The sequence below is a fragment of the Manihot esculenta genome, chromosome 1, assembly GCF_001659605.2.
Source record: "Manihot esculenta cultivar AM560-2 chromosome 1, M.esculenta_v8, whole genome shotgun sequence".
Lineage (NCBI taxonomy): Eukaryota > Viridiplantae > Streptophyta > Magnoliopsida > Malpighiales > Euphorbiaceae > Manihot > Manihot esculenta.
Window position 1 is genome coordinate 42,384,841 of NC_035161.2, and position 280,697 is coordinate 42,665,537.

A 280,697-nucleotide genomic window follows, 5' to 3' on the forward strand; every position below is an offset into this window, starting at 1 on the left:
ACTTGCCGACTGTCCGACGACGCGTGGAGAGCCGATAGAGTACAACGACCGACGCCGATGATGAATCAGTTTAGTTGAGAGGAGAGTGGAGGCACAGGTGCGAGAATCTCGCGGCGAGATGAGAGCCATGCAGAGCATAGAGATGAGAGATTGTCGACTGCCCGACGACGCGTGGAGAGCCGATAGAGAGCAACGGCCGACGCCGATGGTGAATCAGTCCAATCGAGAGGAGAGTGGAGGCACAGGCGCGAGAATCTCGCGGCGAGATGAGAGATGGAGCAGAGCACAGAGAGAGAGATGGAGCAGATGGAGCAGAGCACAGAGAGAGAGATGGAGCAGATGGAGATGAGAGATGAAGCAGAGAGCACAGAGATGAGAGGAGCACTGGCGGCACGCACGAAGAGATAGAAATCTGTTTTAGATTTAGGGCAGGGAAGGGAAGGGAAGGGAAGGGAAATAGGGAATAGGGAACTATTAAAACGACGTAATATAGGTGATTTCGGTTCTGTAACAGCCCGCTTACCGGACCATCACCGGCACTAGGATCCAGATCGGCTTAAGGCCGCCGGGACCCGTAGTAAGCCTACTGTCAACTCTGTGTACCTGATAAATCCCATACATGATCAAACTTAAGCTTCAAACTGTTACTTACTCTTTTCGATGTTATTATTATTTTTTTTTTCTTTGCTTGACTTTCTGTAACACTGAAACTTTTCTCATCAACTAAGCCTGGACTATGCATGCTCTGTCTGTATGCACTCGAAGAGTGATACCTGCTATGGTACCATACAGTAACTACAGAGATAGAGATACTACCATGCACCAAGCCTAGCTCTCATAACAACATTATCTCAAACATATATAACATAAAAGGATCATGTATAAAGGAATAACAAGCACTAGGGCCAAGCACAATTCTATAACTCAGTACATAACTTACTATTACATCATTTCTCTACATTACATAAACTCTGTACTGTACATCATTATCATGTCCACTACTCTATACTATTACATATGCCTTTTACCCTTGCTATCTCTTTCTCTTTCTCTTCTCTGAGGCCCTGTAAAATGGGGTTAGGGAGAGGGATGAGCTGCTAAAGCCCAGTGAGCGGAATCGATAAAAACATCACATTTAAAACATGTTATCTTATGATGCATCACTGCACAAACATTTCACATCTCGGATTGGACATGATCCCAAAACTCCCTCTGTCAGTGCCCGGCCCCCAAAGGAGCTCACACAGGTCTTTCACTAACTACTCATGGTGCCCGACCCTATAAGGGCTCACACAGGACTCATCCAAGGTAAATGCCCGGCCCCAAAGGGAGCTCACACAGGTCATACAAGAATGACAGACTTATGGGCTATTGAGATCGCCTCGGTTCAATCCACATATACAAGTAATAATGCAATGCATCAACTTGGTGTATACTAATGCAAAACATCCTACATAAACATGGCATTAATGATGCATGAATCATGCTAAAACAGTTCTTAACTTTTAAAATAAAGTTCTGTTCCACTCACCTCTGTCAACTGCTGAGCAGTCTCTGTAACGCTAACTCTGTGGGCCTCCTTGGTCTCTCGGGTCCGTACCTACACAGGTGGACTCAAATGAGGACCAAACTTACTTAAACATAACTCTTACTATCTCCCCAAAACCCCTCTAAAACATCATAGGCATGCATGGAAAAATGGGTAAAAGAAGGCTGGACTGGGCACCTTCGGCGGCTGGTTCGGCGGCCGAAACCTCCCTCCAGAGACGAAACTCATGCATGTTCGGCGGCACCTTCGGCGGCCGAAAGTCTCATCCAGAGACGAAACTCATGCACTTTCGGCGGCCGAACTCCCTCTTTCGGCGGCCGAAAGTCTCTTTCTCACCCAAAAGCCTAGCTTTCGGGGGCAAGGTTTGGCAGCCGAAACTGCCTCCACAAGGGGTTCGGCGGCCGAACCTTGCTTCGGCGGCCGAACCTGGATTCTCCAGAAAGGCAGAATCCGAGCACAACTCATGCTCTCAGCCTCCAAACTCCTAGCAAACACCCATAACATGCATACCAACACTTCTCAACTAACATATAACATAACTCATGCATATAGAGGCCTAAAAACTAGTTCAAGCCCCAAAAACAACAACAAAACGCATATGAGCAACATATGCTCAAACTCATGCTTATACCCCAAAACATGCCATAAACCTCTCCAAAACCTGCTAAAACTTGCTTTAAACATAAGGGGAGGTGAGGATCCATGCTTACCTCTTGAAGAACTAGAGGATTGATGATCCAAGCTTGGAGATGGGGAAAAACTCAATCAAACTCTCCAAGTGCTCAACTTTGCTTCCTTTTGCTCAAATCTCTAAAACAAAGCTCAAATCAAGTTAAAACATGCAAGATTTGAGGAAAACATGAGAAATCACACCAAGGAGAGCTTGAACCTACCTTTGACCCAAAAACAGAGTGTTTAACACTCAAGTCTCGGGCAAAAGGGGCTTTTGTAGTGGCCAACCGACTCTTCCTTCGGCGGCCTAACGTGCATGCGAAACCATGCAACTTTCGGCGGCCGAACTTCACCTTCGGCGGCCGAACCTGGCTTTTGTCCCCTTGGCCTTTTCATTTCAAAACTCGATTTTCTTAACTCAAAACATGCAAACATGATAAAAAAACACTTAAAATACATCTTAAAAACCTTTCTTATACCCTTAGGGCAAGCTCCGACATCCACGAATCCCGACTTCCAACGGAAAATCCGCCGGAACGTAGGAATTCCGATACCGGGGACTAGCCGGGTATTACATTCTCCCCCCCTTAAGAACATTCGTCCCCGAATGTTCCTCTCTAACTCAAACATACTCCAAACATAACATAAGGCACATAAAGAACAAAAGAAACTAGAACTAACCTCAAAAGAGATGGGGGTACTGTCGGAGCATAGACTCCCTTATCTCCCAGGTGCACTCTTCGATATTATGGTGGTTCCAGAGGACTTTTACCATCGGGATCTCCTTGTTCCTTAGCTTTCTGATCTGGGTGTCAATGATCCGTACTGGCTGCTCTACATACGTGAGATCACCTAGGATCTCCACATCTGGTTCGCTGAGAACCTTACTCGGATCTGACACAAACTTCCTTAGCATCGAAACATGGAAGACTGGATGGATTCTTTCCATAGACATAGGCAAATCAAGCTTATATGACACATTTCCGACCTTCTGCAAAATCTCAAAAGGTCCAATGTACCGCGGAGCCAGTTTACCTTTCCTCCCAAAACGAACCACCCCTTTCATTGGAGACACCTTCAACAAGACCAGATCCCCCTCCTCAAACTCTATGTGCTTTCTGCGAACGTCTGCATAGCTCTTCTGCCGACTAACAGCAGTCTTGAGCCTCTCTCTGATGATGGGCACCACCCTGTTTGTGATCTCCACTAACTCAGGCCCTGCTAGGGACCTTTCTCCAACCTCTTCCCAACAAACTGGTGACCTGCACTTCCTCCCATACAGAGCTTCATATGGGGCCATCCCTATGCTAGCATGATGACTATTGTTGTAGGCAAACTCTACTAAGGGTAGATGCTGCCTCCAAGAGCCGCCAAAATCTAGCACACACATTCGAAGCATATCTTCTATGGTCTGGATGGTCCTCTCTGACTGTCCGTCAGTCTGTGGATGGAAAGCAGTGCTGAAGTCTAATCTTGTGCCCATAGCCTCTTGCAGACTTCGCCAAAACCTGGAGGTAAACTGGGGTCCTCTGTCAGACACTATAGAAACAGGAGCCCCATGTAACCGCACAACTTCCTCAACATATACCTGCGCTAGCTTGTCCACAGAGTAGCCACTCCTGACAGGAATGAAGTGAGCAGATTTAGTCAGTCTATCCACAATCACCCATATGGAGTCTAGTCTGTTGGACGTCGCCGGTAACCCCACTACAAAATCCATCGCTATGTTCTCCCATTTCCATTCTGGGATCGGCAGTGGGTTAAGCATTCCAGCCGGCTTCTGGTGCTCTAGCTTCACCCTTTGACATATCTCGCAGGCTGACACAAACTGTGCCACTTCTCTCTTCATTGCTGGCCACCAATAAACTTTCTTCAGATCTTGATACATCTTGGTGGCTCCAGGGTGAATGCTATATCTCGCATTATGAGCTTCTCTCATAATGTCTCCTTTCAAACTGATGTCATCTGGTACACATAGTCGATGCCCGTATCGGAGAATCCCTTGGTCGTCGAATCTGAACTCTTCGTTCTTGCCTGACTGAACAGTCCTGGCAATCTTGATCAACGCTGGATCCTCATGTTGTTTCTGAGCCACTTGCTCCAGAAACACGGGTGTAACTTTCATCTGTGCAATCAAAGCACCTGTACCAGTTAACTCTAACTGTAGCCCTTCCTCAACTAACCTGTAGAAGTCCTTCACCACCGGCCTCCTTTCTGCTGTAATGTGAGATAAACTGCCTAGTGATTTCCGGCTTAAGGCATCGGCTACAACATTTGCCTTTCCCGGATGATACTGGATCCTGCAATCATAATCACTAAGCAATTCTACCCACCGTCTCTGCCTCAAGTTTAACTCTCTCTGACTCAGGATGTGCTGTAGGCTCTTATGATCTGTAAAGATCTCACATTTCACCCCATAGAGGTAATGCCTCCACATCTTGAGTGCAAAGATAACAGCTGCCATCTCAAGATCGTGTGTCGGATAGTTCAGCTCGTGCTTCTTCAGCTGTCTAGAAGCATACGCTATTACTCTGTCATTCTGCATTAACACACAACCTAATCCCACTCGGGACGCATCACAGAACACTGTGAAGTCTTCATCACTAGTAGGCAGAGCTAACACCGGTGCTGAAGTTAATCTTCTCTTTAACTCTTCAAAGCTCTCTTCACATTGGTCAGACCATGTGATTCTCTGGTTCTTTCTGGTTAATCTGGTCATAGGAGCCGCTATCTTAGAGAAGTCCTGAACGAACCTCCTGTAGTAGCCTGCCAAACCCAAGAAACTCTTGACCTCTGTCACTGTGGTGGGTCTAGGCCAATTGGCTACAGCTTCTATCTTCTTGGGGTCCACTGCTATACCTTGATCTGACACTACATGCCCCAAGAATGAAATGCTCCTTAGCCAGAACTCACACTTGGAGAACTTGGCATATAAACCATGCTCTCTCAAGGTCTGTAGGACTATCCTCAGATGATGGGCATGCTCCTCTGCATTCCTGGAATACACCAAGATATCATCTATGAAGACAATAACAAAGTGATCCAGGTACTCTCTGAAAACTCGGTTCATGAGATCCATGAATGCTGCAGGGGCGTTAGTCAACCCGAACGGCATCACTAAGAACTCATAATGCCCATATCTGGTCCTGAAAGCTGTCTTAGGTACATCCTCTTCCCTGATTCTCAGCTGATGATAGTCCGATCTCAGATCTATCTTAGAAAAACAACCTGCTCCTGCTAGCTGGTCGAATAGATCATCGATCCTGGGTAGAGGATACTTATTCTTGGTAGAGGATACTTATTCTTGGTAGTGACTTTGTTCAACTGCCTGTAGTCGATACAAAGTCTAAGGGATCCATCCTTTTTCTTGACAAACAACACTGGAGCACCCCAGGGTGAGGTACTTGGACGGATGAAACCCTTATCTACCAACTCCTGTAGCTGCTCTTTCAACTCCTTAAGCTCTGCTGGTGCCATCCTGTAGGGAGGAATAGAGATCGGTCTGGTACCAGGCACTAACTCGATCTCGAACTCTATTTCCCTATCAGGTGGTAGTCCTGGAAGCTCATCTGGAAACACATCTGGGAACTCTTTGACTACGGGCACTGAACTGGGGTCCCTAACCTGACTGTCTAGCTCTCTCACATGAGCTAGATACCCCTGACATCCCCTCCTGAGCAACCTACGAGCCTGTAGGGCTGATATCAGACCTCTAGGCGTGCCCCTCCTGTCTCCTCTGAAGACAAACTCAGATCCATCCTCATCTCTGAACTTAACTACCTTGTCTCTGCAGTCCAAGGTAGCACCATATGCAGATAGCCAATCCATCCCTAGAATGACGTCAAAATCTGTCAACTCTAGAACCACAAGGTCAGCTGGAAGGCATCTACCATCTATAAATACTGGACTATGTCGACAGACTGTCTCTGCCAACGATGGATCACATTTAGGGCCACTGACCCATAGGGGACACTCTAACCCAGACGTCATCAAACCCACTCTCTCTATGGCTCTGGGAGCAACAAAGGAATGCGAAGCACCAGGGTCTAACAAAACATACACCTCAGAACACCCAATGAGGAGATTACCTGACACCACGGTGTTAGAAGTGTTTGCCTCCTGCTGTGTCATCGTGAAAATCCGCGCCGGAGCTGACGGACCTCCACCTCGGGGACCCGCAGATGAAGAGGCTGACCCTCTCCCTCTGCCTCTGCCCTGCGTCATACCTGAAACTGGTGGCTGTGGCATGCTAGCTGGAGCTGTCTGCTGGGGTGGTGCCGTGAAAGATGCCTGAGGGCACTCACGAGCCATGTGTCCCTCCTGGCCACACCTGTAACATCCTGTAATCCCAAAGCGACAAACTCCTCTGTGCGCTTTCCCGCACCTATTACACACTGGAACCTCTGAACCTGAACTCATGCCACTGCCTAATCCCAGACCTGCTTTAATCTTATTCCAAAACTTATTCTTCTTCGACTTCTGCGTGGAACCACTCCACTTCTTACCACTGGAAGTTGCTGCACCCTGTGAAGAGGGATCTGACTTACCCCTACCTGGGGTCTTAGAACCAGAAGACTGTGCCGGCTGCTGTTTCACTGTACCCTGTATAATGGCACTAGCCTCCATTCTTCGTGCTAAATCCACCACGGTGTGGAAACTCTCCCTCTCGGCTGCATGGATCAAAGAGGAATACCTGGAATGCAGTTTCATAGCATACCTCCTGGCCTTTTTCTGTTCCGTATCATAGGCCTGTCCTGCATACCGCAGCAACTCCAGAAACCTGTCAGTAAACTCATCAATACTCATATCCTCTGTCTGCTTGAGCTGCTCAAACTTTATCATCTTTAGCTCTTTCGAACTATCTGGAAATGCCCATCCGGCAAACTCATTAGCAAACTCCTCCCAAGACATGTCATCCAACCTAGGGTCCACATAGACGCCAAACCATTCCTTCGCCTTCTTACATTTTAAAGTGAACCCTGCCATCTGAATGGCTCTGGTATCATCTGCCCCTAGCTCATCTGCTATCATCTTGACTGCTTTAATGTACTCAAACGGATCATCTCCTGATTGATACTTAGGAGCATCTAACTTTAGGTAATCAGTCATCTTTACCTTGCTCCTCACAGATGGGCCAGGTTGAGGTGTTTGGATAACTGGGGCTTCTGGTTGTACCACTGGTGGTGGTGGGGGAGGTGCAGAACTTTCTGGTGTAGAGTATGCTGGACTGGGGTAAAAAGGCGAGGGTGGATACATGGGATATGATGGATATGGGGGGTAATACGGTGGATAAGGCATATATGTGGGATATGGGTGAAAACTCGGATAATCCGATGTACCTCCCATCGAATATCCTGGGCCCTGTGGGTAGGGCTGATAATGGGGTGGATAATCATACCCCGAGGCCTGACCGCCTCCCTGTGATGATCCCACATCCTCCTCCATAGTGCCAACACCTAACCCTCCATCCCTTCTTGGATCCACATCCATCTCTTCCCTTGTATCACTAGATCTTCTTCTCTGTTCTGTCTCCCTCCTGCTTTCATCAAAAGACCTTCTAGGGTCCCTTGATGATCTTTCTCTGCCTGCCCTTTGGGACATAGCTCTTGGCAAAGCAGGGGGACGCCCTTCCATACCCTCATTCTCGGGCGGAGCTCCAGTCAATCTAGCGGATCGACGGGTGCCTCTCATCTTAGCTTCTGAAAACATAACATAAACTTTAGCATCATAGGATCCATGTAACAACATGAACCCGCAACTCATAACATAACATATCATAGCATATCATTAAATGCACATGCATAAAATCATGGCATAACACATCAAGACAGGACTCAACATCCTATCCTAGTGGACATGATCTTCCTATTGTGCTTGCCCTCTAAAACAACCTCTTTCCGATGTGAGATATCTCTAATCCCTGAGCATCTTAGCTCAGCACACCGTACTCTAGAGGCCCTATGCTCTGATACCAATCTGTAACAGCCCGCTTACCGGACCATCACCGGCACTAGGATCCAGATCGGCTTAAGGCCGCCGGGACCCGTAGTAAGCCTACTGTCAACTCTGTGTACCTGATAAATCCCATACATGATCAAACTTAAGCTTCAAACTGTTACTTACTCTTTTCGATGTTATTATTATTTTTTTTTCTTTGCTTGACTTTCTGTAACACTGAAACTTTTCTCATCAACTAAGCCTGGACTATGCATGCTCTGTCTGTATGCACTCGAAGAGTGATACCTGCTATGGTACCATACAGTAACTACAGAGATAGAGATACTACCATGCACCAAGCCTAGCTCTCATAACAACATTATCTCAAACATATATAACATAAAAGGATCATGTATAAAGGAATAACAAGCACTAGGGCCAAGCACAATTCTATAACTCAGTACATAACTTACTATTACATCATTTCTCTACATTACATAAACTCTGTACTGTACATCATTATCATGTCCACTACTCTATACTATTACATATGCCTTTTACCCTTGCTATCTCTTTCTCTTTCTCTTCTCTGAGGCCCTGTAAAATGGGGTTAGGGAGAGGGATGAGCTGCTAAAGCCCAGTGAGCGGAATCGATAAAAACATCACATTTAAAACATGTTATCTTATGATGCATCACTGCACAAACATTTCACATCTCGGATTGGACATGATCCCAAAACTCCCTCTGTCAGTGCCCGGCCCCCAAAGGAGCTCACACAGGTCTTTCACTAACTACTCATGGTGCCCGACCCTATAAGGGCTCACACAGGACTCATCCAAGGTAAATGCCCGGCCCCAAAGGGAGCTCACACAGGTCATACAAGAATGACAGACTTATGGGCTATTGAGATCGCCTCGGTTCAATCCACATATACAAGTAATAATGCAATGCATCAACTTGGTGTATACTAATGCAAAACATCCTACATAAACATGGCATTAATGATGCATGAATCATGCTAAAACAGTTCTTAACTTTTAAAATAAAGTTCTGTTCCACTCACCTCTGTCAACTGCTGAGCAGTCTCTGTAACGCTAACTCTGTGGGCCTCCTTGGTCTCTCGGGTCCGTACCTACACAGGTGGACTCAAATGAGGACCAAACTTACTTAAACATAACTCTTACTATCTCCCCAAAACCCCTCTAAAACATCATAGGCATGCATGGAAAAATGGGTAAAAGAAGGCTGGACTGGGCACCTTCGGCGGCTGGTTCGGCGGCCGAAACCTCCCTCCAGAGACGAAACTCATGCATGTTCGGCGGCACCTTCGGCGGCCGAAAGTCTCATCCAGAGACGAAACTCATGCACTTTCGGCGGCCGAACTCCCTCTTTCGGCGGCCGAAAGTCTCTTTCTCACCCAAAAGCCTAGCTTTCGGGGGCAAGGTTTGGCAGCCGAAACTGCCTCCACAAGGGGTTCGGCGGCCGAACCTTGCTTCGGCGGCCGAACCTGGATTCTCCAGAAAGGCAGAATCCGAGCACAACTCATGCTCTCAGCCTCCAAACTCCTAGCAAACACCCATAACATGCATACCAACACTTCTCAACTAACATATAACATAACTCATGCATATAGAGGCCTAAAAACTAGTTCAAGCCCCAAAAACAACAACAAAACGCATATGAGCAACATATGCTCAAACTCATGCTTATACCCCAAAACATGCCATAAACCTCTCCAAAACCTGCTAAAACTTGCTTTAAACATAAGGGGAGGTGAGGATCCATGCTTACCTCTTGAAGAACTAGAGGATTGATGATCCAAGCTTGGAGATGGGGAAAAACTCAATCAAACTCTCCAAGTGCTCAACTTTGCTTCCTTTTGCTCAAATCTCTAAAACAAAGCTCAAATCAAGTTAAAACATGCAAGATTTGAGGAAAACATGAGAAATCACACCAAGGAGAGCTTGAACCTACCTTTGACCCAAAAACAGAGTGTTTAACACTCAAGTCTCGGGCAAAAGGGGCTTTTGTAGTGGCCAACCGACTCTTCCTTCGGCGGCCTAACGTGCATGCGAAACCATGCAACTTTCGGCGGCCGAACTTCACCTTCGGCGGCCGAACCTGGCTTTTGTCCCCTTGGCCTTTTCATTTCAAAACTCGATTTTCTTAACTCAAAACATGCAAACATGATAAAAAAACACTTAAAATACATCTTAAAAACCTTTCTTATACCCTTAGGGCAAGCTCCGACATCCACGAATCCCGACTTCCAACGGAAAATCCGCCGGAACGTAGGAATTCCGATACCGGGGACTAGCCGGGTATTACAGGTTCGGTTCGGTCTAATCGAAATTTTTACGTCTAAAACCGAACCGAACCGAAATCACCAATTTTTTAAAAATTTTAAACCGAACCGAACCGAAAAAAAAACCGAACCAAAATTTTAAAATTAATCGGTTCGATCGGTTATTTCGATTTAAACCGAATACTGCTCAGCCCTAGATGGCATTAGTTTGATTAGTTACGATGGACCAGAGCTTTCTATTGGGCTTTGTATTTATTCCTCTATTTACACTTTTGTCTAATTAGGCCATTTTTTTGAGCGGAATGAGAATTCAAATCTATATATCACATGCAATAATATATGGCTTTTAGCTATTGGACCATCCAAGCTTAAGCCAGTTGGGCCATGCTAATAAAACTTTTTATGCGGATTTTTTTTTCTTGCTTTAAAATCGGATGATGGTGTATCATCTAGCTACCAGGTATAAGGCCGGGGCTAAAGTCGGGAAATATTTGTTTTGATAAAAAATTACTCCAATCGCTAAATGGCGACCGTCGCAGACTCATCGTCACAGGAGGGGAAGCCAAGCTTAACGCCACCTAACGAGTTCCATTCCACTATCGGATCCGAAACCCTAGAAAAAGTTTCTCCATGGATCGACTACGCAGTTCAACAAGCTCTTATCTACAAAAAGACCATCGAAGAAGCAGCTGATGATACCAATAATGTCCTTAGATCCCGCTTGGCGGAAATTCGTTCAACTTCTTCCGCTCATTTACATCAAACAATAGTAAGTTCCTAAAAATCTAGCTCACTTGCGTTTGTTAATGGTCGCTAGGAATTTTTGATTGATTGGTATATGTAGGATTATCTACAAGATTTCAAGTCTGAGCTTCTTGGTTATGAGGATATGTTTTTTCAAAGGATTAAAGGTATTCCTTCTATGAGTTTCAGTTGATAAATGTGTTTGTTTCGGTTCCTTTTTTAAAATTGTTTACTGATCTTCATATTTTGGCATGATTACTGCAGAGGGCGTCAAAATTGCGGCCTCGCATTCACTCGTTACGGGAGGGGTTGCTGCTGGCTTGGGGTTGGTTCTCCTGAAAAGTATGATCATTTTGTATATGTTAAATGTATCCATCTTTTGTGTCTCGGCAATTGCAAGCTAGATTGCTCTTTCTGATTTGCAGAAACTTGTCAATGCTGGATCAAGTTTAAGTACATGTAATAGGTATCTTCTTCTCTACTTTCTGTCTCTTATACATTTGATTTATAATTTTTCAGGGCCAAGACGCTTTTTGTACTACAATACCTTGCGCTTTTTTGTGAGTGAAGAGGTGAGCAAAACTATTCTGTCCTGCTGTTTTATGATAATTGGTTGACAACTAACTCCAGAATCCCTTAGCTTAGCTGCCATTGCTGCTAGCATTATTTATTTGCTTGCGAGTCAATCAAATTAGATCCAACGGTTTAATCTAATTTTGAAATTAAAATTATAAGTGAATCAGATTTGATTGACATGGTGTCTTTGGCTGCCTTATGTTTTTGAGAATCTGACACAGTGTAAAGCTCACAAAGATAACACACATCACACCCACAGGAGAGTGAAAATTAAGAGAAATTCTCTTTTGAGGTATTTTTATTAATCAAATATGCTTACAAGTTATTCTAGGCTATTTGTGGAGTTCTAGTTCTCCTAAACAGAATAGGAATAGTTCTCTATAATAGAAAGACTAAACAAATAAGATACCCAAGTAATATAGGAAGAAGCTAGTCCTAACTAAAGTAGGATTACAAAATAACTCCCAAATAAAGCAAAAGACATTAAAAAACTAAATTAGGAGTCATAACTAAGCTAAACAGAAATTGTAGAAGAAATAGAAATATATAGGAGATATAACTGGACAATTTCAGCATAAACTCCATATCCTTTGTGCTGAACACGTCCTGGGGCCTGTGGACTGCCTAGGCCTAGGGTGTGCTGGCCCAGGACTAGGGTTTCTGCCCTCTTCTACTTGGACATGCCCTGGGGGCTGGGGTGTGTTGGAACTCCTGCCATGCCATGGGGCATGCTGAAGTCCTTTCCAGATGCTGTTTGTCCTTTTGAACCTTTTCCCTCCCTGTGGAGTCATTGCTCAATATGATCCACCTCAAACTCATAGTATGGGACACAAAATGGGCTGTGGATGCATGCATAGATATTAGTCCTTTCATGATTGCCTAGATATGTGAATGCATTATTGCATAATTCTCATGCTAAGAGTTAATTTATGTTTGTTAAATGTTGAATTGAATGTAAATGCTCTTTTCTGGTTGCAGTCCTTACTTTCCCGAGCTGATGCTAAGGTAAAGGAATTGCGGCAGTCGATTAGCCTTCTGAAAGCTGAAAGCGAGAAGTTAGAGGTATCTTTCAGTGTTATCTTATTTCAGTTGATGATTTAGGGTCGGCAAGATAATGTCTCAACTCTCAAGTGCTTTTTTGTTGCTTTTATAATTGGTTAGGCAAACAATTTCCTTTTGATATTTGCTGTAGTTTATGAATATCTGTCTGCCAAATTGTTGATTGTTTCAAGTGCAAAGAATAAGTTGTGACATCAGTTGTGGACTTTTGCACTTTTGATATGTTCATATATTGCATATATATTTAAGAATATTATATAGAAGAGAGTTACTTTGGTGAACTATGCTTAAAGTCTGGAAGGTCGACTGTCAGGGATAAGGAGGACTAATGGGAAGGTGAAAGCTGGGTTGTTTAGCATTGTGACACAACTGCTTTTTTTTCTTTTTCTCAATAATTTCAGGTTGATAACGAGCAATTATACTGAAATATAACTGTTGTAACCTTTCCAAACACCTGCCTCCCAAAAGAAAAGGGAAATCACATGTGATGCAGTCAAGCAAGATTCAATTTGGGAACTGTGTTGATTTAATTTCCCATCATAAAATTAAGAAGCTTAGATTTCTTTTATTTGAAAATTCTATTGTTATTTAGGAATAAAAAGTTCTATTAGGTTTAGCATTTTCCTAATTAGTATTTGTGTAATATTTTCTTATTCTGAGATTCCTAATCCTAGCAGGATGCATAGTTCTACTATAAGTACCTGTGTCCTCTTTAGGTATTTAGGTAGACCTTTATTATTGATAATTTGACAATTGATAATGGAAAAAATTGATGGAAAATCTGAGATCTGTTTTTCCATCCAGTCGATTGTTCTCTTTTTGTTAATCAAAATGTTTCACCTTGACAGAAAGCCTACAGCCCTACTCAAGAAAGTAACTCTTGTAGTTCGAAAATTAAGCCTGTGGAGATGTTATTAAGCTCATTGTAAATCACCCATTCACTTTTTCTTTGTTCACTCTTGCATCAAATTATCATTTCCATCCAAGCATTCCTTGGGTTACAAACCATTACAAATGATTATTGTTTTTCAGAAGAGGGCATCATTAGCTGAACAGGAGTTGATTCGGGGAAGAACAAAACTCAGGTTTGTGAGTTAGAGGAAGGTTTGTGCAATATTCTTTTACGCAGTTCTTTGACTTTCCTGTCCAAGCTTACTGGTCTTGTTACAGACAAGCCGGAAAGCAAATTCAAGGTGTGATTCGCTCTGCTTGTAAGATCGAAAGACAAGTAGCAGGTGATGCAACTACTACATCTGGCTTGTTGTCTACATTGAACACACTGGACTTGTATGGACCTGCTCATTTTTTCTAATCAAATGTTTGTCTGTTGCATCAGGCTTAAAGGATATCCTTGGGGAATTGCCTAGCAGAGAAGCATCTAGATTCTGGTCACAAGTAAGTCTTTTTAGATTAACATTGTCTTGCGTTGCAAAAATAAATGGACTTGAACTAGTAAAATTTTGGGGTTAACATTTTGACAGTAATCACCTCCCCACCTATACTATAGTCCTTTTGTTGCCTGGGGGAAGGAACTGCTGGTAGATTTATTTTGCTAATTTAATTAATGGCTTATGCTCTTGGTCATTAGCACTTAGCAGAGCCCTGATGCTACTATTATTTATAGTTGATGCAATTGCTGGTATTCGCACTTCAATGCTATTTCTCAAATAATTTACATACGCTTATGATGGTGCATGCTAAATTACGAACATGGTTGGTCATATTGTACTTGCGCATTTGTATCAACGAATTTGCTCATACAGGACACTTTGACTTGCAGGTGTCCAGCCTTGCTTCTGAGGCAAAGCGAGAAAAGAATGCTTTGACTAAGGAAGTGACCAAAATCAGTAACTATGGAATCTCAGTCTGAAAATGCTTGCATTGCTTTTCTTTTCCATGTGCGCTCTCCTGTTTTTAAAATAACAGTTGCTTATCTAACATACAAGAGATGGATTCTCTTCTGAGAGTTGCAAGTTTCAGATTTTGAATTGTGTTAAAAGAAAAAACAAAATAATGCAAAATGATATTCATTGGCAACTATTCGTGTCGAGAAAGAAAGAGTAGGTTGTTGTGGATGGATTAACAGCAGGAGGTTGGCTAAGGCTTCTTGTTATTTTACATATATATATATATACACACATATTTCATTTTTGGAATTTTTGCTGCTTGAAAGGGGAAAAGTAAAGCCAAAAACATGGTCATTTCCCACTGTGGCTGGGGGAGCGGGAAGGGCACTATTGGGTTTTGGGTCCTGCATTTTAGAAACAAATAACCCCAGTGAAATTGAAAATTTAGTTATTTGGAAATAGAATGGACCCAAAAAAAATATTTAAATTTCAAATTAAAATAATATCTGAGATTTGTTTAATTTTATATATTTTAATTAATAATTTGTATTTTTTTAATAAATTATATTTTGAAATTTAAACGGTTTTGTATTTTAAACTATGGATTCATATAAATACAAATAATACTAAAATGGAATGCTTTGGATGCGGCTCGACCTACTAATCACCCTTGTCTTGGGCAATGTTCATGTACATCAAAATTTAAAACTTGAAATTGACTGAATTTAAAGCTAGCAAGGAGGATGGCACGTGTATCCTTGCAATAGGATTGCAATGCGCACGAACCCCTATGACAGATTACATGAAATTACAATCATATTTTCAAAGAAAATCGGAGAAAAAATGTGTAAAGGGAAGATAAGGAAAAAATTAAAAAAAAAGTCTTAAGGAATTGAATTCCAGGATAAAGTACTAATATAAAAATAATTTGATAATTTATTTAAATAAGTCGTAAAAATAAAATTTTTTTTAAGCGTTTATATTATGAAAAATTTTAATTTAAACATAAAATATTTTAAGAGGTATTTAAAAGAGAATTTAAAATTAATAAATTATATTATAAATTAAAAATTTAATACTTGACACTTAGATTCTCTCTTACACTTCAGTTACAAGTACTACCGGCAAAATATTTTTTTTTTCTTTTTTCTGTTTTTCGATCGAAGCAAATTGTATTTCAAGAGAGATAATTCTCGTATTCTAAGACACAGGAGCCTGTTTCGACTTTGAACTGACTATGGATTTGGCAGTACAATGTTACAGAATCGCACGTTATAATTATCTTCTTTAGGAAAAATTACTTTTTAGTTCATGAGGTTTAACGTAGCGATCCGAATATTTAAGTACCTCACTTTCTCTTCCGTCCAAATTTATAGTCCTTTCGTCCATTTAAACCGTTTGGTCAAAGAGTCAAAAGTAAGAGGTGATAATTTTTTTCAAAAATAGGCATTTGGATTTGGATTTTGTGATTTTGAAATAGCGGAATTTTTAATAAGGGTTAATTTTGTTAATTCACGTATCCCAAACGGCTATTTAATATTCACTTTCAGGGCTTCTGAATTATTCTTTCAAGATAATGCAATTCTATGAATTAGCAGTGCACCACTTTTTGTCACATGGCAGCGTTGCTCGTTCGACTTATGTATTCGCAGGTCGGCCAGTTCCGTTTTAGGTTGCAAAAGACGATCAATAGGCAAGCTTAAAAGAATTGCTATAAAGATGGCTCTAGAAGAAAGCTCATCATTGCATTTAAATAATCAAACTCAAAAATACTCTTCAATGCAACAACATAGGCAAGAATACGCCCTCCACAAACCCCAACTCGCACTACCAGAGACTAATGACAGAAATAACAGAATGGAAGATCCCAGCGCATCTTCAAATATACTGACCCTATTCCTCATCATTTTGGCTTTCATCTTTGACAAGCCTGATCATGTCATCAATTCGATAGTAAAGGATCACTAATGTGAATGCATTTATGGTATCATTGTTATAAAAAAGAAAAAAACAGAAAGAGGCTGCAGGTGCACCAAACGGAGGCCACAATGATCGCATCATGGACGATTGATTGGGAAGGAGCTCATCTGAGGAAGCTCTTAACACTTCAATTCATCAACGAGAGAGTCTTCAATTTTAATGTGTTTGTAATTTATCTGCTTGCTTTATTGAATAAAAGCAAAGTAGTTCTTAACACCACACTCATTAATGAGAGTGATAGAGATCATCAGTAACCAGCTACAGATGGTCAAGACACACTAACCTGATCGGGTACTTCACTTCCCCTCGTGCACTGTTCATCTTTACTGCTTGTACAGCATCTACAACCTATGAAAAAATTCAGAGCATATATTAATGGTCAAACAAACATATGTTAGTTCCTCAGAAGATCCGTCAAGAAGCTACAATCTAGTTAAACTAAAAATGCCTTAACAAGGCATATAATCATTCATGGAAAAGAATGCAGAAAATGAAATATATGACAAGGACAAAAGTTTTTGCGTTTTTGTATAATTCCATCAATAAACCAACGATGAATTCAAAAGGAAAAAAGAAACTAAGAAATATCAGGAAATAAAAATGATGGTGACAATAGTAATATCCAATAGAGCTAACAGATGCAACAAACCATAGTGGCAAATATAATACCAGCAGCAGAATATAGAGGGAAACGTAGATCTGAACAGAGTTCACCTCAGCCACAGAAAGAAGTTAATTAATTTGCAGAAAAGTGAAACAGAGATTGGATCTGCGAGTGCTAGTCAAGAAGGGGCGTCAGTTTCCTGGAAGTTCAGAGGAAATAGTGAAACAGAGATGTTTGTCGAATGTTCAGAGAGAAGAAGCCTCAGCTTGGGAGAAAGGGTCGAGAGTGCGCTTAGAGAAGGGTTTCGTGCGAGATGATGTCGTTTTGCTGTGTTTTTTATTTTTTCTTTTTTGAACCTTATCTTAGCACTAGTGCTACAAGAAACTGGAAGATATAATGGCGCTAAAATTGAAATGCTGAAAGTCTCTTTAGAGCTTAGATTTGGACCAATGTTTAAATCTCTAATACAAATTTAAAAAAATAATAATATTTGGGAATCGGGATCCTGATATACAGGTAATTGGGCAAAATTTTGTTCCGACGGAATTGACAATTAAGTGCTCCGGCCCAATATATCGGTTCATGGGCTAATGACAATGGCCCAAGTCGTTGTCAAACAGAGCAGGAAATGATCGGCAAAAACGAGCTGCCGTTTTGATTAAAAGAAAACGGTAGTTTCGAACCTTCAAATTTCAATCGACTAGCAATTTCCGCTTCCGCCATTTTTTAGCTGATTTAAAAAAAAATAATAATTATTATTAAATTCAAAAATAATTAAAATAAATAAAATATCCGAGAGCTCTCAACCGCTATTCATCCCTTGCTCCCATTAGCGATAAACCAATGGCTGCATGCTTTTCTCAGCCAATTCCCTTGAAACCGAAGACTTCCCCCAAATCCACCTCCTTCTACACTCTTAAAGTCACCTGTTCTTCTGCCACAAACCAATCCCAATCAGCTAAACAACATCTCCTCAGCCTCATCTCAGACCAAGATCGGGGCCTCAAAACCCAGAATGACCCTGAAAAGCGGGCAACAATTATCCAAGCTATCTATGCCATGGCTGAACAGGGGAAAGGTACGGTCACCACCGGTAATTCACTGTCCGCCACGTGGCGTTTGCTCTGGACGACTGAGAAAGAACAGCTCTTCATCATAGAGAAGGCGCCGTTATTTGGTACCAAAGCTGGCGACGTTTTGCAGGTGATAGATGTTGAGAAAAAGACTCTCAACAACGTGATTACTTTCCCACCCGATCGGGTCTTCTTTGTCAGGTCAAATATCGAGATTGCTTCATCTCAAAGAGTGAATTTTAGGTACTTCGTGTGTGCTAATCTCTGTTCACCTCAATCATAATCTAACTGAATTGGTAATACCATATATGGCTGGAATTCCAAATTAGTTTGTTATAATCTTTCTTTATTTGGAGATTTTATTTGGTTTTGTAACTATTTTTGTGTGGTTTTAAATGTCATGGTTCAGCAGATTTACGAGTGCTGTCCTAAGAGGGAAAAGTTGGGAAATTCCTTTGCCTCCATTTGGACAGGGCTGGTAGGGGACTCTCTTTTCTAATTTTCGTTTAAATCTGGAAGAACCAAATAAGTAATGATGATACATTAGTAAGTTAGGCAACAGACTCTGTCTTACTATTATATGATACTCTAAACATGACGAATATGAAACTCGTGATTTTGAATGGTGTTGAGTTTCTCTGACTGTTATATTAGAGATTTTATTCTCGTCTATCTCGAGCATCTTGGGCTAGAATTTTTTTATCTGAAAACATATGTTCTCGTTGGTTCTCCTAAGTGTCCCAAGTTGGTATTCAGTATGCATTAAAATTCCATTTGAAGGGCTTCTAAAGGGACAAAGAGGTTAAATTTGAAGGCATTAGCGAAGGATGGTTTATTTACTTCTGTTATGTTTTCCTACTATTGTGTGGTTAATGGTGTTATTTTATTCTGCACCGTGTAGGTTTGAGTCTGTGTACATTGATGATGATATACGGGTTGTGAAGGATATCAGGGGAGATTATTTAGTGGTTGACCGTGCGCCATATGCTTGGAAAGAATGAAGGGCAAACATTGTAGTTTGCTGCATTGTCATTCATGATTGGAATGCACTGTGAGTTCACTTACGAATAGTCGAATATGATGCACTCAACTAATAAATTGGACTACCTGGACACTCAACTAATAAATTGGACTACCAGGACATACACACTCTCTCTCTCCTGGTTGACTTGTCTGTGTTACTTTTGCTTAGGGAATACTAAATCCAGTCTAAAAGGTAGCTATACTCACCCTTCCATCCTGCATGAATGAACAATGGGGCATGAGTTTCTGTAGAAACTAGATAGTGATTTTTTCGTACACTCTCTACCTATCTACTAGGACATTTACCCAGGGGATTCCTAATAGGCTTCAAAAAGGAAGTCTTTGCCTAGATTTTGGGTCAACTTGCTTCTATTACTCTCTTTTGGTCCCCTTTATTATTTTCAATTCGTAGATGACAGTGGTATTAGGACCTACTTTCCAATTTCCAATTTGCAGTTTCTTTGTTATGCATGTTCGTTTCTCCATCATTATCCTACTGAATGTTTGCTTGTTGATTAACTTTAGTTAAAGTGATGGTATCTCAAGGACACTTTAACTAAAATTCATCAGTAATGATTCATATTCAAAGTGGTAAACTACACTGTTTGTCTTTTGCCTTTTTACGTGTGATCTTGTTTGGTCCATTCAAGTTGAAGCATGTAGAATTGGATGTTAAGGAATTCACGGAGACCTAAATTTTAGTAGCGATTCGTGGTTTAGTAATATTTTTTCTCTTTTAGGAAATTTGAGTTGGTTTAGTATTCCTAATTAGTATTCACTTGGTATTTTCTTGTTTTAGATTCCTAATCTGCATATTAATAGAACAAATAGTGCATATGTCATCTAACTATCAATAGAGCTTATTTATGATTATTATTGATAGTTTATAGGATTAATAAGAATTTTATTTCTGTTGTATAAAAGAGAATAGATGGGGGTTTTGAGAATTTCACCCTTTCCCTCGAGTTCTAGTAGTAGGGGCGGAGGAAGGAGGAGGATAAGTGGGAGTAATGCCCCCTAGCACTTCTATTATATTCTCGTATATATACAGCATTAAAAATTATTTTATTTTAGTTGTTGACCTTAAAATAATTTATATTGTTTTATTATGATATGTGTAATTTGAAATATCAGAACCCTTAGTTTCTCATCACGTATGCACTCCCCAGAGGTAGGGAGTAAGGAACTCACACTTTGGGCTGGGGGAGAAAGGGTGTTCCTCTCTAGAAGGGGAGGCGGAGACTGCAAGCGCCAACAAAAGAGATGACATAGCCTCAAAGAAAAAAGACCTAAATTGAGAGGATTTTCTTTCTTTAACGAGCTAGAGAGAGAAATATATTTTCTTTTTATTGCATAACAAACTCTTTATCTTCTGTATATGCCGTGAATACTCCATTTATATATGTGTATATGTTCCCCCATCACTCATTTTATAGCCTTCTCTGATTTTGCTTGTAGATCACTGAACTCAACACCTTTGGAGCTCCTTTGCATCCTTTAATGGCAGTAGTATCATGTATATGATTTTTACCTTTTGGCCATTATATTCCATAGTACTTTGTGGGTGCTCTCTCCTGTTAAATATGTTATATGTTGGCTTTCATGTACATGTACTGAGATTTGCTTAAGCTGTCTAAATGAGGAACTGGGGAACTTTCTGCATTTTCCCCCTATTATTGTTTGCTGTCGGTAATTTTAAATAGGGTAATTTATAACAAAGTCCCTGAGTTTTAGTAAAACTTACAATTTAGTCCCTATCATTTTAGTACTAAACAATTTAATCTCTAAAATTTCATTATGTTAACAAAATAATCCTTCTATTAAAATTCATTTTTAAATCAAACAATTTAGTTTTTTAGATTTCACTTTTTATAACAGTTTAATCCTTTTAACTTTAATAATTTATAACAATTTAGTCTTTATAATTTTAATATTTGTAACAATTTAGTCTTTTTAATTTGAGTTGATTTTTTCATTTAACAATTGATTAATGGTAAAATTAATAGGATTATTTTGTTAATACAATAAAAATTCAGAGATTAAATTATTTACTATTAAATAAGTAGGAATTAAATTGTGGGTTTTATTAAATTTCAAAAACTATAATATAAATTACCTTTTTAAATATTATTGAAAAAAGCTGAAACAATATTGTTTAGTTTATTTTGGAGCTCTCATTACTAAAATATATTAAATTTAATTTTAAAAATAATTTGATACCATCTGACTGACATATTTAACAAGGTAGTTTCATTAAATAGAAATGTAATGTTTATGACTCTAGTTGTAGTGATTTTGTAGACAGAAGTCTGTATGATTCTCTTAGAAATGCCATGAACTTGGCTAAAAGAGGAGTATGCAAACAGTAACGGCTCTTAATAATAAAATCTATGTAGTTCTGTCACGTTTTGAGCAACTGAGGCTGACGTTTTTCTCAAGCCCAACTAGAAAGCAAAACCAACTATGAACATGGGTGTTCTGGGCTGCCTTAGATTGAGCCGGCGGGGTAAAGAATCTCTATGATAGCCAAGTTGACGAAGCTCGTGCACTGCAAATTGCACGGAGGATCCATGTCAGACCCAGGGTTGCAGTAACCCAAATCCAGTGAGCCCCCACAAGCGATATAGAATCCACATGAAATGCAGGAGGTCGGCCCATCGTTCAGAAGAAAACCATTTCTGAATTCTGATAAAGTTGTGTGTGGAGGACCCTTGTAGCAATCCCTTGGATACAGGGTGTACCATAGAGGTTGGAGTACGGAATATTTCCTCGAAGCTGGTGAAGGGACAAAGGGTCTGGCTACTGGGCTTCTCTGGGCTCATGATGGAAGAGCAAAGGCTTTTATTTATTAATTTATTTATTAAGAGGCCAAGGAAATGGTGGGTGGAAGTGGGCCTGATGTTTGTGTGTTTTAGGATTGAATGTGGGGCTGTATCGTTTCTTAGCCTCATGTTTGTTGGGGCCATGAACTAAATAGATGGCATGTTGTCATATTTATGACAGTGACACCTTAATTATTTTGGTTTTTGCTGTCAAGTCAAGTTATGTCGGCGACTTCCCATTCAGACAGCCTCCTCCTCCTTTTTCCTCTTCTTTCTTTCGTTTATTTATTTATTATTTTTTTTGCCATATCTTTCCTTCGAATTGCCTGCACGCACTGGTGGCCCGGCTTCGATTCGATTTTAAATCTTAATTTTTAATTTAAATATAATTTTTAACTTTTATTTGATTTAAATTGAGAAAATTTGAATTTAGTGGCTGGGTTGGTGTCTGCGTCCATTTTTCAAAAGAAATGAAAATATTTAGGGTAATTTACGATTTAGTCCCTGAATATTACCATTATTAACAAGTCAGTCCCTGTATTTTTAGAAACCTATTAAAACGTCCTTATGTTTTATTTCCGTCAACGAAATAGTCCTTCCATCCTATTTTCCGTTAAAATTAGATAAAGGAGGAGAGAGAAAAATTTTTAAAATCCAATTTTACCCTCAAATAAAACCATTTATTTAGTCCTTGTATATTACAATTATTAACAAGTTAGTCCTTACATTTTCAAAAATCTATTAAAATATTTTTATCTTTTTTCATATCTATTAAAACGTCCTTATCGTTTTTTTATGTCAACCAAATAGTCCCTATCTTTTCTCAGATCTATTAAAACGTCCTTATCGTTTCTTTTTGTCAACGAAATAGTCCATGTCTTTTCTTTCCTCCTCCTCCTCCTCCTCCTCCTCCTCCTCCTCCTCCTCCTCCTCAGAAGAAGAAGAAGAAGAAGAAGAAGAAGGAGAAGAAGAAGAAGAAGAAGAAGAAGAAGAGAAAGAAGAAAAAGAAGAAGAAGGAGAAGAAGAAGAAGAAGGAGAAGAAGAAGAAGAAGAAGAGAAAGAAGAAAAAGAAGAAGAAGAAGAATGAGAAGAAGAAGAAGAAGAAGAAGAGAAAGAAGAAAAAGAAGTAAAAGAAGAAGAAGGAGAAGAAGCAGAAGGAGAAGAAGCAGAAGAAGAAGGAGAAGAAGAAGAAGCAGAAGAAGCAGAAGAAGAATTGATGAAGAAGAAAAGGAAGGAGGAGGAGAAGGAGAAAAATAATGGGGGGTAATATAGTCTTTTACTATATTTTTAACGGCAAAAATAGACAGAAGGACTATTTCGTTGACGGAGATAAAACATAAGGACGTTTTAATAGGTTTCTAAAAATATAGGGACTGACTTGTTAATAATGGTAATATCCAGGGACTAAATCATAAATTACCCAAATATTTAACAATCGAAAATTTATTTTTTTAATTTTATTTTTTGAATGGAATCAAATTAAATTGCAGACTTTTATATAAGTAATTTTCTTTAACATGTTTATATTTTTTGTGTAGGTTAATTATTTATTTCTTTAAATATGTTTTTATTATTTTTTATATAATATTATAATATATTATCTTAATAGCTAATATCATCCGAACATCAAATTATTTAATTATAATTTATATCTAATAGAGTTTATTTTACTAATTATTATAAAATTTAATGTCTTGAGATTTAATAGAAAATAAGTTAAAGATATATTTTTTGTAAAATTTATTATGATTGTCTCATCACTTTCTTTCTTTTCGTCTTTTTCTTTTTGTTCTCGAGTAGCGTGTAACCGCTGTCCTACTACAGAATATTATGTGATTGTCACGCTGGACTCTACGTATAGGCATACTGCATTCTTTTTTATCGTCAAACGGTCATTTAATTTCTTTCGGCACCATGTAGACACGATCCCGGATGTCTAGGGGTCTGTTGCCCCACTGACCCATCAAGTCGATTGGGTTGGCCCTTCCGTAAGCGGGTCCGAGCCTTACTCTGACCAGCATGCCTGCACAATGCCTAGGCTACGCGCTGGTAGATAGACTTGTATATTGGGTTTCGGTGAGGTTACGACCTGCGAAGCCTTATGAGCTTAGATGTGGCATGAGTATCCGAGACTCAATAATTATCAAGTGCTTCTTTACTCGCTCATTAGTTATTTCATGAGTAATGAGAGATAAATCACAAAACTCCAATTGTTACTGTGCAACTCTATAAATATTTTCGTCAAAACGTCTTCTCTTTGTCTTTACTCATTTTAAATTTGTACTTTTGATTTCATTCACGGTTCTACCTTTTGCATTGCTTTTGCTACCTTACTTTCCTTCTTCTTTGTAATTCCTGTAACAATCATTTGTATCGTGACCATTAGTCCAGTGGTACTGACAGTATTTATCTGGGTCCTTCCTATTTGCTTTTACCTTCATCGGCTTGGGCCACTGTATGAAGTCATTGTCTTAGACTACCATGAGCACCTCGACTCTGGACACATTCAGGGGAGTGATCACCTTGAGAATACGGGGTTGATAGGGTCTCTACTCCTTCCTCTCCCACTGGTGTCTGTTCAACGCTTCAGGCCTCGATCCTACCTCCTTTCCTGTCTGTCTAGTCGCTTATCCTCCCCAGCCTTTCCCCTGTCTCCTGCTTCCTTGGCAAATCTACTAGTGGTTAAGGCGTCATCCTGCCTTATATACATTTCCGCTCTTTTCATTAGCTCTGCTAAGGTGGTAGGCGGCTTCCTGCATAGTGATGCAAAGAACTCTAGGGAGGTGGTGTCCTTCTGCATGGCTTCCACGGCTCTTGCCTCATCGAGCTCTGGTATCTGCAGAGCCTCCAAGTTGAACTTGGCCACATACTCCATTAGGGACTCATTCCTCCTCTGCCAGACCGTCTCTAAATAGTTTGTTTTCTTTTCAGCTGGGACTCTAGCAATGAACCTACTGATGAACATGCCGGCCGGGTCCATGAAGCTCTTAATACTTCCTAATTCCAAGCTATTGATCCACGCCCGGGCCGGTCCAGTAAGGGTGGTAGGAAAAACCTTGCAAATCAGGGTATTTGAGTGGATTTGCATCTCCATAAACGTTTTATAGTTCAATACGTGTTCCCAGGGGTTCTCCGTGCCATCATACGCGGCAATTGTCGGCTTCATGAATTTTTTGGGGATGGTTTCCTATTGTACCCATCTCACAAATGGGGATGAAGTTGGTAGCAGGGGGCTGCTGCTGTCTCGTGCCCCCAGTTCTGCTAGCAATTACTCTTTCAACCTTTCCAGCTTTTAATCTACATCTATCTATTCTCTCATTGGCCTTTTCTCCAAGCGGTAGTTTCTTTCTAACTCTTCACTCTGTGACATTTTCATTGGCTCAAAAGAGTAGTTTTCAGCTTCGTCATTCTCGATAAGCTCCCTTACTACTCGACCTGTTGCTCTAACCATGGACTTGTTCCTTTTGCTGGCTTCTCCATCTCCATCACCCGTTTTTCTGCTGCTTTGCTGAGGGGTTTAGTTATTTAATGTGGGTTGAGACTCATTAATGTTGAACCCTTCAATTACTGGTGGTATGCTCATTGGGGTGTTGAGTTCCACTGCTTCAACATCTGGCCTAGTCAGTGAGAAGTGTTTTGGAGCTATAGGACCATGTTTTGTAGTTCTTGGTCAGACAGGGTGGTTTAGGGCATAGTCCCTACCGAGCTTGACGAAGGGTTAAACATGAGTGGTTGATTTAGTGAGGCGGTAAGACTGAAAAATGAAAATTGTGGTCTTCCTGAGCAGAGTTCAGATCGTTTGGGATTTTTCAAATATGATTTTTATCATGATTGGCCCTGTAAGTTTCAGTGGGTGTCCAGATCGTTTGAGATATTTTTAGTATGATTTTCATCGTAATTGATCCTATGAATTTTAGTGAGTGCGATGAAAATGAGAACTCTAATAATAAAAAGGTCTCTTGTGTATTTTCATTGACGACGTGAATATAAATTTTTTTATTTTACTTATCAATATTTATTATTTAATAAAATTATTAATATATATATTTTTTTAAAAAATATATTATATTGCAATTATAGTATATACAGGAGGTTAAAAAGTAATTTACTATTTAACTTTAACTTAATACAATAAAATTTTAAAATTAATAAATTTTTTATTTTTTGATAACAATAATTTCATATATTAAAGTTTTTCATTTTCATAATAAATTATCTTTAGTTATTTATAATTTAAATATATAATTAATTATTCAACATGTAATTTTTTATTAATAAAATTATTATCTAAAAATTAGAAATGAAGAATGACGAGCAATAGATAGTGTAATCAATACGCAGAGAGGTAATATCCAAACTCGGATGGATGCAATAATTAAGTGCGGCCACCAAGAGGTCCTTGAATTAAGAAGTCAAATGAGGTGGGCCAATGGCTGTGACGTTGGATTTTCATTATCTATAATTCTTGAAATTAGTTATGTAGACGGGATTGGTATTGGTTTATAATATAAATATATAATATATTCCACATAAAATTTCATTTATTTATATTATTTAATTTTAATTTAAGTAATAATTACTTTATATTTTATAACTTTTTCCTTCTCCCCACTTGTGACATTTATATTAAATTTATTAATTTTGATTTAATTTTAATCAATTTTACAATTCAAAGGTTGATTTCATTTGTTAATCACGATTGATCACGTCTAATTGTGCCTATTTCAACTGCTTATTCTGATTTCTTTTATTATTCTATACCAGGAGCCCGATTCATATTATTAATGTACCAAGTCAAATTTATAAAAAATTTGAGATTTGACTGGAGTCTTTCTTTTGGCATTGTCACAAAACCTAATGTAGAAAACCTGGTTTTATTATTGAAGTTCAATGTCTTCAGAGTCGAGCTGGTGAAAATTGGGACCACCAAAGATCTTCACCAGAATTCCACAAATAACCTACTCAATCACAAATCGTCTATTTCTCGTGGAATGAATTACTTATTTTCACCATGAATTTGCTCTTTTTCTCTTAATTTCTTTTTGTCTAGTCCTAGGTTTTCCACGCTGTCTCCACCAGTCCTCCTTGTTTCTCTAGGTAAAGGGATCGGAGGGTTGTTTCCTCTTTCTATTAGCTATGGGTGACTCACCACTACTATCAAGTATAAATATTTTTTATATGGTTCTTTTAAGTTGATCCGGCAAAGACTAAGAGGGTCTCGATAGCCTTATAGAGATTGTTTTGAATCGTTAAACCCACCACCCCTATTTGGTCGGTCCTTTTGCCATTTCTAAATCTCTCCTTATCTAATAAGACGGTTAAAATTTATCTAAAAAACTCTTCTACTTAATTTTCTAAATAACTCAATATTATCGATTCAAACTATTTAATAATTTTTATATTTAAACGATGCGGGATCTCCACATGTTGATTGCTTACCCCTATTTTAGTATTTGGATTATCTGCGCTCGCCTTCGAAATGGAGCCCCATGACGTCCTCGTTGCGCAGCAATGGCGGAATTTTTAACACATCTCTCTTTGATAATTTCAATGACAAGTTTTATATACCAATAATTTTCTGAACCCTAACATATATATATATATTATCTGCGTGACCAAAATAATTAAGAATAAATGAATAAAGTTCGTAGTAGACATCTAAGGTCACATTGATTGAAGCATTCCTCCTGGGAAATCAAACAAATTTTTGATATGGACGTTGCATTGACGTCCCTGGATTTTCCATTCCTCTCTCTCTTTCTCTATATATACTTTGTTTTTTTCTTTTTTCCCATTTTAACATCTCTTCTCGCCTAATTCGTAGCTTTATCAATTTTTTTACTAAAATTTAAATTAACTTTTACTAGTAAACTCTGAATTTTATTTGTAAATTCAAATAAGTTATAATCTATTAATATTTTTTAATAATAGAATGTTATTTTTATTAATTTAACTATCAAAATTATTTATTATTTTAATTAAAATTTTGAAAATATAAAATACTAAATTATTTTGATATTTAAATTAAAAAATATATTTATACTTAAGTGAACTTAAATATAAAATTTAATATTTAATGAAAAATCTAATTAAATTTAATTTATAAAAAATTGGGATATTGATTTGACTTTTATACCATGTAAGCGTTGTGTTTAGGAATACTAAGAAATTTATTTAATTTGATTTGATTGATGGTGGCAAATTACTGCAGGTGGCCGCCTGCTTTGCAAGACTTCAGTGTGGCACTTACAACTAAGCATCCGTTGGAGATTGTGATTGCGAAGGTAGAAAAATATCTTTTAGGACACATCATGTGTATCATTCAAAATTTAAAACACTTTAATTTAATTTATTAATATATTTAAAAAATTGCATTTTTAATTTACTAATGGTAAAATAAAATTGAACAATCATGACAATTTTAGATATTAAATATAATTTTTTTAATTTGAATTTAATTATTTTAAAAAATTCATTTTGATTTGATTTTAAAAAATAAAAATTTTTCTTGAGATTTTTATTCATTACTTTGTGATTCGATGTATGACTTTAAACATAACCGTTAATTAATGATGATAAAATTTATTAATTAGAAAACCTCTTACTTAGATATTATATAGAGGGAGAGAAGACAAAATAGAGAGAATGTGCAATGGCATATATCTTGCACGCTATGAGTGCCTAACCAGAAGTATAATGGATTAAAATTTTATATGAAAAAATATTTTTCAATTTAATAGATAAATGCATATATTTTTATTTTTCCCAAAAGGCAAAGGACGCAAGTACGCTTAAACAGCAATGAAATAAGAAATTGGAGCCCAACTAATGACAGATGTCAGATCCTACTATGTGAATTGTTAAAAGCAGATGGAAAGACTGCTGGCCCCACGTGATGCTTATCAGCTTTATATATCTCGTAAATCTTACACATGTATCACTCTGCACCATTCCTCATTGTCCTAATTTATCTTCACTTTTTTTTTTTTTCTACATTTCGGAACTGGGTTTTTTTTTAACGCAATTAATCTTAGTTTATCTCAATTACTTTTTAACCATTTATAAATATTTTAATTAAATAAATATTTATTTAAAATTTTTAAAATACTAACTCAGATTATATTATAAATAAGTTTCTTTTAATCGAAGATAAATAAGTTAATTTGAAGAAGCAATTAGGTCAAACACTCTGTACTTTCGATGGGTGAGATTCTGAATTTCCCTGCCCACATTAATGACAACAATATCCCCCACTTGCCATAGCCCACCTCGGTTACCCTCTACGTGTTCCAAGGACAACATACTCAGTCTCTCTGTTTGAGCGTGTAATCACTCCTCGATTTTCCTTTTCTTAGTATTCCAATTTAATGAAACCCCAATATATTTATCAGAAAAAAGAAAACCCAAATAGAATGATTAATTATTGGATGGATTAATTAATGTTGTTTGTTGAAATGCCATATTTAAAAATTTCAAAACTTAGATAAATAAAAAATCTTTTTTGTATTAGAGTTAAAAGGAGAAATATGATAGAAAGAGTTGAATTCAAAACTTTACTAGTTTTACTTGTTTAATTTTAATTTTAATGTAGTTACCATTAAAATAAATTTATAAATGTAAAAATTATTATCTAATATGGTAAATTAAAGGCATATTTTCAAAGAAATATTATTAAAGGCATAGTGTATTATATTTAAGACTATATTGAAAAAATATATTAAATTATTAAAATTAATGTAAAATAAACTTAAAATATATAGAAATTTAATGTACTTATTTTTTACTTTTACAAATATTTTTTATTTTTTAGTAATATTCGAAATAATTTTTTGTTGAAACGTTTTTCTGAACTGAAATAATAATAATAATAATAATAATTATTATTAAAATAATTAGAGTGTATTGTAATATAAGTAGAAGTCACGCACGTTCGAGGGTGGGCGTGAGGGAACAAACTATAACTGCCAAATAAATTCATGGCAGAGGCAAGAACCAGAACAAGAAAAACTAAAAGGCCAAAAAATAATAGGTAAGAAATGAAATAAAGCAAGCTCAGTCAGGGACACAACTGTCATTTTAACCATCTAAAAATCTTAAGGTTCACATCTCTCCCTCCCAACGGAAAACAACTGCAAGCAACCTGTGTATATATTTTCCCTGCGAGTATTTATTATTTTCCTTAGGATTTTATACACCGACTCAAAAACCATTGCCATTTTCTTATGCTATGTGAAAATAGAGAGAAAGCTGTCGATCTTTTGGTTCTTCCTCTTATTGTTCTTGGGTTAGCTAGGTTTACCTTACTAAATCTTCTTCCCTCCCATCAATGGTGGATCTTCAAACTGTATGTTGCATGTGCGGCGACGTCGGTTTCCCTGACAAGCTCTTCCGTTGCAGCAAATGCCGCCATCGCTTTCAGCACTCGTACGCTTTTCTCCTCCATCATCTCTTGCATCGATCATCGTCATATTATCATCTTCCATATATACATAGACATATATGCATATTAATATATTTGTATATCATTCTTGGTTATGTCATCTTCCTCATCTTTGATATATAGTCACCCATGACTGAATTCATCCCTTTCTCATCAAAGGTATATATTTTCTCCACACCTACCAAGCTCCGTGTCAACCACCACCGTCACCCCCATAATCCTACAACCAACCGAGATTGGCTTTCTATGTACAAAACACCGGCTAATCATCTCATGAGTAGTTTTTTATTTATCTGGCAGTCAACTTTTTGTTTATGTACTTCTATTATTATTTTATTTTAATCATGGATACATATTTAGGTATTGCAGCAACTACTATAGTGAATTATCGGAGCCGACTGAGCTGTGTGATTGGTGCCTGAGCGAAGAGAAGAATGCCAGAAAGGGAAACTCTTCGAAGAAATCAGCAGTCGGCCATGATAGTGGAGGAGTTACCAACCGATCGGAGTACTCAGGTGACAAAATCAAGCAACATGATCGAGAAGAGAGCACTGCCGAGAAGGGAAAGAGCTCGAGTGGGGTGCCTTCTCCAAGAACAGCTACCCGCAGGTACAAGCTTCTCAAGGATGTGATGTGTTAGAACGTTAACGAAGGAATTGGGTGTCAAAAACTTTTCTTGGATGTTCATAGTGGCCAATACTAGCTATTATATAAGCTGTTGCTTTTGCGGTTTTGCTCGTGCTGTGCTTTGATCAGTAAGCTGTTAATAAAATAATGCTACTTTTTTCAATCCGATCGGTGGCATAAGTTCTCGAGCCCTTCCCTTTATCCAGAATTCCGGAGTACTATCCTCTGTATAGCAACTTCTGGCATATTTTGGCTTATCACAATAAGGATTTTGCTAGATATATATGTTTCGTGCAAGAAAAATGTTTAAGCTAACTATAAGATAAGTGGCTTAGTACTCAGCAAAAGAATCCAATTCGGTCGGAAAGATAGGCAATTCGTGCTCAACAAAAAGTTGGATAAGGATTGCAATATATATATATATATATATATAGTTGGTTTCTGAAAAATATTAACGGCTAGCAGTGGTGATTTGCTGTATGAGTACTGTGGCTAGCTTAAGGTGGTTTGATATACATAGCAAAGCTTATAGGGTTTGTCTGGGTCAAAGCAGGGTTCTTGGGAGGAGTTGCACCCCGTCATTTTGCTTTATTGAGTCTCCTAAGGAAGAAATTGAATGCACTTGGATACCTTTTGGCCAAAGAATGGAATTCTTATTTCTTAGTACCTAAACCTGCAAACTTTTACAGATTCATTGAAGACCTTTAATTGCTAGGTCCCCCACTGTCATTGTTGGCGAAAGGAAACCGGCAAGGATAACGATAAGCGGAAAAAAAAAAGGAAGAAAGAAAGAAAGAAAGAAAATAATGCATATTACTATAAATATGTTGGTGAGTGCGTGGATCATGAAACAAGCAAGACTTGGAGAAGGGGCAAAGTCGTTGTGGCTTCTAGGCCGTTCATTCAAAGTCATGAGCTCTTGATATTTCTTACATGCTTTTGTACTGTGTTGACCCCTTGGCTGCGTGAAATGAAATATCTCGGAAGTGCAGAAGCTAGTAATTAATTAAGGTCATTGTTCACTGTATTTGTTTTGACCATTCATAATAATTTCTTACGAATTAAAGCTTCTTGTCATCGGGAGTTCTGAAATAACAATAAACCCATGACCTTTCTCTTGGAAAATCATTTTCTTCTGTTCTCCTTCCTTGGCCCAAAAAAAAAAAAAAAGATCTTGCGGATCGGATGACTCTGCATTTTTATTTCCCCATCGAATTCTTTCCCTCTCTTTCTGTATTTGTGTCATGCTAGCGCGCGTAAGGCTTGGCTGATACTCATGTGAACCTAATTTGAAGATGAAGGTAACTCAGCTATGTCTGTCTAAGCTTTCCTTTATTTCCAAACTATCATCAACAGGCACATGGTTGCTTGGTTATATGCTCTCCTTTTTTTCATTAGCAAACAACTGGAAGATGGAGACCTTATACTATATTTATACACAAATCTCATTACATTTTCTCTTTTACTTAATCACTACCATGGTATTTGCAAGAAAGTTGTCTAGAATGAGATGAAATCATGATCTTTGGATAAGGGTTGGTTTTCTTAGCAGTCTTGGTTTCCATTTTAGCCTTAATTTATACGTCCAAGTTCCCAAAGAAAAAGAACTGCTGCATGTTCTTAGTTTCTAAGACCATATTATATGGTTTTTGATACATCATTCATTTTTGCTGTTACAATAGTTAGAAACTTAGAATGAGAACTTTGATAACCTTACCCTCCAGCAGATTCAGGGATGATATCTCTTGCATCTGGTATAATGTAAGCTGTTGTTTCTGGTGTTATCTATTATTTCATTTGGGCATGTCATAAGAGTGGCCATCTATTTCTTATCCAATAAAGAAAATTGAAATACTGAATTGTGGAACATTAAGTCACCGTTTGGAATGATTAATTTTGAAAAAATTTAAAAAAAATATTTTTCTAATTTTTTGTGTTTGAAAAAAAAAAATATTTATGCAAGAATTTAATTCTCTTGAATCATGAGAATTGATTTTGAATTAAAAGTAAATTTTATCAAAATTATTAGAATTTTATAAAAAAAAAATCACTTAAAGCTTTAAGGGTTAATGAAATTAAGGATTTAAAACCGCGATAACATGAAAACTATATACAAACTAGTGGTTGAAATATTATGGTAAGTAAAAGCATAAGAAACGATCTGTTGTAACCAATAAACGAAATTTCTTCCCAAGTTCTCATAACGAAGTCGTGAAACATAGTTACGCTTCATTTAGCTTCAAAATGGCAACCGTAATATAATCGAGGTGGGCACGCAGTTACTTCGCTGGGTTTACCTATTTAACAGCCAAGGCAAGCTTTTGAGATCTTTAATATACAAAAAGAAAGTTTACAAATGATCTCACAATTAGGGATGGTAAACACAAGGATTATTAAATTAAAACGATGTCAAGCTTGCTTTCCAAATACTAAATTATTACTACTAATTAGATTATAGTGGAGGCCTTGAGCATTTTATTATTATTATTATTATTATTATTTTAAAGAAAAAGGCAAGTGCTTACCAAAAAAACACAAAAAGAAAAGGAAAAAAGGCAAGAATGTGGCGGTCGTTTTATGATGGCGTGCGTGTGTTTTGCGCAAGAGAGGGAGAAGAAATTAGTGGTATTGAGTTTTGCAACTGTAGATAGGCATTCACCATGTTGCCGTTCTAGAAAGAGCTTGGAAGTTGGGAACAATGCCCAAAAAAGAAGAGGCTTGCGATCCACCCTTTAAACATGTGTCCCTTTCATTTCTCTTGGTGGAAGTTGGCAACCCTATATGCAACTATCATTTTGTATAATTTCTTAAGAATCCTTTTATTTTGTTGCTTTCTAGCTTTTCTAGAGAGATAAACTCTCTAGCTTCCTTCTCCTATAAGAGAGTGTCTCCTCACTACCAACAGTATCTCCTGTACTTCTTAGGTATAAGTTAATTTTAATGAGTTGCTATTCTCTGCTTCACATGATAACTATTTATGTGAGCGGTTTGATAACTATTAATCACATGATAGTATAATAGTTATATTAATTATAGTGATTTCATGTAAAATTTATCATAATTAATGACTAATATATAATCATTCAATAATTTTTCTGGCTTTGGTTTGTAATTTTTTCTAAATTTAATTTATTTATATTTATTAATATAATGTAGATATATTTTTAGGCCGGGCCTTGCCTTAATTAGGATCTAACTCATATATTGGGCCACAAGAAAATTTTCTTTGCAGTGTAACTCATTCACCTTTTTCAATGAAAAAAAAAGTCAATTTCTTAATAATTATATTTTAATATTCAAGCAGTAACTTATCATAGAACAAGTTCCGTATCTACACTTTTCGTATAATTATATATATATATAAATTAAAATAGCACATATATCATTTAACATTTGACTAAGTATCAGTTGAATCCCTTCCAAAACACAATCAGTTGATCAAATCAATGGCCAAATGTTTGACCGAATAATCGAATTATAAGAAGGCATGTTCGGATTACCTTCGACTGTGAATGGGTAACCAAGTAAAACTCCACCAATTTATTTCGTCAAACATTTTTAATTTTTCCATAGGATTTGGATAAAAATAATGAGAGCTGTATATTTGTAATTGAGTTTGTGATGCATGGGTGGATAAAAATTGTCCATTATAACAAATGGTGGACACGTGAGATATGATTAAACAACTGTTGCATATAGGGAAATTGAGTTAGGTGCTGTTTGTTTGGTGAGCCAATGATCATCCCAACCACCGGATCAGGATGAGGATGAGACTTTTGCTTCCACAATATTAAATTAACCATCAAATTTTAGCCAATTATATCAAAACTGCCATCGAAATAATTCTCCTTCTCCTGATATAGCAGTATCCACTTTAAAGGAATATTCGTTTTGTAATCACACCAAGTATTGTTTCAAGTAGGTGTGTTCAGATTCTCGTCATGTCAAGTTGTTCTATTCAACTCTAGCTTAATAATAGTGGCAGTTCAGTCCTTTTGATGCGTGTGTTTTACCAAATACATAATTTTTGAATTGGCCACTTGTATTTATGTTAATTTAATTGCAACATCAATTTTAACTTTTAACTCATTAATGTTAAAATTATTTTTAAAATTAAGTTGTCTTGAATTTAAATTATAACTAGAGCTAAATAAAAAAATAAAATTGCAACATCAATGGTGAAGGATTGATGCTTAAATTCTTTAAAAGAGTTCGAAACTTCTAGACAAAAATAGAGAGAGATCAGACGACTTGTAGATGGTCTGGCAGGCAATCAGACCTGTAATGAAGTGTGACGACCTGTTGACGGGGCGTTTTGCTGAAGGACAGACTTGCATGATAGAAGTAGGGTTAAACAAGGTAGGCCTAATGAAAGAAGAGTTGGAGTGTCCGAAATGCTCGTAGGGCCCGGATGCTCATCAGGGCAAATGAGTTGTTCAGGAGAGCCCGAATGCTCGGAAGCTCACAAAGCAAGAAGGAAAATCCAGAGGCTCGAAGACTCACTAAGGCTTGAGAGCTTCGAAGCCCAGAAGGCTAGAGAGCGAGAGTAGCTCGGAAGCTTGAAAACTAGCCAGGATAAGAGTAGTCTGGATGCAGAAGTTCAAAGTGCCTGGAAGCTTAGAATGCACAGATTTCTCAAAGTGCTCGTAAGGTCTAACACGCAGATTATTTAAAGTGTTCAAAACATCTGAAAGAATTAAAAAGAATGATGACATTTTATTTTTCCGCCTTCATTTAAAAAAGTTGAGGGCTTTTTTTCAGTCTTTTCATAGGCGGTTAAGGTCGTTGAGTTTGTTATTTAAGAAGCAGACGTTCTCTATTTTTTAGTGTGAAAGTTGAGAAAGTGCACCGAGTGAAAAGCGCTGTGATTGTTATTTTTCTCTGCCATTGTTGATTTGTAATCGAGGTTGTACTTGGGTGTGGTTGTTCTCTCTCGGTAACTCATTGTGAATAAAAAGATTCCCTCTTCCGAGACGTAGGATGATCCAAACTCGTAAAACTCTATGTGTTTTCTTTTTCTCTATTTTCTCTTTCTTTTTTTTATTTTTTTATTTTCTATTACGTAGCTCACCGGAGATCGAAGTTACGGTGTTAGAGTAACTACAAGTGGTAATAGAGTACGATTTGTGAGCAAGGAGATTCATCGTCGGTCAGTTTTCTTGAAGTCTGGTTGAGAAAAGAATGATGTCGATAATGCAGAAACTTGGTGTTGAGAAGTTTGATGGGAGAGGAGATTTCATGCTTTGGAAAGAAAAGATCGAGATAAATCTCCAGATCATGGGGCTATAAGATGCTCTTAATGATGATCCAGAAACATGGAATTTTGAGAAAGAGAATGAATCAAAGAAACCAAGAACTCCACTCCATAAAAGAATTCTTTCTTTAACTCCTGAAACCTCGAAATCTTCTAGGGCTGCTTCAATCATCACCTCGGATCAAGAAGCAAGATCCAAAGAGAAAGAGATTGAGGAGCTTGTCAAAAGGTCAAGAAGAGAAAGAAGTAAGTAGGTTAGGAACTTGATAGTTCTGTGTCTCTTGGATTAGATTCTTAAAAACGTAATCCATGAAAAGACTACTTTTGGAATCTAGAGACTTCTGGAGAAACTCTACCTGAAACAATTTTGATTCCTGTGTCTATTTTAGAAAGCTTGAAGATCATACTCTAATATATCTAATGATATATGTAGATGACATATTGATAGCAGTAAAGAATCAATTAGAGGTCAAGAGATTGAAGGAAATGCTAGGAGCAAAATTTGATATGAAGGATTTGGGGTTTGCAAAAAAAATCCTGGGAATGAACATTCAGAGAGATAGAATTGGAAACCGATTAACTCTATCTCAAAAGAATTACGTGCAGAAGGTTTTAAGAACATTTGGAATAAACTAAGCAAAAGTTGTGAATACTCCATTGGGGGCTCATTTCAAGCTAAATTCGAGCAAGGATTCAAAGGAGTTTGATGAGTCATTCAAAGAAATGGTCCCCTATTAACGTTGTAATACCCGGCTAGAGTCCGGCATCAGAATTCCACTTTCCGGTGGAGTTCAAGATGTCGGAAGTCTCTAGAAGGGTGAGATTTATGTTTTTCTTAAATGTTTTGCTATGTTCATGAAGTTTTAAGCATAATGACATGAGTGTTTGAGTGAAATGAACCAAGGCAGAAAAGCCAGGTTCGGCCGCCGAAGTTGAGGTTCAGCCGCCGAACATGCATGGCTTTCGGTTTCACGTGTGGCCGCCGAAGGTGGTCTGGCCAGCCACCTATAAATGGCCCTCAGTCGGTTGAAGCGGTAGAGCACCGTTTCTTTCACTTGCTGAGGTGAAACTCTGCCCTTTGTGAGTATTTCTTCATGTTTTCATTAAATCATGCAAAGATTTGATTAGTTTTTATGATCTGTTCTACTCACTGGGCTATAGAGCTCATCCCACTCCCTTAACCCCAGTTTTGCAGATTCTGTGTACAGTGTACAGGGACAGTCCAGCAGAGTACAGAAAGAGTAAAGAGATTTGTAATAGCTTAGAGTGGACATGTAATATTAAAGAGATGTAATAGTTGTGTCTAAAGTTAGACATGTGCTTGACTTAGTGAGGTATGTTTTGTATATGATCAGTCTATGTATATATGTTTTGCTGTATGTGAAAAACCAGGCTTACCAGGTATGAATTAACCCATCTAGGGCAAGCTCTAGTCAGGGATACAGAGTACAGAGTACAGACATAGTGCATGCACAGGTTAAGCCTTAGTTCAGAAAAGAGTTTTTATTTTCACAGAAAATGTATGATCATGTATGATTTTGACAGGTACACAGAGAGTATAACAGGCTTGCTACGGATTCTGGCGGCCTTAAGCCGACCTGAATCCTAGCGCCGGTGACGGTCCCTCATTTGAGTCTATCTGTATAGGTACAGACCAGAGGAACCAGAGAGAGCAGCAGTGAGTTCTGCTCCAGAGTTTTCAGAGCCTGCAGAGTCAGTCCAGTTAGCCAGAGGTGAGTGGAATTAAACTTAACTCTTTTACTTGCACAATGGAATGTTTTAGCATATCTCATGCATCATAACTATGCCATAGGTTGAGTGCATTAGTCTCCACGAATATGTTGCATTGCATCGTTATTGGGTATTACTGAAAGTATCTCCAATGAAGGGAGTGGTTCGTTTTGGAAAGAAGGGTAAATTAGCTCCACGGTACATTGGACCCTTTGAGGTGTTGCAGAGGATCGGAAATGTGTCGTATAAGCTGGATTTACCTGCTTCTATGGAGAGAATTCACCCGGTATTTCATGTTTCTATGCTACGGCAGTTTTTGGAGTCGTTACAGACGTGTTGTTTGCTATAATTGGAACAAGGCCAGATTTGACTTATCTAGTCGGAGTTATCAACAGGTTGATTAGCAAACTAGAAAGAGATCATTAAAATGTCGTGAAGTGGGTACTTAGGTATATAAGAGGTACTCAAAAGCTGAAACTCAATTATGTTAGGGAATCAGATCTGAAGGTCAGAGGTTTTTGTGATTTTGATTATGCAGTTGATTTGGATAAAAGGAGGTCAGTGTTAGGGTATATATTCACTATTGGTGGAAATGTTGTAAGACAGAAGTCCGGGTTGTAGCATGTTGTAGCTGTTTCGACCATAGAAACCAAGTACATGGCATTAACAAAAGCCATTAAAGAGAGAATCTAGTTAAAAGGTCTGACGGAGGAGCTCAAATTCAAATAAGAGACAGTGGAGGTGTTTTGTGATTCTCATAGTACAATCAGTTTGTCAAAGAATAACGTGATTCATGAAAGAACCAAATACATAGATATCACATTGCACTTCTTTAGAGATTTGATATCTAAAAGCATTATCAAGGTTTTGAAGATCCACACAGAAGAAAACCCTCCCGATGCACTCACTAAGATTTTATTGGTTAACAAGTTCAAAATGACAGCGAGTTTGTTGAAGCTCACTGAAGAATGAAGAGGGTCAGGTTAAAGAAGAAATGAGGATTCGCATGAGCTGAAGAAGTTTAAGCAAGGTGGAGAATTAAAGGACCGATGCTCAAATTCTTCAAAAGAGCTCAGAACCTCTGCATAAAAATAGAGAGAGAGATTAGACGACCTGTAGATGGCCTAGCAGATGAACAGACTTGTAATGATGTGTGACGACCTGTTGACTAGGTGTTTTGTTGAAGGGCAGGCTTGCCTGAAGGAAGGGCTGACCTGCTTAATAGAAGCAGGGCTAAACATGGAGGCCTTGTGAGGTAAGGGCTGGAGTGCCTGGAATGCTCGTAGGGACAATGGAGCCCGAATACTGTTAAGGAAGGTTAGTTGTCCGGGAGAGCTCGGATGCTCGAAAGCTTCTAAGGTATGAAGGAAAGCCTAGAGGCTCGAAGACTCGCTGAGGCTTAAAAGCTTAAAAGCCCGAAAGGCTGGAGGGCGAGAGTAGCTCAGAAGCTTGAAGACTCACAAGCGCAAGAGTAGCTCGAATGTGAAAGTTCAAACTGCCCAAAAGCTTAGAATGCACAGATTCCTCAAAGTGCTCGGCAGGTCTGACACACGGATTCCTTAAAGTGCTCGAAAAGTCTTAAAGGATTAAAAGAAATGATGACACTTTATTTTTCCGCCTTCATTTAAAAGAGTTGAGGGTTTTTTTTAGTCTTTTCATGGGGTTAAGGGCGTTGAGTTTGCTATTTAAGGAGCAGACATCCCTTTGTTTTTTAGTGTGAAAAGTTGAGAAAATGCGTAAAGTGAAAAGCTGTAACGACCCGAAAATCGGACCGCTACCGGCGCTAGGATCCAGGTCGATTTAAGGTCGCCGGGACCCGTAGCAAGCTTGCTATACTCTCTATGTACCTGTAAAATCCCATACATGATCATACATTTTCTGTAAAAATATAAAACTTTACTCTGAACCAAGGTTCAACATGTGCATGCACTATCTCTGTACTACAGAACCCCTTACTAGAGTTTGCTCTAGACGGGTTAAACTCATACATGTTAAGCCTGGTTTTCACATACTCATAAAAATATTTACATAAAACAAACCATGTATACAAAAGGGATTTACAATACATATGGGTCAAGCACACTACTAAACTCTATACAAAGCTAATACATCTCTTTACAAGATTACATCTAGAGGATTCCGACATCTTGGATTCCACCGGAGAGTAGAATTCTGATGCCGGACTCTAGTCGGGTATTACAAAAGCGTTGTGATTGTTATTTTTCTCTACCATTGTTGATTTGTAATCGAGCTTGTACTTATGTGTGGTAGTTCCCTCTCTGTAACTCATCGTAAATAAAAGGATTCCCTCTTCCGAGACATAGAACGATCCTCCAAAAAATTAATCCAAACTTTTAAAACTCTCTGTGTTTTCTTCTTCTCTATTTTTTTTCTTTAATTTTTTATTTTTTGTTACGTATCTCATCGGAGATGAAAGTTATGGTATCATAGTAACTAGAAATTAAATAATTAGCGGTATGAAATTAAAGCAAGTGACGAATTAATTAAGGATGAAATTACCCATTAAATAATATGCAAACATCCCAATAATATTTTTTTAAAATAATCAACAAGATTTCTATATAGACCTGACCCACTAAGTTTTTTTTTTTGACATGCAAGATAATGCATTACAAGACTGTTAAATGCAACAAATGAACGTTATTACAAAAACTCTAATGGTTCAGACAATTGATAACTCAACCATTTCGAGGGAAGATAATTTTTCAGAAAGAGTAGCAAAGTGATTAGCTATATGAGGAATATGTCTGAATGTAATATGCGGCATTTGGAAACTAAAAGATAATATAGCTGCTACAGTTGCACTAATTTCTTAGATTCAAGAGGGCATTAACACATACAATGCATCATATAACAATAAAGAGTTTGTCGCACACTCAATAGAGTAAATGTCTGCATTAAAAGCCCATTTAATACCTATAAGGACAACTCGAGCTTCACCTGCAATAGCAGAGGAACAATGAATCTTGTTGATAATGCCATGAACAACTGATCCTTCACTATCAATAAAACAGTAAAAGCATTAGCTGCCAGGGAAAACCAATCCCTCCATGCAACATCACACATAAGCCTAAGAACCCTAGATGGAGGTGGACTACAACTAAAGTTATGTAAAATATCAGCTGAAGCCAACATACATATAGAGGGATCAACAAAAACCATACTTTACTGCAACTGCCATAAGTCAGTAGATGTGCGTCGTGATGTAGTTGTAAGATTAGGGTCAAGCTTGTTAAATATGCATCTATTCCATTCTTTCCAAATATGTCATAATGTAAATGCAACTAATGTTAGTAGTAACAAGCCATCAGAATCCAAGCATGACTTTTCCAGCAAAACTTTCCACCATTTTAAAAAACTAAGAAAGCCCTCCAAACAGGACATGTACCCACAAAGACTTACAAACCAAACCACTCTAACATAAAGACACCAAAAAAACTTATGTTCTAAACTTTTGGGTTGAGATAAACAAATAGAATATCGAGACCAAACAGAATACCTCGAGTCGCTAAATTATCCAAAATAGGCAAAGCATTATGGAGGCAGTGCCAAAAGAAATTTTCAAATTAGGCATAACTAGAAGTGACCAAACAGACCCCCACACTCCTGGAAGAATTAAAACTGAATAAGAGGCTTGGCATGCTGTAAGGAGATAAAGTATCCCCTCGTCGAATATCTCAAGATGGACGAAAAGGAGTAGAAGGAGACCCATTTATTAAAATGGAAAAGCTGACTGTTGAGACACATTGCATCACCGGCTGGACCTAAGATGAAGCAAAACTCATCCGCAAAAGCACCAGACGAAGAAACTCCCAATTCACATGATTATAAGTCTTATACATGTCCAGTTTTTAAGCCATAGAGTGCAACTTATTGTTCGACATTTTGAGATAATGAAAAACCTCATGGACAATCATGATGTTGTCCTCAATAGCTTGATGTGGAACAAAGGCATTTTGATTTTCAGGAATAAGGGAAGACATCCATGGCTTTAATATGTTCACAATAGTTTTGGAAATAATCTTATAAATAAAGTTAGATAGATTAATAGAACGAAACTGATGAATACCAACAGGAAGACACTTAGGAGTAAGAACAATCTTAGTCATGTTCATCTCTCGAAGCATGTAGCCTGATTCATAAAAACGACGAATAACACTACATAATGAGTGGCCAATAATATCCTAATTCTGTTGATAGAGTAATCCAAAAAAACCATCAGGACCTAGAGTCTTATCACCACACAATTGAAAAACAGCTACTTTGATCTTAGCGTCAGAAATGGGCAATAATAAAGTGTCATTGATCATTTGAGTGACCAAAGAGGGAATAAGAGAAAGAACCTGATCACTACCCTATAAAGATATTGCAGTATAAAGCTGTTGAAAATAACTATTGATATACAAATGAATAGTAACATCCTGATCAATCCAAGAACCCATGTCAGTCTAAAGACGAGTAATACGATTGTACTATTGTCGTTGAATAGCAGATAAGTGAAAAAAATGTGTGTTTCTATCCCCTTTCCATAACCACTGTACACAAGAATATTGTTTCCAATGTAATTCCTCTCGAAGCCAGAGAGTATGAAGCTCGTCAAGTAAACGAGTCTCAGTATCCATATTAGCAGCATTAAAAGGCTTACAATAAATCGCTTCCAACTGTTGCTGAAACTGAGTCATCTAGTGTTGATCACACCAAAAAGAGTGTTGGTGCCAAGCACTGAGATGAGATTTACAAGATTTCAATTTAAGCACAAACAAAAACATTATAGAACCATGACTAGGTGCCTCTTATGCGTGTTGGATTATCGTAGAACACTGCCGATGTGTTAGCTTAGACTTACCAAAGTAAGCATCAAGCAGTAAAAGCAAAGGATGATGGTCCAATACCAACAATGACTCATGAATAATTTGAGCTTGTGGAAAGCATTCTTGCCAATCAATAGACACTAAAGCCCGACGTTGTTGAATTGTTTGATCTCCAAAACGTTTATTAAACCATGTATAAGGAGAGCCTTTCCATTCTAATTTCAATAAAGCACAAGTTTGGATAAAATCCTCAAATTCAGCCATCTGAAAATACCGCATCTAGCAACCACCTAATTTATCGTCTCGGCCCTGATGACATTAAAATCACCTATACAATACCAAGGTAAAAGTTATGAAAGATACAGTTATTTCAAACCACTCCACAACAGATCCTTAGACCCCCTAGTAGGATAGCCATAAACAAAAGTAACATGCGATTTTATGTTCATACCAACCATTTATACAAGACAATCAATAAAATGTTAAGAAACAGTATAGGGTTCGACCAAAACAGTATCATGTCAACACAAAGATTAAACCCTAACTTTACCCAATTGATTGATAAAATAGAGTAAAGATATCTATATTGACATTGCAATCGCTGCATATATGAACATTATTGTTTGATTTCCATTAAGAAAACTAGGGATGGTGTATATTTACATAAAAGATCCTTTAGAGCTTTAACTGCTATGGGCTGCCCATACTCTAACAGTTTCAAACTAAAATCGTCACGATGGGTTCGAAAAATATAACTATTATGTTTAGAAAAAGTATTGGAAGCACATTCGAATAAAACACTTTAATTTCTGATAAGAGTGGAGAAAGGATTTGCAAACTGGAGCATAAATTCTCTCATTCAGTTAAATCATCAAACACCTGTGCTGTAGACATTAACTACGGTTATGAAAGACCAACCTACAAACGATGCAAACTTGCTGTGATCCATAAAACCACGTGATTCGCGGCACTAAACCCACCATGCGTCAACAACTGACAAGCCTTGCACCGCTTTTCGACTGCTTCTTGCTCCCTCGTACTACACATAAACTTGTGCCGTCCTAAAAACTAATACCTCATGAACGCTGATACTCAAAAACAATTCCTTTCAGATCAAAAGTCCACTCACGCAATCCTATTCCAGGTTCTTCAATTTCCCATTCAAGTCTCGTTCGGCGTTCTCTTCTGATTCTTCTTCACATCAAATCATGCAAGGTTCTTCTTCTCCTCTCTTAAAATGCACTTTTCCTTTCAAGGAGAAGAGTTTCTTCTTGCTTTTTTCGCCACTAAGTTACCTGCACAGAAAAATCAACAATGTTGAAGCCGTAATCAATGTGGGGCACATGGAAGAGAGTCTTGGATGAAGGGTATGATTTACAGAAATATCACTCTAACAAACGCCCAGGTGTTCTTCAACCAAAAACAAAAAAAAAGACCCAAGTGTGAAATTAGGGTTAGATTCGTATAGAGCATGGACTCCTTGTATATCGTCTACGCTCAAATCTACCCTTTTCGACCTAGGTTTCAAGTCGGGATACATCACCGCTTTATTAACTCAAAAGTGGGCCACCTTTGATTTCTCCAAATCAAAAACAACGCCCCACATTTCTGCAGCATCCAAATGAAACTTGCCGTTCTCTGACGAAAATGAGCGGGCTGACAGCCCTAAGACCCCATTAAACGGTTCTCCATATCCATGATCTCCACTGTAAAATCCTATTTTAATATCAATGAAACCACAATCATCTGTCTCTATGAAGATCACTGGAATCACCGATTCCCATCGAGACAAAGCACGCTTAAACACAAGTAACTTATCAAATTCTCCGGGGAGAATCCGTACGTGAGAGTCATAGGTATGTGGCAAGTCTATCGAGGCTTCCTCATAAATACACATAATATCTTGAAGCATGCAGTCTACGAACAGTGTCGGGTACCCCGTATCTCCATGCCAATATTATTTGCAAGAGGGTGTGAGAATCGAGCTTACCAGCAATCGGGAGACCTTCTTGTTCTTGATACTGAAAAATCGCCAATTCGAACCGATGGTCGAAGTTATCTGTTATGTTGTCCAAATCTAGTAACTCGAAATAACCGAATAGATGGAATTATCTTTTGAGCTCGGATATGCCGCTGACATGGCTGCAGCCCTGCTGGCATTGGAGAAACTTTTGAAATTGTACCACGTGTAGTTAAAGTTAACTGAAGGCGACGTCGTTAATGCAGATCCCGGCGTTCCACTGGAGTCGATACATGGCGGGTTGTGGAGGAGAAATATGACAAGGAAAGTGCAGATAAGAGATGGAAGCATAGTAAGGTAATCAGGTAAGGGTCGTAGGCGTTGGATACTTTACATTGCAGGCCTAAACGGAAGCTTCATTGGAAAGAAAAGTTTAAATGGGTAACTTATAATACCTGTCTAATTAAAAAGTTGAAATGCATATTGTTTATTCACACACTCTTCGCGGTCTGCCCGAGCTGTTTTAGACTTGCGAAACCCTCCATGTGCGGAGTCTGAGAAATGCATGCATGAACAGCGACTGCATATAAATATGTTGAGTCTTCTTTCTTCCACCAGCGTAATTTTCTCTGTTATGTGAAGGACCTCTTTTAATCTGTAGCTCATCACTTAGATTGAACTAGGGCTCTACTTGTATGGGTTCACATCAAAATTGTAATAAATGGGAGAATGTTGTGGGCTCGTTAGTTAACAAAATTGGCTGAGAATGGGCTTTGTATGTATATGTATGGCTATAAAAGAGCCCATGAGGAGTTAGAGGACCAAAAGATGAAAGGTATTAATCCCATGGTTGGATTTCATGAGTTTACTTATTAGAAGGTGTCCGTTATCCATGGTTTTACAAATGAAAGCATTTCCCTTCCCAGCTAGGGGGATATGAGGGAAGACTGGTTACGACTTTGGAGGGGGCTCAGAACCAATTGTGTCGCTGGTGAGGTGGACCAAACAAGCACGGGTCTCTTTTTGTATAACTTCCTGGGATCACTGGATCAGTGCAATAATAAAAGATCCCCATCTACGTCTGTTAGCTACGTCTGTCTTCTGTATGTGGCCTCTGGGAATGAAGATATTTCCTTTTTCGGTGGAGCAAATTTTATTCCCTAATAGAAAAAGCCCCATCTTGGGTTTTGACTCAGTTTTCCATGAGGATATTTAATTGGTACAAAAAGGACTCCTTTAATGGTTTCTTAGGGATTGCTGCTTTTGATTAACCGCATGTATTATTTTAATATAAAATTAAACAATAAATTCTGAATTAAATTTATGATTCTTCCGAAACCCTATGTCTTTAAGGATAAAAAAAATCCCAAAACTAGCATCAATTAATTGTATTTAAGTGTAAAGCCAAATTCTTATACGCCATTTCCAAAAACAATAGGATTGATTTCTTCATAGTTTTCTTTTCATCTCACATGAAAAAAGGGAGCGGGTTCGCATTAACCAAATAGCTTTTGTACTAAATCAAAATGTCATCTATTCTTAATTAATGATTAAGCTTGTGTTAAGGTATCATCTGATGAACGCGAGTGCAGACTTAAATTATTTTTAATTGAAAAACTACGCGCATTAGATGTAGATGGTTTTATTGATGCATTTTGCTCCTGGATTATTTGATTCACGTTCCACCTCGAACATTTATTAAAAATTTAAATTATATATAATAACAGTAAAAAATCATTAAATTAATTAAATTAATTATTTTGAACTGAGCTGTTAGTTTTATTTTAAACAGATACTCGCTTTGATCATAAATTAAAAGAACAGTGCAATTTTAGGTTTTTTTTCTTTTTTGAAAAAAATTATTATCAAGAAAAGTTTCTGCTTATTATAAGTTCAGTGTTTGATTTCTGAAGCAGTTATTGTTGGGAAATTTGCATAAATAATACTCTAAACCTGAGTCGTTAGTAAATGATAATAATTAATGATATATTGGAAATAAAAATTTGATGATGTCACTCAGTTTCTCATTTAACTTGTAAGCCAGCAGGGCCAGGCAAAGGTCTGGAAGTGGAAGGACAAAGAGGAAGAAAACAGTTGATCACGTGCAGTGAACGTGAAGCTGACAAAGCCACTTCTCCAAATATCACGAGCCGAGCAACCCGCATTATATCAGGCAAATACAAAGCCCTGAAGAGAGCCTCCACGTGCAGGGTTTTGAAAAGCAATTCTCCATGACCATGAACAGTTAGCAGTTGCATTTAAAAGAGGATGGGCTCCACAATAAAGACCCATCAAATTGACGACTGGGGAGCTAAGAACAACGCTGCACTTGTTCCACCAGACAATTTGCAACTTTCACTTTCATTCCCCTCTTCTTTCTCTCTCTCTCTCTCTCTCTCTCTACCCTTCCCTCCTCCTTGCCTGCGTGTCTAATACTGTTAAACATTCTAATGATTCCTGTTAGCAAGTAAACAAATGATTCGCACTATAAAGCAACTGTGGTTAATTACTTTAGTATAAAAAATTAAAATGGTAATTAAGGTTAAGGAAATGTATTTGGTATTAGGTACCCAAAATTAAGATAAATAAATGACTTGGTCTTCAAAGTCTCCTAAGAGATTTTGGATGCAAATTTCCTATTCACAGTCAAAAATCAATTTTCCTTGAAAAGCAATATATTCGACTCGATTATAAATTTAGATTAAATTGATATTGGAATCATCAGATGAGCTCAGGGGGCTAGATTTAATAGCGCTTGGTGAATGGACTAGTTAGGAAATTTCCTTGTGTTTTCATCTCCACATTTTGCTCTATCGTAAAACACAAACATCATCAAGTGGAAGTTTCTTGGGGACGTTCCTCCACCCACCAAGAATTGGAATCCACCCGGTTTGTGTGGCTTCGATGTGAGCTGTTCCTGTGCATGCTTGAAAATTTTGCACTTATTGAATAAAAAGGACAAGCCACGAATTTCCTCATTTTCTGGAATGTAATACAAGAAGTTTGGCATCCATAATCATGTAGAAAAGCATAAAAGATATGCGGAAAAAGACTGATGATTATTGTTAATTTATTTTCACCCACGCAAATCCTGAGACCATCATAAAGTAAGCACGTAAAATCGGAACAAAACTTATAAAGAGATGAAGGACCCACAATTAAATCCCCAGGAAGTTGCATGGACGTGTCCAAATCATTACAACCGACAAAAACATACCAAAACCCACTAATATTTTTTTCTTTTTGACAAATCGATCAAAAAGCTAAATATTTGCAGATATTTATATATTTATTTTTTATTAAATTTTTTAATTTTAATTTAATTGATTCAATTCTCCCCTTCTTCACGTAATTTTAGCCATTCTATAAATTTTTAAATTTAATAATTTATGTGATAATTTAATAATTTAGTTGAAATATTATGTATATTATTATTTTTTTATATAAATTAATAATTAAATGATTGAAAAAATTCAATGTTTATTTTATTTTATATTTTAATTTAAATATTTAAATTTTAATTTAATTGACACAATGTTTGTATTTAAAATTAATTTTAATCAATTTTTAAAAATTAAAATATAAAAATTCAAATAAAATATTAAATATAATATTTTATTATTTTTTAAATATAAATTAATTCTATATATGAAATAATATTAAATCTTATAGGTAAATGATATATTTAATTTAAAAAAAATACTGTTAGATATTCAGTCAACTATCTCAATAGTAAATTGATTTTGTTTTGTATTAATGATTATGAAAATTTTATAATAAATATATTATTTTAATTATTTTATATATGCTATTATTTTTATTAAATAATATCTTTAATATAAAATATTTATAATTATTACTATAAAATAACATTTATTATTATTGAAAATGTGAATTACATATTTAACTATTAAATTATTTATTATTAATTTTAATTTTAAAAATTGATCAAAATTATACTGAATATAAGCCTAAATTCAATTTATTTAAAATTTAAATATTTAAATTAAAATATAAAATAATACAATTAACTAATAAAAAAATAATTATAATAATATAAGTGACATATGAACTAGATAATTAAATTATTATATAAATTATTAAATTTAAAAATTTAATAAGACAACATAAGACGTATATATCCCTAAAGACATACAACATAAGACGTATATATCCTACAGCCTGCATGCAGGAGAGAACTGGACAGCTTTAGTACACTGTAACTTTGTTCTCAGAAAATTTATACTATTAGGTTGTAGTAATTAAGTTTGTTAAGCGTTTACTGCGGTAATCTTATTTGGTGGGGAAGTTCATGGAGCAGACAAGAGGGTAATAATGCAATGCCTTAAATGATAATAATCCTGCACTCTCGTGCCCACCCAGTCCATTTCTGAACCATACCAGTGCCTTGTATTGGAAAAGCTCCAATTTTCACGCCGTGGATGGATATGAGATACTACATAAATGAATATGTACTTTTGAGAGAGAGAGAGAGAGAGAGAGTAGATTTAAACATATATATTAATTGATACTGATAACACCAATTCAAGGATGAATATTTGAATATAAGGAGGGAAAAGGGGAAAAAAGGATTATGCATGTGTTACTTCTAAATGAATATTTCAGTGCTACTAGTAGTACTATCCACTTGAGAAAAACAGTGAGCTTGATGATGCAGAGGAAGAAGATGCAGTAGCTTGATATGGTATATGCCTGAAACAATCCAAAAACTTTCGAGGCGGCGATACTGCCACTGTCACCGAGGACGACGAATTATGAACTCCAGACTCGGGTGGTGACCCTATTTCATGATAAAATGAATATACAAACGTGAAGTTTCACTTAAGAATTTTAAAAATCAAGTCATGCATAGCTAATAAAAGAACGTTAACCAGCTTACTCGTGAGATTTTCTGAAGAATAATTACGGGCACTTTCTGCCGGTTGTAACTTGTGAGTTTCTTGATTTATCTGGTGCGATTTTCGGCGGCGGCGATTGTGATCGGCCAATCTCCTTCTGCAACTGCGCTTTCCATTATCGAATTCTGAAAGGAGATGAAATCTGGGAAACAATCTACTCGCTGTTAATTTAACATTTTTAGATATCTTCTAACCACATAATGGCGATTCTAAAAAAAAAAAAAAAAACTGCACAATACTGCTATGGTATTATCATGGCAAAACGGACACAAATGCCCTCGGGATTTCCACATGTACGGCATACCCAATCATTGGATACAAAAGCACAATTCCAGGGGCATTATCGTCTTGTGTGGAGTATCCGACCAAGTTCGGGCTTTAATCTTGTTTTGTTTATTGCCAGTCGCCAGGGATGATCATGCAGCAGCGTGAAAATATGAATGAATGTGGTGGGCGTTTTGGTCAATTCACAAAGCTAACGTAAAGTAGGATAATTATCATAATAATAACCACTCCTCCAAATACTGCCACGGTAATCGGAAGCATTAAGCAGAGGTGATTAACCAAACAAAAAACCAGGTACGTAAACGGAAACCCGAGGAGAAGTTTACGGACACAAATGCCCTCGGGATTAACAACATCCGCTAAAACCAATGATTGAAAGAACAGGGGCATTTGTGCCAATTCAAACACTTGTCTACCATCTTCTTGTCGAAGGCTATGAAATGTTAAGAGTATTCATCAAATGAGAATGAAGAAGACGTAAGTATGGGAATGCATGGAGAAGGCATTTACGAATTTTCTACAAACCTGCTGCACTGCTGGCAGAATCGCTGTGCCAACCCGGCCGCTATGACCGTTGACGCTTTTGAGTGAAATTCACAGACCTTGTGACGCCGATGATAGTGCTTGGCGTGGGAAAGATCGGCATTGCACCCCTCAGCTTGGCACCTGGGAGCATTTGACGAACCGGCCTCTACCTGTCTACAGCGCCGATAAAGGCGGTTCACGAAATCATCCTCTGCTGAAGAGAAGTAGGTCCGACCGCCCAAATTCAGACCTATCCTCGCCGTATAATCAGAGGGTCTAGAGACCTCCTCAGACTTTGGGACGAGGAAATATGAGGGAGCGGCTCCGGCAGGGTTGGTAATGGGGTCTAGGGAGAGGAGGGAAGGATGGGGAGGCGTGTAGGAGGAGGCAATGGCGTAGGCGCGTGGGTCATAAAGGGAGTTGACTTGATGTATTGGTGGGTGGTGGAATAAGTTTGTAGTTGGTTGGGGAACAAGGTTATCGTTGAATGACTGAGCAGCGTAATGATCGAAAATCTGGCGGTTTTGGGCTGGTCCTTCTGTAGGTTCGTCTCCAGAGAGCAGCATCATCGTTGATGGGCTTCCCCATTCGTATTCCAGCATTTTTGCAGCGAATCACAAAGGTTATTTTCCGGTGATGGTGGAAGGAAGCACTTCAATCTGTACGCAAAAGAGAATGAAGGGGGTTAAAATTTTAGTTAAATTAAAAACGGAGAAAAATAAAATCAGAGATAAAAACTGCAAAGGTAAATATGTCAGCTTTCAGAATAGATAACTGAGGAAATAAAAGCCGCTGGAAAAGCTTTGATTTTGCTGTTTGTTGCTCTGAAATGAGGTATTACTATTATTATTATTGTTGTTGTTTTCCTTTTTGAGAGGTGTAGGAATTGCTTTTGGGGACATATTGGCGTTGAAGACAGTGGAAACTCACCTATGGCAGTATGGAACTCAGTGAAGCAATGGAAAGGATGCGAATTTCAAAAACCCTAAATTTGCCATTTTGCGGAGTTGGACTGACTGTTGCTTTCTCCTCTTTATTGGCGTGCACATTAAGTTCTTCTCTCCATCTATAAGCTCTCTCTTTCTTTATTTAGCTGCCTACCCACTACTCTGTATATTTCAGCTAAGCTTCACCCCCTCCACTTTCTCTCAAAAGCCCAGCCTTTCCCAGCTCAGCTCTGTGTCTCTCTCTAGCGAGTCTGAGACTGGGAGCAGAGTTATGAGGCGGCTGGAGAAGAGGTGAAAAAGAAAAATACGATTTTACCCATGTGATAATTACCTAGTTGTGGAAAGGCCACAGTCGTGTTGGTGTGGATTTCTGTGTAATAAAGGGAGGAATGAGAAAATAAAGAGGGGAAGGGGAGTGGGTAGGGGATTTTCACTCTCTCGTCTCTCCCCAGCTCGCTAGGATTAAGACCCTTTTCTTTCCTTGCAGTTGCAGTAGTAAATGCTATAACCGCGTTGTTATTTTTGAGGTATAGCATAGGGTAAAGGGTAAAACCTTTTTGCCACGCGCTGTTCCTAAACACTCTGGGAACCACCGGCTATTTTGCCCTGTCCTGTCTAATTTCAGATTTTTTTTAATTCGATTAAATTCTTACATACATCACGTGTAATTTTCGTTTAATATAATTGTAACATATAATTTAAAATTAAATGAAATTTAATTGAAAAAATAGTGAAACATATATACTAATATGAAATTTTAATTTTTTATTAATTAATTATATAAATCAATTTATAACTGAATGGTGCAAGAATTTTTCTAATCATGATGGTCACGTGAGCTTCTGTTTCACAATTTCTACTGTGCCTTGCCAGTTGCCACTGCCAAAACAGAACTAAAGGTTGATCTATGTTTAGTATTGAATAAAAAAATTGAATTACAGTTGAATATTCGTTTTGGTGATATGATAAGATTAAAATTTTATAATCTTTAAAATTTTATTTGTAAAATTTTTTTAGTCTTATAAATTAATATTTAAATTTAATATTAAATATAAGGATTATGATTTTATTATATTATCTTAAACTCTTTATGGGAGGAAGTGCAGGTCACCTGTTTGCTGGGAAGAAGTGAGAGAAAGTGCCTTAGCAGGGCCTGAGCTAGTAGAGATCACCAGTAGGGTAGTGCCCATTATCAGAGAAAAGATCAGAACTGCTGTGAGTCGGCAGAAAAGCTATGTAGAATCGTCCTTTTTCTCATGATGAAGTATATGATGCTTTGCGCCTTATGTCTCCTTACAAGGCTCCAGTATCCACAAGCAGTTTTCCTTCAGAAATCTTGGTCTGCGGTTGGTTCACAGGGTTCTGCATTTATTATTGAGGTCTCGGGCAGGAGGGAGTTTCCAGAGGAAGTTAATGAAATGACGCTGACCCTTATTCCTAAAATTGCTTGTCCAGAATTTATTTCTCAGTTCAGACCAATTAGCTTATGTAAACAGTTCAGACCAATTAGTTTATGTAACGTGCTCTATAAGCTTGTTACAAAAGTGTTGGTTAACAGATTGAAAGATGTTTTGAGCTCTCTCATTGGATTGGAACAAAGTAGCTTCATTCCTGGCCGACAAATTATTGATAACATTGTGGTGTTTCAAGAAGTTTTGCACACTATGAGAACGTCTAAGCGATCAGGGGGTTTTATGGCGATTAAAATTGATCTTGAAAAAGCTTATGATAGACTAGATTAGGATTTTATTCAGTGGGTGTTGGGTTCTTACCACTTTTCCGATGCTTGGATTTCTAATATTATTAGAACATCTTCTATGTCAGTGTTATGGAATGGTGAGAAGTTAGAATCTTTTAAACCGACTCGTGGTGTGCAACAAGGCGATCCAATGTCTTCATATCTTTTTGTTATGTGTATTGAACAACTTTCGAGAATGTTTAAACAGCTTGTTCGTCAAGGCAGATGGAAGCCGATTCCTATCTCGAGTAATGGTTCGATGATTTCTCATCTTATGTTCGCGGATGATATGGTTTTGTTCGCAGAAGCTTCTGTGGAACAGTTGGATTTGATTTTATTATGTCTGACTGACTTTGCTAAGGCTTCCGAGCAGAAAGTGAATTTAGCTAAGTCTTCTCTTTATTTGTAGCCTTTTGTTGATAGTGATTTGGCATCACTTTTGTCTTCAAGGTCAGGTATTCCTTTGACTGCTGATTTGGGAAAATACTTGGGTGTGCCATCTATTCATGGGAGGATTTCAGTCTCGACATATGGCAGTATTTTGGATAAAATGAGAGGCAGACTTGATGGCTGGAAGGTGAGAGCTCTATTAAAAGCTGGACGACTAACGTTAGTTCAATTAGTTCTTAATGCTATTCCTGTTTTTGTGATGCGCCCTTTTACCAGTATCGCTTTGCAATGAAATGGAGAAAATATGCAGGAACTTTATTTGGCATGGGAAGGATATGAAGCCAGCTGTACATCTGATTAATTGGGATACAATGTCCTTGCCGAAGCGGTTAGGTGGTCTTGGCATCAGAAATATGCAACAAATGAACCAGGCTCTATTAGGGAAGTTGTGTTGGTGAGCTTATAAGAATCCGCAAGCTTTGTGGGTTAGGTGTCTTTTCAATAAATATGAGTCAGGTTTTGTTCATTGGGAGGTCACTAAGCCAGCTAATAGTTCAGTCAGTTGGAAATCTTTTTGTTATGGTTTAGAGCTACTTCGAAAAGGGGTAGTTGTAGATGTGAATAATGGGATGCACACTAGATTTTGGCTGGATGATTGGTTTTCGGTTGAGCCTCTTTGGAATTTTGCACTCAAACCGTTGATTGAGTTGAATATGCAGGTTTGTGTTCGATATTTCTGGATTCCTAATGTAGGCTGGAATTGGGACATTTTAAATTCTCTTCTTCCTACTGATGTCCTTTTATATTTCCAACCAATTACTTTAGTTGATGATATGTCGTGTTTGGATGGTTTTGCGTGGAAGCATTCTTCTTCTGGCTTATATACAGTTAAGTCAGGGTTTGATACGTTTTATTCAGAAGTGTCAGGATCTAATGTGGATTGGCAAGGGCTATGGAAGGTTAGGGTGCCACAGCGAGTTCTAGTGTTTTTGTGGGAAGTGGCATATGAGAAAATCATGGTTAATGTTTAACGTCGAAAGCGAGAATTTATTGATTATGATTTATGTCCTCTTTGTGGAGTTGCAAGTGAATCTGTTTTGCATGCTCTACGAGATTGCCAATATGTGAAATAAATTTGGAATTCCTTTTTACCTACCAATTTAGTTTCTCCATTTTTTGATATTTTGAATGTGCCTTTATGGCTATATACTAATACAGAAAAAGTAGGGTTATTGGCTAATGAAATACCATGGGATGTGCTTTTTAGTTCGGCTGTTTGGTGGTTATGGAAACGAAGAAACTTGTTGATTTTTAATGAGAATAATGACCAGAATACTATTGATGTGTCCTTTATTCAGCTTCAAGTAAAAGAATATGTTCATGAATGGAGGTTTTCGGTGCAGGCTGGGTCTGGATCGACAGGCCGGTCTTTGAAGTATGTTGGGTGGAAGCCGCCAGAAACAGGCTGGGTGGTAGTGAATTCCGATGGTAGTGCATTGTTGTCAGCAAGAAGGACAAGTTGTGCAGGTTGTTTTCGAAACAATGAAGGTAGATGGCTTTTGGGCTTTCAACGGTTTTTGGGCAATTGTGGAGCAATGGAATACGAGCTATGGGGAATATATTATGCTTTAGTATTAGCATGCGATTCAGGGTGGAAGAAGATTGAAGTTCAAATGGATTCTCAACTCGTGTTAGATTTACTTGCAGGTAGAGGTGCAGAAGTTTTTAGAGTTGCTAATTTGGTGAGGAATTGCCGTGATCTTATCAATAGAAGCTGGGAAGTCAAGATGGTAAAAATTTACAGGGAAGCAAATGCGGTAGCGGATCGTTTGACTAGTTCAACCATTGGTGATGATTTTAATTTGAAAATTCATCAATGGCCTCTTGTTACTATTAAATTTTTATTGAATGCTGATAGGTTGAGATTTTCAAGGCCTAAATTAATAAAATAAGGGCTCTATCCCTCTTTTTGAAAAAAAAAAAAAGAATTTCTGTTTTTTATTCTTTATATTTTTATTGGTTTACAAATTAAAAATAAATTTTTATTATTTTGATTTTAAAAATTAAATTTTATAAAAATCTATTTAATTTTAATTGATCGTAAAATAAGAACAGTATTTAACACAATTTAAATTTTATTATTCTATTTTATTTTTTTCACAGTTTTGGTGTATGAAAATTACAATTTTATATCTGAAAATAGAAAGGGTGAGTGGGTTTTGGTGAATAGGATGGAAAAGGCAGTGAAAGTGAAGATGCACATCCCTGTAGGTTTCCTTAAAATGAAGCAAAGGGGTTTGGTTCATCTCGTTTTCGTATAATTGTAAGGACTAAGGAACAACACCACTGGGTGGGCTGCCATGAGTGTCAAATCAGCGTTCTCTGAATCACTCCACTGTTCAATTTTAACTTCTGTCCAGATCTCTCATCTGTCAGAAGTTCATGAGAGAAAAAAAAAAAAAATCAAATATTTGAATGCAAAAATTAGGCTATTAACAAATCATATCAAAATATTTGAGACTGTATTAGAAATAATGGATTTTCAACTTACATTATTCAAATGAGGATTTAGAAAAAAGGAGTACGCTTAAAGAGGGCGGTGTCGAAGCATGGCCCTCGGCCTTGATTGCTTGCTTCATGCTGTTTTCATTTGTGAGACAGCAATGTATAATTCGATTTATTTAATGCCTCCGAATAACCTTCTTATATTATGAATATATGTAAGGTCTGCTGAACACATGATAAATAACATAAAATAGTCAATAGATGGTATAATTGGGCGCTAATTCAATAAGGTATCTTTTTTCAAAGTAGATCAGATTTTGGTTGTATTTTTTAAAAGAAGAAATTCCAAATCATTACTAGCATATTTTGGACATACCCAAAGCTCACCTAATTGAGCTCTGAATGACTTAAGTTTTCATTTTGATTAATCATCATGTGGTGGTACAATTCTGAATAAAATTGAAGCTGGGCCCTAATTAGTCGTGGACCATTTAGCACCTAAGCATGTACTGGCTTCCGTTGTAAATAAGACGTAAAGAGAAGGGCATAGCAGTAAAATAACATAAGAACAGAGGTGGAGACGAGACGAACGTATCGTCAATGTATGATGTATTATTCGGTCTTGTAAGTAGTTTGTTTATATCGAGCCTGTTGTTTGCCTACTCGCACGTCTCCGCCAAACATATACTCGCTAGCGGAGAAAGAGGTTAGCTGGAGTGGATAACTACAACAGTACCCTTACGTGACAGGATTGAGAACAATGTAGCGAGTGTTGAAGAGGTTTTAGAAAGGGACGAGTGTGAAGAGAGACGGGAGACGGGAGTCGACACTCGACAGTCCATAGTCCAAAGAGGCTGGTGGCATTTGGTGAAAGTCTGACACGCACATTGACTCCTCTGTACGGAATGTCTAGTCACAGACTTATTTTATTTATTAATAAGAAATACTATAAATTTATTTTACTTTTAATAAAAATAATACTTCTTACCAAATTTAGGCTTTTAAATTAGTTTTACTTTGATTCAATTCATTTATATTAATTAAAACAATTACTTTGATAATAATATCTACATGTTTATGGCATTTATATATGTCATACTTAAGTTTAAAATAGATTTAAATACTTAGAAAAGAAATTTTAATTATCTAAAATAAACAAAGTGAAACTTAGCATTAACGGCGTCTGCTTGAAAGAAGAAAATAGAATTCGATATTTTATTTTGATGCTGCGTTCAAATGGTTTTCTTCTTTTCACATATATAACTACGTAGACTTGCCCGTCAAACGGACACATCAAACGTCCGTCCTTTCCGCATCCCTTCATTTTATTTTCTTCTTTCTATAAACCAAATGACATCGACAAGAAGACGGTGTGAATTCCCCATAACTGAAGTGTAGAAGTTGTTTTGTTCCATAATTTCCATTCCCCCCCACTCTTTCAAAAATCTCATTTAACCCCAATCTAAACCCACAAGTGAGGAGTCATACTCTATTAAAACTATAAGCTAAAGCTCATGGATATTTTTCAATAAAAAGCATGCTCATAAAAGGCAAAATCACCTAAAGGTATCAAATACAGAATCTGTAAAAATGGAAATTGACATATCCATAAATGAAGAGAACAATAACTGTTTTTCAATTTGGGAAGGCAAACAATGAATCCCTTAATGCCAAGAATCATCCAAAATTTTCAAGAGGCACCAAGAAATAAGAGCACATTTGCACCTAAAAGAATCGCAACACAGTGAAAATGAAAATGAATTGCCATAGCATCTATGCTACCCATCCGTCTGCTCTTAGTCCCTGCACATGCAAATAGATAAACCTATAACAAAAGTATAAATGTAGCCAGTAATCTACACGCCTATAGGATCCAGGCCTTGTCAACGTCTAACACCGTCCAACGAAACAAATGAGCAATGCAGCACTAAAATTAAAAGTGCTATGCAGGTCTTAGCATCTCCAACAAAAATACACAATCAGTTTGTGAATCTTCGCGAAACATTTTTGCCCCAGCTATAGATGTACAATGATTGCTTATGAATATAGTTGGTATTAAGCAGGGTAAAGAGTGTCCCCTATTTACTCTTTACAAGTCATGGTAGCGGTGTAAAATTCAATGTATTTTCTGTTAATTTCAGATGCACCCCTATATTGAGTCTTCAGCAGATACCATCATCTACAAATAGTAAAATTAGCGAGTTGCATGATAAATATATTAAAGTATACTTTGGCAGCTAATAATAAACTTTTGTGTAGGAAAACAAACGAGGCATCTAAACCAAGCTCCTAGAGATTTATCATGCAAATGCAGACAGAATCAATCACGAATTGCAATATTATTTACTTATTACTAGTGCAAGCTGCAAAGTCATATCAATGTTCTTGAGAAAAAAAAAAGGGACACAAATGCAAGAACGAAGGAGGGCAACGTGAAACAGAAAAGGGGGGAACATGTTTCATATGTCCACCTTGACCATGTGGAAACTTTTGGTAAAATGGACCACTTTAAAACAAGATGACAAGGGTCTTGCGTTCAATATCTTCTTCAACTTCCCAGGTCATTTATTCTGTCAGGCAAGACTTACTTAGGTTTATCTGTTAAGGTTATCAGAGATCTAAGCACTCCAGGACTAATCTTGTCAGCTAGAGCACCTTTTTCTGAAATAATAAAAGACTTCTCCTTTACATAGCTTTGTAATTTTTTAGCCTCATAGTCAAGTCGTTCTTGATCTGCATAGCAACAAAGATAAGATTAGAGGAATTTGACATTCAAAAACCATAAACTTCATGGAGAGAACTTCAATACAGTAATGCTTTGTCTCGATAACAAAAATTGCAAGGAAAAGGAAGAGAAATTAAATGAGAAAAAGAGAAAAGAAAATAAATGATATTACTTTTCTACATGCATTCTTTAGTTACATGCAAGAAAACAGAGAAAATAATCTTCATTTCTTCATTTCCCTTGGTTCTCTCCAAATTGGGTAAAATGTTAGGTGGCTTTCCTAGGAAATTGGAAAATAAAATTTCCTTTCCTTTCTCCTATATTCCCTTCCCCTTACTATCCAAAATGACTGAAACTCTCTTTTCAATTCCATCAAAATACAGCACAAATGATTCTATTTTCTTTTGAGAGGAACTAATACGATTTAGGTTTAAAAAATTGTTGTTTGTGAATGTGGTGTATTTTTTGGGGGGAGCCTATGCTCAGATGGTATATTAGAGAGAGATACTGATGAATGCTAGGGTCTTCTCTTCCCAGTGCACAAAGCTCTTCTACTCGCGAGGGTTTGAGTTTAGGGTCATCTTTTAGCAGACTGTTTACACAGGTCCGCTAATGAATGTCAGTCTATACTACTGAACATTAATTCAATTGAAGTTTCAACAATATACAGTGCTTTCTTTTGCTACCTAAGATCTGTAGCATTCTACAAACAACACTTTCCATATATATTTCTTCTATTTCTGCCTACAAAAGATGTTCATTTTCTCTGCTTTTGCCACAGTGAGTCATCTATTTAAGGTCAGTTACAGAATAGAGGATTGTTCAATTCAGTCACCTGAGCCATTATGAATCCTTAAGCGGGTAACACATCAAAATCTGGCGATGATTCAACTCGTGCTTTAATATCCAAAGGCTTTGCTCAAATTTCACCTTCTTAATTATTGATATTTTAGGTAAGTTCTTTATCTCTTCCAAGTTCCTTGAATTCACCATCAATAGCCTTGCTTTATTAAACTTGGAGATATTTGGTTACATAATTGATGGCGAAAACACACACACATTCAGTTCCCTTCCCTCAGACAAGTGTTGTACTCAATATCTAGATGTTGACACTACTTAAAGAAAACATTCAAGCCATTCTTCTTGGCTTCATGCAGGCAAAGGAAGAATTTGGTCAATTAATTTTCAGAAGGGGATAGACCCCATGAAACCAAATAAAATAGGGAATGTCTACGAACCAATCTACAAATTTTAGATGAAATATTAATATGATCCTGAATTGGACAATTTGATGCAATATGAAGGGCCACTATCTCATTGTAGGAGTTGCTAACAGAAGCATACCTCCATAAGCTTTCTCATGATGTTGGTGATAGTCTGGATTATTTGTTAAGACTATTAAGGTTCTATATTTCTTTTCCTGGCTTTCCTACTGAGAGAAGGGGGGAAACTATAATTTCTTTTCATTGCCAGCAATCTTGTTTCTGCTTAAGGGCATTACTATGTGCAATGCTAACGTCTCAATTTATGATTGCATAGATCTATGCAAGTTTGTGAGCGACCACCTCATGCAAAACTGTGAATATGTAGAGGACAATACCCAGAACTCTAATTTTTACCCCCAGTTCAATTGGCGCATAGCAGATTAATGGCTTTATTTAACAAATTCCTGAAAGGGCAGTATAAAATATACAAACTGCCCAACTCAATCTGAAAATGGGGGAAGTTGAAATCTCCATGTCAAACACGTGTTGTATAGTAGTTCCAGAAATATCTCAACTACTCTGCAAAGGCACCTAGACCAAGCACTATTTCCAACTGAACGCACATTCCATATGTGACAATACATCAGTTAAAGTGGTAAATTGATCTATGCACAGTTGTAATCTATCAAAATTAGAAGTTCTAGAGAAAACCTCTCTCCAATATGCTATGAGCGGCATGAAATGGCATACTAGCAAAGACATCAGTTCCTTGGAACATCATCCATGTGCGCTCATCTGAGTCATGGTTGCCGCATGTTGCACATACCTCCTTCACCAAAGGTTTTGATGCAGACCTCCCAATATCCTTCATGATTGATTCATAGGGTGAAGGAACACTAGTTTTTGTTGTCCGAGCTCTCTTCCGCAGCGCTGTAAGTGCTTCCCTGTTCCCATTTCTAGTTTTATCATTTTCAATCACCTGCACATTTACTGCTAAAGTTACCTATAACATAGCATCTGATTAACATCTATTAGCCATATGCTATCTTAATTCTAATTAAATTTGACCATGCAAAGCAGCTTAACAGGCTAAATTAAATACAAACTTAAATTTGACAAATATGTTGCCATTCAACTTCTTACAAACTTCCGTATCTTCCTGTAGCTTCAATTTTCTGCCCTTATTTTTTCTTTTGTCAAACGGGCAAAGGTTATCAAAGTGAATCATATAACTCCAATGGAGAATTTTCTTTTCCCACACATTTTGCCAGCGAGCAACAAACTTCTGAGATGATTAAGTTAAAGGGTATGGAACCTGATGCCGGGCTAAAAGGAGGAGCTCAGCCTCGGTTTCAAGCTCAACCAAGCTTTGCTGAAATTGCTTCATACTCTCATCCATCTTTTGGATGCTTATAAGAAACCACACCTGAATCTATCATTTAAACAGGTAAGAAATCTAGTAAACCCGAAGTCATGCAGCATAACTATTTGAAACAAAATACATATCGAATAACATCATTGACATACCAAATAACATCATTGACATACCTCAGGAAACCCTAATTAACAACTATTTGAAACAAAATACAGCACAATTTATGGTTTCAGGGCATTAAAATCGCTTACAAAAAGCCCATACAATCAAAGGGAAGCAAGGGAATCTGAAACTCTGGGATCACATATCCAGAACAGGTGCGCAAGAATTATTTAAAACTAGCTTACCTTAAAGAGTTAATAAGATAACACTATTTACCTACAACAATTCAGTTTCACAAAAACTCAAATTTTTATTACAAAAACTCAGATTGATAAAAAGATTGAAAACATAGAGACCAATCATGCTACTAGACCAAACACTCATAGTTTTGCCCTAAAATCCCACTATTTTTATTAGGTGAATTCATATGACTTTTAAGTATTTAATCATTTTCATTGAACCCCCAAGCCCAACTGAAAATGAATGTGCTAATTATTGCCGGAAGTGTTTGACTTGTTAGTAGAGCCCTCTACATATCAAGTAAAGGTTCCATCATCGGCTAAATTAACAATTAGCCCAAACTCATATTAATTCAATTTTTATTATTTAAAGAAAAGAAATGTAAAAAGGTCTACATGTGTTTCATAATTCAGTTCATTATTTATTAACAGGTTAAAAATAAACTAAGCCATGATAATTAGCGGGATTAAATTATTATGGGATACAATTCTCATTCATTTCATTTAGGCCCCTAATTGAAAGATATATATTAATCATCACATAGACTATTTAGTTTGCCAGTAGGGCCCCTACCCAGGAACCAAATCAATAGACTATTACAACCCATATTAATTTAATTATTGTAAGATTAAATAAACCCATTTGATTATGCACATATTCATTATTTACTAAAAAGCTGCAATATAAAAAAAATAAATAAAGCAAACAACATAATTATCAGGGGTAATTAAATTACTATGAGTTCCAATTTAATACCTCCCGATTACACCCTAATTGAAAGATACATGTTAACTGTAGCCTAGAGAGTCCAACTCATCAGTAGAGCCTCACTCAATCAACCAAAGTCTCATCATCAGCTCAATTTAAAAACCAACCATAACTCATTAATTTAATTTAATTATTAAAAAAAAAAGACTACTATTACTCATGAATTTGCTGAAAATTTGGCAGAACCTTCCTTGTATTTCAGTCCCATTTTTAACAAAACTCAACCCGCAAAAGTGCCATCCTAGCCTGCACAATTCATAAACATCTCCTTCCTCATCTCCACACCGTGTTAATCCCACACCCTTCATTTTATTCATTTTCACATAATAATTATTACATATTTAAAAATTCACTCAAATAGAAAATAAAAGGACATGCTGATATTAAGTCAGAGAAATAAATGCTTTAACAAAGTAATTAATTTTTATAAAAGGTAATGACACTACCTAGATCAAAGCATAAACACAATTTTTTTTTTTTTGCTATAATCTTAAATACCCTAATAGCAAAATAACACTGTTCTACATTTTGTACAATCAGGGAACACAAATGAGGTAGATAAATAAATGAAAATAAGGAAATAAATACACAGATTGAAAACTACTGTCAAACAGTGAAATTAACGCGTTTCCATATACCCAGAACCACAAGCATTCTTTCAACCTCCCAACAGCATGCAGTCTCATTTCTGCTCTGAACAGAGGAAGCAAGACCATTGCTGTTCAGGACATATCTAACACGTTTAAAACAACACAGTACCACAAAATATTTTAGCCGAGATTAAACATGTATCCATAGCACCACTGCACAGTAAACTCATCCACAGAAAACATCAAAGGACATGAAACTGATATGTTGCAAGGATACACTAATAATCGTTTAAGAGGACTACAAACACGAAAACTAAAAAACAACAAACTGATAGACTCAGATTTTGAAGAAATTGATTTACGAATGCAAAGGATTGGCTTATACCCACACCGAATCAGAGTTTCAAGGCTGAGAAGAAGAAAGAGCTGGGTCCACGAGGCAAGGATGCACAAGTGTGAAGAGCGATGCTGAAGCTTGGAGTGGTGTGGTGCGATGAAGGAGCTGGCGTGAACTCGGGTTCAGCTGGTACTGCTCGCTGTCTGCTCCGATCGCTGGTGGCCACCGGCTGTTGAGACACGAAATCGAGGGAACAGATGGTGCGGTTTGGGATTTGGGTTCGGTGGGAGGCCTGGTGGAAAGCAAGAGGCAATGAGCGAACTGGATTGGAAGGAAGGCGACAGATAGGAGTTTGATTCTGCTGGGTCCTGTCCAAGTGTGTCTCGATGGTTGGAGGGGAAATTTTTGGCTCGTTTGAGTGAGTATCGAAGGTGAGGTCTGGTTCTGTGGTGATGTGTGTGCGTGTCTCGGTGGTCAAGGGAGATGGAGAGGCGTTTAGGGAGAGGAGATGAGACGGAGTGGCGGTGAAGCAGGTGTCGTTTTTGGGGGACAGAAAAAATCTCTAAATTCTATTCGGCAAATCTCAAATTGCTCTCCAAAATTATCCCTACGTTGTTTTTTTTTTAACAAAAATTACAAGGGGATAGAGGATTACCAGGGAATAGGAGATTAGTGATCGAGAAAATTGAATTTGAAAATTTTCAAATTCATCCATGTATTTAGCATCAAACTATATCAGTTTTTTAAAATTATCCCATTGAACCGTAAGATATTTATATAGGGGTTTAAAATCCTAAATCCAATAGTGAAAAATTAAAAAGAGATTAGAAGGTTAGGATTAATTTAGAACAATTTTATTTTATCTCTTTTTATCCGATAGTTTAGATGTGTTTTTACCAAAATTGAGATGTGCACATTATTGTAACAAATTTATCTAATGGTTAAAAATAAAAAAGTATTACAAAATCTAAAGGGGTATGAAAAATAAAATGAAATTAATTTTTTATCTTTTTATTTAAAAAAAATAAAAGTTAACATTAAAATATTAATTTAATAAAAATTAAGGTAAAAATATATCATGGGAGTGTTAGAATTAAAGGGTGAATGATTAGAATCTAAACACTAAGATGACGATCTCAATTTTTAATTTTTTAATTGTCCGGATAAAATATAGTATCTAGGCCACATATCACAGGAAACCTGTGGGATGAATTCTAACAGCAGCGTACTTAATTTATAAATAAAGGAGATTTGAAGCAAAATAGGGATTTGGATCAAGAGAAAAATGGAACATAACTTCAAACATTATTGTAATTGAGCTCAGACAACACTCTCCTCTCGACTTGCAAGATACAATTCCCTTCTGATTTCCTCACTTTTCTTAGTTGCCAAACAATAGATTAATGGTTCTAAAAAAGCAAGAGTTTACCATCGAATTACAGTCGTCGGTAATTCACACCCATTAAGCATCATAGGTAATTTTTTCTATTTTCTTAAAAATTACATACGACTAAGGTGTTTTGCAAATTTTAAGCTTAATATATAAATTTAAAATGTTTATTTTCTTAATTTAATCTTCTTTAAGATTTTTATGTTTTAAACACATTTAGTCGTCATTTAAAAAAAAAAAAAAACACATTTAGTCGTAAATAAAGTTTTTCTATTTTCTGAAAAAATTTTATATCTTAAATTACTTAAAGACCGACGAGATCTTCAGCATTTTGCAATCACCATGTATCATCGGTCATTTGCACCCCATGAAACAAAAGTAAAATTAGATGACCTCAAGAGTGAGAAAAGAGAATGTTTAGAAGCTTATTTTTCATCACGCATTATCTAATTACAAAATTACAAATGGTTTTCACTTAATTTCTATTATTCATGGATGTGGAGAACCTCTTTCATTATTCTCCTAAAATAAAAAGGAAAGCATTTTCAATTCAGACATGAATAAGCCAAGGATTTCTCTTCCATTAGCTCTTTTGCTGTTGCATCCATCTTTTCCCTTGAAAACTCATCAACCTTGAGCCCTGTCATTGCAACCATCAGAGAACTCAGTGCTCTGAAACTTTGTCTTAAAAACCGATTACTAGGAAATTAGCAATGAAATAAGTGAGCAATTATTCAACACCATGGATATTAATTGATCATGGTGGGACATACATGATATTTCCCACAATCAATAGCTATCATAAAGCCCATTATATACATTGCATGATTGCGTTATAAAATTTCTCGAAACAAGGAGAACTCACCTTGGACTATAGACCACTTTCCTCCTTCGCACGTAACAGGAAAAGAGTAAATAAGACCGGATTGGATCCCATAAGAACCATCAGAATATACTCCCATAGAAACCCACGTTCCCTGAAAAGCAAGATTCATAGCAAACAAAGGAGAGAAGAAAAAAAAAAAAAGAAAAGGTTCAAAACACTGTTTGCGTTTGCAAGATCAAATGATGTTCAAGGTAACAAGAATTCACCTTCGGTGTGCCTAGAACCCAATCACGTATGTGATCACAAGCAGAACTTGCAGCAGATAATGCACTTGATAGCTTTCGAGCTTTGATGATCGCTGCACCCCGTTGTTGAACTGTGGTGATGAAATCTCCGTTTAACCTGGGGGAAAGATTGTTAGCCATTTTAGATTTGGACTAAAATTGATATGATCAGTGCCAGTTACCACCCTACCATTTATCATCAGCAACAAGTTCTCTGACAGGCTTCTCTCCGCTGCTGGTATTGACAGTAGCATGATTGACATCTGGATACTGAGTTGAAGAATGATTTCCCCATATGATGACATTTTTCACATCACTAACTTGAACATTTACCCTTTCTGAGATTTGGCCTAATGCTCTATTATGATCGAGTCGAGTAAGACATGTGATGTTTTTCTCCGGGATTGAAGGTGCAAATTCTTTCAAGATAAGGGCATTGGTATTTGCTGGATTAGCCACCACTAGCACCTGCATAACAAAAGAAATGAAACTGCATCAACATAACGTAAGGAGAGTAATTAGGTGTCAAAAAGCTTAATTTCCCACCCACCTTGCAATCTGCAGCAGCATGCTTCTCCAAGGCTGAAGCCTGAGCCTTATAAATAGATACATTTTTGGACATCACATCCTTCCTCTCCATTCCTTCTTTTCGGGGAAATCCACCAACCATAACCGCTATATTGACACCCGTACATGCTTCAACAACATCAGTAGTAGCGAGTACTCCTGTCCATATAAGATACATGACAAGATTCAAGAATCATATATGTATATATATATATATATATATATATATAAAAGCTGAGAATTATGAAATCTAGCTTAAAACTATAAGGGGTACCTTTAAGCAGAGGAAAGGCAGCATCTATCAGCTCCATTTTCACCCCTTTCAAGGCCTCAGCTGCAGGTTCAATATCAAGCATGTGTAGAATTACTGGCTGATCAGGGCCTAGCATGACACCCCTTGCAACCATCGGAACAATCGCATAGCCTATTTGTCCTGTACAAGAAAACTAAACTAAATATAAGAATCATATGCTCACAGCCAAAAAGGTTCAAACCCTAGAGAACACTTCAGAAATTTGTCCAAATCATTGTAAAACATAGAATCAATTAATTATATATAAGATCGCCGGCCCCATTGTGAAGAAATGACGCTCATTTTGATCATGCAACAAAATACAGTATTTAAAAAATTGTTAAAGGGAACAACATTATTGAACGAATAGAAGAGTACCGGCAGCACCAGTGACCAAAACTCTAACTGGGTCTCTCGCCATTGCTGCGAATATTGGCTGTCCAGATAGGAAATGTGGTCTAGAGATGATGGTGATAAAAAGGGGGAAGAAGGTTATATATATGAGAAGTGATTGAGATTAGTAGAGGAGGTCAAGAGGAGAGAGAGAAACGTGTCGCCATGAAAACTACGAATCTCCATTTTTAATGCATATGCTGATTGCTCGGAAAACGCCCTATTTCTTTGGATCCATACAACAAATCTACTTGGATATCCTCGTAAATTAAGTTTTGGAAAAATTACCTAATCTCTTAAATTTAAAAAATATATTAAAAATACTAACTTCTGTTTTTTATTTAAATATTTTAGTAATTGATTACTGTAATTTTAAAAAATTTAATGTTTTTTTAAATTATTTAAAAATTTATTAATTAGTTCATATATTTTAAAATTTTTTATAATATTTAACCTTAAAATTAATATAAATTTAATTAATAAATTTATTAAAATATTTTAAATATTTTAATAAATTTTCATTAAATTTTTATTTAATTTATAGAGCCATATTTTAAAAAATAATAAAATAATGATAATATTTCAAATTTTCACAATAAAATATTAATTTATTATTATAAAAATAAGAAAAATAAATTAGTCAATAATTATTACCAATAGTTTTATAATATCGAATATAAAATTAATATTTTATTATTCAATATTTATTTTAATTTTGAGCTAATTTGATTTAAATATGAAATTTGAGCAAATTAAATAAAAAACACATTTTTGGACAAAAAATTGTTTTCAAATTCAAACAGTTATTCTCCAGAGTTTTTTCTTCCCCCTTTCTGAAAGTAGCCGTGACACTCGCATCACAATGCCGAACATACACCAACTCAAAACTCACTAGTTTTTCTATCTCAAATAATTGGAAGGATTTTTTATTGATTCGATCTGATTAAAATTTAAACTTCTCCAAAACCCGTACCAAAAAGAGATTGCAGATGATGAGCAGGCAAGCAAGAAGAGCCTATATCAGTCTCTTAATGGTTTTTAATAGTTTACTCCTCTTGTGTTTTAATTTTCAATTATATTTTCTATAGGAGTATATGTTACATTTTTAATAATATTTTATGTTGGTGAGATTATTAGGATAACATTATGTCTAATTTGTCATACGACAACCTCATCCCTTATACTAAGAGAAGAACTTGAGCTGTGCAGTGTGCGTTTCCACCGATTGATATTCAGAGAAGTTAGCCAAAAATGATAATCGAACCAAGAGAAAGGGGGGAGGGACAAGAAAAGAACAAGAATAAGAAGCAAAATAATCTTAATCACTATAAACTAACTGAATTCTCCTGTTGCATGCTAACAACTTCCATAGTTCCTGAATAATATGCTCTAAGTTCAAGGACTCAGAATGGATATACACTGCGACTATAAAAAAAAAATCAGAAAATGTTGATAAGAAGAAGGAGATTATGATGATGAAAGAAAACACAAATAAATGAACTAAAATTAACTCAAAACTCTTTAGACATCTTTGTGTGGTGAATCATCAATGCTTCACTGGCTCTATTTCTAAATGGATGTGTGAACCATTTCTAGTAGATTGATAATCTGATGCAGATTCTTGGTTCCCACCAGAGTTCATCTGCTGCGATGGTGGAGGGTTAACAACAGTCATCTGTGTAGCCCAATTTTCGGATAGATGGTTCTTCATCTCCCTGTGCTCTTGACACAAGGCACACCAATGCATGCAACAGTGCACCATGCATGGGTCACATGGTGAATTCTGCATAAGAGTTAGCAAGTAAAATCAGCCATCAGATTGGTCCATAAATCAGAAAATTGGATCAGAAGACCCTTAAAATCCTAGACGATAATGTTGATAACCCTTCAGATCCAAGTTTAATTGCAGAAATGCGCTGTGGAGTAGTTTCCAAATTCTGTGTGCAACATTTTCAGAAAGATCTTCAACAGAAACCATTGGGATACAAAAATTAAGCATATGTACAGTGCACGAATATCACTGTAGTCATATCTTCGGAGGTGTTACGTACACAATGTCAGAAGTACAGAGATAATCTTGCACGAGTTTATCTTGAATTTAACAAGCATTAAATCTCCACAAACATGGAATGCAAAAATTACCTTGAGATGATATTTCTTCTGCAATGATTGACGAAACAGACCAGTGTATATTCCACACGTCCACCACGTAAACAAAAGACCCTCGAAAATGAGAAAAGTAGTCTGAGGATCAATACCATTGACAAATAGAGTAGCTGCTGCAAGCGCCATTCCCCCTTCAACACACATGGCATGACAAACACATGCATTGCTCCAAGGAATATCATCTCTCAATTCTTCTATATTATGTCCAAACAACACGCACGGGCAAAAGAGTCCAGTGCAGCCTGCAACATATGTAATGATATTACGGTAACAAAGAATCAATGTAAGAAAATAAAATTTAAGTACCTTAATAGACCTGTTATTTTAAGCAATCTGCTAGAGGTACAGGTCTTTGCATAAACTTCTCTGCTTTCCTACTCCAGCATCCCAAAGGATTCCCCAAATTAGAAAATTATTGGATGCTCATGGAGTAACACTACGGTACAAGCTAATGGTGTTATAACAAATCATTAAATAATTGATAGCTACCCATTAAACCCATACACCACTAAAATGTCGGTATAAAATCAAACTAAATTTATAAAGTTTTTGTAATACTATTAGCTTGGTGTAGCAACCACCATGATCAAGTGATACTCCGCGACATCCAATAATTTGGCCCCCAAATTTACTCTGTCAAATGCAAAATCTAAGATCCTCCAAGATAAGGCATCATAGAAAGCTTATTATGCCTACGCAATTGATTACATTTTACTGGATATCCTTCCCTATTATACACAGCTTACTATGATAAGATTAATATTTTCGCAAGCGAAGATAAAATGGCCTTCCTAATTCCATTATATGAAATAAGAGATTAGCGTCCTAACTTTTTCGATGTTTCAGTCGAAATGATGACAAAGTCAGATAAATAAATAGCAAAAAAATAGATGTGGTGTCTTACAACTCTCAGTATCATCAGCACAGCCAAAAATTCCGGTCGTCCAATCTTCATCGGCAGGAGGCTCATAGCTTTCAGGCAGAGGTTGGCCGCACTCAATACATCTGTGGATAATTAACTGTAAAAAGGGGAATAAGAGATACTGAGATCGAAACAGTAATAAGAAAGCTGATAACAGTACAGAAATCCTTAAGAAATCCCTAATTGGCAGCACATTTTCACAATCATCCTAAAACCATGTGCATTGCGTAGATAGAAAAAAAAATAAAGAGAAAGGGACCTGAGGAACTAGAACAGGCTGATTGAGCTCGCCGGGAGTGATATCTTCGACTGGCGTTTGATGATCCTTCGTCAACTTCACGTACCTTGATTGTCCATTGCCGTCCGCCATCTGATCCAAAACATCATCTAATTAATTACCAACTGTGTATACACACAAATATTGCTTATGCACAGAAAGAGAGAACCTTAGAAAATGAGAGAGAGAGAGAGAGAGAGAGAACTTCAAATGAAATGATCTACTACTACAAATGGAGAGAGCAGAATTACAGAGATCTCATATGAATTCTATTCCTATATCTGGACTTCGGAGGAGCTGTTTTCTCAACGCCACGGCGTTTACAAGTGAACCTATGCTTTTTTGTTATTATTTTTATTTCGCGACTCAAACCGCCAAATTGGTTTTGTACTATTGACGATTCACGATCAATGATTTGACGGTAACCGTTAAGTTGAATTCACGTCGTCGTTTTCATTTACTTTGTTTTTTGGAATTCTTTATGTAATTTGTTTATTCTTATTGAAACTCCTGTAGTATGTTAGCGATGAAGTTTTTAGAGATAAGATAAAGGTTAGTAATGTAGTACTCTTATTTGGAAGGAAGATTTTTTTTTTTTTTAAAGTAAAATCAAGCTTTTTGAAGTTTTTAACCCTCCATAAAATCTTTAAAACGTAATTTTTTAATTCATAAATTAGTGAATTGCAACATTTTTTAATAATTATGTTCCCTTATTTTATTTTAATTTACTTTGTAAAACCTAGTATAATTTTTCTTTTTACGGAGTAGACATTAGATAGACAATACAAATTATTAGTATATTAGGTACATAAACTCAATTGGCATAAGCTATATACAAATCCAAGATAAAAAGACATCCACAATTTTGACCCATCAACTCACAATCTGCTGCAGAATCTGGAGTGCAATCTTCATCATCATGAAGCAAAAGCACGTTCATCCCTGTAAATATGTTCAGCTTCCTCTTCCATACTCTGCAAAACCTTATCAACCTAAAAAGATTAACAAAAATTAAGATTGGATTACTTTTTAGATTCTAACAATTAACACATAAGTCTCTATTAGTAAAATTCAATAATTTAATCTTGTACTTTTTTTTACTTTGTTTAACCGAAGATCCCTCCATTTGATTTTTTATCAATTTTCCATTAACGATCTCAAATGTTATTAAATTATCCTGTATATTATGTTAATACTTCCCATGATTTTTGAAAAATAAATTATTTAGTTTTGATATTTTAATTTTTTCAAATTGAAAAAAATTACAACGTATTTGAATATAGATGAAAGAATTTTCAATTTGAAAAAATTAAAATACTTAAATTAAACTGATAAATTTTAAAAATAAAAGAGATATGTGTTAATTTTAATATAACTGATAAAATTAATTAAATAGACTCATTCAAAAAGTATCATATTGAGTTTTGCGATTGCCATTCTATATTTAGATGTATATATGGGATTAAAAGGAAATCAGAATCATATACAACATCCATTTGCAATCCCCCAATGTTCACTCTTCTCAAGTCTTTTCTTTGTGCACCAAATGATCAAGTATGGATTAAAGGATTTCAATAATTTGAGAATTTGTGTTATTTTGATTATTAACTGTAATACCGTATAAATACATATAGTGACATACAACAATAGAACTCTACTATAATATATATATCATTTAAACTATAAACAGAATTTATCTCTTCCCTATCGACTCGGGATCAGCCTTATCATCTATATGGATCTCTTCAGAAGGTTTACATCAAGGAAAGGTAGTAAATGCCATCATTCAGAAGAGTCAGACATATGTCACAACAATTCCCTATCCCTGGCCAGTAATCAAGCCATCTGATTCAGGGAAAGAGGAACTTTTAAAGGATAATAGCACAACAAGATGGATGTTCATTGTCATTATTGGCAACTAAATGAAAGCATCACAACGTTATGAATATCCACATTAAATTTTTTATCTATTACCAAAAAAAATTATATAAAAATGGTAATTACATATTGGGGAAAAAGCTAGGAGTTTAATAAGCTAACCCACAACCAATCATGTCCCATCTCAACCAGAACTGAAAAATATACATCTTTAGGGCTGGAGATGAGAGAAAGGGGTGATTTTCTTATTGTTTTGCAAACATGCTCAGTCTTTTGCCGCTTCAATCTGAAGAATAATTTATGAATAAGATTTCAAAATGGAAAGATGATTACATAATAAAAACAACTCTAGTTTGCACTATTCTCTCAGGGCCAATAATGACCTGATCATCTGCCATATATGGTAGCTCCAGAGTAGGAGTAATATCACCTCATCTTGACATCTTCTTCTTGAGTGGTGATACATGGAAAGTATACTGAATATACAGAAACCTTTCAGACAACTCATCCAAAAGAAATTCTTCACATGTCACAGAGATGTCTTTTTCTGTATGAATTCCCTTTGTTTCATTAACTTCATCCAGCAGTCCACAATGGGAAAATAATTTCTATCTATTTCTTTTTGATATCTCCATATATTGCATGAGAAATATACAACCACTGCAGCTGAACTTACAATCCTGTCCTCGCAATACCACCACTTACATTATCTCCGACTCCTGCAGATCTCTTATTCTTTTGCCATGAAAAGAATCCCATTTATGATTGTCATGTACAAACTCAATTGGTTTAAATGACACCTCAAGTGATTTTTCTGAAACTTCAACAGATTCAAGGGCAAGCATCATGTTCACACCATAGTTTTGACTTGGGGGTGTAAAATTTGATATTGGAGTCTTCCATTTTTCCAGCAATTGCCAAGCACTCATCAACCTTCAAATATGGTCCAAGACTTTCTTCCTGGTTGCAGGCAACAATTATAGAATTATTTTCTTTAAAGCCAAGATCAATCTTTTCTTCTTGAATTTGGCATTTGGGATTTCTGCTCAAGTCCTGAAATTGATCTTTTGTCCAAGAACCCTTAGATATATGGACACTGGTTTTTAAAGCTTGAAAGGACTCCAATATTTTGCTCTTTTTCTCTTGAACTAACCTGTCAATTCTTTCCACTTTCTGAATCACTTTTTTCAATCTTTGTCCCAGCCACACTTCCCCTATTTTAATCTTTTATCGAGAAATTCCTTGCACTCCATCAAGAAGCTTTTGTGCCAAATATTGTACTTAATTCAATAATTTCAAAAACAGGGATTACAGTAGAAGAGAAGAAGAGAGTAGTCTCTCATCAAACCTGAACAAAGAAACAGAAGTTGAAAACCCGGAGACCTGAAACAGAGGCCTTGACCAATTTGTTATGTATGAGACCTGCACAAACCTTTGAAACAGAAAAAAGAACTAGAAAGAGGCTTGGTTGAGAAAAGAAACCGAAGTGGAAGAATGTTCAGAGAGAATTTGAGAAGAAGGAAGAAATAGAGCTTTGATACAGAGAAGAATGAGTTTATTGATATTTCTTGGAATTTCAAGAAAGAAAGCTGGAGAAAGTTGAAAAAGAAGAAGAAGAAAAGAATTAAGAAGCCTTGAATCTTGCTTTGATAACAAATGTTAGGGTTATGGAAACCTAACAAAGAAATAAAGAGGAATTAAGAAGGAAAACAGAGAGAACTGAAGAAATGAGAGGACGAAGAGATGGATCTTTTCAGGCGATGAAGCGCACTTTCAAGGCGAGCGGAGTCCTAACAGCTTGAAGATAGCTCCCGACGGAAAAATCCAAGTCTTATAGTATCTTTTTGGGCTAATCCAGTGAATTCCTAGGCCTTTTAACTATCTACATTAAGCCCTTTAATTTGTCACCCAGCATTAGCAACGAGAAGGTATCCTTCATCCTTTGCTCCTGGTTTATAGGCCCACTAATAAATCTCCCAGCACCAACAGTCTGTCTTAACAGACGCAATTTTTATCCAGAGATGAAGAATCTTTTTGCACCTCCAAAGATGAAGAATTTTTTATAGTGGGTTATCTATGACCTTCTTCCTACTCGGCTACGATTGCAGCAAAAAGGTGTGGCAGTCTCGACTGTGGAGTCAGTACTTTTTCATGTACTGGATGATTGTTCATTTGCACAGAATTGTTGGAGGAGGGTTGGGTTATCTCTTTTGAATGGAAGATAAATTCTATGCATGATTTTTGTTTTAAAATGATTATCAATCTCATGATGTGGCTTTTCAAAGATGTGCACTTCTCTGGAATTTATGGAATGCTCGTAATAAGGTGATGCGGGATCATGCAATTTTATCGGTTGATGAGGTTATTCGAGGAGTTAGTGTGGCTGTGCATGATGGCAGCCCACTTGTGGTATTCTTAAATACAATGTGGATGCATCGATTAATTATGTTGATTGTGTTTCATTTTATGGAGCTGTTTTACGTAACACAAATGGACATGTTTTTAAGGTTTATCGGGTTTCATTCTGGGTATTTTATCTCCTTTTGTAGTAGAAGTAAAGGCGTAGAAGTAAAGGCATTACGGGAGACGCTTGTTTGGTTGGTTTCTTTATCTCTAACACAGGTTATTGTAGAAATTGATTCACAATTAGTAATGAAAGCTGTGCTTTCAACTGTAGTTGATTATTCTAAGGCTAATACTTTAATAGCTGAGTGTGAGCCCCAATTACAACAGGGTTTCAATTTGTCCATTCAATAGATAGGCAGACAAGGCAATATGATGGCTTATATTTTTGTTAGGGTCATCTATTCTTCTGCTAGTCTTACTATTTGGCACATTCTATCACAAATTTGCAATGACTTTTTATCTGCTAATCAATAGTAGACATTGCCATGGGTTAGTTTTAGTTTGGAATACGCAATTCAATTTATTTTTTTAATGGAATTAAACATTTAAAATGATTCCAAATAATTTTAATTTTTAATGATTTTGGTCTGATTTTAAAATGGTTAAATTTTTAATTTTGTATGATTTGAATTTTGATTTCAATTAAATTTAAATTATAAACGGTTAATTCCATTCTAATTCTAATTTGAAAAAGATAAAAAAATTTAAATAAAAAATAAAAAAATAAATATAAATCTTAAATATTATTGAATATATATTTTATTAAATAAGTAAATTATAAAATATATCTATTTACATGATATAAAAATAAAATAATACATATATAATATAAAAAAATAATATTAAGTAATATTTTTATAAATTAAAATATATTTAAATTTAATTATTTGATAATTTAATTTTTTTATGATTTAATTTTTTAAAATAATTTATTTAAAAAATAAAAAATTAAACCAAAATTAAATTAAACTATCAGTTCAAACTGACCAATTATACTGACCAATTATAGATTGATTTCAATTTTAGTTCACAAAAGAAGAAATCGTAATCATGAAAATCAATAGATTAATTCAATTTTAAATTTAACCGATTTAATTGAAGTTGGATTCAACGGGACTTTATTTATGTTTCGATTTTATTTGTTAAAAAAAAAACAACTATATTATTGCTTTAGTTAAATTAAGCTTTCAAGTGGTTACATAATAGTAATTTATATTTAGATTGAAATTAACTTACGGCTAATACTATTTAACACTTTTTTTTACTTTATTAGTTTTACAATAAATAACTTTTGTGTGGAAAATATTTTTAAAAATTTTTTGATTGTGATGTTAAAATATAGAAAACAACTCAAATTGACTAATTTTCTTTTTATAATAAAATATTATTATTAATTAAAAATTTTAAATTTCTGAGACACTAAAAGATGTAAAAAACAAAGTTTTATTATTATTTTTCCATGTAAATGATATGCACACACCATACAGTATCAACTTCGTAAAATATATGGCTATATGCCTACACCCAATAGGTCGCCACCATTATTAATTTACGGCATCTGTCTAAATTGTATTCTTTATGGTGGATGTTATAGGTTTTTTTTTTCATTTGAATTTGAAGAATTTAGTATTATATATATATATATATATAACTCATATGGTTCAATTTAATTATTATTACAACAAATAAATTTTATTTTTAATATATATTAAGAAGCTCATAAATAAATTACAATTTTAAAATGGAAAATAACTTATAATTTTGGATGTAAAAACAAGAAAAAGCATATCTTTGTGGCGCGATGAAGTTTCATCCGGTAGATTTTCATATTATAAGTTCTTTAGGCAAGCAGCTAACTCAATCCCTAGGAGGATCACAATCTTCCAACACATGCTCATCTTCCTTAAATTTTACGCACAAAAAGGGAACGAAAATGAGGTAGGTAAGTTGAAATTGGGTCAAGCATATATGTTAGAAAAATGGTTAATAAGGGAATAAACAGAAGAAAAGGAAAAGCATGAAAAGATTGCCACACCCATTAAAACACTGCTTTCAGGTACGAGAGCCCAACAAATTACCAAACCCAAATGGAGTGTCCATTATTTTATTTTTCATGCTAGTCTTCCCTCAACACCAACTTCTCTCCAAGATCAAGATGAGTTCTCATTTATAATCTTCTTACTTTTGATAATCCCACCATTAACTCGTCTTCTTACCAAACTATCTTCTAGCTACAACACTCCAAGATGTCAAAATCTGACAACCATAGGCGCATTCCTACCACTGGGAAAGCAACGATTCTTGCCATAGGCAAGGCCTTTCCTAAGCAGCTCATTCCTCAAGAGTGCCTAGTGGAGGGCTATATCCGTGACACCAAATGCGAAGATGTATCCATCAAGGAGAAATTGGAGCGACTTTGTAAGTGTGAAACTTATTTCTATATATTAAAATTTTCTGTAAGTTAATTTCAGTCACCAGGGCTTATATTTCTTTCTATTTTGCTAGGCAAAACTACTACTGTGAAGAGAAGATACACGGTCATGTCAAAGGAGATTCTGGACAAATACCCTGAACTTGCAACTGAGGGCACGCCAACAATCAAACAAAGGCTTGAAATAGCAAATCCAGCAGTTGTTGAGATGGCAAAAGAAGCAAGTATTGCTTGCATCAAGGAGTGGGGAAGGCCAGCCGAAGATATAACCCATATTGTCTATGTCTCTTCCAGTGAGATACGCCTACCAGGTGGCGACCTTTATCTTGCCAGCCAACTTGGCTTAAAGAGCGATGTTAGTCGAGTAATGCTATACTTTCTAGGCTGTTATGGTGGTGTGGCTGGCCTCAGAGTTGCCAAGGACATAGCTGAAAATAATCCAGGAAGCCGTGTTTTATTAACCACTTCTGAAACTACCATTATTGGTTTTCGTCCCCCAAACAAAGCACGCCCTTATGATCTTGTAGGGGCTGCGCTTTTTGGCGATGGAGCTGCAGCTGTAATTATTGGAGCCAACCCTATAATAAACAAGGAGTCTCCTTTCATGGAGCTTAACTGTGCAGTTCAACAATTCTTGCCAGGTACTCAAAATGTCATCGATGGACGCCTTACTGAAGAGGGTATAAATTTCAAGCTTGGAAGGGACCTTCCTCAGAAGATAGAAGATAACATAGAGGAATTCTGCAAGAAGCTGATGTTAAAGGCTGGATTAACTGAGGAGTTCAATGATTTATTCTGGGCTGTTCATCCTGGTGGACCTGCAATACTTAACAGGCTAGAAACCAATCTGAAGCTAAACAGTGGTAAGTTAGAGTGCAGCAGGAGAGCTCTAATGGACTATGGAAATGTTAGCAGCAATACTATATTCTATGTTATGGAATACATGAGAGAAGAATTGAAAAGAGAGGGAGGGGAAGAATGGGGACTTGCGTTAGCGTTTGGGCCTGGCATTACTTTTGAAGGCATCCTTCTTCGTAGCTTGTGATTGCATCCTTCAACAACTATACTTCAACTACTTCTATACTTTTGTTTTCTTTGTTTCTATCAAGTGTTTTCAGCAAGAATTATCATGCTGCATTTGAAATGAAACTAGTAATTTAAAACAAAATGGGATTAATAATTTCCATCAGATAATTAAACGTTTAAATATTGTTTTAACTGTCAGTTTTTTAGTTGCAAGCTCCATTCTCTATCAGACAACTACTATAATTTACCCATTAATCGTAATTTTTTATAACAATTTTTAGCTAAATTTAGAAAACAGTATCTATATATGTATGTATGTCATATTGAAAAAATTATAGAATTTTCAATAAATTGTAATTTTAAAAATCACTAGATATATTATTATTATTGTTTTAAGAAAAAATGAACAGTTTTTAAAAATAAAAATTTACAAGAAACAAGACATAAGAAATATGACATAAAGCTCAATTATTTTAGAAAAAACCTTGAAAGGGAATTTCTTACCTATACGATACCCATCCATAAAAACTATTCGATAATTCAATTTCTGAATATAGAAAAATAATTATAGTGGTAGCTATATTATAAGTCTGAGATTCGGTAACTTAAAGAGACGATGATATGCAGATGTGAATTTAATTCATGAAAAAGTTAAAGGATCTGACTGGGTGGTTAAGAGTAGATAGGGGATCTGGTTTTTCGGGATTTAAAAATGTTGAGATTTTTTTTTTCGAGGATCCAAAGCTTTTAGAATCTGAGCTTTTTCTAAAATAATTTGTTCCTTTGTGTAATTGATTTAGGGTTATTAATTCCCTGATCACTTTGGTGCATTCTAATGAATTGTCCTATCGGACACGACGGTTGAGCGTTGTGGCAGAATGTCAAGCGGCCTATTTATAGTGGGTACTCGGCTAATAAATATTGAGTCATTTTCGCTATGCCCTGTCCATCACTCGCGTCTTGTCTGTTCATTCCACCTGCACGTGCAATGATGACCTTTTTGAAAATCTGCGAGCTTTAATGAAGTCGACATGCGTGTTCCGTGCATGGGTGAGATCAGAGATGTATGGGGTCGGACTTGCATTCTATGACGAGTGGTCCTCCTGCAAGATGGTCGGACCAGATGGGCTAGTATGGACCCTTCCTCTTTCTTGTACATGTGTTGTGATCTCAAGGGGTCTATCATTATTATGTTATCAGATGCCCTTTCGCTTCCACAAGAGTTATTTATGACGGTTAGGGCAGCGATTTAAATTCGGCGCTTTCATTGTCAAATGTGTACCCATTAACTCCTTTTGATTCACGAGGTATTGTCATAAGTATGCATGACACGCGTGCACATATCTCTAGAGGTGTCTTAATGACCTCCGCTGTTTGGATTTCCAAAATGCGGCTTCTTAAAAGCTCATAAATGCTTGGCTTAGAGTATAAAGTCAAGCCTTCATCTTCATTTTCTTACTTTCGACATTCTTGTTGCCTCTGTTTTGCTATTTCTTAGAGTTTCTATCTTTTTCCTTCTTTTTTTCAAGTTTTTTCGAATCTCAGGTATGTGCTTCTTTTTCAATGACTCCTCTGCCATTCCCTCGGATCGTAAAAATTGTTTCTAGAGTAACTTATACTTCTCTCTGATAAATTTTTCATCGATCATTCCTTTCTACGGAAACCCATTACATTCGAGCTCCGCATCTAAATGAACCAATTGCCCTGTTTTTCTGGCCTCCTCCTCCTGACCTAGTGGATGCTTAATCGGAGAGGAAGCTTATTTTTTTATTTAAAACAAATTGACTACGGTTTTTCTTTCCCTTTTTTCGAGTTTGTCCATTTTATTTTTAGGTTTTACTGGGTCACTCCTCAGATGCTGACCTCGAATTCAATTTTATCCATGAGTGCCTTTGAGGCGATGTGTCAGGGCCAGGGTTTTGCCCCCTTTTTAAATTTATTTAGGGATTTTTTCAAAATTTTAAAGGTTAATAATGGATTCTTGAGCTTTTGTGTCCTGAGTAGTCTGGCCATTTTACTGCTACATGGATTCTATTAAGCATTAGGTAGACAATTTTGTCATAGTCGGAGCCAAAAGGGGGTTTGACTAGAGCCTAGAGCTAGAATGGGGTCTGTGGACACCTTATGCAATGTTTTCCCCTTTCTTTTTGAGTGGGAGTAGTTATATTTTACCCGGATCTCTTCCTTTCCCTTTAAATACAATGTTTTCAAGTGTCTAGATATTCGCTTGGGGGAGGGGTATATGACTATTCCTTTGTTTCTACTCTTCTGTCGATTTCATTGCTTTATGTCTTTACTTGTTCTGGTATTTTTGTAGCTTCCATCATTTCGATGGAGGACATTTTGACTCCCTAGAAATTTTCCCTCAATTGTGACAATGTCCGGTAGGCTGTGGAGTCTTTCAAGACCCAGAAGACCATGGATGTGGTCATGGAGATGTTAGGGGTAGAGCCTGTGCCAACTCAGGTTGTGCCTCCTCTACCTCCTACTGAGACCAGCATGGATTTGGCTCTAGTCGGTTCTGGTCAGGCTGATATTGTTCCCACAACCGTTGAGAACGCCATTATTCCTGGAGAGAATTTAGAGGTTGCTATAGTGAGGACAATGGCCAACCCGGACAGGTCTTCTTCTATTGAGGAGGTAGAGGGAGGCTTGAAGCGAAAGAATTCTTATCTCACTCAGAAGTCGACCACCACTGTCTCAGGGGCGACAGGAAAAAAAGAGGCGGTTGGTGAATGAACCCGAACTGGTCTCTTCTCGGGAGAAGACTTCATCCTCCTCCAATCCGAAAAAGCCCTCTTCGGATAAAACGGGCAAGGGAAAGGGTAAGGATGGCCGGACTCAAGAGATTAGTGAGGGGCTACCTACTGCCTTAATTTCCAATGAAGCTGGGCTACCCTTCCAACTAGGTCTCGATTCTACTCCTATCTCAATTGCTGAGCTGCTGAGCAACCATGTTTTTGAGTCGTCTCCTAATTTGATTGACCCTCGGATGGTGAGTACGATTTGTAGGCTAATTGAATCCATCGAGCAGTCAAATTCCTTTACTTCTCGGGCGAAGGAGGATATTTTCGGGGATTCTAAGAGACAAGTTCTTCTTGTAAGTTTTCTTATATTTATTTTGCTCTTAGATGTTTCGGTCATTTTTTGACTTGTTGGCTTATTTTTGTAGCTTTTGGGGGTTTTGCTAGAGCTTGAGAATAAAAGAGTCGATGCTCGAACCATATGATATTGAAAAGGACAGAGGGGGAGGTTGCCCGGGTAACTGCCGTATTAAGGACTCAGTACGAGGGGGAGATAAGCTGGTTAGAAGGGCTCCTTCATGACAATCAAGCCTGGGGTGAGAAAAGTACTCTTTTAGAGGCACAAATTGCTGAGGAGAGGTTTGTTGCAAAGCCTAAGCTTGCTCAAGAGAAGACTTCTACAGACCAGAGGGAAAAAGGCTTTTTAGCTCGATTTGCCCAGCTTGAGAGGGAGATGGTGAAGTTGTCCAAGGAGTTGGGGGAGGTCAAATTGGAGCTGAGCAAGGTTCGATGGGACCTAAGTGCTTCTGAAGAAAATAAAATAATAAATAAAAAAAGAATAAGAATAAAAAAAAGAAGAAAAAAATGAAAAAAGAGAGAGAAAAAAATAAATTAAATTTTAATTTAAGGACAAGTGACAATTTGCTAGCCACTTAACCAAATAAATTTTGTAAAAAAAAAAAAAAGAAGAAAGAAAAGAAAAAGCTAGAAGAAGAACATCTTCTTCAATTTTTCCTCTCTTTGCCTTGAATCCAAGAGAAGAACCATCTTCTTCATTTTTTTTCTATACCAAAATTTCTTTAAATTTCCACCTCTAATCAATTACCCATTTTCTCCCAACACATTTTCAAAATAGAATTTGAAGAAAAGAAGAGAAATCAAAGAGAAAATTCAAGGTTGAAAGAGAGTGGATAGTAACAAGGGTTTGGAAATTTAAAGGTATGTTAGGGGTTTTAATGTAAGAATGTTTTTTTTATCATTTTTTGTGAATATTTATGAAGAATATTATATTAATATGATTTATTTGTTTATTTTTTTTATGAAGAAGAAGTGGAAGGGAAGAGTGGAAACTCTAGAGGGAAAGGAAAGGAAGATTAGAAAACTTTAAGCTTGTGGAAGATTTTGGAAGATTTAAGGTTTGTGCTCAACTCTATTTGAATAAATTCAATAATTTGTTAATTAGGTTTTATTTGAAAATTTTACTATCTTAGTAGAACTAGATCAAGTGAATAATATTTTAGTTGTATAGTATGATTAAAGTTTGAAGAAATGATAAATTTGATAAATAGAAAATTTTGAAATTAATATGTAATTTGAGCAAAATTCAAGTTATGGACCAAGTGGAATGTCTCTACTTTCTTTGATAGGGATGTAATTTGACTAAGATATAGTAATAATAATAAAAAATTAATTATTAGGCTAAATAAGAAATACTACGTTAAATGTTGTAAATTAGTTAAATTATGGTTGAAAGAAAGTTGTTGGATAGAAATAAAATTAAAAGAAAAAGAAAAATGAGATATGGTATATCGTGATAAATAGAAAAAAATATTAGATTAGAAAAAAAATAAAAAAAATAAAAGTTAATTAATTAATGATTAAATTATGAATTTGCAATTTATGTAGTTGAATTAAATTAATAGATTTACATGATATGACAATATTTAAAAGCAGAATTGTAATATGATAAAGTATTACAGTTTGAATAATTGAAAATTATACTGTATTGAAAGTTTTTATCCCCATATTTAAATGTATAAGTTTGGTGGGAATTGTGAATTAATTTAAGGGTGTGGCATGCCATATCCAGATCTTGCAGTACTGCACTACACTGATTGGTACCTACAGGTACGGCTGATATACTTTACCGCTATAGTTATAAACTCTTTTTGAGTCATACAGTTATTTGGCACTTTGTGCCCTACAATTATAGTTTTCTTATTTGACTTAACAGTCCCATTTAAATTTATAGGGGTCAAAAAGAAAATAAAAATAATAAATAAATAAATGTATTAAGAGAAAATAAAATTTTCTATATGAAAAAAAAACTATGAAATTCAACTATATATATATATATATATATGGAATAATAATATGATGTAGAATTATTTTAAATTATTTGCAATATAGTTTATTGTCATTTGTTTGATTTATTGTTGATAAATGAATTTTGATTAAAATGTTTTATTAAAAAAAAAAAAGAAGTTGAACATCACTAAGTAATTTGCTTAGCGCGTAGAAATTTATTTTTCCTCGCACAGGTTGTAGATCCAAGGAGCAGTAGATCAAAATCTGCATTAACCCAGTCAGAGTTACATCATTAATTATATTGGAATATATTTTGTAAATTTTATATAAAGTTAATTTTGGAAATATGGCATGGTTTTAGAAATAAAGTTGTATATGGTTTGAATTAGATATATTTGAAGATTTTAATTTTGGTGTAAATATAGGTTATTAGTATAAGTTTTTGTGTTGAGACTAATAAGATGATTTATGAAGTGTTTGATCTAGATTGAAATTGTGTTGATGTTAAAAGAATTTTAGAGGTTAATGTTGAAATTTATAGAAGTGTGATATTACTATTCACATGTGAAATTAAGTCTATATTTTAGGGGAAACTCTGCCGGATTTTTGGTAAAGTAAAAAAAATGGTTATGAATTACATGATATAAATTAAAAAAAATAGGAGAACTGTTATAAAATGTAATGTTTCCGACTCGGTTAATTAAATAACCGGGTAGGGGTGTTACAGACAACTTGAAAGCGACCTCCACAATCTTTCTGCACAATGTAAGGACTATGAAAAGAAGATTGTTGACGCTAGGGAGAGTGCAAAGACAATTGTTTGGAGCCAAATCAACAAGTACCTTAAGTCGGACGAGTTTAAGGGCAAGGTCTTTGAATAGTCTACTCGCTTTTATACGACGAGCTTTAACGATGGCCTCCTGAAAGTTCGTGAATCTTCGGTTGTCCCCCATAGTACTCTCTGGGTTGTAGAGTATGATTCTGAAGGTGAAAAAGTGTGAAATAGCCCCAACGATCGCACTCTTCCTAAAGTGCATCCCTCCTCCTCAGGGGTTGTTAGCCCGCTTGGCAGCTGAGTTTGACTAAGGTACTAGTCAAGTCGGTGATGGTCCATCTGCGCTTGAGGCTGTTAATGTCCTTATAGACCTTTCTTCGGCAAGTGATGTTATAGCGGTTCCGACTGTAGCAGCTGCTGATCTCTAGGGATTGTTTTCAAAGTTGAGCCCGACTTGGCTGGATACCTTACCTCCTCTGGAGAGGCTTGAAGATTTTTTATTATTATTATTATTGTAAACACATAGTTAATTTGTTTCTTGTATTTCAACTTCTTTGTAATGCATGTATATTTTTCATTGAAATGGAAAATTTTTGCTTTTGTCTATAGTTTCATTTTGTTTTTTGGCTTATGTTTTTGCCCTGTCTTTTGTTGACGGGAAATCTTAATATTTTATTAGGTGAGCAGAGTATTTACGACTTATCTTAACCCTGATGGCCTGCTCAAATGATTATTCTTTGGATTTCAGATGAACAAAAGAGATAATAAGTGTACATTACTTAAAAATGATTTTGTTGAAACATTTTGAGAGTAAGAAATCTCTAGGGGTTATGACATACTTTGTTTTCTTGTTTTAGACTATCTCTCTTAGCGCATTTTTGAGTACTTTTGCTCTTTTATTTTTCTAGGCACTTAGCTCTGATTGTGCTTCTGGACTCATAGCCTTGGTTTTGTTTTCGGGCTCTTTTGCTCTTAGCGTGTTTCCAAGCACTTTTGCTCTTTTATTTTTTCTGGACACTTAGTCGTGGTTGTGTTTTCGAGCTCCTAGCCCTTGGTTTTGCTTTCGAACTCTTTTGCCCTTGGTGCGTTTCCAAACACTTTTGCTATTTTATTTTTCTAAATACTTAATCCTGGTAATTGCTTAGGTTACTCAAATACAAGTAACAATTAGTGTAATAACTAAAAAGTTGTATAATCTAACTCAAACTCATCGTGTGACTAGTCAGTTGTAATTAGATTTCTTTAATACTTAAAGCAGTTAATAAATTAAAATTCCAAAAACGTTTTTTGAGCGATTTGTTGGCTATGAATTAATTAGCGAACGTTTTCTAATTAATTTAAAACCTAAGGAGAGATCGGTTATGTGGAGTATCTTCCATAACTATAACTAATTTATTGAAACAAATAAAAATATTTTTGTATCGATGATCAATTTTCAAACTGAAATGGATTCTGCGCTTCAACTAAAACAGATCCTGTACTTCAACTAAAACTTTGTTCATATTGATTTATTTATCTTTTAATTATCATTTTTTTAATTGATTTAATTTTTATTTTTTTACTCATTATCAAAACTTTTTTATTTTTATTGTTTGTAAATTTTTAGTATCAATTTCCTGTGAATTATATTCTATTATCAATATCCGCAATTCATATTTATTATTTTTTAATAGATTATTTTTGGTGATTTTGACATTTATGTGTGATCTCTTACAAGATAGTCGAATCGGACGGACTGACATGGACCCTTTCTCTTTCTTGTACACGCACCGCAATCTCAAGAAATCCTTCATTATTATTATTACTACGACGTTATCACGGTATATCATGATTTGAACTATAATGTGATTTATTGATAACCTAAGTTACACTATTTGTGAGTGGTTGTAAAAATTACCCATAAATATAGGAGTAATACCATATTGCAGTTACTATAATTATTTGTTATAATTCTTAATGAACCCGGATGAGGTGTCTGTTAACTCATGAAACTTGAGAAAATTCATGGTATCACCAGTAAATTAGTTCAATACTGTAACAGTACTACATTGTTTAATTAATAAAACCCATGCATGTGGACTGCTTTTCATTTGTGGATTATATATAGTTGTTTTAATTATTATGTTTCTTACTTCCTACAGAAAATTGAAGGTAATATGTTAATATAAGTTCATATTTTAGATAGAATAATGCTGAGGAATGTATAACTTTATCCTCATCATAATTTTTATACAATATGACCTGAAATATAAAATATTAACTTAACAAAAATTATTTAAATTTAATTTATTATAGACCGAAAATACAAGTGTATATATCTATGTAATGAGTTCATATATTTATATTTTATAATCATAATAAATTGATATCCTTATAGAAATATTTTATTGAAGTAATTACCGATCAATATGTACCCTTAACAATTAATAGTTATGTTAGGATATGAATAAGCTGGGTGGTTAGCTAAAGGGAGTGAGCTGTCTACTTATGTAATTAATCAGTTAATTGATTAGAGAAGTTACTATTAATGAATTTATGCACTCTGAGACTTAGCCTGGTGGAAAATGCATCCTTGTAGTCTTGAGAGGTCTAAGGTTCAACTCCCCCAACCCCCTATGTTTTAAAAAAAAAAAAAAAACTATTAATGAATTTATGAATATAAATGGATATTTGTACTGTATTAAAAAATCAGAAATCAGATAATACTCTCTCCTCTTTCTATTCTATTCGTCCTTTCTTTTCTTTTTATTTTTATTACTTCTTTTATTTTATCTATTTTTTTTATAGTTATGATCCTGTCATCACATGTTATCACTAGCTAAATATTTATCATGAGCAAAGGTGAGTCAGAATCTAAGAATTATCAAAGAAAAATTAACAAATCCGTTAAGGTTTTGAATTTAAAATCTATTCGGAGCTCATTTCGGTTTTAATGGGCTTAATTTGATTAGCAAGATTTTTTTTATTTTTTTAATCGCATTAGGCCTGCAAATTATCGTCGGGATGTGAGGAGTGACTTGTATCAAATTTGTAAATGGAAAGAGAAAATGAATAGATTGGAGTTTGGAATTATTGAGGACATTGCGATTTCCAAAATTAAATTACTGTTCTAATTAAATTATCGACTTGTCCTAATCCCTGCGGGGGAAATATGTCATGTCATCTAACTAACAGCTTTGGCTCACACATCTGAATATCCTCGTTTCAGTTACTGCATATTAGCAAAATTTAAACAACTAAGCGTGGCACTTGCGTGCTAAAACAGCCAATAGAAAAGTTGCAAGTCGAAGAAATTCCCTGTTCTTGTTTGCTTTACTTCTCTCCCCTGTGGGTGACTTTATCACAACCTCAGATTCCTCAGAGAAGTGCATGCGCAGAAAACATGTTCGCATTTAATACCAAAATTACCCTTCTAACATTCACGACAGTTTAAGCTCCCTGTGCTGATTACATTTTCTTTCTCCTCTTGCAAGCTGTAACGGGAGAGATGACGTAACTGCCAACTCTTTGAGAGAGAGAAAGAAGAGGTGCGATCGAGCTTTCAAGCCCAGACGGATAGAGATACAAACTTATGTATATAAGACGAGAGAGATTTGAATTAGTTTTCAAAGATTAGGGTTCTGGAGCAAAAAGAAGGAAGAAGAAATAGTTTCTTGGGTATTGAATTAGGGTTCCAAGAAATTGATTATGTAGAGTTTGCTATATTGAAATTTGAATAGCCTTAATGTTTGCTATCCTATATCTGGATTGCGTCGAAATTTAGTGTGCCCTAATGTGACTGAAGCTGTTGCGGGGTGCGGAGTTAGCGGTTCAATGGGCAGCACCGGCGAACCTGACCGAAAACGGCGTCACTTCAGCTCCATATCTCCTACGGCTGCCATGGCTAAGAAGCAGCCTTTCTTCCACTCATCTGAGGACAAGAAGGTGTTAGCTTTTGGTTCATCTGGTTTCTAATTTATCCAAAATATTTTTGCTTTTTTTTTTTCGTGGTCAACAAATTATATAGGTTTCCTCTGGTTAATTTTGTGAATTTGTATTGTCTGACCTGATTTTGCTTAATATGTAAAGTTTCATGCATCCGTTTGTTAGTTAAGCGTGCTTAGTTTTAAATATATATTTCTGTGTGCCTCGATCTTGCTTTCTTGTATTTCTCAATAAAATGGGTGCTTATGGGCATAACAACTCTGCTTCTTTTGTATATTTGGAGTTTTGTCTGTCGTGGAAGAGAACATGAATTTTCTGTATTTTTTAAATTTAGATATTTATGATTGTTACTGAATTGAGGTTGCATGAATCAGAATGGAGGTTATCTAATTCATAACATTTTATGTGGGTTGGACAGTCATATGAGTAATAGTCGAGGAAAACTCTTATGCAATTTTATAACACTTTTGAGTGTTAGAATTACATAATCTCAAAATTTAATTTCATATAACTAGTTGTGACCTAGTGATATTGATTAGATGATTCCTTGATTTAGGCAGAGATGCCCATTTTTATTTGGATTCATTAAACATTTAATTTAATTATCTACGTCGCTTGGTTCTTCTTTAGCTTAATTATGATGGTTGTGATCGCATTGACTACTTTTGGAACTAGTTACAACTTTGTAATTGAAATGGTATCATAAACATGCTTCTGGGTTTGGAAATATATCGCTTAGATGTACAGTAATTAAGTCATAACTTGTTTGCTTTGAGCTCATGCCTTTTCTTTTGATGGTGTAGCTTGATGCTGCTGTTCTTCAATTTCAAAACCAAAAGCTTGGACAGAAGTTAGAAGCTCAAAAGATCGAGTATTCTGTATTAGAAAATAAGTTCTCACACTTAAAGGAGAAACAACTGCCTTATGATTCCACGTTGAAATCTGTCCATAAGTCTTGGGAACTGGTAATTTCGCTGTTGTTTATCTTTTATTAGTTTTTTTATTTTGCATCTTTTAAGTGCAAAAATAAAAAGCATGTCTATCTTTTTTATTTTTTCGTACAGTATTGGATATTATTTTCTAAGAAATTGGCTTCATGTTTTGATAACAGCTGGTTAATGACTTGGAAGCACATTCCACCTGCACAAGAGAGTCTAGCATTGGCCAAGATATTGGATGCTTATCAATTAAAGATGGTGAGTAGATTCCCCCACAACCCCACCTGCGACCACACACTCATTGTGAACTACGTTATTTTTGTGGACTTGGAAAAATATTAAATTAAGAATATCATACATTTCTAAGCCAGTAATTTGCTGTATGTGGGGGTGGGATTGGTTTGGGTTTGGGAAACCTCAGAACCGAATCGAACCTCTGTTCTTCTTTTTTTTTTTAAACCCTTGGAACCTGAACTGGAATTCAGATACTTAGAACTGAATGTTGGTTCTCAGTTTGTTTTGGTGATTGGTTCTCAGTTTCTTAATTTAACTTGAAAAAATTAAAGAGATAAGAAGTGGTTTAAGGTCTAAATGGAATTTTTTTTAAAAAGAAATTATATACAAATTTAATTGTAACTGGGAGGGTTGTGTGTGTGGATGAGTTGCATATTTGATATTTAATTGCATATATACATGCATGGCTTCACATATATATATATATGTTTGTTTGTGTGTGTGTGTGTGTGTGTGTGTGTAGGTTCTGGCTTCAGTTCTTTGATTTGGTACATGTTCAGCACGGTTCTTGGTTTGGTTATTGGTAAAGAATCAGAACTGTACCAAAACAGTAATGTAAGTCCGGTCTAGTTCCTTCTATACCCTTAGTTGTAAGAAGGGCATGGGATTGGCTAAGCAAGATTAGCCTAGGAGTGCTAATAACACCTGTAGTTGGCACAACGTCCAAAATAATTCTTCAAATTGTTGTCTTGCACTGTCTTTGCTTAGTGTTTCTTGGGCTGGAACATATCGTCCGTGTTACATTGTTTTTCCTGCTTTTGCTTTGGAAGTACAAGTACCTTGTCACTCTTATTTTGGCAATGTTTCATATATTCATATATAAACACGCATGAAGTGACAGTGATACATTGTTTGTGAGCCTTCAGCACTCCGTTATTAAAGCATATTGCATTTTCTGATAGGGGTGTTTCAAATTGCTTGTCAGATGGGGTTTCACCTTCTTTTGAGAAAGCTTTTCTTAGCCGACTTGTAGAAACTGGTGCAACTGAAACTTCCTCTTCAAATGGTTGCCTCAACTCAATGGAAGAAGATAAAGAAAATGCTTCTGAAAAAATTAAGAACGTTTTAGGTCATATAGTGGCTGCAATCGATGACCTTTGGCGACTAAAGGATGGGTTGCATGCAACTCTTTTGAATGAAATTTCAAAGGACGGTGGGAGTTCGGTTTCTAGTGCATTGTCAATAGTTATTGTGTCTGCCTCCTTTTGATTTTCTCTCATTGTCCCATGTGCTGTTTCTTTTGCTAGGTGCAGGCAGTCAAAGGGAATCTTGTGAGTTGGTGGAAGAGGTTAAAAACTTGAGATTAGCACTAAATGATGTCCATCTCAAGCACAAATCACTTGCAAGGGAATTGCAGAGCTATCGAGACATTGACGGAAAAAGTAAAGCTGAGCTTAAGCAATTAAAAGGTAAATTTCTCTGTGGTATTTACTGAGTCTAAATTTAAAGACACTGCTCAAAGCTGTCACCCCTAACTTAAGTCAATGTACCCATCCCATGTAAGATACATGGAACTCATGCTATACCGTTTGTTTTAATTGATTTGTCTGTTTATGTGTCTCGACAAATATGGAGATGCATATTTATATCCAGATGCATGACTTAAGGTTTTGTACATGCATGATCATATGTAGCTTTTCGAAAGTTGTTCGCTTTTTTCTTTAGTTTTTAAATTTTAGACTTTCTTATATTATATGGATAGAATTTTGTTTTTTTTTTTTTAATTCTCTTACAGCATCTTTTTTACTTTTTCTCCTAATGCTTGAGATCTGTTGTGAATTTTAAGAAGTAATTTTGTTTTGCTAGAATGGGTGTATGATTGACATTGTTATATGGAGAGTTTTTCTTTTTTTCCTTTTCCCCTGTGCATCTGTAAGCTGGACTCTTATTATTTTTTCTTCTTTTTCCCCAAAGGGGAACTGGAGAGTGCTATTTCAGACCTAGAAGAGAGCAATTTGAAACTGGCAACTCTTAAAGCAGAAAGAGATGCAACAAAAGGGACATTTTTCCCTGTTTTAAATCTTGGAAATAAGCCTGTTCCTGGTGATAGGGCTAGAGATAAACAAAAGATTCTGCAAGAAATGCAGTCAGCTCTCAAAGAGCTTCTAGTAAGTTTCTCCTTTTCCCCTTGTTCTTTTCTGCATGTGTCGCTTAACCTGGAAAAGTACACATATTAACCCATTTGAGCTGCACAGGATCAAGCTTCTTCCCAACTTCTGGAACTGAAAGGTCTTCATGGTGAAAGGATAAAAATTTTGCAACAGTTATCCAATTTGCAGGTTTTTTTTTTGTTGGATGACTATCAGGATTAGTTCTTAGTGTGAATTATAGTCATTAGTTTTTCTTCTAAATATTTGTCTGAAGAATTGAATACTGATAATTCAATAATATAAATAGAATGGGAATTTTTACTGTACAGAACTCATTGAAGAATGTGAAGTATATTTCTTCCTCGCAAGTCTACCTTTTGTTGAAAGATCAATTAGAAAAGTCCAAATCAGAATTTTTCCAGTATCAGGCTTTATATGAGAAATTACAGGTTGTAACTGGTCGGTAGTTTCATTTATGCCTTAGCCTGTCATTTTGTTTGTATGGATGTGGTTCTAATTCTGAACATATTTATCTTCCTTTGAATTTCAGGTTGAGAGGGATAACCTTGTCTGGAGGGAGAAGGAATTGAACATGAAAAATGATTTAGTTGATGTTTTTCGAAGATCTTCTGCTGTTGTGGATTCTAGAATTGCTGACTTAGGTATAGGGATACAGAGACAGATCAATGAGAGAAATATGATCAAGGCTAAGCTTGAAGAGGCATCAGGAGAACCTGGTACCTATTGGATGCTTTCAAATGATCATCTTGCAATACTGTTGTCTTTTTGCCTTCAGTTTTGTGTTTGAAGTCTGATGGATTTACTCTATTTCAGGAAGAAAACAAATTATTGCTGAATTAAAAGCCTTGGTTTCCTCATTTCCTGAGGAAATGGGAAGTATGCAACGCCAATTGAGTACTTACAAGGAGGCTGCTTCTGATATTCATTATTTGCGGGCCGAGGTGCAGTCTCTTTCTGCGGTTCTCGACAGGAAGGTGGGTGCATTATGGTGTGTATGTGCATTTAGATTTCTGTCTTCAGTTGAAGGATTGAAAGCTTTGTTTTCTGGAGCAGGTAAAAGAGTGTGAAACTTTGTCTGCCAGATCCAAAAACCAAGATGCTGAGATACAAAAGTTGCAATCTGTGGTACGTCATGTTTTCACTCTCGCAGGTTATTTTGTCTCACAATTTTAGGGGATTCTTTTTTGTGTGTGCAAATTTTTATTCTGATTTCACACAAGAATTGTCAAGGCCGTGTTAGCATGGGATGTTAATTTTAAACCAAACTGAATTGCTGTTTAGAAAATGGGCATATAAGTACTGGCGCGCTTATTCTCTCCTTGGTCAATGATTTCCTAGTGTGCTCATTACAAAATTTTGTATTCCTTTTGTTTCCTGAAAAAGATGACCAAATTTCATGGTTCTCTTATGTTGGCTACTGGATTAGTGGTATATTCTGGTTCTCTCCTTTTATTTGGCAGGTACTGCGGCTTTCTTTCTGAGGATATAATTTACAGCATTTTGGTTTAAAAATTCACCTGTCTCTGACTGCAGGTCCATGATCTGAAGGAAAGTGATCGGGAATTGAGGCTGATTATGGAAATGTATAGACGTGAATCCATTGATTCTCGGTTAGTGCTGCTTCTCTCATTCAAGCACCTTTCACAGCAATGACTAACAGCAAAAAGTTTCAAAATTGGACAGAAAGTTAGGGATTAACTAATAATTTAATTAGCACAATCTAGGAACAACTAGGAATAATGGCAAAACCAAGGGCACCCAATGTAAATAAACTTTTTTTTGCTGGAAATGAATAAAATGAACTCTGGCGCTTCAAGTACAGTGGCCTTGTAGCGAATCTTCTTGTCATGATTGGTTTGATGAAGTGAAACCCTATATTGTTTAGAGGTTTATTCTGCATTGCAGGGATGTCATGGAAGCCAGGGATCTTGAATACAAGGCATGGGCTCAAGTTCAAAGTTTGAAATCCTCTCTTGATGAGCAAAATTTAGAATTACGAGTTAAGACAGCAAATGAAGCTGAGGCCATATCCCAGCAGAGGCTTGCCACAACAGAAGCCAAAATTGCTGACCTGAGGCAGAAATTGGACACTTCCAAAAGGTTAAATTTAACTTTTTTGGAAAGTGAATTCTATTTGATTTTGTCGTCTGATTGGATGCTTATGTGACATTTAAATGTGATTAATATGAATATTTTTTCTAATATCCTGTTAAATGTGTTCAAAATATTTCTGATAAACTATTAAGGATATCCCCCTTATTGAATAAAGAAATTGCGCAAAATATTTATCTGACACTTCTAGACAAGGAAGCAAATTTTTTCTCCCCCCCCCCCCTCTCTCTCTCTCTCTCTCTCTCTATAGATGATTGAACCAGTTGGATTCCTCCATACCAATGTTTGTTAACAAATTTCTCAGGGGCTGAAGTAATACTGTTGAATGAGCACCTTACCATTTAGAATCGTGTTGTTTCGTTCATAAATTTTTTTATGGTCTTATGGATGGAACAATCATATGATCTTTATCTTGTGACATTTATATGAGAGATCTGAAATGTTGTTCCATTGCTATTTCAGGGATATGTCTAGACTTTCCAATGTTTTAAAATCCAAAAATGAAGAAAATGAAGCCTACTTGTCTGAAATAGAGGTTATTTTCATAGTTAATGCTTACGGTCCTTTCTTTTCTGAAAGCATAGCATTAGATAAAAATCATTAATCTGGTTTTCTTTAGATGATTGGACAAGCATATGATGACATGCAAACTCAAAACCAACATCTGTTGCAGCAAGTCACAGAGAGGGATGACTATAACATCAAGGTGATTGGCTTTGTTAAGAACCCATCTTCTAAAATTTGTTAAGCAACTTTCGTTTTTGGATAACTGTGAATGCTTTAGCTCTGTTTTTTATTTGTGGGTTGCATGTTTGCTTTCTTCTCTGACATGGAATTGGTTTTGTGTTATCATTTTCTTTACACACACACACACACACACACATGAGCATACATTTGTCATGGGCTTGAAATTTGAATTTTCAGTATGTGGACAAGCTCTCAGACATTCATTTATATGTTAAAGTAACATTGCATGTGTTTAGCAGTTGTGAATTATCAAGTGGTTGGTCTCGTACATTGTTTATTGGAGGAAATTAGTATCTTCATATGGACGGGCTTGTTTCCTTTCAAAGGTTAGTGTCCTTGTGTGTTCTCTCATGGTTTCCTTGGAGAGGCAAGTAGGTTGTTCACTGGCAAATATTCAGCCGATGCTAGAATGTTAAGTATTATAATATAACTCTTAAGAAATAGATCATAATTAATATCAACATCTAAAATAAATGGACTTAGATGAATATCAGAAATAGCTCTGGTATGTTTAGCTATGTGTTAAATCTTTTTTTTTTTTTTAAAGTATGGTTTGGGTAAAATAATGAAAACAGCTATTTTCTCTTTCTCTTTGCTGTGAATACATTGTTCAGTGTCCTTTGTGATCTATTGTGGTGATAAGAAAAAAGAGAAACATGTATTTTATGTTGACTTAGTCTTCCTTCTTGTCCTGTTTCAGCTTGTTTTGGAGAGTGTGAAGGCAAGACAGCAGCAGGACTCTCTACTCATGGAGAAGCGAATCTTGGAAAGGGAGATTCTGCAAGCTAATATTTCCCTTGATCTTTATAATGTTAAAGCTGCAAGAATTGAAGATCAGGTTTTTTATTTTAATTATATTCTTGCGATGGAACTACCTTAGATGGAGAATCCATATTTATGGAGTATTGACTAATGAATGCCTCTGTCTTGCAGTTAAAGAATTGTTTTGACCATGTTCATAAGCTTACAGAAGAGAAGTTTCAAAACTCAGGTGCATTGGAAAATACTCAAAAGCGATTGCTAGATGCAAGTAAATCGTCTGATCAAGCAAGGAATTCATTGGAGGACTCACAATCCAAGGTTGAAAGAAGTCGAGCAGCTCTTTTGGAACTGCAGATAGAACTAGAGAGTGAGAGGTAAGAAATAATATTTCTGTCCTTATTTTTCTCCAATTTGTCACGGATGCAGGCATGGATATGTCATTTTTTGTTTATCAGGTTTGACAAGAGAAGAGTAGAAGAGGAATTGGAAGTAGCAAGGAGAAAGGTTTCATGTCTTCAAGCACAGATTGAGGGGTCATCAATTGTTGAAAAGCTTCAGCAGGAACTTAAAGAATACAGGGAAATTGTGAAGTGCAGTATCTGCCTTGAAAGACCTAAAGAGGTAAACGTTCCCTGCTTATTTTATGGGTCTGGTGTCATGGGTTTATTTTGCGAATTAGTTATGATATTGTTATATCTTTTGAATAGAGATATTGTATTAATTGTAATTTTCCTTGGAACACTGAAATATTATTTTATCCTTTCCAATTTGAAAGAGACTTTAGAAAACTATCAAGTTTGTTTCATTCTAGAAAACTGGAAAACTTGTTTGCTTTTTTAAATTTAGGAAAACATTTCCCTATGCATTGATTTTATAAAATCTCAATTTAATTGATTTTATTTTTTATCAATCTTCTTGTTTGGAATGAAAGAATTCAATATTTCTTCACTTAAAAATTTCATTTTTAAAAAAATTGATATCATGCATGATTTATAAAATTTTCTTGCAAAATAAATTGTTCCAAATGGAGCCGGAAGAAAATTGGAAAGTATTTTCAGTGAGAAAAGGCACACCTTCAACATTTTCCACAACATAATTTAAGTACCTCAGTGGATCAACAAACCTTTAACTTGATGCTCATTCTTTCTGTTACGATGCTTAAGAATAATTTTTTGCTTCTATCAGGTTGTCATTACTAAATGTTACCACTTATTCTGCAATCCATGTGTACAAAGCATTATGGGAAGTCGCCACCGGAAGTGTCCAGCGTGTGCCACAACTTTTGGATCTAATGATGTGAAGCCTGTTTATATTTGAAATAGAGTGTGGCAGATGGGGATAAGTTATCTGGGCTTCTTTCTTATGGGACTCGGTTCTCGAATTCGAGCTTTTGCATGCCTGTGTGCCTTGATTAAAGGCTTGAGCTGTGGATCCAGCAGGTTCATGTCTGTTGTTATGTTTAATGAATTGTCGAGAGAACGCAAGGATACAGTGCCGGTGCTGTCTAAATTATCAACCCGTGCAAATCGTCTTTAGATTGAGTCTAGGTTGTGATTTTGCTTAGTTTCTCGGCTTCATAGTGTTTATCATTCTTGTTTCCTCGTATAACTGCTTAGAGCCACTGGAATCTTTCAATTTATTATTTGCAGATGTTGAAATCAATGAAAAGCTATTGCCCAAAGCATTGGAGGTTGTGCAACCGATAAAGAGTGGCAAGTGACGTAGAATCCTCATGGCGCACACGCTGCTATTTGATGTCAGTTTTCTCCATTCCACTGAAAATATGTGGGGTGTTTAACCAAATTTTTGGCTGTACAGGTTTTAGTAAATACATGAGATTTTTCAGAAACACCAGTTTATATTTTCTTTGTTTTACATACTGGTGATATATATAATAATAGTTTGTGCAAGATGTCCTCAGATATGTATAAGCTTCTGATAGCCAATTTAAGTGTTCTTTTTATATATATATATTTTTTATTTTGATAATATATATATATTTGTCGTTCAGCTTTTGGAGGCAGGCAGGCAAGAACAAATGTTAGAATAATGTGGAACAAGATTTGTGTTTCTCATTGCTTTTCCTAATCTTGTATTTCTCATTGCTTTTCCTTTATGGGGAGGGCCTGATTTAGGACCCACTAGGATTGATGTCCGATGGAAGTTACCTGGAGGCCAGTGCTGCCAAAAGCATATTGCATCAAGCTGGCATTATAGCATTTCCAATGTCCCCTCTATTCTCATTTGATATGATCAAAATCTGGAACTCTTCAAGAGTTGTGGGCGTTGCTAGTGGATGAATTCCATTTCAAACACTGAAGCGCTTAGTTGCTCTCAGGAGGCCAAGAAATAAATATCCATGCCCCAAGTACTATATCTATAATTGGGGTCCTCCTCCGTCTCAATCTGAAGTACGTAAGACCCATGCTCCATTTTATTTTTCATTATCAGAAAGTACAATTTAATCTCCCCCCCCCCCCCCCCCCAACAACAACATGATTAGTGATAAAATGAAAAAATAGTGATAGCTAAAGAGTTCGATAACTTCGTCAGCCATGATAGGATCTTTGTCAAATTTACAATATATCGAATAAAAACGGAATCAAATGTCATATACAGATGATATGAACGTGCCACACATGGGAGACAATGAAAGGAGGAACAAGCCATGATTCATAAGCAAATCAATCATAAAGCTATTCCTTGAATCCAAATTGTCCTATAAAAAAGTAAATATGCCTCTTGTCTCTGTGGGTCCTCAAAACAGCACAGGCCAAAAAATGAAGTGTGATTTAGCTACATGTGTAATGTAGATGCGGTCTTATTATAGTAGAATAATAGTACAATAATAATTTCAGTTTCTAGACACAGAGACAGCACAAAGAAAAAAACTAACATTGGATGCCTCAGTTTCTCTTCTCTATGAATTCATATTCTCGCAGATATTTGAATAATTCAGGACATCAAGGCAGTTCACTGTCTTAACGTGTTTTGTTTTTTACCAAAGAAACAATTATTGATTTTGAAAATTTACCAACTGTATATGTTTGTTTTCTTCTCCGTCTTACTTTGGCTATCCCCACCTTCGCAAATACAGCATTTGTACCTGGGGTATCAATGTACAATTCATACTTATAGCCCTAAAATATTCACTAACGCCATCATTTATTGTTAGGGGACCAAATTACACACTTAACAATTTTAAAGTAAATATAATTATACTAAATTAAATTTTAATTTAACTATAATTAGATAAGTAAAAATATAGTTTTAATTTATTAGATTAAAACTCATTAAATTTCATTAAGCTGAATTAATATCAATCTTTCATTTAAAAAAAAAAAAATTGAGGCTAAAAACAACTATTTATTAAAAATAAACTCATATTCAATTTATTTTTATTTAAAAATTAAAATTTTAGAAGAAACGCAGTCCCAACCAGTCTCCTTACATCCTTCATTGCACCTTCATCAATTTAGAAAAAAAAAAAGAAATAATAAATATATTCTCACTTTGGTAAATATGTAAGTGTTATTTTATTATGAGTATAGTATAGGTTGACTTGTTTAGAGAGTATTCTAAGAAAAGTATTAGTAATTTATATTTTTTTAAATTAAATCTATTGATTGTATTAATAAAATTTTATCACATAAAGAAGGATATCATCCGAAATATAGAGATATTATGCCTGATAGATTTTGTAGCCAAAATATGAGCAGTTAGAGTAGTATTACAACGAACCCGTCTAATAGAAATATCAATTTTAGATTTAACAAAAATTTACAATCATTCAAAATTAAACCCTTACATAAGATAATTTGGCAATAATACTCCTCAAATGTCTGTCTAAACCTCTGTATTAAGATAATTTGACAAAAATACTCTTTTTTGTTTTTTCTATCTTTTAAGCATAAATTATTAAAGTCTCCCGAACAAAAACACGAAATAGAACTTCTACGAAATAAAGATCGAATAAGGTTTCAAAACTGACGTCGTCGTTCCGATTCCGGAAACTCATAATAACTAGTGAACCTCCATTGAACATTAACTTCCGAAACAACCGAATCAATAAAATTTAAAAAAAAGTCAACCATAGAAATAGACTTATAACTCTTCCATATTAACTATTAACTTATATATTAAAATGTTTTATATATGTAGGAAGGTAATTAAAATGGATGAATTTGTGCGATAACTTGTCAACTTTTAACTTTTCTTTCAATATTCATCGTAGCTATTTCGTTATTGAAGCAAATCACGAGATCTCGTAAGATTTGTTTAGACATCATTGGATCCTAAATCTTAATAATAATATTATGTTATGTCTAATGCAACTTGGTAGCTCTTAATAATAATTTGGATCCTAAAATCTTAGCTCAGACCTAATTATTATGAATATCAAACAATGGCAGAACCGCAAATCGGAATAATACTTGAGCTTTATAGCTTGCATGTGAAATTGATTTCATAATTACAATAATTACTTAAATCCCACAGACTCTCATGCTAATCACCTTTCTTCTTTAATTAAGAAAAATTAGAAAATCTCTCTCTCTCTTAAATCCCATAAAAATAAATAATTAAATAATAAAACACATGCATCAAAGTAGCTCGTGATTCATCTCTTTCCAACTTAAAAGAAAAAACAAGTTTAGGGCTTTTTTCCCCAATTTCTTTCCCGTAAAATTCATCGATAAACTATTTTTTAATATTACCTATTTATTATATATATTCAAAACATCATTGTCCTTCATGTTCCATTGATGTTTATTTCTATTTATGATCCGACAACTTGTCATCTGAGACGGCGACGTATCGTGGAAAGCGAAGCCCTCCAAAGATTTGATTGTCTATATTCAATTAATTATGGTGCAATCTCATACTTTACTTTTTTTAAAAAAAAAAAAAAAAAAATCTCATACCTTAGTTATGATTTCTTTAATAAAAAAAAATGGTTAGCACTAGCATTCAGGGTATCATTAGCCTATGATTATATGATTAAATTCGTCCAACAAGAATCACTTGCTATTTATTTATGTAATTATTTTTTTCTATCATTCTTGTTACCTTCCATCTTAAAAATAGACAAGTTAATATAATAAAAGCAAAAAAAAATTATATTATTTTTCCTAAATTATTCCTAACATTAATAAATTTTCCTTTTTCTATAAATATTAAATAAATGAGGCACAAGAAAAACTTTATCACATAGAATATGTATGTGTATTCTTTTCATTTACTTGTTTTGAGAAGCTAGAGAAGTATTTTTAATTTTACTTTTATATTTAATAAATACAATAATTATTCTATAAAGAAAAAATAGATAAAATAAAAGAGAATTTTAGTAAAACATATATATGGGTAATTAATGCATTTCCAGGACCAGGAGTGCTTGAAATTTGAAAATTAGGGTTCCTACGTACATCTTTTTTCTTTTCCGTTGAGTTTGTGTCTTCCTTCATCATATTCTTCAGAGGAAAGCAAATCCTGTTCCTAATTACTTTAGTTTTCAAATCAAATAATTAGGCCAATGATGAGCTCGTAACTCTTTTAAATTATTACATTAAATGCAGAAATTCTTTTTTTTTTTTTTGAAATGGAATGCAGAAATTCTTAAATTTACGTACGATGAGATTTATATATATATGTTTTTGGAATTAATTAGTGGGATCAATAATTGAGAATGGGTATAAAAGAAGGAAACTTAAGAAAAAATGATGGGGAATATTGCTGCCAATAACGCATAGTGGAATATTGAATAAGTCTAATGGGATAAAGGGCCCTCTGCTTTTCTAATTAATTTCATCACACTTTCTCTAAGGAGAGGCCATTTGAAAATTACTTATATGGTTGTCACCTTATCTGGGTGCCTACAAGCTTGGGAATCTAAAGTAGTTACTTTGGCTAATCATGCAACAAAAAGTGATGTTGCCAAATATATTCCACCAAGATCTTCCTCTATATATAAACACATTAATTTCTCTTTCATCATACCTCTCTAATTTTTTTTTTTTTAAGAAAAAAACAAAAAAAGAAAAGAAAGAAAAAGAAAGTAAAGAAAAGAAAAGCTTCTAAAGATATAATTGCCATATGATGCAATGGGTCTCTTCCATTTTCTTGAAATTTTGAGTGTATATCTAGCAAGAATTAATGTTTTTCCGTCAAGTCAATTCCACTAAACCCCAGATCAGAAATCCTCCCAACTCCCAACTCCAACAAGCTCACTTAAAAAAAAAAGAAGCTAAAATATGCAATAAAGGCCAACTTGCATATGTACTTGAAAAAACACACCATTACAGGTAAAAGAAAACTGTCAATTTATCATCTTTATTGTTCTCTTGTATTACACTTCAACATCCTTGGTGTTGTTTCCATGGGAGAAGCGTGGAAAGTGTAATCTTTCTGCAGTTACAGAGCCAACCCAATTACGACAGACACGAAATTCTGGATTGCATTGAGACTTTTCACAAACTGGGTTTCTTTTTCTTTCATAGAATTCATGCCGCAACTTTGGTGGCTAAACGTATCCAGTTTTTCTAAGCTATTTACTTGGTGTCAAAAAGAATATCTCTAATTGTACTCCCATAAATATGGCTCCTCCAACCGGAAGCCAGTATCCGCTGCACACAGCTGCCATGATGAAGAATATTCGCAAAATCCATTCCTTTGATCAACGCCGTCGATGAATAGATCCGGCAGGTCAAACAATGTATCATCCGAGTCAGCAGAAGGAGAGCTTGTTGATTCTTGTGTATTGTCCAGGGCCAAAGTGTCTGATATGTGCTCGGCTTCAGCTTGGCAGTGCGTCCTTTCGGGGAAAGCCGCCGTTGCTGCCTTGGCAGCGGCAGCTTGAATATCTTTGGGAGACTTAGTGACTGGACGGGGCAGTTCATGAGCCAGTAGGGGGAAATTGAGGAAAGCAGAGCTCCCTTTGATGGCTAGAGCAGCTACATCGTGGGCTCGAGCAGCCATTTCTGCTGTACGGTAAGTTCCAAGCCATATTCTTGATTTCTTCCTTGGCTCTCGAATTTCAGACACCCATTTTCCCCAACTTCGCATTCTCACTCCTCTATACGTTGGATGCTTATTATTCCCATTCTCGTCATCAGGCTTTTGCCTTTTCCTACTCTCGTTATTACCATTCTCCAACTCTTTAGCTGTTTTTGATGAGCCTTTGGGAGCTGTGCATGAGCTGTCTTCAGTTTTTGAGCATGAGAAGGTTATCGAAGAGGAGGAGGAAGGAGAAGAAGAGGCACAAGAAGCAGTGGAAGATGAGGCAAGGAAGGCTTCTTGAGCATCAATGTCAAGGTTGATATGTTTTTCCATGAGAGAAGCCTAGTTGTGGAAGCCAAAGAGAAATGTTGAGTGATTGGCATAAAATAGAGAGGGGCGAGCTGCTATAGCTTTTAATATTCCTTCATAAATTTGTCTACATTAAAGAAAAAGTATTAAAGTTAAAAAAAAAAAAAAAAGAATATAAAAAGGAATTCTGGGGGCCATATATAAAGTTCATATAGAGGTTCAGCCAATTTGCTACCATGTGGCAATTGAGAATGTACTGTTATGGATCTTAAGTGTATGAAGTCTGAATGTGAATCTGAGTTAAAAAGAAATTCATGTACAATTGCAGAGTTTTTGTAAATTCCTAGGCCTATATATGAGTAATCCTTTTCCATATGCATTGTTTTCTTCTTCACTTGAGGAATGGTAGGCCATCCATGCAATGATTAGGCACCCTTTCCTGGGTGTCCTCCATTACTTTTTCATTTTTTTCCTTTACTAGATTTGCATTAAATAATTTGACAATAAATTCAATTTAATTTCGACTCTCTTCCTTTATTTCAAGATACTTCTTTTTCAAGTAAATACATCTAGAAGGATACTGTACCTCCCAACTTGAAGTTGAAAGCCAGCAGTAAGCACATCAATTGGAATCCTTTTAAGTTGCAGCGATAAACTTATATTAGGATTATTTTGGTGGTTCCTTTTTTTTTTTATAAAAGAGACCTTAAAAAAATTGGGTAAGTGCCTCTAAATTTAAGAACCATCTATGAAATTTATCCGAAAAATATTAGGGCATAGGGGTGAAGCTTTCTTGGCTTTTTAAACAAGTAATGTATCAAATTATTATAAATAATAAATCTGGAAAATCATATCAAACTACTTTAGGTTTTGTTGATATGTCCACTTCAACTTGACACAATAATGTCTCAACCTATGTCACAGATTTCAATGCATATGCATGATTTCTTGTGGTGATTGAACAATTGATTTATAGTAAAATAATAATAATAATAAAAATAATAAAATAGAAAAGTTTGAAAGATATATAGGCCATAGAATGGAGAAAAAGCTTCTAGGACTATACAATCTAAAAAATGCAACATATGTCATAGCAAAAAGACCCAATTAACACTCTAAATAAACATGCCCTGGAAGGATTGGTATTAAAAACCCTAATTTATCTGAGTTGACCGGTTCCATCTCAAGGAAAGAAAGTAGATCATCTCTAGGCAACTCATTGACAAAAATTGTGATCATAAAAGAGGAAGCTCAAATATGACGTCCAAAGTTAGATTGAGAAAGTTGTTCAACAAAGGTAGCTACGAAAAACATTGGGTATACAATTGGTGAAGGTAGAGCTCATCACGAGGGAGAGGAGCAATCCAAGAACAGTAGTCATACAAGTCACCAATAAATACCAAGTACCAAACATGGGAAGCAAGGAAATTTACTATAACAATATAGTATAGGTTTGTTGAAGGCATGGAGGAAATACGCTCATCCCCAAAACGAAGAGCTTCCAGACCTAGGCCTAGGCCTAGGAGTAAGACCAACATCAAATCAATTCAAACATAAAGAGAAGCAAATCAATCTAAACTCTCGTAATTTAGCTCCAAAGAAAATCAATCTAAACTCTCATAAATAAAACAAAAAGTAAATATACCAATAGATAGAGCATCAAACTGATTAATTAAGCAGAGTTTGGGGGGTGTAACAAGTGGGCTTGGGAAGAAGACAATTAATGCAAACGCATAATACACATGAAGATATATCCCATTTTTCAAATAAGTATCTCTCACTAATAATCACCTCTTTAATTAATTTGTTGAAAAATTTGCATAGGAATACGACCGATCAATGAGAGGTATATACAATTATAAAGGCACTCTTACACATGCCTCACATGGCAACGGGTCCAATGCCAGATTTCCTAGCTACCTAATTGGCTCAAATTTTGCTTTCTCTTATTCGTTTTTAACTTTTTAAAGCCTTTGTATTACTGGGGTCATCCCTCTATTAGATTCTCATTATTATCTTTTTAATTACTATTCTACCAGTGATTTAGCAGTGAATATTTAATTAATCTTATAATGGTAGTCAGCTTTCTCCAGGAAAAAATGCATGCAGCTGATTGTGATTGTATCCTCTAGCCACAATCTTGAAGAAATCAAGCAACAACATCGCACACTTTAGCCACAATCTCAAAGCCATGGCAATTTATTTTAGCAGTGAATATTTATTAAATTGATTTTTCAATATTATCAAAACAATAGTTGGTGGAATAATATAATGGTGCTACAATTTAAGCATACGCTCAGTAATTTATCGTGTCTGCGTTACGCATGGTCCACGTGGAAGATGGGACATGGTCCATTGTTGGTGAGTTAAAATTGGTAGTGACCACTACTGTATGCTTATTATCCAATGGAGTGATATAATGCTTGTCTCATTCTTATCAAAACAATATACTCCTAAGCTGTGCTCCAAACTTGTAGAGATCCTTCCCTGCCCTGGGACTGGGAGCTCCCACTCACAATAATGCCTTGCCAAAATTTTCTTATAATATCTAAACCTAACTTTGGGCCACACCACTTCTAACCCACTACCTCCTGTTTTCTGTAAAACAAAACCCTCTCTCTTGATAAGTGTTTTGTAATGATTAGATCACACTCCAATCAATGAATTAAAGCTTATTAGTTTTGAATAATTATTTTATTATAATTCAGTTACTTAATTAAGAACCTAATTTATAGGCTTTCTCCTAATGATCTTTTCTTTTATATATGTATATTTTTTTAAAAAAGACCACTTGTTTATTAATTATATACCTCTTGGCTCTTGCGACATTGAACATTAGTACTGTCTTGCCAAGTTTTTGACATATAATACTAGGGTTGTACTTAACAGCAATAACATAAGAATGGTATAATGTGGCTTCCTTTAATGGAAGTAATGATTGCAACCCATTCTTATCTTATTTGAATTACTTGCTTATACTTAATATAAAAAAAAAAAGATTAATTCAAAGTATCCTAGCTAGCTACATCTGAAAGAGAAAGGGCACCCACCACATTGCATTAGCTATTGGCCAATTGCTTTTATATATTTTTGTTTCAATGGTTAATGACAGCAGTTAATATTCGCATGCAGCATACTGCCAAGCAAGCTCTAAGAAATTAGTAGTTATAATACTCTTCTTATAAAAACCATTTTTCTTTATGTGTTAACTGAATAAGATTTTGATTCATAATAATAACAACTAAATCTCAATTAAGATCGACTATTTAGTAGTTGTCAAATTTTAAACTGATATTCAAATATTTATTATGTGTCTTGTTGAGGGAAGTTGAATCATTCATTAAATATTACTATGCCAACTGATTCTATCTTCAACTTCTCATACTCTCTCTTCCATGGCCGTTCAGCTATCTCTATATTCCCTTTCATCGTGGAGCTGATGTGTGTTTGTCCGGAAAAATCTGATTTGACAAGGAAGCTTTACCTTTACGGATGACAACAAAAACGCATAGAGAATAAAAAATCATAATTAAATTGGTGTTTAAAATATAATTACAAGAAATATACAGTAGACCCATATATACATGTTGCAATATGATGGATGGTCTAGATGAGAATAATTAAATTGTAGAAAGGAGAAGCTGGAATCATCCAATCCGTGTACAATTTATTTGTGCCAATCAAATTATATATGTGGAGTTCATTGCCAAGTCATAATCCATGCCCTGTAGCCTATGAAGAGAGGTGGAGAATATATAATTATTTTTGGGTTCGTGGAAAGAAACTTCACCAAGCGTACACACATTTTATAAAAGGTCAGACGGTTTACTAGCTAACTTATTGAAACAGATGGTTTAGGGTCCCAAATTTCAAGATTTACCATAATAATTCTCCTCCTTCATTTACCATTTTGCTCAACAATCGTGGAAGAGAGGCTGCAAAACTTTCGGTGCTGTTGTGTAATTATCACCGCATACTTAGCACGTTGGGATGTTAATGTTAGTTTAGATTCATAGAATATAACAGGTGGGCGTTCCAAGGAATATAGTTATTTCGATTTCTCATCGTCAAAACTTCTGTTTCAATGACATTGACCTCTATATAAGCTTTTCTGCTGGTGAATCTTCTCTGATGTGACCATATAGATTTCTTAGCAGTGGGCAGCAACTAGATTTTTACCCCTGATATTAGACCAAGAAAATCTTGTTTATAACATGAATTTCCGCTAATCACATTCCTGAACCAAGACAATACAGGTTCAAAAAAGTCTTCAAACCTGGCCAGGTCTGGTTTTGATAACAATGAGTTTAAAGCATCTCATTAGGCTGCGACAAATTCAAGCCCATTGCCAATACACAGAAAAGAAAACACTTCATTAGGACTGCACCTATATTAATGGCAAATGAAGATGACAGAGAAAATCACTTGAGACACTCTAAAATACAAGAAATTATTCCATACAACTACGGCTACATACTTACCATTGACAATGATAGACTCACATGGGACAACCATGAACTAAGGATATAATAACATAACCAGTAGACTATACGTCAATCCAAAAGGACGATGTAAAAGGAAGGTAATTAGCAGATGCAGCTAGCAATTTAGAAGCCATTTTTTCGCTTACTGCTTAACACATTATACACCTGATGATGGCTCATCATCTTCATCATATGCCTCGTATCACTGCTGCTGCTGTTTTCACCTCTTCTCCTCCTCTGCCATATTGACATCATTGCAAAATTGTCTCTTCACACTCAACAAGATCCATGTCAGACAAGTGCTTTCTTGAACTCGAGGAAAATGGCCTCTATAGAGTATGGCACTGTTCATCTGGGGAAAGCTTGTCTTTCATTCCCTCACCATTGATTGCTTGTATCGACCTGCATTCAAACAAACTGAAGCGAACAACATTATGAAGAATGAAATTCAACACAAGATAAACCTATTGAAGCTCCCGAGTGCTTGACTCGGCATGGATTTGGTTTGATCAGAAGTTGCTTGCCATCAAGTTGAGTCAGGATAAACTGAAATCCATAGAGAGCCTCCTTTAAAAGGATGCACTCCGCAATTGCATCATCAAGATTCCACTGAAACTTGAGGTGATCTCCAGTAACTTAATCAGGCTGCAAATGACATAAACTAGTAAACTATAGGTTTTACTAAACCTCAAGATTTAAATTGTAATTTACTAGCAATAATTAATGATGTCACATGTGAAAATCACCAACAAGGCGTGAAACTACATGAGCATTTTTATTACAAATTAAATCTCGTGACTTGAAAAATGTGCTAAAGCACATGGTAGTTCTTTCTAATTTTTCTTAATAACTATATATAAAAAAAAATAAAAACAAAATAAAAATGAAAAACATTTGGAAGAAGAAAATCAGATAGGTGAAAAGAACAATGATACTTGGTAACATGAAACCTTAACCATCAACTTCAACAAAAATTACAATGGGGAATTCAACTGATAAATCAGATGTAAAATGTACAAGTAATAACTGCAATTACCTCAATGCAAATAAAATACATAGATCCGTACACAGCAATAACAGAACTATTTCTCTTTTTTTTTTTTTTTTAGGAAAAAAAAAAGGCAAAAATGTATGAAGTGACAATAACATACCCTTTACATTTGGTACACAACGTACAACTCCTCCAAGGAAATCTTCAGTGTGCACAACATTATCGCCTGGCTTTTGCCTTCTTTTTCTTGAGCGGCCCCTCCCCTAACAATTACCCATCTAGCTCCGAATTCTTCTATGCTTTACATCATGAATAAAAAATTTAATATTACCTTAATCCAAAACGGCACAACTGCACAGCAACTCGGATGGACATTCAGCAGCAAGACAGACAAAACTCTACGTTTCTATGTTTAGCTGCTCAGGTACAGAAAAACAAAACGCGCTACATGTTTCGACTTGCAAGCATCAAAGCACTGTGATGCAAAATGGAAAATTACATGCTATCAATAGGTCAAGTCCTCAGCTAATTGGCTTTTGCTTATTAGAAAACGAAAGAGCCTCTTCGTAACCCAGTAACAAATGACATGCAATTGAAGCTGAAAATTGGAGATAGCCACACAAGCAAAATTCAAAAAGCACGAAAATTCAAGAAAGTATATCCTATCACCATCCCAAGCCTTCCAGTAATCTCATGTTAAACATATTTCGTTAAAAAAACTCAGAAATTAACAAAGGAGAAATGACATAGATCAACATAAACCCTAACTCACAAGGCGTCCGACATTGACACAACCCCTAAGGTCGTACAATGTAAGGCAAAAGAAGGAAAAGAATGTGAAACTTTAGTGTTAATAAAAATTAAAAAGGATAAAAAAAGAAGAAGAAGAAATATTTGAAGTCAATCTCGAAATTCTGTCTCGTTAAATTTGAGCACAAGACAAAGATCTATCTAAGCTATACAGGAACAAATAATTAGTCATTAAATCTTTAGGGGGAAAATAGCACAGGAGAGCGAGGCACATGAGTTTTAGAGATAGAAAGATAACTTACGAGTTTCGAGGTATGATTGTGGAGTTCAGTACAGAGCGCGAGAGAGAGACGAAGGAGTTGTGTGCGAATCCTCGCAAAGCATAAAACTGGTTTTCCCTCGCGTTGAGGATCTTGTTGTGTAGTGCGTAGTGGAGGGAAAAAGGGTGGTAGTTGTCTTGTTGTATTGCTTCCACACATCTTTTTATTGATTCCACTCCATTATATAATGGATTTCCACGCCTGGCAAATAAGAAAGTGACCAAGCCCGCACTTGAAATAGCATTTCACATACGGGCCGGTAGCACCCGGGTGAGATGATGAGTGATCTCAGCCGCTCACGGCTCAGGATCTTGTTGTATAGTGCGTTGAGAATCTTTGAACGCTGCCATTGATGAGCTAGCTAGTGGTAACGAGATGACCATCATAGTTTGGAAGAGGAGCTTGCCACGGTGAAGGGAGAAAGTTGAGTCTTGCGAGAGGAGCTGGACCAGTGCTTGCAAGGGTGAGCAAAGCCATGGACCGAGTGACCTTGTTGGGGAAGACAGGGGCACAAGGAAATTGTGGACGATGCTTCAAGGGTTGACCGTGCTTCCATGATCTTGGCTGATGTTGTCATGGTTTGGTGGAGGAGAAGTTATGCCGATGTTGAGAAGGGATTCTGCACCATTGCCGCGTGTGATGATTTTAAGAGGGAGTTGAAGGAGCAATCTTATCCTGAGAATTCTGCTCATGGGGCAAGGGTGAGGTTGAGGCGACTCACTCGGACAGGTAGCATTCGTGAGTGTGTGGAGGAATTTTCTGATGTACTTCTCGAAATCCCTAGCTATCTTGATGGAGAAGCTTTATTTGCTTTATGAATGGTTTGTAGTCTTGGGTGCATATGGAGATTGAGAGGTGTGGAGTTCACAACAATCTCTTTAGCCAAGAGAGATTGAAGGTTGATAAAGGCAAGGATGACTTCATGAGTGAGAAGAAGAGGAAAGAGAAGGGAGATATTTTTTCTATCCATCAAATGCTTCTTGTGTGAAGGTCCACATAGAGCCAGGAATTGCTCGAAGAGAAACAAGCACTCTGCTCTTGTGGAGGATGAAGGTGTGAGTTGCATTGGTGGAGTCCATGAATCAGTTTTAGATCTTCATTTAGCGACTACTAAGGAGGAGTAGGCCGACCCATCAAAGAAGCGAGAAAGAGTCAATTGTTCATAGACTTAAAGCATGAAAGGTGTATATTCGTGCTTTGATGGACACAGGTGCTTCACATAACTTCCTCTGGTTGGAAGAGGCTCATCGGTTGGGCATTGAGTCGAGAAGACTGAGAGCTAGTTAAAGGCCGAGAACTCCAAGCCTGCTATGGTGTATGGCGAGAGAGGAGGTGAAAGCAGCAATGCTTTCTGGCCTTTGTGTTAAGGAGTTGCCCATGGAGCCTTGTGTGTAGGCGAAGCATGATGATGAAGTGGTGGTCCGGTGTGTGAGAGAAGATTTGTTTATGCCAAGGCCTAAGAGGAGTAGGCAGCGTCGCTCGAAGAGGAACAGGAAGATGTGTGGAGTCAAGGGAGGTCGACACACCTGGCCACATCGAGGTGGAGCGTGTAGTGGACATGCTTGAGGGACCATGGTGCCGTGAGAAGGCGAGTCATTGCGCTTGTGTGAGTAGCGGGTGACAAGTGTTTTGGTGGATGAGGAGTAGGTATCGATCGTGTGTTTGGTGAAGAAGGACCTGGAGGAATATGTGGACGTGAGTTCCCGAGGTAGTATCCACCCATGGAAGAGGTGGACCGTGGACATGGATTCCATCGAGGCAACTGGAAGTCCGAGAGATGTGGTTGGCTAAGCCAAGAGGATGGCAGAGGCAATGGTGCTCGAGATGGAGCAGAATGGGTGCGAGGCTGAGCGGATGGCGAAAGCACCTAGCCACAAGAATGAGGTGTATGCTGCGAGGTACTATGGAGGACCGAAGGTAACGAGCATGTGTGTGGTGGACATACGAGGACATGCAACAAGGTCCTGTGTGATGATGAAGTTGTTTTAATTGGCGGAAAAAAATAGTAAATAACCGTGAGAAATAGCCATTTTCAATTTCAAATTGAGTTCACAATATTTGATAATATTTATTCTCTGATCGAAAGAAAATAAAAATAAATTAAAAGTTAAATTTAAAAAAAATAATATTAAATGGTCAAAGAATGAAATATTAAAAAAAATCACATACATTGTATTAATGCATATTAAACTGTTGAAATCAATAATTAATTTTTCTGGTTTAACAAATTATTATCTTATGATATATTCAATAAACAAAAGCATTTAGCACTTTTACTTGCTTTTCAAAATAAATATGGGTTGAACAACTTAATTATCTTTTTTATATTAATAATAATATAGGAGTGTATATTTATCGAATATGGATAAAATAATTTTTTTTAAATAAATGAAATAAAGAAATAAAGATAAATGGATAAATTTTAAATAAATAATAAAATTATTAAATTTTTAGTATTTGCAATTTGTATACTTAAAACTATTTTCTTATTCATCAAAATTCAAACAAAATTATAATTTTATTATGCAATATCATTTACACTGGCATATGCACTATTACAATTAAAAAAATTTTGAATTTCAATGTTATAACGAGTCTCAATCACTAAAACAAAATAAAAATATCACATAAATCATCATTTCTCTTTCTCAAATTTCACATTGCACTATATTTGATAATCACTTCAATAGTAGGAACTTACTTATACTTTTTGTATTCAAATAATATTTACTCAGTTTGTGGGCTATTATTTTAAATATTTTTACTTCAAATCACGGTGAAGTGAAAGTTTGCAAAAATTAATTAATTAATTTCTTCTTTAATTTATAATTTAAAAAGAATTTAAAGAGTTTCGATCACTATTATAAAGTAAATAAAAAAAATAAATTCAAACATAATTGCACTCAAATTTTATATAACCATATGAATGACCGCTTTTACGGGTAAATTATGGCCACTCTTCCTATAACACTTTTTAAATTAAAAAATAATTAGAGTTATAGAAGTAAAAGATAAATAAAATCATAGTTAGAAATAAAATATAAAAAAAATATTTAAAAAGTAAATAACCGAACTTAATAAGAATTTAAAAAAGTGATATTCATTTTCACATTCAATAACTATGATGGTTTCAATCTTTCAATATTTGATATTTGGATCATTGTCTCATATTTTCAGTTTGCAATGATTTTCTTTCCTTCAATTTCTTATTCTTAGTTACAGTATTTCTTCCTTATCATTGAAAAATTAAATCCTTAATATTGTTGAAAGTTTAAAATAAAATAATAAAATCTAAATCATGTTGGACATTTTTGTGCATTAAATTCTAACCTCGACTTTTGTAATTATTAATTTCCAGTGTGTCACACTCTCTTTGATAAATTTAACTATTTGATTGAGCTATTTTGGATGGTGCAAGGTTGAGCAAGTGACACACATTAACCTTCAAATTGGACAATTTAACAGGCTCCCTTACAAAGTTCGTGACATTCTAGTACGACTGTGAGATAAATCTTAAGCTTTAGGTGAAAAGAAGCCAACGCCGAATCAAATACAATAGTATTCATAGCCAACCAGATTAGAATTTATATATATTTTTTTAAGATCTCTTTAAATGTTATAAATTAAAATTTACAGTTAAATTATATAAAAAAAATATAAATTTTATAAATTTTTATTATGATATTGTAAATATAAATTTTTATTAGAACGTATAGTATAAATTTTTATTACTAGTATAAAATATAAATAAAAATTTAAAATATAAAAAATTATATTATAAAATATATAATATTTCATTTTATTTAATATTATTGATATGAAATGCAGTTTTTTATCTGATCAGTTAATAAATTAATATATATCACAAATATAATTGTTATATAGATAAGTAAAATAAAAATATTGGATATTTCTAATAACTTATAAGAGATGTAGTTAAAATTTACGAAAGAGATTATTTTAAATAATAAAATATGTATATTTAATATTATTAATTTAAAATATAATTTTTTATATACTAAAAATATGTACATAATTTGTAATAGTGAATATAAATTTTTAATGAAATATTTTAATATATAATATTTGTATGTGATATTTTTTTAGTAAAAATTTATTTGTAATAAATGTTTATTTAATATTATATAGAATAAATATAAAGTAAATTTATTTTTAATATAAAATTTTAGAAATTATATTATAATTTACTATTAATTTTTTAAAATTTAATTTAGTTATTTTAATTATAATTGTGATAAATTGATGATGATTTAGTTTTATTATAGGAAACTTAAAATTTTATATATAAATATGAATTAATGTAAATATTTAAATTTTTTATCTAATAAATTTTTTGAGGAATAATTATACATGGGTGGCACGATACGTGAATTATAAATTTTTTTAATCGAAATTAATTATGATAAATAGCTAAAATTGAAACAAATATAAAAAAAATTAATTTTATTACTTAAAATTTTAAGGTTGGGATATGGATGTAAAAAGGATAAACGTTTAGATTTTTTTATTCAAGTCAAAAGTTTATATATTAAATTTATTTACGGTTATTTTTATAAGAAAAATTATTAACAATATGTAAATGGGTAATTAAATTCAAATTTAATTTATATTAATAATATTTAAATTTAATCTAAATTTAATTAAAAATTAATTTAAACTATCAAATTAATTTCAAATCCTATTATTATTATTTGAATAAAATCTAAATTCGTTTCAGTTTCATATATTTTAATTAATAATTTATATAAATGTGTTTACTAATAAATATTTATAAATAAAATTTAAATGCGATTTAAATATGAAACAAGTATTATTTTTTAAACTCGAATCCATACTAAATCTAATTATAACTAATTAAATTGATTCTATTAGAATTTTATCGAATTAGATATTTAAAGGTACCCGAGTCGTCACCATTTCTATATTGTATATGACTATCTAATTTAGTTATTCAATAATTTAAATTATATTTAATTTAATTGTGAGGGATCATCAATTAATGATTTATATATAGAGAGACAAATGGTTTAAAAAAATGAATGTAATAAATTTGTGCAAGAAAAGAGAAAAATTAAAATTGTGAAAAAGGGTTCAATGCATAAGGAGAATTGAATTAAACTTTTTAATTTTCACGTAATTAGTTACAAATTGATGTACGTGCAAATCGGTTAATAACCAAAATAAGTTTTTAATCAATTTCTTTTATAGCATCATAAATAAAGGAAGAGGCAGTATACATCTTTCATAAAACAGTTTCACTGAACCCCCTACAAATTAATGAAGCTTTTTCCTTGTATATTCTTTCATGAACCATCACAATCCTTCACTCTCCTTTAATATATAAGGACGTCAACTTTTCTCATTTTTCATTCCATCCACAGTTTTTTAATTATCCACAGATATAACACACAGTCATTCTCTATCTTCTTCACTTCCATGGCTACATCTGAGACTCTTCCTACTATCCATAAGCATGCAAGATCTGTGTGTTGCCGCTTGATGAGTATTGGAAAGGTTATTGAAGAATGCATGAAAGTCATAGCCTTCTGGATGTGGCTCGACTCTCAAGGATTTCAAAATATCATTACAAATCTCTCTTCTCACGATGATCAATTCTTGTCTTTTGTGTATGATGAGGCTGTGTCCGTTTTATCTTCCTTGCAGGCCAATTCAACTCCATCACCAAATGCTATGCTTAATACTCTAACCTTAGCACAACGTTTCTTATCTCCCAGTGTTATTCTCTCTGACAAAGAAGAGGTCTTGAAGAGCATCACAGATATCTATACAAAAATTTGTTGTGTTCTATTTGAGGATTTTCTGAAAGAGAAAGGCACTCAACTTGGTATGAGAGGTGAAGAAGAGACTACACAGAAAATAACTGAGTGGCATGGCACTGGTCATAACTGGAAAACTTCTTACGCAGTATCATCTTCAACTGCACATGCACATGCACATTCAAATCTGAATCCTTCTGCTAAGGAGTGGAATCCTATAAATGAGCGTCTTCCTGAGGAGGATCGATGCTTGTTTTTAACTTTCTCAAACGGATATCCTCTTACTGAAAATCAAATCATCAACTTTTTTTCCAGGTGAGTATTATCGATTCATTGTTCTATGATTGATTCATTTTTTATTTATTGAAAATTAGTGTATTATGCAGTAAACACGGGCCCTGCGTGGAAAGAGTGTACGTGCACAGGCCATATGATCCGAGGAACGAGAGTAATGAGCCTCCACTGTTTGGGAAGATTGTGTTCAAGACGTATTCTGTGGCCGCTATGATCTTAAATGGAAGAAATGAAGCCAAGTTCTGGGTAGATGGAAAGCCTCTTTGGTGCAAGAGGTTTAATCCAGAGAAGAAGATGGCGGGAAATTAGTCATTTTTTTCCGATTTTGAAATGTTGTTGGGCTTCCAAAAAATAAAATTTTTGATTTTGGAAGGCACTTTGGCCCATTATGTGACTATTTCTAACCCTTGTTCCAAATCCAAACGGCAGCATATTGGGGATTTTTGTGGTTGCTTGCTCTAAAATTAAATAAATAATATTTTAAAAGTTATATTAAATTATTAATTAAAAATAATATTTTAATATATTATTTAGAAAAAAAATATTATTATTTTAAAATGTTAATATTTTAGATCATGATATGTCATTAATTTTTATTAGTCTAATAATTTTTCATAAAATATATAATATAAAGATTTCAATTTTTAATTTTTAAAAATATTATATTTATATATATTCTTTAAAATCATTTTTTTCTGTGAAAACTAAATATTTTTTATAATATGAAAGTAAAATATAAAATTTTCATAAAATATAATTATAATTATCTGTAAATTTCATTATATAGAGTTCACAAAAGATAAATAATAATAATAATAATAACAGTTAAATATTAAGAACTTTCCAGTTGTACATTTAACTTTATTTTTTTTTTTTGAAATGAGAGCAGATGATTTAATTTGAAATTTCTCGAATTTATTTGGATGTATTTATGACCAGACTAAGTCTATAAATACATTTAACTTTATATTTTTATAAGCACAACTTTCTCAATTTAATAATAAATAATTAATTTAACACGAAAAACATAATATACACCAAGATCATTAAAAATGATGCTCTTCATATACAAATACATTTTACATATTTTCTTTTATTAAAAAGGGTTTTAGCATAAAATTGCAAGATTGAAATTCCTTTTTCCTCCCATGAGTTTTTGAAAATTATTATTATTATTATTATTTTAAAAAGTTAGGCAAATATAGAAGGAATTTCATATTTCCGTGTTAAATGAGGGCTTGGAGTTGCCAGGAAATAATGAATAATGACAAATGTGGATGCACGAAAGGGAATGGAATAAACAACGAAAGTCCGATCACGCTACCTTCTTCCGGTCTTCTCTATTTCCTTACCACGACAAGGAAGCTCTTTCCTTTTTTGATATAAACTTGCTTCTTTCCCCTTTCCTTTCTCCATCCTAATCCAGGCAATGGACCCCTCTGCCACCCCCAACGTCGACGGCCAACGGCGCGAATTCTTTCAAAATGTCGTCGTAATGAGGCACGGCGACCGTATTGACAATTTTGAACCCCTCTGGACGACTACGGCTGCGAGGCCATGGGACCCACCTCTAGTTGAAAAGGGTCGTGTCAGGGCATTCCGCACCGGCAGGGACCTCAAATCCCGTCTCGGCTTTCCGATCCACCGCGTCTTCGTTTCCCCCTTCCTTCGTTGCGTCCAGACCGCATCTGAGGTAGTTTCAGCTCTTTGCGCCGTCGACGAATATCCCGACGTCACTTGCGGCGACCGTATAGCGATTGATTCCTCCAAAGTGAAGGTGAGATCACTTGAGCTCCATGTGTGTAATTGCAGTTTTGCATTTTCTTTGTTGTATCTGAATCCTCTTTGTCTTGTTAAATTGAAGATAATTGTGACGATACCATTTTGTATCGATTATGGCTACGTCATACTCTGCTGATGGCAATTTCAGGATCGAATTTTTTTTTTTGAAATTGAGTGGAAAACAAGTCTAAATTACAAGATAATTTAATTTGTTTTGGCTTCGGCTGCTATTAACTAACAAGCAACTGAATCTTTGCTCATTTCTTTTCTTTTCTTTTCTTGTTTGTTCTTATCTCGTTGCAAGTGGATCGTTATAAATTTCTCTCTTTCTCTCTCTCTCTTTTTCACTTTATATTCATCATTTTATTTTAACTTCTTGTGTACATGCGATTTTCAGGTTTCTATCGAGTATGGATTATGTGAGATGTTGAGTTCGCAAGCCATTAGACATGATGTTGCACCCAAAGATGGCCATTTTGGTTTCATCATCTCCGAGCTTGAAGCCTTGCTACCAGCTGGGATAGTGGATCACACAGCACAACGAGTGTATGAAGAGGTATGTGGCATCAGTTATCAAAACCATTTAAAAAAAAAAATGTTTAAATCTCTGTATATATGCAGAATAACCTTCCTTTTTCTGTTGCATTGCTATCTTTTGTTCTTTTCCCCGAACTCTAGATGCCACAGTGGGAAGAAACAGTGACAGGTACAAGAGTAAGATATGAACATGTTTTCAAGGCACTTGCGGATAAATACCCATCAGAAAACTTGCTGCTTGTCACTCATGGTAAGCTTCATTTCTCATTGCAAATTCATTTATCTTGTATTGATTGTTACAGCCTTAAGGCTCACTTCTTAAACTTTTATTTTGTGGTTAACATTCATCTTATTTGTCAATTTTCTTTTAAATTCAGGAGAAGGAGTTGGTGTTTCAGTTTCTGCATTCCTGAAAGATGCAACAGTATACGAAGTAGAGTATTGTGCATATTCGGAACTTAGAAGGCGGGTTTTCCAAGAAAACCAGTCATTTACAAGTGACGCCTTTGAGGTGCGTACTAAGAATGGTCAGACTGGCGTCAGTTACTGCTCGTCAATCGCTACACCCAATGGTGGCATAGATGATTCTGCATAACAGTTTTCCAAGCTAGCACTGACTTTACAGTCACATTACTCTGCCCATTCTTTGGGTGCTTTTGGTTCCCTCATCCCTCTTGTCCTTTTTATTTTGTTTGTGCTTGTTTACACAATAATTCTTGTAGCGATTCTTGATTCACTACTAATTGATTGTACGAGTCAAATAGATCCAGGTATTGCTTCATTGGGATCGTTGAAAATTATTCTGAAAAATATGAATAAAACTATGATTGAACTTCAAACGGGCGAATGAAAATGGTTAAAAATTTCTGAGAAAAGGACATGGTGAACCTAGAATGGACTTGTTTTGCCTGGCGTTTACAATTGACTTAAACTATGAGGGTGATTGGAGGGATTTGATTTTCCCGATTCCGAAGGATAACTTTGTAGTAGTCGTTGAAGCTTTTTCTGGTACATTTCTTTCAATCATGGAAGGCAAAAGATGGGGCTCAATACGTTTCATAATCACCAAAAAGGAATATTAAGCGCTAATGCTCCTACCCCGAGAAATGGTGATAGCGAACTACGCTTGCGAAACATTGAAATAATTTTGTCGAAGATTTTAAAAATAGCTGTCAAGTATTTTTCGTTATTTTTTATGCTTTATGGTTTTTACACAAATTAAGGAAATAATTAGATAATTTATATGTATAAAAGAATTAATACTTGATAGAATCTTTACATCTAAATATGTAACGAGCCTTTTTTTTTTTTTGAGAGAAAATGAGAGGGCCGCTCAAGCACCAATCCCCTCTGTCCTGCTAATTACCATAGAACGTGCTAATCAACTCGCGTCCAATTAGAAATGCATTTCTGATTCTTCTAGCTACCCTAACTCTATTTTCCTACACCACCTATGGCCTCGTCGTCTTGGCTCTTAAAGCTGAAATCATCACTGACCAAGTCCCAACTCAATTTCTTGCTTCTTGGTTCAATTCTGATATAACTCCATGCCATTGGCATAATTACATCGTTAATTAGCGAGTCAACTCTCTCGTTCTCCCAAACAGAAGCCTTACTGATCTCCGTGTAACTTTGTTGACTTGAATGGTGTAAAGGCGGCTTTTACCCTTTCTTCTTTTTTCTTTTTTTTTTTTTTCCCTTTTTTTATCATAGAATTTCTTTAATTTATAATTCGGTATAGTGTTAAAAAAAACACACATAAAATTACGTAAAAAGTTATGGATTGGCGGTTAGTACAAAAGAATAACATTCATAGGCACAACAATTTTATAAAGAATTGCATCTAAAGAAATTAGTTAACGAGTTGATCATCCGCTACCGAGATGAAAACATCTACATCTAAGGGCTTGGAAGTGGGACAATATTGTCAAACACGTCCGAAGGGAAGTCATCGAAAAAGGTACTCCGACTTGCAGGATTCCTTCCTTCTCTCGCACCATTCATGCAACTTGGAATCGGATCAAATAACGGTAGACCCAGGGAAAGTTGTGGTTCAAGCTCAGGCGCATCTACTGCTCCAAACACATTGAATAGCTCAGGATCTTCAAGTCTGGCCAACAGTTCCTGGCTTTCTGGAGAGAATGTAAGGTCTGGTTGGTATTCTGAGATTTGAGGGAAAGGATCTTGATCTTCCTTTTGACACTCCACTAGAACAAGATTTGCATCATAGCTAGACAACTCGTTATTGACAATATCTATATGGAATTGCACCGGAACCATAGAGATTGGCTCTGGGGTTTCAATGTAGGATGTCGACCACGATTGTGCCTTTGCAGATGACTCTTCCTCCATTGAGAAGTTGAACAATGGAGCCTTGACAGGAATTTTTTTTTTTTTTTTTTAAAGAAAAGTCAAAATTACATTTCATGCACAAGAATGATTCATTTGGCTCTAATTCAAGTTGCATTAGATACTAAAGATGATTGATATGAGACCTTCACGTTAGAAGCAGGACAAAGGTTATAAAAGATGACTAGAATTTTTTTCTATCGTTGTACTATCAATCTAGTTGAATTAGGATTATGCAAATTTCTATGACCTTTCATTCAGTTAATAGATCAAATGCTTCCTATAGTCCACTAAAAAAACAGAAAACAGAACAAACTTTATTTTTTCCCCTTCAAATTAATGCTTCTTGATTCTCCTGTGACCTTCCATTAAAACCCGCACTGATTAATCTAGTGTAGAAAATTAACCTGAAAGTAGTCATTACCCAGAGGTTGAATTAAGGCCAAGTAATCCAATTTGTTTACCTGCAGAGTGGGAACATCAAGAAGAGGAACTTGCTTTTTAGGCTTCCGGGGCTTGGAGTTGGAGGAGGAGGAAGAGGAAGGAGTCGCTGAAGTCTGTAGAATCCTTGCTAGCCTTTTCTGTCTGCTGCTCCAGAAATTCTTCACATCATTATCAGTTCTCCCTGGCAAATAAGTCGCTATTTTGGCCCATTTGTTCCCAAACTGTGTCTGCAAATCTATCACTACTCTCTCTTCCTCCACTGAAAACTTGCACCCACTACACAATCGACACATCCATTAGCATCAAAATAAATTTGGAGGAAACGGCATGGCCAAAATCTTGAATGATTGCATGTGGATATAAAGAGACTATGGAAATATTAATTAATTACTTCTTCAAGTTGGGCCTAAGCTTGTTGACCCAACGGAGGCGACAGGATTTGCCGGTTCGCTGCAAGAGGCCTTTGGATCGAATGGAGCTCCAGTCACGAGCGCCATATTTCTCGACATGATTCCTGAGCACCTCATCTTCCTCGGCTTTCCACGGCCCTTTCCTTATCTCGTCTCTCTTTCCTTCCATTGTTTATTCTTACTCTTCTTTTGAAGATGAAACGGAGTCAGAGATTTACTTGTATATCCTTTCTCTTCTCTTCGCTTCTCTTCTTTGTGTTTTTTATTATAATTTTTCAAAAAAAAAAAATTTCCTGTTGGCATTGGCGGTTTAGGCGGTTACTTCCACTACCCCCCACATTCGCAAGTTTCTCTAGTTCAAAAATTTATGAGAAATTACTTTTATGTCCTCTTTAACCATTGGCTTGAAGTCCTTACTTGCTGCTATTGAGGCATTTATAGTTCTCCAGAATCGAAGCCCTCAGAAATAGTACCATCAATAATATCTAACTGGCTGGTATCAATTTTTCCATTTGCAGAACCTTTCTGATTCGTTCAACTACTCAAAACCAAAGTATTGCTTAAATCCTTGTTGGGACCAGTTGCTTGAACTGTAGCCTCTATAGGAGGTTGTTTGTCATTGTGACTTGACGTTGACAAGGAATTTAACTGGGATTCTGACTCTAGCATGCTGTCAACTGCATTGGGATCATGATCACTATCAGGATTAGGTATCTCCTTATTAGGCATGCATGAGAAACCATTATGAATAGAGTAATCTTGCTTCCATTGTCTCTTTCTGGTCTTGTCGCTTCAGGCAAGCAGTTGCTTCCTTGGCAATTTGGTTCCAATTATAGCCAAATATCCTTTTCAGTCTCCTCTTTTGAAAGTAAAAACAGAAACTGGGCATCATCTTCTTATTCTTATCCCTCTTTTCTGATCAATTTCCATTTATTGTTCTGCAAATCAAGTTTCGATAATCCCCAGAATCAGACTTGGTATTGTTAGTAATTTTGCGAGGACGAGTTCTCATTGTGGATCGGAAAACTCAAAGCTGTTGGATTATTCGCCGAGATAGTGTTGCATAAATTGTTGGAGAGTTTAGTACAAATGATGGATGCAAAAGATGTGCGTTAGGGCGGTTGGTTATCCACTGAACCAACAAGGAGAAATTCTGCAGAGACTGCTCTTCCGAAGAGTCCTTTGATATCGTTCCCCAGTGAATTGATTTCTGAATTAATTAATTTAGAGTCTAGAGGTTGAACTCTAAAGATTTCTGATAAATAAATGATTTATCTCAATTAGATTATACTATATCATATGATGAATTTAAGAAGACTCATGTTCCTCTCCCAATTTCTTTTGTTCATGTAAATAAAATAAATCTAATAAATAAAAATATCGAATTGACACATACGTAGTGTTTTGGTGCCACACTGAAAAGATTAGAGAATCAAATTCTAGGTGCCTTGTTTTTTTTTTTAACAAAATGGGAGTGATAAGCTTTGGAAAATTGCTCATTTCTTTGTTATAATCAAGGCTAAGTATATTAACTGGAGAATCAAATACTTTTCAGTTATTTCTATTAAGCTTCTCGACTGGAATGATATGCCATTACTAAATAAACAATTTAATTCAATTCAATTAAGTTGTACTTTAAGGACACCAATATAAATAAAATCAATAAATACGCTCCATATCGGCAATTGAATATAGTAGGCAATATGATGAGGGTAGATGGGCAAACTCAGGCACTAGCCTTCTCAATAGTTGTCCAGTTTTGACTCAGCTTTTATGAACTAATCTCATTAATCATTTTTATTTTATTATACTTCATCCCTTTTTTTTTCCTTCTTACATTTTTACACTCTTTTATTAACTTTTTAATTATATTCATTTTAAATACATTAAATTATTAAAAAATTAAAATAAAATAAAATTATAATAACTAATTTATATATTATTATAATTTAAAAAAATGAATAGTAATCTTAAAATAATCAAAAAAGAAAAAAAGGAATAAAAATTATAAATCAATGAGAGTAATTTTTTCAGTGCGTCTACACAAACATCATTAACTATAATTTTTCCTTCTTATTTTAGCTTATAAATGTTTATACTTATATTTAAGTTTATCGAGGGACAAAGACGGGGAGAGGATAATTTTCCTGGGATATTTTCTAAAAGGAACTTCCACCTAGGTTTTTGTGAAGAATGCAAGGGAAATTTCACTGTACAACAGTAAAATAGAATTTCAAACAGAAGCAAGGTCTTTCGGTGTACCAAGAAAGCTCGCTCGAAACAACAACAGCATTTTCAGTCCCCTTTCTGTAAACAACATCGATTCCCAAATACTGCATGCACCCTGAACTTCAGATAACTACTTTGAAGCTCCCGGCCACTGAAAATGGCAAAGCAATTTGCTATTAAATGCAATGCCAAACAACTAATAATACTAATAATAGACTCATCTGTGATAATGATAACCAACTTATGCAGAAAGTTTGAGCACCACAATTCCCCTCAGCTTGTCAAAGCAGCTCAAGCCGTGTCAATTCTTAAATTTGCACCTAGATTTTCGAAGATAAAAGGTGAACTGTTCAGCAAATAAAAGCGTGGGCATTTACTGTTATGCTCCGCTACTGAGGTGAATAGCTCCAGCCTTCTATGATCACAGCTGCCTTACTGTAATTAACATAATTACAATCAAGTATTAAACCCTCTCTCTGCAATTAACGTAATTACAATCAAGTATTAAACCCTCTCTCTGCAAAATAACAGGATCTATGGAAAATGAATAATTTTAAACACCACTAGATTTAACCCCCCAAATTTTGTCTCAAAGACACATCAAAGCACCTGGAATTCCAAATTTACGAAAAATTAACAAGACAACAATAATCATTGATTATCCTGTTTATGCCTGACATAAAAGCAAGTATAATATGAAAGCAACTAGTTCTCACTGGAACAAATACAAATGCATGCCAAGCCAATTTTATCACAGCTTAACAAGAACCTTGGCTCCTCATGGTAGTTAAAATGTCTATCTGGACCATGAGGTGCAAACAGCCATAAGGCCCTATAATGCAAATTCATTGTTCAGAATATGTGAAATAACCCCACCCCTTTTGAGCACCTATCTATATGTCTCAAGCTTAGAGATAAAAACTCCAACACCTTCATGAGTGACCTTGAGGATTGAACTAGAAACATAGGATTTGAGAAATGGAAATATTTGCTGATTATACAACCATATATAACACAGAATGTTCTATCCTACAAAGCAAGCTGAGAATTTGAGAAAACTTGTCAGAAAAATTCACTTAAAAAAGCTTTCGCATGCTCCAAAGTCAGAAGAGAGCATACAAAAACGAGTCCTTGCCTCCATGCTTACTTCCACTATCTCATTTTTCTCATCATTCAATTATCTAGTTTAAGGGTAATTGTTAAAGTTACCAATAATCTGCACATATCAAGTAGAATCCTACTTAAATGACTCTTGTTGATCCTGGACCACTCCTATGATCAATTGATGATAGCATAAGACTTTCAAACCCTGTGATTGATTGAACTGGTTACATCACTTGATTGTACAACTCATGAATACCATGCTGCACATAAGACTCGCACAACTTTCAAATAAGAAAAGATAGAATGACAGTGAATTGCCATGATAACCATGTCCAAAGTAAATAAGGATCCAACATGGTTCATAGGTAAAATGTTATGACATTTCAGCCTGATCAAGTAACCACGCTCTTAAGTTTTCATTAACAGCAAGCTAATCTCTTGATACACCATAGAAAAGGAAAGGTAGGGTAGGGGGTGTTTAAACTTTTACTAGAACTATGTATCATGCAAATCCTTAGTTTGCTGTGCCAAAAACTACACAGCTTACTATTCCAAAACATAACCAACTCAACTTTCAAAAGCATGTCTGGCTATTAAGAGCAATATTACACAACATCGCAGATACCTCAAATAACAACAATGCAGATATAAACGTGGACATCTATCAGAAGAACACAGACCAACTATTTGGGATACAGAGAGATTTCAACACATCAGGTAATGGGAAAAAACATATCTTATGAACTATCATGCAAAATAAATGGTCTACAAAAGCATTTGATTTCATATTAACAGCAAAATTAAATGCTGATATTAAAATCTCTAACCATTAGATTGATAGTTCTTATGTACAAAGGCAGCCACTCAAAAACATAGACTATAAAATTAACCCTTCAAACTTGCAGTGAGATCCTTGCTGCATAGAGAAAAGGCACAAAAAAAAGATATATTTGTTACCCTTTCATCTTTACAGGCTCATGATGTATCTATCATACTTTATGCTGGTGCCAAACTGTCAATAATTGGGAAGTCATCCACCTTCAAGTTCCCAGTTTACATAAATGGATCATCTAACCCTGTATGAACAGCAGAATTCAATCGTCAACTCTAGAAAAGCCATTAAAGAATTAACTTGTAAAAAAAAGACGGTGCAAATAAGAATTCCATGATCATGTGCTTGTTATTGCTTAAAAATCCATCCAATCAAGTAAGCCACCATCTTTCTTTGATGATATATATATATATATTTTATCATTGTTCTCCCGTTAGTAAGCTTCATAGAGATTAAGTCCCACAGAGTTCTCCACAAAAGCAACATTTACCAAATTTTCTTCCCCGTTCAGTGGCTTACTCATCTACCGAACAAAAAAAAGTAGGGGGGAAAAAAAAAGGTCAACAGTTCAGGAGCATCAATATTGGACCTTTGGAGGAGTATCAGAAACTTTGTATACATCAGGCGTGATGGAAGACAACCACAATCCAGGAAACAAGCACTGCAAAATCATATAGAAACAATGATCCATTAGCCATTCGAGTCTACAGTAATCTTAAGGACAGATATCACATAAAGAAGCTGAATTTTCACGAACAAAACGAGTATGTAGAAACAAGAATGACTCACATCAAGTTGTTTCTGCACAAGCTTAGGTCTCTTCTTGGGCCTCCTCGCAGGCTTTGACCCAGTCAAGGCATAGACATCCTCTTCAATTTCCTCTTTGGTAAGCGGGATCGAGAGCTTTTGCTTCTTCTCCTTCTCATTCTCTTTCTTCTCAGCCACCTTCGCATCGTTAGCATTCCGTGATCGAGCCAACTCAGGGCGACTCGGTTCCTGAGCTTTGGTTTCAGGAGCGACGGCTCCACCGATCTTCAGTGCACCTCCATTCCCATTTGAAGCCTTAGTCACGGCTCTTCTCGGCCTCAGATTCCATGTCTTCGTTATCGTTTCCTCCGCATCGTCCATAACTGAGGTCTGATCCCCAGCATCCGCAGAATCTTCAGCGCACTTGCTGTGCTTAGTCCTGATGCGAATAAAGATCTTGGATTTCTTGTCGGAATTGTCAACCGCAGTATCCACAGCCCCATATTTCTTCTCAGATTTCTCATTCATGCGATCGGGAAAAGCCACGGAGTTCCCAGTTTTCGCACCATCAGACTCGGCGGCGTCACGGTGGGGGGATTTGTGAGAGGAATCAGCAGCAAGCTTGCGGAAGCGGTGGTTGTTGGTGTGGTTCATGGACCATTTGAGATCCTGTAAGGGGAAGTTATGGAGAGGCTGATGAGATTTAAGAGTTGAAGAAGCCATGTCTGTGAATTTGATAGCGTCTCTATGAGGTGAAGTTTGGTGAGGTTTGGAGGCTGAAGGAAACACCATTGACCGAAATAAAGAGAGAAAAGCCTCTCTGTTCTCCGATCGCGTTTGAAGGTTGGTTGAAAGTAAGAAACTAAGGACCAAACAGAGACCAAGTGGGAGCAGAAACTGGTTTTGAATGAGGAAATAGCTTCAACGGAGGAAGCTCTTATCGGATTTGAACCGATGACTTACGCCTTACCATGGCGTTACTCTACTGAATTCTAAAAAGTCGAGAGAATTGAAGAGAAAGAAACAGGGAGGAATCTAAACCCTAAGGCCAAAGCAATGGAAGAGAGTTGAGGAGAGGTGAGAGCGAGCATCTGCTGTGTGTGCAATGGAGGGGAGAAGAGTTTTGTAGTGCACTAATACCTCCAGAACTGGAACCAAAAGAAAAAGAAAAGATAAAAAAAAAAACCTATTTTATTTTATTTCAAATCACGATATTACCCCTGAGGGTTTTTACTTTCCGCTTCGACATTAATGGGTTAGTATTTGGTGGGTTCACTTCGAATCCAACCAAACAAAAGTTAAAAATTCAATTTCAGATTTTTATTTTTTAAAAAAATATATTATTTTTATATAATAAAATTTATTTTTTAATTTTAAAAATTATTTATTACATCTATGTATTTTTTAAAGTTTTTATTATAATTAAAATACTAAATTTTGTATATTTTAAATTATGAAAACACTATTTTATTATTAAAAATAATATTATATTATATTAAAATTTAATTAGCCTTTAATAAAAACACACAAATTTAGTTAATCTAAAATTTAAAATTGAGTTTATTTAATAGGATTTAATTGAATTTATTTTTAAATTTAAATACTTATTCCTAATTTAATGAAACTGATATGAATTCGATTAAGTGAGTTGAATTTTTTAGTCGATTTTTTATTATTTTTTTTATATTTTATTTTTTAATATTTTAAAATTTAATTTTAGTTAGAATATAGTTTTTTTATATTATCAAAAAGATAATATTATTAATTAAATTTAATTCAATTTTATCAAAATTTTTTTAATTAGAATGGAATTAAAATAATTAAATTTTTTAAAAATTAAAATTAAAATTAAATTAAAATAAAATAAATATAAAATTAAATTAATTCAATTTGATCTTGAATCAAATACTAATCACGACTTGCCGGTGGATGATTTTTAATTTTAAACAGATTCATTTTTTTATTTCATTTATTTAATAGCTCGTTACTAATATCTTCCTATTTTAATACACATGGTTGTTTAACGAATGCATCACTACACCGGTTAATGATACTAATTAAATATAATTATTTACTAATTTTATATCAATAACATGAAAATTTATACAATATTACATAAAAAAAAATGCAATAGCACATATTAAATGTAATTTTTCATATTAATTATGAAAAATAATAAATAAACTGCATTTAATAATTAATAGTGCATTCATAATTAATATAAAAAAGTATGAATGAAAATATAATTAAAAATGGTGAAAATTTTTAAGCATATTCGATCTATATTCATTATAAATTTAAAAAATAGATTTAACTGATTTTTTTTTATATAAAAATCCACCAATTTATATTTTTAAAAATATATTGATTCAGGGTGAACTGTTCACAAGTGTTTTTCATAAAAATCCATTTCGTGGTATAAGTCCAAAAATACGTTATTATTGTTTCCTGCTGAATAGCTGTTGGATTATTTGAGTGACTCTTTACTTATTTAGGAACAATCTAACAGGAGAGAATCCTCGATGGAAACCAAAGCTGAATCTCATGCATGGATAGTAAACTTTTGGGTCCTACTTGCAGATGGTTCTGTTTATTATTTGTATTAGCAAATGAGAGCATTACCACTTGTAAAATTTGCTCCAAGTCTTCATCTTTCCTGCCACATGAATTAGGCCTAAATGGCTGCTGTTTGCCATTTCCAGGTATCAGGTGTCAGTATTAGAATTTAGAATATCCATTTCTAAACCTCTCCGCTTTTAAACCCGAGACTTCATATACCTGATAACATCTCTTATTCTATCGGATTAAGCTGATTTGTTTATCAATATGCAATAATTGCTCTCACCTCTCTGCTGCAAAACGATGCAGAATTGAGCTATCAAACAACAATATAACAGCCATGACAAGCACCAAATAAGGCCAGCAAGAAGATGAATACACCGAACATCAAGAGTCCCATATAAGAAATGACGTCAGAGTATGCTAGCTGCCGTTTAGCTCTAAAGAGGTGAATCTCTTCGTTGAAGGTTTTATCACTGCCACTGTGACATACTGCTTGCAATATCAGAAGCGTGGCTCCCTGCTGTAAAAAATTGGTGGGAATTTGCAAAGGTTCACCTCCGTATCTGGGAACTGCTATGTTCAGGGCCACAAAGGCCAGGAACAGGACAACGGAGAACATTTGATGCACTAATCACCCGACTATTTAGAAATAAAACTAAAAATAAAACGTTAATCCAGGAAGGTTAAAATGATGAATTTCTATATACAGATTCCAAAATTGTCACAAACAAAATCCCCATCTACACCGAAGTGCCAACAAGCTGCAGAGACTAAATCACTGCCTTTTCCATTCATCAGCTGGTGTTTAGCATGAGAAACACTCAAACCAATGTTTCAGAGCAGCCGGGTGGATTCCATAAATGCGAGCTATGAAGTTCTTTTCACTGGTCGCAACAATACTTGCAATGGAGTACTTTTGAGCACCCCTATCTGTAAGCCACATATGGAATCTATATCTGGGTTTAATTCGGTTCTCCAAATTAAAACACAGGTATGCTGGAAAAATATTCAGTTCCCCCAATGAGGATCCTATATCCTGGCAGAGGAAGTTCACTTTCTGTTCTAGTATTTCTGGCTTTTGGTTTAAGATCTTTGGCATCATTCTTATCATCATACAGAGATCTGAAAAAGGAATTCCCAAACGTAAAAGGCAATCAAATCGCTCCTGCAGTTCACTACTAGTACCATGCAAATGGTCTAAGACCTTGGCGGTTAAAGCATTTTCTCCAAAACCAATTCCAAGCACAAAATTCACTTTGTACATCGTATGAGTAGGAGTTCTCGAATGTCGGATCCTCTCCAAGCAATCATCAAATTCTTTATCCAAATCTTCATCAGGTTCCCTCATAGCATAGCTAGCTATTAAGTGATGATCTCCATCCTTGATTTTATTGAAAAACCACACTTGCAAATCCATAGCTCTCATCACGTGAGGTAAATTTGAAATTTTATTTCTGCCTAATACATGCGAGTACTTGTGGGCAATAGCTATCAACTCTGCGTCACTAAACCCAAAATGTTTAAGGAATCCTTTAACTGAAATCAAGGGCTTCTCCATATCATAATTCCAAATTTCCGGTCTTTGAAGTAGCAACAAACCAACATCTTCATTTCTAACACCAAATCTACAAAAGAACTTAGCCTTTTGGACAAAGACATTCACTGGATAATCGACAAAAATGCTTTTACTCTTACCTACCATATCCCCTAGCTTTCCCTTCTCAAAACCCAAATCATAGAATACTCGAATTTTCATACAAATCTCATACCAAGCATCCACATTTCCTTCAATACAACTCCCCAAGCCAAAGTCTATAAAGAACTTTTTCATATCATCAAATAAAGCATCAATTTCCTCCAACCATTCGCCACTCAACACGTAAGGAAAAGCCATACAAATACCAATCACTGAAATATTACTAAATCCATGTTTCTTAAACCCATGAAGCCTAGAGGATAGCTCCTCCGAACCCCTACTAAAAATAGAACTCTCCTCCTTGTACAAAATGCCTAACTTGTTCCATGGAAACCCAAATCCAGCGAGCGCACAAGCTGCACTTAACACACTACCATCTTCAGAAAAGAAAAACTTTTTGGTGGGCAAGAGCCCGCGAACCTCATTGTAATCGATGCCGATGCTCTCATAAAAGAACTCGAATTCGTTGATGGGATGATACCTGAGGAATTTTCTCACGGATCTGGAGAAATCAGAGACCGAGAAGTCAATGTTGGCAATGAGATTGGAAAGAGAGACGAGGGAGTACTTGCTAATGTGTTCCGCGTAGGCGAACGGCAGTGACCTCGTGGAGTGTAGGTAGTCTGTGAGAGCTTGCTGAGCTTCACGGATTGCTTGAGGCCTGGACTTTGAGGGAATTTTTGAGAAGCTTGGTTGCCTTGGAAGAGAGCTGAAGTAGCGGCACAGCACTGCGTTGAGAGATTTCGAGAATGGCATGGCCAATTTAGGGTTTTAGAAGAGAAGAACTTTGGTATATGGGAACTACCATGGAAGCCAAGCCCTTTTTTTGGGCAGCTATCCTCGAAATTCAGCACCACCAGAGCTTGTGGGTCCCAATCAACAGAAGGGCTATATTTGTAAATTCGTAGGTGGTGCTACCTTAAAACCCTTGACTGGAGATACCTTAACGAGAACAGGCATTTTTCGCTCAGGCCTCAAATGTATTTTCCTTACCCTTACACGCAATACTATCCCCAGTCCACATCGACAATTATGGCCCAACCGGGCGAAATTCCTATGAACCCTGTCCCGCCGGTCCCTCTTCCCCTCCCGGAAGTCTCATCTACCGCCAAGCGCCGCCGCGATGAGTTTGACGTTGCAGCGGCCCCCGCAGCAGGTGAAATGGAAGGATCAGCACCAAAACGGGCCAAAGCCCAAGATGTTATATTTAGGATAGTGGTGCCGTCGAGGCAGATCGGGAAGGTTATTGGCAAGGAGGGATGTCGTATTCAGAAGATTCGAGAAGACACCAAAGCCACAATTAAAATTGCAGATGCTATCGCTGTACTCACCGATTCGTTTAGTTAGGGTTTCAAACTGGGATTTATTTATTGACTGAAGGATGTGTTGATTTTTTTTTTTTTTATCTTATTTGTGCAGCGACACGAAGAGCGCGTAATAATCATCAGCTCCAAAGAGAGCGATATTGCCTTTTCCGATGCCGAGATTGCCCTCAAGCAAATTGCCACTTTAATCCTAAAGGTGATATTGCAAGGATTACCCTCAATAGCTACGAGTTTGATTAGAAATTTCCCTTCTGCTCTTTTTTAATATGGCGCTCTTTTTCGTCGTCTAATGTGTATATACAGGAAGATGATAGTCCAGTGGAAGCATCAAAAGTTGTTGCTCCAGGACATGTGGCTGCGAACACTATAAGGATGTTAATCGCAGGTTCGCAGGCAGGTTCTTTGATAGGGATATCAGGCCAAAACATTGAGAAATTAAGGAATTCATCTGGTGCCACCATTACAGTATTGGCTCCGAATCAGTTGCCTCTATGTGCTTCTGCTCACGAATCTGACCGAGTTGTGCAGGTGTGCTTGTTGTCTTCAATTTTAATTGTCTTTTTGTAGATTGAATGGGAATCAATTGCCTAGTTGATTTAAAGCAGCTTTAAAGACTCTTACTAGAAAGAATGTGATTAGAATTCTGTTAAATTCAGATATCAGGAGATGTACCTGTTGTGCTGAAGGCTATAGAGGAAATTGGTTGTCAACTCAGGTTGGTTTGCATTTTTCTTATTGGTATTTTGTTGTATAATCTTTGGACAAATATATGCATGGATTGTTAATGCTTCATTGGCATGTTGTTTAGGGAAAACCCACCAAAACAAGTGATTTCTATCAGTCCAACATACAACTATGGTGCAGTTCGACCAACCCAACCATATGTTGACCCAACTTCAGGTTATTCAATGTTTCATATTTTAGGAAAATCCTGTCTTCCAGCTGCTACGTTATGTGGCTGTATCAAGTTTTAATATTTTGTGTTATAACCACATCATCTTTAGGACAACCAATCTTGCAGCTGATTATGTAACCTTGGAGATGATGGTCTCGGAGACGTTGGTTGGTGGCTTGATCGGTAGATGTGGGTCCAACATATCAAGGATCAGAAATGAGTCTGGAGCAATGATCAAGGTAGGTGGATCATCAGTTCTTAAGCTGTAACCTACAAATTGATGTGTTGCTATACAGCACTCAAAAGAGTAATGAAGTCTTATCAAAACAGCCTTGACTAATTGAGAATTCAGATATTTATGGACCTTTATCTGCTCAAAATTATCAAATGCATTGATTACTGGTTTTGCTGACATTTAGTGGTTTTTTCAGAAGATAGCATAGTTTTCATTATTGTAGTTGAGCTTTAATTGCTATAAATCATAAGTAATACATGATAAAGCTTACATTTAGCTTTAACCCTATTTGTACCCATACTGCTTCTCTTTGATTCCATGTTAACAGGTTTATGGTGGAAAAGGTGAACAAAAACATAGACACATACAATTTGGTGGTACTGCTCAGCAGGTATGCTATATTTTTTTTCTTTAAGAGTTCATTTGTAATGGAATGTGTACTTTGACATTTTGAGTGTAATTATCTTTTTTGTTTAATTATGACATTCATTAAAAAGTCTGTCGAAAATAAAATTGCAGAATAGGGAATGCTAAAGTTTGCCTCAAATAGTATTTACTTCACATTATTTTATGTTGGATCTCTAAGAGCCAATGTTGTTGGTTAAAATGGGCGGTTGGGTTTTAAGATGATACATTCAAGTTTGTTATTTGTTATTTTGTGAAATTTTTGTTAAAGTTGTTGACTCTGTAATAGGTTGCTTTGGCAAAGCAGAGGGTAGACGAATACATTTATTCTCAATTGGTGCAAGCAGCTGGTGCTCAAGCTCAACAGTCATTGTGAGCATTCCTCACTTTATTTACTCTTTATGGTTTCAGGTGGAGTTGCCTAGTGTCTAATACTTGAATTTCCATAAACCTTCCAGCATTCTCATGGAAAAAAGCATTTTGAAAATATAGATCCAATGCGGCAGTTATAACTTAATAGGTTCAATTACTGACAGTTTCTTTTACTTAATTATCTTATGGGATCAACTTCTTTAATTTATGAAGACTATTTTTAATAGAACAACTATTTCGCTGTTGTTGATGCATGAAATCCAGAGAGATTGATGATGCTTGTCAAAACAATTAGCTAGCTGCACTGTATTTTAGATAAACTTACTAGAATGTGAGCCAGTTGGGCCATATTGTAATAACCTTGTTGTTCTCAGTTTGCAGAGATGATGAAGCTGGAAATTAAGAGCTTTTATGGAAATTCACTGCCTTTGGCAACTTGCTCCCAAAACTATTTCATGAATGTTGATATTAATGATGAGCCATGTTGGTAGATGAACTATGCGTTTAGTTTTCTAGTTGCAATGATGTACAAGATCTTTTAATATTTGGTGCTTAATGAAGAAGAGTATCCTAGTATTTGTAATGATTGATTTTGGATCCTTGAAATTTAAATCCTTTGCATATGCAAACATGAATAACTCATGGAAACTGCATGGTTTGCTAGAACAAGTTTCTCTCTCTCTCTTTACTAAGATTCGATGACTTGGATTGATTTGTTTTTGAATGAACTAAACTTAAGTTTAGTTTTTAAGATCCATCATTTAACGAATGAAACTTTAACTTTTTGATATATTAAGTTTATTAAAGACTTGTGAATATATGTTCATCCAATTAAAATTATTGTCTTATCATTTTAATTCCAAGTTTTATTAGATTTTAAGTCAAATTTCTTGTAAACTTTTTAAGATTCGGTTTCGCCCATCCAAAGTACACTCTCTCGATGATGTGAACCCAAAGCTTATAAGAACGGTGTTGCTCGCAAACTAATTTCTCAACAAGATGTGTGATGAAAATTTTAGTACTTCATCCATCTTTTAATTTTTATTATTTTGAAATTATTATTATTTTTTTTAGATTAAAGAAATATTATTATAATTTTATTTAATTTTATTTTTAAAAAATCTTTTAAAATATTTTTTTAATATTTAATAAAATATAATATATTTAAAATAAATATAATTAAAAAATTAATAAAAAAATATATATTTTTTAATATTTATAAAAAAATAAAATGGACAAAGAGTACAATGAACAAAAATTACATGAATTTTAAACCTCAATCCATCTCCACAAAATTGAACCCACATGATATATCTAGCTGTGAAACTAAACAGCTGATGCAGGTTGATGGGACTTCACTCCAAACAAATTCGCAAATAACTTAGGAGCTATAGGAGGAACGTTCATGGGCTGTGGAGCCATGAAATTGACAATCTTCTCATGGACATTGTACCTAAAAGAACATTGTTGTGAATAAATATATATATATATGCAAAATATATGAAATAGAACCCAAAAATAAACAGGATAATCCTTCAAAGCTATTTTCAGAACATTAGTTTCCATTTATACCTGATCTTCCGACTCTTTGAGGCACGCCGGTCAACAATCTTTCTCTTCTTTGTTTGCAATTTTTTCAGAGCATAGAAGGCTGTTTCTGAGGGCAAGAAGAAACAAAGACGATTCAAAACAAATGATAAACTAAATGGTTAATGCAAAAAAAAAAAAAATACAAATAATTCAGCTGATATTATTCATTAAGGAAATTGCGTTGGATTCCTCACCAATATCCTAGGAATAGTTGATTGTGAAACCAAAAAATGCCCATAAAATATCATTGAGAATTTGAGATTAATGGATGACAACCAACATAATATTGGGTAGTAAAAATATGGCACTTGCACATAAAAAGCCGAAAATGGTACAAACTACTAACCAGAGGATGTGGGGTCAATTGACTCAAAAAATTCCTTCAGTAAATGCTGATAAAATTCCGAGTCATCAATAAGTTCTGGGTCGCCATCGGAACTTGCTACCTAATGAAAAGTTAAAGGATTTAAACAAAATTTCTGTTACACTGAGAGAAATGAACCTTCAATATTATGCAAGTTGGCAATGATGATCAGCACTAAGATCACTAAATTTTGCGCTTATTTGCATTTGCATACAGCCAAACCTTGATTCAAGCTCACATCTTGACCCTTTACACGGTGGGATGGTTTGACTTGGTAACTTTTTACCAAATTAAAATAAACACCAGTTTTTTTTTTTTTTTCAAAAATGCTACGGACAGGGATGCTGAATTACCTCTCCCTTGGCATTTCCAAGCTGCTCAGAAACCTGACCATTAGCAGTGCAGGTATCAGTATATTTATATATATATATATATATTTAGGGAAGGGAGTAGAGGTAAGGAAAAAGGGAGGAAAAGAATGAATAAAGAATTATCCAACTCATCATGAGTGACTTTTGCATCATTTCTGAAAATAAAAAAAAAAAAGTAGATTGACTTAACAGTTCCAAATACACCGATTGTTGATCTGCTTAGCTGCATTTGCTTCATTATTCTACTTGGATCCCTCATATAAGAAGCAACTTGCTCGCTAATATTCTGAGATTGGAAAAGAAAAACCCAGTGAATTTCATTACCCTCCCAATGGCAAATGCATTAAGTTAAATATAAAGCACCGAACCTGATTAAAAGCCTGCAATTTGCCTTTAATAGCAGCAGCACCAGTTGTCACCTGTGTCTTTCTCTGCCATTTGTCAATTGATTTGTCTCTAAAAGGTGCTATTCTGCAACATGGAAGTAATTGAAGGCTCACTTATCAGATTTTCCATATCAAACTACTTATTGCATATCCATGTAACTAAAGCAAGGAACTCCACTTTTTCAATTTGTACACTTAATCCTTAGTTCCCAAATTATTATTTTTTATTTAGAGAACTATATATATGACCACTTCATTGGATAATGCTAAGAAGAACAAAAGCCTCGGTCTATTTTGGGCACTGTACTTCAGCTTACCTCCCGTGCATTTGAGAAATTCTTAACCATTCTTCATCACTATCCTCATCTGATCTCTTAGAATCTTGTGAATGCGAATGCTTTTTTGCAGATCTTCCGGAATTACCTTTAGAAGAGAACAAAAAGAAGAAAATCATATTGACTCAACTAAAAAGTGTATAATGTAATTTGGACAACTATTAATGGACTTAGATTATGAAACTAATTTTTTCAACATAAAATACAGCACAAGAGAAGGGGGGCAAAAAACAACCAAAAAAAATGAAAATTTATCCAACTCAGTATACAAACTTTATTGCAGCAAAATCAGAACTTCTATTTAAACAGAGGACCAGTGATGCAAGCCTTCTTCTACTAAAGTTTTTAGATCTACATATTTCAGAAAGAAATTTAAGAAATTTAATTGACTAATTATGTAGTAGTATTTTACTCGATTAGAAGTTTCTGCTGATTTAAAAACCTAATTATAAATCAACCAGGTTTGTAACAACATTGCAATTCAATATCATCACAAGCATTGTGAAATGTGGCCAAGTGTTTGCGACATACTATTGAAGGATTGATAAATTGATGGATTCTTCTCGAGCAAAGCCTGAAGAGCAACAAAAACAAAATTGCAATGAAGGGAATCAGATTCTGACATAACAGGGCAACTCAATATTTTATTCATGGTAGCTGTTATACCTCTTGTAGTTCCAGTAGAGATTCCAAAGTCTTCTCAGATGAGGCAATCAGATCAGTATAAGCTGCACTAACTCCTCCATCTGAATCACAAAAAGAAGATCTAACTGGTTCCTGCAAGCAGTCACCATAATTAAATCATAATGCTTCAATCGTGCTATTCAACAAAAATATAGATAAATAATAACTCAAGGCCACAGCATACCAGTGGCAATCTATTTGAACTTGAAAATGCTTTCTGAAGTAAGAATCTTAACTCAAGAGTTTTGTCCCAGAACGCCTTCAATAAAGATTGAAGAGAATTTTAGACATGTTTGCAACAGCAGACAAACAATCAGAATAGAAAGAGGAGTAACAAATTCACAATGATGTAAGACTATAATGAATTAAGTGTTCAAGAAATGTAGAAAATACATCTGCAGCGCATAAAAATGATGAATAAAACCAAATGCAAAGTTGCACCTTTTGGTTCTTCACTGCTTGACCTTTAAGGAGATCTTCATCCTTGTGGCGTTTGAGATTCTTCAGTATATCTCTGAATGGAGAAATATGTTAACATATATCAATTAGTACCATGACCACCTTGTACAAATTCACTAAAAGAGGAAAAGGTTTTAAAAAGTAACAAAGCCATTATTCCCTGACTCAAGCCAAGACAGTAGTTCCATACCCGCAATTGTTTTAAGAACCCATATTTACTGTACATACTTTAGCTAGCAGTATTATAAAGACGCATGAAAATTACAAATATTTAACCTTCCAAAATGTTGGCATTATTATAGAAAGAATATAAGAAACACAGAAAGGGAAGTCTTACTGCTCTTGGTTTCGAAGATGCATGTACTCTTTCTCAAGTTCTTCCATCTCAGCATCTTTATGGCTAACGTTCTGCATATCTCCCTCCCCTTCACTCTCTTCCTCCTGATAGAGCATTTCTTCATTCTCTTCCTCTTCCTTTTCCTGTTCATCTACTTCCTCCTCCTCCTCCTCCTCCACCTCCTCATCATCGTAATTTTCCTCTTCGCTTATCTGCATCATTGTTCCTTTCTTGTAAACAAAAAATCATGATATCATCATGCATATAAAAATCAAAATAACTAACCATTAGATCCCCATTTTCCATATCATCAAAGCCTTCCAAATCACTATCTCTAGTTTTTCTTGACTGCTTCTGTGACCCCATTATGATCCCTGAAATTAAAATTTAAGGAAACCAAAATTTTAATAGCCTATAAAATTCTATCAGGACAGGAACTTCGTAATTTTTCAACTCTCTCTAATAAAAAATCTTTAGATGAAATTAGATCTTGTGATTGCTGATATGGCAGTCAACATCAAATCAGCATTTCATGATCATCATTAAACAAAAAGGCTATGTGCATAATTTCTTCTTCTTCTTCTTCCCCATGTGGATTTGTGCAGAATAAGATCTTTTGCAGCAAAATCATTAAAACTATTGTAATGACATAGGGAATTTTTTTTTACTAATATCATTTAGCAATGACATAATATATATATATATATAGTGAGAGAGAGAGAGAGAGAGTAAAAAAAGTTGCAGAACCATGTTACTTTGCATATAACCACTAATATTAATAATGGTTCATCTAATATTAAAAAAATAAAATTTAAAAAAAAAAAAACAAAGCAACCATAGAAAGCACCAAGGAAATGATAAATTCAGCACGATACATTATACAACCACAAGTTGGTTTATTACTTATAATATGTAGAAGAACTCAACAGCTGCAAGTTTTGCAACTTAGGATGCAATTGGTAATTTATGCCATTGGTTGCAAAATTTAATTGCTTGCTTCTGCGCCAACCATCAAAAAGTAAAATTTAAGGTCATCAAATGTCTATAAGGGTTTGCACAGTTAGGTTATCACCAAACTGAACCAAATTTCTTTTTGTTTTTCTTTTCTAGCCAAATGCATCTTTGCACCTCTAACCTTTACCAATAAATCCTTGTGGCACTATGAACTTTAAAAGTGTCATAAAGTATCCTATAAAAAACCTGAATTATTTTTAAGTGAAATAAAATGACCCTTCAATGCCAGTCCGTATGAAACGCAAATCTTCTGAATCATTCTTGGATCAAACCCATGATTTTAGACTGAAATACAACATGCAATTTCAACCAACCAAACATAAAGCCATGAAAATATCAACAACCAAATGGCTAGAGGACAGTCGCATATTGGAAGACAGCAAACAAACAGCATTACAACATGTGATTTTCAACCAAACACACACAAACCCATGAAATTTCAACAACCAAATCAATAGATTTAGGAATACTAACCGCAACGAAGCAGAATGAAGCGAAATCGAACAACGGTGACACGCAGCTGAAAACGAAGCAGCAGATGAAATTGAAGATCAGAGCTGTCCTTGTCAAGCTGAATCGAACAATGGTAACAAAATGTGAAGTGAGCAGCGGTACGGTGGTGCGACGCAGCTACAGCAACGGTTGAACCAGAGCTGAACCGAACAGAGCTGCTCCTCGTTGTCCAGTTGAACCACTGGCTGAAGGCGGTGCGGCGGAGAATGTGCGTCAGGGGCTCAAGGCATGCGGCGGGTGGCTAGGGCTGGAGAGCTAACAGGTAAATAAAAGAAAAAATGCACTCCCCGATAACCTCCTAAAGCGTCTTTACAAAGCAAGAAGAATTTCTGCAAAACCCTAATTCATGGAAGAACAAGAGACGTAGGGAAATCTGTTTTCACTACGCCTCCAAAACGATTTGTCGTTGTTCTTATTGGGCCAAAATCAACCCTTGGTATGGACCGTTCAGGCCCACATTTTGAATCAACAAAATATTGTAAAAAACGACTCCTCATTAAAAAATTATATCGAATTTAATGTTTTTAATATTTTTTCTAGGAAAGCAAATATATCAATTAAAACTAATGGATTTGATTTCAGGGCAGCACAGTGTAATTAATTGCCTTTGCAAATGAAACAGAGGTTGTTCCTGTCCCCGGACAAACAATTCTAGGTTGGTTCGTTTGTTGTTTCTCATTAACTATGTGTTTGGAACTCAAACCCATATCTCTCGTTTCACTAGATCCCCTTTTTTTGTTGCAATTAAATGATACGACAGTTCAGTTTGAGAATCAAAGCTAACATCAAACTCCATTATTAGTTTATACGTAACGTCAAATGCACAAAAAATTAACCACAATTATAAACCCACAATTAAATATTTATTTGTGAAACTTATGTAGAGTTAATGTACTTATTTTTTGTTATTAATTAATATTCTATTCTAAAATATGAAATTTATTTTTATATAAAAATCAAGTGATTTCAAAGCGAATAAAATATTATATATTTTTTTTCATTTTATTTTTTATACATATTAATATAATTTTATTGAGAAAAACTTAAATAGCAGTTGAAGTTGAGTAAAATAGACAAATTTAATCATCAAAAGAGAGAATTGAACGGGGCATTCAAAATTTACCTTAATAAATGCTTGCATGCTGCCTCCACTCGCGCAAAATTTAATTCCTCCTAATCGGAACCAAACGTAACCTGTAACCTATTCAGCTTAATGCCAACAAGCTCCACGTGTCTTCACACGCTCTCGTTACAAAATGATGATGCGTTATTTGATGCCGTCATGCTGTCCAAAGACCACATCCCCAGATTCAGCATCATGGTGGGATGATTTTATGCGCGTGCTCACACCTAGCGCGTCTTAGCAGCCACTTTTATAGTTTTTATTATCCCCAGTCAATGGTCAACGACCGATAAAACCGCTTTTTTAAAAGACCTGGACATGACATCAGACTTAACTCTGGTTAAAATATCTTCCGCCGGGCATTTCTCAATTCTCCCCCGGCTATTAATAAAGGAAACTCGGTTACAAGTTAACTCGATAAAAGCTCTCAACATATAACCAGGGTGAAAGGTAAAAAGTCCTTGGCTATGGTGAAGCCTAGCGCAAATATATACATACCGACACAAGTCATGATTGAATCTATACCCACTTTCTCACTCTCTACTTTCTGTCCATGTAGCTCTATATATGAACTACTCCCATGCCTTCACTCTACTGCTAAATAAAAGCAAAAGACTTTCACGCCTCTGCCCGCAAAAACTCAGCCCTCTTACTAATCACAGTTTCAAAATTCCACGGCAAATACCCTGGGCAAAAGAAAGACTATAGCTTCTTCATTGTTTTGTTTTCATACAGAAAAGTTTTGTTTTATTTTGTTGTTGGTCCAGAGGAAGAGATGGCAGAGAAAGATGATGGGTTGGGTTTAGGTTTGGGTCTCAGCTTGGGCTCCCCAGCAGCTCCACAGATTCTACCCTCTTTGAAGCTAAATCTCATGTCATTTCCTTCAGAGTTGATGCAAAATAATCACAGCAGGACCGACTTGAATGACCTCTTTCAAGCATGCGGTACTCGTTTTTACTTTCCTTGTTTTTGCTCCTCTTGAAATCATTTCCTTTCTTTTTTTAATTCTTGCAAAATAGGAAATTCCGTAAAAGATCCTAGTTTTCAGAAAAACTTTTTGCCTTCATATACTTGCAAGATTGTCATTTCCTAATCTTCGATGAAACGCATGGCAGATAGGAACGCTGATGCGTGGTCGTTTCCACGAGGGATTGACGTGAATCTTATACCATCTTTAGCCGATTGCGACGACGAAGTCGGCGTTTCTTCTCCGAACAGCACAATTTCAAGCATAAGTGGAAAGAGAAACGAGAGGGAACAGATTGGAGAGGAAACCGAGGCGGAGAGAGCATCGTGTTCTCGCGGCGACGGCGGAAGCGATGACGAAGACGTAGGTGCTGGAGGAGACGCTTCCAGGAAAAAGCTAAGGCTGTCAAAGGAACAGTCCTTGCTGCTTGAAGATGCCTTCAAAGAGCACAATACCCTGAATCCTGTGAGTGGCATTTTGGTTAATCTGTGAATAGGCGAGGCTATTTTCATGTTTTTGGAATTGTGGATTAAACATGCGATGGCTTGTGGTTACAGAAGCAAAAACTTGAATTGGCGAAGCAGTTGAATCTCAGGCCTAGACAGGTGGAGGTGTGGTTTCAGAACAGGAGGGCAAGGTGAGATTATTTCCTCTCATGTTTCGTGGCCATGGATAGGGTTGTTTTTGTCTTTTTAGCATTAGCGAATCAGGGTACAATAATCTTTCTATTTGGGAACGGGGAAAGTGGAGGGCGAGAGCTTGTGAAAATGAACACTAATTTATAACTAATAACTGTTTAAAATTTTAAGCTTCTAGTTAAAACACTTGCAAGCAAAATTGCTCAAACTGTGAGGAAAAGAACTTGAAAAAAAAAAATAAAGGTACAATTTAAATCTACTTGTACATAACCTCTACAGTTTGGATATTAGCGTCTGCAAACCTGAAGTTTGATGATTCTTTTTTCCTTTTCTTTCTTGAAATGGCAATGCAATTTAGTTAATGGTTAAGAACTTAATTAACACAACCCAAATGCAAGCAGAAGTGGTTAATTATGTTGACGTCAATGGGGTGACAATTATTATTGTCCCTTAGTATAAATCCTTTCTCTGCTTAAGATGGAAAGTGAGAAATTTGCGGTAAAATTGGTGCAGGACTAAGCTGAAGCAAACTGAAGTTGATTGCGAGTACCTAAAGAGGTGCTGTGAAAATCTAACACAAGAAAACAGGAGGTTGCAGAAGGAGGTTCAGGAGCTTAGAGCATTGAAGCTGTCTCCCCAGCAATACATGCACATGAACCCTCCCACCACCCTCACCATGTGCCCTTCATGTGAGCGTGTTGCAGTCTCATCGTCATTCTCATCTGTAGCTGCCACCGCTGCTTCAACGGCCCCATGCCGCCCCATGGGGAACCCCTATACCCAACGAGCCATGCCCAGTAAGCCTTGGGCGGCATTGCCTATCCAACAGCGACCATTTGGTACGCCTGCTTCGAGGTCATAATTGCTATGTTCAACCAGGGATATTATGGTAAATGGATTACATTTTAGGATAAGGATGTAAATATATAAATCAAGAAGGGAGGCGGTTTGAATGCGATTTGTTGAAAGTCTTCGGTTGTATGGATGCTAAGATACAGAAAGTAGTGTTTATAATTACAAATTTTAACCAAAACAAAAATGGAATTGATAATTAGGATAACTTGGAAGGATATGTTATATGACAAACGAATCTAAATATCTTCTGGCGAACATATTATTGATGGAATTTGATGTTGGTTGGAATTTACAATTTAGCATGTAGCGAAGGCAGCTTTTGCAATTATTATAATGAAGGAACTAACGATGTTGGCCTCTCCTCTCGTATGTAAATTGTCGTCTATTTTAGACTATAAGATTCCAACCATTTGCTGTGATTCTATGCATCTTTTCGCTATACTGGATTCAAGTGGTTAGGATGCTAAAGGATTAATTTTTTTTTCTTTTTTTAAAAATTCATAGGTGAACACGATCTTTACGTACGGTGCTGCTGCATATAAAATCTTATATTTAGGGGGACTGATAAAGGACGCATTCTTTAATTCTGTGGAATCCTTAGAGGCTGTATGGGATGTTGCTGAAAATTTAATATTCTGAAAATCAATTTTGGATATGCCCGACTGAACTTTAAAACGCTAGTCAGATGCCATTGCCATTTAACTGATCAGTGAGATTCTTGGAAATATTTACTTGTAACTAAAAGTTGGCCAGGCCTTGCAGCTGCTCAATGCATTAATAGTTCCCGTCTGGTCCAACTCCAGGGTCAGAAAGCAGACCAGATAGGAGCCCTGCCTGCAGTGCACAGCCCCATCTGATAATAGCTTCCAGCATGGGGATCATGAAGAAACCAATTCAAGTTTACTCACATCGATGATGATCGTATCCTCCCCCCTGGTAGTGGATCCCGTACACCTGTGTTCATTGACCTCTCTCTGATGGTACAGACTCTAGATTCCAGAGAAGAACAACATCAAATCTCAGAGACAATGAGCGTGCAATGACACAAACTGCGGAACACGTTACCCTCACGGGCATCAAATATCCGATTCTCCAACAACTTTCGAGTTATGTAGTTGAAGATAGTATACCCCCCACTTAATAGGTTGATATAACACGTTTAGAATCCTTTAATGGGGAGAGTTCATTTCACTCTCTCAAAATATTTGCCAACAAAAGAAAAAAAAGATGTAATTAAGATAGGAAGTATAAATTTTGTTTGCTATCATTATCTCATCACTAATGGTCATTCAAATTATTAGATTTTATATTGTTGCTTATAAAACACTAATCACGACAACATGGTCTAAGCCTGGAGTATAATTCCAGCTAGACCTCAAGTAATTTAGCAAGCAGTAATTATTTTGTCAAACACCTTATCTACGGCTTGAAAAAGAGGAGAATGAGGGGCGGACTGCTTCAACAAGTGTGAAACAAGAAAATTCAGAGCTTTTGGAAAATTAAAAACATTGAAATTTTAAGCACCACTGAGAATTTTGAACTTCAACAAACACATTCGACTGAGAAATTAATGACAAATTTGGAACAATTAGTTGCATTGTGAATACCACATTTTCCGTTGTTTAATAAGAGCCAACAATTTTTCTTATTTAACAAGGCAAATAATTTGTTTGCAAAAATCTTTAGATGCAGTTGTTAAGTCAAACAGTATTTGCAGTGTCTGCAAGAGCACGCAATATGCAACCCAAGCCAGCTTTCTCTGTCAATTTTTCATGTATTCGTAGGCACTGATCGCATGTGGGTCGATCTCCAGTAGATAAACCCCTATACAAGTACCTATATATCAAAATAGACAATAAATATAGTTAACTAAATTTGCAACAAATTACTCATAGAGAAAAACAATAGAGGATAATACAAATTACTAGACTGATATTATATGTTCTTAATCACTCCCTTTCTGGAAGTTCTGTTCAGCAGTAGAAACTAATGGAGATAACAACCAGAAAGGTCTCTAATAACTAGAAAGCGTGTGCTTTGTTCAGAAGTTGCAACCAGCATAGAAATTTTTAAATTTTTAAGTGCCCAAAGATTGACCATAGAAAGCAAATGCACAACCAAACAGGCATATTTTTGCAAAGCAAAAATGTCAAATATCAAAAAGCCTCAGCTTGATTTTTTACTTTTGAAATCCACACTAATAGCTACAAGTGCCAAGAACACCGCAATGAAAAGCAGGATAATGAATGATGGGCATAATATGTATCATTATACCTTTTTTTCCCCTCAATCTCATTACCGAATAGCTACAACTGCCAAGAACACCACAATGAAAAGGTCTTACAGAAAGTATCTGCTGTTGCAAGGGGGATGATGACTCAATCCCAAATCCTTGAGTTTAAGGCAGAATACAAATGTGCATTACCCAGAGGCAACTAGGTGAGAATCCCTTACCCCAAGAAGATACCTAGAAGCAATCAGCATAAGATGTGCTCGATATTTATCTTGCACAATTATGCCCTCCAATCATAAGAATATATTAAGATGCATATCCCTTAGGAGAATGTTCTGCTCAAGAAAGAATGATTTGGTGAAGGCCAAGGGAGTATACTATTCAAGGCACGTGGCTACTCCAGCCAGAAACATTCTGACTGATTTTCAGCCTGTTTAGTAGGAGCACAAATAAGTGTAGTTGCAAAGTAGCGAAGGCAATCATACAAAAAATAAGTTCAAGTAATTGAATAATCTGGACAAGGCAGGTAATTAACAATCTCCAGGAAAGAGCCAGTCAAAATGAAGCATTTCAGTTTAAGTTCCTTCTGGGGTGAAAAGTTGTAGAGTTCCAAAATCAATCGGAAGCATCACTAGAGTTGTCAGAATTAGATGTTCTTAAGAGGGTCCCTTGGCTTTTAGAATGCTGTAAATTCCATGAGACTGATTAGGTATATATCAGTAGGCAGCAGCTAAAATCGGATCAGGTCAATCAAGCATTAGGATCCACCAATTATTTTCACCAACATAAAAACAAGAAAAGCAATACCAAAAGAATTGATTCTTGCTCAAAAAATCTTATAATGTATAAACTTACCCTTCGTTTGGATCCTTAATTGTACAAGGGAAATTAAGGAAGAGAAATAGAGAGAAATGAAAAGAATAGAAACTTATTTTTCTTCTCATTGTTTGGATGGAATTTTAGAAGGGCAAGGAAATATAATTTCTCTTCTAAAGAAAAGATGAAAAATGACTATGATACCCTTATAATTTTAAAAAGAGAAAATTTAGTTTAAAGGGCAATAAAGACTTTTCACACAAATAATCTTGCCTTCTCTCCATCTCCCACTCCCACCAAATTGGGGGGAAATGTTTTAGGTTCATTTTGAGGGTAAGGAAAATACAATTTCTCTTCATTTCTCCTCTTCTCTCTTTTAATGATTGTCCAAACAAGGAAATTTAAAAAAATTTCTTTTCTTTTCTTCCCAATTCCATCCATCCAAACAAAGTTTTACAGAAAATATTATAGCTTAAAAACCAAGCTCAAAATTAAATGTGCTATCTTGATATAAGGTTGGTATAAAGAAGAGAAAAAAAAATTCCCACAGAAATGTAAGGATCAAATCTGAATTGCACACGAGATTAGAAACAACCTGGCAAAAAGTTTCACCTGGCGTCTTGCAGGCCACATAAATCCATACAAACAGGTGGAAATTATAATCAAAGTTGAGGAAAACCATAATTAAGTAACTAGGATAATCATAATTAAAAGTACTTACTTCATAAGAATATCGTAATACTCAGGGTCCAAGGAAGAGAACATCCCATCCACATCCTTTATAGCCATGATAGCTCTATGCACCACTAGCCAATTCGCAGACTGCAAGAACCCTAAGTCAAATTTCCAACATTTTCGTTTAAGGGAAAACAATTAAATTAATGAATGACTGAAACTGGAGAAGCGCGTGGAGACAAAAAAATGAAATTTGAAGTCAAGGACATGAAATACCTTGCATCGCTCGTCTCGTGTATTGGGAGGTGAACCTTCGAGGGCGGTTTTCAGAGCTTCCACAGGTTTGAACCTGTGACAGAAAAAGTGTTAGGGATTTAGAAAGAGAGACGGAGAGAGAAGGGAAGAAGAAGAAGGAGCTGATGATACTGTTTAAGTAAGCTTTCGATCTTGCGAGATTTGTGTTCGATTCTGGTGATTATGGCCTCTGCATTATCTGCCTCCACAAATTCCTTCGTATCTGCCATTGGAGCTTTCTCAAACCTCTTTCTCTATTCACAGGCTAACGATGCCGTATTTCTCTTTCTTTTCATCTGCCCGGCGATCTGTTTTGGTGCATAATCAAGTACACCATGTAATACGAAAACAATTGATCGTCATCGACGACACGTCGTTTATACAACTAGTCGGCACTTCTTACCAATTTTGACTTTTTTAGCAAAACCGATCAATTATAAAAAGAACTTAAACATTTCATCTAAATTTGATGTGCACGGTATTATTTATTAAAAAAAAAAGTATAGATAGTTTTTTTTTACTTTAAATATTAAATATACAAATTTTTTTTTTATAAATTTTTTAAGTATCATTACTATTAATTATATTTTAATTGTTTATTTAGATTATTATGCTTTAAAATAACTAATAGTATAAAAATTTAAGACCTTCCTATTAAATTTGTTACTTAAAAATTTACTATATTGTTTTCTACAAAAAATAAAAATTATATATAAAGAGAGAGCCAATTAATTTAATTTTTTAATACTATTAATATATTCACATCTTCATCTATATATCTGAAATAAATATGTTTTTCCAACGTCTTACTAAAAAACTTTTCAAGCAGGAATTTATTAAAAATAATAATTTATTTGTGTTTAATATATATGTGTAGTTTTTTAATAAAAAATAATAACTATAAGTAGTTATGTTATTATTATTAGACAATGTCTTTAGGGTAAATTATTAAAAGGTATTTATTTTATTAAAATTAATTATTTAATCTCTATTTTCTACTCATTCAAGTTTATATTTTTTATAAACGATATTACAAATTTAAAAAGAATTTTTAAATTAGCAATTTTGTAATATTATGAAAAATTAAAAACGTAATTTTTATACAGTTTTATATTTTATTAAAATCAATTATTTAATTATTATCCAAATAATTAAAATAATTTATATTTTATAAATTAAATTATTTAATTTTTTGCAAAAATAAGTTAACCAAATTTTTTAATAAATATTTGAGAATTAATTTAATTGAACTTTAAAGTAAAAAAAATAATATCTTTTTAAATTAAATATTACTTTAAAAATTTTGCGTGCAATTAAGAATATAAATTAATATATACACCCAATCAATTAAATATTAAATTATGTCTTAATTATTATATTTTAATAAAAAAAATTTATAATTTATTAGCAGTGTTTAGTTTATTATTATTAAAATTCTCTTTAGGGAAATCGAATTTCAAATTTTATTAAAATTAGTTATATAAAAAACTAGTTATAATTTTAATAATACGTAAATTTTAAATTTAATAGGTGTGTATATTTACAGAAAATTTTCCTATTAATTTTAAGAAAGTACCAACGGTCATAATCAGTTAATCGCAACACCTATTTTTTCCACCGCCCTCAGCCGCATCTTTCTTTGTCTCCACTCGAATTCTCCTTGCATCAAACCTCAAGGTCTTCCTTTCTTTCTCCACTTTTCTCAGATCGCCCCCCCACCCTTCCATATTTCACGAAGAAACTAACCGCACCGGAGACTCTATCTCATCATTAATGGCAGATTCAAGGTCTTACACCAAGCTTCATTTATCACCTGAGGAGTTTCAAGCAAACCCCTCTTCCTACACCAGACATAAATCCTACTCTCAAATCCTCTGTAAGTCTCTCTTCTTTCTCCTTTTTCTTATTGCTATTCCTCTGTTCCCTTCGCAAGCTCCTAAATTTATCAACCAGTCCATACTCACCAAGTTCTGGGAGTTTGTTCACTTTCTGTTCATCGGCGTTGCTGTTTCCTATGGCTTGCTTAGCCGCAGAAACGTTGAAGTGGACTTTGATACCCACTCAAATAACTTTGACGATCCAGAATCATCTTACGTGTCTAGGATTTTTCACGTTTTTCCTAGTTTTGAGGATGGGTATGAAAATTCTTGTGGTGCCGATGAGAAAACGGTGCACCTGTCTTGGAATTCTCAATGTTATAGGGTGGGTGATTCTACGGTTAGTGTTACTAACGGTAGCTCCGTTATCGATGAACAGAGCAAAACTGGATCGATCAATTCTGAAAATGGAACTGAGATTTCACTTGAGCAAGATGAGAATAGTGTTGGTCAAGCTTGGAATTCTCAGTATCTCCAGGGTGAATCAGTGGTTCTAGTGTCCCAAGCAAATTATGAAATTGGTGAATTGGAGAAACCTGAGCAAGTAGCTGGTTATGAGCCGTTAAGAGTGCCAGTTATGAGTTCAAAATCAAAGAGTAGAAGCCTAGATAGTGCTCAATTTAGTAACGGAAGCGAGTCTATTTCAAGTTTGATTGGTTCTTCCAGTAGTTCTGGAAGGATCGTGGACGAGAAACATTTTTTTGGTGATACGGGCAACTCAAACACGGACGAGAAATTTAATGGAAGTTTTCCCTTACCCTCTGAAATTCCACGCCGTTCTATATCTGGAAGGGCAGAAATGAAGGAGATAATAGGTCCAGTTGATGGTGATCCTTCACATATTCAGCCTCTCTCAGTTGATGAAACTCAATTTCAATCTCCCAAACCGCAATCTTTCAGATCTACAACAGCGTCTTTCTCGTCCCAAGCTAGGTCAATATTGAATTCCCCAACCGAGCTCTTTCCTTCACACTCTGTTTCCACTGATCGGCAGAATTCCGGAACAGAAGATTCTGCTTCACAATCACCACAAACAACAGTGTATCGCGAGGCTCGACTGAATGCATTTCATTTGAGGAAATACACTAGTGGCTCTTTATTCAAAAAGAATTTGCATGTAACCTCAAAAGATAAATTGAAGGATCTGAGTGGCGCAAGAGAGGATTCCTTGGGTGTTAAAGAGAATGAGCAGGTTTCTTTGGGATCGGATAAGAAACCTGGAACGATTGGTAAAGCTACATCTAGAGGAAAATCTCTTAGGATCAATAGAAGTGGTTTATATACTGCAGAGGCAATAAAGGCTGAAGAGATGAGTACAACTCACTTTGATGACCAGGCTGGAAAAGGATCTAATGAAGCGAAAGCAGTAAATATAAGGAAAAATGAAATGAAAGGTAACATGTCAATTGGCATCAGCGAGAAGAATATTGATACTCACTGCAATGTGCCAATGGCAACATATGCAAAATATCTGAAGAGAGAAAAGGTAAAATGCTTGGAAAATGTTGCTGTGGAATCCGAAAAAGACTCGGAGAATAATAAGACCAACAGTGTTCCGGTGAGGTTAGATGAAGGTAGTAGGACTGGGACTGAATTTGTGAGTGATGCAGGGCTTGACCCTAATGAGGTTGATAAGAAGGCTGGTGAGTTCATAGCCAAGTTCAGGGAGCAGATTAGACTTCAGAAAGAGGCATCTGTTGAAAGATCAAGAAGGATGCGCATAAGCAGTAAGCATCTAAGATGAAGCATATGCTTGTAGTGCTCTAACAATACGAAGATTGTGAATTATCTTTGACAAAGCTAATTATCTTGTACATTTGGAAGACCTTTCTTGTAGAATGAGACAGTAATTAGCAGCTCAGCTAGCAGCCATGTGTGATCAGACGTAAATCTTTCTGCATCTTTGCATGAATGAATGAAGAACATGGTACCATCTTTGAATGTTAACTAGCTACTAGCTAGTAATATCTTATAGATATAAATAATGCCAAGGGGTTATCTTAAAGAACCTTAATGTTTAATGATAATTGTTGTAAAAGCTAAATCTATTACTTGATTCCTGAATATCTACCATGAATAATGGAAATTACAGGCATATTGTTTAAGGCTTTCCTCTATGATTCTTGATATTGTTAATTTTCCTTATCTTCAATTATTTGAAGTTTTGAGCTTCTTGATAAGAAACCATAAAACAACCGACTCCATGGCCGAAGTAATTGCTCCTTGATTTTGACAATGTCCGGCCTGTCATAATGTCCGCATGTTAACAGTTTCTCGTACTGAAACTGAAAAAAGAAATACTTATAAATACATTTGAAAGTAAATGAAATTAAAGTGTTCTTTCAGCAAACAACACAAAGTCTGCAACTCAGTCCTATCATTCAAGGGTTCTCCAGCATTATAGGTTATCTTCTCAAGGTGAAGCATAGTAAACTGGAAGCATCATGGCAAGGAAAAGTTTAGATTTTCTGACTCAGGAGGAGACCAAAAAGGACACAGCAGCCTCTGATGATACCACATTTGTGGTGATAACGGAATAAGATGTTGATGGATAGAGTGGTGGTTGTGAAACATGTAGAGTGGATAAGAAGATGAACTTGGCCTGGCTTGCAGCGTTCAATTTGCCAGTCAGGCAGCTATTTCCGGAGTTTCATGCCTGTGGCTTGGGTGCCATGCAAACCAGAAACGCTGTGGGAAAACACTTGGAGGAGCTCTCAAGGATGATCAATTGGGAAGTCTAACTGTTGACATCCAAGTTTAATGAGACTACGAATTAAATAAATAATAAAAGAAGTTAATTACTTTTTCTTTTAAATTTAAGCTTGCTTTTTTTTTGAAAGAAATAAATTTAAGCTTTTTATTTTGTAGAATTTAAGCTTTTTTAAAGTTTTATTTTTTGTTGCGAGTGTTTATTTATATGTTGTTTATATATATATATATATGAACTTTAAAAATTTTATACTCTTTCACCCATTCCACGATTTTGAAAGAAGAAAAAAATATTTATATATTTTTAAATTAAATAAATTATATGTATATATATATTAAAAATATAATAGTTTGGCTTACATACAAGGGAAATTGCTATGAATTTAATGGAAGGAGTGTGCATAAAAAGATTAATTGAATGAAAGGGTTTTGAATAACGGATGAGATAAAAAAAAATATAATGTCATTATTAATATGAAATTTATTTTACATAGAAATGAATTATAAAAAGAATTTATATAATAAATTATATATAAGAAAAATATAAAGTAAATGGCTATAGTCACTAGTGAATAAAGATTTATGTAACCAAATTAGTTCATTCACCCACCATTATAAAAAAAATTAAATAAAGTCTCATAAAATTATGTATTCTTTATAAAAATAAAAACTTTATAAGTTAAAAGGAAAATTAATTTTTTAAAATTTTTTATTCCAAAGTTAAAAGAATTAATGTAAACGTGTATATTGCGTAATATCGGAAATTGTGGGAAAAATAGATATTAATATTTTCTCCTTGAAACCTAAGCAAATTGAAGATCAAGATAACACGAGAGGAGTTGACCACTCGAAAGACTGTCCTCTGTTTCACAGAAGCGATGCTAATGAGTGTGCTTTCGTCCTCTCCTCCTTGTAAGCATCTTCCGCTCTCTGTTTCTCTAGCTCTCTCCATCTTAGGATTCTTTGCATTTTCTGGGCTCGCTGGTATTTGACAAAATTTTGTTCCAATTGTCAGACGACCTTATCTTTTGGTTTCTTTCATTGAATATCTTGTTAATTCGAATACTAATTCCCAAGTCGCTAATTACTTGTGTTTATTGTTTTCTGGGTGTGGGCATCACCGAATAGTTTTTGGATATTTCCCCTTCAGCAGCTATTCAAAATTTTCCCTATTCTTATATTGAGATTCTTACTTGCACTTTCCAGCAGATAGAAGCCTTGCAGCTTGTCTCACTTCAGGAAGTCCCTTTGCATCAAAGAAGCACATAATACGTTGCTGTCACAATATCAATGATAAGAGGTGAGACACTAGAACTCTTCTCCATTTGTTCATATTCTTAATTATTGGTTGGTTTCTCAAATGAACATCATATGAAATCCCAGCTTGGAGAATGGACATGAATTAAATTTTGAAGATAAATGCAGACGTAGGATCATTCTGTTCTTTTCTGCCTCATCAGGCTTGTTTCAAACTTTGCCTTCTTTGGGAAAGACTAAGAGTAAGAACCCATATGATGAAAGACGGTTGTTAGAGCAGAACAAACGGATACAAAAAGAAAACAATGCACCTCAAGACTTTCCAAATTTTGTTAGAGAAGGTATGTTTCATGCTGTAATAGCAATCTGTTATCACAATTCTTGAATTGAGATGATCTTCCATCTTTCTTCGAGAGCTTCTGGCATTGCTATTCACTAAATCATGTTTAAACAACATGTGGGATCGAGGTTAACATCTGGAAATATGATCTTCAGGTTTTGAGGTGAAAGTAGTGACATCAGAGAATTATATAAAGCGTGAATCAGGGCTTATTTACCGAGATTTCGAAGTTGGTAAAGGTGATTGCCCAAAGGCTGGTCAACAGGTTTTTCTTTCATTTTCTTTCAAAGTCACAGCTTCTTTCCCTATTATGTATTTGGATTTGGTTATTGAGAGCACCATTCAGAAAATGAGTGCTACAGCTAGAGTAGTTGCTATTTTTTCTGAAGCAATTTGAAAATAAGGTTAGGTATCTTTCGCAGCCATTTGACTTTTGAAAGAATGAGATGCCATTTACTTCTTCATTGCACCCTGTGAAATTACAAGCATAATTTCACTCTATATATTAAAGTGCAGTTTAAATTGTGAACCATTCCTGGAAGAGTTCTAATAACATGCAGCCTCTATTTGGCATGATTCATTTTGCAAGAAAATAATTTAAATGAATTATTGTAAAATCATTCAAGATTTCTACTTTTTTAAAGTGAAAATTTTTTAAGTTAAAAAGAATTGAATTGTTTTATGCTAAATAAGAGAATTGTTAAAAAAGAAATCAATTCAATTGAATTTCTGCGAAATTCTTGATTCCAAACGGAGGATTAAAATTTATTGTTTCAAATGATAGCAACACTAGAATCTTTGGATGTGCATTCTTTCTATTTGGTGAGGAAGAATGTGCTTTGGTTAGGCTTATAGTCATGTGAATGCATCAAATATCTATTATAGAAATTTGTTGTTGAGACGCTCATAATATCTGATTTATACCTTATCTGCAATCCACACTATCCTTCCCAAACCAGGAGTACATTTTTCAAGTGAGTCTGTAAAATTTCTGTGTTTTATTCTTGAGCTGCAGTTGACTTAATCACCTTTGCAGGTGACTTTCCACTATGTTGGATATAATGAGTCAGGCCGTCGCATTGACAGCACCTACTTACAAGGCTCTCCTGCCAAAATCCGCATGGGAACTAATGCATTAGTTCCAGGTGAAAAGAAAAATTTCTAGAAATTGTTGTGGTCTTGCCATCTTGTCTACTTTCTTTCTTGACTGCTTGATAAGGAGTTTCATTACACTCCTCCTCTAAATCTGTTTTTCTTTTTGCGTATCAAAGAAATGTGTACAATAAAAGCAGTAGATGAAAGGAAAATTTTATGCAGGATTTGAAGAAGGAATTCGAGAAATGAGACCTGGGGGGAAGAGGAGGATAATAATTCCTCCAGAACTTGGACCGCCGGTCAGTTTATCTTCAATATGCCCCCCCTTTATTCTCGTCTCTTTTTTCACTTTTATATATTTATGTTTTCGTGAAAATATTGCTTGCATTGACTGCACAAATTACTTGAGGAACTTTTTAGAATCCATACACAAAACAAAGCAATACTTGGGTCCTTCTGTTGTCATCCCTGCCCAGCAAAGGGCGACTTTCCCATAAGAAAGGCCATAACTCTATTTGCTTCTCCTGGCTGCTTCACTTTAGTAGTCAATGCAGTATGAATAGCAGTGTAGTCAATGCAGTATGAATAGCAGTTGTTTCGACAATTCTGTAACTTGATGTTTTCCCTTTTTCCTGATCTAAAAGTGACAAAGTCATAATACTTGTTTCGATAATGATACCGCCACTAGGCCACCTTTAAATTTTCACAATAACCAATTATAAGTTGTTTAAACTTGCAGATCTTATCAGATGTTGAAGAAACATAGATTTGGCGTTAAGGGATTGTTTTATTTTTCTGCAGGTAGGACCTTCCACATTTTTCAGTTCAAAGCAATTCGAAGTGTTTGATGTGGAACTTCTCAGCGTCCAGGATTGCCAAAGGAGGACTATAGCATTTTATTCCGATGTTGTATGCAATTGACAGGCTTTCCTTTTATTTTCTCCGTTAAATTTTTTATTTATTTTTTATTTTTTTATTTTTATATCTTGAGCTAACTGTTGTCTCACAGAGATTTTGCTTGGAAATTTGAATCTCGAGTATATTTATTGAACGCAAATTATTTCATCTTCGGGATGCTTTCCTCTTGCTTCCCGTTGTTATCTGATAATCTGATGGCCGAAATGTTATAAGGAATGGCACAAGTAATGCGAGAAGAGCTGGCTGTAATTAGAGGCAAAATGATCAAACCTTAATATCATTTTAATCATCATCATAATTATCATTATTCAACAATTGAGTTGGACCTCCATTAATTTAATAAATAATATAATCTTTCACTAAAATAAATTATTCTTTTTACTCAAGGGGGCAAAATAAAAATAAAAATAAAATTATAAAGAGATAAGTAACAGTAAATGATAAGATATTGTTATTAATATATAATATTATATTTAAAAATAGAATAAATCGGCTTAAATAACTAGCATGTGCAAGTCACGTGCTCTCACTACTAAAGAATATACTGATACTTTTGATTATTGCAAACGATCACATGCTATAGCTAATTAGCTATACATATACACAGGGTTGGAAAAACATAATAAACAAGATCCAATTTTTTCATGGAAGAAGAAAAAATTAATTAGAAGACTTGCGTTAAGCAATGGAGGTGATTGCCATTTGAGACACTGCCTTATGAGCTGGTAGTTTAGTTTCACACCATTTCCTACACAACCTCAATGCAGTAATTTAATCTTTTTATTTATTTATTGGTCTTTTTTTCCCATCTCACCAGAGACAGACTCTCCTCTCTTTCTTTTACATTTGCTGCCCAACAGGAAAAAATGAGGAGAGAGTAAAAGCATGTATGTTTTTAAGGGTTTCTTCCTTTCTTCTCCTCTTCTTTGCCCACCTGAATTCTTCTAATATCATTCCTTGTGGTTCTGTTGTTGTATACTTTCGTTGGGTTTTCTCTTCATAATCTATTGAAGCTCCATTGACGCTTCTTCTGTGCAGTTCCTTAGAAGCAACTAATTTAATTCACAAGCTTCAAGATTTAAGGGTTAACACGCAAGCTCATAAAAGCTCCAGCTTCCAGGTTTGAGAAAGCCGTGATTGCTTTCTCTGCAATGTATTTTTACTCAAAGGACTTTATTGGGTTATATCTATATCGGTGGCCTTTCAGGGTGACTTGTGTATTACAAATCTTTATTGCGTGTGATTTATATAGGCAATTCTATTACTTTGTCCAAAACATTAGGGTTTTGGAGTTGAAAGAGCATTTTTTTCCTGTTTTCTTTTTGCTTTCTGGGTTTTAAAGTTTAAAGGGTGTGTTCTAATGGGTCCTTGTTTGTTTCTTAACTGGTTATAGGATTTAGGTGTCTGGGGTCCAAAGGTATTAGTACCTGGTACTTTTTTATTTGATCGAGATATGAGTCGTAGGGTGCGGCGCAAAGTGGCAAAGAAAGGAAACGAGAAGGTGGTTTTGCCTAGTTTTCCTGAAATTGAAGATGAGGTTTCATGTTCTAATAGCAATGAGGCTGTTGATTGGACTAGCTTGCCTGATGACTCAGTTATCCAACTATTTTCCTATCTGAATTATCGAGACCGGGCAAGCTTGTCATCAACATGTAGCACATGGAGGGCGCTAGGCAGTTCTTCATGCTTGTGGACTTCTTTAGATCTCCATGCTCACAAATGTGATGCTGCCATGGCGACGTCACTTGCTTCTAGATGTGTAAATCTTCAGAAGCTTAGGTTTCGTGGAGCAGAGTCAGCTGATGCAATAATACATCTCCAGGCTAGGAATTTGCGTGAAATAAGTGGTGATTACTGTAGGAAAATAACAGATGCAACTCTTTCTGTGATTGTGGCTCGGCATGAATTGCTTGAAAGCCTCCAACTTGGGCCTGACTTCTGTGAGAGGATCAGCAGTGATGCTATAAGAGCAATTGCTTTTTGCTGTCCTAAACTGAGGAAACTTCGGCTGTCTGGAATTAGGGATGTTTCTGCTGATGCCATCAATGCCTTGGCCAAGCACTGTCCAAATTTGATTGATATTGGGTTCTTAGACTGTCTTAATGTTGATGAGGTTGCATTGGGAAACATAGTATCTGTTTGTTACCTCTCAGTTGCTGGGACATCAAATATGAAATGGGGTGTGATCTCAACTCTTTCGCATAAGCTGCCTAAACTGATTGGATTAGATGTTTCAAGAACTAATATTGAACCAACAGCTGTTTCTAGTTTGTTATCATCATCTCATAGCTTGAAGGTTTTGTGTGCATTAAATTGTTCAGCTCTCGAAGCAGACGCCACCTTCAGACCAAACAAGTACAAAGGCAAATTATTAATTGCCCTGTTCACTGACCTTTTTAAAGGACTAGCTTCTTTATTTGCCGATACTACAAATTCAAAGAAAGGGGAAAATGTGTTTTTGGATTGGAGGAATTCAAAGACCAAGGACAAAAACTTTGATGATATTATGACTTGGCTAGAATGGATCCTATCTCATACCCTTCTGCGAACTGCTGAGAGCAACCCTCAAGGTCTGGATGATTTCTGGCTAAAGCAAGGTGCAGCGATATTGCTCAGTTTAATGCAGAGCTCACAGGAAGATGTACAAGAAAGGGCAGCCACAGGACTTGCAACTTTTGTTGTCATTGATGATGAAAATGCTAGCATAGACTGTGGAAGGGCTGAAGCAGTTATGCGAGATGGTGGTATACGCCTCCTTCTAGACCTTGCCAAATCCTGGAGGGAAGGTCTTCAGTCAGAGGCTGCTAAGGTGATTTCATTTCTGAATACATAGTGGCTATAATCATATGCAATTATTCTGTGGTCCAGTCATTTTAAATGATTTTTTTTTTCTAATTTTCAATATATTAAGCAGCTTAATCAGATTTTAGATTATTATTTTGTATAAGATCCACCGGATTATCCGTCTGAATCACCTAATCCTGAGTTTGATTTGCAGAGAAAAAAGATGGAATTCATTTGAATACATTAATTTGTTAAATTGTGTAGGCTATCGCAAACTTGTCTGTGAATGCAAATGTTGCAAAAGCGGTTGCAGAAGAAGGAGGAATCAACATTCTTACTGGGTTGGCAAGGTCCATGAACAGGCTGGTGGCTGAAGAGGCTGCCGGAGGACTTTGGAATCTCTCAGTTGGAGAAGAGCACAAGGTTGAATACTTGTGTTTTATCATGTCTATCATCACATGGCGAATGTTCTATGCTTCTAACTGTGTGTTTGTTTGAACAATTATTATCAGGGTGTCATTGCTGACGCTGGTGGTGTAAAAGCTTTAGTTGATCTTATATTCAAATGGTCCTCTGGTGGTGATGGAGTTCTGGTCCAGTCTTTAATAACCTGTGCAACAATTTAGTCATATGAAATATTTTGTCCATTCCCCCCCCCCCCCCTTTCTGCATGCAATTCATGTAGCTATTGCATGAGGGCTAATTCTTGTGCTGATTTTTTTTGTATGTTTTTCAGGAACGTGCAGCTGGTGCTTTGGCTAATTTAGCAGCTGATGACAAGTGTAGCATGGAGGTTGCGCTGGCAGGTGGTGTACATGCCTTAGTGATGCTTGCTTGTAACTGCAAGTTTGAGGGAGTGCAAGAGCAGGTGCGTCATTTCCACTTTTTAGTTGCAGGTGAAGAAGAAAAGTACATAATGAGAAATGTCACAATAAAACAGTTTGGCTTGTCTATTTGTATTAGCTGTGGTCACACTTAATAAAACAGTAGCCCAAAATGCGATAATGGAAAAGCCTAATTTGAGAGTAAATCAGAATCAAATTGTTTGTGATAACAGAGATTGTCCAAAACTTTGGAAAACAGATGTTGGAAAGTGGTCAAGGTTTTGTATGTGGTAATACCTTCCATAAGGTTCAGGTTGTGGGTTCTGATAAGAACCGTTTCAGATATAAAAGTCGCATGTAATTCCAGTTCAAGTAACTTTACTTTTCAGTGACATCTGATAAATGATAGGGCTTAGTTGACTTTAATAAGGGGATCCCAAAATTCTAAATTTTAAATTTCAGAGCTTCTACACCTTTCTTGGAATTCTCCCTTTGTTATGGTATGTCTTACAATGTTTAATGTGTTATCTTTTGTACCTCTGTCCCTGCCACTTTATATTACATTACATGATCTAAAATAACTGTTCTGTAATCATGCTTTAAATTCTATCTGCCTGCCATCATGCTTCATGCTTAAACAATTCTTTGTTGATTTGTGATGATTTTGTGCTCTGTATTTGTGTGTGTTTGAGGTTTTATTTATTTATTTTTCTTTTTTTAGTGTGGGATCTGGGAGATGGGATTGATGTGGGGTTGATTTGTTGCATTTTAATTGGTAACTTGGGTTGCCAGGCTGCTCGTGCATTAGCTAACTTAGCTGCTCATGGAGATAGCAATACTAACAATGCTGCTGTTGGACAAGAGGCTGGTGCTCTTGAAGCACTTGTTCAACTTACGCGTTCACCACATGAAGGTGTCAGGTAATTTATTTATTCAGTCTTGACATATATTGCTTACATTTTTATTCATGGTCCTAGCTTATATCACTTACTTGAGCAGCCTTAAGAGTTCCAGTACTCACCAGTAAAAAAGTTATATGTTGTAGGAAAATTATAGTTTAAAGATATATGGACCAAAATTTGTAATGCATGAAAGCAAGATTTTATTATTTATTAGCATGTTTATCTGATATCTGATATTTGAACTGATCATTGAACAGGCAGGAAGCTGCTGGTGCTTTATGGAACTTATCATTTGATGACAGGAATCGAGAAGCAATTGCAGCAGCTGGTGGTGTTGAGGCTTTGGTATGATATTTTGACTTTGCTTGATCTTGAATCTTTTTACCCTTTGCAATAAGCCTTAGCATGATTTCATGCAATACAAGTGCTTTATGGGAAGTGCCTTGTGGGATGTACTTCTAGAAGACAACAAAGTGCTGTTCAGTTGACTTACATGGCTAGAAGAAGGTTTATTGAAGCTGTTAATATCAAAAGATTTCTTAATGACTAACTAAATTTGTTCCTTATCAAATAAAAATACCAAATTTGTGTGAGTACAACACTAATGATTAAACACTTGCAAGACCTTTGGAACTTTTTTTTTTCTAAGTTGATGTGTTATAATATGAACTTGCTGGTTATTGATTCATCAAGGATAAAGGTCTTTTTTTGGAATGAATACATTGTTTTCCCTTGTATAGGTAAAGAATAGTGAAGCTGAAGATGATAATTCATGTTCGGAACGGAATGAATTTGAATTCCATGTTTTGTATTTGGAACTATAGAAATCAGTTTCTATAAATTCAATTTGCAGAATTTAACATAATCAAACAACTTCTATCCAAATAAAGGGAGTTTCCCAATGAAGTCCATAAAACTCAACTAACAATTTTTTTGGATAAAAAAATGCCCACATCTCTTCCCTCTTTCTTTCCATATATCTCCTCTGCATTAGCTTCCCCTCTCTTTCATTTGTCTCTCTCCTCTTCATCTGCATATATCTTATCTCTCTTCCATGCCTTTCTCATCCTTCCTCTCTCTATCTCATGTTCTCTCCTCATTGTACTTCTGTCCTTTTGCTTTTTTCCCCCTTTTTTCTTTTTTAAAATACTTATTTCTTTCTATATATTATTCTCTTCTCCATTTTCTTTCTTTTTTTGAGAAATAATTTGCATTTTGAATGTTCTTCTTTCTGTTCTTTTTTTTGCTTTATTAATATTTCTTTCCTCTAATTTTTCTCTTTCATTTTATAAATACCTTTTTCATCTCATTTTTTCCTTCTTTAAGGAATATGTTTGTTTCTAAATAAACCAGTTTTATGAAGGATATTTTAGGAAATAATTGCGGTTGAATCCAATTTTAGAATTTTTACAAACATATATTATGTGGACTTGAATTGAATTCTAAGTTGTGCCATTCAAGAAAAGGGAATATAAATGCATTGATCTTGGGAGATAGTCACATATTGGTTGAGAATGGGGTAATCAATATTATCTTTAGTTCTTACTATTCAACATCTTATATTTAGTTCTTTCTCCAAGACTCCATAGGAATAATTCTCTTTTTACCTTTTTCCATGGGTAGGAAAATCACCTTGGGACTTCACTTGTCTTGAATAGGCCATTCTTCTAGCTATCCTTAGCTGATATGCTTCCTGAGGATTGGTAAATGTGAATGGTATTTCTTCAGCTTATTTAATTGGAGTTGTCATGTTTAAGTCTTTGATAATTATTGAGTGACATGTTTAAATCTTGTTAAGTTCACGGCATCATATATGTTAAACCTTGCTTAACCCAAGTCTTTGAGAAATGTTTATTTTGTGTCCCTTTTTTTTGTGATTATTGCTGAAACTATTTGAGATATTTCTATGGGCGTGCAAAACTGCCAATGTATAAGTTCCAAGATTTATGCTATGGTTTCTTGGATCTACAATTTTTCTTGTCGAATTTATATGATTGCAGTTGCCAAATTGTAGCATGTTCAATGTAGTTGAAAATACCACTGCATGTTGAAGGTTTTTGATCTTACGTGGCTATTCAGGTTGCTCTTGCTCAATCCTGTTCAAATGCCTCCCCTGGTCTACAAGAGAGGGCTGCTGGAGCTCTCTGGGGATTGTCGGTGTCAGAAGCCAATAGGTATGTGCATTAGGGTTTTGCCCTCCTTCATTAGAGGTGACTATAAAGCTTCTGATTGCCTAGTTAATATTCCACATAATGGCTCTGTGTATTCACTCAACCAAAAAAATTCCAGTTCCCTCCACCTCATTGTGTGTAGAATGTAGACTCTTCCTTGTGAAAGGCAGAAATAAAGATTGGCTGGGTGCCTGAGTGATATGTGCAGGACTTCAAATGATGGAATCAGGATCAGATTGAATTGTTCCATTTCATACCCAATCGTCCGCTCTTACCATGAATTTTGGTAATAAGAAAAATGGCTAAAGTCATTGAATCAAAGATTGAACTAAGTATCACCTCGACATTGTTTATCCAACAATTTATGATGAAAAAAGAAAAAGGTCAAATACATAATCTTTTTTTAAGAAGTTACTCAAAATAAAAAAAGTTAAACAATAAATTTTCAAACAAGCTTTATATTTATGTATAGGGCTGAGAGTAACCATATAAAATAAATTCTAGTACGTACTAAGTTTAAAAATAAAAAATAAAACCCCAGCTATATCATATATATTAGGTCTTAAAAAGGAAACTTTAAAGGGGGGGGGGGGGGAGGCGGGGAAGCACTTTGACAACGAAAAACAGAAACTCTGGAATTCACTTCCTTCAACTGTCTGTCCAGCACTTCGATAAAAAAAAAAAAGAAAAAAACTGTCTGTCCAGCAGCCTGGGTACACCTGTTGCCCCCCAAATTCTTTCTTCCTTGCATCCTCCTTGTTCTTCTTTCTTCTTCTCTTCTTTCATCAACACACCCAAAGACTCAATTCTCTGAAAAAAAAAAAATCTTTTCTAAATGCATTAGTCTTGCCTAAAGACAAACGACAATAAACAACAGGATAACAAGGCAAGATTTTCTGATTTTCCAACTATATTTCGCAGTCAGATCCATTATGTATTGTCCAAGTCCAATATGGCATGTAATAGATGATAGTTAGAACCATGAGTATGATGCATAGGTTTTAGAAATGAATTTACAACTTGCATAGCAATGTAGGACTGATGTTTGAATTCTTCAAAAAAGCTCGGAACTTCTGGACAAAACAAAGAGAGAGATCAGACAACCTGTAGATGGTCTGACAGATGATCAAACCTGTAACGAGGTGCGATGACCTATTAACAGGGTGTTTTGCTAAAGGGCAGACCTACCTGAAGAAAGGGCTGATCTGCCTGATGAGAGCAGGGCTAAGCAAGGTAGGCTTGATGAGAGAGGGGCTGGAGTGCCGGGATCCCAGGATGCTCGTAGGGTTGGTGGTGCCCGGATGCTCATCAAGGTAGGCCAGTTGTCCAGGAGAGGTCGGATGTTCGGAAACTTGTAAGGCAAGAAGGAAAGCCTGGAGGATAACTCAGAAGACTGAAAGGCTGGAGGGCGAGAGTAGCCCGGAAGCCTGAAGACTCGCTTGGGCAAGAGTAGCCCGGATGCGGAAGTTCAGAATGCCCGGAAGCTCAGAATGCATGGATTCCTCAAAGTGCTTGTTGAATCCCACATCGGTTGTAGAAAGGGGTAATGTGCCCCTTATACGAGGCATAGGCACTCCTCCCCCTTGAGTTATCTTTTGGAGTGAGTTAAGCCTGACCCAAATTTAACATGATAGCAGAGCCACCCATCCGATGTTGGGCCTCCCATACATATGTTATGTACCAGTAAAATTCTGGGCGTGAGGGCAGTGTGTTGAATCTCACATAGATTGTGGAATGGGGTAATGTGCCCTTTATATGGGCCATAGACACTCCTCCCATTTGAGTTAGCTTTTTGGGTGAGTTAGGCCTAGCCCAAATTTAACAGTGCTCAGAAGGTCTGACACACGGATTCTTTAAAGAAATCGAAACGTCTGAGAGAATTAAAAGGAATGATGACGTTTTGTTTTTCCACTTTCATTTAAAAGAACTGAGGGGTTTTCAGTATTTTTCATTAGGAGGCTAAGGTCGCTGCGTCTGCTGGACGTCCCTCTATTTTGTGTGTGAGAAAGTGTGAAAGGTGCGCAAAGTGAAAAGCGCTTTGATTGTTATTTTTCTTTACTATTGTTGATTTGGAATCGAGCTTGTGCACGTGTGTGGTTGTTCTCTCTCTGTAACTCTTCCTTTAACTCTTCGTGAATAAAGGATTCCCTCTTCCGAGACGTAGGACAATCCACAAAGATCGATCCGAACTTGTAAAACTCTTTTTTTTTTTCTTTATTTTCTTATTTTCTACTACGTCGCTCACCGAATATCGAAGTTACGGTATTAGAGTAACTACAAGTGGTATCAGAGGACGGTTTGTGAGCGGGGAGGTTCGTTGCCGATCAGTTTTCTTGAAGTCTGGTTAAGAAAGGAATGACATCGACGATGCAGAAACTTGATGTTGAGAAGTTTGATGGGAGAGGAGATTTCATGCATTGGAAGAAAAAGATCGAGGTGAGTCTCGAGATCATGGGGCTGTAAGATGCTCTTAATGATGATCCAGAAACATGGAATCCTGAGGAAGAGAATGAATCAAAGAAACAAAGAACTTCAGTCCAAAAAAGGATCCTTTCTTTAACTCCAGAAATCTCGGAATCTTTTAGGGCTGCTTCAATTATCACCTCGGATCAAGAAGCAAGATTCAAAGAGAAAGATATTGAGGAGCCGGTCAAGAAGAGAAAGAAGTAAGAAGGTCAAGAACTCTATAGTTTTGTGTCTCTCGGATCAGATCCTCAGAAAATTGATCCATAAAAAGACTGCTTTTGGAATATAGAGACTTCTGGAGAAACTCTACTTGGAACAATCTTTACCTAACAAAATGTACTTGATGCAGAGTGTTTCGGGTTTCAAGAAGGACAAGGGCAAGACCATTGAGGAGAACTTGGACGTTTTTCAGAAGATGCTGTCTAATTCTGTAGGTTAAGGTGGAGGAAGAATTCCAAGCAGTGTACTTGTTGAATTCTTTGCCTCCCCTTTATGAACAGTTGAGGGAGGTTTTGAAGTCAGTATCACGGTTGAAGAGGTGAATAATGTAGCAAGGTCCAAAGAAGCAGAACTCAATGCTCGAAAGGGTACAAGAAATCAGGGTGAAGGTCTGGTAGTAAGGGGAAGATTTGAGCATAGAGACAACAAAAACAAGGGCAAGAACAAATCGAGGGCAAGATCAAAGTCCAAGAGTAGAGCCGAATGCTGGTATTATGGCAAGAAATGCCATTTCAAGAAGGACAACAATTCAAAGAAAAACAATTAGAAGGCTTCTCAGAACGAGAAGGGTGAAGCGACAATTATAAACAACAATATGCAAGATTTTGAAGTTTTGACTGCAGAAACTTCAGAGGTATTGTCCACCACTGAGTCATACATTAAAGAACAGTGGATATTGGATTCAGGCTGCACATTCCACATAACTCCGAGAAATGAATGGTTTGCCACATTTGAAGGAAAAGATGGAGGCAGAGTCAAGACGGGAAACAACACAACCTGCGATGTTAAAGGAGTCAACACAGTATGGATCATGATGCATGATGGCACGATTGTGATGTTAACTCAAGTGAGGTATATTCTTGAACTCAAAAGAAATCTTATTTCTCCTGATGCACTTGAATTGCAGGACTGTTGGTACAAGACTCAAAAAGGCATAATGAAGATTGTCAGAGGCTGTAGAGTCGTCATGAAAGGAGAGCTGATAGAAGGTCTATACGTTTTGCAAGGCAAAATGGTTTATGGTGAAGCAAATCCATTTGAGGCTGTTTAAGATCAAACCTGCCTTTGACACAGCAGGCTTGGACATATGAGTCAGAAGGGAATGGATACTCTAGTCAAAAAGGGTTTGCTTCAAGGTACTAATCTATCCTCTCTAAGTTTCTGTGAAAATTGTGTCTTTGGTAAATCTCAGAGGTTGTCCTTTGAGACCAAAAAGCATACAACAAAGAAAATTCTTGACTACATTCACTCAGTCCTATGGGGATCACCAAACATTCCTTTCTCTTTGTCAAAGTGTCAGTATTTCATCTCCTTTATTGATGATTACTTAAGAAAGATCTAGATTCACTTCCTAAAATCAAAGGATAAAGCCTTTGAGAAGTTTGTGGAATGGAGATGCCTAGTGGAGAATCAAATAGGAAAGAAGATCAAGACGTTGAGGACAAACAACGGTCTTGAATTCTGTAATCAAAAGGTTGATTCATTTTGCAGGAAGTAGGGAATCTGGAGGCACAGGACATGTGCTTATACACCACATCAGAATGGCGTTGCAGAAAGGATGAATAAGAAAATAATGGAAAAGGTCAGAAGCTTGCAAGCTTGCTCAATGAGTCAGGTTTATTTCAAAATTTCTGAGCTGAAACTGCATCTACTTGTGTGTACCTGATCAATAAATCTCCATCTACTGCTATAGAGTTAAATGTTCTAGAACAGATGTGGTCAGGGTAAACTGTTGCCAAGAGCAAGAAAGGGGATATTCATTTAATATTCTCAAGGAATCAATGGTTACAGGATCTGGATATTCTCCAGGAATCAATGGTTACATGATCTGGTTGCTGGAGGAGAAGAAGTGTGTCATTAACAGAGATGTCAGGTTCAATGAAGAACAAGTGTTCAAGGACTTGTAGAAAGAGAGAGGAAGAGGTTACAGGGCAAATCTCAGGCAAGGAAACTGTTACATTTTAGGTGTCTACATTGTAGATCAAGAATAGTGAGGGGACTGAAGATCAAGGTGGAGTTTCTCAGAGAATAATTGGGACTTCATCAGGGTTTAAAGAGAAGAACATCTCTTCAGACGATGAATCCAAATATGCAAAATCGGGACAAAGGCCAGAGGAAGAGGTGAATTCCGAGCAAGAAGATCTTAGTGATGATATGCTTGCAAGGAATAGAGGTAGAAGAGAAATCAAACCCCTTTCAAGATATAATGAGGCTAAGACTGTGGCTTTTGCCTTCAGATGTGCAGAAGAGATTGAAATTAAAGAACCAAACTCATATCAAGAAGTCAAGCGATCTAAGGACTGGAGAAAGTGAAAAGAAGCAATAGAGGAAGAAATAAAGTCACTGAAGCAGAATAACACTTGGATTCTCACTAAGAAACTTGAAAAGAAAAAGGTTATAGGGTGTAGATGGCTTTCGAAGAGAAAGTCAGGCATTCCAGGTGTAGAACAACTTAGATTCAAAGCAAGATTGGTTGCTAAGGGTTTCTCGGAGGTAGAAAGAATAGATTATAATGAAATCTTTTCTCCTATGGTGAAGCATGTTTCAATCCGGGTTCTGTTATCATTTGTAGTATATTAAAATCTAGAATTGGAACAAATGGATGTGAAGACTGCGTTCTTACATGAAACCTTAGAAGAGCAGATTTTCATGAAGACTAGAGGGTTTTGAGGAAAAAGGAAAAGAAGTTTGGGTTTGTCAGCTTCAAATCTCTCTTTCTAAAACAGTCGCCTAGACAATGGAACCAGGGATGTGATTCTTTCATGCAAGACAATGCATTTCAGAGAAGCAATTTTAATTTCTGTGTCTATTTTAAAAAGCTTGAAGATTAGTCTCTAATATATCTAATGATATATGTAGATGACATGTTGATAGCAGCAAAAGATCAAACAGAGGTCAAGAGATTGAAGGAAATGTTGGGAGCAGAATTTGATATGAAAGATTTGGGGCCTGCAAAGAAAATCCTGGGAATAAACATTCCGAGAAATAGAATTGGAAACCGATCAACTCTATCTCTAGAGAATTACACGCAAAAGGTTTTAACAGCATTTGAAATGGACCAAGCAAAGGCTGTGAATACTCCATTAGGGGCTCATTTCAAGCTAAGTTCGAATAAGGATTCAGAGGAGTTTGGTGAGTCATTCAAAGAAATGGTCCCATATTCAAGTGTTGGTAGCAACAAGTATGCTATGATTGAAATAAGGTCGGATTTAGCTTATACAGTCAAAGTTATCAGCAGGTTCATGAGCAAACCAGAAAGAGATCATTGGAATGCTGTGAAGTGGGTAATCAGGTATATTAGAGGAACACATAAGCTGAAACTCAATTATGTCCGAAAATCAGGTTTGAAAGTCGGAGGTTTTTGTGATTCTGATTATGTAGCTGATTTGGACAAAAGGAGGTCGTACTAGGGTATGTATTAACTGTTGGTGGAAATGTTGTAAGCTGGAAGTCCGAGTTGCAGCATGTCGTAGCTCTTTCGACTACAGAGGCCGAGTATACGGCATTAAAGTCATTAAAGAAGGAATATGGTTAAAAGGTCTGATGGAGAAGTTCGGATTCAAACAAGAGACAGTGGAGATGTTTTGTGATTCTCAGAGTGCTATCAGTTTGTCAAAGAACAACGTGCATTATGAAAGAACCAAACACGTAGATATCAAATTGCACTTCATTAGAGATTTGATATCTAAAGGCATTGTCAAGGTTTTGAAGATCCACACAGAAGAAAACCCTGCAGATATACTCACCAAGACTTTATCGGTTAACAAGCTCAAAAGGACGTTGAGCTTGTTAAGGTTGACCGAAGAATGAAGAAGGTCAAGTTGAAGAAGTGACGAGGATTCATATGAGTTGTAGAAGTTCAAAGTGGAGAATTGTAGGATTGATGCTCGAATTCTTCAAAAAAGTTCGAAACTTCTGGACAAAATAGAGAGAGATTAGACAATCTGTAGATGGCCTGACAGATTATCAAATCTATAACGAGGTGTGACGATCTATTGACGGGGTGTTTTGCTAAAGGGCAAACCTGCCTGAAGGAAGGGCCGACCTGCATGATGGAAGTAGCGCTAAGCAAGGCAGGTCTGATGAAAAAAGGGCTGGAGTGCCTGGGATACTCGTAGGGCTGGTGGAGCTCGAATGCTCGTCAAGGTAGACCAGTTGTTTAGGAGATCTTGGATGCTCGGAAGCTTGTAAGGCCAGAAGGAAAGTCCGGAGACTCGAAGATTTGCTAAGACTTGAGAACTCGAAAGGCTGGAGGGCGAGAGTAGTCTGGAAGTCTGAAGACTTGTCAGGGCAAGAGTAGTTCGGATGAAGAAGTTCAGAATGTTTGGAAGATCATGTTGACTTATTTGCTGATCATAACTGATTCTAAAGATATGATTTGATTTGATTAGGATCCTTAATTATCTCTGTAATATTATTTGATTATTTGCTTCCTGTTTAGATATAATTCTTTGTGTATAAATAGTCATGTAAATCAATTGTAAAAATTAAGAGTGAAATACAAGAATTCTCTAAATTTTCTAAAAATTCTTCATGGTATCAGAGCTTTTTCCTGATTTTAGGATTCAAATTCAATTTTTTTCTCTTTAGGGTTTCAAAACTCTAAATCTACCTTTTTTGGTACTAACCCATTTAGGAGTCTTTCCTCCTCTCACCGCCGGTACTAGGACTGTCGCCAGCCGATCGCCCAGCTCCGACGCTGGAAAAGCCCGCGTCGCGTCCCAGCGCGTGACCAATCCTGATGCTGCTTCCCCGCTCCGATCACTCCGGCGATGATTCTGACCATCTTTCCGACCTTCCCGTGCCGCAACCCGGTCTTTTGGTGAATCGATTGGGCTCTCTTGTGTGTACAACCTTGGGTACCTCCTATTCTTTCACGGTTCATAAGTCTTTACCATGGCAGAAGGTAAAAGGGTCTCGATTCTTGAGTAAAGTCAGGTAATGCTTCCTCTCTTAATAATGTTCCATGGATTATCGATTCTGGTGCGAATAGATACATGACAGGCTTTTCTAAAGGTTTTCTCAATTATTTTCCTTCTCTAACCAAAGATAGTGTCAAAATTGCTGATGACTCTTTTACTTCCCATATCCGGAACAGGTTCAGTTATTTGCACATCCAACATTAAATTATCATTTGTCCTTCATGTTCCCTACTTTTCTGTCATCCTTTTATCTGTCAGTGCTATCACCAATGCCTTTAATTATAAAATTGAATTCTTTCCTGATCATTGTGTTATTCAGGATCTTCGCACAGGAAAGAGAATTGGCAATGGTAGGCTGCATGATGGCTTATATATGTTGGAGGTGATCCAGGTTCTTCGATATCTCAAGCCTGTTTTGGAGAAAATAAGGATGTCAATTAGGAAATAATACAATGGCATAGACGGTTAGGGCATCCATCATTTTTTGCCTTAGAAAAACTCTATCCTAATTTGTTTGCTAGAACTCAGTTTGATTCTCTATTTTGTGATGCTTGTGAGTATGCTATAAACATACTAGAACATCCTATCCTTTGAGTCATAATAAAAGTCAAATTCCTTTTGCGACTATTCATTCTGATGTTTGGAGGCCTACTCAAACTGTCTCCTTGTCTGGTAATCGATGGTTTGTCACCTTTATTGATTGTTGCACTCGAATGACTTGGGTTTATTTGATTAAAGCTAAAAGTGATGTCTTTTCTTGTTTTCAATCTTTTTATAAGATGGTTTGTACTCAATTTGATACTAAAGTGAAAATTTTGAGAATTGACAATGGAAGAGAATACATGGATAGTAGCTTTTCTGCTTATTTGGAGAGTAATGGAATAATACACTAGACTAGTTGTCCTTATACTAGTGCTTAAAATGGAGTTGCTGAGAGAAAAAATAGGCGTTTATTGGAGGTAGTTCGATCTCTTATGTTCACCATGAATCTATCCAAAGCATATTGGGGAGATGCAATCCTTGCATCTGCTTATCTTATCAATAGAATGCCTCTCAAGACCCTTGACTTTATGAGTCCTTTGGTGGTTATACAAGGGAAGAATTCGTACGTTGTTCCACCAAAAGTATTTGGGTATGTTTGCTTTATCTATACTAGGACGGCAGAGAAATTGGAACCCAAAGCCCTTAAATATGTGTTCGTTGGGTATTTTCCAACTCAGAAGGGATACAAGTGTTATCATCCTCCCTCTAGGAAATACTTAGTCAATATGGATGTTACCTTCCGAGAAACTGAACCCTACTTTAGTACCACCCACTCACCTCTTCAGGGGGAGAATAATGAGTAAGAAGAGGTGATCCCGAATTTTGTGATTCTGAATGATATGTGGTAACTAGAAAGTTTGAGTTCTAGTAGACAGGGAGAAATGTCCAATCAAGGAGAGAGAATTGGTCCTTTGGACAAGTCAAATTTGAGAAGGTATTCGAGGAGAGACAAGACAGAAGAAGCTATTATGCAGTTTACTCATAGTCAAAAATCTTCTTCTGGTGAGTTACCCAATCAAGAATCTTCTTCTGGTGAATTACCCACAACTCTTGAATGCTCCAATGACTTAGATAAACCTATTGCATAAAGAAAAGGGGTCAGATTTTATACTAAACACCCTATTTCTAACTTTGTTTCTTATGAATCCTTGTCTCCTTCTTATAGAGTCTTTGCCTTGTCTATTTCTTCTGTGTCTATTCCACATGATTGGAAGAAAGCTCTTGCAGATCCTAAATGGAATGAAGTAATGATTGAAGAGATGTGTTATAAATTATAGGAAGTAAATATGTTAATATAGAAAGTAAATATTGATAGATGGATCAGTTACTTAATTTTAGGATTGTATAATCATAGACTTGATTTTCCTTCCTGTTTAGATACCGTCTCTCATGTATAAATAGATTGTAATTTCTATAACAAAATATTATATTTCTACATGGTATCAGAGCCATTCTCGTAGAGATTTAATTTTTTTCTCTCGTCAAGTTTTAAAATTTTTGAAGACTTAGGGCTCATGTTCTTTTGTGTTGCCCATCTAGGGTATTATTTGTCTCATCGTCCACCTAGAGAGGACGCCGAAGTTGTCTTGCAACCCGCTTATCAGATTTGTGGTTCGTTTGCCGTTTGGATGTTGGGTGGAGGCGTTTAGTTGCCTTGCAACCCGCTTGTCAGATCTATGATTCGTTTGCCGTTTGGGCGTTGGTTATCTTCCTTTAATTCGTTTGGTAAAGGGGTATAGAATTTTGGTTGAAATGGTTTTTGACAGTAAAACCCATATTATTAAAATTATCTCAACGTCTTCAATAGCGGCTGAAACAGGTAAAACGTGATTTTGGATTATCCATAGAGGGTAACATTTGGAGACTTAGGGCTCTGTTCATTTGGGTTACCCATAAAGGGTAATATTTGGAGACTTAGAACTCTGTTCATTTGGGTTATCCAGGGTAACATTTGGAGATTTAGGGCTCTGTTCATTTGGGTTACCCATAAAGGATAACATTTGGAGACTTAGGGCTCTGTTCATCGGGATTACCCATAAAGGATAACATTTAGAGATTTAGGGCTCTATTCATCGGGGTTACTCATAAAAGATAACATTTGAAAACTTAGGACTCTGTTCATTTGGGTTACCCATAAAAGGGTAACATTTGGAGTTTTAGGGCTCTGTTCATTGGGGTTACCCATAAAGGGTAACATTTGGAAACTTAGAACTCTGTTCATTTGGATTATCCATAAAAAGTAACATTTGGAGACTTAGGGCTCTGTTCATCGGGATTGCTCATAAAGGGTAACATTTAGAGATTTAGGGTTCTGTGCATTTGGATTACCCATAAAGGGTAACATTTGGAGACATCGGGCACTATTCATCGGGTATTATTCACGGGAACTGTTCACGGCTATGTTCATCGGTTACTGTTCAGGATTTACTGTTCACGGATTCTGTTTTTCTGATCCTTTGTTTATTTTGATTATTTTGAGTTGGTTGTTCTTATGGCTGAAATTGATTATATATGTAACAAGTTGGGCATAATTAATATTTATGCTCCAACTTGAGGGGGAATGTTATAAATTACAGGAAGTAAATATGTTAATATAGAAAGTAAATATTGATAGATGGATCAGTTACTTAATCTTAGGATTGTATAATCATAGACTTGATTTTCCTTTCTGTTTAGATACAGTCTCTTATGTATAAATAGATTGTAATTTCTATTGTGAAATACAATAACAAATATTATATTTCTTCAAGATGAAAGCATTGGCTAAAAATGAGACCTGGGAGCTTGTCACTCTCCCACCTGAGAAGAAACTCGTTGGCTGTAAATAGGTGTTCACAGCGAAACACAAAGCTAATGGCACAATTGAACGGTTTAAAGCCAGATTGGTTGCTAAAGGATTCACCCAAACCTATGGAGTGGATTATCAAGAGACATTTGCTCCAGTTGCAAAAATGAACTCAATCAGAGTTCTGTTACCCTGCGCAGCTAACTCGGATTGGAATTTGCAACAATTTGATGTGAAGAATGCTTTCCTCCATGGAGATTTAGAGGAAGAAGTGTTCATGGAAATTCCTCCTGGGTTCGCCGATGAGAAGACACAAGGAAAGGTGTGCAGGTTAAAAAAGGTTTTGTATGGGCTAAAACAATCTCCCAAAGCTTGGTTTGACAAGTTTAGGAAAGCCATGATGTCCTTTGGTTACCAACAAAGCAATGCTGATCACACTTTATTTATCAAACATTACAAGGGTAAGATCACCCTTCTTATTGTTTATATTGATGATATAGTGGTGACAGGTAATGACAAAGAGGAAATGGCTCAACTAAAGAGGTTGTTGGCTCAGGAATTTGAAATTAAAGATCTAGAAAAACTGCAATATTTTCTAGGTATCGAGGTGGCTAGATCAGAAAAAGGAATTTTCATCTCCTAAAGAAAGTACATTCTGGATCTTTTGGAAGAAACTGGTATGATGGGGTGTAAACCAGTAGAATCTCCCATTAAAAGTAATCACAAGTTGGAAACAGAAACTGATGAGTCCGTGGATATTGGAAGATACCAAAGATTGGTAGGAAGGTCGATTTATCTCTCACACACTTGACTGGATATAGCCTATGCTGTTAACTTAGTCAACCAATTCATGCATGACCCTCGCGAGACTCATATGCATGTTGTGCTTCGCATCTTGAGATACCTAAAGTCTGCGTCAGGGAAAGGGCTTCTTTATTCCAAACATGGTTACCTCCGAGTTGAAACTTTTACAGATGCAGATTGGGCAGGATCTCTCGATGACAGAAGATCCACATTTGGCTACTGCACAGTTGTGAGGGGGAACCTTGTCACCTGGAGGAGCAAAAAATAAAGTGTTGTTGCTCGGTCAAGTGCTGAAGCAGAATACAGAGCAATGGCCCAAGGTGTGTGTGAACTCTTGTGGTTGCAGAAGTTATTAAGGGAGTTGAGATTGCCCGAGAGAGACAAGATAACTTTGTATTGTGACAATAAAACTGCTATAAGTATAGCACAAAATCTAGTCCAACATGACCGAACAAAACACATTGAAATTGATCGACACTTCATTAAAGAAAAATTAACAGACGGTGTCTTGAGCCTAATTCATGTAACTTTTACTGGACAACTTGCGGATGTGTTTACTAAAGGGCTCAACAACAAGATCTACCATAATCTGATTTGCAAGTTGGGCATGTGCGACATCTTTGCACCAACTTGAGAAGAGTGTTGACTTATTTGCTGATCCTAACTGATTCTAGAGATATGATTTGATTTGATTAGGATCCTTAATTATCTCTGTAATTATTATTTGATTATTTGCTTCCTATTTAGATATAATTATTTGTGTATAAATAGTTCTGTAAACCAATTATAAAAATTAAGAGTGAAATACAAGAATTCTCTAAATTTTCTCAAAATTTTTCAGATCAGAATGCACGAATTTTTCAAATTGCTCGAAAGGTCTGACACGTGGATTTTTTAAAGAAGTCAGAACATCTGAGAGGATTAAAAAGAACAACGGCGTTTTATTTTTCCGCCTTCATTTAAAAGAACTGAAGGGTTTTTTAGTCTTTTATATTGAGGGACCAAGGTCGTTGAGTCTGCTATTTAAGGAGCTGACTATCTCTCTGTTTTGTGTGTGAAAAAGTGTGAAAAGCGCGTGTGATTTTTGTTTTTCTCTGCCATTGTTGATTTGTAATGGAGTTTGTCCTCGTGTGTGGTTGTTTTTTATCTGTAATTCTTCGTGAATAAAGGATTTCCTCTTTCGAGACATAGAACGATCTACGAAGATCAATCCGAACTCGTAAAACTCTCTGTTTTTCTTTCTTTTCTTGTTTTCTGTTGCATTGCTCACCAAAAATCAAAGTTACAGTATCAGAGTAACTACAATTAACATGATTGTTTTGAGGATGGAACGTTAATCCCCACAAAAATGTATCCATTGAATTAGTTTCCCTAATTTACTAATAGCATCTGATCATTATAGGGTAGATAAGGATGGCATCCTAGCATCATACTAATAGCATCTGATCATTATAGAGTAGAATAAGGATGGCATCCTAGCATCATCAAACTGACACACTTGACAACTTTACTGTATGACTGGATCAAATTGTTTTGCCTTTTGGACCTGCTAACTGCTTAGATATTCATGGTTTATCTTCAAACCTTGCAATTTTATATTATTGTTGTTCTTGGCACTTTACTTGACTAACTTGTATATGCAAATACTGTAGGAAAAGATTGTGTTCTATTTATCATGTTTGGGGGTATGTGCATATGTGCTAATATTATATATATGTTTGTTGGTCTTTCTTAGCATTGCCATCGGACGAGAAGGAGGTGTTGCACCTCTGATTGCTCTGGCACGATCTGAGGCAGAGGTTAGTGTTTTGATTTCTTAGTAGCCAATTTCTCTAGATTTTCAAAGTTGTCTCGAGCATGCCTTAGAGAGATATACTAGTGAGTACATTGTTGTGCATTTTATTTATTTATTTTTCATGCCATAACAAATAAATACTTAAATTTATTTTTCTATGTTTTTAATTTTATTTTCATTTTTTTAATTGTAAGATCAATATTTCTAGAAACTTATCAACTTTCCTCATGCTTTTCCTGTTGCTAGTAGAATTTGACTGAAAACTCTATGTATATTTTCACTATTAGGATGTCCATGAAACTGCAGCAGGGGCACTTTGGAATCTTGCTTTCAACCCAGGAAATGCTTTGAGGATAGTGGAAGAAGGTGGAGTTCCTGCGCTTGTGCATCTGTGTTCTTCATCAGTATCAAAGATGGCACGCTTCATGGCTGCATTGGCATTGGCATACATGTTTGATGGAAGGTACCAACTCCTTTGGAATCCCTATGAGGTTCCGGTCTGTAGGTTATCTCCTTTCTGCATGGAATTACCATCTTTTGTCGTCGTCCTCATTATTATTTCTTTGGTTTGGGGGCCAGGTGGGGAGTCCCTGTTCCAATTCTCCCCCTCCCCCTCTAAACCGGACTGGACTCGGCTGTTTAGCCAGTTTAATCCATTGTGGCAAATGATTTTGTCTAAACATATAATCGTTAGCACTTTCTTTGTCCTGTTATAATAGTATATCCTGTAATATCCTTAAACAAAAGTCAAATGGGCAAACTGCTCCTTTTCTCATGATATTCTTTATGCTAAATAAAATACTAATGTTAAAATATTAGTGTTAAATCCCACGTCGGTTTGGAAAAGGTGTGATGTGCCCCTTATATGGGCCATTGCCACAATGTTCCCTTTGAGTTAGTTTTTTGGTGAGTTAAGTATGGACCAGATTTAACATAGTATTAGAGTCTTTTCACTTATGTTGGGCCTCCCATGTGTTACGTTTCAGTGTGGTTTCAGTATGGTTTTGGGTGCGAGGAGTTGTGTTGAATCCCTCATCGATTTGGGAGAAGGGTATTGATGTGCCCTTGTATGGGCCATAGACAATCCACCCATTAGTTAGCTTAGTTAGCTTTTGGAGAGAGTTAGACCTAATTCAGATTTAACAATTAGTAAATTAGAAAATGAACTGGAAACATATGTCCAATAATGCTGTTGCATGAAATAACAAGTCTATAGGAGTGCATTTATGTGGTGTACGAATTATTATATGTTAAGCAAAACGACTGTTATGAATATTAATAAAATTGGAAAATTAACTTGAAAGTTATGTCTGTGAATGCTATTGCATTTCTAGAATAACATCTATAGGACTGCTTTTATGGGATCTAGGAAGTACCTGATTACATGGAATTATAATTATTAGGAAATAAAGCTTTTTCCCTCTGTTCCCCCAGCATCCCCCTATTATCCACCATGAAAAAATATAAAAGGTCAAACATTACTCTGGCATTCTCTCTCTCTCTTTGATGTAAAAATTTTGGAAAGGGCATGCTAGTCACTCTGGATTAATCCAACTGTTATGCCTTTACACTACACATACAATCAGTTTCCAACTTTCTTATATATATATTAAATTTGGGTCAGACCTAACTTACCCCAAAAGCTAGCTCAATGGGAGGAGTGTCTATGACCCATATAAGGGGCACATTACCTCTTTCCACAACCGATATGGGATTCAACACACCCTCCCACGCCCAGAATTTTACTGGTACGCGACATATTTATAGGAGGCCCAACATCAAATGGGGAGATTCTGATATTATATTAAATTTGGCCAAGCCTAACTTACCTCGAAAGTTAACTCAAGGGGGAGGAGTGCCTATAGCTTATATAAGGGGCACATTATTTCTTTCCACAACCGATGTGGGATTCTCCACAACCGATGTGGGATTCAACACACCCCCACGTCCAGAATTTTACTTGTGCGTGACATATTTATAGGAGGCCCAACATCGGATGGGGAGACTCTGATACCATGTTAAATTTGGGGCAAATCTAACTCACTCTAAAAGCTAGCTTAAGGGGAGGAGTGCCTATGACCCATATAAGGGGGCACATTACCCCTTTCCACAACCGATGTGGGATTCAACAATATATATACTATCATGGATCCAATTAAAAATTTCCAAGAGAAGGCAGAAATTGAACTAATTGCTTGATATCATTCTTTGTCACCTCTTATTGGAACTTGTGGTATTTATCTGTTTTCCAACATTTTAGAGACCTCATTATTTCTTACTTAAATCCTCCGAGAATCGAGCAAATTTTGGTTAAAATAATACTTCATATTTCTCCACATGCAGAATGGATGAATTTGCATTGATAGGAACTTTGACCGAAAGCACTTCAAAGAGTGTGAGCTTAGATGGCGCTAGAAGGATGGCTTTGAAGCACATTGAAACTTTTGTCCTGACATTTTCTGATCAACAAACATTTGCTGTTGCTGCTGCATCATCAGCTCCAGCAGCCTTGGCACAAGTAACAGAGAGAGTTCGTATTCAAGAAGCAGGACATCTCAGATGCAGGTTATAAATCTCTCTCTCTCCCAACATAGTTTATTGTGTGGAAAAGCTGAAATTAAGAGTCATGCACATGCAATTGCATCAACACAAATGTTTTTATGCTTTGGGAGTTGGGACTTGTTGATATAAATCAATAATGATTAATGTGGTGGATATGAGATGCTGATTTTCTGAGCTGCAGTCTTTTCTATTCAATCTTTTGGCATCCAAATATTCTTCAGTTGACTCTGGATTATATTCCTTATAGTTGTTCCATGGTCCATGTTCTCCTGAATGGAATTCATATTTACAGGTTCACTGTTTTGTTTATTTATTTATGTGATTTTGTTTGATATTACTGACTGGAGTTCCCTTTGTCCCCTGCATTTCCCCTATTTTTTGGGTCATAGTGGGGCTGAAATTGGAAGATTTATTGCCATGCTACGAAATCCCTCCTCTATACTCAAGGCTTGTGCTGCATTTGCCCTTCTCCAGGTATTAATTGCATGCTGAGAGGCTGAAACCCCCCTCTCCCCGATCTCTCTGAAAATTTCCACTTCCTCTTCCAAGTTCTCTTAGCCTATTTCTCTTCCTGTAAGACTACTGAATGAATGTTAAAGAACACTGATCATGTGAAATGTGATTCATCATGCAGTTTACCATTCCTGGAGGCCGACATGCTATGCACCACGCAAGTCTCATGCAAAATGCAGGAGCCACACGAGTTGTGCGTGCGGCAGCTGCTGCAGCAACTGCACCGCTTGAAGCGAAAATTTTTGCAAGAATAGTACTGCGTAACCTTGAGCACCACCAGATAGAACCGTCAATATGAAGAGAGCTGTTAAAACTAGCCTAGTTTCATTGTTGGAGCCCTGTTCACAAACAAAACACAACTTGCTTATGGATGGAATTGGAACTTATTTTGTGCTATGATCTACATATGGAGAGGCAACTAAGGTGCTCAAGCAACATTGCTCAATGTAACTTCTTTCCTTTTCTCTCCCCTCATTTGTTAGGTGTTTTGAGTTTTTGAGTTTGAGTTTTTTTTTTTTTTTTTTTTTTTTTTCTGGTCCCTTAAATGTAACATTTCTTGTTATATATTAGAAAGTACTTTGGGTTGGGGATTGATTTTCTTGTATTTTTATCTGTATTTGTTGTGACATACCTTCCATATAAATGATATCGTAGCTGTTTGAGACTTACCAAGGCTCAGTGCCGAACATCTTCGAGGCTCTTTTGGAATCTTGCTTGCAATGCAATTTGCATCTTTGCTCATGTAGTTTCACCATTCTCTCCTTTAAATGTTATTTTAAAAACTAAATCAAATAATTCAATTCAATAGCATTAATTTCATATGATTTTATATTATATTAATTTAAAAGTATTATTTATATATATGTACATATATATGTTACTTATTATTATTATTCTGTTAATTTTTAATATATTTTCTGTAAAATAATTATTTAAAAAATCATTTTATGTAAATTTATAAGGTAAAATACAAAAATGTTGTAAAAAAAATTTATATTAAATTTCAAAAACAAAATATTTTTATATTTTAAACAAAGTAACTAGATAACAGATAACACCTTGTACCCCTTAGTCCTTCATATGTATCAACAGCCGCCCCAGCAGCGATTGTATTGAATTCCATTGTGGGTGTTGTGTACCTCCAGCTATGAACTCAGAAACTCTACCATCAACCTCTATAGAACTACTACCTGTCTCTTTCTTTGCCCCATTTCTTCTCATCAATTGCTTAATTACCTCAACGTCTCTCCATCTTTGCTGCATGGCATACAGGTTCCTCAACATAACATAATTTCCATCATTCCATCGCTCCATAATAAGAGCCTCATTTAATACTTTCTGAGCCCTGTTAACATCCTTAGAATTTGCACAAGCAAATAGGAAAGAACTCAGAATTATTTCATTAGCCTCGTAAGGCATACTCTTGATCAGCTTGTCAGCTTCCTCCAAGAGTCCTGCCCTACCTAATAAATCAACCATACATCCATAATGATCAATTTTTGGTGTCAGCCCAAGCTCATTCATTGCTCTAAACCATCTCTTCCCATCCTCTATCAGACCACTATGGTTACATGCAGACAAAACACCTATCATAGTTATATCATTTGGTTTAACTCCTTCACTTTGCATCTCCAAAAATGCTTTTAATGCTTCGTCACCACACCCGTTAATTGCAAATCCATTTATTAAAGCATTCCAAGACGCTTGTCCCTTGTTAGACATATTGTCAAAAACTCTTCTTGCTTTCAAAATTTCACCACATTTTGCATACATATGGACCAGCGCAGTAGAGACATTAGGTGCTCTATCAATTTTCTTCATGCGAGCAAATTGATGAACCCAACCTCCCACTTCAAGAGCACCCAAATCAGCTATAGCTGGTAGGATGCTTACGATTGTAACTTTATCTGGTTCAAATGACGTGCTTGTCTGCATTTCATGAAACAATCTCAATGCTTCATGGGGTTCTTTATTTTGGGAATATCCACTGATCATTGCATTCCAAGACAAAAGGTTCTTCTCTGGCATGGCATCAAATAGCGATCTAGCAGATAAAACATCAGCAATATTGCAATATCCGTATATCATACTGGTCCAAGAGATCACATTCCTATCAGGCATATTCTCAAACAAACTTCGAGCTGAGTCCATATCTCCAACTTTAGCGTAACCGTCGAGCATTACATTATATGCTGCGGAATCTTTTACAGGCATCTTATCAAAAAGTACCCTTGCACTACCCATACATCCAGACCTGACGTAACCACCAATGAGAGCTGTCCATGATACCAGATTTCTTTCCTTCATTTCATCAAACAGTTTTCTTGCCATACCCAACTCCCCCAACTTTGCATACATGTCAATCAATGCTGTTGAAACATACAAATCTAAACAAAACCCATTCTTTACAACATGACCATGTATCTCTAGACCTTCCCAAATGGCCATATTAGCGCAGGACTTGGCCAACACAGTAAATGTGAAATTATCGGGAAGGAAACCTGTGCCCCTCCTAAGATCCTTATACAGAATGAAAGACTCGGCAAATTGACGCATACCCACATGAGCTCTGATCATGGAATTGCAAAGTAAAGTATCGTCTTTGTGGGCCCAACTATCAAACATCAGGCGGGCATTACGTACAATAGCGAGTGGTTCAGGTATGCAAGCTACAAGAGCAAGAGAGGCAGAGGTGGTAATGAATTTTGTGAGAAGGCTGACATTGGTTTCGATGGCGTTCCGAAGCATAAGAGCGTGGATTTGCAGGAGGGTTTTCCTCGTCTTTGTCCTCTGAAGAATATAGAAGCATTTTCTTTCTATTGGACTCCGAAGAAGTTGCTGTTGCTGCCGCCGCCTCTCCTCTAGCATGGGTTATTATCCAAACTCCCTCCCGCTCTCTGGACCGAAGAGATAGTGTCCTCTGTTCTGCTACATTGCTTCTGAAAGGCGATGCGATTTTTCACTCCTTCGTTAGAGCGGATCGGAAAATAAATCTAGAAATTGTGCATTTTTTTAAAAAATTTTATTAAAATTTTTAATTGAAAATTTTGGTGTTATTTCCTTTTTCAAGGAAATATTAAAAATATTTCATGTAAAATTTCAGTGAGTTTTTTTTTTATGAAGTTATTATTATTTTATTAGTAAAGTTATTATTAATTAATTAAATATATTTAATTAATATGATTTTGAAACTAATCTTTATACTAATGCGAGTTACCCGTAAATATTTAATTATCAACAACCTTCTCAGTTGGAATTTATTTTATCAATAGTATATTATTATTTAAAAAATATGAAGTTTTAAATTAAATTATATTTTGTTTTAATAAGAAATGAAATAATTTATATTTTTATATTTTCATAACATTTTGAAAAGTCAATTTGTATAAGGGAATTTGCTGGGCTTCCCTAAGAAAAGATCCCTTAATTAATGGGCTCGTTTTGCCCCTTTTCTTTTCTTTTGGGTAATTTCCCCAACATGTAAATGAAAATTAAATTATAGGGCCAATGATTTATAGATCAAATCGTGACCCTACTGGGCCCAGTGGAAGCGCCAGCAACTCTCTTGATCTAGAATCAACCACCAGTAGAATGTGATGCTCCTTCCTACCGATTCGTTGCACTCGGTAAACATCTGCTTCTCTACGCCACTTTTGTTGCCTGCTTAACCAATCGCGCCTGGTTTCTGCTACAAGTCCCAAACTATACCAATCTTCATTCTTTAATCGTCTACTGAAATCTTCATTTGTAGTCTGCAACTCTCGACAAGTGAGGTGTTTGCTAAAATTCCCAGCTGAGTCTCTTCGATTGTGTTTGATCTACTGTAAACAAAGCCAAGCGCAAAATACTTATGCGGTAATTTTTCTGTATCTTTTATTATGGGTGCTTTTAAATATCTCGAAGATTAGTAGTTGGTGGTATCTATTTAGGTGAATAAAGGCACGGATATTGTGATGATGGAGTGCTGGAGAGGTGTTCTGAAGGTTCCGGTGGATCCAACCAGCAGAAGTTACTGCAGCGTTGGTGTGTCTCTCTGCCTTTCACCAAGTTCCAAATCACTAGCTGTAAGTCCTTTTTGCTTCAATTGTAAATTGTAATAAGGCAATGCCTGTATCCTCTGCAATTACTGCTGGAAATGCCTATCACCATGCATTTCTCTCATGGGACACACAGCTTCGTCTTTCTTCTAAAGCAAGAAATTGCGTTACTTTTTTTCCCAAATTGCGTGTCTATCTTCCTTCTATACTTGAATCTATACGTCCTTAATCAACCCGAACAATTTGGTTTTGGTTTGTATTCTAATTCCAGAAAAACTTTCTTTCATCTCTTCAACATCATGACATACATGTGTGAAAGGTAGGTACCTTCTGCAAATGCTATCTTCTTTTCTGGAGATAGAGTTGAAGGGACCAAGAATCCGATGATTGAGAGGCTATCTAATCTGCAGAAAATTGCTGAAATTCTGGTATCTAAATTTGGTGGTCCCGTTAATGCTTGGGTTATTGAGGCTTCCATTTTCAATGGGCCTTTTGCCGTTTATAGAGATTTCATTCCTTCAGTAAATCGCTGGGGGGAACCAAAATCTTACAGCCCAGCTGGATTCCCTGCTTCTTGCTCAACCATCTCTCTCTTATCAAATTGCCTAAAAGAGGTAATGTAATACCATCTATTTAAGCTCTATCTATCGTATTCATCATGTTTGCTTGACAGTAATTCATGAAAGACAAGTATTTTGTCTTTCATTGCATGTAATTATTCTCATAAATGAGTAACTTACAAAAGAATTCTCATTCAGAAAAAGAATATTGGACGCTCCTAATATTCTATAATCTAAATTTGCCTACATATGGCAGGCAAAGAAGACCATCTCAACACAAGAAAAAATGCCACTGACGACCAGTGGATCATCTTCATCTTTTTATGAGCCCAAAACATACATCCTTGGATTTAGTAAGGGCGGCACTGTGCTTAACCAGCTAGTAGCTGAACTGAGCGTTTCAGAAGTAAAACCAGATTTTAACGGACAACACAGGAGCAGGGAATCTTCAGAAGAAGACTTCCAAATCATACCACGTAGTAAAGAAAGCCTTCTAAACAGCATCACAGAGATCCACTATGTGGATGTCGGTTTAAACTCTGCTGGGGCATATATCACCGACTACAATGTGATTGAAAGAATGTCCAAACGTTTCATGCAAGGGGCTCCAGGAATTCGTTTTGTGCTTCATGGAACACCAAGGCAATGGTGTGATAGCAGGCGAGTATGGATACGCGATGAAAAAGACAAATTGGTTAATCTACTTGAATCTGAAGTTCAAAGGAGCGGGGGGAAATTAAAAGTTTGTGAGAAATTATATTTTGCTGATAGAACTCCAGATCTGCCGATGCACTTTGAAATTATTGAAAGAATGGAGGTTGGTTGAGTGTTGATTTGCAAATAGTTGGCACTCTTAATGTTGTAATTAGACATGCCACTTGATGAAAAGATTATGAGATCCAATTTGTTCTGTGCAATGCTTGAAACTGAAGTGATTTCTATTTACTTTTTCATGTGCTTTAACTATTGAAATACTGCAGAATTAATTTATCAATTCAACTGAAGAATCCTGCACTTGAGGGTCAGATAAAAGACTCGAGAAATACCGTTATGATTTAGATAGAAACTAGAAAGTATAATTGCTCTAGGTTCAAATTGTAATATTTGTCCTTCCGTACCTATTATTTTCACATCCATACACAGATAAATGCACAAGCAGGCAGAGACAAGGGAGGGGTGGGGTGAGTAATTTATAGCGAAACAAGTTTCCCTTTATTGTTACAACAATCACAGTGTAACAGAAGTTGTAGCGACAGATTCAACATAAAACGACCCTTTATTGGAGATAGTTAATACATATGGAAAAGCCATTAATGCTCTTCTCTTTATCTCTCAGCTCCCGCGGGGATTCGTCTTTCATCTTAGTTGATGCTGAACCAAAAAATTGAGAATGCACATTGCGTTAGACAATAACTCATCATTAAAATAAGAAATGAAGCAATTAACAAAAAATAAAAATAAAAATTTACCTCTGACAATCAGTGGTTTTGGAGATGGGAATGTTCAATTGAATCCCACACTTTTGAGGGAGGGAGGAGGCAGCGTCATCCTTTATATTTGGGCAGCGAGCAGCGGCTGTCTTAATGCGCTCGCATGTTGCTCTCCTATCTGCGGAAGTTGGAGCAAGTGCCTGCAAATTCTTGACCGCTGCGCAACATGCTTCCAAAGGAGCAGCATCCCCTCCTGTAAAGAAGGAAATGCAAAGAGGCTAAGGAATAGTTCACTTGCCCACAATCAACTGCCTCTCCTTGCATCGCCATAAATTGAACCAGAGGAATCACAAACCATTCCCTTCATTTTTGGTCGAGAGTGAACTGCTTAACTGAGTTTTCGAGCTTGTATTTCTTCAAGTGTGATGCGAGAGATAGAAATGTGATGTATTTATAGCCTCTCTGTGTATACACACAAAATTTAGAAATTAGAGAAATAAAGAATCATCATCCTCTTCATCCCTTAAAAAAATTAAAAAGTAAAACAAATATTAGCATCCCGTACTTGAGTGCATACATTGAATGGATAAAAGAAACATGCAATATATGTTAGAATATTTATAAAAATATATTAGTGGTGTGTGGAAAGAAAGGGAGATTTGATTTGAACATGTTCAATATCTAAGCATCATAACTTGTGAGTTCTATTCATTTTTATTTATTAAAACTACCTCTATGCTTATTGATTATTTCCTTTGGTTTTGTTTGTTAATCTCTCAAACCTATATTATTTCACTAGCTAATTAAGGACCACTGACATATAATTTATTTTAATTTAATATTATAAATTATTTTTAATAATTAGGGGTAGAAAATTAATTTTGATTTTTGCATGTGTCCCGACAAGAGTGTAACTATGCATTTACAAAGTTAATTAATTTTCGTTGAAATTTTTTCTTAAAATTATATTCCTTGGCTTCCATTGAGTTCTACACCAATAATTGGGTGGTTTAGACAAAGGTACTTACTAAAACATTGTTATTAGGTATATCCTTAAAGATTTTGCCGTGCATATTTACACATTTGTAATTTTATCCATAAAAAATTTTAAATTTAATCGTAATTTAATAAATATTTAAATTTTAAAAATTTTACTTTTAAATATAATTTTATTATAAAATTATGTTTGAAAATAATTTTTTAAATTCATGATTAAATTTATAATTTTAAAATTATGTTTAAAAGTAATTTTTTAAATTTATGATTTTAAAGTTTTATTTAAAAATATATTTTTTTTTAAAGTTTAGATTTTAAAGTTTAAATATTTAAAAGTAATATTTTTAAAATTTAGATGTTTAATATCTTATAAAGAAAAATTTTAAAATATAAGTGTGTAAATATAAATGAGAATGGAAAATTTTGATTTGAAATTCGAAGCATTATATTATTTTATTTTATTTATTTTGAGTAAATTCAATATAAATTTATGGGTATAAAATTTCAAGTTGTTAAGTTTGAATTACTTTTATTTATTTTGAGATTGCCATTAATTTAAAAAGTAGTCTAATTGATTTTGTCTCGCCTTTAAATATAGAAAGTTTATAAATTTGAATTTATGAATTAAAAATATAATACAAATCATTAATTTATGAGCGGAACAGGATGAACAACCAAGATTTACACGAAGAAGCTTAATTTTATTTGAAAGTAATAAAAGAAAAAAGAAGCTGCAGCTGATGGTAGCCAGCAAGCACTGCATGTAAAGTGTGATGAGATCCAATGTTTTTAATTAATCAATTTTATCATATGTCCCCAATGCTCCTAATCTTTATTTTCATATTTTCATATTTTCATAAATTAATCTCACACTTTTCTCTTATTTCTCATAAATAAATTAAATAATCTTCTACTTTCCATATCAGCATAGGAATTGGGGCCCTTCCATTCAAATATGAAACCATTTTTATCAAATTTAAAATTAATTTATCACGTCTATAGCCAGGGGTGGAGGGAGGGTACGGCAAGGGGCACGTGCCGTACCGGCGACCGGAAAATGCTTTGAAGGGGGATGAAGGTGCCGCAACGACGCAGCCGGTGGTGCCACAGCAGTGCGCAGCGGTGCCCTACCAAAGGGAAGCTTCTGGCTCCGCCACTGTCTATAGCATAATTTCATTTTGATTTGTGATTAATATTTTTAATTTTGAACTACTTCCGCATCTTCATTCTCTCGCTTGAGTTATTATGGGTGTAATTTTGTTTGAAATATTTGGGTCTAATTGCTCTTCAAATACCATATCTATTCAATTCAGACACTACAAATACACAATGTTATAAAACTCCATATTAAATTATTAAATTATATTTGTAATTATTAACATATCATTAATTTTTTAAAATTTTTAAAAAAATTTTATAATTGATTTGACTCGATCATTTAAAGTGAATAATGTATTGTTAATATACGATTACCACCTACAACCCCGGTCACTCAGACTTAATCATTTAAATAAAAAATTCGATTGATCGAATGAATAACGTTCAATTTAATAAAAAATCTCATTTCGCAGAATTATTAAAACCTCTTGGGTCACCTTATTACTATTTAAATACATTACATAGTATATTTTCATTGCACCTGCAATCTTGAGATCTCTTATCCACTAATTGGTATTAATCAAATTTTCAAAAAAATTATTCACTAATACTATCTTATTACAGTACAAAAGAAAAGTTTACATAGAGTTCAAAATATGCATTCTAAGTCTCAAATATTTAAACTCAAATTTGTTTACATTAGCCCTTCTTGAATGTCGGAATAACTATTATTAGACACCAACCATCTTACCTTTTTTTTTTTTCTAGATTGTCAAGTTGCATTCAAATTATTTTTTATAACATTATTTAGTTATATTAGCGGGACTCCATTGATTCTCTTACTCATTTGGGGTAAATCTGACTTAACAATGTCATTTGCTTTTTTATCTCGCCTCCAAATTCATCCTTAAATGGCTAAAAATTTACGAGCAGTCGCCAAGTCTACTATCAATAGGGGAGTCATTGTCTCCTCCACACTTGGCGGTAGATAAAATACTCCTCCAATAGTAAATATAATTGATCTCAATAATTTGAATATCGAGTAAATGATGCAGTCCATCAAATGAATTTGACGTTAATAACGTGATCCAGATCGTTGAACCACAATAGGATGCGAAAATAATTGTTCCATTGGAAGCGGCGCATGAAATAAACATGTCATCAGTAGTAGAACGAAAGGAGTTGCATTATACAGAATGAGAAACATTGAATCATACATCATTTTAAAATAGGGTAATGTGCCCCTTAAAATAGCACTTTTCCTCTAAATCTAATTTTTGGAATGAATTATGTCATACTCAAATTTGACAAGGTATCAAAATCTCCCATCAATATTTGGTTTCCTGTAAATATTTCATATTCTGGTATAGTTCTGTGCACGAAGGGGTGTATTGAATTTTATATTGATTTGAGATAGGATGGTATTTTTTTATATTGATTTTAGATATTTCTCCACCTTAAATTAATTTTTAGGATAAATTAGATCCCCTATAAATTTAACAATAACGAGAAAATTAGAAAATTTTGCAGCGGAGATTAGAGAACCAAAAGCTTATGAGGAAACTAGTTTTAGGATTGGCGGCTATAAAAGTAAAGGTTAAATTTTCTTACTTGATGGGCTCCGACGAGCGCAAATTGTCCAAGAGTAGCTCTTTGGAACAAGCTTCTTCGATTCCCATATGAAATAGCGATCTTACACATCTCAAGAAATTAATGGAAGCTACTATATAATACTAAATTCTTTTGTTGATTATTTTTGAGGTGTTTGATTTAGCGGTTAGATTTGAATTGATAATTAATGGGTATTTAAGCAGTTAAATTAAAATATTTAATAAATGTGTAAAAATTTAACTGATAGTTTTATATATAATAAAATTATCATATATTTTTCAATAATCTAATCATATTTTTAAATTATTTTAAATTATGAATTGATTAGCGTAAATAAATTATATTAATTAAACATCGGCAGCAAAATTAAAGTTGTGTATAGCAGGGAAAAATTCATCAAATATGAATGATCCACTGCTTGAAGATCTTGTATATGGAAAAGATCATCTCCTTTATAGCAGAATCCTAAAAATCTAATCGCCTTTTTGACAAAAAGAATTACATTTCAAAACTTTTTTTATTTTAAAAAAAGAATTTATTAAATAAAATTTTAGATTTTAAATTTCAAATCAAAGAGATTAGGAGCAAATGAGATGAGAGAATGATTTAATTAAAGAATTGAATCAAATAAAATTTTTTTATTCCGATACCAACAGAAAGTGCAAAATCCACAGGAGGAGATTCAACATATAGGCCACAAAGTGATAAAACAGGTTCATTCTGGTTCAGCATCTATTGTGGAATGAAATGAATTTTTCGAGGGTAAATTACTATCAAAATATTAAATTTCATTTAATTTTATATTAAAAAATAAAATTAATATAAAATTTTAATAACCATACTCTATATTCTTTTTCTTTTTCAATGTGGATATGATTAATGAACTATACAATATAAAATTATTAACATAAATTTGAGACCTCTCTTATATTTTATATCAAATAACATATTATTTATTAATTTAATAATAATTATTTAGTCAATATGCTTCCTCTGTCCAGGAATAAAAGTTGTTTCTCAACTTAACTTAACTGGATCCACTCAGCACTCCCAAATTTCTCATTTCTGGTTCATTAGGCGAATCTATTTGATAATCAACACACCTATGCTTTGGCTTTAGTCCAATACCCCATCCATCACCCACGCTATTTCATAGAAATATCCTTAAAATATTTGTGGAAGAAAGGAAAGCAAAGCACCATATATATACTAATTCATCATCATCCTCAAGACCCACTATTCCTCCCCTCAATTTCTCTCATGATTTTAGCTTAGATTCTCTCTTTTTCCATGATTTATCCTTCACTGGTCTTCACACTTTGCAGGACATTACCACTTATAATCTCAACTACACCAAATAGGCCTTGGTGTTTTCATCTTGCATTCGATATGGATAATTCAAATAATAAATCTAACATTTGATCATAATAAGAGATAAAAATAAAATAAAAAGAATTAACATTTTCCACATCTTTAATTAAAAAGGGAGAAACAACCAAACTAAAGGTGCAATACCATATAATAACATCGAAATACTTCATAACACAATCAAATCTTAATTTATAAAAAGAAAAAGGAGAGAAGAGAGAGAGTTTTGGTCCTTTCTAATTGAATTAGGTTTTTGTTTCCCTTTCATGAAAGATGTTTAATTTGTCTCAAGTCAAAACCGTTCTTTTCAGCTTTTCTAAACAAATTCAAAAACATTTCCAAAGCTCCAAGTATTAGGCAGCTCGTGCTTCTTCATCACTCATCACTGGTTACTTCTCCAATGCATTGATAATTCATAATAATAATCTCCTTCAACTTTAAACACAGTTTTTATTTCCTCCTTCCATCTCTAAACTTTTAATTGAGATAATCATACATAATTTATATTTCTTTAAAAAAAAAAATAAAAGAATTGAATTTCCTTTTCCATTTAATTAAAAAATTTTGATTGAATTAAATTTTTATAAATTTCTTGAAAGATTCGAGTGAGAGAGAGTACAACACCATACATGCTCTTAGCTTCTAAGACACGCAAATAATTTCAGTTGAATTAAGAAATTATGCATTAGCTGCAAATACATATTAATAAATCTGATATTTAATTTGTTGAGTAACACATCACTCCTCACCATTAAGAGAGTGCTTGAGTTGAGCCATGAATTAATAACAGAATTAAAACCATTGACTCGAGCCCTGAAGATGCTCTCTTGACAGGCCCATTCCCTTTTACATGACCAACCACAAGCTTGTTTAAGATGGTTTCGAGCCTATACTCAAAGGAGACGCTCCAAGTATTCAATTCAAATTTATGAGTTCCAATTTCCGACTCATTCATTAACAAAGGAAAAGTGTACACATTGCATTACTCGTGATTCTAAAAGTAATGCGGTAAATAGATATACTACTAATTTCAGAGATCTGCAGATTGCAGGTAATTGTGTTGTCGTAAAAGACTCCATTCATCAGGCAGACAGTAAAAATTCTCGGGAAAACATTTTCATTTTTTGAAGCAGCTATAATTCATCACATGCAAATTGAAGCGCAAGCATCAAAAAGAAGGATAATAGGAAACATAAAAATTCAGCTTGTGACCCGTAAAATTTTCAGCCGCACCACCAAATCTGGTTCCGTTCTTTCTACCTCGACACGAATAACATTAAGTTCAAGAACAAGGTAACAGTTTTCAAATATCAATCCATTTTGACAACGAAAACTTCGTGGTCAGAAGAAGCATCATTGTCCCAAAAAGCAGAAATCATCTGTTGCTGGAATGCTATAAGTGAAAATCTGGCATGTATCCAATGAGTTTTTCTATCTATCTATACCTTCAAGATATTGGATGCCGCCTCCTGCAAAATTTTCCAAAATCACCAATCACCGTTCCAACGATAAAGTGGTAACAGTTTATTTACTTTTTCAGATAAGTAAAGGAACATCAGTCCCCTGTATAACATTTAACTATTATCTACCAGAAATTCAAACAAACAAATAGAAGTATATGCACAATCTGACATCACTTTGACAGTGCATTCCTTAATACCTTTTGGGTCGGCTTCGGTCCTCCTCATAGTCCATCACTCCACCAGGTTCAGAGTAGATCTCCTCGTGCCCTCTGAAGTCAATGTCGGCCTGCTTACAGTGTGTAACTTCTGCCACAACGTAAGTAAGACACATCGACCGACATATCCCAGATACTGAATATAAACTCTATCATATACTAACATTATGGACATCATAGGATCTACACCACCACAACTCAAAAAAATCATCCATCTAATGCAAGCCAAACCCCTACTAGTTAAATGTAGTTTCACATTCATCCACCAGAAATTTTACAGAGAAAATTTTGAAATAAGCAAGTAGTGATCATCTAATAAATAATAAATACAGATAATTCTAAATGATACGCTGTTTAATTTAGACAGCCAAACTTGCCAGAATGCAGATCTACCAGACCTCTGTGTGTGTTTGTGGAGAGAGGGAGGGAAGGGGGGGGTGCTTTGTCATGTACAGGGGAAAAGATTTAGTCAGCTTTCGGAGGAAAATATATTAGTAGTTAGAAGAGTTGTTTGAGCAGTTATAGAAAGTCGATGACAGTTAAGAGACTAGAAGTATAAAAGGTGTAATCTGTAAAGGGAGAATAATTCATTCAAAAATTCCAATAACAATCAGCTGTCTCGCTTCTCTATCTCTTTCTCATTCTTCTGTTATTATCCTATGTTTCTTAGTAGAAACCCCAATTTAAGGGCTCCAATGACAAATTGGTATTAGAAAATCCAGGTGTGCTTGGCTACCAAATCAAAAGGAAAAAGGAAGAGAGTTAAGAAATCAAATGGTAGTGCAATCTTGAAGGAAAAAGAACTAGAAGCATGAAAGGTGTGATCAGTGAAGGGAAATTTTCATTCAAGAATTCCCATAAGAACTGACAATCAGTTGTTTCTCTATCTCAATATTCTTCTTCTACTTCCTATCTCTTTCTTATCTGTCTTTCTCCAATTCTTCCCTCCTCTTTTGTTATTCTCCACTGTTTCTCAGTAGAAACCCTAACCTAAGGGCTTCTAGCCAGCTACTGACACATTCTCTCTGTCTGCCTGTCACAAGCCCTGCCCCCACCCCACCACCCGTCTTCCCATCCCAAAGAAATATTATATGCATGGAATATCCCATTAATTAATTAAACCTCAAGTATAAAACTGGAATCAACTGACCTTGAGGGAGAGGGACTTCTTTACTTCTTCAACCCTATCTTCCACGTCTTTCCGGTGCTTCTTGTCCGATTCACTCATAGTATCAGCCCATTTTATCTTCTCTTGAATTGATACAAGTAGATTCTCTGACGTAGCCAACCTGTACACAAATAAAGTCCAGGTAAGCAAAACAGCCAGGGGAACTTGAAGACTGCCACTTCAAAGTTGAAAGTTGAAACAGATATCTCACCAGTTTGATAGTGTTTGCAACATATTCCCAAGTTGTCCAGGTCTCAAATCCCTCCCAGCTGCAAATTGAACCTGTATATCATAAAGCACCAGAAGAGTTTCAACATGCTCAAATGGGAGATAACGAGAGAAAAACAGAAGCAGCAAGGCAATCCCAGTATTCCATACCTCAAAGCACCTTCTCAACTGATCCAACTTCCCTCTCACTATTCCCTAAAATGACAGGTGCAGGATAACAAATGCAACAATCAGAATCTCCATCAAGTTTTTTCTCAATTAATCAGTAAAATTAAACAAATTGTAATATCATCACCAGAATCCTTCCCAAAATGATGGAAACAAGGGAAAACTAAATTCCAAAACGACTATCCGAATAAAAAAGCAGCTAATAAATTCAACTCTAATCTAGTTCATGCACAATTAATATATTTTTTAAGAAGATAAAAATAAATAAATAAATAATAATTAAAACAGCATGACATCATGAAAGGGGCAAGAAAGAAAACATACCGCATACATGCACTCATTGATCAGAAAATCCTCAAGTTCACGAACATTGGTAACATCTAGCTCTTGCATTAGTTGATCATAGGGTAGAACCTGGAAAAGGAAAAAGATCAGAACACGCTTAAGGGACAGATCACATAATATCCAACATTCAAATTGGAGTGCAGAATGCAGATAATAGGTGAAAATATCTATGATCTTCATCAAGACACTACAGTCACAGAATATATTCCATTGATTAATCATGACATGTCACTATTTAATCACAAACATGTTCATGATTTTCAGTGACATGATGACAGTCAAGATCATGCTTTATCAATTAATTTTCAAACTTGGGCCATAATTTAACTGGTTTTTCCTTTCCTCAATTTAATAAATGAGAATTGTAACTTTTCCATCGAGTTTTAGGGGAAAGGTTCTATCATCATCAGACTGCAGACAAATGAAATTTTGGATATACATAACTAGCATAGTGGAAAGGGCTCCAAAGAAAGATACCTTATTTGTTTCAGCGAGTGTAAGCACAGTAAGTTGTTTAAGCTTGAGGACTTGATCAGAAATCAGCTCAGGAAGACGCTCAACATTATCTGTCAAGAGATAGGTTTATTTCCCAATTTCATTATAATGTCTCAAAGGCAAGTGAAAAACAAGACTCCAGTGATAAATTTATTATTCAGTGATCCAACTGAATAAACAAATAGTCCCCTGGCAACAAGAAAAATCGGATATCTACATATAAATGCCACTAGTTCTTCACCACATATCTTTCTTTTATGGATTTCCTTCTTCATAAGCATATTTCCTGATTATTTCTTGTTTCCTTTTCCTTCCACTGAAGCAATCACCCCTTCTCTTATATGTGCTTCAATTGCCTTTTGACTTAAATTTGGTCTTTTGTCAGCGCAAACAATGAATAGAAACCCCACCAAGAATATAGGCTATGTATCTAAGAGTTATGTTCTCTCAGACATACAATCATTCTAGAGATAGTGATGTGAAATCTGAAGTATCTCATTCTGAACATAAGATTCAAGCAAGCTACACAGCAAAGAAGTATTTAGTCGACTGTGCCCAAAAAGAAAACTAAAATCCACTGGAGAAGCGGCACATATAAATTTTTACCATTTTGAACATAGAACCAGCTTGCAGATATACATAATCGACAAACATGCCTAAAAAAACATAAAGGCCACTTCATACACTCAGAATTCTAAATCGAGCTTCCTAAGAGAAATTGGCTTTGTCCTACTCATCACTGTCGGTCATAAAAAAAATAAAAAGAAAAAAAAAGGAGGGGGGGGGGGTAACTAGGTGCAATCACTAGTATCACTTTCAGCGTAATAATTCGGAAACTGTTTAATAGCTCAACAATATTATCACATGAACAAAGAAAAAATGCCCCTCTAGCAGGAGAACATTAAAGCGCAGTAAGAGCTTCAGATGTCAATATCTCGAGTTTCTTCACGGGATGCGAAACTTTTACCCCCCGTGAAAAATAACCTAATGCATATCCCCAGCTATAGAGCAACGTAAAACCCATAAAGCAACAGGCGCCTGTAAGCTTACTCTTATAGTCAGTCCATGTCCCGTGTGCAAACAGCCGAAGCACATCAAGGTACCGCGAATTTTCAGTTCCTTCTAGCTGCAAGAATCCATTTGTCAGTACCAGAAAAAAAAAAAAAAAAAAAAAAAAAAAGTCTGAATCTAACACAACCCAAAAGAAAAAAAACGAAATGTAATTTTATGTTACATTCAAACTAACAAACAAATAGTTTCTCCGATAATAAAGAAATCAAATTAAATTAAAAAATAACCGGAAAAGGTTACAATTCTGACCTCAGCGACGCTGGGTACGGCGAGAATCTCAGAGAAGGCGAAGAGGGAGGGGTGAGAAGTGGCCTCAATAATAACTGGGCCAAGGACCGTGCCTTTGAGAGACGATGCTTTCTTGACGAAGTGATCAATTAGTTCTGCCTGTTTTTGTTCGATGTCCATCTTCAGAAAAGACACACCCAACACAAGCCCTAGACAAATTGAAATGGTTTTGTGGGAATTAAGGACTCAGGACATTGAGAAACTTTGAAGTAGTAAGATGGGAAGGGATGGTGCCAATTCTGAGATGGTAAAGTTTTAGGGCTTAAGTATTTCTCTGAATGTGTGGTTTTGCAATTTGACGGCAGAAGAAGCAGGAGGTTGTCCGATCGACGCCCGGTTCGCTCTCTTTGTAGCCATTTTATGACGTCTATATGTGTGTATATATATATATAACTAATTAAGATATTTGAACTGCAAATTTATTTCATGGAAAAATTAATTAATTATTCTTAATTTTAAAAATAAATGAAAACATCACTTAAATTTAAAAAAAAATTATTAATTAATTTTTCAATAATTATACTTAATATGTTAGTGCATATTATTCTTTTTATTCTACGAGTGCGATGTGATTAAATTAGTGTTATTAGCAATTTGATATTTATAATATGGAGATTTAATATCATAAATTTATATTCTAATTAAATTTTATTATTATTAAGAATTATAATTATTTGTTATTATTTTAATATTATGATAATTATTTTTTATATTTTTAAATAATATTTAAATTATATATATATATATTTTAATTTTTTAAATTATCATATGTATAAAAACCTATAAATTTAATGGTAGATATATTAAAATTTTAATATTATTACATCTTATATATTTATTTAAAATTTTTCTTAACTAACTAAAGTATAATATTATCATCTATTTTAAAAAATAATATAAGAAGATGTTCTATTAAATTTATAATTCTATTCATATCATAACTCTAACTAAATTTAATGGTAAAATATTTATGATAAGAATATGTTATTATAAGAAATCTAAACTACAAATATAATTATTTGTTTAGTTAATTAATTATTAATAAAAAAAAATCTAAGGGCATTTATTGACCGTTTTAATATTTTCATCGCTACTTTTATATATATATAGTATAGAATAAATATATAAATAATTATTTATTTAACTAATATAATTTTCTTTTACAATAAAATAAAATGTATACTTAAACTATATGATATTATTAAATAGTAAATTAATAATTTTTTTGAAATTATTTTTCAATAAAATTTAATTAATTACGTATATAATGATTAGTTTAACTTAAATTAATTTAAAAAATAAATATTACTTAATAATAAAAATTAAATTTAAAAAGGACATTAATCTCTGAATGATTAACCAATCAAAATAGAAATAAATATATTATGATTATATTCAACTAATAGTTTAAAAAATCTTTTATTCCTCTCTTTCAATTATAATGTATATTTTATCATTTTATTCCATAATAATATATTAAAATTATAATGTTATATATGAAAAAAATTAATATAAAATTATTTTAATTAATTTTTAATTTATTATTTATACTTAATAAATTAATCTATGACAATAAAATTTATAAAAATATAAAAAAAATAACTAATGATACATAATATTTTTCTTTTACTCCTTTTATATAAAATCTCCTACTTGTAATTCACTTAAAAATACAATTAATAGATTGATTAATCACATGTTATATGGTATTTATATACAAGGATGGTAAAAAGATAAAGACTGAATATTCAAAGATAATGATAAATTTGATCTGATATGACTAATCTAATCTCATTTATAGATTTTAAATATTATCCTTTTATATTTTACTATTAGATTTAAATAAAAATTAATTAAATTAAAATGTTCAATAATGATCATTTTATTTTTAAATTTTTTATTTATTAAAATTTTTAATTCTCATTAATTAAATTTAACTTCATCTTTTAATTTCTACTTAAAAAATATGAATTTATTATTTTAATAATTATCTGATATTTAAACATGTTATTTTAATAATTTTAATTTTAAAATTAATTTAATTATATTTTTATTAATTTAATAATTCTTTCAAGTTTTTTTAATAAACTCCAAAATTAAATAATAAAAATTATCATCTAATTTATATCCTTATTTAAAAAATTTAATATCAATATATTTTGTATATATCTTTTAAGAATTTTTTAACTATAAAATTAATTTAAATAATAAAATTATTATTTATTTTAAATAATAAAGTTATCAACTATAAAATAATTAAAAACTATCATAAATAAATAATTAAAAAACTAAGGGTATGATTGGAAATCTCAATATTTTTCCTTTCCACTTTTATATATAATATAGATAGCTATTATTTTTAATATTGCTGCCACTAAAAAATAAAATCTTGCCTATGTATTTAAAATTTTCATTATAACTTTTTTTTTTTAAATTTCATTATAACTATATACAAAGTATATTAGTGCCTCTATTTGAAAATAAATTTTTTATTTTATTAATTTATTAAAGTCTCATTTAATATACTCTAAATAAATATTAATGTTTATTTTTTATTGGGTTTGATAAACTAATAGTCTCTTTAACTATTGTTTATTGAAAAATTTATTATTCACTTCATAGATATTATCATTATTTACAAGTCAATTCTTATATTTTTAAAAGTTTATTAAAATATTTTTACACAATTAAATTATTAATAATCAGTCATTTCATCATCTTTTTTATTAAAAATAGATGAAAAATAAAAGAAAAAATTTTTAAATTTTAATTTTGCCCTCATCCTCTTCTCAATTTTTTATAACATTTATAGGGACCAACCTATAATTTAGCTAAAGATAATCTTCTTCTGTGAGAAGTACCCTAACTGCCGCCGCCCAAATTCATGCATAGTCGATCCGCTCTCGTGGCTAGTTTGGATCATCAATGACAATGCAATATTTGCATTTCGACTTTTCTTTCCATCGCTGGCACGCATAAAGTTGACGATATCACATGAAACTCTGTGATTTCTCGCAATTATCTTCTTGCATCTTCAAGATAATTAGTCTCTCTATATTGTCACAATGCATAGCTTCGGGCTTCATTGGCGGCACTAATGACGGGATGTGACATTAGATTGTCACCTTACAGCATTGTTCCAACACCATTCGTCGGGTATAAAGTCACTGTCATCCCACGTCCTAGAGGCAAACGAGCTCTCCATGCTGTTGAAGCACATGGCTTTGGGCTTTATGGACGACACCAACAACAGAACACAACATTGAATTATTGCCTTGTAGCGCCGGCTGTTCCAACGCCATTTGTTGGGCATGAACTTGTTGTCATCTCGCATCCTCAAAACAGCTGAGCTCTCCATACTATCACAACACATGGCTTCGGGTTTTGCCGACGACACTAATGATGAGATGCGAGATGACAGCGCTAATGACTCTTTAGAGTGCAGATGACTTCTTTTCAGAGAAGATAAATTTAATTAAATAAGGAAGATAATTTGATTTTTTGATATATCTTTAACGGTATAAATAGACGAAATTGAATGAAAAGACTATTTCGTTGATGAAAGTAAAAAATAATTATATTTTAATAGATTTTTAAAAATATAAATGTAACACTCCCTACCCGGTTATTTAATTAACCAATGCGGAGACATCACATTTTATAACAGTTCTCTTATTTTTGCTTTAATTTATATCATGTAAATCATGGCTCTCCTTTTTTAACCTAAAATTTGGCAGAGTTTCTCTGAAATATGATATTAATTTCATATGTGAATAGTAAAATCAATGCAATTTCAACTCATATCAAATAATTCATAACCGTTTCATTAATCTAAACACAAAAATTTATATTAATAATCCATATTTACATCAAAATTAAAATCTTCAAATATATATAATTCAAACCATATACAACTTTATCTCTAAATCTTTATGTACATGCCATATTTCCAAAATTAACTTTATATAAAATTTATAAAATATAGCCAAGATAGTTAATGATGTAACTCTAGTCGGGTTGATGCAGATCTTGATCTACTATTCTTTTTATCTACAACCTGCGTGAATTCCTAGCTGCTAAACAAATTGCTCAGTGCTTAACCTTTTTTTTTTTAAATAAAACATTTAAATCAAAATTCATTTATCAACCATAAGTCAAATAAATAACAATAAACTGTGTAGCTAATAATTTGAAATAATTTTAAATCATATTATCATTTCACATATATATATATATTTTAATTTCATATTTTTTTTCTTTTTCTTTATAATATAAAAAATTTTATTTTCTCTTAAAACTTTTATTTATTATTTTTATTTTATTTTTGACCCCTATAAATTTAAATGAAACTGTTAAGTCATAAACCGTAACTATAGGGTACAAAGTGCCAAATAACTGTGACTCAAAAGAGTGTAGCGATAGAGTATATCAGCCATACATGTAGAGTACCAATCAGTGTAATGCAGTACTGCAAAGATCTGTATAGCATGCCACACCTTAAACTAACTCGCAATTCTCACCAAACTTACTATGAACTTTAAATAATTTATACATTTAAATATGGGAACAAAAACTTTCAATACAGTGTAATTTTCAATTATTCAAACCGTAATATTTTATTATATTATAATTATGCTTTTAAATATTGTCGTGTCATGTAAATCTATTAATTTAATTCAACTACATAAATTACAAATTTATAATTTAATTATTAATTAATTAACTATTATTATTATTATTTTTCTAATCTAATATTTTTTTTCTATTTATCACGATACATCATATCTCATTTTTCTTTTTCTTTTAATTTTTATTTTTATCCAACAACTTTCTTTCAATCCTAATTTAATTAATTTACAACGTTTAACATAATATTCCTTATTTAGACTAATAATTAATTTTTTAATTTTTTTTATTACTACATTTTAACCAAATTACATCTCTATCAAAGAAAGTAGAGGCATTCCACTTAGTCCATAACTTAAATTTTGCTCAAATTACATATTAATTTCAAAATTTTCTATTTATCAAATTTATCATTTCTTCAAAATTTAATCATGCTATATAACTAAAATATTATTCACTTGATCTAGTTCTATAAAATTTTCAAATAAAACCTAATTAACAAATTATTGAATTTATTCAAATAAAATTGAGTACAAATCTTAAACTTTTCAAAATCTTCTACAAGTTTAAAATTTTATAATCTTCATTTCCTTTTCCTTTAGAATTTCCACTATTCCCTTCCACTTCTTTTTCATAAAGAATAAACAAATAAATCATATTAATATAATATTCCTCATAAATATTCACATAAAAATGATAAGAAACATTCCTACATCAAAACTCCTAATATATCTTTAAATTTTCTAACTCTTTGTTACTATTTACTCTCCATCAATCTTGAATTTTCTCTTTAATTTTTTTTTTTAATTTTACTTTGGAAAGATATAGGGAAAAAATGAGTAATTAATTGAAATTGAAAATTTGAAAAAATTTGGTGTAGAAAAAAAATAAAGAAATGGGTTCCTTTTCGTACATGAAAAGAGAGGAAAATCGAAAAAAATGAGTTATTCTTTTTCTCTTTTAATCTTTATTTTTTTTATATTTTTTTAAATTTATTTAATTAAGTGGCTAGTAAAGTGTCAATTATTTCTAAATTAAAATTTAATTTATTTTTTTCTTTTATTTTTATTTATTATTATTTAATTTATTTATTTTATTTATTTTTTTAATATTATAATAAAAATAAATTTATAAATAATAATAATATTAAAAAACTAAATAGTAAATACCTCTAACTTATTTTACATGTATAATAAATAAATTTTAAAAATTTGCCAGTGTAATTAAATCATGGATCTGTCCCTATCAAGCATGATATGCAATAATAGAAGCTAAAAATTAAAAGATATTACTATAAAAATTTAAGTAAATTACATAAAATTAAATATATTAATGTGATTCTTAATTATGTTGATAAATGAAAATTAGTCATTTTAAAAACATAAAAGGTATAAAAGGAGTGAGGATTTTTTTTTCCCGACAGGTCACAAAATGCATTAAGATATTACGAAATATGTAAAATATAAGAGTTTCGCTTTTTTTTTTTTTTTTTTTCTTGTATTTCTTAAAGATGAATAGTCTCATGAGACATCAGATAAAATAAATTACAGTCAGACCGAAGGCTGCAGTCCACATAGATGAAAAAAAAAAAAAACAAAATAATGTTCTAAAGGGCCCTAAATATAAACCATGCACTAAATCATTTTATAAAATTATTATATTTTTTTTATTTAACTTTTTTTATACATTACGTTAGTTAATACAACATTGTTAAAACAAAAAAAAAAATAAAAAACATGAAAAATAAATTTTATTTTAAATAAACAAGAGAATACAAACTTAAAAAAAAAAAAACAAGAGAATACATTTTGAAAATATTGTAATCAACTAACTAGCATTTAATAGTAAATTATCATTTTACTTAAACATCTTCCCACCCATTCATATTTTTAGAGACTTATATACATACATTTATATAAAATTTATTACATTTAAATTCATAATTTTAATATTATATATTAACATTATAGCATACTATTTTTCATAAAAAATATAATCTAAACATAAAATTAATATTTTTCATTATTTTAGGAGTTTAATGCATTAATACCGGAGTATTTATAGGGTTGCGAATTTTTGAATTTGAGCACCCCTCAAAATATTATTTAATATTTACATATCATTACAAGTAATTTTTTTTTTAAAATTTATTTGCAATCCATATATTTTTCAGAATTAGGGTACATGAATAAAGATATATCTATCCTCACTTTGTTCAAAATAAAATATATTTATTTAAAAAAATAAATCAAACTTTGTATAACTTGTATGTTTCACTCCGCTTTTGAAGTGGTATTTATTTTTCAAAGAGAGAAATATATTATAATAACAAAAAATAATAATATTTTTTACCAAAAAACATTTTAAAAGAATATAAGTGTAATTTTAAAATTTAAACTCCATAAATTTTATATATATTATTGTATAAATTCATGAAAAATGATACAATATGTTTGTAAAGCTATTTTGTCCTTAATTTATTAGTTTTTAAAATATTTTTACTTTACAAAAAATATCATTTGCCATTAATTTTATAAAACAAAATATATATAAATTTAAATTGTTTTGTAAATAAAATATTATTTAGTTTTAAATTAAATAATCATAAAATATCTGCTGACGAAAAATGAAAACAAATTTACAATTTCAAATATTATGTATTAATTTAATTTTAATGGCATTTGTTTTTTTTTTTTTGTCGTTGTTAAAAAAGTGACCAGTCACAGGCATTCACTATTCACAGCACTTTAAACATGGTGATGTGGAGAAATGTTCTGGCGGCGCGTGCAGTAAAAACGCGAGACGTGGTGGAAAAATACGGAGTCGGTGATTGCACAGTGAAATTAGAAAGGTGAGTGAGAGAAATAAAAGATTAAATGAATGGAAAAGAAGGGAAGAGAGAGTAAAAGAAAAGAAGCGAAGAGCTCTCTCAGAACGAGCGACCCATTCGATATCGATCTCCTAAAAAACCTACATTTTGACCACCTTGGCTGGTCAGTCTGTTACCCTTCTTCTCTCTCCCAATTTACTCTCTTACCCAAAAACCCATCTGTTGTTTCTCTCTCCCTCTATTTTATTTTATTTTTTTAAATTTTCTCTTTCCTTTTTCTAAGTTTTATTCTTTCTATCTCTGTGTCGCTGGTTATGGTCATGACTGTCCATTAAAACCCTAATTTCATCTCTACACTCCTCACTACACAGGTATCTCAACTGCGTTTCTCTATTTTGTAGTGTGCGTGTGTGTTTCTTTTCTTCTGGTATTATTCTTTTAGCGGATCTGTTATGCCTCCACAGAAACAAAAGGCAAAAGGGGACTAAAAAGTGGGGATATATGTCCTTCAAGCAATCAAGGTCCGATAAGAGCGACTCGCAGTATCTGAAATCAGGACGATCCGCAGGCTCTAATCAGCAGCGGACCTCCTCAGGTGCTTACGCTAAGGGCGGCGGCGGGCCCGCCCCTTCATCTTCTTCTGTTGTTTCTTCTTCCATTTCTTCCGATCGGAGGTATTGATTTAGGGTTCTAACTTTCTTGCTTTTTATTTCTAATTTAGGGTTTCCCTTTGTTCTTGTCTCATATGTCTTGATCATTAATTCATTTTTCCCCTTAATTTCTGAATTTTGATGTTAGTTTTAAGAAGTCTAACTATGTTCAAGGACGGCAGTCAAGGGTACACATTCCAGCCGCCAATTCTTCTGATTCTGTTAATTCTTCTGCGGCCCGAAACGTACAGAATGGTGCTCATGTGCAGCCTCCATTACCCGGTATGGTTTGATCATGCAGCATAAAAGGAAATGGATATTTTCATTATAGTCACTCGTGTTGTAAAGTTATCATAATTTATTTTTGTTTTCTAAGCTAAGTAATGAAGATAATTTTGGTATTGGCCCCGGTAGGTTTATTTTGACTGTTCTGTTAATATTGTGATAGGAGCATCTGATGCGCATGTTTCAGTTGGTATTGGCAAGCCAAATGAAACACCAAACACTCAGAGGAGTACCCGCGCTGTTCCTAAGGCTCCAACTTCTCAACCTGCCGCCATGAATTCTGAGACTGCATCACCTATGACACCTGCTAAAGGTAAAGTTATCTTTGTGCTTGGTTACATGTGAATGTGGTTGTCATCATGTGGTATATGATATATCTGTTATTGTTGGTGTTGGCACTGCAGATGGATCTAAGGCATTCCCATTTCAGTTTGGGTCCATAAGTCCTGGTTTCATGAATGGGATGCAGGTATTTTTCTCCTCTTTTATGCTCAGAATGCAACTTATTAAAGTTTTTATATCCTTGGTGACATAATGATTATCTTCTAGATTCCTGCTCGAACAAGCTCAGCTCCTCCAAATTTGGACGAGCAGAAACGTGACCAGGTGTGTTAGCTTTTTCTCTTAATTGCATATCATGCTTTATTGAGCATTAGAAGTTAGAAGGTTTGATGAGTTCAGAGTGTCATCCTGTAGTATCTTCCCCTTCACTTCTGGTTATCAATGATATAGTCTATAACCTAATGTAAAACATGGTATGCCCATTCGGTGTTTCACTGTTTGGAGACGGAATTTGCCTAAATTATTATTTTTGGACCCTTGGTATAGTAATTAATAAAGCTGACGGCTATTCACATTATTTTTCTGTCTGCTGTTGTGCTTGTTTCTTGAAAATAAAAATTAAGAGAGAAAATATAAACTAGCTATATGATTTTTAATTTGCAGGCACGCCATGATACATTTAGAGCTGTGCCTCCATTGCCAACTCCTGCTCCTAAGCAACAATTATCCAGGAAGGATGTAAGTGTTATTGACCATTCTAGTGCTGGGGAGGCTAATCCATTGCCCAAAGCCAAGAAGGATGTCCAAGTCTCAACTGCACAGGCTGTGAGCCAGACACAAAAGTCATCGGTTCTTTCTCTTCCTATGCCTTCCATTCAAATGCCATTTCATCAGCCACCAGTGTCTGTGCAGTTTGGCGGGCCAAACCCACAGATTCAGCCACAAGGTGTCACGCCAACTTCTCTTCAATTGCCAATGTTGCCAATGGGAAATGCCCCCCAAGTGCAACAGCCAATGTTTGTTCAAGGTCTTCAACAACATCCATTGCAGCCTCAGGGGATCATGCATCAGGGCCAGGGCTTGAGTTATACACCTCAAATGGGACCTCAGCTGCCTCCTCAGTTAGGCAACTTAGGAATTGGGATCACCTCACAATATCCTCCACAACAAGGAGGAAAATTTGGTGGTCCTCGTAAAACAACTGTTAAGATTACTGATCCAAAAACACATGAAGAGTTGAAGCTTGATAAGCAGACAGATACATATCTAGATGGTGGATCATCAGCCCTTAGGCCTCATCCTAATATGCCTCCTCAATCCCAGCCAATTCCATCATTTGCGCCTACTCATACAATCAGTTACTATCCAAATTCTTATAATCCAAATAATCTATTTTTTCAATCTTCGAGTTCCCTACCACTGACCAGCAGCCAGATAGCACCCAATTCTCAGCCACCTAGGTTTAACTATTCTGTTAGCCAAGGTCCACAAAATTTATCATATTTAAATTCACCTTCCATTAATTCTCTGTCGGTTAACAAGTCTGGGACTTCAATGCATTGTGTTGCAGAGTCATCAAATGTGGAACATGCTCGTGATGCACATCATGTGATCTCATCTGCTCCATCTGGAACAGTGCAGGTGAAAGTGAAACCAACAGCTAGTTTTATTAGGGAGAAGGTTGTGGACTCACTGTCATCTAATAGGTCATCTGCTATTGAAAAGGGTGGATCTGTTAAACCTTCAAGCTCCCCTGTGGAAGGTAGCTCATCTAATGTACAAAAAGACGCTGAAAAAATTCCTGAAAGTTCTTTACTGCTTTCAAAACCTGTTAGTGAATCTTCAAAGTCCGAGTCATTGCCAGAGGAATCTAGACAATCTGTGGTAGTCGCTGTTGATAGTATGGCATCTAGTTCTTCATTACCTGCTGCAATTGTTCTTTCTGAGGAATTAGTGCAAGTTGGAAGCAACAATGAAGGTAAAAGAAAGGGAACTCTGAGCAGGTCAAACTCCATTAGGGATCATCAGAAGAAGCCAGGCAAACAAGAATATATCCAGTCCCAGCTTCAGGTACTTTGCTGTAATTTCAGAAGGACTTCTTTTTTTTTAAATTCTTAATTTTTTTAATCATCATTCAGGTTCAGGTTAGACTATTCTATTGACATGGAATTGTCTTTTACAGATCGATGAGCACACGATATCAAGGGATCCTTGTCATAATATAGAACAAGGAATATCTGACAGCAGAGTTTCTGATTATGTAGAAACTGCAACAACTCTTTCTTCATCTGTGACCAGCGAAGGTTTGACAGAATTAAGCCAGGAATCAGCTCCAATGATCAGCACTTCAACTTCTCAAACTTCTCAAGTTTCTGAAGCCAAGTTTGATGATTCTGGAGATGGTTTTGTTGGTGTTCCTTCTGAAGTTTCTGGTGTTCAAGGTATTGTTTGTGTTGCAGATGCTGCTCAACAAGCGAAAGTAGATGATTCTTCCCTGCAGGAACGGCTTAATTATGGAACTCAAGAAACTGAAGAGCAAGGAGAAAAGGGATTGCCTGAAGGTCCCAAACGTGACGGTAAGCATTTATAGATTTCTTCACAATCTTTTACTTTGAGATCTGCAGATTTAACCATTCAAATTATGAAAATCAGCTTTGACAGGAACAGATTTTGGCAACGAGGTTCAGAACTTAGAGACTATGGGGGGAGGGCTAGGTGAACCTGTGACTTGCCATATAGAAAATGACAGGATGTCAGATGGCATGGGTGTTTCTGCATCTGGAAATTTGGTAGCTGCAGATGTTGGGAATTTCCATGCTGATGACAACCCGACATTTGATGTGTCATCAAGCAAAAGTGAAAATGTGTGTAGGAAAGAAGTATCTGTTGTGAAAGCTGGTGCAGCAGATAAGCAGTTTGTCCCAGTTCCAACTCTGGATCCATCCAAGGCAAATTCAGGGCATGAAGGCGAAGTTGTTGAAATTAATGGTGCTGGCTTGGTCTCCCTCGCAGTTTCCAGTTCTAAGGACAAAGCAGTTGACCTTACTAGAACCAGGAGTACCACTGCCAAACAGAAAAAGAAGAGAAAAGACTTTCTTCAGAAAGCTGATGCTGCAGGGACTACTGCTGATCTTTATATGGCATATAAAGGTCCTGAAGAAAAGAAAGAAACTATTGCTTCTTCAAAAGTAATGGAAAACACTTCTACTAGCTCTAATGTGAAGCAGGCACCTGTGGATGCACTTGAAGTGGATTGTATGACAAGTGAGAGAGGCGTCCAGAATAAAGCTGAGCCAGATGATTGGGAAGATGCGGCTGACATCTCAACACCAAAACTAGAAACTTTAGATAATGGGGAGCAGGCATTTGGTGGATTGGCACAACATGAAAGAACTGAGAATGCTACTACAGCAAAAAAGTATTCCAGGGATTTTCTTTTGAAATTTTCTGCGCACTGTACTGATCTTCCTGAAAATTTTGAAATTACATCTGATGTTGCAGAGGCTTTTAGTGTTTCTAATTTTGTGGAGCGGGATTCATATCCTAGTCCTGGAAGAGTCATCGACAGGTCAACTAGTGGGTCTCGGATGGACCATCGTGGAAGTGGTGTGGTTGATGATGATCGATGGAGTAAACTACCTGGCCCCTTTGGCATGGGGAGGGATTTACGTGTGGATATTGGTTATGGAGGTAATACAGGATTTCGACCTGGCCAAGGAGGAAATTATGGTGTTCTAAGGAATCCGCGGGCACAGAGTCCTCAATATGTGGGAGGTATCCTAACTGGCCCTGCACAGTCAATGGGTCCTCAGGGAGGTATGAGAAATAACCCAGATGCCGATAGGTGGCTGCGTGCTACAAATTTCCAGCAAAAGGGATTGATTCCTTCTCCTCAGACTCCATTGCAGATGATGCACAAGGCTGAGAAAAAGTATGAAGTGGGTAAAGTGGCGGATGAAGAAGAGGCCAAACAAAGGCAGTTGAAAGCTATCTTGAACAAGCTAACTCCGCAAAATTTTGAGAAACTTTTTGAGCAAGTGAAAGCAGTTAACATAGACAATGCTGCCACACTTACTGGCGTTATCTCACAGATCTTTGACAAAGCTTTGATGGAGCCTACTTTCTGTGAAATGTATGCCAACTTCTGCTATCATCTGGCTGGAGGGTTACCTGATTTTACAGAAAAAAATGAGAAGATAACTTTCAAGAGGTTACTTCTTAACAAGTGCCAGGAAGAGTTTGAGAGGGGGGAGAGAGAGCAAGAAGAAGCTAATAAAGCTGATGTGGACGGTGAGAGTAAACAGTCAGAAGAAGAAAGAGAAGAAAAACGAATTAATGCACGAAGACGAATGCTTGGCAACATAAGATTAATCGGGGAGTTGTATAAGAAGAAAATGTTGACTGAGAGAATAATGCATGAATGCATCAAAAAACTCCTGGGTCAGTATGAGAATCCTGATGAGGAAGATATTGAGGCTTTATGCAAACTAATGACTACAATTGGAGATATGATTGACCATACCAAAGCCAAGGAACATATGGATGCCTATTTTGAAAGGATGGCAATATTATCAAAAAACATGAAATTATCTTCGAGGGTTAGGTTCATGTTGAAGGATGCTATTGATCTGAGAAAGAACAAATGGCAGCAGAGGAGGAAGGTTGAAGGGCCAAAAAAGATTGAGGAAGTGCATAGAGATGCTGCTCAAGAACGACAGCATCAAGCCAGTAGGCTGGCTCGCAATTCTAGCATAAATCTATCTGCAAGGAAGGTACCTACGGATTTTGGGCCAAGAGGTTCAGCCACTTTGTCTTCCCCAAATACTCATATTGGTGGTTTCCATGGTTTGCCTGCTCAGGTTCGGGGGTATGGGAACCAGGATGTTCGTTTTGAGGAGAGACAGTCATATGAGGCTAGGACTTCATCAGTTCCATTGCGTCGGCCTCTAGGTGATGATTCAATTACTTTGGGTCCACAAGGTGGGCTTGCCAGAGGAATGTCTATTAGAGGACCACCTGCAATGGCAAGCACTCCTATAGTTGATATTTCTCTCAGCCCAGGCGATTCGAGAAGACATGCAGCTGGCTTGAATGGTTTTAGTACTGTGTCTGAGAGGCCAGCTTACAGTCCAAGGGAGGATTTCATTCCAGGCTATGGTCCAGATAGATTTGCAGTGCCAGCTGCTTTTGATCAAATGAGTGGTCAGGAACATAATATTAGTTATGCTAACAGGGATCCTAGGAATCAAGATCGCAGTTTTGATAGATCTCATGCAACATCACCACCTGTGAGAACTCAGGTAACAGCTGTCAGCCAAAACATTCTGTCAGAGAAGGTTTGGCCTGAAGAACACCTGCAAGACAAGTCGATGGCAGCTATTAAAGAATTTTACAGGTATCTCATACAAGAATTTGATGACCAAGTCTTTGCTTGTGTTGGTTCTGATTCCATTGTAGCAGAATCAGGATTCGTTAGTATTAAATTAATAATTTCACAAATGTTTAATATATAGATATGCATTAAGTTGGTGTCATTTAGCATGCTCAGAATTCTAGTGTCAAACGGTCACCATTGCTAGTAGAATCTTACGATTCGATTCGACTTCTCATCCCAGCGATCCAAATCTCTGAATGAATCACAAATGTAGCTGTATAGTGTTTGAATTGAAAAAATCAATAGTAAACATGGTGGAACAAATATTATAACTTCATTTTTTATTGTGGATATTGCATATTAAAACCTTTTTTTCTTCACCAGTCATTCTTCTCTTAGGCTCTCATCTTCTTCTTTTCTTTTCTTTTTTTACTTTCCTAATTGTAGTTGTCAAATTATGACATTTTATGTTAATATATCATGACCTTTTAATTTAACCCACTCTCGATTAGGCAATGATTCTATATGTTGTTGAGCTATGTAAGAGGAATCTGGCCATGTGCTTTGATGGCTTTCTCTATTAAATTTAGCTTTTGTTTCACTCTTCCAGCAAAATTTAAAGCCAATGTGTAAGTGGGTGTTACCGTGTTTTGTAAGTTGAGCTGTTTGACTTATTTCAAATTTACTCGAACAGGAGGATAAACTTGTTTATGCTGGAAGTCTAATATCAACTACTACTATGCTTTGTGTTTTCTCGTAACTATATTTATGATTTGGTTGTTCATGTCTGTTTAATTGGAATATCTTCCTCCCTGTAGAAAGGTTATTCATTTTCTTTTCTGAAAGATTTTAGAAAATCGGACCATTAAATTTATGATATTCTTAAATAGGCCTTTGGCTGTATGAATACATAGTCTCCCATTCAGGGCGGAAGAATCTTTGATCCTATCATATTGAGAAAAGGTTTAACATGGTCTGTGGCACACCAATTGAAGCAATTTGACAAAATGAAGTGTGGTAATGGGCTGAGTTGTAATTTGTTTAGATGTTTCCCATGTCAAAGATGTACAATATTGTTCTTAAGAAATGGAGAAGAGGATGCAGAGGGTCTGGTGATTCGTGTGATTTCAATCCTGTAGGTTCCTTCATTTTTGTGGTACAATGAACAAAATAAATGTTGCAACTTCGATGCCTAAGAACCTGCACAAGCTGGGATTGAGCAGCAGTGCAATTTTAGAATAGATTAATGCTGTTTAGACATTTAAAAAAGTGTTCTCATTTTGGCTCAATTTTTACGTAAATGTCTACTGCAATCCCTAATTGATGCTTTTTTTGAGGTTCTTACATTTGGAAATTTAGATTGCAGTTATGATTTTATTTGTTAACAGCCAACTAAATGACTTTTCAGTGTCAGAGACGAGAAAGAAGTTGCTTTATGCATCAAGGAGTTGAATTCCTCAAGTTTCCATGCTTCAATGGTCTCTCTCTGGGTGACGGATTCATTTGAGAGGAAGGACATAGAGAGAGATCTTTTGGCCAAACTTCTTGTCAATCTTTCAAGGTCCGAAGATGGCATATTAACTCAACCCCAACTCATTAAAGGGTAGGAAATTTTATTTTCTGCATTTGTTGCTTGCTAGGTTAACTTTTGTATCAGTTCATAAATATAATATGTGTCTATTTGACCCACTTTTGGTCAGGTTTGAGTCAGTTCTCACCTCTTTGGAGGATGCTGTCAATGATGCTCCAAAAGCAGCAGAGTTTCTTGGTCGCATGTTTGCAAAAGTTGTATTAGAAAATTTAGTTCTTTTGAGAGAAATTGGGCAACTATTATACGATGGTGGAGAGGAGCCAGGCCGTCTTCTTGAGGTTGGACTTGCAGGCGACGTTCTTGGGTACACATTGGAGACTATAAAAGCAGAGAAAGGGGAGAGTGTCTTAAATGAGATTCTAATTAGCTCCAATTTGCATCTGGAGGATTTCCGGCCTCCAGATCCTAACAGATCAAGGATACTAGAAAATTTTATTTAGATGATAGTGATGCCGTTGTAATGTTTATTAGTGGAAAAAAAAAAAATCTCAATGCATCTAGGTTACAATTTGCAAAAGTATTTTTCGACATGGATGGGTGGTGGGGGACGTATATGGGGTTATGATCTCCATGTCCTAATATTATTCTTTAAATTATTCACTGCAATTATGAAAGGTTCAATTGAGCTTTGGAATTTTAGGACTTGAAATCAGCGGGGGGGTGGGGAGTGACGTTGGAAAATAGTTGTTAATATTATTACGTCGTCCATGTTTGTGTCCTATGGAACGTAGAAGATTATCGAGACAATGATTCATTTTCTTAGATAAGCATAATAGTAGAAAATTATTATGAAAAAAATTTTAGAAATTTTAATTGTATTATAAAAGAATTTAAATTAATTAATAAATTTGTAAAAATATGAGTGATTAATTAACAAAATTTTTAAAATTATATAAATTAAATAATAAAATATTTATCGATAAAATTAATTTTAATTAATTGATAAATTTTTTAAAAAATATTTTAATATATTTTTTAAAATTAAAAAATTAATTGATGAATTTTATAATATAAAATTAAAAAATTAATTAAGGAATTATTTATATTATAAAAATTAAATAGTATTTTTTTTAAAAAATATTAATCAAAATTTTATTTTAAAAATAATTTCTCAAATTATGGTGAATAATAATATCACTTGTGGTTGTGTTGGTGTATAAGTATGCTAATCAATTCGAGCAATCTCCATTTGGTTAATGTCTTATTTATTATTTTAATTATAAATTTTGATATTTAAATATTTAATTACTAAAAATGGCTGCTTTGTTTTTGAAATAAAAGGCTACATTATTGGATATAGATTTAGAGTTTTGAATTCATATTTCCAGTTTTATAATTTTAAAATAATAATTATTTAATTTTTATATTCTTAAAATTATGATTACTCAGTTCTACAATTTTAAAAATATAGCTGTTCAACTCTTGCAATAAAATCAAAAGTTTATTTTATTAAATTATAGAATTGAACAATAATGTTCTTTTATTAAATAAATATGATTTGAACGTTTAAACCAATTTTAGTTTAAATTTAATTTTGGCTTATTCCCTTATGAAAATTTTTAAACTACAATGGTATAAATATCTTACACATTAATAGTATAAATATCCTACGCATTGCACCGATGCGAAAAATATCACATTGTAAAGTTCATTAGTATCAAGTCATATTCAAAACTGAAAAATTTTAAATTTAAATCTCTGGCGGAGCTAATTATATAATTATATAAAAAAAAATTCCTATCTATTAGAATACACAAATTTATAAAATTTATAAGATATCAATTAGTTTTTATAGTTTAAAAAAGCAACCTATATAATTTTTTAAAAAAAATAAGTTTTTTTTTTTTTTTTTTTTTTTTTTTTCTGAATTCAGTAGATTCCCCTTTCCACATGCGGACGATGAGCTTCTCCAGTTCGCAATTGCATACATGTTAACCTATGGAGTGGAAACTCCGGATAACTGTTGCAATTTTTCTCTTGAGCTCTCTCATCCTACAACTCGTTTGAAAGTGTCGTGTCTATTTCTCCTCTCCCCTCGGAATGTTTTGGAGATTGGATTAGACATCATTTATTAAGAAGTTGCGCATCACATTATTAGAGAGGAAGAATGTGCCAAACAAAGTAAAAGATGACATGCATTTTCTTACCTTACATCAAATTCAACAGACCCAATCAGTAGCAAACAAACTTAAAGAGGGAAACCCCTTCCTTTATATTCAATGTCTACTTTTCTTTCAACTTCAGAGGGAAAAAGGTCTTGTATATACATCAAATGGCTGGCAGGCAGTCAATTGTGGCTCCTGTCAACAAAGAATGTGTAAATATAAAGATCAAAGACTCTCCATATGGATGAATCTCAATTAACATAGAACTTGGACATATTTCATGCTTATGAGTTGCTTGCAGATGGCATTTTGCTCTATATATTATATATTCATAGGGATTAACCCCAAAATCTTTTACTATCAACTGATGCTCAACATACAAGTAATGAAAATGCATACCTGTCTCAGTCCACCACCGATACTGCCTCCTGTCAAAAGCATGCTGAGTAGAGATGTCACAGCCCCACCACCGAGGTCATTACCAGTATTTCGGATGGCAGAACGCATTGAATTGAGAATGCTGCCGTATGTGGTCCCTTGTCCACGCTCAATGGCTTGGATGAAGCAAAAAGTCATTGCACCTGTAGATGTTATCTTTGATAGAGCCTGTTCCATAAAAAAGATAAAAAGTTTAATTCAATTTGAGAGTCAGAAATCCACGGGAATTAAATTTTCATTTATCAAACCTAGAGAGAGAGAAAAGAAATCCTCTTGAAACTTACAGATGTATCAGCTGAAGTTTGATCATCGTCACAACCACTAAAGGAAATGACTTCTCCACCACTTGTTCCTTTCCACATGCCAGATCGTGGACGATGGTCCTCCCATATATACTGTCCACTCCTGTTGCAAACAAAGTAAGACATAATCAGAACAAGCAACTTTTAGTACTCTAAAATTATTTCAAACAAGAAATACAAAGACAATATGGTAAAAGAAGAAATGAATAGCAGGCTATATATTTATCAAGACAATATATCTATGCTGAAAAAAAAAATCAACCAATACATGGTCAGTCATACAAAACTTCTAATGAAAGATATTTATGGAGTTAATTGGGAACCAAATAATATAGGGTGAGTGTTATGGACTCTTTTCTAGTATTTGATTTATTTTAGAATTAGATTGCTTTATCATTTATTTTAGGATTAGAATGTTTTATCTTATCTCTTAGTTGTCTTATTGAACTCCTATCTTAGTAGAATTGTGTTAAACAATGACACTATTCCCTTTATATATTACTGGAAAATCAGACATAAAATAAGCAGATTTATTTCATCTAAATTGAGATCTGAATTCTCTCTCAACGAGTTTAAAAGATCAGATCTCCCTTTATTGAGCTCACAACAACAACAGATCTCCCTTTATTGAGCTCACAACAACAACAGATCTCCCTTTATTGAGCTCACAACAACAACAATTAGACAAGGAAAGAATCAAGGAAAACCAACGGTTTCAGCCTTGGACACTGATTTTACTGGAAGCAGATTTGTGACGCGATCTATAATCCGGAACAGTAACAAATTGGTATCAGAGCCTAGCGCCATGGGAGATCAAAATTATCTACGGCAAAAATTAGAATCCCATATCAAACTCTCTGAAGAAAGTTACTAACAGCAACGTCAGGAACAAAGAGAGATTCGAGGATTACTTGAGACTATAACTAAGCAATTAACTTTGGCTCGAGAGGCTAAACAAAGGAGAACCAAGATCCTGAAATGGGAACAAGCAGCAACAACAACCAATCAAATTTTACAACTAATCAAATTTTACAAAGAGAACTGAAGATTGGGTTGATGTTAGTCCTGGAACTACAGTAGTGCCGCGCTATACTAAGTTGGACTTTCCTACTTATGATAGCACAGAGGACCCACTGGGGTGGCTGAATCGTTGTGATCAATTTTTCCACAATCAAAGAACTGCAGAAGCTGGCAAAGTGGGACTTGCAACATTTCACATGATTGGAGAAGCTCAATTATGGATTTTTAAACCAGACTAGAAAGAATCAAAAATAACTTGGGACAACCTTAAAAACTATTGCCACTTGCGCTTTGGACCTCCACTAAGAAGCAATCCAATTGAACACAAGTTCAACCTATTTTTCATACTATTTTTAGCATTAAATTGAGTATTTTTCTGACTAATTTTGTATTTTTTATTATATTTCGCAGAAAAGTAAAAAGAAAAGAAGATTTGATAAAAAGTGATTTAAAAGCGCTGAAATTGACTTGATCAGCGATTTTGGGCAAATCTATTGGATGATCATATTGCAAGAAGCCAGGAATGGCTCAAGCCCGCTACCTGACTTAACCATTCTCAGATGATAGATTTGACCAGTGATTTGGGCAAAACTATCGGATGATCATACTACACAGAAGTCAGAAATGGCTCAGGCCCGCAAACTAACTTAACCATTCACAGATGATGGATTCAACCAATGATTTGCCCAAACCATAGGGCAAATCAATAGGCGGCACGGAATTTGATAGTGAGCAAATCCAGATTTGAAAATAAAAGGACCAAAACACCTCAGTAAAAGCTGCGAGACCCACGCGATTTCTCCTCCTTCAGTACGGCACCAAATCATCCTTAAATCAAAGAGTTCTATCATTGGAAGAAACATATTGAAGGAAGGAGTCCTAATGCAAAACAAAGTAGAATTCTATTCCCAAAAGGATTTTGGTAGGGTTAAACACCTATATAAGCCAATCATTGAGGACAACCGCATTTCTCTTCTGGAGCATCAAGCCTTCATCTTGAATTCTCTCCTCTTTTATATTGTCTTTGAAAGCCATAAGTGGCTAAACTCTTTATTTCTAGTTGAAGTTAGATACATGAATTGTGAGATCTAGATACAATTGTTCATCTTTTATTTTTCTAATATTTATGCAAATTTAATTCTTCATATTATTATTACTTTGTTATTTGATTAATAGGGCCCATTATTCTTAATTTTAAAGTAATATATTATTAGTTTGAATGCTTGAAATCCGTAATTGCTTAGGTTATTCAACAGCAATTAACAATTAGTGTAACCCACTAAAAAATTGCATGATCTAACTTAAACTTACCATGTGGTTTGGTTGGTTAGTTAGAATTAGGTCTCTCTAATTCTTAAGGTGGTTGACAAATAAAATCTTAAAGACGTTCTTTGGGCGATTTGTTGGCTAGGATTAATTAGCAAACCTTTCCTAATTAATTTAAAACCTTAGGAGTCTTCCATAACTAGAATTAATTTATTGGAATGAATAAAAATATTTTTGTTTCAATGATCAATTCTCAAACTGAAATGGATCCTACACTTCAACTAAAACTCGTTTACATTGATTTATTCCTCTTTTAATTATCGCTTTCTTTAATTATTTTGATTTTTATTTTAACTCATCATCAAAATCCCCCTTTTACTTTTACTGTTTATTTTTCTAGTCATTATTTGGAAATTCTTAGTGTTAATTCCCTATGGATTAGATTCTATTAACTCTATATACAATTCATATTTGTTGATATTTAATATTTTATTTTTGGTGGTTTCGATACCCATCACAATCCTTTGGGTGAGTTAGCCAACTTGAAACAAACCAACAGTGTGGAAGAGTACCAACACAAATTTCAGGCTTTGTTAGTAAGGGTACACTCAATCACAGGTCCACAACAGGTGGAGATATTCATAGCTAGATTAATTGAATTGATTAGAATGGATATAGAACTTCAAAACCCACCCAATCTTGCAACGGCCATGAGCTTAGCAAGGACCTTCAAAAAAAGACAAACTTTGATGCAAAATGGAGCAGTAGGAAATTTTTGACCAACTTGAATGGGGAATAAACAGTATGCACCCTTATCATCCACATTACTCCAAAATCAAAGCACCAACAATAATACTCTGACAGTGCTCATAGTTAGTTATAACAATAGCACTCAAGGCCCTATGGTAAAGAGATTGACAAAAAGCAAAATGGCGGATAGACGTGCAAAGGGGCTGTGTTACAACTTTGATGAACATTATACTGCGGGTCATCAATCCAAGATGCTATTTTGGTTATAGGTCGATGATTGGGGTGATCCAAGTGAAGGCACACACTGAAGAAGTCCAGAGGTTTTAATTCAATGGACCTTTGAGCTTGAGGACAAGCTCTTTGTCCAGGGGAAGTTATGTCATAGACTCTTTTCTAGTATTTGATTTATTTTAGAATTAGATTGCTAGGTACAAAAGCATGCTCGCAACAATAGGTTGACTATAAATGGTACCATTACAGTAGAGGTTCACAACTGCTGAAATTTTCCTTAGTCTTTCCATGTAAAGTTCAACCCAAGCTACAAAGTGAGCGAGGAATTTAAATCAGAATTCAGTAGTGCTCGTAACAACTAACCTGCTCATTCTGCAAAGGAAGGGTAAATCCAATACTGTGCCACTATGGCAAGCATCAATTATTGCATGGAGCTTAACACCGTGAGGAAGAGGTCTAACAATTGTTGCATTGATCTCATCATCAACAATCATACCTTGAGTTTCAAAGTCTAAGGGGCATAGAGTTTCATCATATCCATCAACTTCATCACCACTATAGTTTCTTTGCCGTGAACCATGGCCAGAATAGTGAAACAGCAGGGAATCTCCAGGTTGACAACCTTGTACAAGCCAATATAACGCCATCCTCATGTTATGTTTAGTGGGAATTCTGTATGGATCAGTTTCCTCTTCTGCAATTCAAATTTTAGATGAGGATCAATGCTCAAAAAGTGTTCAAGGAAACTTAAACAAGAAGTATGAATAAAAAGTAATGACTTACGGAAGATAAATTAATGATTTTAAGGAAGATTAATGAGATATGAGAAACTTAATCTATAGCTCAGAAGTAAAAAAGCAATCATAGCTGAACTATCCAAAAGACAAATGATAATAGAGGGTACCATTAATATCCATCAGTATATATGAATACATTTCCATCACTTTCTTTCAGAAAGTTAGCAAATAATACAAGTTAGTTGTCTTATTTTCAAGAGTCATGTAATTGGTGGTTTAGCCATGTTCTTAGTGGTTAAGTCATATTCTTAGTGGTTAATCCATGATTTAAATAATGCAGGTTAGTTTTTGCTTTCTCTTAGTGGTAGGAGGAAGATCTAAGGAGGGTGATTTTCCATGTTGCCTAATGGTTTTTTGTTTTTAGGAGATGGTTATGTCTCCATCTTGTATTTAAGTGCAACAATTCAATAAAAGAATTATGAGAAAAATTGCCAAAGTTTTTTTGAGTACTCCAACACAAGAGAAACTCCCCTAAGGAGCATGTTCTATTGCAACCATAAGTCGCAAAAAGTCCTCAGAAAATTCCAGCAACAGACCCATCACTCGACCCATGACCCTAACATAGTACCTCTAGACAACAATTAGATGGGAGACATATAATGTAATCTCATTAAACCTTAGAACATGGAAGAATAAGCATTGGTAAAATAGTTTTTACCAATGAGATGCAGCAATAAGAGATAGTAGCAGCTTCAAGCCCCCTATTTTCTAGAGGGCAATGAGATGTAGCAGTAAGAGAAACTACTACTGCCAACCGAGGTACTTTTTAACTGTGATAAAGTATATTTTCCCAAGCTCACCCACCAGGGGCTTCATCATAATTATCACTCAACCCGCTAAACTGCAATATTAAATATTAAATAGTAATAAATGTGTCAACTAATGGCCAAAAAAAAGCCCTTTATATGGTACAAAGCAGAAGATAGTAATATAAGATTGCACTTCCTAGAGCCCCCACAGCCGTTCTCCGTCCTTGTATGATTTTTGAGTTTAGGAGCATGGATATTTAGGTATTCTAATCCAACAATGAGTTATTAATCAGTAAGTTATAGGTAACCAAATATGTTGATTTGATGCGGAAGCTAGCCTAGGCACAAATTTAATTTAATATGTTATTAAGAATCCATTCTATCCAGTCTCAATCGAAAATTATGAAGGAAAAATCGTCGAGAAATAATTAGCATTAACACATTCTATACGTGCAAGTAAAAAAGATGGTTTCCTTCTTTGTTTAAACAAGGGTGTTTTTTTTCCCATTCAACTTGCACGTTGGTTTGTTTAGATATGCCCACTACAATTGATGGAAATACAAAAACGAACAATATGCTGAAAAAGATAGCTGTCCAAACTTATCAAAAGAGAATAGATACCAGTAAGCATTATAATGGAATCTTCGGGGAACTGAAACTTGTTGATTAAAAGGTAGCGCATACACTTGGCGTCGTTTATGCATCCCTTGAGCTCATGTCTCGAGTACCTATATGATATTCCGCATATCACGGCCTTCTTCCTACCGTGCGCATTCGGGGGTGGCCCCGGCGGAGCGTGATTGTAGGGAGACGGCGGAGGTGGAGCGTGGGTAGATGGAGGGGTAGGGGAGGCGGAGGAAGGAGGAGCAGAGCGGGGATCGGCGATGTGGGTGACGGCCTGGCAGATAGCACAGCGTAGAGATCGGGCGCCGGGAGGAAGTTGGAGCGGAGTCCGGCAATTGGAGCAGTTGACGAGCATGAACATGGTTTGGTAAATTTAAGAAAAAGGTCAGGGTATTACGTGGAATCGAATGAGATTAGCATAACGAAACTTGGAGATTCAGGATCAAGACTGGGATTGGAAGATCAATTTCCTCTATTACATCATGTAATAACACATTTCAGATTCAATTCAAAATCAAATCTAACTGCAGCAAATTTGGAGTATATATACGATTTTACGACGGAAAAACATTTTAATAAAATAAACCCACATTTTTACATTGAAGTTTAAATTGACAATATATTAAAATATAATTTTCTTTAATTGAATTATACACTATTTTTTAAAATTAAAATAAGAGTGAAATTTTAGAATGAATTTACTTGTGATTTAAATCAATGGTACAGGATGGGGTGATTGGGATGCTATTCATGCCTTGTTCTAGGCCATCTCTAGTTTGACGAAGTGCTTCTTTGGGGTGTTGGATTTAGATGGTAGGGACCTCTTTGTAAGTTCTCATACTCCTATTTGTTGGGCTCTTGGTGCTTCAATTTGTTTTCCTTACCATTTTTGGCTTTAGTAGAAGTTTTTCTTGATACTAGAGATGATTAAAGGCCAAGTTGGAGAGAGTTCTGGAGCATTAAGGTTCTGACCATTCTTTTTTTTCTTTTTTTTTTTTTTGTGTGTGTGGGGGTCAAATTAGGTAGTTTCATGGGGACTTGTGGATTTACGATTCATTTGCCTTCTTTTACGTTTTATATGATCTTAGAGACTTTGTGTGTTGGGCAATTCTTATAAGGTTTAGGCATTTCTATTTATCAATGAATTATATCTTCTGATTAAAAAAAAAATATCAAGAGTAAAAATTTCATTTTCAAATTTCATATCCAAATAAAAAATAATAATTGAAACCCGAAAATTCAGATCCAAAAGTTTTAATCAAATTGAAAAATAAATTCATAAGTTGAAGAATAAATTCAGAAAATTTTCCATGTGCGAAAATAAGTTATATACATTATATCTAAGCAGCAAAGTTAAAATCAAAATATCACCTACTTGTAAATAAAATCTAGATGAAGACCAAATATGTACACATTTAAATGTAGAGCAAAAAGCTACCTCAGTAGTATAAACACCAAATAAGAAAGATTGCCATAAATATTAGGTTATTACAATTTTACTTTTTAATTTTAGATAATAAAATTTAATATTTAGTTTTATCATGATTGTCTAAAATCAATTTTAATAAAAGTCATGACATAACAAAAATCATCGTGTCATGTTTATATAAATTTTTGTAATTTTAATTATATTATCAATACATATTAGATAAACAAATCTAAATTAATTTTTATTCTGTTTCAAAATTATAGCATTAACTTTTAATTTTTAATGAAAAAGTTAATTTTTTCATAATTATAATTAATCTTTAAAATAAAATTTGACAGGATTCACTTCTCATATATATCTATAATAATTTTTAATTCTTCAATTAATTTCTAAATCTATATTATCTTTTCAGTTGCATTATGACATTCATTTAACATAAAAGGCAAATAGGTTCATAAATCCTAAATCATGCATCGTTGGTTGTTGCACAATGTGAGTAATGAGTATAAGTAGTTCATCCTTTTTCGGGTCTAATTAATAGAATTTTATGGAGTTTCTATTACTGTATTTAGTGGGTTAAATCGTGCTTTTAAAATGGTTGTCAGATTTAAATATTAAATTTCTAAATTTAATTTTTTTTTTAAACATCAATTTCAGAATTTTTTAAAAGGTTTTATAATGTTAGAGATTAAATTTTAATAATATGAGTAAATAGTATTTAGATTATCCCTTAACTATAGTTTACAAAGTTAATTATGTGAAAAATTAAAAAATTATAAAAATTCAGATAGGATGATACATGGCTCTAGTAATAATTAATTTAAGAAATTTGCTAATTGTTAAAAGTTGAAAGAATAAGTTTTTTTATTTAAAATTAAAATATGAGAATATAATAATAAAAACACATAAAGATTATTTTTTTTATCCAATATATTTTGATAATTTAAAATTAAAAATTGTAAAAATATACATGAACATAACACATGAATTTTATCAAAATTAATTTTAGATTTTATCAATAATCGTGACAATTAAAAGAATAATTTTTATAGTCTAAACTTCAAAGATGATATTATAATTATAAAAAAGTGCAAGGATCGGTTTTGTCTCTCCACCGCCGATTATTTGCCCAAAACGTTTCTTCTAAACCAATCAAGAGAGCAGGTGATGGGTGAACTATGTTTTCGGGGAGTTGGGTTATGTAATAGAATCGGGAAAACCTTTATTTTAAAAGAAAAAAAAAATCGGGAAAACCTGATCATGGCGTGATCCGAGTCTTGATGGTGAAGATGGATCCATATGGTGGCTTGGCACTGATGACAATTTATGTAAAGGTAGGGTCTCGTAAAGCTCCATCATCCTCTATACTTTCATCCAATTCATATTCACATATGGAGTAGTACAATTCAACGGGCTAACCGTTTCTTGTTTGATCTTGAGAGAACATGTAAAATAAAAAATGATGGTAAGAGTTCATCGAGTATATCTCCGTTGAATACTCTCTGATATTCAAATTAAATTAAAAATTATTAAAATTCATCATCATAAAAGAAAATAAAAGAAATGAAATAAAGCGTTTGCCAAGGATCTCCAAAAGGCCTCTAATTTGAGGGTATTTTCATGAGTATCTCAGAGGGAGCAAGGTCAACTTTCAGTGTCTCTGTCTTCGTGTGAGAGAGAAAAAGAGATCCAGTCCCTTATTTGAGGTTTGAGTAGGGATATATATATCGATTGGTTATTATGATGATCTCTAACGTCAAGTTCCATCGTATATGATATGAATTTTCTTATATAACACGCCATACATTAATGGTGGACAGATTTAACTCATATTTTGTTTGTTGTGTATGTCACGTAAATCAGACTTTTGGTCTGCTTATTTAATGAGTCCGAGGAGACTAACGTGGTCCTTCATGTCGTAGGAAGTTGATATCTTATTCCAATTCCATTTATTTATTCTTAGCTTGCCCGGTCTTTACAAAGGTCAATAGTTTTTGTGTTGAGATCTTGTGCTAGTACGAATATGGGGGTAGTAGGTAAGCTCATTTCAGGTATTGAGGAGATCAGGGGTGCTATCAGTTTGATTTTCGAATCCCTATAGTTCGGGCTTTCTACTGTCCAGTATGACCGAAGGAAGGGTTAGTTCGTCTCTTTTAAATCTCATGTATACGTATCACGATCTCTATGATTCTTACTTTTTGTATGTTATCAGATGCCCTTTCACTTCTCCGAAGGTTATTTATGATGTTGGAGGAACAAATTTACTTTTATAGAGTTGTTGTGGACATTTTTCGACGTGTTTTCCTCCGAGAAACACGCCCTTGCCGTTATCGATTTTTGAATAGGTGTAATTAAATGAAGAGAATACTAATTGGGAGGGTTTCGAAGAATCTCTGCTTGAGATTTTTAAATTTCAAAATTCTCTTAGGCCTATAAAAACTTTCATTGGAACATTTTGAACTACTTTGGAATTTCTAAGTTTTCTCCTTGCTACTTCAAATCTCCTCCTTTTTCAATTCTTCTTTTACGAAATTTCTTGCTTCAGGTACGACTTCAGGTATGTAACGACCCGGAAATCGGACCGCTACCGGTGCTAGGATTCAGATCGACTTAAGGTCGCCGGAACCCGTAGCAAGCCTAGCATACTGTAACAGCCCGGAAACCGAACTGCCACCGGCACTAGGATCCAGATCGACTTAAGGTCGCCGGGACCCGTAGTAAGCCTGCTATCCTGTCTGTATACCTGTGAAATCCCATACATGATCATACATTTGCTGTAAAAACATAAAACTTTTCTTCATTCCAAGGCTTAACCTGTGCATGCACTCTCTCTGTTCTCTACTAATCCCTACTAGAGCTCCTCATGGCTCTAGGCGGATCAAACTCATAATGTTAAGCCTGGTTTTGCTCATAAACATACAACAATAAAGAAACATACATAAACTGATCATGTGACTCCACAAAGGGATGACAACTCTTATAGTCAAGCACCATTCTATACACTATACATAAACCTTATCTCTTTACATTTACATGTCCACACTAGCTATTACAAGACTCTGTACTCTTCCTGTACCCTGCTGAGTTCTCTCTGATCTCTGAACCTGCACCACTGAAGTTAGGGGAGAGGGATGAGCTACGATAGCCCAGTGAGTAGAATAGGCAAATATAGGTGATAAAACATGCTCTCATGGAATGCAACACATAATCACATAACCTCGGCCGGACGGATCAAAACTCCCTCTATCTCATCTGGGGTACCTAAGTACCATGTGCCTGGTCCCCGTAGGGCTGTTCCAGGTCTTTGTATATGTGCCTGGTCCTTGTAGGGCTGTTCCAGGTCTTTCCTCTGAGGGCTAATGAATCCTCACGAAGTCTGTGCCGTCTCACATAAGCAATGTACAAGGAGCCATGCCAAGTACAAGGATAAATGCAATGCATCATCTTTGTGTACACTAATGCACTCACCCTAGAGCATATTCATGATGCATGAAGCATGATAAAATATTCAGTTGTCAGATTAAAACATTAAGTTAAGTTCCACTCACCTGGTTATCTCTGAACTGACTCTGCAGGTTCTGACACTGGACTCACTGCTGACCTCCCTGATTCCTCTGGTCCGTACCTACACAGGTGGACTCAAATGAGGGACTAAACTCACTCAAGAACATCTCTACGAAACTCCCCAAAACCCCTCTAAACAATCCTCAAACCATCACATAAAACATGCAAAGGAAAGCTGGACAGGGCACTTTCGGCGGCAGGTTCGGCGGCCGAAACCCCACTCCAGAGACGAAACTCATGCATGTTCGGCGGCACCTTCGGCGGCCGAAGGTCTCGTCCAGAGACGAAACTCACACTCTTTCGGCGGCCGAACTCCCTCTTTCGGCGGCCGAAAGTCCCTTTCTAAACCGAAAGCCTAGCTTTCGGGGGCAACCTTTGGCAGCCGAACTGCCTCCACAAGGGGTTCGGCGGCCGAACCTTCCTTCGGCGGCCGAACCTGGTTTTGCCCGAAGGGCAGAACCCTGCTCTATTTCATGCAAACTTTGCCCAAAAACCTACCAACATGCATATCAACTACTCCCAACTAGCATATACACATATATATGCACAAAGGGGTCTACAACTACCCTAAAACCCCAAACAAACAGAGCACATAACACTTACACATGTTTGAACACCACAAATCACCAAAAACCTCACCTAAACCTAAACATGCATACTACCCATATAAACTTCATAAAACCTTTCAAAATCCTCAAAGAAGCTCAGGATCTTCACTTACCTCTTACACAACTTGAGGATGAAGGATCCTAACGTGGAGATATGAAGAAAAGCTCTTCCAAAGCTCCAAGCTTCAAACCTTGGTTCTTTTGCTCAAAACCTTCATAAGTCACCAAAACTCTTAAAACTCTTGAAAGATTTGATGAAAATCATGGAAAACATGAAAGTCAACGTAGGAGAGGCTGAAACTCACCTCTGGCTGCAAGTGGAGGAGAAATAGCCTCCTTCCACCGACCCTTAGCCCTTTTATAGGTGGCTGGCCAGACCACCTTCGGCAGTCGAACGTGAAGCCGCAACCATGCAATGTTCGGCGGCCGAAAGTGACCTTCGGCGGCCGAACCTTTGCATTTCTCCCTTGTTGCTTTTCTGTCAAAACTCAAGTCTTTGGAACATGAAAACAAGTGAAAATACCTTGAAAAACATATGCATTACCCTTCTCGAGGGTTCCGACACCCGAGATTCCACCGGACTATAGGAATTCCGATGCCGGACTCGAGCCGGGTATTACACATACATCCTGTACATCTGATAAAATCCCATACATGATCAGCATTTCCATAAAAACTTAAACTTTTTCATACACCAAGCTTGACCTGAGCATGCACTATAACTGAAAACATACAAACCCCATACTAGAGCCCTCATCAAATGCTCTAGTTGGGTCAACATATCATATGTCAAGCCTGGTTCATCATAACTCATCATTAAAACATTTCATATAGATCATGTACATATAAAGGGATTAACCATACATTAGGGCCAAGCACAATTCTAATCCTCATTACATCACTGTACAATACCTTACATTACATTACATTATTTTACATACCATGTCCACTACTAATCTATTACATAACCATAACTTTTACCCTTGACGACTTTCCGGTCTATTCTGAACCTGCAAACCTGGGGGTTAGGGAAAAGGGTGAGCTACAAGAGTCCAGTGAGCAGAACAATAAAACAATTTAAATATCACATGCTTTTATGAAATGCATCACAATACAAGTAAATCACCTTAAGATGGTATTGTCACCAATAGCCCTCTACATATCCAATAAATGCCCGGCCCTCGACGGAGTTCCTCAGGACTTCCTCTTAAACATAACATAACATGTCCAACTGTGCCAGAGGCGTAGAATGGGCAACCCTGGTCTTTCCCTTACTATGTGCCAGGGGCGTAGAATGGGCAGCCTTGGTCTTTTCGTATCACATCATATCATATCATATCGAGAGCTAATGGATCATTCAATATCCATCCACATCAACAACAAATTATGCAATGCATCATATTCGTGAATTCTAATGCAACAACCTATAAACATGGCAATCGTGATGTATGAACATGCTTAGGAGTTTAATTACTTTTAAAATAGAAAGTAGTTCTGTTCTACTCACCTCTGGCTGACTCTGGACTAACTCTGAAGCAGCTAACACTGCTGGCCTCCTCGATTCCTCGGGTCCGATCCTACACAGGTGGACTCAAATGAGGGACCAAACAAACTCTAATCATGACTCTAAACACCTTCCCAAAAGCCCCCTAAAACATCATAAAACATTCAAAGAAAACATGCAAAGGAAGGCTGAACAGGGCACTTTCGGCGGCAGGTTCGGCGGCTGAAAGTCCCTTCAGAGTCGAAAGTCAGGCACTTTCGGGGGCAGGGTTCGGCGGCCGAAAGTCCTTCCAGAGCCAAAAGTCACCCACTTTCAGGGGCAGGTTCGGCGGCCGAAACTCCCCTCTAGAGTCGAAAGTCCAAACTTTCGGGGGCGAGTTTAGGCGGCCTAAACTGCCTTCCCTGGCAGGTTTGGCGGCCGAACATGGCTTCGGCAGCCGAACCTGGGTTCTCCAGAATGGCAGAACCCGATTCCTCCTCATGCATTCAGCCATCCAAAAGACTCACAACATGCATTCAACTATTCTAAAACATGCATAAACACTTATTCAAGCATGTAGGGGCATAAAACTAACCTATACCCCAACAAACATCACATTAAGCATACATTTAACATTTAACTAACATAAACCCTAACATTCTACAACTAGCCTAAACATGTATCAAAACCCTTAACCCCTTCTTAAAACTTACTTAAAACATGAAAGAAGAGAAGGATCTACACTTACCTCTTGAAGATCGAGAGGAGGGTGATCCAAACTTGGAGATTGGGAGAAATTGAGCTCCGGGGGTCTCCAAGCTTCAAAAACTTGATCTTAGCTTAAAAATCTTCAAGACAAAGTAAAAACTCATAAAAAACATGAAGGGATTGAAGAAAAACCACAAATCGACCATGGAAGGCCAAAATCTCACCTATGCCCGAAAATAGAGAGAGAAAACTCGCCCATTTTCGGACAATGGGCCTTTTATAGGTGGCTAGCCAGACCACCTTCGGAGACCAAAGGTGCCTCCGCAAACCCCCCATGTTCGGCGGCCAAACTTGAGGTTCGGCGGCCGAACCTGGGTTTTCCTCCTTGGTCTTTTTCTTTCAAAACTCATTTTTCTTTCTTCAATAAAACCATAAAAACATGTAAAAACATTTTAGAAAACCTTTATTTTACCCTTCTAGAAGGCTCTGACATCCAAGAATTCCGGATTCCAACGGAGATTCCGCCGGAAGGTAGGAATTCCGGTGCTGGGGTCTAGCCGGATATTACAAGGTACTTCTTCCCTTTTCATGGCTCCCTTAGGATTTTCTCTCGTAGAGGGGTTGCAATCAAATGTTACCCAGAACAACCTTCATAGAGCCATTCTCAAAGAGTTGCTTCGTATGGATTCTTACCAAATCAGAGCTCCACACTCCTTTGAAAGAATTGCTCTGTTCTCTTCTCCTCCTCCTCCTGGACTAGTTGATACTCAGCATGGCAAAAAGCTTGTCTTCTTCTTGAAACAATTTGACTATGGCTTGTCTTTTCCTCTTTCTCGCTTCTTCGTCGATGTAACGATCCGAAAATCGGACCGCTACCGGCGCTAGGATCCAGATCGGCTTAAGGCCGCCGGGACCCATAGCAAGCCTAACATACATCCTGTTAACCTGTTTAATCCCATACATGATCAACAACATACAAAAAAAATTAAAACTTTTCTTTCATACATTCTCTCATACACCAAACTCAACCTGTGCATGCACTATACATAGTCATAATCATAAACATTGACCCCTCTATGGGATCTCATCAATGTTCCCAAAGGGTGACATAACATGTGTTGAGTTGGTTTACATAAACATCATAAAACATCTAAGATCATGTATTAAAAGGGATAACAACATCCATAGGATTAAGCACAACTTCTAATCCTCAATATCATTATACATAACATGACTATTCAAACTTTACATCATCTTACAATTTATCATGTCCACTTTCTATCTATTACAAACACATGATTTTACTCTTCTTGACTTCTCTGTCTAGCCCGTACCTGCAATCCTGGGGGATTAGGGAAAAGGGGTGAGCTACTAGAGCCCAGTGAGCAGAATAATGAAAAACAACATTTAAATTCTCATGCCATCATGTAATGCAACACATCACAACAAATCACATCTCGGATGGTATTGTCACCAATAGTCCTCTACATTCCAAAGTGCCGAGACGTAGAATGGGTACAACCGGTCTTTCTCTTAACATAACATATCATAACATTCCAATGTGCCAGGGACATAGAATGGGTACAACCTGGACTTTCTCTTATATAGTGCCAGGGACGTAGAATGGGTACAACCTGGACTTCCATACCATATCATGCTGTAACATCATCATATCATATGAGGACTAAAGGATCATCCAATAACCAATCCACATCAACATCATAGATGCAATGCAACATATTCGTGAATTCTAATGCAAACAACCTAATTCATCACATGGCATTCATGATGCATGAACATGCTAAAAACTTTATAATTTATTTGCTTTAAATCGTAAAGGTTTATTCTACTCACCTCTGGCAGAAGCTCTACTGACTCAGAAGCAGCTGAACTCACTGCTGGGGTCCTCGGTTCCTCGGGTCCGAACCTACACAGGTGGACTCAAATGAGGGACCAAACAACTAGAACATAACTCTAAAGACATCCCCCAAAAACCCTCTAGAACATCATGAAACAACCATAGAAAAACATGCAAAAGAGGGCTGGATAGGGCACTTTCGGCGGCAGGTTCGGCGGCCGAAAGTCCCTCCAGAGCCGAAAGTCAGGCAGGTTCGGCGGCACCTTCGGCGGCTGAAACTCCCAGACAGAGGCGAAACTCATGCATGTTCAGCGGCACTTTCGGCGGCCGAAACTCCCAGACAGAGATGAAAGTCTCCTTTTGGGGCAAGCTTCGGCAGCCGAAGGCTGCTTCCACAAGCATGTTCGGCGGCCGAAAGTTCCTTCGGCTGCCGAACCCGGTTTCTCCCTTAGTGGCAGAAACTCAGCTCCTCTATGCATATACGCCTCCCATTCCATCCAAACATGCATAAACCTATTCTAAAACACCCATACACAAGCATACAAGCTCCTAGGGGCTTCAAACTATCCTAAGCCCCATCTACAACACATCAAACATGCATTGGCAAGCCACATTGTTCAAAAACACAACATAAACTCAAAAACCTAACTATAAGCTAAACATGCATTCTACCCCATAGATCTTCATAAAACTTACTGAAAACATGGAATGAGCTTAAGATCGGCTCTTACCTCTTGAAGATCGAGAGAGAGACGACCTAATCTTGGAGATGGGAGATTTGCAACTTCCTTGGGTCTCCAAGCTCAAAACTTGCTCAAAACTTGAAAATCTTCAAAACAAAACAAAAACTTGTGAAAATCTTGAAAGATCTGAAGGAAGAACTCAAAGATTGGTGAGGGACGGTGGAGAACTCACCTTGGCCGACAATGGGGAGAAAAGCTCGCCCGTTTTTGGCTAAGGGACCCTTTTATAGTGGCTGGCCAGGCCACGTTCAGGGGCCGAACGTGCCTCCGCATGCATGCCATGTTCGGCGGCCGAACCTGGACTTCCCTCACTTATGCCTTCGGGGGCCTAAGGTACACCCGAAATGCCTGCATGTTCGGCGGCCGAACTTGAGGTTCGGCGGCCGAACCTGGGTTTTCCTCCAAGGCTATTTTCATACAAAAAACTCATTTTCCTTCTAGAGGTCTCCGACATCCGAGATTCCACCGGACGGTAGGAATTCCGATACCGGAGTCTAGCCGGGTATTACAGTCGAGGTCTTCCAATTCAACAGAGTGTCTCCTTGGATGCTGACCCCTAATTCCATCTTGTTTATGCGTACTTTTTAGGCGGTGTGCTGGGGGTGGGGATTCAGGCTATCCGTAAACCTTTTTAGATCTCTCTTTAAGATCCTTAAATCAAACAATGGGTTTTGGAACTTTAGTGGCCGCATGGGCTTGTCTAGTTTCACATGCCATAAGGATTCCATCCGTCACTTGGTTGAGAGCTTCACTGTTATTCGTTTAAAAAGAGAGCAGATTTGGGGCTTTGATTTATCTTGAGAGGACGTTGATTCTGGGTGTAATATTTTTCCTTTCTTGTCTGAGTGGGAATAACTATATTTTGCCCGCTTGACCTCATTCCCTTATAAGTATGACGTTTTCAAATGTCTGCAACTTCCTCTCGAGGGTGACAGTTATGCTACTGGTATATATTGACTGATTTCTTTTATTTGTTTGCTTCTTGCTTTGCTTGATTAAGGATTTTATTTTTCGGTTTGCAGCTTTAGAGGTCCTGATGGGTGAGTGTAATACCCGGCTAAGCTCCGGCGTCGGAATTCCAATCTTCCGACGGAATCTCCGTTGGAATTCGGAATCTCGAGGTCAGAATTCCTTAGAAGGATGAAAAATAAGGTTTTCTTAAAATGAATTTGAAGTTTTGGTTTGAAAAATGGAAGAAAAGGAGTTTGAGAGAAAATCCAGGTTCGGCCACCAAACCTTGAAGTTCGGATGCCGAACATGGTGCTGCGCGGGAGCTCTCCTTTCGGCCCCTGAAGGTGGTCTGGCCAGCCATCTAAAAGAGGCCTCCAGTCCGAAAATGAGAGAATTTTTCTCCCCATTTTCGGACAAAAGTGAGTTATTGCCCTTCCTTTGATGTTTCTGTGGGTTTTCCTTCAAATCTCCTAGAAAACTTATGAGTTTTCTCTTGTTTTTGAAGTTTTAGGCTTGAATCCAAGATTTTAAAGTTTGGAGACCTCCAGAGACCGTTTCTCCTCAACTCCAAGTTTGGATCGCATCTACCTTAGATCTTCAAGAGGTAAGTGCAGATCCTTGCCTTTTCCTACGTTTTAAGTAAGTTTTAAAAAGGGTTAAAGGTTAAAAATGCATGAAATGGTTAGATCTAAAGTGTTAGGGTTTGTGTTAGTTTTGATGATAAATGTTTGCTCTTATGAGTTTTTATGGTTGTTTGTTGGGGTTTAGGCTAGTTTTTATGCCCCTTATACTCGATGAGTGTGTATGCATGTTTTGAGGGGTTGGATGTGAGGATTTGAGGAGTTTTGGAGGCTGAATACATAGAGCAGTATCGGGTTCTGCCTTGCTGGAGAACCTAGGTTCGGCCGCCGAACCTGCTTATGGAGGCAGCCTTTTGGCCGCCTAACCTTCCCCCCAAAGCATGACTTTTGGATCTGTGATGGGGTTTCGACCGTCGAACCTGCCCCTGAAAGTCCCTGACTTTCGGATCTGTGGAGGACCTTCGGCCGCCGAACTTGCCGCTGAAAGTCCCCTGCCCATTCTTCCTTTGCTTGTTTTGGGTGCATGTTTTGGGTTGTTTTAGGGGTTTTTGGGGAGTTGTTTAGAATCTTGTTAGAGTCATGTTTAGTCCCTCACTTGAGTCCACCTATATAGGATTGGACCTGAGAGACCATAGAGACCAGCTGTGAGTCAGCTGCTACAGTTTTAGTCAAGCGTTAGCCAGAGGTGAGTAGAACTAAATTAATATATTGTTTTAAAGTAATCAAACTTTTTAAACATGTTCATGCATCACAAATGCCATGTTTATGTATTAGATTGTTTTGCATTAGAATTCACGAATATGATGTATTGCAAAATTTACTGTTGTTGTGGATGGATATTGGATGACGCATTAGCCCTCGATATGATATGATATAATATGATACGGAAGTCCAGGTCGAGGCCCATTCTACGCCCCTGGCAATATGTAAGAGAAAGTCCAAGTTGAGACCCATTCTACGCCCCTGGCATTTATGGACATGTTATGTTATGTTTAAGCGAAAATGCTGAGGAGCTCTGTCGAAGGCCGGTCACATTGGATATGTAGAGGGTTACTGGTGACAAGTCCATCTTGATGTGAATTGTTTGTGTTGTGACGCATTTCACACGAGCATATGTTTATTAAACTATTTTTATGTTTTGCTCACTAGGCTCTTGTAGCTTATCCCTTTCCCCTAACCCCAGGTTTGCAGGATCAGAGATAGCACGGGGAGTCAGCTTAGTGGCTAGTATAGCTGATGTAATAGAATAATTGTGGACATGTAATGTATAATGGATTAGAATTATGCTTGGCCCTAGTTCTCTTTACCTTTGTAATTCCTGTTAACATGATCCTTATGTAAAAGTTTTAATTATGATTTATATTTGAACCAAGCTTGAGGCATGTGTTGTTAACCATACTAGAGCATTTGATGAGGGCTCTAGTATGGGTTTTATGTTTTCAGTATGATACATGCACAAGTTGAGCACGATTTCATAGAAATGTTTAAGTTTTTATTATAATGTATGATCATGTATGATATTTTATCAGGTACACAAGATGTATAGTAGACTTGCTACGGATTTCGGCGACCTTAAGTCGATCTGAATCCTAGCGCTGATAGTGGTCCGATTTTCGGGTCGTTACAGTGAGATTACAATGCCCTAAAATTTTACTTTGTCTAAGGATTTTGTTAAGCGAGCTGTTGAGCAGTTTACTTGTAATACCCGGCTAGACTCCGGTATCGGAATTCCTACTGTCCGGTGGTATCTCGGATGTCGGAAGCCTCTAGTAGGGTAGAAACATGTTTTCATAAAATGTTTTAACGTTTTCATGGTTTTAAGTGAAAAGGAAATGAGTTTTTGAATAAAAACAACCTTGGAGGAAAGCTCAGGTTCGGCCGCCGAAACTCAAAGTTCAGCCGCCGAACATGTATGCATTTCGGGTAAGCCTTAGGCCCCCGAAGGCATAAGTGAGGGGAGCTCAGGTTCGGCCGCCGAACCTCAAGTTCGGCCGCATAACATGGCATGCATGCGGAGGCACATTCGGCCCCCGAACGTGGCCTGGACAGCCACTATAAAAGGGTCCCTTAGCCGAAAACGGGCGAGCTTTTTCCCCATTTTCGGCCAAGGTGAGCTCTCCGCCGTCCCTCACCGATCTTTGATGTTTTTCCTCTAGATCTTTCAAGTTTTTCATTTGTTTTAACTTTGTTTTGAAGATTTGAGCTTTTGAGCAAAGTTTTGGAGCTTGGAGGTTCAAGAACCCAATCTCTCCCACCTCTGAGTTTTAGGTCGTCTCTCTCTCGATCTTCAAGAGGTAAGAGCCGATCTTAAGCTCATTGTATGTTTTAAGTAAGTTTTAAGTAGATCTATGGGGGTAGAATACATGTTTAGGTTATAGTTATGTTTATGGGTATAAATGTATGCTCATGAACAATGTGGATGCTTGATGTGTTGTAGATGGGGTTTATGATGATTTGTGGCCCCTAGGAACATGTATGCTTGTGTTTGTGTGTTGTAGAATAGGTTTGATGCATGTTTGGAAGGTTTGGAGGCGAAATGTGCAAAAGGAGCCAAGTTTCTGCCCTTTGGCAGAAACCAGGTTCGGCCGCCGAACATGGCTGGGGAGGCAGCCTTTGGCTGCCGAAGCTTGCCCCCGAAAGGAGACTTTCGTCTCTGTCTGGGAGTTTCGGCCGCCGAAAGTGCCGCCGAACATGCATGAGTTTCGCCTCTGTCTGGGAGTTTCGGCCGCCGAAGGTGCCGCCGAACCTGCCTGACTTTCGGCTCTGGAGGGACTTTCGGCCGCCGAGCCTGCCGCCGAAAGTGCCCTGTCCAGCCTTCCTTTGCATGTTCTTGCATGGATGTTTTGAGATGTTTTAGGGGGTTTTTGGGGGATGTTTTTAGAGTTATGTTCTAGTTGTTTGGTCCCTCATTTGAGTCCACCTGTGTAGGTTCGGACCCGAGGAACCGAAGACCTCAGCAGTGAGTCAACTGCTTCAGTCAGTGTCAGAGCTAGCCAGAGGTGAGTAGAATAACTCTTTATGTTTCAAGTAAATAAATCAGTTTTGAGCATGTTCATGCATCACGGATGCCATGTGATATTTTAGGTTGTTTGCATTAGAAATCACGAATATGTTGCATTGCATAATATGTTGTTGATGTGGATGAATATTGAATGATCCATTAGCCCTCATATGTTATGACGTGATGATATGATATGGAAGTCCAGGTGTGGCCTGCACTACGCCCCTGGCACTATGTAAGAGAAAGACCGGACGTGGCCTGCACTACGCCCCCAGCACCATGGATTATGTATGTTATGTTATGTATAAGAGAAAGACCAGGTGTGGCCTGCACTACGCCCCTGGTATGATTGGAGTATGTAGAGGGCTAAATGGTGACAAGTTCATCCTTGATATGATTAGTTGTGATGTGATGCATTTCATGTTATCATATGTTTTAAATGCTTTATGATTCTGCTCACTGGGCTCTAGTAGCTCACCCCTCTCCCAAATTCCCCAAGTTTGCAGGTACGGGTTAGACAGAGAAGTCAAGAAGAGTAATGAAGTCTTATGTATGTAATAGTTAGAATGTGGACATGACAGTTTGTATAATGATGTATATATATGTAAAGTAACGATATTAAGGTTAGAAGTGTGCTTGACCATAGTATATTGTAATCCCTTTTTGATACATGATCTTAATGTTTATTGATGACTATGTTTAGCCAACTCAACACTTGTTATGCCACCCATTGGGGGCATTGATGAGATCCCACAGAGGGGTCAAGTTTATGATTATGGCTATGTTCAGTGCATGCACAAGTTGAGTTTGGTGTATGATAGAATGTATGAAAGAAAAGTTTTAAATTTTTATGTATGTTTGTTGATCATGTATGGGATTAAGCAGGTTTACAGGTTATATGTCAGGCTTGCTACGGGTCCCGGCGGCCTTAAGCCGATCTGGATCCTAGCGCCGATAGCGGTCAGATTTTCGGGTCGTTACATTACTGCTTAGAAAACTTGAATGTCGTTCACGATGCCTTAGGCCTTGATCCTCAACAAAGGGAAGATGTGCAACCCTCGGCTATTATGGGGCATCCTCTAAATGTTGTGGCTGGGGAAAAAGTTGTGGAGATTGGTGAGGTAGTGGGTGTTGAGAAGACCATTGAGGAGGGGACTCAACAAGCGCCTTGCGAAGTGGGTGGCTCTCATGGTTCCCTTGACACCCCTATTTTTCATGTTCTTTTGTCTGACCATTCCTCGAGAGGGGAGGATGAGGCTTTAGGTGTTTTGGTGAAAAGGAAATCTCATCGTGCCCTTAAGAAACCTGATCCTCCGCCACATCATCAGAAAAAGAGGAGGCTGGTCAAGAACTCCTAGCCACATAAATCCCTGGGTGAGGGGGACTTCTCAGCTGGTCATGCAAGAAACACCCTTGATGTGGTAAGGGAGGTAAGGGGAGCTTGTTTGTTGATGTTAGCGCAGAGCTTCCTTAGGCCCTGATTCCTCATGAATCGGGGGTAGCTTATACACTGAGCTAGGAGTCGACTCCTACTTCTACTACGGAGCTTCTACACAATTATGTTTTTAGGTCTTCTCCTGATATCAGTGATCCTTGGTTCTTAAGGATCATTTGTCATTTGATTAGATCTAGTGTCCAGTCGGAGGTTAGCAGCTCAAGGCCTATTGAAGAGCTCTTTGCTGACTCCAAAACATGCTCTCTTGATACTTCCTTTATTCACTTGTTTTGCCAACTTCTGTTGTTTTTACCATGTTAAGTATTTGTTTGTGTTCACAGGTCCTTAGTTCTCTCATCGAGTTGGAGGAGAAAATTAAAAGTTCTAGGGGTGTTGCCCGCACTGAAACTGAGAGAGTTAAACACTAAGAGGCTGCATGTGTCGTTGCCTTGACAAAGGAGCATGAGGCGGATATGAGGAGATTAAGTGAACTACTTGAGCAGAGCCTTCTCCAGAACGATTGTGTTGCCCAACTAGAGAGTCAATTAATTAAAGAGCGATCTAAGGTGACAGCTCGGTTATCTCAGGTTCAAACTAATATGGAGCTGAAGGTTAAGGGATTTGTTTTGCATACTTCTCAACTTGAGGGTGAGCTTTGAAGATGTCTGAAGATTTGAAGTAGGTTCATCATCACTTGGAGAAGTCTCGAGAGGATGCTTGCGCTAGTGAAGCTGTAAAGAATCAAGATTAACTGCAGGTAACTGAGCTCTCTACCTATTGCAAAGAATATGAAGTGGCAATAGTGGATATGTGCAAGAAAAATGAGGGCGTCGTTAGGACCATGTATCGAAAATATCTACAGTCTAATAAGCACCAGCCCAAGATTCTCAACTCTACTATGTGTTTTTATGCTAGCAGCTATAATTTGGAAGTGAAGGCCAGTAATGATGAGATGAACAAGCCTCTTAGTTCTCTTTGACTGCTTGAGTGTGATTCTGATGGTGAAGACGTGTAGTATGGTCCTAATGACTTGCCAATTAAGAAGCCTGCCAAGATCCCTGCCTCAAAGACCTTAGCTCTCGAAGCTCCTACCACCTCTTCCCGGAGTGTTTTAGGGAAAGATAGTGATCCAGCCGGTTAGACTGTTAATCCCTTAGTTCCAGAGGCCATAGATACCCAAGTTTCTCTTTTGAAAGATGTTACTTCTGTAGGCCCAACTATCGAGGCTACTTGTACTATTCTTGTCACCTTCGAGGTTGAGCTTGACTTGGCTGGTGATATCCGAGATTCAGACTCGTGGCCTTACTGGCGATTTTTCGAGATTCAACCTCGTGGTCTTATTGGCGATTTTCGAGATTTATGCTTGTGACTTTACTGGCGATTTTTAAGATTCAGACTCATGGCCTTACTGTCGATTTCTGATATTCAGGCTCGTGGCCTTACTAGCGATTTTGGGCTTTTTAGCCTATCTTTTGCTTTTGAAATTCATTTGCAAAATAAAAACTTGCACTGCATATTGATAGAGCATATTTTAGTCCATTTTATCATTATGTTCTTGATGTTTATTTACATCTTTTCTGCTTAATTTTGTGGTTTTAATCATGTTTTGTAGATATTAGGTATAAAGAGACAATATGGAGAAAATGCTCTTAAAACTGCCAAAAAGTGCCAAAAAGAGAAAGTTTTCAAATAAGGAAAGTTTTCAGAAAAGGAAAGTTTTCAGAAAAGGAAAGTTTTAAATAAGAAAAGTGCAGAAGCAAAAGCAAATAAGGAAAGCTCAGTCAGAAGATTATTTGAAATTCAAATCGCAGATCTTTCTTTCCTTGTTCAAAGATGTGCACACACTGCAGCAGTCATATCTTCCTATTTAGGTAGCAATGTAACGACCCCAAAATGGACCGTCACCGGCGCTAGGATTCAGGTCGGCTTAAGGCCGCCAGAACCCGTAGCAAGCCTGCTATACTCTCTGTGTACCTGTAAACCTCATACATGATCATACATTTTCTGTGAAAATAAAACTCTTTTCTGAACCAAGGCTTAACCTGTGCATGCACTATCTCTGTACTCTGTACTCATGTACTTTGTACTCTGTATCCCTGACTAGAGCTTGCTCTAGATGGGTTAACTCATACCTGTTAAGTCTGGTTTTTCACATACAGGAAAACATATACAGATCATGTACAAAACATACATCACTAGGTCTAGGTCAAGCAACAACTATTACATCTCTTTAATATTACATGTCCACTCTAAGCTATTACAGATCTCTTCACTTTTCCTGTACTTTGCTGGACTGTCCCTGTACACTGTACACTGAACCTGCAAAACTGGGGTTAAGGGAGTGGGATGAGCTCTATAGCCCAGTGAGTAGAACAGTAAAACATCTCAGTAAAATATGATCTCATGGAATGCACCATATCACAGACAAGCCACATCAAGAGTAAACCTGTCACCACATAGTCCCAGTAACTCTGTGCCAGGGCGTAGAATCGAGCACCTGGTCTTCCTGTCATATATATGTATATGTGTATATAACACCTCTGTACTTACCATTGCCAGGGCGTAGTCAAAGGCTCCTGGACTTTGCTATACCTGCCAGGGCGTAGTCAAAGGCTCCTGGACTTCGCTATACTTGCCAGGGCGTAGTCAAAGGCTCCTGGACTTCCTGTCTGAGACTATTGGATCATTCAGCATTCACTCACATCACCAACTAACGATGCAATGCAACATATTCGTGAATACTAATGCAATCAACCTATGGCATAAACATGATGCATGAGATATGCTAAAAACAGTTTGTAGTTCAATTAAAAGTCATAAGTTTAGTTCCACTCACCTCGGGCTATCTGGACTGACTGACTCTGCAGGTTCTGAACCTCTGGAGCAGTACTCACTGCTGCTCTCTCTGGTTCCTCTGGTCTGTACCTATACAGATGGACTCATATGAGGGACCAAACTAGCTTATGACTAACTCTCGTAAACTTCCCCAAGAATCCCCCTAAACTTACTCAACTATCCATGCACAGCATGCAAAAGAAAGCTGGACAGGACACTTTCGGTGGCAGGTTCGGCGGCCGAATGTCCTCTCCAGAGACGAAACTCAAGCACCTTCGGCGGCCGAATCCCCCAAACAGAGCCGAACATGCACAACTCGCGGGGGCAAGCTGTGGCAGCCTAAGCCACCATGCAAGAGGTTCGGCGGCCGAATGCACCTTCGGCTGCCGAACCTGAGTTCATCCAGAACTCAGCTTCAACGGCAAACCATCTCCTCCTTCCCTTCAATAACTCCAAACATGCATATACCAACTCCTCAACACACATATACATAAGTATATGATCACAGGGGTCCAAAACTATCTAATAACCCCAACAAACAAATCAAACATAACACATAAACATGTATACATGCATAACTCATCAAAACTATCATTAAGAACCTAAACATGCATCTCCTTCCACAAATCCCCCTAAAACCTACAGAAAACATATTCAAGAATAGCACTTACCTCCTGTAGTAAGAAGCTACACACTCTGAACAAGGGAAAACGGATCACCTCCTCTCGCACTCTCAAACTCTCTCAAACTCACTTTTTGCTTCACAACCTTCAAAACTTGGTAAACGAGCAAACTCCTGCATGAGCTGCTCAAACTCAGCAACTAAACCAAGGGAGACGTGGCCAACTTCTGGCAACAAGTTGGACATAACACCTGTCCACAATGCTGACTAAGGATGGCTCAAAAGCTGGCTGACCAACACAGCTTCGGCTGCCAAATCGCATGCAAAACCATGCAACATTCGGGGGCCGAACCTGAACTTCGGAAGCCAAACATTGAGCACTTTCGGCGGCCGAACTTATCTTCGGCGGCCGAACTTGGCTCCTCTGCCTTGGTTCATTTCAACTCAAAACTCAAAACTAAAGAACTGTAAAACCAGAAAACACCTCATAATATTGAGAAAACATAACTCCTACCCTTATATAGAATCCCAACACCCCGGATTCCACCAGACAATAGGAATTCCGGTGCCGGATTCTAGCCGGGTATTACAAGCAAGATCTCATGAAGACGCACTTGCCTCTTCTACATTCAGCATTCAAAATTCAAACGAAGACTCCACCTAAAAAGGAAAAGACTGGACAAATTCACTTTCCCTTCTGCATTCAATGACCGCGCGCCACTTTCCCTTTGAAGAGCAAGCACACGCCTCTTTCCTTCTGAATAATTTTGGAACGTGATTCTTTCCTTTTCAGCACCTTGGGCAGCCTCTCAACTACTTGGGCAGCAAGTATGACCTAGGGCAGCACTTTCAACTATAAAAAGACACATAAGGAGCCTTCACACAATTTTTACACTCCCCTTGGGAGACACCTACGGGATTCATATATCTTCTTCTACCTTTCTTCTTTTCTTTTATTTTTGGTTTTTGTTTCAGCCATGAGAGGCTGAAATCTTTTATTCTAGTTGAAGATTAGGTGATGCTTTAGTTGTTTTATGGATTGGGAGACTTGATCAAACATTGTTTATCTTTTGTTATTCAATATTGAGCTTTTTTTCAATTCATGTATAATAAAAAAAATATTTATTAAATCACGCAGAATCCAAAAATATTTTCGAATGCTGTGTGTCAAAAGAGCGTGTTCGGCACTATGACTGTCGAACACGCTTGTTCGACACTCATAGTGCCGAACAAAGTATGAAAGCATGTTGTTCGACACTAATAGTGTCGAACAACATGCACAAGCCATGCAGTTTGGTCCAAGCCGTCCAAGCCGTCCAGCAGCGGGGTTGCTGGACAAAGGCCATGTTCGGCACTATTAGTGCCGAACATGGCATTCCTCAACAGCTTTATATAAAAATAGTATTTTATTAATTTTTTAATTTTTTATAAATTTAAAAATTAATTAATAAATTTTTTAAAATTATAAAAATTAAATTAAAAAAATTTTAAAATATTTTTTAATTTGAAATGCTTTTCATTTTTATTTATTAAAATTTAGCCTTTAAACAATTAAATTTTTTAAAAAATATAAAAATTAAATTAAAAATATTTTAAAAATATTTTTTAATCTGCTTAAATTTTCTGCAATCCACTGCTTCATATTTTTTAATAAAAATATTATTTTTTTAATTTTTTATAACTTTAAAAATTAATTAATAAATTTTTTAAAATTATAAAAATTAAATTAAAAAAATTTAAATATATTTTTTAATCTACTTAAATTTTCAATATATATAATAATAAAAATTATAAATTGACATATAAAAATAAAATTATAAATTATATATTATATATTTTTAAATTGATATACAAAAATAAAATTATAAATTATAATTTTGCATGTGTTTATAATTTTTAGTATTATATATATTGAAAATTTAAGCATAATATTTTTTATTTTAAAATTTAATTGTTTAAAGGCTAAATTTTAATAAATAAAAATAAAAGGCATTTCAGAAAAAAAATAATTTTAATTTAATTTTTATAATTTAAAAAAAAATTAATTGTTTAAAGGCTAAATTTTAATAAATAAAAATGAAAGGTATTTCAGATTAAAAAATATTTTTAATATTTTTAATTTTATTTTTATAATTTTAAAAAATTTATTAATTAATTTTTAAAGTTATAAAAAATTAAAAAAATAATATTTTTATTAAAAAATATGAAGCAGTGGATTACAGAAAATTTAAGCAGATTAAAAAATATTTTTAAAATATTTTTAATTTAATTTTTATATTTTTTAAAAAAATTAATTGTTTAAAGGCTAAATTTTAATAAATAAAAATGAAAAGCATTTCAAATTAAAAAATATTTTAAAATTTTTTTAATTTAATTTTTATAATTTTAAAAAATTTATTAATTAATTTTTAAATTTATAAAAAATTAAAAAATTAATAAAATACTATTTTTATATAAAGCTGTTGAGGTATGCCATGTTCGGCACTAATAGTGCCGAACATGGCCTTTGTCCAGCAACCCCACTGCTGGACGGCTTGGACGGCTTGGCTTGGACGGCTTGGACCAAACTGCATGGCTTGTGCATGTTGTTCGACACTAATAGTGTCGAACAACATGCTTTCATACTTTGTTCGACACTATGAGTGTCGAACAAGCGTGTTCGGCAGTCATAGTGCCGCACACGCTCTTTTGACACACAGAATCCAAAAATATTTTCGGATTCTGCGTGATTTAATAAATATTTTTTTTATTATACATGAATTGAAAAAAAGCTCTTCAATATTCATACAATCTCATGCTTAATTCCATTGTTGCTTTGTTGTTTTGTTCAATATGGCCAATTGATTCTTAATTGCAAGGTAATAATATGTTAGTTTGGGTAATTTAAGTCCGTAATTGCTTGGATTATTCAAACATAAGAACACTTGGTGTAAAAACCAAGGAAATTGTATGATCTAGCAACATCTCATGCGTTTGAGTAGTTAGGATTGGATCTCTCTCTTTCTTCATGCAATTAACAATTGTTTGATGCCTAAGGTCCAAGGACATTCCTTAGCAATTTGTTAATTAGTAATTAATTAGAGGACGTTCCCTAATTGGTTTAATCATAAGGAGAGACATGGTGGTGAGAAACGTCTTCCATCTCCATAACTAATCTATTGAATCAATCAAAAGAAACTAAGTGTCAATGATCAATCCCAACAACTGAAGTGGATCCAATTCTTCAACTAGAGCTTCCTTATTATTTATTTCTCTTTTATTTTATTATTCGCTTATTTTAATTGATTTCAGTAGTTTGTTAATCAAATCAATCTCAAACCCCCTGTTGTCCCTTGAGGCAACCCAAGAGGGGGGGTGAATTGGGTTTATAAAAAATTTAATGGCAAAGACAAGAAATTAGAAGAGAATGGGGAAGCGAAAAATCAACACAAAGATTTATAGAGGTTCAGCTATCCAAGCCTACGTCCTCTCCTCAAGGTCCACTTGAGAGTTCAACTCCACTATCAAATCTTCTTTGGGTGAAGATCAAAACCCTTACAATTCTTAGAGCAAGCCTTTGCTCTTTACAAATCTCTTTTTCCACTCAAGAGCAATTCTTTGCTCAATGCCACACTCACAACAATAGAATCTCTCAATCAACCTTTACTCACTCAGAGAAGCCAATCAATTACAACTCAAAACAAGCTTTCAAGAAATCAATGCTTTGGCTCAAGGTTTTGAGAGAGAGAGAATGAAAAATGCTGTAATCTCAATAAATATTTGCTTAGATGGTTGTTGTAACCTCACAACAACAAAAACAAGTTGTATTTATAGTTCTATCATAAATATGGCCGTTGGGGGTGCATTAAATGCAAATAGAGCCGTTTATGTTCAGAAATAACCGTTACATCGCGTTCAGAAAAACTCAGGTTCGGCTGCCTAAGCTTAGAGTTCGGCGGCCGAACCATTTGGGGCGAAGAAACTATTCCTTTAAAACTGAACTTTCGGCGGCCTAAACTCAATGTTCGGCGGCCGAACATGGTGGACTTTCGTTTCTGTTCCTCACTTTCGGAAGCCAAACTTTAGGCTTCGGAGGCAGACCCAAAACACACTTTTCGGCGCCCGAAGGTTAAATGTTCGGCGGCCGAAAGTGTGGGACTTTCGTCTCTGTCCCTCACTTTCGGAAGCCGAAGGTTACACTTAGGGGGCTGGTTGAAAACCCACTTTCGGCGGCCGAAAGTCAATGTTCGGCGGCTGAACATATGGGACTTTCGTTTCTGTCCCTGACTTTCGGAAGCCGAAAGTTGTGTTTAGGGGGCACAAAATCTCTTCTATAAAACTTTGAAAAAACATAACTTAGGCTATAAAGATTCATTTTTCAATCCGTTTGAATATTTGTAACCTATATTTTTAGATCTTTCATTTTGATGAAAAATATTTTCAAAATCACTTCTTTTGGAAAATTTCATTTTGGTCCCTGAAAGTCAAGTACTTCAAAAAAGTGGCCATATCTAAAAGAACTTTTAGAAATGAAAGAACCCTTGAGCCATCACAATTAATTACTTGAAATTCACAATGAATAAAATGACAAGCATAATAAATAAAAATACTTTATGATCCCTTTCTTGTAGTATGCTTCCAAAATTGGCACTTTTCACTTTTGTGATTGAAGCAATATCATTTGTTTCAATAAGGGACCTGCAAGCTCAATACAAACACTCTTGGAAATAATTAGTAGCACAGCAATTGTTTATTAATCATCAAAACAAGGATTAGGACATTTAGGTCCAACAATCTCCCCCTTTTTGATGATGACAAACAATTGGTAAACATTAGGATAATAATCATAAGTGTAGTGTGTGCATTTTAAAAAAATTCTCCCCCTTAATGTGCTCCCCCTGTTAAAAATACTTTATGCCATATTTAAAAAGTGAGAAGGCACATAAGGGAGGTTTTGACTCAATGCAATGAGATGTAATGGATCCTATATGAATGAATGAGTCCCAACAAAAATGCATCTCAAATGAATACACACAATATCCACAAACCAAGAGAGAAAAATATTTAATCCAAACGAGTCAAATAAAAATAGCCAATATCCATAAAAAATTATCAAATGTATACATAAGTAATACCATCTCTCCCCCTTTTGACATCATCAAAAAAAATATCACAATAACAAAAGGGGAAAACAAAAGTAACCAAATAAACAAACAGATCACTGAGGAGGCTGAGGAGGTGGCACTCCAGATGACTGCTGAAGAAGGTGCAAAATCTGGCTCTGCTGCTCGATCAGGGTCTGCTGCTGGTCTGTAAGTCGTGCTAACTGCTGCTCCATCTGAGTCTGGCGATCAGATATCTGAGTCTGGTGATCAGACATCTGAGCCTGGCGATCAAACATCTGAGCAACCTGCAGCTCCAGACGACCCATGGCATCATACAGATCAGATGCAGTCCGTGAAGATGTACCCTGCTCGGTGGACCGCCCGGTACTAGCATCGCCTCTGGGAGCTCGCTCTGTCTCAAGATCAGTAGGAGAAGCATCATCTGACTCCTCATCAGAACCATCATGTGCCTGTGCTGCTGCATGTGCTGCTCTGCGGGCTGCAAAATCTCTCCTAGAATTATAAAATTCATTGCCTCTCCTAGTCAAACCCATGTGGTGGAGGGTAGCCTCAGTATAGGGGGTGTACTCACTAGACAAAGGTAAGGCCGACTCGGTACCTGGGTCAACCCCTAGGGCTCGAAGAAGAAGAGTGAGATGACGGCCAAAGGGGAGACAACCTCGACTCAGCCTAAGGGAGTCTGCTATAGAGTGAATCATAATATGTGGCAGGTTAAGGGCTCGACCCTCTAGCAGACAAGATACTACAAACATGTCAGAGTAGGAGAGTGCAGTCCTATGACCCGATCTAGGGAGAATCTCATAGGTGACTATGTGGTGAACAACTTTAGGGAGAGTGTTGAGGTCACAGGCCTTAAGCCTAGAGGGCTCCTCACGATCTACGTCTCCTGAAATGACCTTAGTCTGGTGAAGGGAAGAGACCTCACCAGTGATCCACTTATGAGTGGTGGAGACAACAGCCCCAGAGTTGGGGATACCTAGGTGACGAGCAATGATGTCAGGAGTGAGGTAAACCCTCTGACCATTTACAAAACTGACTAGGTGAGGGGGAGTGTGACGGGTGAAGGTGTGTAAGTTTGCATAGAACTCCCTAACAATCCTAGGATGGGTGTCTGATGGAGTGATAAGAAGGTGCTCCCAACCCTGAACAATGAATGGCTGTAAAAAACCATGAGAACGAAAGAGCTGAACACTGTTAGCATGAATGGTTCTCCCAGGATGAACAAACCTGAGAGAAAAAGGCTGAAAAGTAGGATCATGCTCTCTAACAACAGGAAACTCAAAGGGTGGAGAGGCAGGAGGGTCAGAGGAGGGGGACCTAGGAGCCTCAGACTGTCTACTGGATTGACCTCTAAAATATGGATGTCTACGGGCTGTGGTTTTTCTACCCATGTTACCCAAACAACAGCTACAGAGGCAAATGAAAAAAAATAAAAGAACTAACCATAAGCAGCAATACCACAAAACTCAGCCCATAATCAACACAAAATCTCAACCAGTAAGCATCACAGTCATGCATTGATATATAAAGTCCCAGCTAACAAGATAACCCAGCTAATCACAACAATAAGATAACCCAGCTACTCAGTTACTGCACCATGGCCATATTCAAAACCAGAAAAAAAATCTGATGCTTCATAACTTGCAAAAACATAAACAAATATCTAAGACAAAGCCAAGCAAATCAACCTAGCTAACCGCGTGTAAAAAAAAATATACTCAGCAGATTTTACAAAAAAGAAAATACCAGCAGAGTTTATATTCACCCAGATATCAGAAAGGAATATAAAGAGAGCTAACAGAAAATTAAACAGGCAGTTTGTATACATATACCCAGCTATCAACAAATTAACCCAGCTAACAGAGAGCAACAAAACAAACAACAAAAGAAAAAAAAAATTCAGCAGATTTTAAATACTCATATCAACAAAACTCAATAAAATCACAACCCTAAAGATCAAAACAACAGAAAATAATAAACAAAAATAAGGAAAAAAAAAGAGAGAGAAAACAAAACTTACCCAAATGAAAAAGCTCGAAATGGGTTCCGTGAGAAGAGAAAAAAAGTGTTTTGAGGCGTTTGAGTGAAAGGAAAGATGAAAAATGGAGGTTTTTTGAGGAAAAAGAGACTCAAAACGGGCGATTTGGGAGAGGGAGACGAAGAGAGCTTCGGGGAGAGAGAGAGAGCTTCGGCGAGAGGGAGAGGGCGCGCGAGGAAGACGATGAGCTGTCGCGGGGGGTTTTTAAGGGACGCGCATTTTCGGCGGCCGAACTAATCTTCGGCGGCCGAAACTGGGCAAGATTAGGAGGCCGAACTTAAACTTCGGCGGCCGAACTTCACAATGTTCGGCGGCCGAATAGAATGTTAGGCGGCCGAAAAGGATAAAAGACAGAAAGACATAAAATTTCCCGCTTTTCATATTGCCCTTGAAATTGAAGGTTAGGGGGCCGAAAGTGCCTCCGAACCTGGAATTTTTGGGCTTCCCCTCCCCCTTTTTGTTTAAAAAAAAATAAAACTATAACAAACAATTTTGACATGCTTTCAAAAAGATACACAAAAAAAAAAATATACACTCAACAACCACCATCTAGCATTCCCAATTCCCTTTTAATGAAGTTAAATCTTTCTTCATTTAAAGGTTTAGTGAAAATATCAGCTAGTTGGTTGTTTGTATCCACAAACTCAAGAACAACATCACCATTTAACACATGATCACGAATGAAATGATGTCTAATGTCAATATGCTTAGTTCTAGAATGTTGAATGGGGTTCTTGGTTAGATTGATTGCACTTGTATTATCACATTTAATAGGAATGTGATCAAGAGATACTTCAAAATCTCTTAATTGTTGTTTAATCCAAAGGATTTGATTACAACAAAGACCCGCCGCCACATATTCGGCTTCGGCGGTTGATAGTGCAACCGAATTTTGTTTCTTGCTACACCAAGAAACAAGAGATTGTCCTAGAAGTTGACAAGTACCCGAGGTACTCTTCCTATCAAGAATACTTCCGGCAAAGTCGGCATCCGAGTAGGAACATAAAGTAAAGAATGAACTTCTAGGATACCATAACCCCAAATGCAATGTGCCATGTAAATATCTAAGAATGCGTTTAACGGCATGCAAATGAGACTCTTTAGGACATGATTGAAAACGTGCACATAAACATACGGAAAACATGATATCCGGTCTAAATGCGGTGAGATATAAAAGGCTTCCGATCATACCTCTATAGAGCTTTTCATCAATAGGCTTACCCTTTTCATCCTTGTCAAGCTTGGTGCTTGTGCTCATTGGAGTTCTACTTGGCTTGCTATTCTCCATTCCAAACCTTTTGATTAGCTCCTTTGTGTATTTGGCTTGGTTGATGAAGATGCCATCCTTAGCTTGTTTGATTTGAAGCCCAAGGAAGAATTTGAGTTCTCCCATCATGCTCATCTCAAACTCACTTTTCATAACTTTTGAAAACTCTTCACACAAACATACATTAGTAGCACCAAATATAATATCATCAACATATATTTGCACTACAAGGATGTCATTTCCATGATTTTTGACAAAAAGAGTTGTATCCACTTTGCCTTTTGAAAAACCATTTTGCAAAAGAAAATTACTTAGTCTTTCATACCAAGCTCTAGGAACTTGTTTTAAACCATATAAAGCTTTGGACAATTTAAAAACATGATTTGAAAATTCATGATTTTCAAACCCCGGAGGTTGCTCAACATAAACCTCCTCCTCAATAAAACCATTTAAAAAGGCACTTTTCACATCCATTTGAAAGAGATTAAAATTCATGTATGATGCATATGCAAGCAAGATTCTAATGGCTTCTAATCTAGCTACGGGGGTAAAAGTTTCATCAAAGTCTATGCCCTCCTCTTGGTTATAGCCTTTAGCTACCAACCTAGCTTTGTTTCTAATGATATTGCCATCTTCATCAAGCTTATTTCTAAACACCCATTTGGTGCCTATAGTGGGGTGATGTTTTGGTCTTGAAACTAAGGTCCAAACCTTGTTCTTTCAAATTGGTTGAGTTCTTCTTGCATAGCAAGAACCCAACTCTCATCACTAATAGCCTCATCTATAGACTTAGGTTCTATATGAGATATGAATGCAATATTATTACATACATGTCTAATAGAAGATCTAGTAGTTACCCCTTGTGATGTATCACCAATTATTTGATCCTTGGGATGATCTTTCTTGTAGGCCCAATCCCTTGGCAAGTCATGTTGGACTCCTTGACTTTGTGTAATTTGCATTTGTTGCTCTTGAAGTCCAACTTCATCTTCCTTTGCCTCTATTGAATCCTCCTTGGGTTGACTTTGATCTCCATGAGGTTGAGGATCTTCAAAGGTCAACTCATCAAGGTTACCTACAAGATCATCATCACAAGAGACCTCCTTTCTAGGAGCAAAGGGATTAGATTCATCAAAAACAACATGCATTGACTCTTCAACTATCAAGGTTCTTTTATTGAATACTCTATATGATTTACTAGAGATAGAGTATCCCAAGAAGATACCTTCATCGGTTTTGGAGTCAAATTTGCCTAGATTATCCTTATTGTTTAATATGAAGCATTTACAACCAAAAACTCTAAAATAACTAACTCTAGGTTTCCTTCCATTCCAAAGCTCATAAGGAGTCTTATTTAAGAGAGGTCTAATTAAAACTCTATTTGAAACATAACAAGCCGTATTTATGGCTTCCGCCCAAAAATAAGTAGGTAAATTATATTCTCTTAACATAGTCCTCCCCATATCTAAAAGAGTTCTATTTTTTCTTTCAACAACACCATTTTGTTGGGGAGTCCTAGGAGATGAAAAATTATGAGTGATCCCTAACTTATTACAAAAGACTTCAAATTTTTCATTTTCAAATTCTCTACCATGATCACTCCTTATTGAAGAAATTTGAAAATCCTTTTCATTTTGAACTTTCTTTGTAAAACTTTTAAAAGCATCAAAACAATCATCCTTATGAGCAAGGAACACAACCCAAGTATACCTAGAGTAGTCATCAACTATAACAAACCCATAATGCATGCCACCAAGACTAGCTACTCTAGTTGGACCAAATAAATCCATATGCAAGAGTTGCAAAGGTCTAGAAGAGATTACCTTATTAATAGCTTTAAAGGAACTCTTAACTTGCTTACCCATTTGACATGCATCACATACTTTGTCCTTTTCATATTTGATCTTTGGAAGACCATCAACTAGCTCATCTTTGCTCAAATTTTTGAGGAGATCCATGCTAGCATGAGAAAGCCTTCTATGCCAAATCCAAGAGTTATCACTAATAGACACAAAGCACTTCATATCTTGGTTAGTCATAGCTTGTAAGTCAATAAGATAAATATTCTCAACTCTTTCACCAACAAACAATATTTTGTTATCCGACATTCTAGACACAAAACATGATTTTGGCTCAAAGATAACTCTACAACCTTTATCACATAATTGACTCACACTTAACAAATTATGCTTCAAACCATCAACTAATAGAACTTTATCAAGAATAGGAGAGTTTTCCTTACCGACTTTACATATACCAACAATTTTACCTTTTCCATTGTCTCCAAAGGTTACTTGTCCACTTCCGTCTTTCTTTTCAAGAGAGATGAAGTGATTTGAGTTTCCGGTCATGTGCCTTGAACATCCACTATCTAGATACCATTTACTTTCAATTTTTGAGGATTTCAAGCACACCTAAAAGAAAGAATTCAAACACTTTTAGGTACCCAAATGTACTTGGGTCCTTGGGGGTTAGTCATTCCACTATCCAATTTCCATATGCTACCATATCCAAGATGCAATTTTCTAATAGAGCACTTATAGTTGGTATGACCAAACTTGCCACAATAGTGACAATGACCATTGAACCTTCTTACTCTAGGTCCATAGGTGAGTGAGTATGTTTGAGTTCTCATGTGGCCATTTCTCCTTTGCTTATTAAAAGCATGTGAGCAAGAGATATGATTGGAGTGGTGATTTTGTGAACTATAAGTGTGTGTTCTATAATGATCATTTCTCTTATATGCAACTTGCCTAGGTGTGTGTCTTATATGAGTGTTGTAACTAGTGGATTGGTGTACATGTGCATTCCTTATAGGTGCATTCCTCATAGACAAATCACTACTAGAATCTTTAGGCATATTTCCATTTGAGCTAGAAACCTTAGGTTCATGTGAGTTGGTAGCTTTAACAAAAACGGTTTTAGAAAAATTTGCTTGAGTTGATTTATCATAGCCAAGGCCATACTTGATGCTAGGAGACCTTTGAGAGTCTAAAATCTCATCAAGTTTGTCCTTGCCTTTTAAAAATTTTGAAAGAGAATTTTTCAACTCAAGGATTTCATTTTTCAAATTTTTATTTTCTAGTGAGAGCTCATCTAAGGATTTTTGTAAAGAATCATTTGAGGGTAAAGGTTCCTTAAGTGAGTTCTCACTTTCCTTTTTAAAGCTAGCTAACTCACATTTCAAAATTTTATTTTTCCTATGACTCTTTTCAAGCTCATCATTCATCAATTTTAAAGCACCTACAAGTTCATCATATGAAAACTCAACATCATCATCATTTAAAGTAAAGTCATCAAGAGTAGTTACCTCATCGGAGCTTTCCTCTAGAGCCATGAAGCACATGTTGGCAATTTCATCACCAACCTCCTCTTCTTCGGAATCACTTGACTCATCCCATGTTGCTTTGAAGGCCTTCTTCTTGAACTTCTTGATAGGCTTCTTCAACTTGGGACAATCCACTTTGTAGTGACCCGGCTTATTACATTCATAGCAAATGACTACTTCTTTTTTGCTTGATTCACCCTTTTCCTTTCTAAAATTCTTCCTTGGGATGAACCTTTTATTTTGGAGAAGCAACTTCCTTATTCTTCTAGTTACCAAGGCCAATTCTTCCTCACTTATCTCTTCTTCTTCCTCACTAGTATCTTCGGAGGCTACCCTTAGAGCAATGTTCTTTTTCATCTTGCTAGGTTCCTCCACTTGCTCTCTCTTTAGAGTCATCTCATAGTCAATGAGATTCCCCAAGAGTTCATCCAATTGCACTTTGGTCAAGTCTTTGGCATCCTTTAAGGAAGTTACCTTTGGTAGCCATTCTTTAGGTAGACATCTTAGGATTTTCTTCACCAACTCTTCATTTGTGAATGTCTTCCCAAGAGATTTCATCCCTCCAATGATCTCAATGAACCTATCATACATTTGGCTAATAGTTTCATCGGATTTCATCTTGAACAACTCATATTGATAGATGAGGGATTCCATCTTGTTTTCCTTGACTTGATTGGTACCTTCATGAGTGACAACCAAAGTGTAACAGCCCGGAAACCGAACTGCCACCGGCACTAGGATCCAGATCGACTTAAGGTCGCCGGGACCCGTAGTAAGCCTGCTATCCTGTCTGTATACCTGTGAAATCCCATACATGATCATACATTTACTGTAAAAACATAAAACTTTTCTTCATTCTCAGGCTTAACCTGTGCATGCACACTCTCTGTTCTATACTAATCCCTACTAGAGCTCCTCATGGCTCTAGGCGGATCACACTCATAATGTTAAGCCTGGTTTTGCTCATAAACATACAACAATATATGTAAACATAAACTGATCATGTGAAAAGAACAAGGGATTACAACTCTTATAGTCAAGCACCATTCTATACACTGTACATATACATTATCTCTATACATTTACATGTCCACACTAGCTATTACAAAACTCTGTACTCTTCCTGTACCCTGCTGAGTTCTCTCTGACCTCTGAACCTGCACAACTGGAGTTAGGGGAGAGGGATGAGCTACGATAGCCCAGTGAGTAGAATAGGCAAATAACAGGTGATAAAACATGCTCTCATGGAATGCAACACAGAATCACATCACCTCGGCCGGACGGATCAAAACTCCCTCTATCTCATCTGGGTACCGGAGTACCATGTGCCTGGTCCCCGTAGGGCTGTTCCAGGTCTTTGTGCCTGGTCCTCGTAAGGCTGTTCCAGGTCTTTCCTCTGAGGGCTAATGAATCCTCACGAAGTCCGTGCCGTCTCACATAAGCAATGTACAAGGAGCAATGCCAAGTACAAGGATAAATGCAATGCATCATCTTTGTGTACACTAATGCACTCACCCTAAAGCATAGTCATGATGCATGAAGCATGATAAAATATCAGTTCTCATATTAAAACATTAAGTTAAATTCCACTCACCTGGTTATCTCTGAACTGACTCTGCAGGTTCTGACACTGGACTCACTGCTGACCTCCCTGATTCCTCTGGTCCGTTCCTACACAGGTGGACTCACATGAGGGACTAAACTCACTCAAGAACATCTCTACGAAACTCCCCAAAACCCCTCTCAACAATCTTAAAACCATCACATAAACCATGCAAAAGAAAGCTGGACAGGGCACTTTCGGCGGCAGATTCGGCGGCCGAAACCCCACTCCAGAGACGAAACTCATGCATGTTCGGCGGCACCTTCGGCGGCCGAAGGTCTCGTCCAGAGACGAAACTCACACACTTTCGGCGGCCGAACTCCCTCTTTCGGCGGCCAAAAGTCCCTTTCTAAACCAAAAGCCTAGCTTTCGGGGGCAACCTTTGGCAGCCGAACTGCCTCCACAAAGGGTTCGGCGGCCGAACCTTCCTTCGGCGGCCGAACCTGGTTTTGCCCGAAGGGCAGAACCCTGCTCTGTTTCATGCAAACTTTGCCCAAAAACCTACAAACATGCATCTCAACTACTCCCAACTAGCATATACACATATATATGCACAAAGGGGTCTAAAACTACCCTAAAACCCCAAACAAACATAGCACATAACACTTAAACAGGCTGGAACACCACAAATCACCAAAAACCTCACCTAAACCTAAACATGCAAACTACCCATACAAACTTCATAAAACCTTTCAAAACCATCAAAGAAGCTCAGGATCTTCACTTACCTCTTACACAACTTGAGGATGAAGGATCCTAACGTGGAGATATGAAGAAAAGCTCTTCCAAAGCTCCAAGCTTCAAAACTTGCTTCTTTTGCTCAAAACCTTCATAAGTCACCAAAACTCTTAAAACTCTTGAAAGATTTGATGAAAATCATGGAAAATATGAAAGTCAACGTAGGAGAGGCTGAAACTCACCTCTGGCTGCAAGTGGAGGAGAAATAACCTCCTTCCACCGACCCTTGGCCCTTTTATAGGTGGCTGGCCAGACTACCTTCGGCAGCCGAACGTGAAGCCGCAACCATGCAATGTTCGGCGGCCGAAATGGACCTTCGGCGGCCGAACCTTTGCATTTCTCCCTTGTTGCTTTTCTTTCAAAACTCAAGTCTTTGGAACATGAAAACAAGTGAAAATACCTTGAAAAACATATGCATTACCCCTCTCGAGGGTTCCGACACCCGAGATTCCACCGGACTACAGGAATGCCGATGCCGGACTCGAGCCGGGTATTACACAAAGCATCCCAAATTTCCTTGGCGGTGGACTTCATGCATACTTTGTTGTACTCACTTCTACTAAGAGCACAAAACAAGATGTGAATGGCTTTGTCATTGAGGGCTACCCTTCTCTTCTCTAGCTGACTCCATTCACTCTTAGGTTTTTGCTCTTGGTTTCCATCAATGAATCTTGTGGGAAAGAAAGGCCCATTCTCTACAATGTCCCACAAATCAACTCCTTCCGATTTAAGGAAATAATACATTCTATTTTTCCAATATAGAAAGTCATTTCCATCAAAGAAAGGTGGTCTCACAACCGATTGACCTTCTTGAGAATTGAGGGCTGCCATTTGATCTTTACTCCAAGATAATTATATCTTCAAGAAAGGGAGACTTAGCTCTGATACCACTTGTTGTCCCTTGAGGCAACCTAAGAGGGGGGGTGAATTGGGTTTATAAAAAATTTAATGGCAAAGACAAGAAATTAGAAGAGAATGGGGAAGAGAAAAATCAATACAAAGATTTATAGAGGTTCAGCTATCCAAGCCTACGTCCTCTCCTCAAGGTCCACTTGAGAGTTCAACTCCACTATCAAATCTTTTTTGGGTGAAGATCAAAACCCTTACAATCTTAGAGCAAGCCTTTGCTCTTTACAAATCTCTTTTTCCACTCAAGAGCAATTCTTTGCTCAATGCCACACTCACAACAACAGAATCTCTCAATCAACCTTTACTCACTCAGAGAAGCCAATCAATTACAACTCAAAACAAGCTTTCAAGAAATCAATGCTTTGGCTCAAGGTTTTGAGAGAGAGAGAATGAAAAATGATGTAATCTCAATAAATATTTGCTTAGATGGTTGTTGTAACCTCACAACAACAAAAACAAGTTGTATTTATAGTTCTATCATAAATATGGCCGTTGGGAGTGCATTAAATGCAAATAGAGCCGTTTATGTTCAGAAATAACCGTTACATCGCGTTCAGAAAAACTCAGGTTCGGCGGCCTAAGCTTAGAGTTCGGCGGCCGAACCATTTGGGGCGAAGAAACTATTCCTTTAAAACTGAACTTTCGGCGGCCTAAACTCAATGTTCGGCTGCCGAACATGGTGGACTTTCATTTCTGTTCCTCACTTTCGGAAGCCAAACTTTAGGCTTCGGAGGCAGACCCAAAACACACTTTTCGGCGCCCGAAGGTTAAATGTTCGGCGGCCGAAAGTGTGGGACTTTCGTCTCTGTCCCTCACTTTCGGAAGCCGAAGGTTACACTTAGGGGGCTGGTTGAAAACCCACTTTCGGCGGCCGAAAGTCAATGTTCGGCGGCCGAACATATGGGACTTTCATTTCTGTCCCTGACTTTCGGAAGCCGAAAGTTGTGTTTAGGGGGCACAAAATCTCTTCTATAAAACTTTGAAAAAACATAACTTAGGCTATAAAGATTCATTTTTCAATCCGTTTGAATATTTGTAACCTATATTTTTAGATCTTTCATTTTGATGAAAAATATTTTCAAAATCACTTCTTTTGAAAAATTTCATTTTGGTCCCTGAAAGTCAAGTACTTCAAAAAAGTGGCCATATCTAAAAGAACTTTTAGAAATGAAAGAACCCTTGAGCCATCACAATTAATTACTTGAAATTCACAATGAATAAAATGACAAGCATAATAAATAAAAATACTTTATGATCCCTTTCTTGTAGTATGCTTCCAAAATTGTCACTTTTCACTTTTGTGATTGAAGCAATATCATTTGTTTCAATAAGGGACCTGCAAGCTCAATACAAACACTCTTGGAAATAATTAGTAGCACACCAATTATTTATTAATCATCAAAACAAGGATTAGGACATTTAGGTCCAACACCCCCCATTTTACTTTTACTGCAATTTATTTTTATTCCGCTTTCAGTTTATCTTGTTTTCAGTTTTATCTCATTTCAGTTTATCTCGTTTTCAGTTTTCTTCTTTTTCAGTTTATTTTTATTTTAGTTTATTTTATTGGTCTTGATAAGGAAAATAGGTAAGTTCTCAATTCCCTGTTGATTCGATCCTTTCACCACTATCTGCAGTTGTAAATTGTTGATAACCAGAAATGTTATTTTTGACCGGTTTCGACAACCGCGAGTCACATATGTACATGTAACGACGATGCTTCGTTATTAATTTGAATAGCAAGATATTTTAACTTTATATTTCAAATGTATGCAAATATTAATTTTAGCTTACTATATCATCTTATATGATTCCAAAAAATCTAGCAAATAATGTTTCTTATGTATAGATCATTCCACAGTTTTCTAATCATAAAGCCACATGCCTTAAATAGATAATCCCTTCTATAGCGAATTTATGCTAACATTAATCACGGATGAGAGCTTTTGAATTACTTTAGTGTATTTATCATGTTTGAATTCACACATACAAAGCTTTCATCTAAGATCGTAAATTTTTTTAACTAATTCATAATAGCAAAAAATGCTTTGAGCTAGAGAAAGTGATTGTACTACTTGGGTGATTCGTGCAAGTCACTTCTTTGCCATGGTTGAATGGATCGCCCTTATGTTGCACTTTCTTCTCACTTCAGCATCTTCTTCTATCTGATTTTCCGCTGTGTAGCTTTTAGATGCAGCTGGTGATCCCTTGGTCTCTTCACCATCCCTCTTTCTTTCCATCTTTCTTGTTGTTTGGCTGTTAGCTTTTCTTGGTTTGCCATGTGGATATCAATGAAAAACTCCGACAACAGGATAGTCTTCTTTGTTTTTTTTCCTATAGATAACACTAATTGATGAAACTGGACATCTGGGCAGCAGTACGATTCGATGGGTTTACTGTTAATTCTAAGTTGATTTCATTGGATCTCACCATATTTAATTTTAAGAAAGGAGACCTGTAAGATAGAAAAAGATGGCCAGGAGTTCATTGGTAATGTCCCTGGTGGAGATCCTCCGATGTTCAAGTTAAATTAAGGATTATTTAAGATTTATCAACATAAAAGAAAATAAAGGAAATGAAAAATAAAGCATTTATTAGGGATTTCCAAAGGGCCTCTAATTGAAGGGTCTTTCCATGAGTATCTCATAGGGAGTGAGGTCAACTTTTGGTGTCTCTATCTGCATGTAAGAGAGAAAAATAGATTCAATCCCCCATTTGGGGTTCAAGTAGGGATATATATATTGGTTGGTTATTCTGACGATCTCTAACGTCAAGTCTCATTGTATATGATGTGAGTCTTCTTATATAATATGCTATACATGAATGGTGGACACATTTTATAACGGTCTCGTTCTCATATTGTTTGATTATAGTAGATTATTTATATTTTTATGATTTCATTCCGATGGACATTTTTTTGGTGCTCTTGGTTTTGTATCTTAGCATTTTCGGACCTTGCGCATGTCATTGAGTTCATGTATAATACTTGCATGCGTTGGCACATTTTGAGGTTAGAACTTAGAGAGGTGGCGCTCACAAGTTGCAGGCACCTGATCTGATATTAGTATGGGGAAGCAGATTAAGAAAATGGAGATCAATCAGCAAATGTGCATACAGCTTCTTCACTGTCCAAGCATGTATTGAATCTGGTAAGTGCAGTGAAGAGAAAGGCTGTGGGTAACTGGGGACGCTAAGACTCTGCCAAAATGAACTTTGATTTAGCCTGTATCTCATTATTTGCTTTTTCATGACCGTACACTAGGGCCTTTTGCCATTTTGAGTTAGAAGGAAATTTTTTTTATCAAGAAAAAAATATAATAAATTTAGAGTTTGACCGCACCTACCGTTTTCATCCCTAATGGACTGATAAAGCGTCAGAATTTTTTTTTTTTTTTTTAAATAATGGCGGGTGTATGTGAGTGGTGTGAGACCATTATTTAATTTTTTTTAAGTATTAACATATTATAATAATATATTTATATTATATTAATTTTATTTATATTATATTTTTTATGATAATAAATTTTTTATAATATATTTTATTAATTTTAATATATAAAAATATTATAAAAATTAATAATAAAAAATAATATACTAAAAAATATTTAAAATTATGATATTTTTTATTATTATTAAATGTGTATAAAATTATTGAATTAAAAAATTAATTAAAAGAGAAATAAATAAATAAATATAAATATTTAAAATTATAAAAATTAAATTTATATTTTATTGAATTACTATAGTGCCGCGTACATGTGATTAACATTAATAATATCTAAATTTATATAATTTCAGTAATATTTTTTATTTAAATATTAATAATAAAATATATTAATATTTTATACTGCAAGATAAAATATATTTAAATATTAATATATTTATAATTATGAAATAAAATTATACTGTGATTAAATATTATATAAGATTATTAAATTATTTATAATTTATTAAAGAGAAAAGTTAAATAAATAAAATAATTAATTGAAATAAAACAATTAATTTATTCTATTATTAGATTAATCTATTTATTTATTTATTTTTGATAATTATAAAGAGTTTATATACGATAATATCATAATTCTAAATATTTTTTTTGTGCATTTTCTTTAGATTCAATTTTTATAATAATCTATATACCAAAAATAATAAAATAATAACTACGTATAAGTAAATTTACAATTACTATTATTTAATTACAATGTTATTATAATAATATATTAAAAATAATACTAATACTAATTAAATTGATAATTATTTTTAAATTTAAATATAAAATTATTATGTAATTAAATGTGCATCAAATTATTAGTACTATTTAATTACAGTATTATCATATTAATATATTAAAAATAATAAAATATATTAAAAAAATAATTAAAAAAAATTTACTAATGAACATATATGTATGATATTATTGAATTATTTTTATATATCTAATCATAACATATATTAATTTTAAGACACTAGAATTATATAACATAAATAATTTTTTATTTAAATATTAATAGTAAAATATATTAAATATTGTATATTAAAAATGATAAAAAATATTTACTATCATAAAAATATAATATAAATAATATTATTAAGTTAATATAATATAAATATATTATTATAATACATTAATTAATTAAAAAAAATATAAATTTTGACATGCATAGGAAGTTAAACCCAAATTTATAAATATTTTTTTTTATCCTAAATTAATAATTTTTTTTCTCCTCAACCCGTAACTCTACTTCAATCAGCCAACTTAGAGAGCAGCCAGAGAGTAGATTATGTGGATGTTTTCTTATGATTATGATTTTTGGCATATGGAGCTTAATGTAATTATTTTGCTTGGTTTGGTTTTTAGCTTAACGATCATGAACTTCTTTTTCTGAAATCAAGTTCTACTGGTTCTGTAATACCCGGTTAGAGTCCGGCATCAGAATTCTACTTGCCGATGGAATTCCGGTTGCCGAAAGTCTCTAGAAAGGGTTAGAATTATGTTTTTCTAAAATGTTTTGGCATGTTTCATAGTTTTTAAAGCATAAGGAAATGAGTGTGTGAGTGAAATGAACCAAGGCAGAAAAGCCAGGTTTGGCCGCCGAAGTTGAGGTTCGGCCGCCGAAGTTGAGGTTCGGCCGCCGAACATGCATGGCTTTCGGTTTCACGTGTGGCCGCCGAAGGTGGTCTGGCCAGCCACCTATAAAAGGCCCTCAGTCGGTTGAAAGGATAAGTTTCGCCGTTTCTTTCACGTTCTGAGGTGAGACCCTGTCCTTTGTGAGTATTCTTTCATGTTTTCATTCAATCTTGCAAAGATTTGATTAGTTTTTATGTTCTTTTGAAGGTTTTAAGCTAAAATTGTGAGGTTTTGATGATTTTGTGAATAAAGCTTGCTTCTGTGTTGTTTTTGTTGTGTGTTTGGGGTTTTAAGGTAGTTTCTGACCCCTTTGAGCATATACATAAGTGTATGCAAGTGGAGGAATTGAGGTGTTTGAGTTGGAGTGAGTTTTGTGCATTGGGCGAGAGGCAGGGCAAGTTTCTGCCCTGCTGATGAACTCAGGTTTGGCAGCCGAAGGTACATTCGGCCGCCGAACCCCTGAGGAGGTGAGAGGAGGTGGCTTCGGCTGCCCAAGCTTGCCCCCGAGCTTTTGGACTTTCGGCTCTGGAGGGGAGTTCGGCCGCCGAAGGTGCCGCCGAAGGTTAGAGACTTTCGTCTCTGGAGTGCCTTTCAGCCTCCGAAGCTTGCCCCCGAAAGGGTTCGGCTGCCGAAAGTAGAGTTTCGGCCGCCGAAGGTGCTTGAGTTTCGTCTCTGGAGAGGACTTTCGGCCGCCGAACCTGCCGTCGAAAGTGTCCTGTCCAGCTTTCCTTTGCATGCTTTGCATGGATGTAGAGTGAGTTTAAGGGGATTCTTGGGGAGGTTATTAGAGTTGTTTATAAGCTAGTTTGGTCCCTCATTTGAGTCTATCTGTATAGGTACCGACCAGAGGAACCAGAGAGAGCAGCAGTGAGTTCTGCTCCAGAGTTTTCAGAGCCTGCAGAGTCAGTCCAGTTAGCCAGAGGTGAGTGGAACTAAACTTAAAGCTTTTAATTGCGAAATAACTGCTTTTAGCATCCTTCATGCATCATGAGTATACAGTAGGTTGTTTGCATTAGCATTCACGAATATGTTGCATTGCATAGTTATTTGTTGATGTGGGTGAATGCTGAATGATCCAATAGTCTCTGAGAGAAGTCCAGGAGCCTTTGACTACGCCCTGGCAGGTACAGAGAAGTCCATGAGTCTTTGACTACGCCCTGGCAGGTATATAGTAAAGTCCAGGAGCCTTTGACTACGCCCTGGCAATGGTAAGTACAGAGGTGTTATATACACATATACATATATGACAGGAAGACCAGGTGCTCGATTCTACGCCCTGGCACGGCAGAGTTACCGGGACTATGTGGTGACAGGTTTACCCTTGATGTGGATTGTCTGTGATATGGTGCATTCCATGAGATCATATTTTAATGAGATGTTTTACTATTCTACTCACTGGGCTATAGAGCTCATCTCACTCCCTTAACCCCAGTTTTGCAGGTTCAGTGTACAGTGTACAGAGGAGATCAGCTGAGTACAGAAAGACTAAAGAGAGTTGTAATAGCATAGAGTGGACATGTAACATTAAAGAGATGTAATAGTTGTGTATACCGTTAGAATTGTGCTTGACTTAGTTTATGTTGTGTTATAAATCGTTTGTTATGTACATGATCTGTATATGTATATGTTTTACAGAGTGTGTGAAAACCAGGCTTAACAGGTATGAGTTAACCCATCTAGAGCAAGCTCTAGTCAGGGGAACAGAGTACAGAGTACAGAGATAGTGCATGCACAGGTTAAGCCGTGGTACAGAGAAAAGAGTTTTTATTTTCACAGAAAATGTATGATCATGTATGAGATTTACATGAATAGCTCTAGTCAGGGGTACAGAGTACAGAGTACAGAGATAGTGCATGCACAGGTTAAGCCTTGCTTCAGAAAAGAGTTTTTATTTTTACAGAAAATGTATGATCATGTATGAGATTTACAGGTACACAGGCTTGCTACGGGTTCTGGCGGCCTTAAGCCGACCTGAATCCTAGCGCCGGTGACGATCCATTTTGGGGTCATTACAGGTTCTTTTGGTATCTAATGATATGTTATTAGAATTTTTTAAAATAGTTGTTTTTAATTTAATATAAATTTATTATATTAACATATTTTGGTATCATAATCATACGTTAGTTCTCACTTTCTAATTTTCCTTTGCCTGTAAATGTTTTGGTTTTTCAATGCTGATCAGCTGTTTTAAAGTTTCGCTGCTTATTTGTTTCAAATTCCATTCACTGACATTAGTTATACAGCCGGACGGCGTATCCACTGCTACAACAGCATTACAAGCCAATTTGTTCCCACAACAAGGAACGTGGTTATATCTCATTCAAGATGCTGATTAGTTCTCATATGCAATACACTGCTGGGCTAGGGTTTCACCCTAGGACCAGCCAGCACATATTCCATTAACTCCCCCTCATCTTACAAAATCCTACTAGTTAAAAAAAAAAAAAAGAAAAAAGAAAAAATAAATCTCAACTCATTTTCCCTTTTCCTTCTTGGTTGGCAGCATTATCCATGTATAGACCACACACATCATACTGAACACGATCTACTCCACAGCTTCTTCCACACCAGCATGGACGCCATGCAGGCATTTTACAGTTAAAAGAAATAGGCTGAAGAGAAGATACGAAAGTCCTCGTCCTCTTACGGCTATCTCATTTTTCTCTGATCAAGTATCTGCAGTGAAACTCACACGATTGGGATTGGTATATTGTCATTGGTTTTATTGTGATGTATTTGTTTCTGCACTGCCTTAACTGCTGCTACTCTAGCTGCATTGGCTGCCCTGTTTGCTGCTGCTACAGCCCTATTCACTCTTTCATCCACCTTAGCCACATCATATGCCCTTTCCGCAGCTCGTCTTGCTTCCTGAGCACATGAAAAAGAAATGTTTCTTATTCTTCAAACATTCAAGAATTCACACCTGTTTTGTCAGTTTCTCTCTCAACAAATGCTTGTTGAGTTCTTTAAGTTTCATGACAAATAAACATCTCCCAGTAAAAATCACTCATCCAAATATGATGAATGCAAGGCAAAAAGTTATTGTATCGCCACATTGAATTTCAAAAAGATCTCTATTGTAGTGATTAATAAGCAGTACAAGAAAGACTGAAGGAGGCATCAAATACAATAAAACATAGAAGAAGTGTTACTTAATCAGGTAGAAAATCAAACTACCTGCACCGCATTGAGTACTTTAGAATGATAAACAGCAACAGTAGATACAGGATAGGAGGTGTTTTGTGTACTTGGGACATCAAGCATTCCATTTTGCCAGTGACCAGATTGAGTCTCTCCATTTCTGAATGTGTACATTCCAAGGCCTTGCCTTTTACCTTCATGCCAGGCTCCCTCATATCGATGCCCATTTGCAAAACAATAGACGCCAAAGCCATGCATCTTATCCGCAAAATATTCTCCAGCATATGTGTCACCATTTCTAAACAAAATTTGGTGAGATGAGCAAGTAAACAAAATTATATATATACATATATATATATAAATCCATTGTAGGTGATATATAGAGCAAATGGTTGATAAAACCAGCTTCCAAGTACACAATAAGAAAATATATTGCAATTCAAAAGGAAAAATTAGTTTACAAATCCTTGGAATATAATCCAACCTATCTAAACTAAAGCATAAAATATTCCGAGTTCTGACCTAATTTTCTAGGACTCTACTAAGGCATTGAGAAATTGCTTATCCAATCACATGATTTTCCCATGCAAGAGACCAATGAAACTAGAACGTGATTAACAAAAGTTACTAACAACCTCTAATACAAGTTCATGGAAGCAGCTGGTATTGTGTCTTACTAGTTTGATAAACCCGCAACAGACTCCATGGTATTAAGTGGATAAGCTGTGGCAAATAGAAAGCAATATGCAACATTACTACTTCCTCCATCCATAAAGATATGTTTACCTTCAAGCTTAAAAGTAAATGATAAGCCTTAAAATAAGGAAACATCTAGCAACCAGGCTTAAAAGTTAGAAGAGCTTTCTACCCTCACCTCTAAGAACCAAACTAGCGATTACTTGCAAAGAGAGGAATCTTAATGAACGAAAAATGTTATAATAGCTAATAAACCTTAGCTAAAATAAGTTTCTTGAAACATTTCGTAGAGACTTCAGCAAATGCCCTATGATCTCTATGTAAACCAACAGCTGATAAATTGAACAAAATCCATAAAGTCAGCAACTACAGAATGGAATGAAATCACAAGCTATAAAACAACACCCACAAGATAGGTTTAGTTTCAATCACCAAAAGGCAACTATCAGAAAAACAAAATAAGGAATGTCTAACTCCTCGTTAAAAACAAACTACATATATACATATAAGAAGCAAATTGCAAAATATTACCTGAAATGGTAGTGGCCAAGTCCATGCTTGACACCCCACTTGAATTCCCCGATGTACCGACTTCCGTCTTCACAAGTATGGATTCCGCACCCATGACTCTGGCCATTAGACCATTCCCCTGCATAAACATCCCCTGTGTAAAATCTATACACCCCAAAACCATGTCTAAGTCCCTGCCTATACTGCCCTCTATACCGGCTCCCTCTAGCCCAAGTTTCCACTCCATAACCATCATATTTTCCATCAACCCAATCTCCCTCGTATCTCCCACTAAGGTAATAATAATACACCCCGCTCCCGGAACACTTACCCTTGTGAAACTCGCCCTCGTATACGTCTCCGTTACTATAAGCCTGGACCCAACACCCCGAATTCAGTCTTTTCTCCGATTTTGGCCTCGACCCAATTGACCAAAACACAGGCAGAGGAGGTTTAGATATGTTAGAAGCGGATTTAAGCTTGATTGGGAAGGAACGAGACAAAAACAATCGAATAGAAGGGAGGCGAGGGAGAGCGAGATTTAGAGAGAACAATAAAGCAGCGGAGAAAGCGAAGGCGGATAGAAAGTCAAGGAGGAAAGAGTGGCTGGGATGGGAGACCAAGAAGTAGAAAAATGGGAGAGATAAGAGGAGAATTAAGCGAAGATGGACGCGGAGACGGCGAAAATTGTTGAAACGGCGGATGAACCGAAAGGCAGCGGATTTAGCACCTACGGAAACAGAAAAAAGAGGGTGATTTTGTTGGGTGGTAGAGAAATGGTAGATTGTAGGGGATTTAGGGAGAGAGGAAGAGCGGTGGTGATGGTGGGTCAGAAGGGGTCTCTTATAGGGGGTTGAGGAAGAAGAAGCAGAAGGGGTAACAGGGTCATTATGAAGGAATTGGATAGTTGGAGATTGAAAGAGAAATTGGGGTGCTACGTTTGAGGAAGTAGTATACTGATCAGAGGAAGAAGGTAAGAGAAGAGGTGGGGTTGGGTTGAAATCGGAAGAGACGCCGGTGCTTTCTTTTCCGATTTGGACTTCTGATTTCTTCTGATGCATTACATATGGAGGAATCTCAGAATTGAAAATCAATTTTCTCAAATCTTGTTTTTTCTGTATAATGTTCTGTTAGAAATGTGAAATGGGTTATTGTGTTAGTCCATGTAGCTGTGGAGAGCGATTTGAGGGCTGGAGCTGGCGCTTGGGTCTGGCCTTTTTAGAGCGGTGTCTTTGTGGAGTTTATAGTTTTTAGGGGTATCCATTCATTTCAAGCCACCGACTCTAGCAGCAGAAAGAAAACACTTTTTTTATAAATATATATATATATATTTTTTCTGCTGGAATTATTAAAATAAAGCTTTTTTTTTTTCTGGTATTAAATTAAGAAGAAACTAATTAAAATAAAGTAGAAGGACCAGTCACATTCACAAGAGGATGGAATTAAATTATTACATTTACATACTTGAAATTTTATCATATTATATGTATATAGATGATATGGAAGCGCTTCTGAAGCAAAATTGGACGATCCTCCCTAGTCTACGGCTTCCAATAAAAGCCACCAACTAAGACATGCAAGCCAAAGATAAAGCTCCTCTTACTCGATTGAACCCAGAAGCCAGAACCACACTTGCCACTCTCGCTATCATCCCATAGTTACATCATCTCTTTCTCTGTGTTTCTTTTTTAAGTTTACAAATATGATATATGTTTTAGTTAAAGGGTTTTCTTATCTGTGATATTTGACATAACTACAATTGGACTTGGTTTGAAAAGAAAAAGAGTTGGAAAATGGTAGACCATTGAAAATGTTTGTGAATGATCAATAAATCATCTTGGTCTCCTCTGGAGTAATGGCATGTGCTACTTCTGATGGTATTTTGGAGGCCCCAACGTATTTGCAGGACCAATGTTCCATGTATTGGACAGGAAACAAAAAGCAACTGGGAAGCCATATCTCCTGGACCTTTCATCTTCATTCATCTCCAGGCTCCAGCAATATATATTAATTATATATAATTAAGTGGACATGAGCGGACCTAATAAAACAGTCGGCCAAAAATAATAGAGAGATGGAAATTAGAGAAAGAAATGAAGTGGATGAATGTTAGTGAGAGTTGTGAAGGAAAGGGGATGTTCCATTTCCAACAAATATATGAGTTGACAAGTTCGTGGGGGAATTGCGTAATGAGTTTTGTGGGTAAATATGTAATTTTCCCTCTATAAATGTCTCCATTAAAGTCATTGGTTAAGAATAGTAAATGAAGTATTATTCCCGTAAGTCATGCCCAAATCCAACTGAAAAGCTTGACATCTCAACAAGTTATTCTAAAAGCCCAGCCCAGCCCCATGCAACTTAATTCAATATATAATATATCCTTTAGAGGATTCTCCTTAGTTTTCCTCCCACTGGTAGAATTTTCAAACCTCAACTTTAGCCTTCGTGGGTGGGTTTATATGCAATTCATCTCATCCTTGGCTAAATATCCCATACTACATAAGTCTGATTACTGAATCCATCATAAATATTTTTAAATAAATTAAAAACACATCCAGAAACTTATATTTTTTCAATCATTAGTCTGGGGTTATTACTTGAACAACCTAATCAAATTCATTAGAATAAATAAATAAATCAATAAATTATGATTGATATATGATATGCTGGCATATAAAATATCTAAGAAAGTACAATGGAGGTAGAAAATTTATGTAGGGTAGATAGCCTAAACGTTTGAATCTTACCCTACGTTCTTCTTTTTATTATTATCTTTTTTTTTTTTTTAATAACAACTTCGTTAAAAAAATAAATAAATTCACAAGTCACATACTTACACCTAAGACATTTAACATATTTTCCTCAATTCTCATCGTCATCTCTTTCACCGTCCCGGAAAATAATTTATATTTAAAAAATATTTTTTTTTAAAATATTTTTTAATGAGGTAATTTATTTTTATTATTGCATAAAATAAGCATAAATAATATATTATAATTTAAAATCTTTTTTATAATTATATTTTTCGAACATCCTTATACATTTTAGATTATTTAAATATTAGATGTAATACTTATTACAATAGTGAAAATTTTGGAAAGCTTTTTAAACATACTAAATTAGTTCAAAGTTGCCTAAGATATTCTCCAAACAAGAAATAAACAATATATTATAGAATTTTTTTTTACCTAACATTATTTTTAATTATTAAAATATTAGCTGTAATACTGATTACTATAGTGAAAAATTTAGAAACCCTTTAAAAAGGAAAAAAATATTTATGTAATTACCAATAATAGGTGTAACCATATGATTTGATACTAAATATATTAATACACAATATATATTTATTAAAGTGATTTGCTACTAATATCAAATTTAAATTTCAAAATTTGTATAAAATTTTTAGTCTAATTAAGTGACTACATATTTGCATGGTTGACTATATTTGAGTTCCACTCCTTTTACTAAAAAAAAAAAAAAAAAAAAAATTCAATATCTTTAGTAGAGTGGAATGTTTATTTTTTGTTGGACGGACTATATATATATGTATGTATGTACGAAGGTAAAAATTAATTATGTACTTTCATCACTAAATTATTAGTAATTTATTTTATTAATAATTTTTTAAATTTAGTTAATAAATTTTATTTTTTACTTTTTTTGTATATATATATATATATATAAATTCATAATAATAAATCTATTTATAAAAAAAATAAAAATTCATTTCGGTCGATCTATGAATTGTTCGTCAGTCTAAGATGTAGGATGACTTTAACACAGACGAGACATTGAAAGCCACATAACGTCAGGTGCACTGCATGACCATTCTACCGACCTAACCTACCAACTTTTACTCTCTCTCTCTCTCTTTCCCCCCCGCCATAAAATTCAGATCAATGTCCAAAAATGCACATGGATTCCCTAAGGAACTCTCTTCCAAATCTTGCACTCCTCTCCATCCTCTTCGCTGCCCTTCTCTATCTCTTCAAGTGGTCTTCCTGTTCCTCAGATAATCCTTTACTCGCTCATTCTCATAAGTACTCCTGCCATGGCTCCTCTCAACCTGTAAGTATATGATGATTTATTTATCTTCGCCTTTATAAATATATACGCGCACACACACACACATATGCAATTATTTAATAAACGCTTTTTTGTCACAGCATGTAATAAAATTCCCCGTAGATGAACTGGAGTTGGCCTTGCACAAAGCTTCCACGCCCAACAAAACGGTCATTATCGTTGTTCTCAACAAGGCCTACGTAGAACCAAACGTTAAATTCGAAACCACAGTGCTGGATCTTTTTCTCGATAGCTTTTGGTTAGGGGAGGGCACCAGGCCACTGCTTGACCATCTTCTTCTAGTCGCCGTTGATCAAACCGCATATGATCGCTGCATCTTCAAACGTCTCAACTGTTACAAGATGGAAACGGGGGGTGTGGATTTCGCCGGAGAAAAGCTTTTCATGTCTGAAGATTTCATCAAGATGATGTGGAGGAGGACCCTTCTTCTCTTAGACGTTCTCAAGCATGGCTACAGCTTCATTTTCACCGTAAGTTTTTATTTTGTCAAGGTCATTGATTTGGGAGTATGCTGCATGATTAGCGTTATAGCAATGAGAAAATTGCAGAACATAAGCCATAAAAAACTGACACAAATAAATTAAGGTATCAAAAGACAAAAAAATATCCAATAGTTTTTTTAAATTATCATTCATTATAAGATTCAATCACCGTTGCATTTTAATGTTTCTCAATAGCAATGACTTAAAACCAAAGGATTGAGGAGGCTCACGTTTTTATTTATTGTCGGCACAATTTGGGTAAGGCGAGGTTTTAGTTCTACCACAATCAACGGCGGATAATTATTAGGCCTATATCTTCTTTTGTTTTAAGCTGAAAATGACAAATACGATTCTCGGGTCCACTGGCCCATTAATATCCAAGTTCCTTTGCATATTGCTTACTGCTCGGAAAATAGCAACTTCCCGGCCTCCGATTACTTTAAATTACTCACTGCCTAGTGCTTGCGTCATTTTCAGTGGACAGACCTCTAGCAATACAGGGCAGGGGTATCAAATTGATCTCTTGCCGCATGTTTAACAAAATTTTAGCAGGGAGAAAAAAAATGAAATTAATTTTATTAACAATCCATATTCTCATTGGTTTTGCACAATAGTTACTCAAGAATTAAATCTCTTTTTGTATCACGGTAATATTTTTTTTATTTTTTAATATTTAAAACATATGAAAAATATTTTTTATTATTAAAGAAAAAATTAAATTTTTTTTAAAAAAATAACTTTTTAAAAAATTTATTTTTCACATATTAAAAATTTTATTGAGATAAATTTATTAATATATTTATTTTTAAATTAAAATTAAATAATAAAAAAATTATATTATTAAAAAATATTTTTTAAATATAAATTATTTTTCGAGATACTAAGTGTTTACTTTAATAAATTTAAAAGTCTTTGTTAGAGATGACATATGACACGCAGAAAATGTTTTTTTTTTTTTTTTCTTAAGTCCTAATTGGGCAACCCGTCGTCCAAAGTCATGCCGTGAACATTCAGAACTGGATCACAGACGAGGATGCCTGAATGTTCTAAATTCCCACTTAAAAGTTAAGACTTGTCATAGCCTCATTGTAACAGATAGCTAAATTCAATGCCGCCGTCAGTTGAATATATTGTGGTGCTTGAGCTGATAATTAATGCGGCATTTAATTTTCGTGGGATCCATATACTATATACATGTATTAATTGTCCAAGTATGAATTTTCTGACAGGATGCTGATGTGATGTGGCTAAGGAACCCATTTCCAAGGCTAAGCAAGAACGAAAGTGTAGATCTCCAAATTAGCACCGACTGGTTCAACGGTGACGCACTGTCCGAAAAGAATGCAATTAACACAGGATTCTACTATGTAAGATCCAACAACAAGACCATATCATTATTTGAGGCTTGGTACTCCAGGAAAGATAACTCCACAGGGAAAAAGGAGCAAGATGTTCTGTTGGATCTAATGCTGGAAGGTGGATTCAGAAGGTTGGAGCTTAATCCAAGGTTCTTAGACACTGAGCAGTTTAGTGGGTTTTGCACGGATAGCAAAGATATTAAGGAGGTCACCACTGTTCATGCCAATTGTTGCAGGAGTATAAGTGCGAAGCTGCTTGATCTAAGGGCCGTGCTTCGTGATTGGATGAGATTTAAGGCAGCCAATGGCCGTGCTCACCCAAATGGAACCACCGTGCCTTTCCGTTTCAGGTGGTCAGGTCACTTCGGGTGCCGGAATTCCTGGAATAATACTTCTGCCTAGTTCATTATAATATTTACGTCTTATCCTTTTTTTTTTAATTACTATTTTAATAGAGAGAGAATCAAGTGCATAAATTTTTATGAAAAGAATTGCCTTTAAAATAAAATTAATTAAAGTTTTAATTTCTATTAATATTGTTTTCCATTTAAATTTATGGAGATATATCATAATGTAATAAAACTAATAATTGTTTATTTAATTTATTTAGTAAAGAATGAGAGAGTGAATTCATATTTGAATTTTGAGGTGAGTCTTTAAATTCTTTTATTTTTAATAGCATTTAAAATGTTGTTATTAATGGTAATATGACAAAATAAACAAAATAATCAGATTGGGTCCAGACGAATGGAAAAGAAAAACAGAAGATGCAGCGATGTACTCATCTCATAATCGAAGATCAGTGGAAATCAGAAGATCTTAGTCTGCCCATGGATCACTCCATTGAGATAAATTCTCAGATAATCGTACAATTCCAATTTCCTCATGTGTCAGTATATATGGTGAATATCCAGTAAGTTGGATCAGAAGAGAATCAAATGGTGTTGCACACCTTTTAGCCAAAGGTGTATATGACAATTTTGTATTATAATAAGTAATGAAATTAATTTATATTTTCTTTATAAGAATTAATGTTAAAGTCTAATTAAAATTAATCATAACAAATCGAACAAGTGTTTTTTTTTTTTTTAAAGAAAATGTGCAAAGATAAAGTAATTTGTGTTTTAATATAATAATTTTGTGCTTTAATAAGCTTTTAGTAAATACTGGTTAATTAGAAAACAGGTGAATTTATGTTTTAAACTACAAAATGAAATCTAGGGGCTTTTTAATGCAAATACTAAAATACATGGACCACTGATAAATAAACATCGCAATTTAATTCTAAGAAGATCTGCTTTTATTTTGCTTAACCAAAAGGGGAAGGCAACATCAATACCTGCTCTACTATGACAGCTCCGCTGGAGCAGAAACAGAAACAGAAACAGACAGCTCTGTTTCGATTCTCGCCTATTTCCTATTAATCAACGACACCTTCAATCAAGCAAGAACCTTTTTGGTTGGGTCTGTGCAACCTCAATGGGTCGCAGGCAAACGGATTCAGAACTCGGTCGTTATGCACTCCTCGTCCTCTTCTTGCTGGCCATAATCTCCTGCTGCATGGTTTACCTCTGCTTCTCTCTAGTTTTCAGACCCAGAACAATATCTCTGGATTCAGGAGTCAGTAAATTTGTGGAGAGTAGACAGCCAGAAGATGGCGATTGTTGCAGAGGGATTGAGCATTTGGAGCTGTGGGGTGATGCCGTCAAGTGGGGCTCTGATTTCAGGGTCAATTCTTCGAAACAGTGTTGTATGGCTTGTAAGAATATGTGTAGTGGTGAGGGTGGACCTTGTTTGTGTGATTCTTGGGTGTTTTGTGAGGATAAACAGGCTTGTGGATCTAAATTTGGCGAGGTATGATCTCTCCTTCTCCATTGATTAAATCTGAGATTTTTTTCATCTTGGTTTTTGATTTCTCTTTGCGTTTTCAATGCGATAAATAATTATTTTTATTAGTGCATTCAGTACCGAAGTTCAACTTGTGATATAGTTGAAAATTGAGTTGCAGACTTGGACAAAATTCGTGCGTATGATACAGTTTTTACTTCAGAAAAATGATGAAGCTATGATATTTGACTGTAGCATGATTGGCATTCAGTTTTGCCGGCATTTAAAAAAAAAATTTTGAAGGCAGTTTTTAGATGTTAGAGAGTTATAGTCGGAATTACCAACTCTTACTGCAAAGAATTTTGCTTTTAAACCCATATGAGTTTTTCCTGATCTAATGGTCGTATTTGTCCTTTTAATCGAAGTGTTGGCTGAAGAAACAGAAGGATCCCTTGGAGCCTGATCGGAGAGACTATGGTGACCAAGTTATGTGGACCTCTGGGCAAGTTTTTGGAAAAGGAGAGGTGTGTATCTTCAGGGAACATCTAATGAATGTTTCAACACTCCCTTCCAATTGAATATATGCTTGTTTTCAGAGTTTTCAATAAAAAATATTGTCTATTGAGGTATTCTCAGAAACAAAAAGGAAATAGAGGTATTGAACATTCACTGACATGATTGTAGCTGAACTTGAATGGCATGTCCTCAGAAAATATTGGGTTCTAAAAGTTAGATATGATCATTTAAGGTGTTGATGATGTTGTGGAACTCTCATGTTTGACATGGTGAATGCATGTGGAATACTGTCTCAACCAGCCAATATTCTGCAAATTATTAACTTAATTATGCCAATAATCTGAGCACATAAGCTCCTATATTTATGAAGAACATTTTAGTTGTTCTCTTTCTGAAATGCTGTGGGTAAGAGGCCATAAACATTTTTTTTCCAGGAACCAATTTGGAACTTACCCGATTGTTGAAGTTTGGGTGTGGACTATGGCTGTGAACTTAGTCTTTTATCGTGCTGATCATGTGCATAGACGTAACTGCCTTAAATTGCTGATTTTTCGATCCTAGCTCATATTTCCCTTTTGGTATTAGGGCATCGTTGGACTGGAAACAGAATATGGGATACTTCATATGAAAGTAAGTGGTTGAATGACACTATTGGAGCCATACCTTTTCCTTGTATGGTAATCCTCAAAGCAATTTATCAGTGCTTATTATTCCTTATTACTTGAATGTTTCAGACATATTTTCCTCTCTCTTGTCATTTTTGCTATCTGTTGCTCATGAGCTGATTGTGCTATCATTATGATTTTGGACTTGATCAACAAGGACACAACAACACGCCAAAACAGGTCCATCATGGGCTTAAGAGTGAAGAACATTCATATGTATTTACCATATTTTGTTATAATTGTCTGTCACTGTCATGATCATTTCAATCCACCTCAGAAACCTCTTATCTTTCCTAAATATTTTCCAATGCTATTTTATTGTTGTTAGTTGGAAAGAAGAGCCTAGCATTAGTGGTAGCTGACTGAGATTTCATATGCTCGTATTTTTTTCTCCATTCTCTCTCTCTCTGGATTCAATTTTGTATTATCCGTAGAACCAGCTGTGAAATAATGTTTGTGTGTGTGCTTGTTTAAGCAAGTTACTTAAGAGCTCCTTCCTTATCCATCATCCTGTGATGCAATTCACTCTTTGGGAAATGAAAGCCAACTTCTAATCATAATTTTTTAATGTAATTCCAAGTTGTCTTTGATTTTTATTGTCATCTCAACAATTCAGTGGAGAATTATAAAAAATGATAGGTTTAATCGCTTTTTAAGGTTTACAACCTGGCCAAATGGCATCTCCATCCTTCTTTAGTCCTTTGAAGCTATTATCTCTGACCTAGCTTGCTGTGGTGCTCAATTCTGCAGCTTTTACCAGATTGTGCCCCGCATTCTGTTTCCTATATTCTTGAGTTGTTGACATTGGGTCATTGTGCGGGTTGCCATTTTTATCGTGCTGAAAGTCGTGGAAGGTTTTGGGATATAGAAGGAAACCATCTCAAACAGGTCTGTTGTTTAGTTAAGAAGTACTGAGTAGGCTACAGTTACTTGCCAATGTATGAAATTTATATGTTTAGTTTCTGTTCTTTTGAATATATTTTTGTTTTTGATTTTGATTTGTACAATTGGAAAATCTTGAAGCAAATAGCTTTAAACGCTTATGTCATACATATGTTAATTTTATTAATAGCTGCATGCATTTGATATTTTGGAGATCTTTGAAGGTCTGATTCAAGAGGATCTCATGAACTTTGTAGGCTTCATTTGGCCCTCCATTTGCACTTGTTCAAGGAACACTTGAAGCCCACGGGACAATATTCAAGGATATTCCTACAGAGGCATGCCCTACCATAAAAAGAGGCTCAATTGCATGGGTTGGTTCTGGTCCAGAATTCTTTATAAGCTTGGCTAACCACAACGAATGGCGAAAGGCATACACTGTTTTTGGCTTTGTTCTTCCTGAGGATATGGAAATCGTAGAGAAAATTGCACATCTTCCAACCAAACCAGAGGTTTGGAGTAATATTAATGTTGCTGTCCTGGAAAAACCTGTTCAAATACATTTCCGAAGAATTAGAAGTCCTGGAAGCCTTAACAGAGATTCCAGTAGATCTTTAGAGTAAGAAGATGCTTCGATGGCCATGCTCTTGCCTTCTTCTTCTTCTTTTGAAGTACTTGAGATGAGGGGGTGGTGTGAGACCCAATTCTTCTGTGGTAGTCGGGTCTATGTGATACCGTTACAAGTTGTAGATAAACAATTAGACAAAGGAAAAGGAAAAAGAAAAAGAAAACAGTATAATCTACTTTATCGGCATGGTGAATCTGTGTTGAGGTGTATGCATCTGCTGAGAGGTAAACCCTCATTTCTTTCTGTTGTTTCTCATTTTGGAGCTAAATCAATGAAGAATTATAATTTCAAGTGCTCGTATCAGCTTAGCAAACTAAGCTTGGGAAACTCCCATTTGGATTGCCCAATCAACGAATAACGCAGCGACAAATTTCTGAGAACATGTTAAGGCGTTTTCATGAAATTCTTAGTGGAACAAATTCTAACTAATATAAGAAAGGAAATATAAATTAACTAGGCATTAGACACGTTAGATTCTTGACAGAATACTGCTTTATTTAATAGAGCTCAGCAGCATTGAGGCAAATACAGTACATCCCAGTTTATGTAGTAATGTGGGTTGGGGCAAGCAGTCACGGTATATGAACCATTATATATGCCAATTGGACAGCAAGTTACTTTGATCAAGTCCAACTAGCATGCACAAGCGAAGCTTTCAGAAGCGAGCAAGTGTAACAGCATGAACATTCGACGTATGGTTGCAACGATACTGACCATGCATTGCCTGAACAAGAAATCTGTCCAAAAACGTAGGCATGCGGATCCGTGGCGCAATGGTAGCGCGTCTGACTCCAGATCAGAAGGTTGCGTGTTCGATTCACGTCGGGTTCAATTCCCACGAATTTATTTTAAAACCAATTCTCTTACATGAAAGGTTAAACAGATATCGCTGGTAATACTTGTGAACGGATTTAAAATCTCTTAGTATAATTTACTGATTAATTGAAATCTGTTAATAGATTCTTTGACAAGCAATCTCGTATTTTTTCTTAGTATCAAAACAGTACAGACACTTAGGTGTCCATTAATTGTCTGGAATTTGTTGATTGTTAGACAAATTAAAGTATTTTCTTAGCTCATTTCCATCGTTATCCAGTGGTGTTAAGTTATCAATTTTAATCTCAATCGGAGCACATCAATAATAGGAATGGGCAAAGAAACCATGCATGCCCTTCCATAAACAATCTGATAAATTTATTTATTTACTTCAGGCCTCCAAATTTAACGAATAAATAACATTATACCAATTATATAAAAACCAAAGTCAATGGCAGGTCAAATTACAGCTTCCATTTGCCTTTTTTTTTTTAGGTGAATAAAAGCAAAATTTGGACTTTTTTTTTTTTTTTTCTTTTTCTTCTAATTTTAACCCAAAATAGAAAATAAAAATCCGGAAAAGGGTCACAGAGACAGAGTTGTCCATTATGATTGCACATGTTCTATGTCCCCTTTCAAGAATGATAACAACTGTCAAATAGAAGAAATTGTCATTACTTAATTAACGAGAACAAAAGAGTACTAATTCTCTGTAAATTATTGTTTTCTTCCAGCGCCCTTACCCATAATGCCACTGTCGAGTCCGGCATTTCAATGGTAACCCAAAAGTTCAGAAATAATTACAATCCAAAAATGGAGTGGAACAAGTATCAGCCGTAGTATCCACACCCCCCACCCTCTTCAAAAAAAAAAAACAAACTGTAATAACATTTTCATAGCCAGACTGTACAGAAGATAATCCCATCTGTACATTACCAAATAATTTGAATAAGCCAAAGCCAGACAATAGATTTTTTTTTTTTTTTTTTAAAAAAAAGAAAGGCTCAGATCTTCTGTGAATCACCACATAAGAAAATGATAAAGGAGACTTGAGGCGAGTCGGTTTCTCTATAACTAAATCTACATCAAGTGTTTATTTATTGAAAGTTGCTCATTTTGATGGGATGCTTCGTCGTCGTCGAAACACAAGTGGAACTTTAGAGATCTGCCCAAGTTGAGAGGATATTCAGCTAAGCTTGGAGGTTGAAGCATCATCTCCCTTTGGAGGTAGCAACAGTATGTGTGGAAGGTGTTAGGGGTCACATTTAGGTGGAATCCCAATCCAAATAGAAAATCCACTTCAAGATAGTTCATCTCTATTGTGCTTATTCCTCCTACTTTTGCATAGTACGCATTGTTGTAATACCTGAAATGATACATTCCTTCCATGTCAACATCAAAGATGAAGCTAATAATCTCTCACCATTACCTAATTCAAACTGAGAAAGCCTTATCCCTGTGAGGCCTTTTCACTACTCATTTCAACCTATTATCTATTCATAAATTTGGTGAAAATGAAATGTCATGCATCTGCAACTGGCTAGCTTAAAAGGAAAGATTTCACATGGCTGCTTGAAAAAAGTACATTCAAATAGACCTAACAGAACTTGATAAGAACCCAAGTCTTTCATCTGTTTCGAAATCTGGGATTCAGATTTCTGCCTTCTCAACTGAAGAAAGTACTAAGACAATGAAGATTCATGTAATAAGAAACAGACTTTACAAGCCAATGGAAGCAATTAAGAGGAAAGAGAATTCCCCCACAAATAAATGGGAGAAACGTGCAAATCCAGGAGATCAGTTTCAAAGAGCAACAAGTTTCGAAGTATCAAGAATTTAAAATTCCAAAAAGGAAAAAAAAAAAAAAGATGCAGGATTGTGAATTTCAGTCTCCATAATTGTGGAACAAGCAAGAAATTCGACAACTTACATGTCATCCATAAACTTGGCTGCAACCATGACGCTTGTTATGAGCAAACGATGAACATTGAAAGAATTGAGAGGCAAGGAGGGTTGCTTTTGAGCAAACCTATCGAGATAAACGTATGCTACGATGAAGCTAGATGGGCTACAATTCGCATACTTGAAGATCCTCTCTAGGTGGCTCTGAATCGAAATGGTGGGTCTAGTGAGTCCACGAAAAACTGAAAATTTCTGGGGCTGAAATTGGGAGTTGAGATCGTTGGATTCAGCTACCCTTTGAAGCAGAGAAGAGAGAAATGTGATGAACTTGGGCATCACATTTGGGCTCTCTAGCTCAGTCATTGATGAACTTTTTTTTTGGGTGGGTGCAAAATAAGCTTTTGATTCGAGTAATTTGCAGTTATACACTGCGCTTATAGAAACAGGTAAAAGTGGTTATGGATAGGTGTTTTTATAGAACAAAAAATACCCTTAGCTATTTTAAACTATGACTTGCCTGTCCTCACTAGTGGGTTTGGAGAAAATGTTTGGATTTGAGTTGGGCTAATGATTCTTTAAGACTTAACGTGAGAAAGAGGCCACAGAAGCTGGATCAATATGTGGGTCATTTTCATTTCTCTTTTTCTTTTTCTTCTTTTTTTTTTTTTGGGTGTCTAAAGTTGTATCTTTCTATTGATCTACTGTGGCGATGGTGATGGGTATTGCACACCCATCATGTGATTACATGTGGAAAATTTTGTGATTCTAGTTATTGGGTCCCATGTTTTGATACTAAACAATCAGGGGACATAACGCGGATTTGTTTTGTAGGTTCATATATAGCTTTAGCTTATGCTGCTCTTCTGCCCCTAGCTCATAATTATTTTAAAACATTTTTCTATCTCCCCTTATCAATTTGCAGAGCTTTAGAGCTTTCCTAGCCGGCTATCAAAAATAATACTCCCTGCTAATTACTTTTGATAATATTCCTGCTAATTACTTAAACTTGTTTACAAGCAAACACTTGCTACATCTTATATAAATTGATAAATAATTTTATTTTTATTTTATTATGGATACTTTAATATTTGATTTGAGAAAAAAATCTGTAAAATAAAAAAAGATGGTTAGAGGTTTACCAAAAATATTTCTAGTGTAAATTTTCTAACGTATAAATGAGATTTATGAACTAAAAGTAATAATAAGGTAGAAGATGCAGAGAAAAAAAATAGAGAAGAAAGAAAAAAAAACCTTCCCATAAAAAAAAACTCCCTTTGTTTTTTATTTATCTCCTCTTTTTTTTAAAAAATATATTTTGATATATTCTTTTAGTTAAAATAAATTTATAATTTTTTTTATACGTTATCACAAATAATGTAAGTGATGATCTGAGATCCAATAGAATAGGGTTTTACAAGGGTTTTGATATTGAAAAATAAAACTTAAACTTTCTGGGGAGGGGATTCCCCTTTTATCCATTTCGCTATGCTTGCTGGTGACGTGTAAAGGTCTCTCCATGATTGGAACACGCGTCTCTGACATACAGATTCGGGCGTACGAGGGTATCAGCCGCCTGCTCCATGCATAACGGCCTCTGATTCTCCTCGTGCGTACGCTCGAGCGGATCTGCTAGGTTGTCTGAGTATGGCTCTGGATACTGGGCTGGGCCGAGAGTCGGGCCGGACGTTGAGCCTGAGAGGAGAGGGCCTGCTGGTCGCGGACTGGGCTGATCTGAGTGAAGAAGCTTGGTTGAGCCCGGCCTTGAAGGTTGAATGAGCCAGGCTTGTTGTGCGTATCAGGTGCGTGGGCCTCTACGTTATGGGCCTTTGGCTGTGGTCAAGCCCCTGATCCGGGGTGAAGAAATCCAGCGGTCATCAATTGCCCCTTCACCTTCTCGGTAGTTATTGCTCCCACTGCCGAGGGGGTGAATATCAAGAACCATTATGACCGCGCCTTTTCGTGTTCAGGTGCCTTAATAACATCCTTTCATCTTTCTGTCGTTGTGCAGTTTTCGAATCCTATCTGCTCTTTCCCCTTTCTGGCTTTTCTCCATTCTTCGTGTTCTTTGCTGTCTTTGCTTTCCTGTCATCATTATCTGGACATGTCCTTTCTTTCCTTTTCCATGACTATCTTTTAAAATTCTGACACCGTTAGCTTAGAGTCTAGCATAGCTTTGCCCCGTGCTAAGGCCTCAGGCTCCGGGTATATATCAACGCTAACTTTTCTTCATTCTCAAATCCTCTGCTGGAACAAGAGGTTCTTCCTTTCTGTTTCTCTGTCTGCTTCTTTCCTCCAGTGAGATTGTTCTGATTGTTCTGTTTTATCTGCAAAGGATCCATTTGACGCCTTCTTCAAACGGAATGAGGTGAGCTTGAGTTTGTATTGCTTTGTTGCCCCAGAGGTTTGTTTTAATCTTGCTTTTATCATCTTGATGGAGAATTGTTTCTGACTTGTCTCTGTTTTGAAACTTTTTGCAGTACCTGAGATAAGAATGGGTCAGTTCAAAATTCTTGAAAATTTGATGTTACCTCTAAGGAGTCTGGACGGTGCTTTGGAGATCCTTCTGGTAGGGCAGCCGATGGGTGGGACTATTCGGCAAGCTGCTGAGACTGTTTTACCCAGGTCGTTTGGCCGGCCTCCTCCTCAGTTTGCTATCCGAGCTCCAAAGAGGTTCTGGGCTGATGAGAGGTCTGCTCCTTCTTCCGAGAAGAAAAAGGAAATTTCCTCAATGCCCCCGTCGTCTTCTTTTGATATAAATGGAAGTGGAGAGAATGATCAACTTATTGTTCCCTTTGATGTGAAGTACCAGTATTATGCGAGACTGAGATCTGCTGCACTCAGTCAAGCTTCTGGCGATGCCTTCGAATGTATGCTCTGAGATCTCCTTGGAGCCGTAACTCGAAGACTTATGTTTTTCATGTGTGGTGCACGGCTGGCATATAATATCTGAGCTTGTCCGAATGTACCGTGCATCACACTTGGGTAACCGAACGTTTGCCCAGGGGAACAGTGAGAAATGCTTATGGGAATCAACTTGTTCAGTTCCCCTATAATAACGAGACAGAGCTCAGCCGACCTGTAGAGCTCGCTTTCCGTACTAGGATAGTCCCCGGAATTAAGACTAAGATAGCAGAGCAGATGTCAGTGATGTAAACGTAGATGATGATGTATGTGGTTATGTAAATCCTTTAAGGATAGTCTTTCATCCCGTAGTGTAGGCCTTTGTAACGTGCTGTAATGTACTTTTCCTTTAATGAAGTTCTTGTTTTTTACTCATACTTGTTCTTTCTCTGTCATGGATGAAGTACTGATACTGCTTTTCTTCGTAGCTTTAGCCAACTAAATTTTGTTTCGTTTTTTCTGAGCTGAGCTGACCATATTTCGTGAACTCCTGCTTTTAGTCGATGAGCCGAGCTCCGGGCTTACTTAACCAACTGGACGGTCGGTTTACTTTTCCGAGCTTGACTAACCGACCTGTGAGCTCGGTCTTTAATCCTTGATGGGTTGAGCTTTGAGCCTCCTTTAGCCGACCAAGCTCTCAAGTTATGTTTTCCGAGCTGGACTAATCCGACCTGTGAGCTCGGTCTTTAATCCTTGAGTTGATTTCTGAGCTCTCAGCTCTGTATGATTCCGAGGTGCCCTTATCACCTCTTTCTGATCTCGCAGCCTTTGTTCAATAACAATAAGTCAAATCTTATAACTTTTTTAAGCGATGAGCAAGTCTGACCTTTATCATGCTCCCATTTGCTTGTACTTTTGAGTCTTTTCATGACTTGCCCCTCTGTTTCCTTGGTATTTACCATGGAGGTGGCGAAGTGGTGAATTTTGCAGGTTGAGTTGTTCTTGCGGGCTAAGTTGCTCTGACTGGCGAGTTGGGCTTGTATTATGTAGGTGGCGAATGGGCTTTTATTTGATGGGTTGTAATCACGGATCTGGCCTTTGACGGATATGGAGAAGTCCAGCGATCATCTTTTTGCCCCTTTACCTTCTCACCGGTTATTTATCTAACCGTTGAGAGGGTAAACTTCGAGAGTAATTAATGATCGCGCCGCTCCACGACAAAACTGTTCAGATCAGCGTGCCGTCTCATTATTGCCTTTCATCACGAATTCCTTCTGTCTTCTGAAGAAACTAGCTCTTTTCTGCTCTCTGTCTTCCTGCAACTCCTCCTGCATTTTTCACCCCATTGTGTTCTCAAGTACGCTTCCTTGTTCTTCCATGGCAAGTTCAAAGCTTCCTGATGTTGGTAACCTTGAGTCGCATATTACACCCTCCAACATAACTAAGTATATTTCCCAGAGACTTTTAGATGCTCCGTTGTATTTCATTCGAGCACCTCTTTCAAATGAAAGGATAGTCCTTCCTTACCCTCCCCCTCCGGGTTTGGTAGATCCCTAAGGGGGTCGTCGCATAGTGTTTTTCTTGAAGCAGAGAGAATTCGGTCTACCGTTTCCTTTTACCCCTTTCTTTATTGAGGTCTTTAAATACTTCGGGGTAACTCCTCGGATGTTATCCCCAAATTCCATTT

General features: G+C 35.8%; 31 protein-coding genes, 2 long non-coding RNA genes, 1 other non-coding gene and 2 pseudogenes across 80 annotated transcripts; 17 read left to right on the forward strand and 19 right to left on the reverse strand.

The window, feature by feature from the left end:
- The first annotated feature begins 10,900 nt into the window (after positions 1-10,900).
- Positions 10,901-14,880, forward strand: LOC110616514 (RGS1-HXK1-interacting protein 1). The gene is made up of 9 exons (XM_021758903.2): positions 10,901-11,233; positions 11,309-11,375; positions 11,473-11,550; positions 11,728-11,780; positions 12,763-12,846; positions 13,876-13,928; positions 14,014-14,078; positions 14,180-14,238; positions 14,624-14,880. The coding sequence occupies exons 1-9, from the start codon at positions 10,988-10,990 to the stop codon at positions 14,711-14,713; spliced, it is 795 nt and encodes a 264-aa protein (XP_021614595.1). The 5' UTR covers positions 10,901-10,987; the 3' UTR covers positions 14,714-14,880.
- A 1,539-nt stretch (positions 14,881-16,419) lies between these two features.
- Positions 16,420-17,725, reverse strand: LOC110629830. Of its 2 annotated transcripts, none has more exons than XR_002490302.2 (2): positions 17,385-17,725; positions 16,420-17,018 (listed from the first exon to the last, which is right to left on the reverse strand). It is a non-coding gene; the product is annotated as an uncharacterized LOC110629830 (long non-coding RNA). The 2 variants fall into 2 exon arrangements; XR_002490301.2 differs by having other exon boundaries at positions 17,340-17,725.
- Positions 17,726-18,060: 335 nt separating this feature from the next.
- Positions 18,061-21,032, forward strand: LOC110616521 (probable plastid-lipid-associated protein 11, chloroplastic). Of its 12 annotated transcripts, none has more exons than XR_002488207.2 (4): positions 18,061-18,590; positions 18,757-18,825; positions 19,249-19,563; positions 20,829-21,032. XR_002488207.2 is itself a non-coding variant. In XM_021758924.2 (3 exons), exons 1-3 carry the CDS (start codon positions 18,118-18,120, stop codon positions 19,346-19,348), a joined length of 642 nt encoding a protein of 213 aa, XP_021614616.1. In that variant the 5' UTR covers positions 18,061-18,117; the 3' UTR covers positions 19,349-20,900. The 12 variants fall into 12 exon arrangements, 4 of the variants coding, with proteins under 4 accessions (XP_021614616.1, XP_043805926.1, XP_021614648.1 ...); XR_002488202.2 differs by having other exon boundaries at positions 19,249-19,398; XR_002488204.2 differs by having other exon boundaries at positions 20,505-20,900.
- A 9,274-nt stretch (positions 21,033-30,306) lies between these two features.
- Positions 30,307-31,422, forward strand: LOC110620520. 2 transcript variants are annotated; one of them, XM_021764304.2, is made up of 2 exons: positions 30,307-30,616; positions 31,002-31,422. In XM_021764304.2, exons 1-2 carry the CDS (start codon positions 30,519-30,521, stop codon positions 31,270-31,272), a joined length of 369 nt encoding a protein of 122 aa, XP_021619996.1. In that variant the 5' UTR covers positions 30,307-30,518; the 3' UTR covers positions 31,273-31,422. The 2 variants fall into 2 exon arrangements, with proteins under 2 accessions (XP_021619996.1, XP_021619989.1); XM_021764297.2 differs by having other exon boundaries at positions 30,332-30,616; positions 30,993-31,422.
- An 11,291-nt stretch (positions 31,423-42,713) lies between these two features.
- Positions 42,714-45,387, reverse strand: LOC110611156 (annotated as a pseudogene).
- Positions 45,388-49,539: 4,152 nt separating this feature from the next.
- On the reverse strand, positions 49,540-52,187 carry LOC110616561 (squamosa promoter-binding-like protein 8). Of its 3 annotated transcripts, none has more exons than XM_021758970.2 (4): positions 51,696-52,182; positions 50,766-51,424; positions 49,937-50,109; positions 49,540-49,837 (listed from the first exon to the last, which is right to left on the reverse strand). In XM_021758970.2, exons 2-4 carry the CDS (start codon positions 51,365-51,367, stop codon positions 49,677-49,679), a joined length of 936 nt encoding a protein of 311 aa, XP_021614662.1. In that variant the 5' UTR covers positions 51,368-51,424; positions 51,696-52,182; the 3' UTR covers positions 49,540-49,676. The 3 variants fall into 3 exon arrangements, with proteins under 3 accessions (XP_021614662.1, XP_021614671.1, XP_043805934.1); XM_021758979.1 differs by having other exon boundaries at positions 49,937-50,097; positions 51,696-52,179; XM_043949999.1 differs by lacking the exons at positions 49,540-49,837; positions 49,937-50,109 and adding an exon at positions 50,148-50,673 and having other exon boundaries at positions 51,696-52,187.
- A 5,742-nt stretch (positions 52,188-57,929) lies between these two features.
- LOC110616571 lies at positions 57,930-64,305 on the reverse strand. Of its 5 annotated transcripts, none has more exons than XM_021759013.2 (5): positions 63,742-64,305; positions 61,591-61,701; positions 60,987-61,254; positions 58,934-59,078; positions 57,930-58,148 (listed from the first exon to the last, which is right to left on the reverse strand). In XM_021759013.2, exons 2-5 carry the CDS (start codon positions 61,672-61,674, stop codon positions 58,142-58,144), a joined length of 504 nt encoding a protein of 167 aa, XP_021614705.1. In that variant the 5' UTR covers positions 61,675-61,701; positions 63,742-64,305; the 3' UTR covers positions 57,930-58,141. The 5 variants fall into 5 exon arrangements, with proteins under 5 accessions (XP_021614705.1, XP_021614689.1, XP_021614697.1 ...); XM_021758997.2 differs by having other exon boundaries at positions 61,591-61,707; positions 63,740-64,305; XM_021759005.2 differs by having other exon boundaries at positions 63,736-64,305.
- A 1,174-nt stretch (positions 64,306-65,479) lies between these two features.
- Positions 65,480-67,667, reverse strand: LOC110629152 (malate dehydrogenase, cytoplasmic). Its single transcript, XM_021776070.2, has 7 exons — positions 67,425-67,667; positions 67,029-67,187; positions 66,738-66,913; positions 66,378-66,655; positions 66,170-66,305; positions 65,943-66,054; positions 65,480-65,717 (listed from the first exon to the last, which is right to left on the reverse strand). The coding sequence occupies exons 1-7, from the start codon at positions 67,465-67,467 to the stop codon at positions 65,623-65,625; spliced, it is 999 nt and encodes a 332-aa protein (XP_021631762.1). The 5' UTR covers positions 67,468-67,667; the 3' UTR covers positions 65,480-65,622.
- A 1,076-nt stretch (positions 67,668-68,743) lies between these two features.
- On the reverse strand, positions 68,744-71,180 carry LOC110628006 (cell number regulator 6). Of its 2 annotated transcripts, none has more exons than XM_021774443.2 (5): positions 71,056-71,180; positions 70,787-70,897; positions 70,510-70,624; positions 69,582-69,847; positions 68,744-69,222 (listed from the first exon to the last, which is right to left on the reverse strand). In XM_021774443.2, exons 2-5 carry the CDS (start codon positions 70,895-70,897, stop codon positions 68,986-68,988), a joined length of 729 nt encoding a protein of 242 aa, XP_021630135.1. In that variant the 5' UTR covers positions 71,056-71,180; the 3' UTR covers positions 68,744-68,985. The 2 variants fall into 2 exon arrangements, with proteins under 2 accessions (XP_021630135.1, XP_043806532.1); XM_043950597.1 differs by having other exon boundaries at positions 71,010-71,066.
- A 3,830-nt stretch (positions 71,181-75,010) lies between these two features.
- Positions 75,011-78,564, forward strand: LOC110611181 (type III polyketide synthase A-like). The gene is given in 3 exon segments (XM_021751348.1): positions 75,011-75,395; positions 77,249-77,506; positions 77,594-78,564. Coding segments are annotated over 3 exon segments (1,614 nt in total).
- Positions 78,565-87,623: 9,059 nt separating this feature from the next.
- On the forward strand, positions 87,624-97,167 carry LOC110616609 (E3 ubiquitin-protein ligase BRE1-like 1). Of its 5 annotated transcripts, XR_006348376.1 has the most exons (20): positions 87,624-88,295; positions 89,099-89,260; positions 89,407-89,491; positions 90,453-90,680; positions 90,775-90,936; positions 91,442-91,635; positions 91,723-91,806; positions 91,947-92,066; positions 92,168-92,354; positions 92,452-92,612; positions 92,692-92,763; positions 93,172-93,248; positions 93,544-93,738; positions 94,213-94,285; positions 94,370-94,456; positions 95,198-95,335; positions 95,431-95,633; positions 95,715-95,880; positions 96,445-96,806; positions 96,909-97,167. XR_006348376.1 is itself a non-coding variant. In XM_021759050.2 (19 exons), exons 1-19 carry the CDS (start codon positions 88,185-88,187, stop codon positions 96,574-96,576), a joined length of 2,637 nt encoding a protein of 878 aa, XP_021614742.1. In that variant the 5' UTR covers positions 87,624-88,184; the 3' UTR covers positions 96,577-97,167. The 5 variants fall into 5 exon arrangements, 4 of the variants coding, with proteins under 4 accessions (XP_021614742.1, XP_021614749.1, XP_043805950.1 ...); XM_021759050.2 differs by having other exon boundaries at positions 96,445-97,167; XM_021759057.2 differs by having other exon boundaries at positions 90,781-90,936; positions 96,445-97,167.
- A 4,183-nt stretch (positions 97,168-101,350) lies between these two features.
- LOC110627975 lies at positions 101,351-102,659 on the reverse strand (annotated as a pseudogene).
- A 4,198-nt stretch (positions 102,660-106,857) lies between these two features.
- LOC110623758 lies at positions 106,858-110,933 on the reverse strand. Its single transcript, XR_002489327.2, has 3 exons — positions 109,089-110,933; positions 108,197-108,511; positions 106,858-107,690 (listed from the first exon to the last, which is right to left on the reverse strand). It is a non-coding gene; the product is annotated as an uncharacterized LOC110623758 (long non-coding RNA).
- Positions 110,934-114,563: 3,630 nt separating this feature from the next.
- On the forward strand, positions 114,564-115,507 carry LOC110611192. The gene is made up of 2 exons (XM_021751358.1): positions 114,564-115,219; positions 115,279-115,507. The coding sequence occupies exons 1-2, from the start codon at positions 114,564-114,566 to the stop codon at positions 115,505-115,507; spliced, it is 885 nt and encodes a 294-aa protein (XP_021607050.1).
- Positions 115,508-116,439: 932 nt separating this feature from the next.
- Positions 116,440-118,356, forward strand: LOC110619931. Its single transcript, XM_021763454.2, has 4 exons — positions 116,440-116,975; positions 117,378-117,536; positions 117,659-117,767; positions 117,895-118,356. Exons 1-4 carry the CDS (start codon positions 116,628-116,630, stop codon positions 118,110-118,112), a joined length of 834 nt encoding a protein of 277 aa, XP_021619146.1. The 5' UTR covers positions 116,440-116,627; the 3' UTR covers positions 118,113-118,356.
- Positions 118,357-119,416: 1,060 nt separating this feature from the next.
- LOC110599620 (transcription factor DUO1) lies at positions 119,417-122,613 on the reverse strand. The gene is made up of 3 exons (XM_021736094.2): positions 120,702-122,613; positions 120,331-120,586; positions 119,417-119,890 (listed from the first exon to the last, which is right to left on the reverse strand). The coding sequence occupies exons 1-3, from the start codon at positions 120,887-120,889 to the stop codon at positions 119,417-119,419; spliced, it is 918 nt and encodes a 305-aa protein (XP_021591786.1). The 5' UTR covers positions 120,890-122,613.
- Positions 122,614-122,776: 163 nt separating this feature from the next.
- LOC110616637 lies at positions 122,777-126,789 on the reverse strand. Of its 4 annotated transcripts, none has more exons than XR_002488239.2 (5): positions 125,675-126,789; positions 125,475-125,546; positions 125,011-125,129; positions 123,212-123,384; positions 122,777-123,100 (listed from the first exon to the last, which is right to left on the reverse strand). XR_002488239.2 is itself a non-coding variant. In XM_021759083.2 (3 exons), exons 1-3 carry the CDS (start codon positions 126,422-126,424, stop codon positions 125,124-125,126), a joined length of 828 nt encoding a protein of 275 aa, XP_021614775.1. In that variant the 5' UTR covers positions 126,425-126,789; the 3' UTR covers positions 124,775-125,123. The 4 variants fall into 4 exon arrangements, 1 of the variants encoding a protein (XP_021614775.1); XR_002488238.2 differs by having other exon boundaries at positions 123,191-123,384; XR_002488237.2 differs by having other exon boundaries at positions 122,777-123,384.
- A 2,082-nt stretch (positions 126,790-128,871) lies between these two features.
- Positions 128,872-130,672, reverse strand: LOC110616654 (transcription termination factor MTEF18, mitochondrial). Its single transcript, XM_021759095.2, has one exon. It carries the CDS (start codon positions 130,644-130,646, stop codon positions 129,000-129,002), a length of 1,647 nt encoding a protein of 548 aa, XP_021614787.1. The 5' UTR covers positions 130,647-130,672; the 3' UTR covers positions 128,872-128,999.
- A 137-nt stretch (positions 130,673-130,809) lies between these two features.
- Positions 130,810-133,705, forward strand: LOC110616663 (poly(rC)-binding protein 4). Its single transcript, XM_021759107.2, has 9 exons — positions 130,810-131,213; positions 131,310-131,411; positions 131,519-131,743; positions 131,872-131,930; positions 132,024-132,115; positions 132,237-132,349; positions 132,674-132,736; positions 133,040-133,122; positions 133,497-133,705. Exons 1-9 carry the CDS (start codon positions 130,869-130,871, stop codon positions 133,507-133,509), a joined length of 1,095 nt encoding a protein of 364 aa, XP_021614799.1. The 5' UTR covers positions 130,810-130,868; the 3' UTR covers positions 133,510-133,705.
- Positions 133,706-134,309: 604 nt separating this feature from the next.
- On the reverse strand, positions 134,310-139,559 carry LOC110616670 (putative uncharacterized protein DDB_G0270496). The gene is made up of 14 exons (XM_021759129.2): positions 139,137-139,559; positions 137,934-138,022; positions 137,649-137,860; positions 137,294-137,366; positions 137,037-137,111; positions 136,835-136,945; positions 136,700-136,742; positions 136,151-136,256; positions 135,816-135,918; positions 135,638-135,733; positions 135,430-135,462; positions 135,059-135,158; positions 134,695-134,779; positions 134,310-134,575 (listed from the first exon to the last, which is right to left on the reverse strand). Exons 2-14 carry the CDS (start codon positions 138,012-138,014, stop codon positions 134,449-134,451), a joined length of 1,245 nt encoding a protein of 414 aa, XP_021614821.1. The 5' UTR covers positions 138,015-138,022; positions 139,137-139,559; the 3' UTR covers positions 134,310-134,448.
- Positions 139,560-140,666: 1,107 nt separating this feature from the next.
- LOC110616684 (homeobox-leucine zipper protein HAT3) lies at positions 140,667-143,182 on the forward strand. Its single transcript, XM_021759142.2, has 4 exons — positions 140,667-141,242; positions 141,414-141,730; positions 141,823-141,902; positions 142,417-143,182. Exons 1-4 carry the CDS (start codon positions 141,074-141,076, stop codon positions 142,763-142,765), a joined length of 915 nt encoding a protein of 304 aa, XP_021614834.1. The 5' UTR covers positions 140,667-141,073; the 3' UTR covers positions 142,766-143,182.
- Positions 143,183-144,295: 1,113 nt separating this feature from the next.
- LOC110619362 (actin-related protein 2/3 complex subunit 5A) lies at positions 144,296-147,183 on the reverse strand. Its single transcript, XM_021762763.2, has 4 exons — positions 146,909-147,183; positions 146,759-146,831; positions 146,529-146,629; positions 144,296-144,594 (listed from the first exon to the last, which is right to left on the reverse strand). The coding sequence occupies exons 1-4, from the start codon at positions 147,004-147,006 to the stop codon at positions 144,459-144,461; spliced, it is 408 nt and encodes a 135-aa protein (XP_021618455.1). The 5' UTR covers positions 147,007-147,183; the 3' UTR covers positions 144,296-144,458.
- A 1,190-nt stretch (positions 147,184-148,373) lies between these two features.
- LOC110616691 lies at positions 148,374-150,763 on the forward strand. The gene has a single exon (XM_021759154.2). It carries the CDS (start codon positions 148,550-148,552, stop codon positions 150,395-150,397), a length of 1,848 nt encoding a protein of 615 aa, XP_021614846.1. The 5' UTR covers positions 148,374-148,549; the 3' UTR covers positions 150,398-150,763.
- Positions 150,764-152,114: 1,351 nt separating this feature from the next.
- On the forward strand, positions 152,115-155,119 carry LOC110619084 (peptidyl-prolyl cis-trans isomerase FKBP20-2, chloroplastic). 2 transcript variants are annotated; one of them, XM_021762341.2, is made up of 7 exons: positions 152,115-152,274; positions 152,569-152,662; positions 152,746-152,960; positions 153,115-153,224; positions 153,996-154,104; positions 154,277-154,353; positions 154,856-155,119. In XM_021762341.2, the coding sequence occupies exons 1-7, from the start codon at positions 152,241-152,243 to the stop codon at positions 154,973-154,975; spliced, it is 759 nt and encodes a 252-aa protein (XP_021618033.1). In that variant the 5' UTR covers positions 152,115-152,240; the 3' UTR covers positions 154,976-155,119. The 2 variants fall into 2 exon arrangements, with proteins under 2 accessions (XP_021618033.1, XP_021618039.1); XM_021762347.2 differs by having other exon boundaries at positions 152,116-152,274; positions 152,572-152,662.
- A 465-nt stretch (positions 155,120-155,584) lies between these two features.
- LOC110616700 (protein ARABIDILLO 1) lies at positions 155,585-178,930 on the forward strand. 4 transcript variants are annotated; one of them, XM_043950054.1, is made up of 15 exons: positions 155,585-155,697; positions 155,790-155,859; positions 156,011-156,092; positions 156,366-157,781; positions 158,021-158,179; positions 158,269-158,349; positions 158,493-158,624; positions 159,373-159,500; positions 159,740-159,827; positions 161,562-161,656; positions 175,128-175,191; positions 175,475-175,650; positions 177,531-177,752; positions 178,139-178,223; positions 178,384-178,930. In XM_043950054.1, exons 4-15 carry the CDS (start codon positions 156,426-156,428, stop codon positions 178,558-178,560), a joined length of 2,763 nt encoding a protein of 920 aa, XP_043805989.1. In that variant the 5' UTR covers positions 155,585-155,697; positions 155,790-155,859; positions 156,011-156,092; positions 156,366-156,425; the 3' UTR covers positions 178,561-178,930. The 4 variants fall into 4 exon arrangements, with proteins under 4 accessions (XP_043805989.1, XP_021614865.1, XP_043805995.1 ...); XM_021759173.2 differs by having other exon boundaries at positions 155,586-155,697; positions 156,011-157,781; XM_021759189.2 differs by lacking the exons at positions 155,585-155,697; positions 158,269-158,349 and having other exon boundaries at positions 155,727-157,781.
- Positions 178,931-179,227: 297 nt separating this feature from the next.
- LOC110620700 (pentatricopeptide repeat-containing protein At2g44880) lies at positions 179,228-181,262 on the reverse strand. Its single transcript, XM_021764522.2, has one exon. The coding sequence runs from the start codon at positions 181,128-181,130 to the stop codon at positions 179,331-179,333; it is 1,800 nt and encodes a 599-aa protein (XP_021620214.1). The 5' UTR covers positions 181,131-181,262; the 3' UTR covers positions 179,228-179,330.
- Positions 181,263-181,765: 503 nt separating this feature from the next.
- On the forward strand, positions 181,766-183,819 carry LOC110618118 (UPF0565 protein C2orf69 homolog). 12 transcript variants are annotated; one of them, XM_043950081.1, is made up of 5 exons: positions 181,766-181,888; positions 182,014-182,117; positions 182,202-182,326; positions 182,623-182,913; positions 183,116-183,819. In XM_043950081.1, the coding sequence occupies exons 3-5, from the start codon at positions 182,216-182,218 to the stop codon at positions 183,683-183,685; spliced, it is 972 nt and encodes a 323-aa protein (XP_043806016.1). In that variant the 5' UTR covers positions 181,766-181,888; positions 182,014-182,117; positions 182,202-182,215; the 3' UTR covers positions 183,686-183,819. The 12 variants fall into 12 exon arrangements, with proteins under 12 accessions (XP_043806016.1, XP_021616877.1, XP_043806013.1 ...); XM_043950078.1 differs by having other exon boundaries at positions 181,767-181,888; positions 182,192-182,326; XM_021761185.2 differs by having other exon boundaries at positions 182,014-182,326.
- Positions 183,820-184,135: 316 nt separating this feature from the next.
- Positions 184,136-184,656, reverse strand: LOC110611198 (non-specific lipid-transfer protein A). The gene is made up of 3 exons (XM_021751373.1): positions 184,602-184,656; positions 184,336-184,542; positions 184,136-184,230 (listed from the first exon to the last, which is right to left on the reverse strand). Exons 1-3 carry the CDS (start codon positions 184,654-184,656, stop codon positions 184,136-184,138), a joined length of 357 nt encoding a protein of 118 aa, XP_021607065.1.
- A 5,806-nt stretch (positions 184,657-190,462) lies between these two features.
- LOC110616722 (COP9 signalosome complex subunit 7) lies at positions 190,463-195,167 on the reverse strand. Of its 3 annotated transcripts, none has more exons than XM_021759202.2 (9): positions 194,765-195,167; positions 194,495-194,570; positions 193,427-193,515; positions 192,929-193,018; positions 192,587-192,631; positions 192,420-192,490; positions 192,191-192,329; positions 191,023-191,111; positions 190,463-190,831 (listed from the first exon to the last, which is right to left on the reverse strand). In XM_021759202.2, the coding sequence occupies exons 1-9, from the start codon at positions 194,921-194,923 to the stop codon at positions 190,810-190,812; spliced, it is 780 nt and encodes a 259-aa protein (XP_021614894.1). In that variant the 5' UTR covers positions 194,924-195,167; the 3' UTR covers positions 190,463-190,809. The 3 variants fall into 3 exon arrangements, with proteins under 3 accessions (XP_021614894.1, XP_021614906.1, XP_021614900.1); XM_021759214.2 differs by having other exon boundaries at positions 191,023-191,128; XM_021759208.2 differs by having other exon boundaries at positions 191,023-191,131.
- A 7,148-nt stretch (positions 195,168-202,315) lies between these two features.
- On the forward strand, positions 202,316-210,958 carry LOC110616742 (eukaryotic translation initiation factor 4G). 3 transcript variants are annotated; one of them, XM_043950108.1, is made up of 12 exons: positions 202,317-202,630; positions 202,724-202,933; positions 203,058-203,191; positions 203,358-203,507; positions 203,599-203,663; positions 203,744-203,800; positions 204,140-204,959; positions 205,047-205,546; positions 205,659-206,052; positions 206,129-208,871; positions 210,259-210,453; positions 210,551-210,958. In XM_043950108.1, the coding sequence occupies exons 2-12, from the start codon at positions 202,761-202,763 to the stop codon at positions 210,879-210,881; spliced, it is 5,562 nt and encodes a 1,853-aa protein (XP_043806043.1). In that variant the 5' UTR covers positions 202,317-202,630; positions 202,724-202,760; the 3' UTR covers positions 210,882-210,958. The 3 variants fall into 3 exon arrangements, with proteins under 3 accessions (XP_043806047.1, XP_043806043.1, XP_021614917.1); XM_021759225.2 differs by having other exon boundaries at positions 204,140-205,546; XM_043950112.1 differs by lacking the exons at positions 210,259-210,453; positions 210,551-210,958 and adding an exon at positions 209,741-210,215 and having other exon boundaries at positions 202,316-202,630; positions 204,140-205,546.
- A 1,550-nt stretch (positions 210,959-212,508) lies between these two features.
- Positions 212,509-219,269, reverse strand: LOC110616751 (metacaspase-1). Its single transcript, XM_021759234.2, has 5 exons — positions 218,721-219,269; positions 216,917-217,247; positions 213,269-213,389; positions 212,946-213,152; positions 212,509-212,741 (listed from the first exon to the last, which is right to left on the reverse strand). Exons 1-5 carry the CDS (start codon positions 219,082-219,084, stop codon positions 212,682-212,684), a joined length of 1,083 nt encoding a protein of 360 aa, XP_021614926.1. The 5' UTR covers positions 219,085-219,269; the 3' UTR covers positions 212,509-212,681.
- A 41,661-nt stretch (positions 219,270-260,930) lies between these two features.
- LOC110616760 lies at positions 260,931-264,246 on the reverse strand. The gene is made up of 3 exons (XM_021759244.2): positions 263,026-264,246; positions 261,835-262,096; positions 260,931-261,525 (listed from the first exon to the last, which is right to left on the reverse strand). The coding sequence occupies exons 1-3, from the start codon at positions 264,063-264,065 to the stop codon at positions 261,346-261,348; spliced, it is 1,482 nt and encodes a 493-aa protein (XP_021614936.1). The 5' UTR covers positions 264,066-264,246; the 3' UTR covers positions 260,931-261,345.
- A 2,668-nt stretch (positions 264,247-266,914) lies between these two features.
- Positions 266,915-269,467, forward strand: LOC110623251 (uncharacterized protein At1g28695). The gene is made up of 3 exons (XM_021768181.2): positions 266,915-267,075; positions 267,174-267,563; positions 268,805-269,467. Exons 1-3 carry the CDS (start codon positions 266,917-266,919, stop codon positions 269,333-269,335), a joined length of 1,080 nt encoding a protein of 359 aa, XP_021623873.1. The 5' UTR covers positions 266,915-266,916; the 3' UTR covers positions 269,336-269,467.
- A 761-nt stretch (positions 269,468-270,228) lies between these two features.
- Positions 270,229-273,747, forward strand: LOC110616815. The gene is made up of 5 exons (XM_021759312.1): positions 270,229-270,787; positions 271,186-271,284; positions 271,862-271,906; positions 272,692-272,829; positions 273,081-273,747. Exons 1-5 carry the CDS (start codon positions 270,413-270,415, stop codon positions 273,444-273,446), a joined length of 1,023 nt encoding a protein of 340 aa, XP_021615004.1. The 5' UTR covers positions 270,229-270,412; the 3' UTR covers positions 273,447-273,747.
- A 463-nt stretch (positions 273,748-274,210) lies between these two features.
- Positions 274,211-274,282, forward strand: TRNAW-CCA. The gene has a single exon. It is a non-coding gene; the product is annotated as a tRNA-Trp (tRNA).
- A 637-nt stretch (positions 274,283-274,919) lies between these two features.
- On the reverse strand, positions 274,920-276,712 carry LOC110622616 (cyclin-U4-1). The gene is made up of 2 exons (XM_021767192.2): positions 276,198-276,712; positions 274,920-275,633 (listed from the first exon to the last, which is right to left on the reverse strand). Exons 1-2 carry the CDS (start codon positions 276,530-276,532, stop codon positions 275,348-275,350), a joined length of 621 nt encoding a protein of 206 aa, XP_021622884.1. The 5' UTR covers positions 276,533-276,712; the 3' UTR covers positions 274,920-275,347.
- Positions 276,713-280,697: the final 3,985 nt, after the last annotated feature.

Coding starts and splice junctions, on each gene's coding strand:
- LOC110599620 (XM_021736094.2), bottom strand. CDS start 120,889: ATGGAAGGAAAGAGAGACGAGATAAGGAAAGGGCCGTGGAAAGCCGAG. Junction 120,587..120,701: donor CTTAGGCCCAACTTGAAGAA/GTAATTAATTAA, acceptor TCGATTGTGTAG/TGGGTGCAAGTTTTCAGTGG. Junction 119,891..120,330: donor TTGATGTTCCCACTCTGCAG/GTAAACAAATTG, acceptor ATTCCTGTCAAG/GCTCCATTGTTCAACTTCTC.
- LOC110616663 (XM_021759107.2), top strand. CDS start 130,869: ATGTATTTTCCTTACCCTTACACGCAATACTATCCCCAGTCCACATCG. Junction 131,214..131,309: donor AAATTGCAGATGCTATCGCT/GTACTCACCGAT, acceptor TTATTTGTGCAG/CGACACGAAGAGCGCGTAAT. Junction 131,744..131,871: donor AATCTGACCGAGTTGTGCAG/GTGTGCTTGTTG, acceptor TGTTAAATTCAG/ATATCAGGAGATGTACCTGT.
- LOC110611198 (XM_021751373.1), bottom strand. CDS start 184,656: ATGAAGGGAATGGTTTGTGATTCCTCTGGTTCAATTTATGGCGATGCA. Junction 184,543..184,601: donor TTATGGCGATGCAAGGAGAG/GCAGTTGATTGT, acceptor CCTTCTTTACAG/GAGGGGATGCTGCTCCTTTG. Junction 184,231..184,335: donor CATCTCCAAAACCACTGATT/GTCAGAGGTAAA, acceptor TTTTTGGTTCAG/CATCAACTAAGATGAAAGAC.
- LOC110620520 (XM_021764297.2), top strand. CDS start 30,519: ATGGTGGATCTTCAAACTGTATGTTGCATGTGCGGCGACGTCGGTTTC. Junction 30,617..30,992: donor CGCCATCGCTTTCAGCACTC/GTACGCTTTTCT, acceptor ATACATATTTAG/GTATTGCAGCAACTACTATA.
- LOC110616684 (XM_021759142.2), top strand. CDS start 141,074: ATGGCAGAGAAAGATGATGGGTTGGGTTTAGGTTTGGGTCTCAGCTTG. Junction 141,243..141,413: donor TGACCTCTTTCAAGCATGCG/GTACTCGTTTTT, acceptor AACGCATGGCAG/ATAGGAACGCTGATGCGTGG. Junction 141,903..142,416: donor TTTCAGAACAGGAGGGCAAG/GTGAGATTATTT, acceptor AAATTGGTGCAG/GACTAAGCTGAAGCAAACTG.
- LOC110628006 (XM_021774443.2), bottom strand. CDS start 70,897: ATGGCGGACGGCAATGGACAATCAAGGTACGTGAAGTTGACGAAGGAT. Junction 69,848..70,509: donor TGCTGATGATACTGAGAGTT/GTAAGACACCAC, acceptor CATATGTTGCAG/GCTGCACTGGACTCTTTTGC. Junction 69,223..69,581: donor AGAAGAAATATCATCTCAAG/GTAATTTTTGCA, acceptor ACTCTTATGCAG/AATTCACCATGTGACCCATG.
- LOC110629152 (XM_021776070.2), bottom strand. CDS start 67,467: ATGGCGAGAGACCCAGTTAGAGTTTTGGTCACTGGTGCTGCCG. Junction 66,306..66,377: donor CTTGTTGCTGATGATAAATG/GTAGGGTGGTAA, acceptor TCTTTCCCCCAG/GTTAAACGGAGATTTCATCA. Junction 65,718..65,942: donor AAAGTGGTCTATAGTCCAAG/GTGAGTTCTCCT, acceptor TTGCAATGACAG/GGCTCAAGGTTGATGAGTTT.
- LOC110611192 (XM_021751358.1), top strand. CDS start 114,564: ATGGCTACATCTGAGACTCTTCCTACTATCCATAAGCATGCAAGATCT. Junction 115,220..115,278: donor ATCATCAACTTTTTTTCCAG/GTGAGTATTATC, acceptor ATTGAAAATTAG/TGTATTATGCAGTAAACACG.
- LOC110619084 (XM_021762341.2), top strand. CDS start 152,241: ATGCTAATGAGTGTGCTTTCGTCCTCTCCTCCTT. Junction 152,663..152,745: donor CACAATATCAATGATAAGAG/GTGAGACACTAG, acceptor ATGAAATCCCAG/CTTGGAGAATGGACATGAAT. Junction 154,354..154,855: donor CTCCAGAACTTGGACCGCCG/GTCAGTTTATCT, acceptor ATTTTTCTGCAG/GTAGGACCTTCCACATTTTT.
- LOC110616700 (XM_043950054.1), top strand. CDS start 156,426: ATGAGTCGTAGGGTGCGGCGCAAAGTGGCAAAGAAAGGAAACGAGAAG. Junction 158,180..158,268: donor CAGTTGGAGAAGAGCACAAG/GTTGAATACTTG, acceptor AATTATTATCAG/GGTGTCATTGCTGACGCTGG. Junction 177,753..178,138: donor GCAGGACATCTCAGATGCAG/GTTATAAATCTC, acceptor TTTGGGTCATAG/TGGGGCTGAAATTGGAAGAT.
- LOC110616521 (XM_021758924.2), top strand. CDS start 18,118: ATGGCTGCATGCTTTTCTCAGCCAATTCCCTTGAAACCGAAGACTTCC. Junction 18,591..18,756: donor TCTCAAAGAGTGAATTTTAG/GTACTTCGTGTG, acceptor GTCATGGTTCAG/CAGATTTACGAGTGCTGTCC. Junction 18,826..19,248: donor CCTCCATTTGGACAGGGCTG/GTAGGGGACTCT, acceptor TGCACCGTGTAG/GTTTGAGTCTGTGTACATTG.
- LOC110616609 (XM_021759050.2), top strand. CDS start 88,185: ATGGGCAGCACCGGCGAACCTGACCGAAAACGGCGTCACTTCAGCTCC. Junction 94,457..95,197: donor GGGATGACTATAACATCAAG/GTGATTGGCTTT, acceptor GTCCTGTTTCAG/CTTGTTTTGGAGAGTGTGAA. Junction 95,634..95,714: donor ATAGAACTAGAGAGTGAGAG/GTAAGAAATAAT, acceptor TTTGTTTATCAG/GTTTGACAAGAGAAGAGTAG.
- LOC110616654 (XM_021759095.2), bottom strand. CDS start 130,646: ATGCCATTCTCGAAATCTCTCAACGCAGTGCTGTGCCGCTACTTCAGC.
- LOC110616670 (XM_021759129.2), bottom strand. CDS start 138,014: ATGGGGTCACAGAAGCAGTCAAGAAAAACTAGAGATAGTGATTTGGAA. Junction 137,861..137,933: donor TGGAAAATGGGGATCTAATG/GTTAGTTATTTT, acceptor ACAATGATGCAG/ATAAGCGAAGAGGAAAATTA. Junction 136,743..136,834: donor CTCTACTGGAACTACAAGAG/GTATAACAGCTA, acceptor GTTGCTCTTCAG/GCTTTGCTCGAGAAGAATCC.
- LOC110616760 (XM_021759244.2), bottom strand. CDS start 264,065: ATGCATCAGAAGAAATCAGAAGTCCAAATCGGAAAAGAAAGCACCGGC. Junction 262,097..263,025: donor CTTGGCCACTACCATTTCAG/GTAATATTTTGC, acceptor AATTTTGTTTAG/AAATGGTGACACATATGCTG. Junction 261,526..261,834: donor AAGTACTCAATGCGGTGCAG/GTAGTTTGATTT, acceptor TCATGTGCTCAG/GAAGCAAGACGAGCTGCGGA.
- LOC110623251 (XM_021768181.2), top strand. CDS start 266,917: ATGCACATGGATTCCCTAAGGAACTCTCTTCCAAATCTTGCACTCCTC. Junction 267,076..267,173: donor GCCATGGCTCCTCTCAACCT/GTAAGTATATGA, acceptor TTTTTGTCACAG/CATGTAATAAAATTCCCCGT. Junction 267,564..268,804: donor GCTACAGCTTCATTTTCACC/GTAAGTTTTTAT, acceptor ATTTTCTGACAG/GATGCTGATGTGATGTGGCT.
- LOC110616514 (XM_021758903.2), top strand. CDS start 10,988: ATGGCGACCGTCGCAGACTCATCGTCACAGGAGGGGAAGCCAAGCTTA. Junction 11,376..11,472: donor GTTTTTTCAAAGGATTAAAG/GTATTCCTTCTA, acceptor TGATTACTGCAG/AGGGCGTCAAAATTGCGGCC. Junction 14,079..14,179: donor GATCGAAAGACAAGTAGCAG/GTGATGCAACTA, acceptor CTGTTGCATCAG/GCTTAAAGGATATCCTTGGG.
- LOC110616742 (XM_021759225.2), top strand. CDS start 202,761: ATGTCCTTCAAGCAATCAAGGTCCGATAAGAGCGACTCGCAGTATCTG. Junction 203,664..203,743: donor GTTTCATGAATGGGATGCAG/GTATTTTTCTCC, acceptor ATTATCTTCTAG/ATTCCTGCTCGAACAAGCTC. Junction 210,454..210,550: donor CAACCCCAACTCATTAAAGG/GTAGGAAATTTT, acceptor ACTTTTGGTCAG/GTTTGAGTCAGTTCTCACCT.
- LOC110616561 (XM_021758970.2), bottom strand. CDS start 51,367: ATGCTGGAATACGAATGGGGAAGCCCATCAACGATGATGCTGCTCTCT. Junction 50,110..50,765: donor TTCTGCCAGCAGTGCAGCAG/GTTTGTAGAAAA, acceptor AACAGCGAGTAG/ATTGTTTCCCAGATTTCATC. Junction 49,838..49,936: donor TTCTTCAGAAAATCTCACGA/GTAAGCTGGTTA, acceptor ATCATGAAATAG/GGTCACCACCCGAGTCTGGA.
- LOC110622616 (XM_021767192.2), bottom strand. CDS start 276,532: ATGACTGAGCTAGAGAGCCCAAATGTGATGCCCAAGTTCATCACATTT. Junction 275,634..276,197: donor GCCAAGTTTATGGATGACAT/GTAAGTTGTCGA, acceptor GTATCATTTCAG/GTATTACAACAATGCGTACT.
- LOC110616751 (XM_021759234.2), bottom strand. CDS start 219,084: ATGTTCATGCTCGTCAACTGCTCCAATTGCCGGACTCCGCTCCAACTT. Junction 217,248..218,720: donor TTCCATTATAATGCTTACTG/GTATCTATTCTC, acceptor TTTGAATTGCAG/AAGAGGAAACTGATCCATAC. Junction 212,742..212,945: donor TCGGTGGTGGACTGAGACAG/GTATGCATTTTC, acceptor CTTTGTTGACAG/GAGCCACAATTGACTGCCTG.
- LOC110616722 (XM_021759202.2), bottom strand. CDS start 194,923: ATGGACATCGAACAAAAACAGGCAGAACTAATTGATCACTTCGTCAAG. Junction 194,571..194,764: donor CCGTACCCAGCGTCGCTGAG/GTCAGAATTGTA, acceptor GGATTCTTGCAG/CTAGAAGGAACTGAAAATTC. Junction 193,019..193,426: donor CACTCGCTGAAACAAATAAG/GTATCTTTCTTT, acceptor TTCCTTTTCCAG/GTTCTACCCTATGATCAACT.
- LOC110616815 (XM_021759312.1), top strand. CDS start 270,413: ATGGGTCGCAGGCAAACGGATTCAGAACTCGGTCGTTATGCACTCCTC. Junction 270,788..271,185: donor GTGGATCTAAATTTGGCGAG/GTATGATCTCTC, acceptor TTTTAATCGAAG/TGTTGGCTGAAGAAACAGAA. Junction 271,907..272,691: donor ATGGGATACTTCATATGAAA/GTAAGTGGTTGA, acceptor TCAATTCTGCAG/CTTTTACCAGATTGTGCCCC.
- LOC110618118 (XM_021761185.2), top strand. CDS start 182,216: ATGATGGAGTGCTGGAGAGGTGTTCTGAAGGTTCCGGTGGATCCAACC. Junction 182,327..182,622: donor CAAGTTCCAAATCACTAGCT/GTAAGTCCTTTT, acceptor TGTGAAAGGTAG/GTACCTTCTGCAAATGCTAT. Junction 182,914..183,115: donor TATCAAATTGCCTAAAAGAG/GTAATGTAATAC, acceptor TACATATGGCAG/GCAAAGAAGACCATCTCAAC.
- LOC110619931 (XM_021763454.2), top strand. CDS start 116,628: ATGGACCCCTCTGCCACCCCCAACGTCGACGGCCAACGGCGCGAATTC. Junction 117,537..117,658: donor CACAACGAGTGTATGAAGAG/GTATGTGGCATC, acceptor CCCGAACTCTAG/ATGCCACAGTGGGAAGAAAC. Junction 117,768..117,894: donor CTTGCTGCTTGTCACTCATG/GTAAGCTTCATT, acceptor TTTTAAATTCAG/GAGAAGGAGTTGGTGTTTCA.
- LOC110616691 (XM_021759154.2), top strand. CDS start 148,550: ATGGCAGATTCAAGGTCTTACACCAAGCTTCATTTATCACCTGAGGAG.
- LOC110616571 (XM_021759013.2), bottom strand. CDS start 61,674: ATGGATGAGAGTATGAAGCAATTTCAGCAAAGCTTGGTTGAGCTTGAA. Junction 61,255..61,590: donor TCCTTTTAGCCCGGCATCAG/GTTCCATACCCT, acceptor GTAAATGTGCAG/GTGATTGAAAATGATAAAAC. Junction 59,079..60,986: donor TCATAGCATATTGGAGAGAG/GTTTTCTCTAGA, acceptor GTTGCTATGCAG/ATCAAGAACGACTTGACTAT.
- LOC110619362 (XM_021762763.2), bottom strand. CDS start 147,006: ATGGCAGATACGAAGGAATTTGTGGAGGCAGATAATGCAGAGGCCATA. Junction 146,832..146,908: donor ATCGAAAGCTTACTTAAACA/GTATCATCAGCT, acceptor TTTCTGTCACAG/GTTCAAACCTGTGGAAGCTC. Junction 146,630..146,758: donor CACGAGACGAGCGATGCAAG/GTATTTCATGTC, acceptor GGGTTCTTGCAG/TCTGCGAATTGGCTAGTGGT.
- LOC110620700 (XM_021764522.2), bottom strand. CDS start 181,130: ATGCTAGAGGAGAGGCGGCGGCAGCAACAGCAACTTCTTCGGAGTCCA.
- LOC110616637 (XM_021759083.2), bottom strand. CDS start 126,424: ATGGTGTTTCCTTCAGCCTCCAAACCTCACCAAACTTCACCTCATAGA. Junction 125,547..125,674: donor TTGTGCAGAAACAACTTGAT/GTGAGTCATTCT, acceptor ATGATTTTGCAG/TGCTTGTTTCCTGGATTGTG.